General features: G+C 38.8%; 1 protein-coding gene and 1 non-coding gene across 2 annotated transcripts; one reads left to right on the top strand and one right to left on the bottom strand.

The window, feature by feature from the left end:
* Positions 1-109,005: 109,005 nt before the first annotated feature.
* LOC128133603 (uncharacterized) lies at positions 109,006-110,574 on the bottom strand. Its single transcript, XM_052771105.1, has 3 exons — positions 110,284-110,574; positions 109,438-110,208; positions 109,006-109,353 (listed from the first exon to the last, which is right to left on the bottom strand). The coding sequence occupies exons 1-3, from the start codon at positions 110,572-110,574 to the stop codon at positions 109,006-109,008; spliced, it is 1,410 nt and encodes a 469-aa protein (XP_052627065.1).
* On the top strand, positions 109,796-109,902 carry LOC111885896 (small nucleolar RNA R71). The gene has a single exon (XR_002848259.1). It is a non-coding gene; the product is annotated as a small nucleolar RNA R71 (small nucleolar RNA).
* Positions 110,575-288,358: the final 177,784 nt, after the last annotated feature.

Raw genomic sequence — 288,358 nt, 5'->3', positions numbered from 1 at the left:
TAGGAGGCTAATGGGTTGCGACAAAGGAGTGCAATGCCACTAATGGGAGTTTATGGTCTAATGGCCATATGTTTTGGAGTTTAAGGACCAGGGAAGTAGACTCCTGGCCGTAAACTCTCAACAAAGTCCCTAAATGAAGTCTAACAATTATACAACTCATGTGGTGAATTGTTTCAAGGCTTAAACAAGTGTTTGGGCTTCCTATTAACTCCTTTGAGAAATTTACGGCCCAGTGACCATATTCCCTTGGAGTTTACGGCCGTAAACTCCCTTGGGAGGGTGTTTATGGTGTTTTCTAGTCTCAAACATTTCAAGGTTATGATCTATGTTGGGTTCTAGGCATAAGGAAGGAGTTAGGGTGTCATTTCACCCCTTTATAGGTGTTTACAGCCCAAGAACTTGTCTTGGCCGTAAACTGCTTAATACATATGTTTCCTTATGTTTTCTAGGCTATAAACACTTTAGAGTACATGTCCTAATTTAAGCCTAAGCCTTAGGAAGTGTTTCAAAGCATTTTGGCACCTAAACATGGAGTTCACGGCCCAAGAAGCTCCTTGGTCATGAACTCACTTTCATCATTGTTTCTAATTGATTTTGGCGTCCTAAATATGAAATTAAGGCTTCTAGTTCGAGATCCAAAGCTTTGAGTGTCATTGGAACCCTTTAGGACCTTAAAATGGAGTTTACTCCCCAAGTGTTCTTCGGCGGTAAACTCCCAAATCTTGGGTTATTAATCCTACTTTGATGTTTTCTAGTCATATACACACTAGCATACAAGTCTAAGGTAGTTACAAATAACGGGGAAAGGACTAACTAGCATTTAAGCCACATATTGGAGTTTACTCCCCAAGAACGTTCTTGGGCGGTAAACTCCCGAGTCTAGTTGTTTTGTTATGAAATTTATGTTTCTAAACACAATCTAAGCTATATAACATAACTAGATCGAAGTACTCACAATTTGGGATAAAAACCCGAAGATCCATGAGAGAGAATTTTGACTTTTCTCTAAATGGAATTCAACAAATGAACCAATTTGGTTCAGAATTCTATTTATAGTCCTGATATATTTTTGGCAGAAAATATTTTTATTCCTGGAATGAACTCTAATGTCCTAGAGTATTGGAATAACACTGTTGCACAAAACCCTAGTCCATCCACTCTCCTAATATCTCCTTAAGTGTAAAATCCTGAAAACTGCCAAACTTATACTCGAAATCTGAGTTTTCACTGTAACTGCTCTACTTCTATTGGCTTCAAATGTTTTGTTTAGAATGGAAATTTCAGGTTGTCACAAGTGATTCTATAGCTTTTAAGGTGGAGACAATATAATAGTTATAATGAATACATCTGAATCAAAGAGATCAGATTAATAGAATTGCTAGTGTATGAGATTAGATAGAGTATGAGAGTGTGAGACGGAGTGATAGTATTACTCTTAAAACAAGATAATGTGATCAGGATTAATATTAAGAAAGAGATAAAGATATAGAAAACTTTTGATAGAGCTTTTGAGACTCATGAGAGAGATTGATGATGAATGAGTTAGGATAGAGATAAAAAAGATGAAAAGAAAATGAGAGAGAGAGAGAGAGAGATTGAGAGAGAGAAAAATAGGGGTAAAGAATACAAATGAAATAGGATTTGAGAAATGTAGACTTTTACTCGAGATCATATGGTTTACACGAAGATCCATGAGAGGTGATTCGATCCTACCAAATGAGAATTTTGATTAAAATAATAGACTTACATGAGTATAACATGTAGACGATGTGACATACATGTAGCCAATTTGACATACATGTAGATGATTTGACTTACATGTAGACGATATTTTATGATTGAGTTTCTGAGAGGTGACAAGACCTAATCCTAATATAAGACGTATTATGATCGACTTGAGTTATTGATTTGAGTAAACGATTGGAGTAATTGATATGAGTAGACAATATTAAATTGAGTGATTCGATAAATTGAATTGAGTGAAAAATATTTATATGGGCGATTGATCAAAATAATTTGAGTTATTGATTAGATTAAACTAGGTGAGCGATCCAAGTGATTGATCAGAGAAATCAATGTTGATTAAAGTAATTAATCAATAGATTTTATTGATTAATATGAGCAATTAATTTTTTTTATCAAAGTGATTAATATCAATTAGAGAAATTAACATGAACGGTCGACTTAAGCGATCTGAGTGATAATTTTGAATGATTAATTAATCATTGATTTATGTAATGTGAGAGATTAAATTGAGAAAGTGGTTTCAACGACCTGAGTGATTAATTTGGATGAGTTATGAACCCGTAATAATATTTGAAGATATGATTTATAATATATCGATTTGCTGAGTGTCTAGTTGATATCCATTATGTGGAAGGCTTATTAACAATGAAAAGGATGATAGTATGATGTAGAGTAAAGATATAACTCCTAAAGTTGATATGAAGTGAGAAACTATAGTAAGAACTTTTGATCAAGATAAGAGATGCTTAGATCAGATATGAGATTGATATTCCTTCGGGAATGAGATTGAGATATGAGATTGACATTCATTGGGAATGAGACATTGTTATTTGTTGATGTGTCACGGGCTTACAGACTTGTTATTTGTTGACATGTTATAGACTAACATTGTTGTTATTCATTGAGTTGTCATGTGTTGACATCGTTATTTGATATTTATTGGAAAGTCACATGCTGACATTGTGATGTGATGTTGGGTTAAATGTTACGAGTTTATAACCGATACGGTTTGATTAAGGAAAAAATAAGATATTACGATTATAGCATTATGTATAATTATAATGCATAAAGTTAGCAACTACATAAATTAATTAAAGTAATCGATTCAAATAATTAACATGATCGATTGGTTAGAGTGAGTGATTTGGTTGATTATATAATTTGAGTGTTTAAAAAAAATTATAATACGTAGGAAGAAGAATTAGGTAGATTGGATGTGTAGTGAGTAAGATATGATTATTTAAAGTTGGCTATTTAAATAAGTGAAATTGCTAAAATGTTCAAGACCTTCATGTTCACAGCTGAATAATTTTGGTCTTAGACATATTTAGATGGAGTGAATTATATGAAGTTTATAGTACTCCTAAGAGGCTTTTCGACAATATAAATTTTGTCCGTATCGGAGTTCGTTTGAATTAGTTACAAGGCTGGAATGATTGAGAAAAACCATAAATTTTGTTGGGAGATTATCTTGAGTCAAGTTTAGTAAGGGTGATTGACATGAGGAGTTGTTCCAATTCATTTGAACAATGTGAGAGGCTAAATTGAGCAATTTATATTGATCTGAGAGAGTGAACTAAGCAATTAAGAGTTATTCAAGTAATTGATTTATTTAGAGTGATCGATCAGAGTAATTGATTAGAGCAATTTGAATGATCGATATGAGAAATTTATGTTAATATAAGTGATTGATTTTAATCTAAGTAATTTATGAGTATTTGAGTAGATTAACAATGATAGGTTTTTATAGTTTGAGAATATTTTATTTAGCCTTATTTCGTATTCCTTGTTTGGTTGTGGGCTTAGGGTGGAATCAATTATTTGACTGTGTATCAGATCCAATGTTAACTACGATTATGATGAATACAATTAGCAATTACACCAATTGATAAAAGTAACCAATTCGTGTGATTGATCTGATTGAGATTAACTTAGGTAATTGATTATGATCAAAGTGATTGATATTGAGTAGAGTAATTGGCTTGAGTAAATAATATTAATCTGAGCAAATTTAGCAAATGAATTAAATGAGTAATATTAATATAAGTGACTGACTCGATTTATCAGAGTAAAGGGATTAATTAATCAATAATTTGAGTAATTCGAGAGAATTATTTAAGAAATTGACCTGAGTAAATTGAGTGGTTGATCTGAGTAATTTGAGTAGTTGTAAATATCTGAGTAAATTAATCACATTGTCGGTATTACAGAGATTAATGAGATTAAAATTGATTTGAGCGATTTGTGAATGAGTGGTCATATTCTAAATATAACTTATAATAAGACTGACTTGTGAAGTGTCTAGTTATTATTTTATAATGATAACTGCTATGAGCATCTACACTTGTGACTTTAGGATGAGTCGTAAGTGAAGTTCCAAATGATTATTAAGGAGCACTAAGAGAAATGTTGGCTTGAGTTATGACACTGAGTTGAGATAAATATAAGATACGAGAAGAGTAATAGAGAAACATTTTTGTATATTAATATCGAACAATTATGATTGATATGAGTTGATAATCATCGTTCTGAGTAATCAGAGAGATTGATTTTAATATTTGGAAATAATAATAATTAAGTATCTATTTCTAATTGTCGGGACCTTTTTCCTTACAAATTAAAGTCGATCACCATTGAGAAGTTAGATGAAAAGAATATTAATTAAAGCTACATAAAGTGTCTAGACATATATGAGAAATTATGTAAGTTGTTTAAACTTACAGAAGACATGAGACAATGAGAGTATATAATAATTCTATTTAGAATCTGTAAAAGTGTAGAAAAAATGAGATGAGAAACGTATGATCCTTGAACAATTATGATATGGGATGAGAAAATATGAGATTCATATAAAAATAAAAGTATGAGATCAGATGACATAAGAGTAGCGTAAGAGAATATAATGAGATATATATGATATGAATATTTAACTTACCCTAGATTAGTAACATGGTATTTCAAGATATTCCAAGGACGAAATCTTTTGAAGGGAGGAAGTATTGTAACACCTGCTTTTTCGTAACATGTATCATTTTACGAAATAATGATATTATAAGTCGAGTAAATGAGATAAAGCATTGAGTTGCTTTATTTTGAGAAATTATGTTTAGAAAAAGATAATTAAAGAATGTTATAGAGCTTGTTGAAAGGATTCAATGGATAAAAAGATCGTCGAAAACAGAGTCTGTATGAGAAAGTTATGATCATTTGAAGATTTGTTGAAAGTACGTTGTTGTTTTGAGAAAGTCAAGTCAATGGTCAAATCTATGAATCTCATGACGTGAGGAATGTTGTCTCACAACATGATCAACATCAGTTGATGAAAACACATGGCAAAAGAGCAGGACACATGGTACAAACCGATCTAAACACTTCTCACGACATGAGAAGTAAATGCTCATGACGTGAGCAAGCCCAGACTCTAAAAACGAGTCCTTTCTGTTATTTTAGACGATTTTGATTTATAGGAGGGGAGATGCTGCTCAGGAAACATTCTTAGGAGTCTATACCATAGATGTTATACCATAATACAGGGGATGCGGGTCGAGATACGAGATCTGTTGTGGTATATTTTACCCTATTAATTAGTATTTGTGATATATGATTATTATTAGATATATTAGACCCGTATAAGGGTTATGGGTATTTGTTATATGGAACTATTATGAAACTGTTGCTGAGACTAGTGAGAAAATCTCATGATTAGAAATTGTGTTTGGTTGATACAGGTTATAAACCCTATTACCCGAAAAATACCCGATATGAGAGATTTAGCAACGAGCTTATCTGTTTAGCCTATTATGATAATATTATGATATTTTGTTATTATTGTTATAAGAGGTCATAGGTTATAATTATTAGTGATTCTGTACAGGTTCTGAGGAACTTTTTATTTGATAAATAGGTGTTACGATGTGAGGAGCTGATAGATAGTAAAAAAGCAAGCTGAGACTGGAATAAGTTTTTCGACTAACCAGGTGAGCAACACTACTCTAACATCCAATGTTATGATAACTGTGATGATTATTATATAATTTAGTATTAACTAGGATATTAATTGCTGATTGAGAGAAATGAGAAAATGTTAAGAAATAGATTATAGATGAGAGATTAGATTATATTAATAGATAAAATTATGAGCGATAAATATATTATGATCGGAAGATATAACACATTTGATATATTGGTCATTAAGTATGAGATTTACTACGAGTGAGATACCGATTATTGATTAGACAGGTATTTGTAAAGATTATTATTGAATAAATTAATCCTTTGATGAAATGATTACATATGTGACAATTATGTGGGATATACATGATTTACATTATTTATACGATTTATGATTTATTTAATTATGTTTTATTAGTTGGTATTCACTAAGCCGTGAGGCTTATGTTTTTGTAATAATTTGTTTTTTATGTAGATTTATTGTGACGCCTGACTCGATCTTGTGCTTGCTGCCAGCACAATTCTTGTGATTGCTTCTTGTAAAACTGTTAAATGATTTTCGATAAATTTGGGTGTCCCTTGGTAAAAAAAAAAATATGGGCGTTACCCAGACCCAAGCTCCAAGAAGCTAATAAGAATTAACCCTAGGTTATGATTTTTGGAAAATTCTATAACCCTTGGCAAAGGGTTATAATATTTTTAGAAGTACAGAGGGAGATAGAAGTGGACGTTTTTTTTTTCTGAGAATGAATCAACATCCAGGCTTTGATCCTTTATAGTCCATGTATAGGCACCAGATAAATCCTAAATGGATTCAAACTCTAAGGGATTATCCTTACCTTATTCAAAACTTGTGTTATCCCTATCTTAGTATCTCTAAACTGTCTCATGGAACTATCCATGAGCTTGCAGAATATTCCAGTTAGTCTCTAGGAATTAATTAATTATCAAACTCTTTAATTTATTAAAGCTATTTAATTAATTCCAAAATAATTTTTTATTAATTTATTAATTACTTAATAAATTAATATCGTATGTTTGTCCATTTCCTTCCATCTAATTGTTTTATGAGGCCAATCCAAAGGGACCATTCTATAATTACAAATATTGCTAAATAGTTATTAACCTTGGACACTATTACCTAATACTAAACTAAGAGCAATCCTTAGTCAAATACTGGCTTATCCCAAAGTTTAACTAAAAGTCACATATGTCAAAAAAGTCAACGGTCAATTTGGTCAAACTCAACGACGTCGCTAGCATTGGGAGACAAAATAGTCATGACATTCATCCCTTAATTGCGACATAAACATTTCATTGTCGCGTCGCACTCATTAGTCTGATGTACTTATTTCATTAAGTGCTTAATCTTTTTCAATAGAAGATCCAACCTTCATATCTAAGTGACTTAGTGGATAAATTTTCCAACTTTATCTATTCCCAATGCCAAAAAGAATGAACTCAAAACCTAACTTCATAGAAACCAAAACTCCTACGTGGGCTAAAAGGGATATACATGAAACCCATTTTTATATCTTATTAATGAGTCAAAGAGAAAAAATAAGACATCCAAATGGTTCTTGGAGTTATCTAAACTCTAATAACACCAAGAAGGGACCAAAATAAACCAAAGTCCCATAATTCTTGATCTTGAAGATAAAGAATCAAGCTTCCTACTTTACAATTTCAAGGGTCTAGAGAAGAGCTGAGAATGCTAGATCTAAGGTGTTGTTAAGTTTCCTTGCACCAAGAATGACTTTGTTCTTCTTCCAACCTTCCCAAACACAAGGACAAGGATCAAATATATCAATGGAGACTAGTTTATGATATGGAGAATATTTCTACAGGTGGAGGATGTCTTAAAACGAAAAACCTGAAGATGAGAACCTTTAAATAGGTCCAAAGTCTAGATAATTAGTGCTTCATTCTGTTCCTTTAACATGCGCGTTGCGACAAAATATATGTCATGTCCCACTTAGAAAAATCACGTGTGTTATTCATAAGCATGAAGCCGATGATCCAGTGGCCAACAATAGAAATAGAAAAAGATAAGAGAATGATGGAAGTTTGTGGTCTACTGGTGAATGGCAAGTGAAATTAGAAACATGAGGGCTATTATTTCTTTAGGTGTGGTACAACATCAATTAAGGGAAGAGAACGGGAAAGTGATATGGTGGGTTGCAGGGTTGTAGGATCCACATACTTATTAATAGTTTTATATAATAATAATAATAATAATAATAATAATAATAATAGAAAATTACAAGTCTAACAAAAAGAATTGAATTTGTTTTCACTAACAGTGAAAAATCAGAGCTTTTTCCAAAAATAACGATGGAAATTATGCGTTGTTACTCTCACTTGTGATATTCATATTTTTAGTTGCGATTTCCCATGTTGGACTGTGATCTTGGGACATTTCGGCCGATATTCGAAAATAATGTGAAGGTATAAATTGATTTAATTTAATTTTTTCTCCAAACTCCAAATATCTAAGATTTCCTCTTGAACTTTTATTTTCTTTTGTATTTTGTTTTAAATATTCTCAATCAAATAACTTTAATAATACTTCATTCATCTTTGGATAAATTATATAAATGGTCCTTGTGGTTTGGTGAAAATTGGAGTTTTGGTGTTAAGTTAAAAAATTAATGGGTTGAATACGTGTAGTTTTTAAATATTATACTACACGTCCTTGCTCCATATAAAAACAACTTATCAATTTTTTCTTTTAACAGTTTATATATATATATATATATATATATATATATATATATATATATATATATATATATATTAATTTTGTTTTTCATTTGTTATTTATTTTAATAGAATTAATATATAGATTATTTATAAAATAATATTTTTTTTAAATCAACTATCTTAATTATATAAAACCATATCATTATTTATTCTTAACTCATTAATTTTTAAACTTAGCACCAAAACTCCAAATTTCACCAAACCACAAGGACGATAGTATATAATTTTTTTTTGAAATTTTGTTCAAACAAACAAATTAAAATATAAAGATATCTATCAAGGACACATACCAAAAAATGTCACGGACGTAATTGGGAAAACCCTATATTTTATTTTTTGTTCACCATGGCCTTTTCATGTTTATGAGTATTGGGCTTAGCCTGTCAGCCAGGTTTAAGTAGGTCATTATGCATGTAAACATTACTTATGAATGTGGAGAGTTATCATCTTCTACAAGTAGGTCACACATGCTCTCCCTTCCCTCTGTCCCAATTTAAATCATGATATCCTCTTTAAATATTATGTATAATAGGGCATGGGCATCAAAGAATCAGTCTTCTGAAGACCTTAGGTGTGATTATGATGAAATTGCCACTTTCTGATCTCCACAACAGATGAAAATCCAGGAAAAAAAAACGAGGGTTTCGTAACTATCAGATAAAAGTGACATGACTTATATGAGTTTGTTGCTACTAAACTAAAAACTAAAGAATATCCTTTTTATGTGGGCTTATCCATCATAACCAAACAATCACTACAAGGAAACCATGTAGATGTTGTATGTTGAGTTGGAATAGGAAAATGAAGGTAAAGAATGTCAAAAAATAATGTTGGAACTTTTGAGGATTGTGGTGATCATGTAACACTAAAAATTTCAAACAATTTTTCATTTAAAAATAGTCATTTAATTCTTAGAAACACTTGTTTAAAATCTCATTCATAATCGAATTACAAAACGTGACTCCATTTTCACTTATATAGAAGACCAGGATCCTCAAAATATGACACTTTCTCTGGTGTGTAATCAAGTCGGTGTCATCCCGTGATCTTGAAAGAAACCTGCAACACATACCTAAAACAAAACACTGTAAGCACGAAGCTTAGTGAGTTCCCCAAAATACCACACATAACACATATTAGCCACTCGAGGCTATAACTCTGTGGGTCCGTGGACCCTGCTCTGTGAACCCTCTGGTTCTAACTCTGTGAACCTTCCGGTTCTAACTCTAGGAACCCTCCGGTTCCAACTCTGAAAACATGCACAGCATAAATCACATAGAAATAATGCAGTACAACACATAACATACATAGCATACAAATACTCTATCACATAACTCTGGTTACCTACTCAAGGTAGAGTATAGTGAGAAGACTCACCTGGCAAGCAGAAAGCAGATATCCCCTCACTTGAATGTTGAACTCGCCACCGCCTATCACGTAAGGTATATACTCTCATGAATATAACTCTCGAGACTAGAACCAACCCTCTCATGGCACCCTCTTAAGGGTAAAAGACTATTTTACCCCTCTCTTGGCCCAAAGGCCACATCACTGACCAAGCCCTAAAAGTCAACGGTCAACTCATGGTCAAAGTCAAAGTCCTCAGTCAAGTCAACCCTCCTAGTTGACCCTGCTCGCCGAGTCAACCCGTCGACTCGTCGAGTTCCAATGCTCAGAACTTCCCCAATCCACGACCTAACTCGCCGAGTCACCCCGCGACTCGCCGAGTCCAACAACTTTGAGTCCACTCGCACACAACTCATCGAGTCATCCTTTGACTCACCGATTCTCGACTCAACCAGAAAATATTGGGACTCTTCGACAAGACTCGCCGAGTCCAAGAACACACTCGCCGAGTCTAAGGCTATCATCAACCTACTCGTCGAGTTGTTCATACAACTTGCCGAGTTTCAGACCATCTTCATCCGACTCGCCGAGTTGTTCTTCCAACTCGTCGAATCCCAGCTCATCTTCAAGCAACTCGTCGAGTTCACCCATGTGACTCACCGAGTACCACCGGTCTGAATCCATACAGAAGCATTCCAGACCATGCAATTGATCCAAAAAATAGATCTAGCCTCCTACAACTCATCCATCACATAAAGTGGCAAACTTTACGTGAATCCCAAGAGATCTATGCATTGGGGCTAGGATTTGGGACATGATGGCTCCACAAAACATTCCAACACAGGCACTTTCACGCTCTCTAATCCTTCTCCATACCAGATCTGAGGTAGCAACCTCAGATCTAACCTCTAGACTCCAATTACATCCATAGACAAGTTCCCACAAACCCCAAAATGAAGAAACAACATAACAACAGCCCAAGAACGAGATATTACGTCCAAGGAACGCCCCAACTGCAATGAAACTCGAATCCAAGCAAAGCCCCTTGCTCCAAGCCTTCAAACTCCCAAAATTCGTCAACAAACACCTCCTTCAAGCTCCTAAATGAGATATGATCTCTCACACACAAAGGCTAAGGGTTTCTGGACTTGAGGATGAAAAAAGAGGCTGAGAGTGGGCTGTTATGTTCTTTTTATAGGGCTCTACCCCGGGAATTAGGGTTTTCTCCACTCAGCGCCTACTCGCCGAGTCCTCCTTACTGACTCGCCGAGTCGGCTACTTAACACGCGACCCAGTCGCGACTCTACTCGCCGAGTCCAACCATGGACTCGCCGAGTCACTCTTTCCCAACTTACTCTTTTAGCCCTTCTACTCTACTCTTGATATTTCGGGATGTTACAGATCATGATGGTGCTTCTTTTAGTGATGGTGGTTTTAATAATGTTGGAACTTTTGGGATGTAATTTAGGTCATGTAATGGGAAATGCCTAATGAATATGATGGTTATTATAATCATATTTTCCCAAACATGTTTCGATACTAAAGATATGATATGGTAACGAACTTTCACATGTAAATAACCTTATATGGACTTAAAAACAAAATGAAGTCAAAAAGACAATGTACTTTCAACTGAAGGTAATAGTAAGTTATATTTTATCATTACTCAACATTAACATCCCACAAAATACAATTTGTGTAACGCCCACTGATTTGGGCAAGTCAATTTAGAGATTATAAGCATTGAAACTAACTTTTTAATAAAATATTATTTAGGATAAATAATCTTAACCAAAGTCATAGTATACGTGATAACAATTTTGTACATATAAATAACTCTAAAATTCGACTTCTTATGAAGAAGTTATGTTTCTTCAAAGTTTCAACATTAAGACTGCATAACTCTGCATATCGTAAAATGTGAATTTTTGATAAGTTACTTTTTAGCCAAAGTGATCTAAATAAAAGTTGTAGTGGTCGTCAAACCAAGAGTGTGCGTATATGAATATGTCCAAATTTCATTTCGTAATGGGAAGTGATGATTTTTCGAAGTTTGAGCATAGTAGTATACTGCTCAGTAACCGAAGTAGAGATCAGTTGATTGTTAAGAAAAATAATCTAAATGAGAGTTGAAGATCTTGTTCACATGATTCCATCGATATAAAGATAGTTGAGAATGGATATCATATTAGAGAGCTATGAATTTTAACAGACTTTAGCATTGTAATGATGTTAAAAATATAGCTTGAAAAATAAATTAAGAATTTGCCGACGGAGTCTAAATGAGAGTTGTTGATCTCATTGATACGCATGGGTATAAAGAGCATCGAAAACAAAGTTCGTATGAAGAAGATATAGTTTTCTAAATCTTTCCGAAAATCGCCACGTGTAGATAGGTTCCACGACACGCACCTTTTAGAAGGTGGGGCATGGACCACCATATTCGCAAGATGAGGAAAAAACGGGAGGATCAACGTCTCATTTATGTGTTTCGCATACAGTCTTCGCACGATGCTTACGTTCGATTTTTGCCCTATAAATAGTTGCTCACGCCTCATTCGATCCTCACAAACGTATAGCCTTATTTCTAAACTTTTGCACTATCTTAGCCATTTCCCTTAGTTTTAATTATATGGTGAAGCTCTGAGACCCCATAGCGCCCAACATGTAGTAGCTAGTAGGCTAGAGTTCTTCTAGCAGAATTTCTGGACTTTTTTCGAGGAAATCTCTATAAGTTAATAAGATTTATCAGTGATTCCATATCAAAATACTAACCGATCTACGTATGGGAGAGGTGTCTAGAATGGTCGTGTTGGCATGGTTGTTAGATTTCAAAAAGGCTATATGCCGAAATGGTTCTACCTCTTAACTGTCATGCCTGGATGATCCTTACTTGATAGATCTTGATGCACAAATTTGGATTAGTGAGGAATCTAGACTCTAATTATTATAGTCACCAGGATTACAAAACTAGATTAAGGCTTAAAGCTTTATGCATCTAGGTCTTTTGGAAGTGAGGCACTGCCAAAATCATCAGCCACCCGTGTCACGACCAAAATTTCAACCAATTTAAAACATTTTATTTCATTCAAAAACCATTACGATCATACATCTTTTTTTCAAAATAGTTTAAACATCAAAGTACTTTCCCCATAATCATATTACATAAAGTATAAACATGAGGAGCGGTAAGATCACGCCTTCTCCTTACCACGATCTCCTGAAGCACCTGAAACAATAAACCACAACTGTAAGCCCGAAAGCTTAGTGAGTTCCCCCAAAGTATCCATACACACATAAACATACACATACAGCAAAGAACAACATACTTCGGGTCTAATCAACTTTCCGGTTGGAATGCCTTCATAACACGAGCCCAATCATCCTACTGGGATGGAATACTCTCGGCCTATAACCATCGAGTTGGAATGCCCAAACACCTATACGTACAATAATGGCTACTATGGGTCCAATCATCCCCTAAGATGGAATACCCCAGGCCCCTCAACCATCAGGTTGGAATGACAACATACTATCAATCCAATCATCCTACAAGGATGGAATACTCCTAGCCCACAACCATCGGGTTGGAATGCCCCACTTCCTATACATACAGTAACTACTACTACTATTACTATGGGTCCAATCATCCCTCGGGATGGAATACCCCAGGCCCCTCAACAATCGGGATGGAATGCCAAAGTACTATGAGTCCAATCATCCTGCCTGGATGGAATACTCTTGGACCACAACAATCGAGTTAGAATGCCAATCTACACTTAGCAGACATGCACACATAACAGGCATACATAAAATAATCTACAGAACCAACATACTAGGGCCCTAACATCCTACCGAGATGGAATACCCTCTGCTACTACTAAACATACATATCCCGCATACTACCCAACTACCAGGGCATTGATCCAATAGAACTAGCCATCATACAACTATCCATTTCTCAAGGATACTAAGCTAACAAAGAATATTCTCATATCACTATCTCATCTACCAAGATACTAGCAAACATATCATCACATAACATAATAGGCTCTAACAACAATTTAAAGGTCCGACCTTGGTGCCTTAGACCCTTGAGTACAGTGAGGAAAACTCACCTTGCAACTGTCGAATCCTGCAAATCTCTAACTGCTGACTCGCCAGAAAAATTCCAACTATCATATGAAAATCATCACATTAGAAACCATCACAACTTTCTAGACCAAGGGCCAACAACACTCATTAAGTCCATCATCCTCTTATTGGGCCAAGACCCAAAGTCAAATCCTCATGCAAAGCCCAATATTGGCCCAATTTACTAAATTGGGCCCACCTCACCAAATGGGCCTAGATCCAAGGTCCATAATAATTATTGAGTCTAAATTACTCCATCCATAATGTTTAGTCACAGCCCAAGCCCCACTAGCCCAATAACAGCCCAATTACTTAAGGCCCAAAATCAAAACCCAACAGATGGAGTACGTTGGGCGTACCCCTCTTGGTACGTTGGGTGTACATCGATGCTCGTAGATTGGAATCGGGACACAGACCCACTACGTTGGGTGTACATCCATTTACGTGGAGCGTAATCTCGCTGAACTAAAATCATTCATAAGTTCTTAATGGCTTAAGCTCTTAAGCCCAAACTTCAGATCCATCGGCCAAATATTCCTAGGATTCATAAAGTCTCAAACTGTATTACTTGGGACATCCATAAAGCTCTTAATCCAAGGTCTTAATACATTAAGACCTACATATGTCACACATGAGACAACCAAAGCCATTGGGACCTCATTTTTCTCACTCAAGACCTTTCCTAAGGTCTGAAAGGAGAGTTAATCTCAACCAACTCGCATCATGCATCAAGATGAGGTTTTTGGGACAAGAATGGTGTCAAAACTTCACAACACATAGATTTACACAATATGATTGTAAAGCAAGAGATTTTATACCTCAAAAGTGCTCCAGAAGATGATGCCTTTCTAGATCTATGAGCTCCAGCTACCCCACTCCTTCTTTGACAACTTCCTCTTTCTTCTTCTAGGCTCTTCTTTGCCAAACCAAGCTCTTCAAGGTCAACTATCCACAACAATGGAAGAAGAACAGCTACTTAGCGTTTCTGAGGGTAAGAGGCCAGATATGGAGGTTGGGGTTGGAACCATAATGTTCCTTAGATAGTGGCTGGCCCTAAAATTAGGGTTTATGGATGATAGACGTATGTTGGGTGTAATTCCAGTACGCTGGGCGTATGTCCAGGGACCCCGCTTTCATTAACTCCATTACGCTGGGCGTAACCCAGCCTTACGCTAGGCGTACCCACGTATGTCCCATGCATGCATGGCCTTACTTTGTCAACTTTTTCCATCAAGTGCCATAAGTGGAAATATCTTCAAAGTGTTATAGATCCTTTATTCTAAGTCCGTTTCCAACGAACTTTATATCCACAAAAAGGTGGCGAGAAGCCTTACGCTTCTAGCAACACACCCCGACCCGAAACCTTCTCGAATAAAACCCCTTACCCATAAAAGACCGAAACGCCCTTACTCTTGATCTCGGGGAACCATAAATAACTACTCTTAGAACGGGGCGTTACAACCCGCTTTTATTGAGTGAGTGCATGGTTACTTTCATTTTACACATAGATATTAAGTATCTAATTAATTAATTGCTATATATGCTTATGTGAAAATATGTTATGAATTAGATGAAATATTACAAATATAAATTATATGATTTATACCACATATGTATTTTATAAATATAGTACATTGGGTAACGCATGGTAGAAATAGATGCCTTAGTATCATGAAAGATGTAGGTAATTATAGAATGCCACAACTGTAGAAATGGTACCAGTGTGCCAATGATGTAGGAATGGTACTAGTGTAATAATGATGTAATAACCTAACAAAGTATAGGTGACAAACACCATACTACTCATAACTGTCTTGTGGAAAACTAGAAGTGATGGATCTCATGCCTAATAGATCGATGTAGGCTGTGATGGACATCGTGCCTATTTTATGAACTCGGGCATCGACGGACTTCGTGCCTAATGTATAGAATTAGCCAATGATGGACTTCGCGCCTATTTGATGAACTCGGGCATGGATGGACATCATGCCTAATAGATAGACTCAGGCAGATATGGAGTTCGTGCCAACTTGATGAACACATGTAGTGATGGACTTGATACGTATTCGATAGTCTAGTGGAAATTAGGCATCAATGGACTTCAAGTGTTGTGTAACGAGTATATCTTTTGACCCATGGATAGGTTGTCGGTGTAACATTGAAAAGTTTTCAGGAAGGACTTCAGATTTGTGTGAAACCTCTTTTTGGTGGTGTCGCATTGGTATGGTGGGAAAAAGGTCAGTCTGACCTTGGTTTTGATGGAACTCAAAATTTTGGTTAAATCAGTTGAGAAATAGAAGGATATCTTTGATTATTTGAACTGGAAAAAAATTTATTTAAGAAGGTTTTATAGCTAGGATTCTTATTGATATGGAGGGTGACCAAGCTGGAAAACTTAGGGTCTGGACGTTATGGATTGTTAACATATAGTAAAAGTCTTGAAGTCGTTAAGGAGGGATTAATTCCAGTGGGGGAGAACCGCTTGGAAATATTTGTAATAATTTCAAATGCGGATTGAATTGGATTTCGTATATGATGGAAAGAGGATAATTGGTTTTTTTATCATAATCAAAGAATCAGAGAATAAGGATTAGAGTTATCTCGGATGAGGATCTGCCTCATGTTCATCTTCAATTAGATATTCTTGTAGATGGTTGACAAACTATCGGAAGTTCCCATGATAGTTATGGAAATTCAATTATTGGTTAGTGGATTGGGGGTCAACCCGAGTGTTGTTATTGGTTAGGGAACAGGGGCTTAACCCGAGTGCTATCGCTTAATAGTGAATCTGGGTTAAGCCCGAGTGTTGTTATTCAATAGTGGACTGGGGGTAAGCCTTGGTGATATTAGTGTTTAGCATATATGGGGTGACCTTGAGTGTTGACAATAGATAGCTACCTAAGGTTGTCAAAGTCGAGTCGGAGCATGCTCTAGTCTAGTATATGAATAGTTGGTCTTATTGCGATGGTGGAATATATGCGGGATTAGTATGTCGACGTGTGGCCGAGAAGGTGATGATCTGATCAAATATGTAAATTTCCAGATAGTTTGGGTGATGGGAGGGGTTGTAGTAGAAAGTGGAAGAGAGAGTTGACTTCGAGGACAAAATCTAATTTAATGGTGGGGGGTTGTAACATCCTATTTCATGTCGTTTCTTATTTAAGGCTCGTGGGCCATAAGTCTATTGTGTATAGGCTTTGGGCCTTAAGGTGGCAAAGTTAGTCCTTTTGGAAAGAGGTAACGATGGTTAAGCGATTTAACCCTTGAATTGTGTTTTGGGCCGAAGGGTAGGAAGGGAAAATTCGTAGGCCATTTCTTGCATGAAATATGGATTTTTGTTTGAGAAGTTTTTATTCCAAGATATTTGGATTATATAGTGGGGCTCTTGAATACCTTTCCATGGATATAAATATCTTTGAAAGAAGTGTTGGAATTAAGAAGTTTTGGTTGTTAAAAGTTAAGGGTATTGGTTTTAGCCTAGTACGCTAAGCGTACAGGGTGTATGTTGGGTGTACTATGAAAGAATGATTAAGGAGATTCAACTTTGTATGTTGTGCATGTCAAGTGTACGTTGGACATGCCAAGTGTACATTGGGCATGCCAAGTGTACGTTGGGCGTACACGATAAGAACCAAAACCAAAAAATATCGAGGTTTTGAGCCCTATTTAACCTCCTTAACTTTCCCAAAACCTTTCCATTTTCAACCCCCTCCTCTCCAACATCCTACCTTGAAGCCCCAACCCTAGTTTGATCTTTGTGAGGAAAATAAGGTGTTGTTAAGTGCTTTGGAGTGTTCTTGGTGCATCTTGGAGAAGATGGAGCTCATTAGAGAAGTGTTGGTTGCACTGGAGCTTGTAGATCTAGACCTTGTTCTCCTCGATCTTTCTTCTAGAGATATAATGCTTGAGTCTTGATGATGTATTTGTTAGATCTAGCTAGTTTTGGGTGTTATGAGCATTTTGTCACTTCTGTGCTTAAAGTTTAGATCTTGAAAGTTTGTGGCCTTGGTATGGATAAAGCTGGAAACTTCATCCATCTAAACATTGTATATATTTAGATCTGAAGATTGGAGACATGGACTTAACGGATTATGTTTAGAGAGATGCTCTTTTGGTCCCTTTGAGACTTAAAGACTAAATCTTCCTTTTTTGGACTATCCTAATAGATAAATTTGGAAACATTATCCATTATGGAACGATGATATCTTAATGAGTTATGAAGTTAGTTGTTTTAGTATTGAGCACTTCCTAGCCATGCAAAGTCTTAAAGTTGGAAAGTTCATGACTTAAGATGTTAGTTTGGGACTAGATTTGTTTTTGGACGATGGGACTTAATGGGATAAGTCCTTCAAAGGAAGCAACGTATTCATCCATCATATATTGGGTGTATGTGGACTTAAGTCACACATATGTGATGGGATCCTCAATCCTAGACCATGAGTATGATAAGCGTAAAAGCAAAGTATGTTGGGCGTACTCAGCTGAGTCAACTCGGCTAACTTTGTGACTTTTGACTTTGACTTAATTTTGACCAAGTTTGACCTAGGACTATTTTGGGTATTTTTAATTGTAGCTAAGTTTGGTCATTTTTCAATGAATAGGTGACAAATAGAGATGATATTCAGAGTAGTTTCCTGTCTATCTATGTTTTCAAAATGAGAGGTGAGTTTTCCTCACTGTATTTGTGGGTCGAAGGCACCAATTCCTGCCCACTATGTTGTGTGTCTTTGTATATTGGATGTTGCTTTGATGTAGTGATCTATTTAATATATATCCTGGTATATAAGAGTTTCTTATGTTGTAGTGATCTTTTAGATTTGTATCATGGTATATAGGATGTTGGTATACTATAGTGATCTGTTACATATGAATCCTGGTATATAGGAAGTTGCTATGCTGTAATGATTTGTTAGATCTGTATGATTTGCCTTCTATTCAATTATACGTTTATCTATTTCATATGCTGACATAATGCAGTTTGGTTGAGGAAATATTGCTCTGTTTGGAAACCAACAAACATGGGAGCAATCTAGTTATAAGTTGTAGGACAAGCCAGACTTATGTTATGGCCTTTTAAGAAAGCCAGACATAAGCTAAGGGCGGTAAGGCAAGCCAGACTTATGATGTGGCTCGACAGCAAGCCATACATGCCTTGTGGGCTAGTAAGGTAAGCGATACTCATGATACAGGCTCAGGGATAGTCTAACCCAATGGTTACGAATCCAGTATGCATGTTCTTTTATGTTCCTCATCACTAAGTATTGGATTATAGTTTTAGTTTATTGTTTTAGTTAGTCCAGACGATCGTGGGAAAGCGAAAGCCTGATCATACACATCCTCAATAACATGTTTTTGGAGATTTATGATGCACTGATCTTGGGATATTTGTATTTTATACTTGGTTTTTGTTATGGGTTTCATTAAAAAACAATGAGTTCTATTGATTTGAAAATGAAAATTTTTATCGTGACATGTGGGATGTTACATGTTGGTATCAGATCCCTGGTTTAAGAAAATTGTATGAGCATTCATGTGAATACAAACTCAAACAAAGGATCTATAGAAAGTTTTCAAAATAATTTTCAAAATTGTTTTAAAAATTTTTTTCAATTTTTTTTCAAATATTATTTTCAAGGGTAACCTAAGAAGGATGAGATGTGTACGGTCAGTCGGAGCAAGAAATTATACCCCAAGATATCCACACTGTTATTTACTTGTAATAGAACTGCATACTAGTTGTAGGGTAGGGATATTCATGAATTGGATGATAGAATTTCCTGATTTTTGATGCCTTATTCATATAGAGTTTTCTACTCAAATGATGCTTGCTTGTTACTTGTAGGACTCTATTGGGTGTGAATTAACTACTAATTGAATACATTAAGGCACACGCTACATGGGTTAAATAATCTTAGAGTGAAGGATTTGTTTATATTGCGCCACTCTAGCCAGAATCCAACCGTTGTAAGGTTGAATATTTTAATCTAAGATTATTTAAGTTATGTGACGTGTGTTTGTATTCATGAAGTAGTTAACTGGTACCAATGGGGGTCATTCAGCAGCTAATGGCAGGGTGAGGTGAGGACCCTAGTATAGCTTAGGGAGTACATAGAACTTATGGTGCCCTGTTTAGCCGGTGTTGGGAGCATCATTATTAGTGAGTATGTGGATGTAGCAGGCCTGTTGAGGAATGATTAGCCACTCTTGAGAGAGTAAGGATATGATGTATGTGTATCCAAGCTATAGGTTTGTTTTCAGGCAGATTGTGATGATCCTTGAGAAATATATAAGTAGGTGTGGAAGGTATTATGGGCCCGTACTACTAGAGGCACATGACTTATATGTGTAACAAGGACGTCACAAACCCCGAGAGTTTAGTCTCTCAATGATGGTTGAAGTGGTATAAAATTATGGTCTTTCTGATATATATATATATATATATATATATATATATATATATATATATATGTATTGGTTCATTTTCAGTATGTTGGTCGCGAGAGGATCTGGTTTGGGATTTTTAGCTGATGGCCGGGATAGGCTAGGGTGATCAATGATCAGATGCGGGTGATGATTACCGCTGAGGTTTCATAGATATTACAGGAAGAGTTTCCTAGCATCATGGATCGGATCACTAGCAAGCTAATTGCCAAGCTCGAGAAGCAAACTGCAGCCTTCTAGATTGTGGGAGGGACTGTTGAGGTGACTATTGGGGGAGATCTTGATGTGGGCAGGAAACCCAACAAGAGAAAACAGGCTCATTTAGCGATAAATGAAGATTTCGAGGCTGCTAACTTTGGTACCGGAAGTCAAGGGGATTTCATATATGCGGGAAGTTTGGTGGAACCCACAAGTTTTCTTATCACAGGTTCAAATGCTACAAGTATGGAGAGAAGGGGCATGTCGTTTGCAACTGCAAGAAGGATCAGATGAATTTCCATTCTCACCAATCAGGTAAGCTAGCCAGTCCTACATTGCTAGCGGAGGGAGTGCAATCTCAGTTATCCATGATTTGTCAGGAGGTCAAGGTTGAAATTCAATAAATCATAGGTATAAAATTTTGATCATCGGTTTAATCTTGAATGGATAGTCATTCATATACTTAGCATACTAGAACTCCCATGTTAGCATATGTAGGTTTTAATAGACGACGGTTTCAGCCTTCAAGGTGCTTCATAAATCATAAAGTAAGACTATTGTTCATGAAAAGTTGTACGATGCAATGTTGGGAAAGCTTTTGACATATCTATATAGGGTTTAGGATTTCCTTGTGATTGCTGATTATTATTTAAGAATTGTCATATGCCATTTTGTATACTGGGAGCTAGATTTAGAGAGTATCGGGATGAACCGGTTTTAGGATTAGATGTAGAAGACATCATCCAGTGGGAGAGCAAAACCTAAACGGGGGACAACTGAGCATTATGCTTAAAGCATCAGCAACCAAATTGATTTTGACCATTTCCATGTGAGGGGCTGAAGGAAGTTGTAGTGTAAGTTCGATGCATTTCAAGTGTCTGAGGCTATTGAGATCTTTTAGGGTGGTGAGGATTGAGAGATTGATCCGAAGTGGGTGTTAGGTAAGTTGTTGTTAGATTCTTGCTCTCAGGTTGTGCATGCAGACCTTGTGTCAGAATATTTTCGACAAGATCTTGTTGTAGTCGGCCGTCCCTTCTGGGACAACGAAATAGAGTTAAGAGGAGTGCGTATTGCTCAGGTTGATTATCAATTAAATGTAGTTTTGACTCTTTGAATTGATCATTATCCTTAGTAGGAGGTAGAGCTATTGTTAAGTTATCAATCTACTTCAGGGTGTAATGGATGCACTTTTGCATGGGTTTTCGTTCAGTGGATTAGATTGTTCGAGAAATTATCAAGTAGTATCAGTTGACGGTACTATATGTTGATTAATTTTTCTTTAAGTGTAGAGCAACGAGTATATCTTTGGTTCCATGAATAGGGTGTCGGAGTAACGTCGAGTATAAGTTTGGCAGTTTTCAGGATTTTACACTTAAGGAGATATTAGGAGAGTGGATGCACTAGGGTTTTGTGCGACACTGTTATTCCAATACTCTAGGACACTAGAGTTCGTTCCAGGAATAAAAATATTTTCTGCCAAAAATATCTCAGGACTATAAATAGAATTCTGAACCAAATTGGTTCATTTGTTGAATTCCATTTAGAGAAAAGTCAAAATTCTCTCTCATGGATCTTCGGGTTTTTATCCCAAATTGTGAGTACTTCGATCTAGTTATGTTATATAGCTTAGATTGTGTTTAGAAACATCAATTTCATAGCAAAACAACTAGACTCGGGAGTTTACCGCCCAAGAACGTTCTTGGGGAGTAAACTCCATTTTAAGGTCCTAAGGTGTCCCAAAGTCCCTCAAAGCCTTGGAACTCAAAATAGAAGCCTCCATTTCATGCTTTAAACCACAAAACAATTAGGAATCATGGCTAGAATTGAGTTGACGGCCAAGGAAGTTCTTGCGCCGTGAACTCCATGTTTAAGTGCCAAAATGCTTTGAAACACTTCCTAAGGCTTAGGCTTAAATTAGGACAAGTACTCTAAAGTGTTTACAGCCTAGAAAACATAAGGAATCACATGTATTAAGGAGTTTACGGCCAAGACAAGTTATTGGGCCGTAAACACCTATAAAGGGGTCAAATGACACCCTAACTCTTTCCTTATGCCTAGAACCCAACATAGATCATTACCTTGAAATGTTTGACACTTGAAAACACCATAACCACCCTACCAAGGGAGTTTACGGCCATAAACTTCAAGGGAATATGGTCCCAGGGCCGTAAACTCCTCAAAGGAGTTAATAAGAAGCCCAAACACTTGATCTAGCCTTGAAACAATTCACCACTAGAGTTGTAATAATTCTAAGCTTCATTTAGAGACTTGGTTGAGAGTTTACGGCCATGAGTTTACTCCCCTGGGCCATAAACTCCAAAACATATGGCCATTAGACCATAAACTCCCATTAGGGGCATTGCACTCCTTTGTTGCAACTCATTAGCCTCCTAGCACTTGACCAAAAGTGTTTTCCTCACGTTTAAATGTTTATACTTGTATAATTAGTGTTTTAATCACTAATTATTTATATACATATGTCATCATATGTAATTAGGATCATTGTGTGTGTCTAAATTCTTCACTTGACACCAAGCACTTGTCCGATCCTTCCTTACGATAAAAGTCTGTTCAATTCCAGTCACTTACTGCAGGTGAGTTCAAATCCCTTAAATAATGCTTTAAACTATTTTTAAATGTTTTATGGGGAGGGGAATACAAGTAGAATCATGCTAGTTATTATATCAATCACATGTGATTAATAAGTAGAATTATGCTAGTTATTATATCAATCACATGTGATTAATATGCATCATTCAAATGATTTACTACACATTAGCCGTTTTACCAAACAGTTTCCTTCAAGTTATTTTTATAAACATTTTATATGTTTTAAACTCCATATTACACTGTACATTTTACTCTGTATATTACATTTCAAACTTATTTACAATTGTGTTACAAACAAACATTTCTTTATACTAAACTGTTTTATCAAACCCATGCCTTCAAATTGTTTTATAGATTGACATCAAGTCGATCTTTTATTAAAATAATAATTATGTTTCAAATATCTTACAAAACTTATTTATGCTTTTATATTATAAATTCCATGCCTCTATATGTATAGTTATATAAGAAATGTTTAAAAGACTTAGGAAGGCTATCCACCCTATTTCCTTTTCGCGCTTGAGATGTGGTTTGGTGGGATATCGGGTACTCGTCCGAAAGTCGTTTAAATATTAGTTATATATCATGTGTACATATATAGTCATAAAAGGTCCTTCCAGTTCATCCCATGCCCTTGGGTAGCAAGGGTATACATCCATGTCCATACGTACCAGTTAGATTACTTGTAAACTACCATATGGGTAGTTTAGGAAGATACTAGAACTATTACTAGAACGCGATATCATACTATGAGTCAGTTCATTCATGAGTCAATACTTACTACTAGAAGAACATATACAACTATACTAGAGAAGAACATATACAACTATACTAGAGAAGAACATATCCAACTATACTAGAGAAGAACATATACGACTATACTAGAAAGAGAACATATACAACGATACTAGAATGATTACATTACTATACTTGCTTGGTAGAGAGCACGTATATTACAGCTAGAACAGTTCATCAGATTACACTTACATGAATACGTGAATAATTGTGATCCATTGTATCGGAGCATGCCTTAAATTTCATGGTCCTAGTTGTAGCCAGAATTCTCTTGGAGGGAGAGCGTGAGCTTGCATATAGATCTATACTGGATTGACTATCCTACACCTTGCTGCTAGCTACAGCCGGAACTGCAGGATTGCGGGTGCCAAACGTCATTCCGTTATTACGACCATTCTTATGTCGTTGTTACCAGTCAATAGTATTGTACAATTAATCACATGATGCCTTAATATAAATCCGGTTTAAGGTAGTTAGTACAGCAGTAGTTCTTATAGCGCTACGTTTTAGTACTACATTAATTTTCCCTGTACATAAATTTAGTGATCTTATCACTTAAACTATAAATGTAAAAACTATATTTTGTTAATAATAGTTACATTTAGGAAAATTACACACTTTTACATGACACGAACCTATAGAACAGTTAAGTCTTGGTAGAAGACTATATTGAGAATAGTTAAGTCTTGGTAGAAGACATCTTTATATAAATTAGGAATCATAGGGATTTCTAGGTTTTTCAAACATTTACAGTTCATTTACAAACATTTTCATACTTATATTTCATTTACAAACAATTTCTTACATACAAATTAAGACACTAAAATACTTATGAGCTCACCAGCTTCAAAGCTGATACTCGCTTTCAAAATTACTTGTATCATCAGGTCATCATAGACAGGTACCGATGCAAGGAGAAAGGAAGATGGAGCTTGTTCAAGACTCATCTTTCATTTTGATTTACGCTTTAGTGTTTATCAAAATTTGACAGAACACATGTATAATAATTATATTATTAATGCAATGGATGATCTTGTTGCTTGTTTACTACTTTTTATTGTTGTGATACTGTACATGACGCCCTCCGCCCCAGAACGTTTCCGCCGTTCTTGGTTTTGGGGTGTGACAGATTGGTATCAGAGCATTGTTTATAGTGAATTAAGTATATCAACCCATAAAAGATATACTAACTATAAATACATAAGGGATTCAAAATACTATGACCAAGAGTTTATACTTTAAATAATAAAATATTTAAGTTGGTATACGTGCTGCATTCATACTAAAATCAGTGTCACTAGGACGGCACAAAAGACTTACAATTGTTGGGCAACACAAGTGGGCATAGAGACATATGGTCAAAACTGGGAAGATATAGCCTGATCACCTATATTATCCGAGGGTTGACTAGCATGTGCCTAAGTGTAATTGTGTGGTTGCAACAATGCTAAAATCTTACCAACCCAACCACAATGAGAACAATAGAACATAACATTAAAATTTAAAATAGTATAGGAGTATTTGGTGTTACTATAAGTACTTTATACTTGAGAACTAAAACGGAATCTTCATTTCTAAGTCGATAGTTTCTAAGTGGATACACTAAGGCTATATGTAATTAGGATGTTTGTCACACCCCCGAACCAGACGGCGGAAACGTCCGAGGGCTGTTCTGACTCAATTGAATACCATCACAATGAATATACATGAAACATAACATCATTCATCACCAAGCATTTGAATATTACAACTGATAGTGTTTACATCCATTACATTGTTCCATAATATTACATGCCCCAAAAGTAAATTGTTCATTACTAATTAAACAATAGCAAAACGTCATAGAGTACAATTCTTCCTTCACTTTATCTGTTACCTGAGAATACAAGTATTTTGAAAAACGTCAACATATGAAATGTTGGTGAGTTCATAAGTAATGTTTGAAATCCAATGTTTTGTATTGTTTTGAAAACCACCAGAAAATCCGATATTTTTTGAAAATAGTATAGTATAAAAGGTGTGAAGATCCATAAGTATGCTTGTTTGTTTCTATAAATGTAAGTGTACGATTTGTAAAACTTGGTATGTAGTTCGTAGGTGTAATAATTGAAAACCCTAGGAAAACCCGACGTCTTCCTATCACTTCGCTTTAATTAGTTTAAATGTTGTTATTTCTTTACGACAGGTGTATTCGTTGAGCTCCGGAGACGTTGGATTAATAGTGGATTGTGAATTGTTGTAACATACATTAATGAAAACGACCAGTTGACAACCGTACAAATGATCCCTTAGGCGTCGCTTGCACTTATTCACTTAACCCACCCCCCCCCCCCCCCCCCCGGACTCATGTAGCCCCACGACCGAGGGGAAAAAAAGAAGGTGCGAAGCCCCCGGTATTTCCCTACGTCGTTCAAGGCTATAGTGAATGCGAAGGGACGTTAGCCCAACTCGCATTGGTGAATTCTCGACTTCGCTAGCAGTACCGAAGGACCCTTGGGGACCAGCAGCACGTTTGCCATTGAAAGTCCTTTTACACGGAATTAAGTCGTATTAGACCCAACTACATGTAAGCAAATTTCCTTCGGGCCTAAAGATCATGTCATTGGGCTAGCTAGGCCCAACAAGCATGATTTGAAACTTTTGGGCCCAAGGACGGAGTGTCGATGTCTAGTGTATTTCCGCGTGGGTATTGAGTTTTCGAGATTTCCATGTTTGTATTGAAGTATCGTAGCGTTAGTAGTTTCGGATTTGTTATTGATTCGAGAGACCGGATCAATTCGTTCCATAACGATTTTTTGTATTGTAGGTGTATTGTAATTTGCCGGTAGTCGGGATACTAGCGTTTCATCGTGTCGGGTTCATTGCTTAAGACATTAGTCTTTTACATTTTCCAGACCCTTCTTTCTAGATGAATTTACACTTTTGGACCCTTATATAAAATGATTTATATTTTAGTCCTTAAGCCATTATTCTTGACACTTTAGTATCAAAACTTGTAGAAAAAGTATTTTGCAGCTCAAAGCTTTTTGAAAAACAGTTTTAGTCCCTCAAAATGAAACTTTTTCAGCTGGAACCTTCATTTTCGCATATTTTACATTTTTAGCCCAAAATAGTGAATTTTTGCATTTTTGGGCCCTTTTAAATGTGAAAAGCATTTTAACCTTTGAAATGGACTTGGGACACTAGTAGTCCCCTGTTTTACAGAAAAATGCATTTTCAGCCCCTCAACTTTGAAATTTTCGCATATTGGGCCTTTTTGGGCCGAAAAGTTCATTTTTAGCCCATTAAGTTTAGAAATTTACATTTTAAACATTCTAAAGTATATATTTCTGGAAAATTACTTTATGAAACTGTTTTGACACATATTAACCTCCAGAATTTGTATTTTGACATTTTGAGCCCTTAAATTTCATATTTTTAGCATTTTAAGTCCAAAAATGTGATTTTTAGCCCAAGATGTTCATCTAAACCAACTTGGTTATTTTTCTAGTAATGGCTTATGTATAATGATATGTTTTAGCACTTGTCTCATGCATGATAATACAAATCTCGATTTTTAGGTCCTTTTGACTAGTTTCAACACCATAAACACACAAAAGTACGTAAATAAACATAGAAATCATACAAGGCATACACATAATGATAGATCTACACATTTGCTTGTATTCTCCCCCCACAAAACTTATAAAAACCGAAAATAAGGGGGTATGAAGCTCTCCTTGGGTGTGGTTTCGGTTTTGGAGAGGATTGGAAGAAGTTTGAAGTGGTTTTCGGCCCTAGCACACTATGATGAAGATCTCGGCCTTGAAGTGGTTCTAAGATGCAAGATCATGATTTTTGCATGGATTAGGAAGAGATTTTTGATAAAACAAAGAATCTAGATCATAGATCCAAGCATAACCTTACCTTAGATGAAGAGTTTATGGAAATATCCCTTTGAAAACCTTCTAATTTTCGAGATCTTGAAGAAGAATGGAGGAAGTTTTCTTGAGAGAGAGTTGTGAGAGAATTATGTGTGTGTGTGTGTAATCGGCCGAGAGTGAGAGAGGGAGAGAAGAAGAGGATGGATTGCATGGAAAAATGAGTCTTGCATGGATGTTTGGGGTGTAAAGGCTTGGATATCCCCCATGCAAAAGTGAGGTGGCATGAGGAAGTCAACCCCCCCCTTTTCTTCTTGGATTGGGCCTTGGGCCGAGAATATGGAAGGAAAAAGAGTTTTTGGGCTTTATTGCCCCTAAGCCCATATAGAGGTTAGGTTGGATGATTTTTTTGACCCAAAAAAAATATAATATGATTTTTACACTTTGTTGGGCTAGTTTAGGCTAATCATGGTTCAAAATTTTTAATTTATTTCATTCTAGGCCCAATATGGCCCAAAATGTTGAAATAAATGGATGTGGGTTCAATTAGAGCCCATTTACAGGTTTTAATCCCATGATAGTCAAATTGGAGGCTTATTGGCCCAATGAGTCCAATAAGGAAGTCCTAGTCCCAAAATGGACCTAACAAGAACTTCTAGGGTTTCCAATTGCTTGTTGACTATTTGTAGCACATGTATGGTGTACTTGTTTGAAAATTAGATGTCATAGAGTAAGCATCATACATGCTCTTTGAGTTTTTTATTTTACATTTAACTTCAGTGTAGAGATTACATGACACAAAATTTCTAGTTATAACAATGTTATAGACTTAGAATCTGTGAAAAATTTGCCTTACCCCTATTCTGTGTGAATTTGCAATTAAGGTCACTTATTCGAAGGTCTATCCTGTTTAGATTACACATAGCTGGTATGCACTTCACAAATAGCGATGTAACTGATGAAGGTTTTCTAAATAATTATCTAGATAGTTCGTCTAATAATTATTCTCTTACCCTAAATTCTTGCATAGAAAACATAGCTGGACTCCATCCCCTCGGCAACCAGTATCCTCCGAATGAAGTCATAGCTGGTTGGTTTGGAGAAGAACCAGAGAATGATCACCCTATCCCCTTGAATGATCACCATGATGAAGACCTTTCATATGATGCTAACTCCGAACCAGAGATTGAGAACCTTCCCTGAGCAGCTCCCTTTCCAATTCCTAACCCTCGTCCGGATTTTCATGGCCCGACCCTGAGTGAGTGGAATGCTTGGCAACATGGAGCGAAGGACAAGATTAGACTATGCCATTTAATGGCGACCAAAGCTTTTACGACTTGAACAATGGGAGCTCAGCAGATAGAATCTTGTCAATCTTGGTCCGCAGAGTGGCCCGAAATGAGATTCAAGGCAGGACAGCCCTACATCAGATTATCGAAGTTGTCGCCGATGTGAGAATACATACCCTCCGCACCATTCGTCTAGAAGATGCTCACGAGAGATCAGAGAGAAACCATGAAACCCTGCTCCAAGCACTGACGGAATCACGAGTCGAAGTTATAGAGTTCCGAGTAAGCCAGAGGGTGTACGAAAGACACCTACTTGACGTGGAACGTCAACTGGATGAACTGAGAGCTCATCAGAAGGATGATCATCGCCGGTAGTAGACGCTTTACTGTATTATAAAAAGGAATCGTGTTTTTTTTTTCTATGCCCGATGTGGCATTTTCTATGAAATTATCTTGTACCGTAAGTACTTTAGTTAGGTCTTTATGCTGTCAAGAACTATCTTCTCTGGATACGATGTAAGACCTTTACAAGGTCATTTTCCCGAATCTTTACGTCGTGAATATCAAAGGTATTGACAGCCGGCTAACTTCTGTGTCATTCTTTATTCAAGTACTCTTATCATACTTTCATTGGGTCTATCTGAAACATGCTTTAGTCAAGTCATTGGACTATAGTGATTTATCTCCGGAGACATTTCCAAGTCTCTTTCAGTGGTTGGATCTTGTTATTCACCAACCCACGATACCTCGGCTTGCACAACAAACATCTTGAGACCATTCTACAAACTCACTTCCATTTTGTACTAGGACTGCATCATAGGGATGTAGGTCAACCTTTCGAGACCACACTCTTACTCTTTACTTGAACAATCTAAGTAAATCTAGGGTCAACCAGAATCGCTCACTAAATCCTTATCTTTCATGTAAAAGAATCATGTCGTCATCCGGAAACAACCAGCTAAGCAAGGAGACCCCTACTTTTCCTATGGACGCCGCTACTTTTCAAGCCACCGTTACAGCTGCCGTGATGGCTGCCGTGACAGCAGTCCTAGCAAACCGCAGCACTCCCAACGCAAACAAGGCTGAAAAAGGAGTTGACAATCCCGATCGTGTTAACGATCCGAGGAATCAACAAGTAGTAACAGTCGCCACCACCCAAAACAACAACTCAGAGTTCAAGAAAAGAAAACGTCAAGCCAAAGTGGAACGCAAACGGTTTCAGAGAATTGCCAGGCAACAACCACAAACCTCTGCCATCCCAGTACCGAGCAGACCATATAAAGGAACACTCCCGAAGTGCGACCGGTGCAACCACCACCACAAGGGAATTTGTCGAGCCTGGCAATGCAATAATTGCAACAAGATGGGACACATTGCTCGTTTCTGTAGAACTACCTCCACCGCTGGAGCAACTCTAGTTTTCTATAGTTGTGGTGAGGCAGGTCACTATTACAGAAATTGCTCAAAAGTGGAGATCAACGAAAGCAACCGTGTCCCCATAACTCCTACTCGACACTTCACTTCCTCCACTGATGTGGGTGCTGTCCAGATATGTCACCAATGCGGTGAAATTGGACACCTCAAGAAGGATTGCCCGATAACGCAGAACTCTGGCGTAGACGGGAAAATTCTCAGGATCACAGCTGCAGGAGAGTCTACTCCGGAACCCACGTTAATGTAACTAAGGCGTTTCATTGTAACAGACTTATAAACTATCCACAACTAGTGCAACTAGAGTCTTACCTTTTTGCGAGATCCTGTCTGTATAAGGATGCCCGTGATGCGTATACTTGTCTTTTGTAGTATAACTTATTCGCAGCAATCGTCTTGACGTAAGTCTAAAGTATTGTAACTTTGTTGATGGTTGTACGGTTGTGTTTTGTCTGTAAACGTCTCATGTTCAAATCTGATGTCTTTAAGTTTGGCAGTTTTCAGGATTTTACACTTAAGGAGATATTAGGAGAGTGGATGCACTAGGGTTTTGTGCGACACTGTTATTCCAATACTCTAGGACACTAGAGTTCGTTCCAGGAATAAAAATATTTTCTGCCAAAAATATCTCAGGACTATAAATAGAATTCTGAACCAAATTGGTTCATTTGTTGAATTTCATTTAGAGAAAAGTCAAAATTCTCTCTCATGGATCTTCGGGTTTTTATCCCAAATTGTGAGTACTTCGATCTAGTTATGTTATATAGCTTAGATTGTGTTTAGAAACATCAATTTCATAGCAAAACAACTAGACTCGGGAGTTTACCGCCCAAGAACGTTATTGGGGAGTAAACTCCATTTTAAGGTCCTAAGGTGTCCCAAAGTCCCTCAAAGCATTGGAACTCAAAATAGAAGCCTCCATTTCATGCTTTAAACCACAAAACAATTAGGAATCATGGCTAGAATTGAGTTGACGGCCAAGGAAGTTCTTGCGCCGTGAACTCCATGTTTAAGTGCCAAAATGCTTTGAAACACTTCCTAAGGCTTAGACTTAAATTAGGACAAGTACTCTAAAGTGTTTATAGCCTAGAAAACATAAGGAATCACATGTATTAAGGATTTTACGGCCAAGACAAGTTCTTGGGCCGTAAACACCTATAAAGGGGTCAAATGACACCCTAACTCTTTCCTTATGCCTAGAACCCAACATAGATCATTACCTTGAAATGTTTGACACTTGAAAACACCATAACCACCCTCCCAAGGGAGTTTACAGCCATAAACTTCAAGGGAATATGGTCCCAGGGCCGTAAACTCCTCAAAGGAGTTAATAAGAAGCCCAAACACTTGATCTAGCCTTGAAACAATTCACCACTAGAGTTGTAATAATTCTAAGCTTCATTTAGAGACTTGGTTGAGAGTTTACGGCCATGAGTTTACTCCCCTGGGCCATAAACTCCAAAACATATGGCCATTAGACCATAAACTCCCATTAGGGGCATTGCACTCCTTTGTTGCAACTCATTAGCCTCCTAGCACTTGACCAAAAGTGTTTTCCTCACGTTTAAATGTTTATACTTGTATAATTAGTGTTTTAATCACTAATTAATTATATACATATGTCATCATATGTAATTAGGATCATTGTGTGTGTCTAAATTCTTCACTTGACACCAAGCACTTGTCCGATCCTTCCTTACGATAAAAGTCCGTTCAATTCCAGTCACTTACTGCAGGTGAGTTCAAATCCCTTAAATAATGCTTTGAACTATTTTTAAATGTTTTATGGGGAGGGGGATACAAGTAGAATCATGCTAGTTATTATATCAATCACATGTGATTAATAAGTAGAATTATGCTAGTTATTATATCAATCACATGTGATTAATATGCAGCATTCAAATGATTTACTACACATTAGCCGTTTTACCAAACAGTTTCGTTCAAGTTATTTTTATAAACATTTTATATGTTTTAAACTCCATATTACACTGTACATTTTACTCTGTATATTACATTTCAAACTTAATTACAATTGTGTTACAAACAAACATTTCTTTATACTAAACTGTTTTATCAAACCCATGCCTTCAAATTGTTTTATAGATTGACATCAAGTCGATCTTTTATTAAAATAATAATTATGTTTCAAATATCTTACAAAACTTATTTATGCTTTTATATTATAAATTCCATGCCTCTATATGTATAGTTATATAAGAAATGTTTAAAAGACTTAGGAAGGCTATCCACCCTATTTCCTTTTCGCGCTTGAGATGTGGTTTGGTGGGATATCGGGTACTCGTCCGAAAGTCGTTTAAATATTAGTTATATATCATGTGTACATATATAGTCATAAAAGGTCCTTCCAGTTCATCCCATGCCCTTGGGTAGCAAGGGTATACATCCATGTCCATACGTAACAGTTAGATTACTTGTAAACTACCATATGGGTAGTTTAGGAAGATACTAGAACTATTACTAGAACGCGATATCATACTATGAGTCAGTTCATTCATGAGTCAATACTTACTACTAGAAGAACATATGCAACTATACTAGAGAAGAACATATACAACTATACTAGAGAAGAACATATCCAACTATACTAGAGAAGAACATATACGACTATACTAGAAAGAGAACATATACAACGATACTAGAATGATTACATTACTATACTTGCTAGGTAGAGAGCACGTACATTACAGCTAGAACAGTTCATCAGATTACACTTACATGAATACGTGAATAATTGTGATCCACTGTATCGGAGCATGCCTTAAATTTCATGGTCCTAGTTGTAACCAGAATTCTTTCGGAGGGAGAGCGTGAGCTTGCGTATAGATCTATACTGGATTGACTATCCTACACCTTGCTGCTAGCTACAGCCGGACGTGCAGGTCTGCGGGTGCCAAACGTCATTCCGTTATTATGACCATTCTTATGTCGTTGTTACTAGTCAATAGTATGGTACAATTAATCACATGATGCCTTAATATAAATCCGGTTTAAGGTAGTTAGTACAACAGTAGTTCTTATAGCGCTACGTTTTAGTACTACATTAATTTTCCCTGTACATAAATTTAGTGATCTTATCACTTAAACTATAAATGTAAAAACCATATTTTGTTAATAATAGTTAGACTTGGGAAAATTACACACTTTTACATGACACGAACATATAGAACAGTTAAGTCTTGGTAGAAGACTACATTGAGAACAGTTAAGTCTTGGTAGAAGACATCTTTTTATAAGGTAGGAATCATAGGGATTTCTAGGTTTTTCAAACATTTACAGTTCATTTACAAACATTTTCATACTTATAGTCCATTTACAAACATTTTCTTACATACAAATTAAGACACTAAAATACTTATGATCTCACCAACTTCAAAGCTGATACTCGCTTTCAAAATTACTTGTATCCTTAGGTCATCATAGATAGGTACTGATGCAAGGAGAAAGGAAGATGGGGCTTGTTCAAGACTCATCTTTCATTTTCATTTATGCTTTAGTGTTTATCAAAATTTGACAGAAAACATGTATAATAATTATATTATTAATGCAATGGATGATGTTGTTGCTTGTTTACTACTTTTCATTGTTGTGATACTGTACATGACGTCCTCCGCCCCAGAACGTTTCCGCCGTTCTTGGTTTTGGGGTGTGACATTTAGACTTGGAGTTTCAGGTGGGCGACATTGTTTTCCTAAATATGTCACCTTGGAAAGGTGTCATCTATTTCAGGAAGCACGGCAAGCAGGGCCCCAAGTACATCAACCCTTTCTGGGTTATAGCCCGGGTGGGCAAGGTGGCGTATCGATTGCATCTTCCGACAGAGCTCAGCCATATCCACAACACTTTTAATGTTTCTCAACTGTATAAGTGCTTGGTGGATGACTTAGCAATTGTGCCTTTAGAGGATATTCGAGTTGACGACAACCTAAATTGCATCGAGAGACCGATAGTTATTCTCGATATGAAGATGGAGGAGCTGAGGAACAAGAGGGTGGAGCTGGTGAAAGTGATGTGGCGGTACTGTAGGGGCTTGGAGTTGAATTGGGAGCCCGAGGAGGAGATGAGGGAGCGCTACCCGAACTTGTCTCCCGACTCAGCAGACTTCGACGACGAAGTCTAAGACAAGTGGGGTAGAATTATAATGTGTGGTTCCTAGTACGCATTTAAATAATAATTTATTCATTTCCATAAAGCAACTCGACGAGTTGGTAGCGCCAAACTTTTCGAGTAGAGATCAAAAGAGACATGAGATTTTAAGTAACCTACTCGACGAGTTAAGAGCCCCAACTCGACGAGTGGGGTTGCCAGGATGAAACCCTGATTTCGGGGTTTTGCACCCTATTTAAGAATCCTAATCCCCACTTGCTAGCCTCATTTCCAGCCTCCAAGTCTCAAACCCTAGATTTAGAAACCCTAATGCAAGTGTGAGCTTGTGAGCCATTTTTTAGTTAAACTTTGTGTGTTACGAAGCTTGTGAAGGACAGAGAAGCTTATGGATTCAAGAAGAAGTTAGTAGATCAGGGACTTCATTTCTTCCTCATCATTTTCTGGTAAGCAAGACTCAGACTTGCTTAGTAGCTTCTTAGATTTCTTTATCACCTTCCTATTGGGTTTCTGGTCCAAGAAGGTTAATCTTTTGGATATGGACGTCCCAAGTAAGTGAACCATCAGATCTGGAACCATGGAGGGCTTTCATTGCATAAAGGTGCAAACTTTATGACCATTGAAGCCCCATGCAAGCCATAGGATGAAATTTTGGCCTTTTAAGCTCCAAAAGGCCATCCATGGAGTGAAAGGTGGAAGATTTACGTGATCATGTAGTATTTAGGCTCTAGATCTCTATTTGTATGCTTTAGTTTGGAGTTTGGATGGCTTGTGGACCAAGATCTAAGTCCTAAAGAGTTAGGGTTTAAGCTAAACCCATTAAGTAAAGGTATTAACAGGTAAAGTTGGAAACTTTACCCTTAAAAGAACATTTTCACTATATATGAGAAGCATGAAGCCTAGATCTGAAAGGTAAGGACTTAATGCATTATGGTGGCATAAAGAGACTAAGGAACTCGTCGAGTCCATAGAGGAACTCGATAAATTAATTCAACTTGCCCCGATTCTAAATAGGGTAGACCTCAATTAACTAGTGTTTTCACGACTACAAGTAGCAAAAAAACTCGACAAGTCAGGGGGGCGACTTGACGAGTTGGATCGCAATTCCAGGGTTCCTGATTTGTAGAACTCCACGAGTTGTGTCAACCCAGAATGTTGACTTTGACCAGAATGTTGATTTTGACCAGAGGTAAAATGTTGATTTTACCCTAAGAAGGATTATTGGATTTTTAACTAAGTGCTATTATGATATTGATAGTCGGGGGGCCGTTGGAGCAACCGTTAGAGATTCGTCACGTGAGATTGCATAGTTAGCTTTGCATGGTGAGGTATCTCCTAGTTTGAACAGGTCGAAGGCACCATGGTCGGCCCTTATATGTTATGTGTATAGATCGGTCACTGAGTGTTGGCGTGACATATATCTCATCAGTAGCCGAGTGTGGGCAGGGCATGTATCTCATAGCATTATTTGATTATGTATATAGGACTAGTTGATAAACTTAATTTTACTTGTTTTCTGTGTGATCCTTGTATGTATGCTTAGTAGCTAAGTGTGAATGAGGCATGTATCTCATAGTTGGCCGAGTGTGGGTAGGGCTCATATCTCGTAGCTAGTGGAGTGTGGGCGAGGCTTGTATCTCCTAGTTAACAGAGTGTGGGTGGGGCGCGCATCTCCCAGAGTGTGGGTGGGGCGCGCATCTCCCAGAGTGTGGACGGGGCCCATATCTCCAAGCAGCATGATTATGTGTATGGTATGTGGTAGTTTGGGGAGACTCACTAGGCTTTGTGCTTATAGTTTTCAGTTTTGGTTTTAGGTACTTCCAGTAGCAATGGGAAGATCTCGGGATGATTGTAGTGCACACACCATTTGATTAGTCTGGGATGATTTACTCTGATGTTTGTACATGGTATTATGATTCAATGCCTTGATATGACATTTTGGAATACTATCACTAATGTTTTTATGAGATGATTTGGTTTACTATGGTTTTATTTATAAAATAAAAATGAACTTTTTGGACCGTATTTTTAGGATGTTTCATGTTGGTATAAGAGCCTCGTTCTGAGAGATTTTGGTACACTCTCGGGTTTGTTTGAAATAAAACTAAGGACTTGGTATAAATATTTTCAATAGTAAAACTATTTTTATGAAAAGGATTTTTGAAAAGATAAAAAGGGAGTGGTGCATGTAATCAGCCGAGGTCAAATAAGTACTCCCAAATTACCCATACAAGATTATGTTATCATATGTTTATGAGAACTACATGCTAGATTAGGGCTAAGGATCTAGGAAGGATGCCTTATGTGCCTGTTATATGTGTATGAGCTTATAAACAGCATGCTAGTACTGATTAGACAGTGATATGATGGCCTGATTAGGATATGCTTGATTATGTTCACACAATGGTCGAATGCAACTTGTTTTGTGATTTTAGGAGTTCTAGTTATCTCTAACTAACTATTAAATGAATATGTTAAGTTACATATTGCGAGGACTAAATAATTTCAGAAGGCTAGGTTTAGCCTTATTTCACAGCTATTGTTTGAGTATAATCGTTGTGGGGTAGGACCGCTCAATCGAAGAATTATCTAGTCTTAGTGGTATGTAATGGTATTCACGAGCAAGTTAGGGGAGATAACAGGGACTTCTTATGCAACTAATGGCGGAGAGTGGGATGGTGATTGCCCTGGGGCAAGCCTAGGATGAGATTAGTGCATGAAGCAGTAGTAGTAGAAGGGACTTGATGAAGTCAAGGCAGTTCTTGAGGAAAGTACGAATAGATGTGGAAGGTAGTATGGGCCCTTACTACTGAAAGCAGAGGATCCATACTCCAATCAAGGAAGCCTAAGATGAATCTAGGGAAATTATAGTATACGTGATCCCTCGAGATATCATGAGTATTCTGATGTTTGTTGTGATGTGTTTTTTCAGTGTTCTGACACTACGCACTAGAGCAGCCGGTAGTCTAGGCGCTGGTGAGGGATCAGGCTCAGGTTCTAGAGTTGGGTAGCTAGATAACTAGATGAGGGATTTTATCTCATCTGAGAGCACACACAATATTTTGGATCAGACTCATGTGATCATTGGCACAATCAAAGAGGGTATCTTGGAGCTTTTGGATTAGAAACTGAGTGCATTCTGCACCGAGGTGGCAGCCATGATAGGGTCGCACACACTCACGTTTAAGGAGTTTAGAGCTTATGGAGCTCCCGACTACCATGGGGCTCAGGATCCCATTTCTAGCAATAGATGGTTGGCTGATGTTGCCAACGCTTTCGATACGAGTAGATGTATTGAGGGGGACAAGGTCCAACTGGCTTCCTGTCTACTGAAGGACAGAGCATGTGACTCGTGGAAGGAGGTCGAACATGCCATTGGGGACGTTGTAGCTCTTAATGCGATGACTTAGTGTGAATTTCCGGACAGTTTCAGGGACGAGCTCACACCTGTGATTGAGGTGCAACAACTTGCTAAGGAGTTCCAGGATCTCCGACAGACGACTGAGACGGTGACGGAGATCACCGCTATGTTCAGGGAGAGGGACCTTCTCGTTCCACAGTACGTGGCAGACGAGGAGATGAAAAGGGCCCAATATCTTGGGATATTAAGGAGCGATATTTGACAGTTCGTGATATGATTGCCCTGGTTAGAGAGAAAGTGAGAGAGAAAGAGATTGATTTAGAGATAGAGAGGAAGAGGAAACCAGATACGGAATCTGTTATGGAGTGTTCCAGAAAGAATCCCAAGGTTTATTCCCGATGGAAGGACCTGCAGGTCCTAGGCCGCTGCAGCAAGTATGGGATGTCGCACGAGGGGACGTGCAGGGCTGGTAGTTCGGGCTACTTCAAGTGCGGCCGAATTGGTTATGTTAGCAGGGAATGTAATGCTACCACCCCCGCTCCGATAGTATTTGATATGATTTGCTTTTAGTGCAATCCGAGGGGCCACAAGAGGTCCCAATGTTCGAGTTTAGCAATAGCAGGGTAGGTAACGAAACCCTCTCCTGCTACCTCAAGGATTACCGATGGTTTCCAGGGACGGGCGAAGGCGCAAGTGCAAAGATTAGAGCCTTCCAGTTGACTGCAGATGAGGCACGTGCAACACCCAACGTCATGACAGGTATGCATCTTTTCCTTATCCCTTTATTTATATTTATTGGTACTTATGTTTATGTGTTTCACTATAGGATCACTCCTTGTGAACGACATATCAGCTTTGGTACTATTCGATTTGGGGGCTACCTGAAATTTTGTGTCGCTCGCTCTTTGTAAGCAATTTGTTGGAGCTTGTAAGAGTTAGTTTTGTTGTAATTAGTCGAAGAACATTTTGACCTCTTCAAATGTTTTGTAATCTATTTTACTAGGGCACTTTTATAAGAAGCTTAAGTGTTTATGCCTTAGTATATTTTTTTTACGCTTTCTGTTTCCTATAAATAGGATCATTTTACTAGAGTTAGATAAGTTTTACAGTCTTGTCTATTGTTCTCTGTAAACTCAAAGCGTAATAAAGCTGAAACGAAATCTTACTTACATTCAGTGTTAAATCTCTCATACATTCTTCAATATTAACTCTTATTCATTTTCATACTCGATTCGTTGTTTCATCAATTGGTATCAGAGCAGGAATCATATATGTGATCTGATTTTCATTTGTTCAAAAAGTTTTTGAATCAACTTTTTGGTTCAAAAGTTTCCGCACTTTTTGAAAGTGAAAAATTCTCTTAGATCTAAGATTGTGATTCGATTCTGCATTTGAATTGTTGAATCGAGTGTTCTAATTGATTTTGTGAGTCGTTTTAGCTAATCGTTTTCAAATTCTCGTTGTTATTTCAAAAATCTGTAAAAACTTCATATGTTCATCAATGGCGAACTTCAATCTCAATTCAATGACTTCGGTTTCTCAGCTACTAGGATCATCAACCAAAATTCCAATGTTAATTCCTGAATGTTATGATCAATGGGTTGATCGTATGCAGGATTATCTGAATGGTCTTGATGAAGAATTGTGGTTGTGCATTCCTGGTAATGTCAATCCTCCGGTGAACGTTCAATCGATTGGATTATCTTCTTCAAGTTCTGGTAATTTGAATCATACTGATTGTTTGAAGAAACTGGAAAAGAAGTGTATGAGGGAATTACGAGGTGATTTACCTCCAGTTGTATACAATTACGTAAGGAGTTGTACAACTTCTAAAGAGATCTGGAACAATTTGAAAGATAAATTTAAAGGAAGTGAAAACACAAAGATCAATTCAGTCAAACAATGCTTAGTTGAGTTGAAAGACTTTAGAAAAAAAGAAGGTGAAACAATTGAAGTGTATTATGATCGTCTGAACGAGTTAATCTACCATTGGAATCGCTATGGAATCACCAGGACTTCAATGGAATTAAGTCTTATCTTTGTGATGGGTCTTCGAAATGAGTGGAGAAGTGTGAGTATGATGGTAAAGAATCAGCAAAGTTTTGTTACAGCAACACTCAACGATCTATACAACCAGTTAAAAACTCATGAAACTAAAGTTAATGGAATAGCTAAACAATCAAAGCTGAGTTTGGGAGGTCCATTGGGACTTGTATCCAAGGTGTCTGAGAAGGAAAATGAAAAAGGTGATTCAGAGGAAAAAAGAAGGATTCATCATGAATTCTGATGATGAGGAAATTCTATTTTACTCGAATAATCGTGTTAAGAAGTTTTTCAAAAAGCCTTTCAATCCAAAGGCTAAGCAAGTTGAGGCGAAAGGAAGTGTTGTGAGTAAAAGTGTCAGTGATGAGAAGAAGAAGGTTGAGAAGAATGATTTTAAGGTGTCCAAAGAAAAGAGTGTGAAAAAGCTAAAAGGTGATTCGGGTGTAGATTGCCACTACTACAATGGAGCCAATCATCTTTCGAATAATTGTATGCTTAGAAAGAAGGACGAAAGCAAGAATAAGGTTAAAGATGAAGCTTATTATTCTAAGAAGATTGAAGAGTTGCGTGCGAAGTCATAGAATTTGTCGCTGGTAGCAAGGGATGAGCAAGAGGAAGATGGAACCTATCAAATCTGGTCATTTGGATCAGATGATGAAGAAATAAGGAATCCAACACATGGGGCAATGTATGCGAAGATGCAGGAGGATTCTGATGAAGAGGAATAAGAAGTGAAAGGAAGATGCTTCGTATCCAAGGCAGCTGACAAATCACGAATGACAAAAAGGTACCTAATATTCTCGAGTCTTTTAATATTCCAATAAATTCATATAACTCTGAACTTGTTTCTTTTGACGAAACTGCTACTTATTTTGATTTGATTGTTGTGTCTGCTAGCAATGAAGCTAAGAAACTGTCTTTGGAATTGTTAGAGACCAAAAAGCGCCTAGATGCAAAAATAAGTAAAGTTGAATGTCTAGAGTTACAAATAACTAATATCATGTATGATAGGGATTCATTATCAAATGATGTTAAACTTTTGCTTGCTCAAAGAAACATATAATGTAATTCTGCTAAGATGTTCTATGGTAAGTTGACTTAGTTGCATCATTCATGTGAAATCAGTAAAGAGCAACATAGGAAATTACTACCTTTTCTAGAATATGAGAGGGCGAATGTAAATAATGTTTCATATGATTGTGAGAAGATAATTGCTGAATCTGACAAAGTTCTTGATGATAGATATAAATATGGAATTATCAAAATTGATGAATGTCTTGATACAAATGAATCAGTTAAAATAGTAAATGACACTTTGACTAAATGTGAACAAATTCGAATTTTGAAAAAGACAGAGAATTCAACATCTGATTCGAAATCTAATTTTGCTGATATTGAAGGTAATTCAGACAATATTAGTGAAATTAGTGATCTTGAGGATGTTGATTATTCCCAGTTGTCTATTGTTAATGTTGGATCAACATCTAAAGTGAACAAAAATGTTAAAGATTTGAAAGTTAAGGTTGAAACTGATAAATCCTCAAATTCAAAAGTTTGTGATTTGGACTTCGTGGAAATCAAAGATAGTTAAACTGATGATAGTGATGATGAAGATGAGGAGAAAAATTCAAAGAACAAGAATTCTTTGAAGGAAGAAGAAATTCCTCGAATTGTGGTTGATCAAGTGTATGGTGATACTCACAAATACGAATAAGTGTTGAATGAACATGGTGCTCATGTTTTGGAAACTAACACGATGGTTTATCCAAAATTTAAGTGTTCGGATGATGTCATATTTCCAAACCAAGTCTTTGTGAGTATTGGAAATGTAGAAAATGTCAAACCAGAGTTCAAAAAAGTTAGTTGAAGAAGATAATTCGAAAACAAAAAATGATGGTTTCTTCGCAAATCAAAGCACCGTTGAGAACAACTTTACAATTAATTTGTATGCTTTTCAATGACAAAAACCACGAAGAAAATGGATTGAAAAGTCAAAAATTGTGAAAGAAGTTTTAAAACCAGTCGTTGAGGAAACTAAAACAATTGTCAAACTAAATTCAAAAGAATTCAAAGCACAAATTGACAAATTTTGGAAAGAAAAGCAAGGAAGAAAATATTTTGGCAGACAATTGAGTCTCAAAAGAAAACTTCGTTATGACTGTGAAATTAATGAATTTTTCAGACGAAATGAAAAATCCCGCTCAAACAAATAAATATAGGTCTGAATCACAATCATCCAAAACAATTTTCAAAGCTAAAAGTTCATCTTATTCAACATATAAACCAACTTCGTTTCAATCAACTCATTCAAGGTCTGAAGTGAATAAACAAACTATGTTTTCGAAAGATTCAAAAACTAATATTCCAAGGGAATGTTCAAATGATTTAAAACCGTTCTCACAACATCAACATTTTAAAACAACGGTTGATACATCATATGCTAATTCTTTTCTAACAAACCCAAAAGTTGATTTCGTTCCTCAAATGCCAAATTTTCGTAATCATACGAAGAAACAAAATTTGAAAAGTTCGCATGAAAAAGGGATAACTTCAAGGAAGAATATTGATCATTGGCTCGAAGGAAAAGGTAAAGTGAATCAGTCAAGCAAATACTCAAGGGAGCAAATTAACGAAGCCTATGAGAAGTATGTGAGTACTTCATCAAACGGAAGTTCATCTTCTAAGGATTCAAACATCTCTATAAAAGCATGGAAGCCAGTTGTAAATGCAAGAAAAGTTCAATCACAAACTAAGAATGTGAAGGGTAATGTCATTGAACATCCAAAAGTAACAAAATCTTATGTTTCAGTTCCTTTAAATAAAGATGTGGACTTAATTGATAGTCTCAAAACTAGAGTTTGTTATTGGGTTAAAAGTTCTTCATTAAATTCTATCTTGAAATCTAATTTCCAAGGACCCAAAAAGCCTTGGGTGCCTAAAAATTTTCAATGATTGCAGGTACTATGTGACGAGCAATATAATAATAAATGGTACATTAATAGTGGTTGCTCTCATCACATGACTGGGAAGAAGGAGAACTTAAGAGATTTTCGAAGTTTGAAGAATGCTGGAGTAGTTAAATTTGGAAACAATCAAACTTGTCAAGTCAAAGGCTACATGAAAACTACGAATGGTCAATTCACATTGAATCAGGTTGCTTATGTCGAAGGTCTTCAACACAACTTGATAAGTGTATCACAACTTGTTGTGGGCACTGGAAATCAAGTACATTTCAACGAAGAGGGAAGCATCATTTCGAATGTCAATACAAAAGAATTTTTTCTCAAATCAAAAAGGAAAGGTGACATGTTTACATTAGACATCAATCCAATTGTAGGCAAACCTGATGTATGTCTTCTTTCGAAAGTAACATCAGACATTAGATGGCTTTGGCATCGAAGACTTTCACATCTCAACATTCAAAATATCAACAAACTTGTTGTTGGCAAGCAACATAAACAAGGTCATCCAATCACGATTGATTCGAAGATTGTTGAACCACTGGAGCTTTTACACATTGATTTGTGTGGTCCATCAACAATTTCAACAATTAACAAGAAACGGTACATTTTAGTAATTGTTCATGATTTTTCAAGGTTCATGTGGGTTTATATTCTCAGAATTAAATCCGAAGTTGCACAAATCATTATTGATTTTATCAAAAAGATGGAAACAACGCTGAAGAAGACGGGTCGAGAAATCAAGAGTTATCATGGAACTAAATTTAAGAACAATGTTCTTGATTCATTTTTGGTGGACAAAGTAATTTTGCAAAAATTTTCGTCTCCATATACACCACAAGAAAATGGTGTCGTTGAACGAAGAAATAGATATGTTGGGTAGCATAGCGTTTTTGATGTATTGCGTCTATTGGGCTCAGTTATTAGTCCAAGTTTTGTTACTCCGGTTTGGGCCTGTCCAACCGAGAGCCTGATAGGGTTTAGTATATATTGATATGCTTGCATGCATATTAAGTTAACGATTGATAGCGATAACGATAGAAAAGATTATTACGATAGATCAGAGATTTATTTCTTCATCGTTCTTGTAAACCCTAAATCCTCTACAGTGGAAGTTCTTTATCGAGCTCTGCTGAGGATTGTTGATCAATCATTTGACACACTTTGATCCATTATTGTGTTAATCGCTGTTTTCATATTTATTATTTTACCTGTTTTAAAGATCTAATCGATCTTCAAGTTAGTTATTAACTCATCAATTGGTATCAGATCAGGAGGCTGTGTAATTCATACACTTCTTTTCTGTGAAAAAGGTTTCAATTATGGTTATTCCGCATTTACTGATATTTATTGAGCCGACATCCCATAATTGACGTAACTCGGTATTTATTGTTTTGCCCTAATTTAATACATTACAAGTCTGATCTTTTAACAGGTTATTCGATCAAGCATGGACGAGTCACAATCCAATCCCATTAATATTTCGAACAGCATTGGATCAACAACGAAGATTCCCATCCTTTACACCCATGATTATGAAGTCTGGGCACATCACTTTGAAGACTATGTTATAGGATCTGAGGACAATGGATACCTCATCTGGGAAGCAATAGTATCTGGACCCTTTGCTCATTCAGCAACTTCAAGGGTTATTGACACTCAGAAGGAGTATAATGATCTTTTGAAAGACGTTAAAGATATTTCTTAAGACGAAAAAGATAAATTTCAGTGCAATATCAAAGCATTGAGATTAATCGGATTCGCTCTTCAATCCGATACTTTCAGGCTGGTGAGTTCATGCACAACTGCAAAAGAAATATGGGACAGGCTACGAGAATTGTACTCTACAGACGAAGATCTTGAACACTCCATTCAAACCTTACTCTTGTCCGAGTTTGGTGAATTCAAGCAGGGAGCCGAAGAAACCGTGAATCAAACGTTCGATCGCTCCAATCATCTTCTTAGCAAGATGATTAAACATGACATCGAAAGGAAGCTTATTGAGCAGAAGGTTACGTTTTTGAACGGCCTCAGATCTGAGTGGAGAGCAGTTGTGTCCACAGTTAAAGCGCATGAGCAATTCAAATCCTACTCTTTGGCGAAACTGGTGGGCATCCTGAAATCTCAAGAAAAGATCGTGTTACAGGAGAAAAATGTGGTTTCAAGCCTGGGTTTGTTGGCCCTCCTGTCCAAAAGCAAAGCGGTGATGGAAGAAGAAGACCTCAACTTGGAGGACTATGACCTCACTTCTGAAGACTATGCTATGATGGTGTCTAACCCCAAGAGGTTCATCAAGAAGAGATTTCCCACCAACAAGAACCGAAATTGGCAGGGGAGTTATAGTTCTGAAAAGGTAAAAGATGAACCGAAGGCAGAAGAATCAAAGAAGGAACCGAAAGCTGAAGGAGATTCGGGAGTGAGCTGCTATTACTGTGGAGGAAAGAACCACTATGCAAAAGATTGTGTCCTCAAGAAAATGGCAGAAAAGGATGACGAAAAAGATGAAGAAGCTTTGTTGCAGAGAAAGCTGGATGAGATCAGGAAGAAGAAATCTACTACTAACCCTTCTATGAATGCTTTAATATTGCAGGGTTCGGTAGCGGATGATGAGTTCGGTGGCGTGGAGGTCTGGTCAACCGACTCTGAAGATGATGAAGTAAGGAAGCCTTCTCATGGAAAGGCTTATGTGGCGAAAGAAGAGAGCAGTGGTGGAAAATGCTTGATGGTGTCCGATGTATCTCAGATGATGGGATACAATACTGATGGTGGGAATGAAGGCACGAAGGAGCAACAGGATTTGTGCTTCACAGCAAAACCGCTCAGTGTGCAGTTCAATGAGCTTGATGAACAGATCAAGAAGGTACAATCCGTTTTTGTTTCATTCAAAGTCCCACAATGCTCATACGAAAAAGAATTAAAAAATGTTAATTCAAGAATCTCTCATCTAGACAGTAGTTTAACTCAAACTCGAGTCACCAATTCTAACCTAACTGACCAAATAAGCAGGGTGTCTTCGAAGAGTGAGGAACGGAGAATGTGGATCGAACTGAAGGAGTCGGAGTTAATCAAAACAAAAGATGAAAACATTTATTTGCAAAGAGACAATTGAAAGCTTTTAAAACAGAGAAATGTTTTTTGTTTGATTGCTAAATGTCTTTATAGTAATATCACTCAGCTTCATTTGGACTGTGAAATAGGACAAAAGATTCATCGCATGATTTTACCCTTCCTTGAGTTTAAGGAGGATGAAATTGATGCTGAAGCGTATAATTGTGAAAGTGTTATTTCGTCTGAGGAAGTTAATCCGACGTATATGTATGGACTGGACAAAATCGAATCTTTCATTAAGTCCAAGGACCATAAGGACATGCTTAAAAACCTTTTGGATGAAAATGATAAACTGAAACTGAGGACCGAAACCATACAAAAATTTGACTCATTGAACGCCAACTTGAGCTCAGAAAATAAAATTGATGTTGCAAATGCATCTGAGCTTAATGAGGACGACAATATGAGTGAAATTTATGTAGAGGACACAGTTGATTGTTCAGAATATGTCAACTGCGAACCCAAAAACCACAAGAATCTCATCTCAGAAAATTCAGTGGAGTTTGCTCGTTTGTCCCAACAAAAGTCCCCGATCCTTGCAGAAAAGGCAGTAGTATACCAAAAAGTAAGAACAACTCCAAATCAGGTGTATAAGGTCATAGGCGTAACCGAACATCAGACCGCTGAACTCACAACAATTGTAAAAGAAGACAATGCTGATGGCTGCGACGAGTTCTTCTGGTCAGCTCCCATCGACAATGCTGATGAAATGGTAGATCTATCTGAAAGGACTTCATGGAAAAGCAAAGGCAGATATGTGCCAGAACCTTTGAGTAAGCCTGATAGCTTCAATGTGCCAAGTACTAGTGGTACAAAAGATGTTCCTCAAGAAAAAGGAATTCCTGCAAAAGAAGTCACTCCTTTAAGCGAAACATCATCAGTTCAGAGTGAACCAGCTAAAGGAAAACAGAAACCAAAAGCCAATATCCATCATCAACCGAAGCACATGAGAAATCAAAAACAACAAAGGAATCAGAGATACAAGAAGAATCTCTCTGAAAGAAAACAGTTTTGGCAAGCTCAAAATGCCTATTTCTCACATCATGACAGGAACTTAAAGTCAGAGAAAAGTCCTGTTAAATCACAAGAGAGCATTAACGACCGAAAGCAGGGGTTTGGTTCAGTGAACAACATCAACCGAAAGCAGAAGTTCAGTTCAGAGATTGACATCAACCGAAAGCAGAGGTTCGGTTCAGAGAACAAAAGAGATCAAAATTCTAGGTTCGGTCCCACTAATGATCAAAAGCAAAAGGGTCACCTAGAATCTCATGTCAAGAAATCATCTTAGTCTAAGTTCTCTCATTCTAACTCTTCTAATTCTTCAAATGCTTCTAATTCTTCTCCACCTCGTTCCAAATTCCATTCTGTTCACTCTCAGAAACCTCAATCATTAACTGAACTGAAAGGAAAACTGAAGGTTTCTTCAGTTAAACCAGAGTCCAAACCAAAAGCAACGAATCCCAATAAAATTAAAGTTTTCACCATCAAAAAGAAAGATGAAACAACACTAATAAAAACAACATATCTTGTTGACATCTCTCTTACTATTCCCGTTCCTGTGAAAGGCTCACGAGGACCCAAGAAACTTTGGGTTCCTAAATCTGCTTAATTTTTGCAGGTTATCAGTGACGAGCAGTTTGACGAAGAATGGTACATTGACAGTGGCTGCTCGCGTCACACGACAGGAAGGAAGGAAGAGCTAAGGGAATACAGGTCTCTTTCAAACGGTGGAAATGTCAAGTTCGGTAACAACTCCTTCGGCACCATAAAAGGCTACGAAATGATTACAAACGGTGATTTCACGATTAGGAAGGTTGCATACGTGGAAGGACTACAACATAGCCTCACTAGTGTATCTCAGCTTGTTGGAGGTACCGGTCTCAAGGTTTCATTTGACGATGAGGGTTCTGAAATCATTGAGAAGAAGACGAAAAGAGTTATTCTCAAATCGGAGTGTAAAGGTGAAATGTTTCCCCTAAACCTCAAACCTATCAAAGGGAACCCAACTATCTGCCTGTTATCCAAAGCACAATCTGACGAAAGATGGTTGTGGCACCGAAGGCTCTCTCATCTCAACTTTAAGGATATTAACAAACTTGTCACTGAAGGTCATGTTCGAGGTCTTCCATTGCTCAAGTACGATAGAGATCATTTGTGTGCTGCATGTGAAATGGGGAAGCAGAGTCGTCAAAGTCATCCATCTATAATAAACACTAAAGTTGTTGAACCAGTAGAATTGCTTCATATTGATTTGTGTGGTCCATCATCTATCGAAAGTATCGGTGGTAGCAAGTACATTCTTGTTATTGTTGATGACTTTTCGCGTTTTACATGGGTGTTCTTTCTGAAGCTTAAATCTGAAGCGACTTACAAGCTAAAGGTGTTCATCAAGCAGATTGAAATACAGCTGAAGAATGTCGTTCACAACATCAGGAGCGATAATGGACTGGAATTCAAAAATAAAGAATTTGAAGAATTTGAAGAATTCTTGGCAGAAAAAGGAATCAGTCACAACTTCTCAGCTCCCTATACTCCTTAACAAAACGGAATTGTCGAAAGACGAAATCGATGTTTGTGTGAAGCAGCCCGAACCATGCTAAGTTTCGCTTCCTTACCTTTATATTTTTGGGCTGATGCTATTTCTGCTGCTTGTTTTACACAGAACAGGTCATATCTCAACAAGCGATTCACTCTCACTCCTTATGAGATCATCAACAACAGGAAGCCAAATGTCAAGTTTTTCCATGTGTTCGGTTCACCGTGTTTCAACTTCAATTCTAAAGAACACCGCAACAAGTTTGATGTCAAAGCCGATGAAGGGATATTTATGGGCTATTCTCTCACTTCTAAAGCATATAGGGTATTAAACAAGCGTTCGAGGAAAATAGAAGAAACCTATTATGTTACTTTTGACGATAGCTATGTCAAAAAGTTAAAGGCCAACGAAGACACAGCTGGAGAAATTTTTCCTCAAACTGGCCAAGTCACCGCCTCTATCGCAAACCTCTTTGAAAAGTTTGTCGAATTATTTGATGAACCAGAGAAGGCCACTCTCTCAGAAGCCAGCGCAGCTGACAATAGGGTAGATCATTTGAAGCAACTTGTCGAAGATGCTGCAAAGAGAATGAATGAAGGAGGATCAAGTTCTGACGACCCTCCACAACACAATGCTTCAGTCGAGGGGGAGGATCCGCCATCATCATCACAGCCGAGCTCACATGTTGAGGGGGAGAACAGTTCTCAAGCTGCTCCCGAACGCACTTTATCAACTGAAAGTACCACACCAACCGAAAGTGCCTCACCACCCGAAGGTGAATCAACACCCGAAAGCTCAGCACCAGCAGAAACCTCTGTAGCACAAGACACTCAAGACATTCCTAAAGGCTTATCTGTCGAGGGGGAGCATGCCGATATGCTTTATGACGATGAAAGTCCATCCGAACCAGAAGAGATGATAAACGCTGAATTGGATCCAACCTTTGATCCAAACTACCCTCCTCTTGTCAAACGGACTAGAGATCATCCTGTCTGTCAAGTTGTTGGGGATGTATCTGAAAAAGTTCTAACCCGATCACAACTCAAGGAAAAACAAACTTCCTTGTTTTCAAAAGTAGAATTATGTATGTTTAACTCCTTCGTCTCAAAAGTTGAACCAAAGACAGTTAACACTGCTCTTGATCACTCCGATTGGGTTCAAGCTATGCAAGACGAACTGAATGAATTCGAAACGAACAAAGTTTGGCGACTCATTCCAACTCCTCCAAATGCCTCAGTTGTCGATCTCAAATGGGTCTTCAGGAACAAAATGGACAAGGAAGGGAACATGATACGAAACAAAGCACGTCTGGTAGTGAAAGGATACTGTCAGGAGGAAGGAATTGACTATGAAGAGACTTTCGCTCCTGTAGCTAGGCTGGAATCCATTAGAATATTTCTCGCCTATGCTGCACACAAAAACTTTGAAGTCTACCAAATGGACGTCAAGTGTGCATTTCTCAATGGTGAACTTGAAGAAACAGTGTACGTGGAGCAACCTCCTGGATTTGTAAATGAAAGGTATCCTAATCATTGTTATATTTTGGACAAAGCCGTGTATGGACTGAAACAAGCTCCGAGAGCCTGGTATGAAACGCTGACAAAGTTTTTAAAGAAGTCCAAATTCAAACAAGGTTCGATTGACCCAACCTTCTTTCGTAAGAAGGAAGGTAACCACCTTATGATTGTTCAAATTTATGTCGATGATATCATCTTTGGCTCTACGAATCCCAGCTTAACAGTTGAATTCAGAAAGCTGATGGAGACTAAATTTGAAATGAGTTCAATGGGTCCAATTAACTTTTTCCTCGGTTTAAATATTAGACAAGGACCCGAAGGCATCTTTATTAATCAGGAAGCTTACACGAAGACTCTCCTTGCAAAATTTGGCATGATGGGAGATTCCAAGGTCAAAGTTCCAATGGCGCTCGGCACCAAGCTAACTCCATCCTTGGATAAACCGGCAGTTGATATTACGCTTTATCGCCAGATGATCGGTTCTCTGATGTATCTTACTGCTAGCAGGCCTGACATAATGTTCTCTGTTTGTTATTGTGCTAGATTTCAGGCGAACCCACGCGAACCTCACATGCTTGCAGTAAAGAACATTCTACGATATCTCAAGCGAACTACCTCTTTAGGTCTGTGGTATCCTTCCAATTCAGGCTTCTTCGTTCAAGCCTACTCAGATGCAGACCTTGGAGGTTGTGGACTCGACAGGAAAAGCACCACTGGCGGCTGCCAATTCCTTGACGGGAAGTTGGTAAGTTGGCAATCAAAGAAACAAACCTGTGTGTCCTTGTCTACAGCTGAAGCAGAATACATTGCAGCTGCATCCTGCACTTCTCAAGTGATTTGGATCCAGAGTCAACTCCGAGACTATGGACTCAATATGAAAAAGATCCCACTATATTGTGACTCTGAAAGTGCAATTAGGATCTGTCATAACCCAGTGCAACACTCCAAGACTAAGCACATAGCACTGAGGTATCAGTTCATTAAAGATCATGTGGAAGATGGAAACGTTGAAATTCACTTTGTTAGAACCACTGATCAACTGGCTGATGTCTTCACCAAAGCCCTTCATGAAGCGTCGTTCAACAAAATTCTACAAGGGCTAGGTATGATGGAATCAGAGTCAGTACCACAAACTACCTCTCAAACACAAACGTAAGAAGCGAAATAGACCGAACGTTCGGGTTCAGTTGGTTCATCTACCTCTCGCTCATCAACTAAAGGTAGTTTTCTTGGTTGTAAATTTCATGTATAATTGTTCGTATTACATTTCTCTTATTGTCAAAAGTATTTCCATTTTGAAAACCTAATTTCTTCGGTTACCGAAATAGACCGAACGTTCAGGTTCAACCGAAGGTTCGGGTTCGGTTTTCCAAAATTTTTCAAAACCAAAATCAACCGAAGGTTCGGGTTCGGTTTTCCAAAATTTTTCAAAACCGAAATGAACCGAAGGTTCAGGTTCGGTTTTCCAAAATTTTTCAAAACCGAAATCAACCGAAGGTTCGGGTTCGGTTTTCCAAAATTTTTCAAAACCGAAACCAACCGAACGCTCGGGTTCGGTTTTTCAAAATTTTTCACAACCAAAATCAACCGAACGCTCGGGTTCGGTTCCAAAGTTTTTTTTAATCTTTTTATTTTCTTTCTCAGTCTTATTTTTTTTAATTTTTTTAATTATTTTATTTTATTTTTATTTATCATTTTTTTTTATATTAAAAATTCTAAAAATATTTCTTTTCTTCTAATATCAAAAACTCCAAAAATAGTTTGTTCTTTATTTTCTTATTGACTTTACTTTTATTTGTGTGTTTGTTTATGGGGAAATTGTTGAATTAGTTAAGTGTCCCTAGAAGCATGCTGCTGTATGTGCCCCAAGCCTCATCAGATTCTGAATAATAGCCTTAATGACTTGGTATACACAAACCTTGTCTTCCCAATTAGGCTATCACATTTATTCTAATCGTGAGCTACCTAACTCTCTTCTCACATGAGATAAGAGTTTTCTGCTTGGTCCTATTTTTTCACACCAGAGGTACTTTGATTTCTCACACCATCTCTATTGCATTTCTCCATTAAATTCGTTTCACAAACGTAACCTTTGAGACTCTCAGAAATTACCACTGAGGTTTATGGTTACTCAAAATCTGCGTTTATGATCTTAGTTTCGTGCCACTACGAACTGAGTGAAACCCAAAATTCAATACCCAATCTGAATTGACGGTGAACAATCAATTTGCTCTAGTTTTCACTAATGAATTGACGGACGTATCTTCATGAAATCTCAAATTTTTATTTTGTGTGATTCGTATGACATTGTTAAAAACCATAACATTTCTTCCCTTGGGATCCAGTTTTTAATTTTTTGTTGAGATTTTATATTTCCCAGCCACTTTAAAATTATTTCAAACCTACTTGTTCAACAGACTACACCGGTCTCACAAGTACTTTGTTCACTTTCTATCTTATTTCGAGATTAGGACTGTTGAATCAAAGCAAAGCCACCCTAAGAAGCATAATTAAAACAAGCCTTTCAACACTTCTTAATAAGTGTTTGATCGTTATTCAACGGGAAACCACACTAACACTTTAAGGTCTCTCTTGACTTTGAAGGAAGAGATTCGTGCCCGGGATCATTTGGTTCGTGTCATTATTGACATCACAATTTTTCCTAAAAAGAATTTATTTATCTCTTATCTTTTACACCCTTAGCACGAAAATCTTTGATTTTCCAAAATTCTGGTTCTAATAATTACATGCTTTTTCATTGGATTGGTGGTTGATTATAAGCTGTGGTCAATTTTAATCCACGTGGGCGTATTATTCAAAAGATGCTGTTACACTTTAAAGGGATAAGATGAAGGGTTGCTGACTCAGGCGGGAGTCTAATTGATTTGATTTCAAACAACGTAAAAGGGAACGCGTGCGAATTTGAAACGTCTAATCTCCAAATGACGTTGCAGACGCGTGTGTGAATTTGAAACGGTTCTTCTCTAAATGGCACAGAAAGGACGCGTGTGAATCTGAAACGGTTTGTCTCCAAACGACGCTTGATGGGAGGCGTGTTCTTAGGAATCTGACACTCTCTCTCATGCGTGATCATCGGTTCCCTAACTGTCACGCATCAGTCAAATTCCGGAAAACCCTTCGTATTTCGATAGAAGATTTGGGAAGATCCTTCTCTCTCCTAAAACCCCAGTATAAAAGGCGACATTATCTACCATTTACCTCTTTACTGCAATCAAAAATCCCAGAGCGCAAGAAATCCCTAAACCCTAACTATTCATCATCTTCTTCACTCTCTTCAACAATGGCAGATTCATCCCCTGTTCACGCCACTTCCCTCATTCTTCCCATTCGCCCTCAACAATGCCTCATTATCGATTTAACCCCTCACGCTTATGATTCCTATATGTTCCTCATCATCGAGTGCTTGAAGTATTCGCCGATTGCTCCTGCCCTTTCAAGGGCGGAATCAGTACCAATAGAGTTCCTGTCGCAGATCTATGCGGCTGCTCATTACGACAAAGTGGTCGATAGGATCTTCTTTGACGTTTCTCATCACAAAGCGTCTATCTTCAAGCAACGCTTTTGCTCCCTGTTAGGGTTTGAAGCTGATCCTTCGAGGGTTAATCCAGAGACAATTCCAATGGGGCACCTATTCAACATGTTCTACAATATGGGTTATACGGAGGCGCTTACCTCCGTCGCCAAGTTCAAGAAGTCATGCTTGCCGCCACAGTGGAACGGGATGTTCACTGTGCTATTCAAAGGTCTTTCTGAAAGGAGCTCTGGCTCAGATGGTTCCAGTCGACTGTTCCTGTCCATCTTATATGGTGTCTACAATGGCATCAATGTCGATTATGGGTTTGTTCTTTGGCAACAACTCATCCAGAGTCTCTCATCTTCTTCACGGCATTCAGAGGTGTCCTATGCTAGGTTTTGGACCCTGATTATGAAGTGGGTCATGGACAAGTACAGCATCCCCACTGTCGCCGGTGCACCGATGTCTTCGATTGGTACATTCCATACCACGAAGATCATCGTCTCAGATGCTTCCAAATTCCCCTTCAATGGTTCATTCCGGAATCAATGTATGCTGACGTTCCAGCTGACAGCCGGATCATCAGAACCTACAAGGAGTTCAAGCGTTCTGGTCCGAGGGATCTCACGCCGAAGATGCTAAAATCGATTCATGACGTCGACAAGCCTGCTCCACGAGGCAAGAAGGCGGACAAAGGAAAACAGGTGGCGAAAGGGGCTAAAGGCCCTTCTCCTAAGAAGAGGAAACCCACTAAAGCTGCTCAGTCTCCGCAGCATAAGAGGCGAAAAACACAACCAAAGAGAAAGCTGATTATCGCTTCCTCTTCCAGTGAGTCAGAGGGTGAGAGTTCGGATTCTGATGACTCTCCACGAGGCAACACACCACCCAGATCACCTATCCCTGAAATGCAAATCCCTCTTTCTCCAATTCCCTCTCCTCTTACAACTATTCATACTTCCATTCCCACCATAAACCCCTTTACCCACATTCCAAACACCTCAATCCCAATGCCACCACCAATCTTCACCGATGCAACAGCAACATCCACTGCAAAGGTTACAACCAACGTATCTGATACGGGGGTTCATACTTATGCAACCAAACCTCCACCAGCAACCGAACCCATACACACAACCGAAACCCAAAACGCACCCGAACCTACCCCTACTCATAAACAACCCGAACCTACACCTACACCTACACCCGAAACAACCCAACCCAAACCTACCCATACAACTGTACCACCAACTTCACCACCACCACCGTCTCCCGGTCATGCCTCTAACGGAGACAACCCCTTCCTTGGCGGGGAAAACATGACGTTTGATTCGGTCTACTACAGTCCGTTTCAAGTCCAAAGCGATGATGATGATGACGCTCCGGTCACAAAGAAACATCTTAAGGAGCTCCATGACAAGGTCGACTTGCTCATTGCCTCTTCCTCTACGTCTCAATCATCCCTCTCTGAAGCTGTTGTTCAGAAGCTTGTTGATGCTTTCTCAAGGGCTCAGCAAGATTCTATCGCTTCTACAACCATCGCAATCGATGCCTCGACGAAAGCCTGCCAGGCTGCGACCGAAAAACTCGATAAACTATTTTCTGATGCCTCTGCCCTGTTAAAGTCTTTACAGGAGAGTGCTGATGCCACCAAGACTACGTTGGAACCAATTGTTCAACAGTTGGCCAAGTTTGTCTCTACTGAGTTGAAGTCCTTTGCTTCACTTCGTCAATCCCTCACAAACGACAACTCAGCCTTCCGTACTTCTATTGACGAGCGTCTCTCAAAGCTTCAAGAGGATTTGGCTGCAGAGAACTCGTTGATGGATGTTTTGGCAAGGAAGACCACTGCCCTAAAGGTCAAGAGTGCTCAACTCTCCCATTCTCAACAACAAATTGACACTCTTCGGTCCGAACGGGAGGTCATCAAGACGTGTGTTTCGGATGTCCACTCAGCCGTCTCCAACATCCTCGAAGCACATGATCCCATACTTAATCATTCTGTGAGGCGTACCCTTGCAGAGGAGCTCGCTCCTGCCCTAGACCTGTTAAGCAAAATTGAAGGGCTACCCGATTTCGTGTCCATTCCGAAACAAGGGGGAGAAAAGGAGTCTGCATCTCAACCACCTCATTCCTCAAAGGCAACTCACACAACCGAACCTCCTCCTATAGGCCAAGCCTCCGGTTCGGGTGTGAAAGACAAAGGCAAGAAGATTGTTGAGGATGAAGAGGAAGATGATCAAGAAACCATTGCCGACTTATTGAAATGCAAAAGTCGTCGCAATGATGCAGATGATAGTGCTCGTGTGGCAAAAGAAGCTGAAGAAGCTTAACGCAAACAGAAAGAAGCCTACGACCTTCTCGAGAGTAGGAAAACTCTTTTTCCTGCATGGACTCTCGAGAGGATGATAAAGGAGGCAATCGACACTCCGAGCATCTTGTGGCTGGAACCAGTTATCTCATTTGACTGTTTCAATTCCGTCGAGTCTCAGTTCGACATGCCACTGACCCGAAAGACGTTCATCTTTCACGCCTTCTCCAACGTTGCTGAGTTCCCTCATCCTCATCCGGAGGTTGATCGGGACTTGATTGAATTCTATCTAAAGGCTACTCAACCTCAATATCAAACCTGGAGCGCTCAGAAGATCATCAACGTTCGGGTCCTGAAACCATACACTGAAGGGAAGTTTATCAACGTTCGGTTCAAGGTGCTCAGGGGATCTGCAAAAACCGAACATGCCATTTCTTTAGCAGATCTACCGAACCTCAATCCCCATGATTGGATCATCCTGCACAACATCCTTCTGACCAACGAAGCTGAATATGGTCTGATCATTGACCATCTCAAGAGGATGCTGGTGTGCTATATCATCGAGGTCGCACTGATGGATCAGGAGATTGCAAACGTCTTCAAGAAGAAACCAACAATATCTCCTGTTGGCTCGGCCAGTGATCTGAACCAGATGAAGATGGGCAAAATTGACCCGAGGCAAAACTCAGTCATGTTCACTAGGAGTGAAGGACAGAAATGTCTTTTTGCCTTAGCTGATAAACATCTTTATACCACTACTTGCCTAGAGCATGTGTTGGGGATCATCCACAGATGCAAGGAAAATACAGCGGATGATATCAAGTATTTTGACGACATGATACAATGGTACATTCAGTTTAGACAGATGATCCTCGCGCTTATCTCACGTCTGTTTTATACTGTCAAGAAGAAGGCTCCTGCTGCTGGCCCAAGCAAGAAGAAGTAATCTCGCTCCAATTTGACGCAAAGGGGGAGATTGTTGGGTAGCATAGCGTTTTTGATGTATTGCGTCTATTGGGCTCGGTTATTAGTCCAAGTTTTGTTACTCCGGTTTGGGCCTGTCCAACCGAGAGCTTGATAGGGTTTAGTATATATTGATATGCTTGCATGCATATTAAGTTAACGATTGATAGCGATAACGATAGAAAGATTATTACGATAGATCAGAGATTTATTTCTTCATCGTTCTTGTAAACCCTAAATCCTCTACAGTGGAAGTTCTTTATCGAGCTCTGCTGAGGATTGTTGATCAATCATTCGACACACTTTGATCCATTATTGTGTTATTCTCTATTTTCATATTTATTATTTTACCTGTTTTAAAGATCTAATCGATCTTCAAGTTAGTTATTAAGTCATCAAGATCTTTATGTAAAGCAGCCAGAACTATGCTGGCATATGCGAATCTTCCACAGTATCTCTGGCCTGAAGCAGTCTCCATCGTATATTTTACTCAAAACGTATATTTCATACATCATCGTTTTAATATCACTCCATATGAAATAATAAATAATCGAAAATCGAATGTGAAATTTTTCTATGGTTTCGGATGCAGATGCTTTATTATGAATCTTAAGGATAACATTTCGAAGTTTCACGCAAAAGCTGATGAAGGGATTTTCCTAGGATGGTCGCATAATTTACTCACATATCATGTGTTGAACAAAAGAACACAAAAAGTGGAAGAAACATTTAATCTTACATTTGATGATTATTATATCAAACAAACTGAAAAGCATTTTGAAAATCATCCTATTTTAATAGAAATACAAGATGAATCTGACCCTTCACAATTGGATTGATGTCCAATTGTGACTTACTTGCAAACCATTGATACTTTAGTTGGAACTAGGATTTTATTGGCAAGGGAAGAGATAGAGTCAAAACGATCGAAGAAGAATGAGTATGGTTCTTCTGAAAAGGTTGTTATTGAAACCAAACAAAAGAAATCTTCGAAGAAGAAGACTACTAAAGATTAGGTGCCAGTGATTATAGAAGTGTCTGTTGAAGAAACAATTCCAATTGAGCCTTTGGTTGACGAAACTCCAAAGACAGAATTAATTCCTTCGAAGACCGGAGTTTTTCGAAGAATCAAAATGAATTCGAAGCATGTACGAAAGTCTCCAAATCCAAATGTAATCATAAACCCTCATCTTACTCATCAGGGAGTCATTTTTTGTGAGGTACCAGCTCCGATTTCACCACTTTCTAAGAAACGGATGGATGAAGATATGGCTAAACATATTTCTCACAAGAAGAAGAAAAACTCAATAAAGTTAGTCATTTCTCCTTAATGCACTGACAACGAAGATGAACAGATTCCTGAAACACCCGAAGATAATCTTCGCAAAGAAAGTTCAATTCCAGAGCAAACAACTATTATACAACCCGAAGATTTGGTTTTCAACTCATGTACTGAGGAGACACGAACTTTTGACATTCTTGCACACGTATCTAATACGAATGCAAATGTCATCATGGGTAAGGACGATTCGAAGAAAGGTGAACACGGTAAACCTTCGAATGTTACCTCAGAAACGTTTGTTTCTCTTCCTCCACAAATCACACCTGTCATACCCATTACTTCTACAACAGATTCCTTTACATTCGAAAAAATCATTAAACATCCAATTATTTCTCTTTTCTCTTCTCAACCAATTTATCCACCCACAACCACTTCACCCATTCAAGAATCTATCTTTATGGAGACTGAGAATAAATCTAAAGGTTTTGGAGGTACTTTGGAGAATTTGGTATTTGATGAAGACAAAGCTGATTTCCCAGATCATATGCTTATGGAAATGAAGCAGTTTAAAATCTTGAATACAAACCTGAATTCTATTATTCAAACACAAGCCTATCTTGGGGGAGGTAATTATGTGTCAAGTTTAGAGGTTGATGGTTTATTAAAATTGCTAGAAGGAAGGAATACTTTGAAAGTTTCTAGTATGATCAAAGATTCTGAGTCTCGCATTTTGGAGAAGGTTGATTTGTGTGATCAAAACAATGAAATGAGGGTGAATTCTCAAAAGTCCACATTTAAAGGAGATTTGAAGGACTTGCGAAAGATGACGAAGGAACGTCATGTATTGTTTATTCAAGACGTGAAGAAGGTTCGTGAGGATGTCAACTTCAAACTCCAAGAGCTTCGTCAAGATATGGACAATGAGATTGCATGTGTTCGACATGATTATGCTTCTCTCAATCAGAAGGTTGACATCATTAGTGATGTTGTGACAAAATTTGTCAAATTATACGAAAGTTTAAGTCCTCAACTTACTCAACTTTCTACAAATAAAAACAAAAACTTTATGGAGGTCATCACTTTAGTAAAGGAGCTCAAAGAACTATCCACAAAGCCAGTCTCATCTTCTCAACTATCTTCAGATCTTCTGTCACAAAATTTTTCTCAATTCGAAGATATACTTCTCAAAGAGTTGGCTCCTCTTTCTCGCATATCTAGCCTTCTTCCAACAACGGATGCCCCGCCTGTTTTTACAGGGGTGCAAGGGGGAGAAAGGAAGGGGATGATAAGAAGGCTGGTGCTGATGATACGAAGGTGGTGGGAAAGGTATTTTCTTCAAAGATCCCAACTACGAAGTCAATCATTGCAACTGTTGGTCCGATTACTTCGACAGTGGTAACAACTATGCCAATTACAAGAACAATTTTGAATGGTATTATGATTGGTAAATTTGCTGATGTTTGTGGAAGTTGTTCGAAAACAAAAGAAGTGATAGAAGATTCAGCCTCGAAGGCTAAAGGAAAAATCATTCTAGTTGACAAGTCAATGGAAGAAAAAAAGGCTGAGACTAAGGTTGAACTGGAGAAAATGAGATTGATTCAGAGTATAATGACACAGAGAGCAAGTGATTCTCCAGACATGAATAAAGGTGATCCATCAAAGCATTATAACTATGAAACAATCGAAGCCAAGGTTGCATTCAATCATATGTATACACTCGAAAAGAAGCCAAAACAGAGCTACAAAGTTACGAATATTGATGCAAACCAATTGGATTTTCCAATCAATGAGATGATGTTCATCATGCCCAAGTTCAAAGTTGAAAGTATATTCAAAGTGAAGGATGAAGGAACACATATGAAGATCAGATTTCATGCCGTTCTTGCAAAATCTACTGAAAAGGTGTGGTCACTTATAAAGATAAAAAAAGTGATCAGTATAAAGAAGGATGTTGTTTTTGAAAACACAGTCCAAAATATTAAGTATGTGGTGTCCAAGGAAAATGGAAATGTTTGTGATTTTACAATCGCATATTTTCCATTAATGAACTTGTGTAATCTTATACAAGTTGCATTGCTGTTGAAGGATAGATCTTTTTCCTATCTTCAAAACACTGATCCGGATGAGTTCAAGCTTGGAGTTACTCACATCAAGATCTTCATCAAAAATTATTGTGAATGCTTAGAAATGACTGATGTGGAGTTAGCTACAGCTAAAGGATTAGATATTACAGCTCCAATGGCTCCTTCGAAGACTCAAGCTGATCTAAAATAAGTGTGTTGATGGTGAAATTTCCTTGAAGCCCTTCGGGTTAGTCTTCGCTAGAAAGGACAAGGCTGGGAAATCGAAACAGTTCTTGTTCCAAGATGGTGACGTGGAAAGATACTCAACTTCTCAATATACGAACTTAATTGTTCGTATGAATCAATGTAAGAAGAATAATGAGGGTGATAAGAAGGAACTTAAAAAGATCAAATCATGGTATACTGAAGTTCGAAGAGTGATGTTGTATTCCATCCAGCTTCTTACTAATTGAAGACTTTGACTATGATTACAAAGGGGGAGATTGTAAAAGTTAGTTTTGTAGTGATTAGTCAAAGAATGTTTTGTCCTCTTCGAATGTTTTGTAATCTATTTTACTAGGGCACTTTTATACGAAGCTTAAGTGTTTATTCCTTACTATATTTTTTGTACGCTTTTTGTTTCCTATAAATAGGATCATTTTACTAGAATTAGATAAGTTTTACAGTCTTGTCTATTGTTCTCTGTAACTCAAAGCGTAATAAAGCTTAAACGAAATCTTATTTACATTCAGTGTTCAATATCTCATACATTCTTCAATATTAACTTTGATTCATTTTCATAATCGATTCACTTGAAGTAGAGATAGAAAATGATATGACCGTATGGATTGTGAGGGTTCACCAAGGTTGTACATCGCAACAGTTCGATGAGCAATTTTCCGTGGATTTGGTCCCTATTCCCCTACGAGGGAATAAGGTTATAGTTGGTATGGACTGGTTGAGCTCCAATGGGGCATTGATCGAGTGCGAGTAGCAGGTATTGAGAGTTTAGATTCCTAGTGGGGGAGGGTTAGTGATATAGGGTGAGAGGCCGCAGGGTGGACCGACTCTATGTTAAGCAATGAGAGCGACGCTCTACCTTCAGCAGGGTAAGGTAACAGTGGATGATGTACCGATTGTGCGATAGTACCCAGATGTATTACCAGAGGATTTTCCTGGGATAACTCTAGAGAGACAGGTTGAGTTTAGGATTGACCTAGTCCCTGGTGCGGCTCTGATAGCTAAGGCATCATATCGGTTAGCTCCTCCCGAGATGCAATAGTTGTCTACACATCTGCAGGAGTTGTTAGACAAAGGATTTATTAGACAAAGCAGTTCACTGTGGGGAGCCCCGATCCTGTTTGTGAGGAAGAAGGACAGGTTACATCGGATGTGCATAGACTACCAGGAACTGGAAAAGGTAATGGTGAAGAACCGTTACCCCCTCCCGAGGATCGAAGATTTGTTTGACCAGCTTCAGGGTGCATCTTGGTTCTCCAAGATCGATCTGCGATCGTGTTATCAGAAGATGCGAGTCAGGGGTGATGACGTGCCAAAGACACCCTTTCGGACTCGCTATAGTCACTATGAGTTTGTGGTGATGCCATTTGGGCTCACCAATGCTCGTGCCGCATTCATGGACCTCATGAACCACATGTGTTGACCGATGTTGTACAGGTCTGTGATAGTCTTCATTGATGACATCTTGGTTTATTCCAAGACTCGGGAGCAGCATGAGAAGCAATTGAGGGATGTACTGGAGACACTGAGGAGGGAGAGACTTTTCGCAAAGTTCTCCAAGTGTGGGTTCTCGTTGCATGAGGTGTAGTTTCAGGGGCATCTTGTCAACCAGAAGGGTATTCTTGTCGATCCAGCCAAGATAGAGGTCGTGATGTAGTGGGAGGTTCCGAGGTCTCCATCTGATATTCGGAGTTTCCATGGTCTAGTGGGTTACTATTATAGATTCATACAGGATTTCTCCATGATCATTGTTCCTTTGACTCGAGTGACCAAGAAGTCGGTGACATTCTGCTGGGGGCCTGAGCAGCAGGCAGCCTTCGAATCTCTTAGACAGCGGTTATGCGAGGCACCGATTCTAACTTTGTCTGAGGGAATCGATGATTTTGTGGTTTATTGTGACTATTTGATCAAGGGCATGGACAAGGTATTGATGCAACAGGGTCATGTGATAGCTTACGCTTCGAGGCAGTTGAAGCCTAATGAGGCGAACTATCTGACGCATGATTTAGAGCAGAGGCTTGTGGTTTTTGCCCTAGAGATTTGGTAACATTACCTCAATGGGGATCGTTGTACCATTTAGATGGACCATAAGAGCTTGAGGTACCTCATAGATCAGCCGAATCTGAACATGAGGTAGTGTCGGTGGTTAGATGTGATGAAGGATTATGACTGTGAGATCATTTACCACCCAGGCAAGGCCAATGTAGTGGCTGATGCCCTGAGCCGCAAGGCAGTGGCAAACCCCCCCCCCCCCCCCCCCCCCGATTCGAGACACTTGTCTGAGGATGACAGTGATTACTTTATTGCTAGAGTAGATCCGGGAGGTGTAGATTAAGGGCCTGAAGAAGGAGCGTCGGAAGTGCAAGCGGATCAAAGCCCAAGTGGCCTCATTTGATTATGACAGTCGTGGGTTATTGACCCTTCATGGGAGGGTCTAGGTTCCGTACTGGTTCGTAGTACGATTGATTCTAATGGATAAGGCCCACAAGTCGAGGTTCTCCATCCATCCCGGGGCGACGAAGATGTATCTGGATCTTCACCCTGATTATTGGTGGCCCTACATGAAGCATGACGTAGCAGGGTACTTAGAGCGAGAGCGGTGCTTAAATTGCAGGAGATTCAAGGCTGAATACCATCTCCCACATGACAAAGATGCAGCTATTAGACATTCCCGTGTGGAAATGGGAAGATATTTGTAACAACCCGTCATTCTCAAATCAATAAGAGTCTAAAACTACATTACAATCCTTTGGTATACATATCCTCTATTGCCTTTAACTGCATGTTTATAAGCTAATAACTAAATGTAGCTTGAAGTCTTAAGTTGATTTATGATATTATAAGTGAATCTATGTTAAAAGACGAAGGTTAAACTATAAAAGAACCACCATATAATAGATTTCGGTCAAGGAAGTCAAGAAACAAGGAGTTTACGGCCAAGGAATCAAATCCAAATAGAGTTTACGGTTGAATTAAATCAAGAACAATAGTTTTCGGTCAAGCATGACCGAAAACACCCTCTAATGGGCCAAAAACTCCACCAAAAGTCCATTAGTGGACCGAAAACCTAAATCCAAAGGCCTTTTAAAGCCGAAAACCCTTTCTATATATAAGTGTTTTAGCTGTAAACTCAATTCATTTCTTACTTTTCCAACCATGAACTCCTTCATTTGCTCTCAATTATCATCTATAAACATCATATATTCAAGAGTTTCCTATCTATATCTTCTTATTTTAACCTAGAACACCAAGAACACCAAGAACGTTCATCAAAATCTTCAAATCTACAAGCATCCACTAAGAACACACCGAAAACTCCCTAAGCCCACTAAAAACCCCGTTTATCCACCCAAAACCCCTTTCAGCACTTCAAATATTTCCAAATAATTTTGTAAGTATTCCTTACCTAATTAAAGTGTTGTTTAACACTTTAATTATTATTTAAATCATTATTTGATCCAACATTTAAATTAATATCTTATTAATTTAAATACGACGTCGGATACAATTATTTTTAGGATAATGTTATTCACACATACGCTACACGAGGATCGTTTCAACAGCGCGCTAATTCAAACACAAACACACATTCAAGGTGAGTTCATACCCTTATATTTTCACTGTTTTCAACGTTTTTAAGGGGGGGGGATGAAAGACCCACACTTTCATACTTGAGACATTGTTACCCAAATTACACCAAAACATGCTACATGTATATTCATAAATAATATTTTACATTGGTAATTTGATTACAAAAGACTGGGTATAAACCAATTATTTAGACTATTACAAACTATTATATATTACATAACTACCTAGGATACTATATTTTTATACATACATGAGTACTAAATACAAAAGTGATAGTTTTAAACTATTCAAAATCTTTTATCAGTATATGACTATATTGGATGTTTATTACCTAGAATTATTAAACACTGAGAGGGGTAAGCGGTGACGCTTAGTGATTTCAATAATAGATACAATATAAAGTTATGCCATATATATACTTCAATATGGCAAATGCAAAGAGGAACAAGGAACAACAATGGAATGTGCAAAGCATGTGAAAAACTTCCCATATCAATCAATGATTTGATTCAAAGATATACGATCAATGAGACAACTATTTCAATACTTGATAAACATCAATAAAGCTTCGACCCAAATGGCATAGAAGACATATAATTTCTGATTAAAAATTTTGGTAGATTTCAGGCTTTCAGCGCAATCTAACCATCTGCCAATGCCATAGGGGAAGAAGTCATTCTCTTACGAGACATGCTCTACACGGCAAGAGGCTATGTACGAATACTACTAGGAATCTAAGTCCTTTCACTGATCACATGGACAAAGGTACATCTTTGCTACCATAATAGCACAGAATAATAACACGAGATAATAACACAGAAAAGCACATAGCACACATAACACATAACATACAATTGTTCCTATCTATTGAACTCACCATGAAATAACCACAAGATAAATTGATAATTTGGGTAGCACTTCGCCTTTAAAAATGACTTTCTTTGATGAAACTGGGGATTTTAGTTGAAAATCGGGCCTTGCACGGGTAGAGTTTCAACTGGAAATATGATTTTTCTTGGGAACTTCAGAGTGTCGGAACTTACTTCGGGTGTCGGGGATGACACCGAGACTTTCGGGGGTGTTAGGGTAAATTGAGAGAGAGTAGAGGGTATAAAATGGGAGAATTTGTAAACAAAATCCGTAAGCCTTCGAATCCTATTTATAGTGGCTGAAGTACGAATTACGCCAGGCATACTGCTCAACTGTGCTCTATGCGGGGTGTAAGCCTTTGTACGCTGGGCGTACGAGGGGATTAGTTCAGACGCATCATGGCTACGATACGTGTCCATCATGTGAAGTAGTAGGGAGACGTGGTCAATCTCAGAACGTGTACATGAGTACGCTGGGCATACAAACTCCGTACACCTTGTACAGACCGCGTACATGAAGTACGCTCGTCGTACACCTTCGGACCAGCCTCGAAGTTTGTACCTAAAACTTCAAAATTTTGTATCTTTCGCATACAAACTCTGTTTTTGATGTTCTTTATATCCACGCATAGGTGAAATTATACTCTATGAATTTTGTTTAGACTCCATTAGCTAATTTTGAATTTATTTTTAATATTATATTTTTAACGGCTCAGGACAGGAAAATCCGTTAAAAATTCATAACTTCTTCATCTGATGTCCGTTTTCATCTGTCTTTTTACTATTGTACTACTATTAATAAGACCTTCGATTCTCATTTAGGTTGTGTCGGCTAATAATCACTTGATCTTTATTTCGAGTTTTTAGTTGTCCACTACTCTACTGAAACTTAGAAAAATCATAACTTCCTCCTACGATGTAAGATTTTGACGTTCTTTTTATGATAATTCTCGGTTTAATGAATACATTGACTTTCATTTAGATCATCAGGGCTAAATTGTACTTTATCGAAAACTAACTTTTTACGTTATACGGTGTCGTGCCGGTTCTATCGCGAAACTTTAAGGAGTCATAAGTTCTTCGTTATAACTCAGATTTCGATGAGTTTTCGCCTAAATGTTTCTAACAAGATTCTTTACAAATGTCAATAATTTTTCTTATTTTCAACTTTATGTTTTCATTAATTTCAATAACTGACATTTGATTGGAATCTAATAAGATTCCCACACCTTCTGAATGATTCTAAACATAGTTTTACTTCATAACTAGTAAAAACTATCTTTTTAGAACTCAACACTCAAATTCATATAATATTTCATTATATTATTCACTTTTAAAATTACATAACACGAAAACTGAACGTTTATGTTATAAATACCTCCTCTTTTTGAGGATTTCGTCCCCGGAAACACAACGATTTAAACAAATGGGGATATTTTGCTCTTATTTCATTCTTATTTTCCCAATTATAATTTGGGCCTCGATGGTGTTTCCACTTGACAAGCACCAACTCCACTTCTTTATTAAGCAATTAATGCGTTCTTTCATTTAAGATCTCTTCAGGCTCTTCTACATATCTTAATTTATTATCCAGTTTCACCTCGGATAACAGGACCATTTCATCATATATATTTAAACATTTACGCAGATAATTTACATGAAACACATAATGAATACCTGCCAAATCTTCCGGCAATTCCAAGAAATATGCTTGCTTACCAATTCTCTAGATGATTTTGAAAGGTCAAACAAATTTGGGACTCAACTTTTCTTTCTTCCCAATTCGTATAATGCCTTTCCATGGAGATACCTTCAGCATTAGAAAACCACCCACCTGGAATTCTATGGGTCGTCTCTTCTTTTCTGCATAGGATCTCTGTCGATTCTGGGCCACTTTCATTCTTTCTCGTACAATTTGAATGTTACCAGCAGTGTCTTGAATCATTTTAGGTCCACTAAGGACTTTCTATCCTAAATCAGGCTAACATAATGGAGTATGACATTTACGCTCATATAGTGCTTCACATACCTTCAGTATATTTTCTACTATTTCGATTGTTCTCTTCTTCTAACCATCTGTCTGGGGAAGGTAAGTTGTGCTAAGAGCAACTCGAGATCCTAATTCACGTTGCATACTCGCCCAAAAGTGAGAATCGAAGTGAGTATCACAATCGGAAATAATCTTTACTAGTACAGCACATCTCGCAACAATTTCATCCAGGTATACTTGTGTGTATTTCTCCATTGGGTCCGTTTCACGCATGGCAAGAAAATGTGCATTCTTAGTTAGCCGGTCGACAATTATCCAAATGTTATTATTTTGTATAGCAGTCTTTGACAATTGGAGCAGCACTAAATATAAAGTTATTTCAAAGTTCTATTTGCCTATCAGGGATAGTCCACGCCACATATCAGGGAAAATATCAGGATATTTATTATCAACAGGAATGTCATTTACAGTTTTCTTCCCCCCTTTTAATATATCAACTATATAGAACAGATAAGTAAAATACCCCTTTCGATTTAAATTGAGGAGTATTTAGGAAAAAAATTATCTTTAAGATTTTTAAGTCTTTGTTCACCGTAGACATAAATTGGACCCTTCCCTTCGATAGGGATGCGTACCATATTTTTGTTTCACCAGAGTTCTATGTGGTTCTTTAACAACCAATCCATGCGAAGAATAATATCAAAGAGGGGCAAGAAGATAGGAATCAGGTTAGCAAGAAAACTACAACCTTTAGTTTCTATGACAAATCTCTATGGGATTTACTAGCAATTTATGATACACTTCCTATGGTATCTACGTGAAATGGTTGCGCGAGTGCATAGCAAGCAATCTGAAAAGAATGCGCAAATTCATGAGACACAAAAGAATCTAAGGCATCAGAATTAAATAAGATGTGACTAGGTCTAGAGTTGACGAGAAATGAACTAATCACAACATTCGGGTCCTCGCGTGTCTCTTCGATGGTAATTTAATTTTTACGGAACTTAGCTTTTAGTTTGCCAAACTATTTTCAAACTCTTCAAACTTCTTAATTGACGATGGTGTTCAAACCTACACCTGCTCTTCATCCCCTGTTGGGCCTTCGGTACTAATCTCTGAGTTAAAAACTCAATTCTCATTGTACACTCTTGGTCCTTCTTAAATTTGATTTATAGACTTAACCCAAGATAAGGTCTTCACTTTTGTAATGACAACAACTCGGATGGCCATATTCTAATTACTTTTGATTTTCTTAACACAAAAGACACACAACAAACCAGACTCTTGTCTCTAGTAGTCAAATACTATCACGGAAGAAACCTTCCTTCATGCTCTCATGTGATATAATCTCTTCATAGCAAGTAGAATTTCTAGCTAAGAGCTCTTATCATGACAACGATCACGATACTTCTATTGATCACTTCAATTACATTTCAGTTCAATCTTCTGGCTTAAGTCAGATGCTACATCGAACATGGTTCTCTGAACTACGTAACATACTTGTCTTAGTTGTACTCGAATTGATATGACCACTAGGGTCGGAATAAAAATCATCTTCTTAGTCATTACCGAAACGATGGTAACATCATCCTTGAACAAAAACATAATCAATTACTAGCTTCTTGGTAACCTTGTGACTTTCCTGATCCAAGTGTGAGTCCTGTGCTTCCAATAGTATAGGCCTCTACTACTATTCACACCTACTCATACTCGTCCCAAGTATAATCTTGCAGATTTCCATGTCACCATTCAAAAGTTTTCCAAGTCACCATTCAAAAGTTTCCAATAGTATGGACTAAACCCAGCTTACATAGAGGTGTTTACATGTCTCTCTCTCACTCTCTATCTCATGAGTCAAAAGGCTAATGCACCACATGCAAGTGGTTTTTACACAAGTCAACACATTACAAAGTGATACATGAATAACTTTGTACCCTAACATTCTCCCCCTCAAATCTTCCAAAAATGAGCAACTACGCGAACTGTAACGTCCCAAAAATACAACCCAAAAATTTTTGTTTTAATATTACTAAAAACCATAACATCAAATTTCATATAAAAAACCATGAATCGTATGTCTCAAATTGCCATAGTAATTGTATCAAACTGAAGTCAATAGCATATCAAAATATATGAATAAACTCCCAGGATAAAAACTGTAACTGTGGTGTGTGTGTGCTAGCGGAAGTAAATGAAACCAAAACTGAAAACTGTAAGCACGAAGCTTAGTGAGCTCCCCTAAACTACCACATACCATACAATAACATATAAAGAAAATAATGGGCCTTGCCCACTATATCGGACCGAAACCCGAAAACTGCATCGGACTGAAGTCCGGAAACTAACCAGGGCCTTGCCCTTTGCATCGGACCGAAGTCCGGAACTACGCGAATATGAACTTAAGTATCGAAGAGGACTCAACATGATGGACATGAATATGAACTTAAGTATCGAAGAGCTCGACGAGTTCAAGGATAAACTTGGCGAGTTCAAGGCAATGTGCCAACTATATGAAGAGGAACTCAACAAGTTCAAGGAAAAACTCGACGAGTCAAGGACTAAATACTTCAACTTGTATGAAGCAAGACTCGACGAGTTCAAGGATAAGCTTGGTGATTCATGGGCAAAAGGTATCGATTATGTATGAAGGAGAACTCGATGAGTTCTTGAAAGACTCGAAGAGTAGGATCGAAGTCCCAACACTTTGAGGATTATGGAACTCGACGAGTTGGGGGAGCAACTCGGCGAGTTGGGTCAACCAGATGTTGACCTTGACAAAAAGTTGACTTTGACTGGGGTGTTGACTTTAACTTTGACCTGAGTTGACCTTTGAAAGGGTTAAGAGTATGAAATGTTAATTAAGGAAGGTTGTTATGTGTAGGAGTTGAGAGGAGTTGATCCGAACATCAAGGACATTTCAGATACTTCACGACATTGAGGTGAGTTACCTTCCAGTAGAAGTGGGTCGAAGGCACCAAGGCCGGCCCACTAGTAAGAGTGATAGTATGTGTAACTGTCTTTCTGTTAATTATCTACTATATTGTATCTGTTATGTTTATGTGCTAGCATGCTAGGATGTTATGTGGTGTGTGATAGAAGGGGTAGGATTGACCCCAATACCGGTCAATAGGGTCGAAGAGGTATGCCAACACCCAAATAAGTTAGGTAGTATATGACTTGTATATTTATGCACAAGGATGCTATGTTGTATAGTAGGGGCGAAATAGTCCCCATTACCGATCGAAAGGACCAAATGGGAAGGCTAGCACCCGGATATGCTAGGAAAGGTTGCCGGTTGAAAGGACCGAAGGGGTAGGCCGGCTCCCTAATATGCGAGGGAAAGTACCGGTCGACAGGATCGAATGGGAGGCCAGCACCCGGATATTCTAGGCAAAGTAGCGGTCTGTAGGACCGAACGATTAGTTAGTAGCCAGTTATGTTATGTAGTATGTGTTATGTATGGTATGTGGTATGATGAGGGAACTCACTAAGCTTTGTTTTTATAGTTTTCAGTTTTGTTTTCAGGTACCTCTTCATCGAATGGGAAAGAGCTAGCACGGTAGCAGTGCATCACACAAACACAAGATTTCCGCATTATGAGATTCTTGGCATTGTACTCTAACTTTATTATTGTTTGTATGATATGGTTTTGAAACAAGTGATTATTGTTTTTTTGAATGTTGTGAATCAATGATGTTTTCTTATAAATGTTTTTCTAAATTGTTATATGAAGATAAAAATTTTGGTCATGAAAGTTGGGATCTTACAAGTTGGTATCAGAGCCTTGGTTTGAGGGATTTGGACACACTTTCGGGGATGTCTAAACTCAAAATTGAGGGTTTGAAAGTTTCTTTTCACAAGAAAATAGTTTTCCAAAAGTTAAAGTAAAGGGGTTTTGAGAAAGAACAAGGTGTGTGGTGTGTGCAACCGGCCGAGCTCAAGTAGGTTTTCCCCAAGATACCCATACATTTTATGTTATGTTATGATATGATTATGAGGACTATATTCTAGATTAGGGCTAAGGATCTAGGAAGGAAAACTTTTATGCCTGTTGTATGGGTATGAAAAATACATGCTAGATTAGGGCTAAGGAATCAAGGAAGATGCCTGATATGCCTGTTGTATGTGCTTATTGAGCTGCATGATAGTACTGATTAGACAGTGAGATGATAGTCTGGATAGGATATGCTTGTTTTGGGTTACTCAATGACCGAATGCTGCTTTCTTTGTGCTATTAGGAGTCCTAGCTATCTTTAGGTAACTAGTAAACGAATACATTACGTTACATATTGTGAGGACTAAATAATTTTAGAAGTTTAGGTCTAACTCTATTTCGCAGCTCTCGTTTGAGTCTAACTGTGGTAGGGAAGGACCTATCATTCGAAGAATTTTCTGGTCTTAGTAATATGTAATGGTATTCGCGAACTAGTTTTGTAAAGGTAGTAGGGACTGCTTACACAGCTGATGGCTGAGAGTCAGTCAGAAAGTTACCCTAGGGTAAGCCTATGATGAGATTATCATAGAGTGTGGTAGTAGTAGAAGGGACTTGGTGAAGTCGAAGCAATCCTTGAGGAAAGTACAGATAGATGTGGAACGTAGTATGGGCCCATACTACTAAAAGCATAGGATCTGTACTCGAGTCAAGGAGGGTCGAGGTAGAAACAAGGAACTTGTAAAGTGTGTAGGATCTCTCAAGATTATGTATGACCTTGATAATTCTATGTTTTGTTTCAGAATGGTGATGATTACGCGTCACAGAGCAGGAGGATCGGGATCAGGGTTAGGATCAGGATCAGGTTCGGGTTCGGGTTCCGAAACATATGATGAGACACTGCACGAGTTCATCACCTCAGATATCACCAGAGGCATACTTGAGGTGACCCCGATGATTTTTGGGTCGATCAAGGAGGGGATTATCGAGCTGATGGAGGATCGCCTTAGGGCGTTCAGGAGTGACATGATATCTATCCATAAAGGGACACGCACACTCTCCTTCAAGGACTTTAGGGGATGTGGTGCGCCAGACTTCCACAGGGTGAAGGACCCCATTGTTGCCAGGAGGTGGATTGCATATATGGAGTCTGCTCAGTTAACGAGCTTCTGCCCTGAGGGGTCGAAGGTCTAGTATGCTACAGGTTGTTTGAGGGACAGAGATGGAGATTTCTGGGAGTCAGTTTAGGGCAGAATTTGCACCGGATGTGGAACATCAGCAGCTAGCCAGGGAGTTCCTTGACATGAGATAGACTGCTGAGACGGTGGCGGAGATTACCGCCATGTTCCGGAAGAGGGCCTTATTGGTGCTCCAGTATGCAGGGGATGAGGAGATGCAGAAGACCCGCTATCAGGACATATTAAGAGCTAATATCTGGAAACATGTCGGCTATTTGGCATGTCCACCATTGGATGACATGATTGTGAGGGCAAGGGAGAGGGAGATTAATATAGAGCACCTCAAGAAGAGGAAGGTAGGAGATGGACATATAACTGGGGCTTCGAGGAAGAAGCCCAAGGGATCTGACACTAGGTTGAAGGCCCAACAGGGTTGGGGCCATTGCGGAAAGTGCCGCAAGAAACATGAGGGGGTTTGTAGATTGGGATCATCGAGCTACTATAAGTGCGGCGAGACCAGGCACTTTAGCAAGTATTGTACTGCCCCTACCGCACATTCCAGACATCAGACCTGATTTGTTTCCACTTCAATCAGAAGGGCCATAAAAAAGGCTGACTGCCCGAAGTTGACAGCAGCAGCAACGCCGGTAGTGGTGCGAACTCCAGCGACCCTGCAGCTTATGGATGGCCGACATGGCAAGACAGATACTCCGATGGTGAGTAGTCGAGCCTTCCAGTTGACCGCTAAGGAGGAGCGTGTCGTAGCCTATGTGATGACAGGTATGTTTTCTTCTCCCTAGCTCTTATGATATGTCATTTATGATATTTATGTTTCTGTTTCATATGTTGTTTTGGATCGTCCACGTAAACGGTATCCCAGTTCAGGTATTTGTTCGATTCTGGGGCTAACCGATCGTTCATCTCTCTTGCCTTTAGCAAGAGGTTTTGTGAGTCTTTGGACATGTTGGATTTCCCTTTAGAGGTCCAGATTACTGACGGTCGATCAGTAAGAGCATCATAGGTTTTCAGAGATTGTGCTTTGAGACTGTATGAGGAGTGTTACCTAGTAGACTTGGTTCCCATTCTGTTGTGTAGGAACAAGGTTATCATAGGTATGGACTGGTTGAGCCCTAATTGGGCAGTGATCGACTGTGCACAGCAGTTGGTACGGGTTAGGACCCCAAGTGAGGGATAGCTGGTGATTCATGGAGAGAGGCGACAACATGGATCAACTTTATGCTCAGTAGCGAGGGTTTGGCGCGACCTTCAGCATGGTTGCGCAGGGTATGTCGCATGCGTTATAGATACCCGAGAGGCGGGTAAGCCGACTATGAGTGATGTACCAGTGGTGCGAGAGTACACAGACGTATTCGCAGGGGAGCTGCATGCGATACCTCTAGAGAGACATGTAGAGTTCAGGATCGACCTAGTCCATGGTGCGACTCCGATAGCCAAGGCACCATATCGGTTGGCTCCTCCTGAGATGCAGGAGTTGTCTACATAGCTACAGGAGCTGTTAGACAAGGGATTCATTAGGCCGAGCAATTCACCCTAGGGAGCCCCAATCCTGTTTGTGAAGAAGAAAGTCGGGTCACATCGGATGTGTATAGATTACCGGGAGCTGAACAAGGTACCAGTGAAGAACCATTACCCACTCCCGATGATTGATGATCTCTTCGACTTGCTAAAGGTGGAATCTTGGTTTTCCAAGATAGATTTACGCTCAGGCTACCATAAGTGAGGGTCAGAGACGAGGATGTACAGAAGACTGCTTTTCGGACTCGCTATGGTGACAACGAGTTCTTAGTGGCGCACTTCGGGCTCACCAATGCTCCTGCCGCATTCATGGACCTTATGAACTGCGTATGCAGACCGATTTTAGATCGGTCTGTGATAGTTTTTATTGATTATATATTGGTTTACTCCAAGACGCAGGAGCAGCATGAGGAGCACCTGCAAGAGGTTTTGGATACCCTGAGGAGGGAGAGCTTGTACGCCAAGTTCTCCAAGTGTAAGTTCTGGTTGCGTGAGGTGCAGTTTCTTAGGTACTTTTTCAATCAGCATCGTATTTTGGTCAACCCGGCCAAAGTAGAGGCTGTGATAAGATAGGAGGTTCCAAAGTGTCCATCTGAGATTTAGAGTTTCCTGGCATTGGCAGGCTATTACCAGAGATTCATTAGGGACTTCTCAATGATAGTCGTACCCTTGACCCAGTTGACGAAGAAATTCATGGTCTTTCGTTGGGGACCTGAGCAGTAAGCGGCGTTTGAGACATTGAGACAGAGACTATGCGAGGCGCCGATCCTAGCTCTGCCAGATGGAATGGAGGATTTTGTAGTATACTGCAATGCATCCATTTCAGGTGAGGGCGCAGTGTTAATGCAAAGAGGGCATGTTATCGCCAATGCTTTAAGGAGGTTGAAGCCTCATGAGGCGAACTACCTAACATATTATCTGGAGTTAGGGGCGGTTGTTTTCGCCCTCAAGATTTTGTGGCATTACCTCTATGGGTTCTGATGTACCATTTACACAGATCACAAGAGTTTGAGATACCTCATGGATCACCTGAATCTAAACATGAGGCAGCGTCAGTGGCTAGATGTCGTGAAGGATTACGATTGCGAGATCCTTTACCACCCAGGAAGGCCAACGTTGTGGCTGATGCGCTTAATCAAAAAGCAGCCCCGATCAGAGACATTTTCTTAAGGATGACAGTAGTAACTCCGCTTTTGGGGCATATCCGAGAGCGTGAAGATTAAGGGTATGAAATAGGAGCGTCGGAAGTGCGAGCGGATCATAGGCCAGGTGGTCTCATTTGCCTATGACAGTCGTGGGTTGCTGACTCTACACGGGAGGGTATGGGTTCGGTATTGGGTTGGAGTACGACAAATTTTGATGAATGATGCCCATAAATCCAGGTTTTCTATCCATCCCGTGGCGACGAAGATGTAATGAGATCTTCGTCCTGATTGGATTGGTCGATTAGCATGAAGCGGGATGTAGCCTGGTACGTCGAGAGGTGCCTGACCTGCAGGATGGTCAATGCCGAGAACCAGAGGCCTCACGATAAGACACAGCCGGTGGATATCCCTATGTGGAAATGGGAAGATATTACTATGGATTTCATCACGAAGCTTCACAGGACCATGCGGGGAGTGGATTCGATTTGGGTCATCGTGGATCGATTAACCAAGAGCACTAATTTCATTCCAATCCAGGAGATCATTTCGGCCAAGAAGCTGGTCAACATCTACATTCGAGAGGTAGTAGCTTGACACGGAGTTACAGTCTCTGTGATTTCTGATAGAGACGTGCGACTCATTTCCAAATTCTAGAAGAAGTTTTCACGACGAGTTGGGTACTCGTCTGCACTTCACACCGCTTTTCACCCACAAATGAATGGTCAGAGCGAGCAAACCATACATAATTTGGAGGATATGATGCGGGCATGTGTTCTAGACTTTGGTAGTAGTTGAGATACCTATTTTCCCTTGGAAGAGTTTACCTACAATAATAGCTACCACGTGAGTATTGACCGTCCTCGCTTCGAGGTGCTATACGGGAGGAAGTGCAGAACCCCGATATGCTGGGGTGAGGTTTGGGCATAAGGTCATGAGGAGTACCGAAGTGGTACTTAACACGGCGGAGAGGATCCAGCAGGTTCGGAGCAGGCTTCAGACTACTCAAAGTCAACAGAAAAGTTACGCCGACAAGCATCGGTCGGACCTGGAGTTCCAGGTTGGGGATATGGTCCTCCTGAAGGTGTCACCTTGGATAGGTGTCATCTGGTTCAGGAAGAATGGAAAGTTGGGCCCTAGGTACATAGCGCCTTTCAGCGTAGCAACCTAGGTGGGCAAGATGGCGTATAGGCTGGAACTGCCAAGCAAGCATAGCCAGATTCGCATCACTTTTCACGTCTCCCAGCTGCAGAAATGCTTGGTTGATGCCTCTATAGTGGTGCCTCTAGCGAACAGTAGCTATCCTCAGCAGGAAGTCGAAGGATCTGAGGAATAAGAGGGTCGAGCTGGTGAAGGTTTAGTTCCAGCACCGCAAGGGCTCTGAATGGACTTTGGAGCCGGAGGACAACATGAAGGAGCATTACCTCGAGCTTTTTCCAGATGCAACAACAGACTTTAAGGACGAAGTCTAAAATAAGTGGGGGAGATTTTTAGCGCCCAATTCCTGGTACGTTATTTAAATATGAATTCTTGCACTTTTACTCTAGGTCTCGATGAGTTGGAGGCCCTAATTTGTCAAGTCGAGGCAAAGTATGGACGTAGGTTGAAGAATCTACTCGCTGAGTCGATGGCCTCGACTCGACGAGTAGACCTATCTGGATGAAACCCTAAGTTTGAGGGTTTACACCCTATTTAAGCAACTTATGGGGTCTCCACTCCAGCCTCCATCACCCCCAGACTCTCTGCACGAAACCCTAACTGATTATTGAGTGGTCTTGAGCTTTTGTGCCATTTATGTGTGTGGTTGAAGCTTGAGATGAAGGATGAGGGTTGGGAAATCAAGAGAAAGCAAGTAGAACCATAGGGTTTATCATATTTCCAGCTTGTTTGAGGTAAAGAGTTTCAACCTTGACCATTCACCTCTTAGATCTCTAGTTATGGGCTAGTTTCTACATTTTAGGTCATTGTGAAGCCACTTCGGGATTGTGTGCTTATTTAGGGTTGTACATTCAGATCTTGAACCTTTAAGGGTTTCCATGGCTTAAAGGTGACAACTTTATGGCCATGGGAGTCTCATACACCTTGTGAACTTCATTTTTGGGTCTTTTGAGCTTGAAGAACCTTGCATGGACGTAAAGTTCATGACCTCGACGAGTTCAAGGATGACCTCGACGAGTTCTTGAAAGACTCTATGAGTAGGATCGAAGTCCCAACACTTTCAGTACTATGGAACTCGACGAGTTGGGGGATCAACTCGGCGAGTTGGGTCAACAAGATGTTGACCTTGACAAAAAGTTGACTTTGACCAGGGTGTTGACTTTGACTCTGACTTGAGTTGACCCTTGAAAGGGTTAAGAGTATGAAATGGTAATTCAGGAAGGTTATTATGTGTAGGAGTTGCGAGGAGTTGATCCTGGCATGAAGGACAGTTCAGACACTTCACGACATTGAGGTAAGTTACCTTCCAGTAGAAGTGGGTCGAAGGCACTAAGGTCGTCCCACTAGTAAGAGTTATAGTATGGGTAATTCTCTTTGTGATAATTATCTGGTATATTTTTATCTGTTATGTTTATGTGCTAGTATGTTATGATGTTATATGGTATGTGATAGAACGGGTAGGATAGACCCTAGTACCGGTCGATAGGGTCGAAGGGGTATGTCGACACCTAGATAAGTTAGGCGGTATATGACTTGTATATTTATGCACTAGGATGCTATGTGATAGAGTAGGGGATGAAATAGTCCTCGGTATCGGTCGAAAGGGCTGAAAGGTTAGGCAAAGACTCAGATATGCTAGGCAAGCTTACCGGTCGAAAGGACCGAAGGGATAGGCAAGCACCCTGATATGCTAGGCAAGGTACCGGTCGACAGGACCGAAAGGGAGGCCAGCACCCGGATATGCTAGACAAAGTACCGGTCGACATGACCGAAGGGGTGTTTAGTACCCAGTAATGTTATGTAGTATGTGTTATGTATGGTATGTGGTATGATGGGGGAACTCACTAAGTGTTGTGTTTACAATTTTCAGTTTTGTTTTCAGGTACCTCTTCATCGAATGGGAAAGAGCTGGCACAGTAGCAGCGCATCACACAAACACAAGATTTCCGCATTATGAGATTCTTGGGATTATAGTCTGACATTATTATTATTTTTATGATACGGTTTTGAAACATGTGATTATGATTTTATGGAATTTTGTGAATCGATGATGTTTTCTTATAAATGTTTTTCTAAATCGTTATATCAAAATAAAAATTTTGGTTTTGAAAATTGGGATGTTACATTAATCACATGCGATTTAGTTGTATATATTTTGAAAAATACTAATTTTTTATTATTAAAACCATAAGAAACATTCGAAAATTGTTTTAGGGTCTACACTTGTATATTATAGCAAAACAAAAAACAAAATGATGATTTATGTAATTTACTCGTTAAATTATAATTTTTTTGTTAGTAGTTTTCTTTTTATAAATGTCAATTAACAACTATACAATTTGTTTTATTCTCACGAGTCAACAAGAGATTGAATAATAATAGATTTAAATTTAACAACCAAAGTTTGTTCAAGTTATATATTTTAAAATGTTCGATAAATGAAAACAAAAATTTACAAACAAATCGAATTGAACTCTAATATTTTTGGTGGTTTAGATGCGATTATATTTAGTTTGAAATATTTATTTCCATATTTTGAAAATTGAAATTAATTTGCATTCACTTAATATCCGATCACATTTAGACCATCTCCAACTCATCTTCATTTTTCCCCGTAAATGTAGTAAAAAATAGGATAAATAGTGTTTCATCTTCAACCCTACTTCATTTTTTCTATCCTATTTTTTACTCCAAAAAATATATTCTTAAAACATTCTATTTTTATAACTTATTTATATTGTCCAATATACCATCTATTAATTAGATTCTAACAAATATATATTATATTTTTTCATTACAAAAGTATTACAAATTATATTATAATAAATAAAATGTTTATATATATAATAAATTTAGATTAATTATTATTTTATTATAAATAATTATTAAACAAATAAGATTATATTTATAATAAATATATCAAGATTAGGATCATATTTTATTACTATTTTGTAAATTATGTTACGTGTTTCTAGTTAGTATATATTTAATTTTTTTTATATGAATTCAATAAATAAATAGTAAAGTCTATATTTACAATTAGTTAATATAAATTACTATATAACATGATATTACAAATATTAAATATTACATTTAAATTATAATTAGTAATTAAAAATAAACTTAAAATGAGAGTGACTAAAATTGACAACCGAAACTTTAATTCCATTTTTGGAGTTATGAATACTATTTTCGATAATATTATTTATATGTCTAAAAATAAAAAGATGAAAATAAACTAGGATTTGAGGAGAATACAAGAAAAAATAAAAATTTGAGTGTTCGTTGGATAAAATAAAGATGCCTTGCAACCAAAAAGAGTTGAGTTTAGGGATAATGACTTGAAAGGGTAACGAACTTTCGACTTTTTTCATATTTAGTCACTAAATTTTTTTTCGTTATCTATTTGCCATTAAACTATTGAAACTGTTCACATTTTACCCTTATGACCGGTAAAAAAAAGTTTAGTGACTAAATATGAACAAAATCGAAAGTTCGTTTCCCTCTAAAAAGTTCAATGACTAAATGTGAACAAACTTCCTCTTGTATTATGTTTTAGCAAATTATTTATTTTTGTTAAATTGTAGCAACATTTGTTGATGAAGAAATCTATGAAATAAAAAAAAAAACCTGAAAATATATTTAAAAAAAAAAAAAAAAACCGAAACCGAAATAAAAAACTAATGGTTTGACATTTTCCAAAATAAAAAATCAAAATTTCCAATCTGATTTTGGTTTTAAAAAAAAATGAACCATTCTCACTGATGTGAATTATGACCATTGGTTTGGCATGCGGAATTTGTGACATCCCATGAATACGTAGTTACAGCATCGTATGAACTCGTAATTCATAGTAAGGGGTTAGAATATCATCGCATGAATACGTAGTTACAACATCGTCTGAACTCGTAATTCATCACCTACAGGTTATGGGTCTGCTGGTGTTTCCACTAGGTTGTCTAAAATAGTCTGTGGTCGCCATCTATACTTTGGTAGATGACTACATCACCATATTGACGGTTAAGGTTATGGTATCTCCTTTCATCCTACATCACCTATTCATCATCATCTATTTACCTAATTATTATCACCTATCTCTTATCATTTTATTTCATCACACACCAACTATTTCATCTACCCATGTTTCATCTGCAACATATTTGTAGATATAAAATAAATATACGGTTTAAATCTTTTAAAACATGTATAAAATCATTCATCCAGCATAGACAACAAGTATTCAAATAATATGCACACATAGCACGTAATTTATATAAAATACTTCATATCTATGTGTAAGATGAAAGTAACTATATATACCATAAAAATCCCATAAATGCTTCCTAACTTCAAACCCCAAGGTTTACTCTACTAAAGCTTCATATTCTCGGCTCTCTAGACCTAGAAGGGTCCAGATCTATAACACAAACTTGCAAGAGGGGTTTGAGGCATTCAAAACCCCAACGATGAAGTGATTCAAGCCCTAACCCCAAAATGGAATCTACATAATAAGGAAGGAAAAGGGTTCATTTGTGTACCTCATAATGAAGCTCCTTGCTTGAATAACTCAGAACAATAACCTTCCTTGGTCCCTCTTGCTGGAACTCTTCTCCTTTCTTGCAAAATCACACCAAAAAGCTGAAGATAGCTCTTCCTCTCACTCTACACACTCAAGCTCGATAGGGTTCTCACTTATGGGAAAGGTAGTCGCAATTGAAGGCCATAAGTGCCTTTAAATATGGCTCGGGCCCAAAGATTTAGGGTTTCTGCCAACAGTACGGACTCGTCGAGTCCATTCATTAATCCGAGTCATCAGTCGCAACCTTACTCGACGAGTTGAGGCGTCAACTCGTCGAGTCTCTCTTCTTAACTCAAAAGAAAAATACTTAAATTATGATACCTGAAAATCCGGATGTTACATTCTGTTTTTTTATTTCATAGATTTCTTCATCAACAAATGTTGCTACAATTAAACAAAAATAAATAATTTGCTAAAACATAATACAATAAGAAGTTTGTTCACATTTAGTCATTGAACTTTTTAGAGGGAAATGAACTTTCGATTTTGTTCACATTTAATCACTAAACTTTTTTTCGTTATCTATTTGCCATTAAACTATTGAAACTGTTCACATTTTACCCTTATGACCGGTAACAACCGGTCATAAGGGTAAAATGTGAACAGTTTCAATAGTTCAATGGTAAATAGATAATGAAAAAAAGTTTAGTGACTAAATGTGAACAAAATCGAAAGTTCGTTACCCTTTCAAGTCATTATCCCTTGAGTTTAAGACTCTCCTGTTTAGAGGAAATCGCATATTAAAATAATGAGTTTAAATATACTTTTTTTAATGGGCCCCAACGTGATACGCATCTGGATTGGGTTATAAAAGATATTTATAATGGTTTTAAATCCAAACATTTTTAATTTTTTTTATATTTTGTCAAATATGTTAATTTTTCAAGATAACAAAATACAAGATTCTATTTTATTTATTTATTATTTTATTATTAGAACGACGATGGTTCTATTTGTTCATCGGTTGTTAACATAAAGTAAAAGAAAAATAAAGAACATTAACATATGAGAAAGTACCCCACCACTAATGTTGTCTATATATATGTAGAGCTTACAGAAATGCAAACCACTTTCACGTATTGTTAACATAAATCCTTCTTTCTCCCGTTACATTTCATTAAATATGCGAAAATCGTGGTGTCATACGCATAGACAGGTAGAGACGCCCATGACAGAAGACCAGTTAAAGGGTATGCTCAAAAGATTTGACACAAACGGAGATGGAAAGATCAGTAGGAGGGAACTAAGGGTAGGCTTGAGAAACCTTGGACTACGTTTCTCGTTCTTTAGAGCTAGGAGTGCACTACGTCATGCTGATGTTAATGGAGATGGTTTTATCAACGATGAAGAGATAAACGAGCTTGCAAAATATGTTTCAAAGTGGGGTATTTCTATCTCTTAAGAGCTTTGGTAGTGATCTTAAGTATTGATGACTAGTGGCATCTGTTTTTTTTTTGTGTGTGTCCTTTTCCCTTTGCTGAGGATGGATTTAGGTTAGCTGTGAACCTACGACCATCTTCACGTTGCATAATTACGAACAAGAAGATTGAGTCGATAAAGTTTGTTGTGAATCAAACTATGTAAGCTAGCTACTCTTGCTCCTTTGTTATGTTGCTTAAAAGCATGTATCTTTTCCTTGTGTATTTACTTTTAGTGTAAAAGAAACGGACTCTATGCTCGGAACATTCCCTAGATTGATACAATTGTTGCCGGGATAGCCTTTGTAAAACTTTAAACACAACCATTCGAAAACTCAAACCCGAATACAAACATTCAAATAAGATAGATAACAATCTGATAATGTAATATCAAAACATTCAAAGTTATAATGTTACAACATATTCAAACGCAACCTAAACTTCATCATCACTCTTGTCATCTTGGTTTTCTAGAAAGTTTGTCGATCGAAGTACACATGGATTGGTGCATGGTTGCGATGGGTAACTGGGAGTTTGACTTAAAAAAATGAGGGTGTTGCTGTTGCAACTGTTCAAGTGACTGGTTAAACTTGTCAAGCATTATATCACACATTTACTCATTCGCCCCTCGACTTCCTTCTATAATTACCACATATCTTCCGTGGGTATCCACTGCTTGTTTTATCCAAATCTTAATTTTTTTTGCAATAAACATGTGAAAAGATGTTCGGTCAAAAAATATACCAGTTTTTTGTACAAATTGAAAAGGAAAAGCTTTTAGTTTTACACAGGGTATCTTGGTCAATACCGTGGTTCGGTACTAATTAATACATATGGGATAGAAAGGGCTGAAGTCCATATTTTTCCCCCTTTTCCATTTGTAATTATTAGACTGATATAAAGCCAAAAGCAAATCCATATTTTGTGCATGCATTTATACATCGGTGATTAGAATAATAAAAGAATAGGGATTAGATATATAGTATAAAATGGGTTAAAGGACCCGATTAGAATTCATTATATAACCCGGTTTTGCAACCGGGTCTGGTAAGGGTGAGTCTTATGTCAAAGCACTATTAGAGGTTGATTTTAAACCGGGTCATAGTGATATAAGATAAACAGAGCCCGGTTCCTTTTAAGAAAACCACGTTATATGAGGTTTATAGAAGCTTATTTCATTCCAGCAGTTGTATAATATTGAGAAAACGGCGTCTTTTATATCTTTTATAACTTGCTATTTTATAATCCGTGAGAACTACTGTTATAAAATTAATTAAATTTTCATATTAAAAAATCAAAATTATTAATCAATTATTTTAAATAAATTATTATTTCAGAGATATTTTTTTAATTATATTAAACAAATACGTAAAGTTATATCACCTACCTTATAATCTGTATTTATTTTATTTTATTTTTTAATATAATTTTATTAATTTAATATAATTAAAGTGAAAAATTTTAAAATTTAATGTAATTACGATAAGAAATTTTAAATTTGACATAGATATTTAATATGTTGACAAGTGGCATGATAGAGACATATAATATTAATAAAAATTTCTAATATAATGACACTTGTCAATAGGAATAAACGTATTTATTTATTAGAATAGAAAAATATATATGCTCAGGGCCGGCCCAAAGGGAGTTCAAAGTATGTCCATGAACAGTGCCCACTAACTTATAGGGCCTCAATTTTTTTTTTGTATATATATTAGAGTAGGTTGAGTTTAGGCCCAAATATAAAGAAAAAACATCATAAATGGTCCGTGTGTTTTTCCAGATTCTGAAGTTTAATCCTCGTGGTTTAAAAATCTCATAGATGGTCCCTATGCTTTCAAAAACATTTGACAGATGGTCCTTATCCCTCACACCGTTAGAATCCCACCGTTAACCCTTATTTCATTAAAATAATATAAGGATAAATCGGTCTTTTCACCTGTGTGATCTTCTTTATAACCAAATGCATGTCTATATTTTGAAAACCCTTCTTGCACCCACCCTCTTCTACTCTCACTCTACTGTGCATCCAATTCCAAAACGATTTATGTCAGTGTCGAAGATGGCGATTTGTAGATGTGGAATGGAAACAACGAAGTTGACCTCATGGACGGATCGTAACCCAGGAAGGCAATTTTTGAATTGTTCAAGATGTGGGTTCGTAAGGTGGGTTGACCCTCCGATGTGTGCAAGGGCATTGGTGGTGATTCCAGGATTAATAAGATCAATGAATCAATTGAAGAGAGGGTTGCGGTTGCAAGTGCAGAATTGTGGAACTATCGACTGATGTTGTTCTGTTCATGGATGATTTTTTTTTGGATTTATTTTAACCAGTAAGGATTTAGATGGTAATAGGATGGGGGGTTTTGGTTTCTTTTGTACGCATCTAGCTAGTTCAGGGGGTTTTTGATTGTGATGGAATGGGTATTTTTGGTTTCATTTTGTTTTATGAAGTGTAACACATTAAGTTAATGGAAATGATGATTATGTATTTTTTTATAAATCAGTGGTTTTGATGTTCATTTTCGTATGATGCATTGTTATAACTGCATCTTGCGAATGGTTAGGAATGGTATTTCAAATCTACGTTGTTATACATGTATCTTTTTGAGAAAGGTTTGGAGAGGGTAATTCATAAGCAAAATGTTGATAAAATCATTACAAGTCTGTGTTTAACCCATACAAACATGAGACTTACTTTCAACATACTTACTGATGGAATGTCTTAACCCATACAAACATTACAAAAGATCTAATTACCATAATTTAAACAACCAAACCATAATTTATATTTCAAAAGACCTAACTACCCAAACATCCAACTAACTACTTAACAGAATTTCCTAAATTACCCTTTCCCTTTCCTTGTGTCTTACCCTTTGCCTGTGTCATCCCTTTTCCCTGTGTCTTCCCCTTTGATCCAACTTCACTAATGCCTCCCTGCCCTTTACATGTTCTGGAATTATGCCCCTTGTTATGACACTTTGAACAAGTGACCGCAATAAATTTCCTGCTCAATTTAGTGGTTTGGCTGTTGGGCTCATCAACACTTCTCCTTCTCTTCTTTTTTGGCCTCCCAACCTACACATATGCATTTTTTATATTTAAAACATTAACATACATGCTGGCACTAAAAGTACATATCTAGCCTAATTGACATAACAACCTGTGTGTGATGCTTTGGTGGAGTTAAAGTGAATGGACAATCATTTTTTGGCCTCATTAAACGACCATTTATTGGATCAATTTTATTCAGATACATGGCTCTCCATGTTGATAACTTATAGCAAGGATGGACCCGATCCTCAACATCAGGGGCATCTTCTCCATTTTCAATTTTGTTCCTTATAGCAGAAACAGCATGCCTACATGGAAAACCTATAATCTCCCAGAACCTACAAGTGCAACTTCTTTCATTTAGGTTCACCACATACTGATCCTGCCATGTGCTTGCAACTTGGTACTTTCCTGCCCCATTATACTTAGCTACATACTTTGCTGCTTGAGTCTTAATCTCCTCTATAATTATAGTTGTAGTAGTACTTAGTTCCCCTTGACACTTATTTATTTCCTTTTGCACAACACACAATCTCTTCATGAGATACTCTCTAATATACTCTAAGCAGGTGATGATTGGTTTATCCCTAATACCTCACAAAGATTATTCAACAAACAATCAGTGTGTGCCCTACCTGTGAAAACCATATTCAAAAAGAGAAATTACAAATTTTATATGAAAACATAAAACTCAACAACTTGTAAATGACATACCACTGCAGTGAGATTTAGACTATGTCTCTGCAGGAACCTTACACAACCAAGCATGAGTTTCATCATTCATTTTCTTCAACTGATCCATTGCATATTTAAAGTGATTTAATGTTGTTGCTCTACCACATTCTCAAACCAAGTCACTTAAATCTTTTCCATTCCATTGTTTCTTCAAATTCTCCTGAATATGCCTCAAACAAAACCTATGTTCTGCATTAGGAAATACCTTTGCAACTGCTGGTATTATCCCCTTAAAAAATGCAAATACAGTCAGTTTCATTTATAAAAATAGAAAATAAGCTACACTATCATGAGAAATAATTAGATATAACATACCTTTTGTCTATCAGAAATGAAGGTAAAATTTGAATTTGCTCCCAATTCCAAGTCTTCTCCTAACAGTTCCGTGAACCAGGTCCAACAACTCGTTGTCTCAGCCTCTACCACTGCATATGCTACAGGGTATATTCCATTATTTGAGTCTAGACCCACAGCAGTTAGTACCTGCCCAGGATATGGGCCTTTCAACAATGTACCATCAACTCCCAGGAAATCCCTTAACCCAGCTCTGAATCCCAACTTCAATGCACCTAGACATACATATATTCTTCTAAAAGTTCTTGTAGTAGTCGACAATGATGGTTCAGGATACACATCTATCCTAACAGTTGAACCAGGATTTGTGTTTAGCAGTTCTAAAGCATAATCCCTCAGATACCCATATTGAAGTTGGTAGTCCCCACTAATCACACGTTCCGCCATTTGCTTTGCCCTATCAACCTTTTGAACTGACATACCAAGCTCCAGCTTCTTACACAACTCCTCGTGTAAAGCTTTGATTGGAATTTTAGGGTTACTCTGAATTTGTTGAACAATTAAGTTTGCTAAATATTTGGAAGTACAGGCTTTAACTGATCTTGTCTGCAAACATTTATAGACATCATGTACTGTTTTCACCAACCAATCTGTATTCTCATCTGGCCTCGAGATTTGGACTACCCAAGGGCATTTTCCTTTATTACTAATCACATTTTTACCCTTGCACTTTACCTTACTTCTAGTTGATGGCCCACCACATTGAACTGTTTCAGTAGATTGTCCCTTGCACTTTACATTACTTCTTGTTGATGGCCCACCACATTGAACTGTTTTAGTAGATTGGCCCACAACACCTCCGCATTAGACCCTTATCCTGATTTTATCATTTTTTGCTAAGTATAGGAACCTCCTTGTATTTACAGCACATGCATGCATGTAGTCCACAACTTCCTTCTTTGTTTTGAAACACTGCCCCACCCTATATGGTTTTAAATGGATCTCCCCATGTGAGCATGGAGTTGACCTACTCAAATGCTTAACCATTTTTGTCCTTTCATCTTCATTAAATCCTGCATACTGATAATCATCACTTTGAATAACTTCCAACTCTTCATCAACTATGTCATTACCTATACTTTCGTGTTGCTTGTTTAAAATTCCATGTTCATCTACATCCACAACACTTTGGAATTCACTCATGTCTACATCCACATCAAATTACAAGTTAGACTCATCTACAATGTAGTCACTATCATCAGAATCATCTCCACTATAATCAAAACCATCTTCATTCTCACTATAGAAAGCAATCTCCACTATCATCACTTACCATGGCCTCTAGAATTTCCATTTCTACTTGATTGTCTTCACCATTTGGTACACTGTACTCAACATCAAATTCAGCATAAGTTGAATAATCATCTGTAAATGCTTCAAATTCATCGAGTCTTACACTTTGTTGTCCATCAATATCTTCAGAAATTGGTTCCTCTGCAAGATTGCCTAAATTTCCCTTACACACTTCTTCTATGTGGCCCATGATCAATCCTTCATTCACATCAATGACATTACTTCGTTGGCTAACATGAGACATGAAATATGGAACAATAGTCTTTGAATGACCTTGACTTTCATCCATATCTATTACCTATGACTGGTCAACAACATGGTTGGCAGGGGGTTCTAACTCAAGCTTTTTACTACACGATCCTACTTCTCTTCTACAAGGTTCTTTTCTATTAAGTTCCGGTGACACACTCTCAGGTTCCAGTTCCTTGATAACAACTTTGGAAGGAGACTTAAAATAACTAGCTACCCTAGTCTGACCAATTTCAATATAGACCTTTACAAGTCTGTGCTTAGGGACATACGAAACCAATTTAAGAACATCTTGGTCATTCCCTAAAGGCAATAACCCTTAGTCTAAGGGAAATTCAGGGATACAAAAATGGTAGTAAAGACTTTTTTCACCTTTGTACCCTAATTCTCGAACCATGTCATCGAGTTCATCGACTGAAAATAAATCAGTGTCAACGTCATCTATGTATGATACAGTACCATCGATGTATTTTCCTCCAGGTGACTTGGTGAAGACACCACTATAGTGTATCTTCAACGTGAAATAGTTATCATATCCCTCTACAAACACAAAAATAGAAAGGGTAAAGAAGATAATTTATCTTCAGGAATACATTCAAGGAAAACGAAACATCAGTTTTTTTTTTTTAATGAAAAATCTTACCGTATCTCGATTACAAGTCCTTCAAGCACGCATTTTTTTGCACGAAAACACCATATTGACAGAACCATTGTCCTTTGGTGCTGTGTAAACCCTCAACCCCAATTTCGTTTCTTGGATGAGAGTGATCTGTTGAAGACGAAGTCATTGTGCTCTTGGGAGATGAAGAGTGTTTAGGAGTTGACGTGAAGAAGACAGTGGCATAATCATTTCCCTCAACAAAAAAAGAGGGAACAGGTAAAAAGACCGATTTACCCTTATATTATTTTAATGAAATAAGGGTCAACGGTGGGATTCTAACAGTGTGAGGGATAAGGACCATCTGTCAAAAGTTTTGAAAGCATAAGGACCATCTATGAGATTTTTAAACCACGGGGACTAAACTTCAGAATCTGGGAAAACATAGGGACCATTTATGATGTTTTTTCAAATATAAATTAGGTTAATAGTATTTCTTGTCTGTGTTTTTTTGCCTCAACACTTAGCACGCGCCAATCAATCAGGAACAGGAAGTTAGACGAAATTTCGGGAAAAGAAAAACTCTTCGATTCTCATTATGGATACTGAATCGTCTCCGATTTTTTACAGCAACAACGCTCACAATGTTTGCATAAAATCAGTCAATTACAACTTTAAAAGGCCTTCGATTTTTCATTCTCGGTTCTTCACCTTTCTCGGAAATCATAACAAGCAACAAGTTTTGATTTCCTTCTTCCTTCTCGAAAATCAGAAGCGATAGTCATAGTCTTGTAATCTTCTTCAAAATTTGAAAAGTTTCTTCACTTTCTTATTAATGTAATTTCGAAAATCAGATTTCAGGTGCTGCAATTTCGAAGTCATAAGGTACAGGGAAATTGATTTGTTTCTTTTTTTTCTCTGGTTTCTCAGATTAATTGATTTTATTTCTGTTGATTCATTTTTTTCAATCTTTATTCTCCAAAATTAGAAGCATAATCTGGTAAAAAAATTTGTGGTTGTTTTTTTTTAAATGCAGATATTTCACACAAGTCAACTTTGAAACCAGAAGGGACCAGAAGCGAGACACAAATCAACTTCAAAAATTAGACCAGGAAATCAATTTCTGATATTTCAAGGTAAAAACAAATGCAAATTAGATTTGTTTTTTTTCATTTTTTGTTTATGTTTGTTGTTCTGAATACTTGATATCGTGATATGTTTCTTATAATTTTTTTGGTTGTTTTCTGTTTAAACATGCAGTTTTTACAAAAATTATCAATTACAAAAATCACTATCAGGAATTAGAAATCAATTTCTGATTTTTAAAGGTAAAAGCAAATCAAATTTGTTTCTTCCCTTATTGTTTTTGGTTATGATTTGTAATTCTAAGTTCTGATATGTTTCTTATTTTTCTTTCTCAAAGGCTTCTCGAAAATCTAATAATTTAAAGGACAAAAAAACCAGTTTCTGATTTTTTAAGGTACACAAAAATCTGATTTTGTTTCATTCTTTCTTATTCGTTTTCTGATTTGAATGTCTATTAATGTAATATAAGTTGTTGATTTTATTTATGTTTTTTTTCTGTTGCAGTTATGTTATACTTTACTACTAGGGTTTGAAAATCAAGAACCAAGAAGAAATCACTCACTAAGGAAGTGAACTCTCACCTATAAAGGTGAGCTTTGATCATTTCTAACCCTGTTTCACACTTCTAATTTTAAGAACGCCCTCCAATCTCTCTCAACTATCATCCCGTTCTTCACCCCATCTCCTGAAAACTTAAGTGTTTCTCATCTTGATTTGTTGTTATAACATAACATCTAGTGATTTCACATCATTTCATCCATTCATTGTTGTGTTTTACTTAGATCTTCAAAACACCAAGAACACACAATAGTGTTCATGGACCTTAAACACCCAATCAAGCTCCTATCTTGTAAGTACACTTGCCCTAGCTTCTTGTGTGCTTATTATGAACTTGATAAGACTTAAAAATCATCAAGAAACATAGGAATCAAGGAGTTTACGGCCAAGGGTGGTTCTTGGGCCGTAAACCCTTCTTAAAGGGGTTAAATGGACTTTAATCCCTTCCTAGGCCTAGGGTACTAATTTAGATAAACTCCTTGAAGTGTTTAGGACCTTAAATGTAACGCCCGTAGATCCAGGCTAGTCAATTTAGAGATAATAAGGGTCGAAAACGACTTTTCGACAAAATATTATTTAGAATAAATAATTTTAAACAAGTTGTAGTATGTGTCACAAGGTTTCCGTACATATAAAGAACGCTGAAATCCGAGTTATAACGAAGAAGTTATGACCCGTCGAAGTTTTGCGACGGAACCGGCACGCCACCGAGAAGCGTAAATAGTGAATTTACAATAGAGCGAGATTTAACCTTGGCGGTCTAAACAAAAGTCGTAGAATATGTTAAACTAAGAACTTCGATAAAAAGAACGCCAAAATCTGACTTCATATGAAGAAGTTATGATTTTTCGAAGTTTCGGATTAGCAATGCACAACCCGAAATTCGAATATTAGATCGAGCGGTTTTTAGCCGACACGACCTGAACGGGAATCAAAGATCTCGTTAAGAGTAGCGCAACGAGAAAAATATGGGCGAAAACGGACATCGGATGAAGAAGTTATGAGGATTTAACAAACCAATCCTGTCCCGGCCTGTTAATATAAAATTTAAAATCGAGTCAAAATTAGCCGACAGAGTCTAAACAAAAGTTGTAGAGTACATTCCCTCCTTCGTGTGGATATAAAGAACGTCAAAAACGGAGCTCGTACGCAAAAGTTACGAATTTTTAAAGTTGAGTATGCAATTTGCGAAGCCTGATAAGAACCTGGTGACGTGGCGCGTTGTGGGACGTCCATCGCTGATTAAAGGACGCTTCGGAATCGGACACGCCTCCGTTAACTACGCCCCGCGTCCGAGGTTGGTATGCACAGCGTACCTTCGCGCCTTATCCATCCGACGAAGATGCGAGACAGCTGGCTGCGAGCTGGCATTCATATCGGATGACTACGCCCCGCGTAGCTGAGGTCTACGCCCAGCGTAACCGAGGCTGCTGAGGCTATAAATAGATGCGAGGGTCTCCGCATTTCTCACACCAATTCTCATTCTCTCTCTAGTTTCTTTCTCTCTCTAAGGGTTTTAACCCTCCCCTAAGGCTAGGTGATCCCCTAGCACCCGAAGAAAGCCCCGAGGCTCCCGGAGTCCCAAGAAAAAGGGTCTTTCGGTTTCGAAACGCTGCTCCAATTATGTTCCGGTTTTCGATAAAATTCACTGTAAGTGAGCTACGCTTACGCAATTTTTAATATAGCTTTCAAATAATTAAAGGAATTTTATTAGGTCCTTGAAATAATTATTTGGGCTATTATTATGAGTTATATTGAGTGTTATTAACACTTATATAATAATAATAGTCAGACTAATTAATTTGTCGCAGTTATCGTTAGACCAAACCCTAGTGGTATTGGTACCAAGTTTTATCGAAGGAAATCATTTTGAGAGTATCGAAGCACTGCCCGAGTGCTGAGTCACCACCTTTCAGGTGAGTGCATAGTCCCCTTCAACTCACACATAGATATGAAGTATTTACTATGTGCTATGTGTGCATATTGTCTGTTTACTCGCTGTCTATGCTCGGTGAAAGATTTTATACATGTTTTAAATGATTTAGACTTTATATGTATTTTTTATCTACGAAAATGTTGGGGTAAAACATGGGTAGATATAATAGATGAATTATGAGTTGGATGATGAGTTGAGAGGTGATATAGACCAAGAGGTAAGGGTGAGAGGTGTACGATCTCAGAAGCCTTTTTCCTAAACGATGTCCCCGTCATTCAGCAGAGTATGGATGACAACCACGGACTATTCTAGGCAGTCCAGTGGAACACTAGCAGGCTCACAACCTGTAGGTGTTGTGAACGAGGTGTTCACCCGGTGTACTCTAAACCTTGGTGACCATGCAGACTTGGTGCCTAAACCTTGGTGATCATGCAGACTTGATACCTAAATCCTGGCGACTATGCAGACTTAGTGCCTAAACCCTGGCGACTATGCAGACTTAGTGCCTAAACCCTGGCGACTATGCAGACTTAGTGCCTGTTGTGTAAACCATGGCAACGATGGACTTCGTGCCGATTCCTTACGATGATCCTTAGGAATAAATGAACGAGGAATATCTGATTCTTAGGGTAGATCCTTAAGAATAGAGAATATAATGGGGATGGGTAATGGGGTTTAATTGCTTGATTGTTTAAGCATAATAATTATATTATTGTGGGTTGAAAACCCTATCTACTCACCAGGTTTGCTAACCTGACCCACTCAGTTTATTTATATCACATGTGTTGATATGAAGTTACGTTACACTAAGAGATTTAAAGAGATGTAGATCACTAGTGCAAATAAATGTAAGTTCTGTTTATGCTTATGTTCCTATATTAACGATGACATCCCAAGTGTTTTAGAATGAATAAAATACGTTTCTTCGAAAATGTTGGAATAACATATTTATCGTGTTTTCTGGGAACAAATTCCGCAACATTTTTATTAAAAGAAGTACTCTGATTTTTTTAAAGCATAAACAAAATTGGTCTTTTCTGGCTGTGAAAATGGGGATGTCACAGTTGGTATCAGAGCATTAGTTTAAGCGAACTAGGAATTTGTAGGAAATTTCTAGACTTAAACTTAGAATGCTAAGTGATGATTGTAAGGAGTGTGATTTAGGTAATAGACCTGAATAGACAAAAGCACTAGCTTATTTTAGGAAATGATGCCTAAATCGCTTTTATGTGCTAAATGATTTGTTATGCTATAGTTTGATCGGATCTATGGTCTGTTGACGACCGGATCTGGAAAGCTTATGTGTTTAGGATTCTAAACGTACGACTACGATATTAGAACTAGCATGTAAACGTTTCGGAGTGATAAGGATGATTTAAACGTCAATATGGAAAGGACCCGTAGCGGAAACATGAATGTAAATGAGAATAGGAACCAACCCCCAATGGTTCAGCAAATACCTGTTCTAGAAGAAATTGCACCTAAGCCAGTCACCATGGATGGAGTTCAAGCCATGATTTAGGCTATGTTAGCTGAACAATGGGAATAAATGAGGCAGATGTTGAATAGGGACGAACCTACTATGCCCATTGAGCAACTCGAACCGATTCCCGAGCAATCAGAGGAAGGGAACTACAGCCGCCAAGTGAGTCAAGTGGATACTCAAGATGAACGAAGTGATGGCTCGGAGAGGAGAAACGACAAGGATGGGCGAATGTACAAGAATTTCTTGGATGTGAAACCACCGAGTCTCTCAGGAAGCCTGAAGCCGGTTGAGATTATGGATTGGATCTCCGAGATGGAGATGGTGTTTGAGAGCTGCAGCTGTAGCGAGAAACAAAAGACTGTCTTCTCAGTAAGATAGCTGAAAACTGGAGTCTTGAGCTGGTGGAAGCTATTGGCAGATACAATGCCACGAGGAGAAGCCCTAAGGATGTCGTGGGAGGAGTTCTTGGAACAGTTGAAAATGCAGTACTACTCAGAGATAGATCTGATAGACCTAAACAACGAGTTTCAAAACCTAAAGAAAGGGAAGATGAGTGTTGATGAGTATGCCACTGCATTCACCGAGAGGATGAAGCTATTCCCCTACTTGGTGCCTACTGAACTCTCCAAGATTGATAGCTCTGCTAACGGATTACCCACTGACTTTGGCCCAATGGTAAAAAAGGAAACTACCCTGAAAACAGCTATTAGAGCAGCTAAGAATGTAGAGACCCAGATAAGAGAAAGGGGTCTAGAAGAAGACAAGGCAGGAGAAAAAATGAAGCATGAAGGATCTTCAAAATCCAACAAAGAAATGAAATTCTCAAAAACTGAAGAAGGAGGAGGAGGTGAATCCAAGTGGTGCGAGAAGTGTAAAAAGAAGCACTTTGGGAAATGTAGCTAGGAGGTAACCTGCTACAAATATTGAAAAGCAGGGCATTACGCCGGCAAGTGTACGTCCAACAAAAAGGTGTGCTATGGATGTAACAAAGAAGGGCATATCTCTAGGGAATGCCCAAAGAAAAACGAGGTAGCAAGGCCAAACACACCACCAAGGCCAAGAGCATTCCACATGATCCTCGACGAAGCAAAAAACCATGCAAGGAATCAAGGATGAGGACTTCATATCCGAAGATCAAGTCACATAGTAGCCATAGAGTGACAACCCGACATTTTGAGACAATATAATGTAACACCAGTCAAATTTAGGTCAAAATTTAACTTTCCTAAAATCTTATTTGGGTTAAATAAAGTAGTAAGAATCATATCAAGGTTTTCGTACATATAAAGAACCCTAAAATCCGAGTTATAATGGAGAAGTTATGACCAACCGAAGATTCTCGGAAAAACCAGGCAACACCTATTAAGCGAAAAACGCAAAGTTTCAATACAATAATTTTTAGCCTTAGGTATCTAAACGAAAGTCGTAGATTTCGTAAAACCTTGATCATGCATAAAAAGAACGCTCAAAACGGACTTCGTATGAAGAAACAAATTTTCTAAGTTTCGTAATAGCGGTAGACAGCTAAAAACTCGAAATAAAGATCGAGCGATTTTTAGCCGACACAAATTAAACGAGAGTTGAAGATCTCGACAACAGTAGTTCGATGGTAAAAAGAAAAACGAAAACAGACGTCGGATAAAGAAGCTATGGATTTTTAACGATGTTATCATGTCCTGGCCTATTAATTAAAATATAATTCAAAATAAATTCAAAATTATCCGACGGAGTCTAAATGAAAGTTGTAGAGTATTTTCTCACCTTCGCGTGGATATACGAAACGTCAAAAACAGAGCCTTTATGCGAAAGTTACGGATTTTACAAGTTCGTGGCACACACACCGAAACGATTTACGCCCACGTACCCTCGTACGCCCAGCGTACTCGGATGCTAGGCTCCGGATTGTCCACGTCACTTCGATGCTTCACCCGAGGATGCGGTAAGCACTGACGTCGCGTACACCCAACGTACTCCAAAATTACGCCCAACGTACTCCAAAATTACGCCCAACGTAACGAGTACGCCCAACGTACTCCGAATTTACGCCCAACGTAATCCCTCATCCAGCCCCATATAAATAGAAGGCGAGGGTGCCGGCCATCCTTGCTCATTTTCATCACTTCACTCACATTTTAACCTTGTTTTTTTGTGCCGACAATATCCCGACTTCCCGGTTTCATATCTAAGCCCCGACGAAGGTCCGAAGCCCCGAGATTCCCGAGAATCTCGTCATTTTCCGGTCGAGGTGCCACCCGGGAAAATCTCGTTTTCTTCAAATCACGCACTTTCTTCGGTGACTTCATACCCACTATAAACTACATTTTCAAATTTGTTATCAATGCTTTTATACACTTTTAAAGGGGGGGGGGGGGGGGAATACAAGTAAACACACGGTTATTATCGTGTGTAACCTAAAGTTTCATTATATACTCTTTTTATCAAGTAAACCATATGTGATTCATAACTACTACATGGAAACTTTCATACACAAAATATATCATGATAACATCTTGTCTTTTTAAATTAAATATGTTGTTAAACATATACAAATCAAACACTTTATTTATACTTTGAGTATATGTGTTTATTTATGTCATTACAAAAGTTACACTTTACATAACGAGTGAGCATTTCACTAGGGTTTACCTATACAAACGAAACAAACTTTTGGAAAAACTATAATAGTTTACGACAAACATTTTTACATGTTAAAAACTCTTTATCAAACTGTCTTACATACTTTATGATTCCTTTCAAACGCTGTTAGAATCATGTTTCTAACAAAGGTCTTCCTATATTTAAAACTGTTCTTATCAAACAAATTGCTTTCAAATCATTTTATAAACTGAGATCGAATCATCATTTCTTATTTATTAAACTTTTCAAAGGTTTTACAAAACTTCTTTTTGTATTTTTATATTGGCAAATGCATGCCTATATATGTATAGTTATATAAGTAATGTTTGAAGGACTTAGGACGACTAGCTCGCTTTATTTCCTTTTCCTCGTTGGGATGTGGCCTTAGGGCATCGGTTGTTCGTCCGAATGTCGTCTAAATATTAGTTATATATATCATATGTACATACATAGACATAAAAGTTTCCATCAGTTGGTTCAGTACCTTTGAGTAGCAAAGGCATATTTCGGTTATACATGTATAATACTAGTAACTATAATAGGTATAGTTAAGAGATACTACTTACCATTCCAAGTACAAGGAATCACACAAGAGTCAGTTTATTCATGAGTCTATACAAATACATTACATACTATATGAAGAGATACGATTACATAGAAATACGAGGCATACAATTTGAGACATACAATTACAAGAGATATGATTACATACAATTACAAGGCATACAATTTCAAGACATACAATTACAAGAGATACAATTACATAAAATAGTGTACCAGATATTCATGAAATTTTACATACTACAAGTACCATATCAAAGAGATATTTTCATATACAAGAACAAATGGACATTTACATACGTAAATCTGTTTTATACTAGGTTTTGTGAGACATTTCACGTACTTTCGAGTATGCATTATTAAGTCTTGTATTATATACCATAATCCCTTATAGGGGGAGCTTGATACTTGTGTATAGATCTATACGGGATTGACAATCCCGCACCTAAACTGTTAGCTACAGTTAGACCGGCAGGTCTGGGGTGAAAAACGTCATAACTTTCCAACGCCTGAAGAACGTTGTTACAGGAAGTCTGGGTCATTAGCATGGTTATAAAGCTCACATGGAGTATGAAAAACACGTTGATTTACGGGGTTATCAAATACCTTAGTGATTATATATGTACACAAATCTACTATTTTAGACATGAAAAACACCATGGTAGTTCATTTTTGGGACTTTTAAACTACCACCCACTTATAAGCAAATATTGGATTTCTAAAAGCAAACATTCAAAACCGTCGGGTCTTGGTAGAAGGCTACTTTTTATACTAGTAGAAAATATGAGATTTTCTAGGGTTTTCAAACGTTTACAATTACTTACAAACATGTTCATTGGTACAAACTTTCCTTCAAACATTTACAGGTCTTTCTTTACAGCTTTACAAATCAAAGTCACATAAATACTTATGAATTCACCAGCATTATCGCCGATACTCGCTTTCAAAATAACTTGTATTCCCAGCACACAAATAGACAGGTACGACTACCAGGTTCTGTGAAGACGAAGCGGTCAAGACTCATCTTTTATTTTGAATATTCATTTTGTAGAATTATACTATGAAAGAACTCCAATATAATTAAAATTATACTATTAATAAAATGGATGATGTTGTTGCTTGTTTACTACTTTGCATTATTGTGATACATTACATGACGTCCTCCGCCCCAGAACGTTTCCGTCGTTCTTTGTTTTGGGGTGTGACACATAGTATCGTATGATGTAGCCTATTAGAGGCGTAATCTAGGGTGAACTTGAACACCTATGTAATAGTTTCAAGAAATAATAAAACCTTTGTTTTGTTATCTGATGTGTTAAACTGCTATGTGATTTTCTTGTATGATGACTTGGAAAACTGCGAGAAATACTTGAGACGAGTATGAGTAGGTGTGAAAGGTAGTAGATGCATATACTACCGGAAGCACAAGGCTCACGCTTGGATCAGGGAAAGTCATAAGGTTACAAAGAAGCTAATAATTGATTTCGAGTAGGTCATTACCATTGTTTCGGTAATGACTAATAAGGTTATTTTTATTCCGACCCTAGTGGTCAAATCGAATTGATTCCGACTACGATGAGTATGTTACGTGATTCGGAGAACCAAGTTCGATGTAGCATCTGACTTAAACAATAAGATCGACATGAAAGCTAACCAAGGCGATCAGTAGAAGTATCGTGATGATTGTCAAAGAAGCTTGCAGCTAGAGACATAAGTTTTAAGATATGATTATATCACATTAGAACATGAAGGAAGGTATACTCTGTTTTGTAATTTGACTCTAAGAGACCTGAGTCTGACCGTTGCAACATACAATGAGAGGTCATTAGAATATGACAAATCAGTCCATTGTAGTAACAAAAGAACTTATCTTAAGTTCGACCAGTGAGGCTCGAGATTGTGACTTGAAGATCATAATGAGATAAGGAGCAAGTGCAAGATCGAGCACCGCCTGCGGTCAAGGAGTCCAAGAGTTAGATACTTGTTTGAGGTGATATAGAAGTTACAATCATTACCTAGGATGAAGAGATAACGTATGCAGTCATCAGGTGAGCCCTGTTTCGTTGATGATTCCGGGACATAATCATCCTAAGGGGGAGATAATTGTAACGCCCGGAGATCCAGGCTAGTTAATTTAGAGATAATAGGGGTCGAAAATGACTTTTCGACAAAAGATTATTTATAATAAATACTTTGAACCAAGTTGTAGTATGTGTCACAAGGTTTCCGTACATATAAAGAACGCCGAAATCCGAGTTATAACGAAGAAGTTATGACCCGTCAAAGTTTCGCGACGGAACCGGCACGCCACCGGGAAGCGTAAATAGTGAATTTACGATAGATCGAGATTTAGCCTTGGCGCTCTAAATGAAAGTCGTAGAATATGTTAAACTAAGAAATTCAATAAAAAGAACGCCCAAATCTGACTTCGTATGAAGAAGTTATGATTTTTCGAAGTTTCGGATTAACAATGTACAACCCGAAATTCGAATTTTAGATTGAGCGGTTTTTAGCCGACATGACCTGAACAGGAATCGAACATCTCGTTAAGAGTAGCGTAACAAGAAAAATATGGGCGAAAACGGACATTGGATGAAGAAGTTATGAGGAATTAATAGACCAATCCTGTCCCGGCTTGTTATTAATATAAAATTTAAAATCGAGTCAAAATTAGCCGACGGAGTCTAAACAAAATTCGTAGACTACGTTCCCACCTTCGCGTCGATATAAAGAACGTCGAAAACGGAGCTCGTACGCAAAAGTTACGAATTTTTAAAGTTGAGTATGCAATTTGCAAAGCCTGATAAGAACCTGGTGACGTGGCGCGTTGTGGGCAGTCCATCGCTGATTAAAGAAGGCTTCGGATTCGGACACGCCTCCCATAACTATGCCCCACGTCCGAGGTTGGTACGCCCAGTGTACCTTCGCGCCTTATCCATCCGATGATGATGCGAGACAGCTGGCTGCGAGCTGGCATCCATATCCGATGACTACGCCCTGCATAGCCGAGGTTTACGCCCAACGTAACCGAGGCTGTTGAGGCTATAAATAGATGTGAGGGTCTCCACATTTCTCACACCAATTCTCATTCTCTCTCTAGTTTCTTTCTCTCTCTAAGGGTTTTAACCCTCCCCTAAGCCTAAATGATCCCCTAGCACCCAAAGGAAGCCCCGAGTCTCCCGGAGTCCAGAGAAAAAGGGTCTTTCGGTTTCGAAACGTTGCTCCAATTAGGTTCCGGTTTTCAATAAAATTCGCAGTAAGTGAGCTACGCTTACACAATTTGTAATATACCTTTCAAATAATTATAGGAATGTGATGTGTGTTAAATGCACGCGTTTTATTCCTACTTTTAATTAATAGTTTTAGCACAAAAAGGCAGTGAACCTATCTTTTAGTGGTATAGTTGGATAAATTGGGTGTCGAAATCAGGGAACGGAAATTAAGCTAATAACTAATTTTAACTAAGCAAGTAATGAAAGTAAAAGGGTTTTTCTCTAGTTTTGCATGACTAGAAACTTAAACACACCACCTAAACACTTAATTAACTAAATAACTAAAGCAAACAAGTAATTCACGAAATTTGATATAGATGTTTATGTTTTAGGTTCAACCAATTCACTCCTATGGTTATTTTGAATTTATGATATATTAATTGCTATTAGCTACCAACTATAGTGGTTAGGTTCATATTCATTACTAGTAACCCTTAGACAATCAATTAATTCAAGCAGTGATCAAGTGTTTAAACTAATTAATTCCCTAGATTAATTATTTGGATTAAATATGATTTGTAATTGGTTAATCAAATTGGTGGTTCAATTAACCTCTTGTTTGTTGGTTTCTCAAACAAGCTCACACATTAATTTATCCATTCTCTTGTTAATCTTAGTTTCATATTCATTATTCCTAAGCATATGATAAAGTGGTCACATAGACATATGAGGTTAACAACTAAGAGATGTTCATGCAGCTTAATTGTCTTCCAATTAACAGAAAATAGTTGTGATTAATGCATAAGGTTCTTTAACAAACTTAAGTTAATAAATCACCAATAAACAATCAATCAAAAACTAAGAATTAAACCATAAGAGTTACTTGGTCTTCCCCAAACAGAAACAAAAACATATTTAGTTCATAGTTGCAGTAAACACAAACACAAAAACAAGTTCAACTAAGCTAAACATGATTAATCTCTAAGATCAAGTGGATTGTATCACCTAGATTGACTTGTTTCTCAGCTCCTCCAAAGTTTCTTCAATCACAGATTTACTTCCCAAAACAACAGAAAAGTCCCCAACTCAGATAAAGGCTTGGTATTTATAGTTATCACAAAACTGGGGCTACTCGGCGAGTAAATCGCCCAACTCGCCGAGTAGAGCATGGAATCCACGTTTGACCAGGAGGCTTAGCTTACCTTTGGGAATCTTCTCGGGTACTCGCTGAGTAAGCTCGCCTACTCGCCGAGTAGGAGTGTGTTTTTCCTCCATTCTTCAATTTTTGATCTCTAACTGCTTCTCCTTGTTCCTTTTACTTCCAAGCATGCCTTTTTGGACTGAAAACATAATTTAAACATTATTAAGTACCTTTTGTCCATAATATGCACATAATTAGCTAAAAATGAATAAAAATGCATGTTAAATATATGACTAATTATGCACATATCAAAATACCCCACACTTGACTTTTGCTTGCCCCCAAGCAAAACTGAATTTTAACATATTAGAACCATATAGGACAACTCCAATCTAACACAGCCATTATGCCAAGACCGCAACGCATGCATTTGTGTCTAAATTTTTTCCTAAATACCCCCCCCCCCCCATATTCTAAATACTCACAATCCTCATAAACATTCACCCACTTTTCCCGAACAATGCTCATTTTATGCATCCCTCCGAATCCATCCCCAGAAAATCTCTTATCCTCAAGGTATTTTTGGTTGAGCAACCAAAACATACATAATCTAGAATTACAATACATGATACCACACTAGAGTTCTTTGGAATTCTTCTCTTCTTTGGCATTTCATCTTGATTTCTTTGAATTCACTATCTTCTTTGATCTTTGGTATCTTCAATTTTTTTTTTTGCATTTTAAGTATTTTCAATCTTTTGATCTCCACTTGAAAGCTCGAAAATTCTTCAAACTTCTCTTGTAATTCTCTCTCTCTTTTTTTTAACATGTATCTCACTTTTTTTTCACTCAAAACCCTACATGCTTAAGCAGGGGCGCTCAACTTCAACCTTTATTGGCTAAAATAACAATTTTCCTGGATACATTTCAAGTACATGATGCTAAACATATTGCATCCCTCGGGCTAAGCAAGGTCGTGTTTTTGTCCAATTATTTCACTAGAATAAGGGAGGCCACAAATGCATTATAACGTATATAGGCTCAACTAAACATTTGGGTTTTCATGTTATTATGAACACAATTCTAACATGGAATCCTGATTATTATTATTTTTTACCAAAATTTTCTAAATTAACTCCTGATTCATATTTTTGGCATGCAAAATTTTTTAAAATCAGCCTAAAATAAGATTCTAAATTTACTAATATGTGACCAACCCCCTACCCCACACTTATTTTATGCAATGCCATCATTGCATATCATGCAAAAAAAATGCAAACTATAGAGAGAATAGGAACAAACTCCCCTGGGGTAGCAGTCGATAGGTTGATAACTTTTCTTTTCAACTCCATCTTCATTTGACTTTAGACATGGGAACAACTCATCCATGTCTTGGGTGTCATTCGTCTCGTGTGGTTGAGAGCTCGAAAATATCAAGGAAAAAGCTTCTTAGAAATCTTCAGTAACAGTTCTTCACAAAAAACGGACAAGTATTGCAGTGGAAATGCCCAACACAGCTCTGGAACTTGAAAATTTTCAATCTACTCGGTGAGTATAATTGTGTACTCGGCGAGTTTATTGCCAAATTGCAGTTGAATCGCGTATTTACCCATGTACTCGCCGAGTATAAATTGTGCACTCGGCGAGTAGGCACTGTATTGCCAAAACTGATCCAGCTTGTGTTCTTCTTGATTCAGGTTTTGAATTTGAATAAATCATTGACCCTTTCTCTAAACCTTTCAGCAGCAACACCCTCCATTACTCTCAACTCTATCGGACTCAATCCTAAGGACAAAACTTCACACTCTCAATTGAAAATTCCTCACTTTAACCTTGACCTTTAAGACTTCTATATGCATCCTCGCCTTCCAAACCTGAAAAATCAAATGCAACTAAAAGTGAAAGCAACCACATAAAAGTCCTAAAACAAAAATAATCATTCAAGTTACAAGTTGTCCAAATCAAACATCATCAAAATAAGTAAAACCACAAAAAACATTCTCATTCTTCATCATCCATTTCGTTTCCTCCAGCTCCACTTCCTCCTTCTTCATTTCCTCTTCTCATCCTTTCTTCCCAGCTCATAATGTAAGGGTAATCGGGCCCGGGTCTCGGCGCAATATTCATTTGTTGAAAGAGGTATTCAAATGATTGATTGTTATAGTTAACCCCTCTTCCAATATCATCTAAATAGCGCCTATACTCCACTTGATTCCACCCATCATTATCTTCCTCCACCGGAATAACCGGTGGGTCTTCCCGTACCCGTTCGCTTCGTTGCGTCACCTGCCTTCCCAGTTCCTTGGGTATAGCTGGCTCATCCACATGAGGAATAGAAAAAGAATCACCAAATTTTTCCACAATCCGAGCCCTCCTATATAATGCGGTGTTCAACGGGGGGGGGGGGGGATAAATAACCGTTAGTGCCCTTGACTCTTGCAAATTTAATACCCCAAACGACCTTGCCAGCCTCGTCACAAACATCCCTCCATTGATCTTGGAGTTGATCTTTTCCTTAACAGACCCTTCCGCAAGAAACTTAACTATGCAATAAGGGATGTTGCAGAAAACATCGGGAGTAATAATACTCCAAAGATAAAAGATATCAAGGGTCGAAACCTTGTCCCAATCCTTCCTCATATTAATCGTGCTTGCAACGAACCGATGAAGGAGACGGTGAATCGGCGAACGTATATAACCCTCTTGTGCAGTAGATGGGATGTATACCCGGTTAGCAATAGTGTTCCACCAAGTGGAAGCAACCACTCCTTCGGGAAGATCCTTGTAGCAATTCTCTAAATAGGCCTCGAAATCTTCATTCAACATGGTGTTTTGCTCATAGATTCCAAGCCTCCATGAAAATTCTACCATGCTGCATTGTCGTAGCTCCCCACCCAGAGAAAAAGAAATTGTATTGGGGTTGTAGTACTCACTACCACCTCGGAATGAGATGGTACAAAAAAACACCCAACACAATTCAACATTGACCAGTTCTTGAATTTTAAATAGCTGCAACAAACCATCACATATGATGGTTGAATTTCCCAAAGTGCATTCTTTCACTAAGTATGGTGTCAGCTCTTCTTCCAAACCAACCCTCCCCAACCAATCCCAATCCACTGCATTGGGTAAATAAATCTCCTTCTGTTTCAAAGCCTCCAACTTGCTCTTTGCACAGGATTGAGTCGATTTGGATGTGATTTGACGGAACGAGAGCCACGGGATGTCCCCTTAGCTTCCCCCTCTTGAAGACTGTCCCCTTCTGGACATAGTACATGCATAACAACATTAAGAAAGCATAAAAAACAACAGCCAGTAATTAAAATCGAATAAAACATGTCTGTATAGTCCCTTACTCGACGAGTTCATGACCTACTCGGCGAGTAGGATGAAGATCGGGAACAGTTCGTGCCGGACACATGAGGGTTGTCCAGAACACCCAATTTTACACAGGGGTTTGTTGTACTAAGTCTACTAACCACTAATCCAAAAGAAATTTCTCTTAACATCTACTAATTCATGGTAAAATTAAAGCCCTAGAATTTGAGGAAACCCCAAATCCGATTTTAGACAAAATGGGGGCAAATCAGTGACAAAGCTTGAACCTTTGATGAGTTTTAGGTGTAAAGATCATACCTTTTGCCTTGTTAGTCGAGGATTAAGCTAAAAATTGAAGAAAATCACAGAAATCGCTTGAAGGAGGCTGTGCACGGCGAGTGTGTGGGTAAAATGGGTGAAAACCTTTATTTTCCAGTTTATATATCGTCTGTGTAAGTTAGCTACTCGCCAAGTAGAAAGGTTCTACTCGCCGTGTATACCTGTGTATCCGCGTTTTTCTTGGAATTCGGGCTTGTACCCGCCGAGTAGAACGGGTGTACTCGGCGAGTAAAGCATTCAGTTTGAAAAAAATTTATTTTTCTTATCTTTTTTAAACCACCACCCCACACTCTAAGCATTGCTTGCCCTCAAGCAATTTATTAAAAAAATATTTCTAGAAGAAGAATGAGAATAAAACAAACCTTAAGAAATTAAAAAGAAGATAAAAAAATGCAAACTCTAAAATCGGGGTGCCTCCCGGAAGCGGTTCTTTTTAAGGAGTCATTAGCTGGACCCCTCCCCTTCTACGTTGCTGCAGTTCCTTCCAGCAACAACCATTCTTCCACGCCTTCATTTCTTGGGACTCCTTCTTCATACTTTTTGACTCTATGTCCATTGACTTTGAAAGGGGTATCATCTTTTGAAAATAATTCTATAGCACCATGTGGAAACACCTTCTTCACTATAAAAGGACCATCCCATCTTGACTTGAGTTTGCCCGAGAAAAGTTTAAGCCTTGAATTAAAAAGCAACACTTTTTGACGTTCATGAAAATCTTTATGATCCTTGATCCTTTTATCATGCCATCTTTTTGTTTTCTCTTTATAAATCAGAGAGCTAGTGTAGGCATCATTCCTTAGCTCCTCAAGAGCATTCATTTGCATTAGCCGGTTGCTCTTGAGCTCTTCCATGTTGAAGTTGCACAATTTTAAAGCCCAAAAGGCTTTATGCTCAATCTCCACCGGTAAATGGCATTGCTTCCCATAAACAAGCCTATATGGTGTAGTACCAATAGGTGTTTTGAAAGCTGTTCGGAAGGCCCATAGTGCATCATCTTGCTTGTCCGACCATTCTTTTCGATTGCACCCCACCAATTTCTCCAAGATTCTCTTTAATGCTCTATTGGTCACTTCAGTTTGTCCACTAGTTTGTGGATGGTAGGATGTACAAAATTTATGGGTTACCGCATATTTCCTTAGCACCTTCTCTAGTTGATCATTGGCAAAGTGAGTGCCTTGGTCACTAATAAGAGATTTTGGGACCCCAAATCTCGAAAATAATTTCTTCAAAAACCGCACCACCACTCGACCATCATTGGTTGGCAAGGCTTGTGCCTCCGCACACTTGGATACATAATCCACCGCCACTAGAATGTACTTGTTTCCTTTGTACATGGGAAATGGTCCCATGAAGTCGATACTCCACACATCAAATAATTCACATACTTGAATGCTTTGTTGTGGCATTTCATTTCGGGATGAAATGTTCCCCGCTCTTTGACATGCATCACATTCTTTGACAAATTGGGCCGCATCTTTAAAAATCATGGGCCAATGGAACCCAATTTCAAAGATCTTCTTGGCAGTGTAGTGTACTCCATGATGTCCATCTGTGGGCCTGCTATGACAATGCTCCATAATCTGACGACTTTCCTTCCCGAACACGCATCTTCGTATGATCCCATCCGCACAGCTCCGGAAGAGGTATGGCTCATCCCAAAAGTAATACTTTAATTCAGAAAAGAATTTCTTCTTTTGTTGATTGCTAAAATCTTTTGGGTTGTATTTGGTAGCTAAGTAATTAGCTATATCCGCGAACCATGACTCTTCTCCCGCGGTCACCATAATGTACTCGTCTAGGAAGCCGTCTCCAACTTTATCTTCTTGCAATTGCGGGTTTTCTAGCCTCGATAAATGGTCGACTGCTACATTCTCCATTCCCTTCTTGTCGCGTATCTCGATATCAAACTCTTGAAGAAGTAGAACCCATCTTATCAATCTTGGCTTGGCATCCTGTTTGGCAAACAAATACTTGATAGCCGAGTGGTCAGTAAAAACAGTAGTTTTGGATAAAACCAAATAAGGGCGGAATTTGTCAAAGGCATACACCACAGCTAATAATTCTTTTTGAGTAGTGGTGTAATTCTCTTGGGCCGGAATTAGAGTTTTACTAGCATAATATATGGGTCGAAAGTGCTTATCAACCCTTTGACCAAGGACAGCTCCTAATGAGAAATCGCTAGCATCACACATTATTTCAAAAGGTAACTCCCAATTTGGGGCAACAATGATCGGGGCATTAGTCAATTTTTCTTTTAAAAATTCAAATGCCTCTAAACACTCTTTAGTAAAATTAAATGGTGCATCCTTTAGAAGTAATTGTGTTAGCGGTCTAGTTATTTTAGAAAAATCTTTTATAAATCGTCGGTAAAAACCCGCGTGTCCAAGAAAGCTTCTTATGCCCTTCACATTAGTTGGTGGGGGTAGTTTGGCAATGGTGTCAATCTTTGCCTTATCCACTTCAATTCCCAATTTGAAAACTTTGTGGCCCAAAACAATACCCTCCTTTACCATAAAGTGACATTTCTCCCAGTTAAGGACCAAGTCGGTCTTTTCACACCTAGCAAGCATTAAGTCAAGATTCGTGAGACAATCATGGAAGGAAGATCCAAAAACAGAAAAATCATCCATAAACACTTCCATGAATTTTTCCACCATATCGTGGAATATGGCTGTCATGCACCTTTGAAATGTCGCAGGTGCATTGCATAACCCAAATGGGATGCGGCGATAAGCAAATGTCCCACTTGAGCAAGTAAATGTGGTCTTTTCTTGGTCCATTGGGTCTATGGGTATTTGGAAATAACCCGAAAAGCCGTCCAAAAAACAATAATAACTATGGCCCGATAATCGTTCTAGCATTTGATCAATAAAAGGTAAGGGAAAATGGTCTTTACGAGTGGCGTCGTTTAACTTGCGATAATCGATGCACACTCTCCAACCGGTTACCGTTCGTGTCGGAATAAGCTCATTCTTCTCGTTGGTTATGACCGTCATTCCTCCTTTCTTAGGCACCACTTGGACCGGACTCACCCATGGACTATCGGAAATGGAATATATAATTCCTGCATTTAAAAGTTTGACCACTTCTTTCTTGACCACCTCTTGCATATTAGGATTTAGTCTTCTCTGGTGCTGCACAACCGGCTTGGCTCCTTCTTCTAAGTTGATCTTGTGAGAACAATAAGAGGGGCTTATCCCCTTGATGTCGGTTATACTCCATGCTATGGCCTGCTTTCGCTTCTTCAAAACTTGTATTAGCTCTTCCTTTTCAGATTCAGAGAGGTCTGAAGCTATTATCACTAGTTTTTGATGACCGTCTTCAAGGAAAGCATACTCCAAGTGATCTGGTAGTGTCTTTAGCTCTGATTTTTCAATCTTCATGATGGACTCGCCGAGTACAGGTAAGGTACTCGGCGAGTATATCGGCCCTACTCCCCGAGTAGACACTTCAGATTGCTTCATTAGTTCTTCATACTCAGCTTCTTCCAGCAACCTCTCGATCTCTAGTAAGTCTTTTTTAGCATCAAATTCTTCATCAAAAATGGTGGTTTTGCTGGAATCTCCATTTTCATCTTCACCTTCTTCGATCAATTCATCAAGCATGTCAATTGAGAACGCCATGTCGTCACTGTTCCTTGCATGCTTCATAGATTGATCCACTCCAAAAGTAACCGAGTCATCTCCTACCCGCAAAGTGAGCTTCAAATCTCTCATGTCCACTATAGCACTTGCCGTGTTGATGAAGGGTCTTCCAAAGATGATTGGGACTTGAGGATCCGCCTCCATGTCTAGAATTATGAAATCGGCTGGAAATACGAACTTATCTACCTTGACCAATAATTCTTCACATATTCCACTTAGGAAAGTGACTGTCTTGTTTGCTAAGTGAATCGCCATACGAATTGGTCTCGGTTCCGGGAGATCCAACTTCTTGAAGAATGAATATAGCTTAAATTCACACTTGCTCCTGAATCAGCTAAGGCATGTGTGGTAGCCAAGTTGCCAAATTGGCAAGGTAAAGTTAAGCTCCCCGGGTTACCCTTCTTCTTTGGTAGCTTATTTAGCATAGTTGCTGAGGAGTTCTCGTTAAGGACCACCTTCTTGACTTCGTCCATCTTCCTTCTGTTTATAAGAAGTTCCTTAAGGAACTTCGCTTATTTGGCCATTTGTGCGACAATTTCGATGAAGGGTATGTTGATTTGAAGAGCGTTGATATGATCTAGAAACTTCTGGTACTCCTCTTCCTGCTTCTCATTCTTAGCTCGGGCTGGGTATGGCAGTGGCGGCTGGTAAAGCTTTTCAGGGGTCTGATCCTTCGGATTTTGCAGTGGACTTGCCGAGTCCATATTTTGTACTCGGCGAGTAGAGCTGTCAGATTGAAGATTCTGATTTTCTGCTTGATTTTCTGCTTCCTCCTTCTGTGATTCTTTGGGTGCTTCATTCTAAATAGGGGCCAGGGGAGTGATTATCTTCCCACTTCTTGTTGTGACTATGTTTATGTGCGCGCCTCGTGGGTTATTTTCGGTTTTGCTAGGAAGTTTTCCTGGTGATCTTTGGTTGATTTGTTGAGCAAGTTGCCCTAGCTGCGTTTCTATATTATGGATAGATGCTTGCTGGTTCCTAAGCATGGTTCTTGTTTCTTGAATTGCAGCATCATGATCACTATGTCTCTTTTCGGAAGCAGCCACAAATTTGGTAAGCATCTCTTCCAAGCTTGGCTTTCTCTCTTGTACCGGCTCCTCCTTTTGGTAAAAACCTCTTCCTTTTTGCCTGAACTTCTCCTCCTTGGCCTTCTTGTACTCTTCATAAGGGAGCCACTTTTTCTTTTGTTTGCGCCAGTCTTCATCATATCGGTCCCCAGTTGAGTAACATACTTGCACCTTCTTGTTGCCATTTTCATCTAAATCACAGTCTCTAGTGAGGTGAGGCCCATTATAGTTTTCACAACCCACCCGTATAGCATGTATTGTGTGGTCGATCTTGTCCATCCTCCTATCCATGTTTTTCAACATAGCCATCACTGCCGACAAGTCTTCAGAAGCTGCATAAGCAGATCCCCGTGTCACATCATTTCTTGGATTATGATATTCTCTAGAATGCTTAGAGAATTCTTCAATTAGCTGTTTTATCATTGGGGGTGGCTTCTTCGTGAGTGGACCTTGCAATTCAAGTAGTTGCCTTGTTGTAACATTTACCCCATCATAAAAGATGGAGACTTCTTGCTGGCTATTGAGGTCGTGATGTGGGCAGTTCCTTAGCAAGCTCTTGTACCTCTCCCAGGCTTCATATAGTGACTCTCCAGCTTGTTGTTCAAAATTGGCTATGGCTTTCTTGAGTTTGGATATCTTGGATGGTGGACAGAATTGATCAATGAACTCTTCTTTCAGCTGAGCCCACGTAGTGATGGTTTCGGGTGGTAGTGACTTGAGCCAATCCTTTACAGCACCCTTCAAAGTTACCGGAAGCATGCGAAGTAGTTGAGTTTCTCGGGGCACGTTGGGAACATTGAAGTAATCAGCTACATCATTAACTTCATCCAAGTGCTTGTAGGTGTCTTCGTGATCCTTGCCAGTGAACGGGATCTCTCTAAGTAAAGCTAGGATATGAACCTTAAGCTCAAAAGTAGCAGTTGCGGGAATTGCGGGCTGCACATGTCCCGGGCCAGTGTCATCTCGCATCCTCTTCTTCCATTCCCCCATGGGGACTTCATTGATATTAGCCATAGTGATAGCTAATTCGTCCTCGAAATCGGATTTGTGCTCGTATGTAGGTTCCTCTTCTTCCTCGGTCTCGTACTCGATGTCTTCCTTAACCGGCTCTTCGATTACTAAAGAGGCGTTGGATGCTCCTGACTTGCTACTCTTTTTCTTCCCAAAAACAATCTTCAAATTAGACAAAGGTGACTTCTTGGGTGTATTCGAGCTTTCCACATCCTTTCCTTTGTTCCTTTTCAATGCGGATTCGGGATCTTCAAATGGGGGTACCAGCGGAGTGTTTGGTCCTCTTGTCATGAAAGTCTTGAAATAAAACAAGATAAAAAAACGTAACAAAAAATGCAACTAAAAAAACGAAAATTAATTGCAAAATACACTTATACTCGCCGAGTAGGTGCGAATGCACTCGCCAAGTATCAGTGAAATTTTGAAAAAAAAAATAAGCTTAATATTAAAACTAAAACAGATGCTAAAACCTAATTACTAACTACTAAACTGCAATAAATTAACTTTGTCCCAGTAAACTCACACAAAGGATCGAAAAAAAAATTAGGAATTAGATTCACTATTTAGAACCGTTCCCCGGCAACAGCGCTAAAAACTTGATGTGTGTTAAATGCACGTGTTTTATTCCTACTTTTAATTAATAATTTTAGCACACAAAGGCAGTGAACCTGTCTTTTAGTGGTATAGTTGGATAAGTAGGGTGTCGAACTCAGGGAACGAAAATTAAGCTAATAACTAATTTTAACTAAGAAAGTAATGAAAGTAAAAGGGTTTTTCTCTAGTTTTGCAAGACTAGAAACTTAAACACACCACCTAAACACTTAATTAACTAAATAACTAAAGCAAACAACTAATTCACCAAATTTGATAAAGATGTTTCTGTTTTAGGTTCAACCAATTCACTCCAATGGTTATTTTGAATTTATGATAGATTAATTGCTACTGGCTACCAACTATAGTGGTTAGGTTCATGTTCATTACTACTAACCCTTAGACAATCAATTAATTCAAGCAGTGATCAAGTGTTTAAACTAATTAATTCCCTAGATTAATTATTTGGATTAAATAAGATTTGTAATTGGTTAATCAAATTGGTGGTTCAGTTAACCTCTTGTTTGTTGGTTTCTCAAACAAGCTCACACATTAATTTACCCATTCTCTTGTTAATCTTAGTTTCATATTCATTATTCCTAAGCATATGATAAAGTGGTCACATAGACATATGAGGTTAACAACTAAGAAATGTTCATGCAGCTTAATTGTCTTCCAATTAACAGAAAATAGTTGTGATTAATACATAAGGTTCTTTATGAAATTTAAATTAATAAATCACCAATAAACAATCAATCAAAAACTAAGAATTAAACCATAGGAGCTACTTGGTCTTCCCCAAACAGAAACGAAAACATATTTAGTTCATAGTTGCAGTAAACACAAACACAAAAACAAGTTCAACTAAGCTAAACATGATTAATCTCAAAGATCAAGTGGATTGTATCACCTAGATTGACTTGATTCTTCAAAGGATTGAAAACTAGGGTTTCTCAGCTCCTCTAAGGTTTCTTCAATCGCAGATGCACCTCCAAAAACAACAGAAAAGTCCCCAATTCGGATAAAGGCTTGGTATTTATAGTTATCACAAAACTGGGGCTACTCGGCGAGTAGTTCGCCTAACTCACTGAGTAGAGCATGGAATCCGCATTTGACCAGGAGTCTTAGCTTATCTTTGGGAATCTTCTCGGGTACTCGCCAAGTAAGCTCGCCTACTCGCCAAGTAGGAGTGTGTTTTTCCTCCATTCTTCAATTTTTGATCTCTAACTGCTTCTCCTTGTTCCTTTTACTTCCAAGCATGCCTTTTTGGACTGAAAACATAATTTAAACATTATTAAGTACCTTTTGTCCATATTATGCACATAATTATCTAAAAATGAATAAAAATGCATGTTAAATAGATGCCTAATTATGCACATATCAGAATGTTATTAGGTCCTTGAAATAATTATTTGGGCTATTCTTATTAGTTATATTGGGTGTTATTAACACTTATATAATAATAATAGTAGTCAGACTAATTAATTTGTTGCGGTTATCGTTAGACTAAACCCTAGTGGTATTGGTACTAGGTTTTATCAAAGGATATCATTTTGAGAGTATCGAAGCGCTGTCCGAGGGCCGAGTCACCACCTTTCAGGTGAGTACACAGTCCCCTTCAACTTACACAAAGATATGAAGTATTTACTACGTGCTATGTTTGCATATTGTTTGCTTACTAGCTGTATATGCTCGGTGAAAGATTTTATACATGTTTTAAATGATTTAAACTTTATATTTATTTTATATATACGAAAATGTTGGGGTAAAACATGAGTAGATATAATAGATGAATTATGAGTTGGACGATGAGTTGAGAGGTGATATAGACCATGAGGTAAGGGTGAGAGGTCTACGATGTGAGAAGCCTTTTTCCCAAACATTGTCTCCGTCATTCAGCAGAGTATGGATGACAACCACGGACTATTCTAGACAGTCCAGTGGAAGACTAGCAGGCTCGCAACATGTTGGTGTTGTGAACGATGTGTTCACCCGGTGTACTTTAAACCTTGGTGACCATGCATAGTTCGTACCTAAACCTTGGTGATCATGCATACTTGATACCTAAACCCTGGCGACTATGCAGACTTAGTGCCTAAACCCTGGTGACTATGTAGACTTAGTGCCTGTTGTGTAAACCATGGCAACGATGGACTTCGTGCCGATTCCTTAGGATGATGCTTAGGAATAAATGAACGAGGAATATCTAATTCTTAGGGAAGATCCTTAAGAATAGAGAATATAATGGGGATGGGTAATGGGGTTTAATTGCTTGATTGTTTAAGAATAATAATTATATTATTGTGGGTTGAAAACCCTATGTACTCTCCAGGTTTCCCAACCTGATCCACTCACTTTATTTATATCACAAGTGTTGATATGAAGTCACATTACACTGAGAGATTTAAAGAGATGTGGATCACTAGTGCAAATAAATGTAAGTTCTATTTATGCTTATGTTCCTGTATTAACGATGACATCCCAAGTATTTTAAAATGAATAAAATAGGTTTCTTCAAAAATGTTTTAATAACGTAAACATCTAGGAACAAATTCCGCAACATTTTTATTAAAAGAAGTACTCCGATTTTTTTAAAGCATAAAAAAATCGGTCTTTTCTGGCTGTGAAAATGGGGATGTCACATTAAACATCAAAGAAACATGACCCCATGAGAGTTTACGGCCGTAAACATCTAAGGAAATGGTCCTTAGGCCGTAAACTCCAGAAAATGGACTTATTGTGCCCCGAAGGCTTTCCTAAGGCTTGGACTTGACCCTAGAATGCTTACCGTTGATCTATAAGACCTTAAATCACCATATGACACTTAGTACCATGAGTTTACAGCTGTAAACTCATGGGGGAAGTGGTCATGGGCGGTAAACTCCATAAGGGGTGGTTCTTGGGCCATAAACTCTGATACCATGCCATACAACCCTTAGATGCAACCTGTTGGTACATATAACACTTGAATCAAAGTGTTTCCATGTCCTAGGGTGTCTTAAGTTGATTAAATTGTGATTAAATGTCTAATTAGATACATATATGTTTATTATATGTTAATTAGGACCCGGGTGTGTGTTTAAGTCCTCATTTGACATTTAGCATCCTGTAACATCTGTTCATCGAAACCACCCATTGTAGGTGAGTTCATATGTAACAGCCCGGATTCCTAGGTATTATTTATTCTTATAATTTTGGTGTTTTGTGAGGGGACTCGGCAAGTTGGAGCTCAAACTCGCCGAGTATGATCGCGGTTTGGTCCCGGGTTCGCGTCCGGACTCGGCAAGTCCACGCTGTTTAATGAAACCCTAATTTCCAGGGTATAAGACCTATTTAAGGGGGCTTATGGCCGTCATTTGCGGCCACCAACCCCAGAGAGAACCCTAAAGAGTCCTTGAGCGTTTTGTCAGAGAGAAGAGTAAGATCCTTGACTAATTGTGGGTGTTTTTGCACATAGAAGAGGATCAAGGCAAGAGGAGACCAAAGAAGGTGCTACTATAGTGATTTCTGAGCTCAGAGACTTCATTTGAGGTAACCATGCGTTCCTATCTCAGTCCTTGGTGTAAATCTTAGAGTTAGGGTTTCTTTGTGTAAAGATCCATGGAGTAATTGGCCTATTCTTGTGTTCGTACTTTAGATCTGGACCGAAAGAGGTCCAGAGATCCCTTTCCCTAGAGCTTTATGAGTGTTAATGGAGGCCATGAGCTTATAATGGCATTCTAAAGACCACATCATCAAATAAGGCCTTTGGACCTTTGCATGAGCACCAAGATTGTAACTTTACGTGATGTATGTGCTTGGAAGGACTGGATCTATGGGTTATTGGAACGGATCTGACCTCAGGAGTGAGTTTGAGTTCATGCATGGCATAGACTCGCCGAGTCCGAAGAACAGACTCGGCGAGTAGCATGAAGATTGTCCATAACCACTCTGTGAGTGGTCTTGCCGAGTTAAAGGTTGACTCAGTGAGTCAGGGAGAGTTAGAGAGGGTTGACGAGTGGACTGAGTCAAGCTGGAAATCGCCGAGTTGTTCTTGAGACTCGGCGAGTTGAGTCGTGGCGGTCCCGCGATTCATGCTAGGTGGAACTCGTCGAGTCAGGGAAGTACTCGACATGTCAAGAGAGGATCCTAGGGAATCAGTGAGCACGTATAGACTCGCCGAGTCGCTCTAATGCACTCGCCGAGTCCGGTCAAGTTGACCGTTGACCGTTGACTAGAGTTGACCAATGTTGACTTGATAGGGGTAGTCAACCTTAGCTGTGAAAGTGTTAATTAGAGATATATTGTGTTATAGTAGGATTATAGCTCTGGGGATCGAGCGCGACTGATTTCCGGGATTTGCGAGTTAGCGAGATACATGAGGTGAGTCTTCTCACTATACTTTACCTTGAGTAGGTAACCAGAGTTATGCGACAGAGTAATTGTATGCTATGTATGTTATGTGTTGTACTGCATTATTTCTATGTGATTTATGTTGTGCATGTTTATAGAGTTGGAACCGGAAGGTTCATAGAGTTAGAACCAGAGGGTTCACATAGTAGGGTCCATGGACCCACATAGTTATAGCCTCGAGTGGCTAATATGTGTTATGTGTCGTATTTTGGGGAACTCACTAAGCTTTGTGCTTATAGTGTTGGTGTTATTTGTTTCAGGTACTAGTATTGACCGTGGGAAGGCGCCGGCTTGATCAGTACACACACACGGGATTTTATGTTATCAGATCTTGGGAATTTTATGTAGCATGGATTGAGTTAAAAACATTAATGTTTCTATGAATGATAAATGATTTGTGTTTTTATAAAATGCGAAAAATTGTTTTTGAAATTTACGTTGTTACAAGTTGGTATCAGAGCCTTGGTTTGAGGGATTCGAGTACAACTTCGGGCGTATTTGAACTCAACTGAGGATTTGAGAGGTATTTTCAAAAAGAGTAAAAGATTTTTGGAAAAACGCAGAGCTGAGTTGTGTGTACGATCGGTCCGTGCCCGAACGGTGATTTCCCAAAATACCCTCGTGTTATGTGATATTGATATTGATATGATGTATTCTCATGCTAGAGTAGGCTAGGTACTCCTATTAGGACTAGAGTGGCCTGATTTGTGATGCCTTAGCCTAGGAAGAGGTGAGCTGCTATGAGATGCTTGAGAGTGAGTAGGTAGCAGCGAAGGGCTTATGAGAAATCTGTTAGAGAGTGGATTATGCATGATAGAGTACTTGGAATTGGGATCCAAAGTGGAGGGCTTGGGGTGTATTCTGATACGGTGCAGATAGTAGTATTGGGCCCGTACTACTGAAAGCACCGGGGCGGAGTACAACCCAAGTACAAATCTTTGGAATGCCAAGGATCAAGGAGGAATGAGTTGTCGAGTGTGAGTATGCTCGAATGATTTCTAATTTATTGTATGTTGTATTTCAGAGGTAGATCATGGTGAGGACACGTCTTATGCCTGAGAGCAGTGGGACCAGTGATGAGGAGATCCGCCGGATCATCCATGAGGAGGTGGCTGCGGCCATCAGGGCAGAGATACCAGAGATGTTCGGGTCTATTAAGACCAAGCTGATTGAGACCATCGATGAGCGTTATGCCGCTCTTTCTGAGGCTGCTGTTGCAGCGGCCACCGTAGCTATTGCTGCCGCGAGGCCGCAAGGTGGTGATGCGTTCCTATTCTAGGAGTTCAGCAACACAAAACCGCCGGAGTTTGATGGGACCCAGGACCCGGTGGCAGCTATGTGATGGATTTTTGATATATAGGGGTGTTTCTTCACTTACTCATCTCCTGAGCATTTGAGAGTATGGTTCGCGCTGAACTAGCTTCACTTGGGAGCGAAGGACTAGTGGAAGTTTGTGACGACGCACTTTACGCCTGCTGAGCTTGCGGCGGTGACCTAGGAGAGGTTCACTGCCATGTTCCGAGATGAGTACGTTCCCCAGGTAGAGAGGGAGCGTTTGGCCCAGGAGTTTCTGACCCTCAAGCAGGGTACTGAGTATGTTACGATGATTACCAGGATGTTCCATGAAAAGGGCAATGTTCTGCCCTGAGCACGTGTCTACGGAGCAGGCACGTATGAGCCGATATCTAAGTATATTGAGGCGAGACATTCGGGAGTTCGTGGCGAACTCCTCGTACCGGACATTGCCGAGCTTCAGGAAAACGCCCGGAAGAGGGAGATTGAGCTAGAGACTCTGGCCAGGGAGGAGGCGGAGTCTCAATGGAGGGATCGGCGACCGGCGCAGTCTCAACCGACAGCCAAGCGGGCCAAGCCCGCTGATCCCAAATCAGGGAGCCAGAAGGGCCGCACTTGTGGGAAGTGCGACAAGGGTCATGAGGGAGTCTGTAGAGCGGGATCTTGCTACAAGTGTGGCAAGGAGGGGCATATGGCCAAGGACTGCCCCAGGGGATTTGCGGTGTGCTTCCACTGCAACCAGACCGGACACCGGAAGGCAGAGTGTCCGCAATTGCGAGGATCATCTCAGGGAGCACCTCAGGGATCTGCCCCTGCCGCCATCAGAGCTACCGAGAGTCGGCCAGTGAAGGCCGAGGCGCCGAGGGCACGAGGGAGGGCCTTTCAGTTGACCACGGAGGAGGTCCGCGCTGTGCCTGATGTCGTGGCTGGTATGTATTCTTTCGTGGATTTATTTTGATGTTGAGATATTATGCTTATATTATGTTATGTGTAGGTACTTTCCTTGTGAATTCTGTACCTGCCTTAGTGTTATTTGACTCGGGTGTGAGTCGGTCTTTTGTGTCTTTGGCCTTTAGTCAGCATATCAGTGTTAGTCGTGAGGCATTGAGTCGGCCTCTGAGAGTTTCCATAGCTGACAAGAGGGTGATATATGTCACAACTAGTCAGCATATCAGTGTTAGTCGTGTTAGAGATTTTCGATGTTGAGTTCCCGATTGATTTGATACCTATATCGATGGGTAATATCTACGTCATTGTGGGCATGGGCTGGTTGAGCCGATTTGGTGTGGTGATCGACTGCGAGTGACAACTGGTGACCATACGAGACCCCAGTGGGGGAGTTCTTACGGTGTACGGTGAGGGTACACGTTTTGGATCAGCGTTTTGTTCGGCCGCTAGGGTGAGGCAGTGTCTACAGCAGGGCTGTAAGGGTTTTCTGGTGTATGTGATGGATACGCAGGTGGATCCCGAGAGGTTGAGGTCAGTTGAGGAGGTTCCGATAGTGCTTGAGTTCCCGGATGTATTTCCAGAGGAGTTGTCGGGTGTGCCTCCTATGAGGCAAGTGGAGTTCAGTATCGATTTGGTTCCAGGAGCCGCGCCTATCGCTAAGGTGCCTTATCGCCTTGCACCTCCTGAGATGCAAGAGTTATCCTCGCAACTTCAGGAGCTGCTGGGGAAGGGGTTTATTCGGCCGAGTAGCTCGACGTGGGGAGCGCCTATTCTGTTTGTCAAGAAGAAGGATGGTTCACACCGGATGTGCATTGATTACCGGGAGTTGAACAACCTGACGGTCAAGAGCCGTTACCTGTTGCCGAGGATCGACGATTTGTTCGATCAGCTACAGGGAGCATCTTGGTTCTCCAAGATCGATTTGAGGTCTGGATATCATCAGGCGAGGGTGCGAGATGAGGACATCCAGAAGACAGCTTTCAGGACACGTTATGGGCATTACGAGTTTGTGGTGATGCCTTTCGGGCTCACCAATGCCCCGGCAATGTTCATGGATTTCATTAACCGAGTGTGTAGGCCGATGCTGGATCGGTCAGTGATTGTATTCATCGATGACATTTTGGTATATTCGAGATCTAGAAAGCAGCATGAGGAGCATTTGAGGGAGATCCTCGGAGTTCTGAGGTCGGAGAGGCTTTATGCCAAGTTCTCCAAGTGTGATTTCTGGTTGCGAGAGGTCCAGTTCCTGGGTCATCTCGTTAACCAGAAAGGGATATTGGTCGACACGGCCAAAGTTGAGGCGGTGATGAGTTGGGAGGTGTCGAGGTCACCCTCCGAGATCAGGAGTTTCCTAGGGTTGGCAGGTTATTATCGGAGATTTATCAGGGACTTCTCCAAGATCGTAGTGCCACTCACCAGGTTGACCCGGAAGGGTATCACTTTTTCATGGGGCCCCGAGTAGCAGGCCTCCTTTGAGACGTTTCGCCAAAGGTTATGCGAAGCCCTGGTCTTATCCCTCCCGGAAGGGATGGAGGACTTTGTGGTATACTATGATGCATCGATCTTGGGGTTGGGAGCAGTGCTGATGCAGAGAGGGCATGTGATATCATATGCATCAAGGCAGCTGATGTCACACCCCAAAACCGGAACGGCGGAAACGTTCTGGGGTGGATGACGTCATGTCAAGTATCACAACACATGCATTATAGTAATCAAAGTACAACAAAACATTGCATTAATAGTAATAGTTTTACATGGTTTGATTTACAATACAACAAGGTAATACAAGTAATAGAATAAATACAGCGCGACACTAAGCTATCTTCATCAACAGCTCCTGGGATGTACCTGTCTAATGCTAACCTGAGAATACAAGTTATTTGAAACGCGAGTATCAACATTTTTACAAATGCTGGTGAGTTCATAAGCATTTAGTGACATTTTTATTTAAGTAACTTAATTAAAAGTAGTATTTAAAGAGATTACAGTGTATTAGAGTTCATTCCAGAAAATCCTATATTTTCTTTAATAAAAGCAGCCTTCTACCAAGACTGGACAGAGTTATGTGGTAAAAAGTAGTTTTCCCTAAATCGCTATCTTTATCAAAATACTGAATTTGATTATTAAAGAAAGCAAGAGAAATCAGGGAATAACATATGCTTCAGCAGTGAGGACTGCTGACTAAGGCAAAGGAATCATAGACTCCAGGAGAGTATCGAACGAACGACACGCCTGGTTCAGTCTAACAAAAGAAGACACAGACCCCAGACGGTACCAAATGAAAGGTACAGCTAGTAAGGTCTAATATAGTGAATACTGATCACAGACAGTACCAACTGAATGATACGTCTAGCGAGGTCTAAAACAGTGAATACAATGAATACAGACCCCAGACAGCATCAAATGAATGATACGTCTAGTAAGGTCTAAAACAGTGAATACAGTGGATAAAGTGGATACAGTCAATACGGTCCCCAGACAACATCAAATGAATGATACGTCTAGTAAGGTCTAAAACAGTGTGACTCCGAAAGTGAGTTCCAGCATACAGTGTAAATTGCTGGTGAAAAACCATTACCTTAAAGCCATGAATTATAAGGTAACCTGGGATACTCGTAACCATACTAACCGACACTAGAGTATCTGACGCCCTACAAGCATCTAGAGAATATGATATTTGTCACCCCTTGGCTTGGTAGGCCGTGGACTGTAGCTAGCAATTAGGGTGCGGGGGTGTCAATCGCGTATAGATCTATACACATAATGTCCGCTCTCTCTACAGGAGACTCTGGTTACCAACTAGACGACGGAGAAGGCCGTGTCCTGAAGATGCATCCCAAATAGTGGGTAGAGACTTCCAAATAGTGGGTAGTGGGTTTCTAATGCAAGTGCTGAACTAGAGGTAGAGACTCATAACTGAACTGACTGAAGTAAACCCGTATGTCTATGCTTCTCTACATAATATATAACTAATGAATCAAACGACCTTCGGATGGGCATCCGATCCCACCAGACCACATCTCAACAAAGAAAAAGAAATAGGGCAGACAAGCCTTCCTAAGTCCTTTAATCATTATTTATATGCATCTATACAAGTACTGACATACATCTAACTACGCTTGAGTGTGTGTCAAGTGGAATCATATCGTGAAGTATAAGTGTACAGGGTGGAATAACCGACTTGTGAAGTATAAGCGTACAGTGGAATATCCGAGTCATGAAGTATAAGCGTACAGTGTGGGATAATCGAATCGTGAAGTATAAGTGTACCACGAAGTGGAAACGACAACTGGTGAAGTAAAAGCATCTATCAAGTATAAGAGGCTACAAGTATAAGCGATATAGAGACAATAACCGGTATAAGCGTATCACAAAGGAAATGCGTTATCAAGTAGGAGTTTTAAATAAGTAAAAGCGAAGCAGCAGTAACAAACAACTAAAAGTATACGTCATGAAAGGGAACTTCGATGAAAACCTTGGAAAAACCTTTATACTCAGGGAAAATCACATTTGGTATTCTTTGGTAAAATAAGTTTGAAAAACTTTATAACTCCTTGGAACCTTTATAAACCAGTCTTAAATGAATTTAGATAAAACAATATAAGTAAGAGTTTTGAATAAGTGAAAACATTTTAGAAAACCATTTATAGCGTCCTATTCGGTAAAACAGTTTATAGTGTGGTAAATCATTTTGCATGCGGGTTATCAATCACATGTGATTGATATGATAACTGGCATGTTTAACTTGTATTCCCCCCCCCCTATAAAACATGTAAAAACATTAAAAGGTTCATTCAGGGGTATGAACTCACCTGGTGTAAGTGGATCCGACGAAGGTGCCGGTTGGGTGCTCGGTGTCAAGTAAAGACTTGGACACACTTAGTGACCTATTCAACATATGTTTACATACAATTAGTATATTATATACTAATTAAACAAGTATACGCACTCTAAGGAGCGGAAAACACTTTGGTTAAGTGTTTGGGGTGTCCCGGGTAGCGTCTAAAGGTGTGTATGGCTTAGGAATGGAATTTACTCTCCGAGAGTAAACTCCCAAAGCTTAGTTTACGGCCCAGGGACATCTCACCATGATTTTACGGCCGTAAACTCATGGTGAGGGGTTCTAGTGTGTTTTAAGGCTTCTAACTTGTTCATGGAATTATTCTAGGCCCAAAACTATATAGTATGAATGAGTTTAACACTTCTAAGGGCTTCATTAGGGAGTTTACGGCCCATGAACCATCCCTAAGGGAGTTCACGGCCGTGAACTCCTATGCCATGAGTTTAATGAAGTTTCAAGCCCCTAATACCCTCCTAGCATTTTATGGAAATAGTCTAAAGCCATTTGGGGAATAAAAACCAATATTTTGGCATGTTTGAAGGTGTTTATGGCCTTGACACATGTCTGGGCTATAAACTTCTTTTACCCCTTCATTTCATTGTGTTTAAATGATTTAAACCCAAAATACCAAGTCCCTAATTCATGTATTAAGCCTAAGGGTGGTTTGGGAGTATTTTTGGGGCATTTTGACAAGATTTAGAGCTGTTTACGGCCTAAGCATGTGCTTGGGCCGTAAACTCTCTTTTATGCCCTTAATTCTTGTGTTTTGATGATTAAACACTCCTAGACAAGTTCCTTAATTGGTTCCTAGGCTCAAAGGGACAAGTTTGGGTCATTTTGGCCATGTTTAAGGGGTTTACGGCCTAAGGACGATCTTAGGCCATAAACTCCATTCTAACAGCTTCTAAGTCCAATTTTTAAGCTATAAACATGAATCATAATGTTTAGAACAAGCTAGGATAAGCGGATTTACGATTTGGAAGCGTTTGGTTGCGGATTTGGCTCGAAAACGGGTCTAGTGAGAGAGTATAGAGAGAGAGAGAGGGTGGAAAAGGCTCCAATGGAGTTTACTCCCCCTCATATATGGGTGGGAGTTGGAGCTCAGTGAAATTCTACCCGATACTGTCGTTTAACGGGGCTTTTGGTCGCACCCGATTTAGTGGTCGTAATAATAAAAACTAACTTTTCCAACTAAATGGAAATGTGTAACACGAGTTTTTATTTTTCCTTATCACGACTTAACAACATAAAACATAAATAAATAAAACATTTATTTATTTGACGACCTCCTATTAACGGAACTTTTATACAGTGGAATATTCCGTTAACGGTAACGGGGTAATGTAACGGAACAACTTTGGGTTGTCACATCATCCCCCCGTTAGAGGGAATTTCGTCCCGAAATTCAGCTCTAGGAAAGGTAGTAAGTATGAATGACCGAGTAGAGGCAAGAGGGTACTTCCTATTATGTTTGTCCTCACATTCCTAAGTGAACTCTGGTCTGTGTTTGTCATTCCAACAAACCTTCACGCACGAGATGTGGATTCCGCCTTGTATAGCTAGTGGGTTCCGACTGGTGTATCTACGAGGTTAGTGTTCTCGATGGTCTCTGTCACGACGAGTGGGATATGATGAGTGACATCGGGTAAACACATATCAAGTCTAAGAAGTGGATCGATCCAAGAGGAGGCTTGTGGAATATCCGAAAGTAGTAGTGGTCTGACGAGGGTTGGACCAAATCTCTATGAGGATTCTCAGGTGGTCCTCAGCTCTCGGAAGGGTAGAGCTTTTCAGTACTTAGAACATAGTGTACTTCTAAGGCAAGATCATTACTGTAACAACCCGAAGTTGTTCATCACCGATAACCCGTTCTACCCGTAAAGATTTGCCGTTTATCAATCATTCCGTTTTCGTTTTGGGTTGAATAATTTAAATTTATATGTTATTATAAAACCAATGAGTGTCCAAATCCTTTAGGAACTCATGAATCTAACCCAAAAATGTTTATTTCAAAAAGCTAGAAACGTCCCCGCCGGGTGACGGAAACTTTCCGGTGCGACCTAAAGCCCCGTTTAAGGCCGGTATCGGGTAGAATTCCACCGTGTCCAAGTTTTACGACCTATATAAACGTGTTTAAACATTCATTTGAAGCTTTTTCTTCCTCTCACTACCCTCTCTCTAACCTCTCTCCTAAATCCAAGTTTAAGGGTCCAAAACTCAATTTTAAGGCCTCAAATCCCTAAGGTACCTTCCTAACCTTAATGTATAGCATATTTGACCTTCAAATTTGGGATTAATACATGAAAGAAGGTCTTGTATATGAGTCTACGGCCCTGGAAGGAGCTTGGGCCGTAAACACATAATTAAAGGGTTTTTATGCCTTTAAACCCCTCCTAAACAACTTTGGGACTTAGATATGGCTAAATGACTTCATGGAATGGACTTAGAACAATTGAGACATGAATTTTGAGTGATTTGAAGGAGTTTACGGCCAAGGCACATGCTTGGGCTGTAAACTCATATATATGGGGTTTTTATGACCTTAAACCCTTCCAAAACTCTAGTAAGGCTTAGATATGAATTTTAGAATATTGGTTTTAGCCTTGGGACACTTGAAACACATTATTTGAAGGATAATTGAGATTTTACGGCCAAGGCTTGTGCTTGGGCCGTAAACCCTTCATTTTGGGGTGTAAACTCCTTTAAAGGTGTTAGAAAGCCACTTTAACACCCCTAAAGCCTTAGAATAATTTTTAGAAGTGCATACAAACAAGTTTTTGACCTTAAAACATAATGAATCACCCTTTCGAAGAGTTTACGGCCATCAGGGGGGTCTCATGGGCCGTAAACTCCAAAAACACCCCAAAAGTTCCACAAAAATTCATGAAAGGTCTTGGAATAATTTTAACAATCACATGTGATTTGTTTGGAGTCATTTACACAATTTTTCATGAGTATATAGGAGTTTACGGCCACGAGTCCTATGCTAGGCCGTAAACTCCTTTAAATATGTCTATTTGGTGTTTAACAATTATTCCAAGCCCTTAAACCAAACCTAGAAATTATTCCCTAAGTGTTTGAAGTGAAATTGCACCATAAACTACCCTACCATGAGTTTACGGCCGTAAACTCATGGGGAGGGATCATTAGGGCCGTAAACTCCCTAAGGAGTTTACTCTTGAGGTCCCAAGTCATTATCCTAGTTAAATGTGTCCCCAAATGCCACCCGGGTCCCTCTAAACACGAGTATCAGGGTGTTTTCGCGATTAGAAGTAATTGTCCCTAACACATAAGCAATCTAAGTCCTAATTAGATACAAATGTGTATCTTTACATTATACTTAGGAACCTCGTGCGTTTACAAGCGCCGGACCAACGTTTAGCATCCAAAATCGTCATGTTTCTCGTTCGGTGAGTTCATACCCCTACGCCTTTTCTGTGTTTTTCAATGTTTTCAGGGGGGGAATACAAGCAACTATAACTGTTTTCAAATCATAACATTGATATGTTTCAAATAATATCTGGCAAACTTATAAACTCTTTTACTCCTTATGTATTATGTTGAGCATAAGGAATGATTTATCAATTATAACTAAATGGATTTTAGTTAAGAAAATAACCAAACTAATCAAATTATTATGGGAATAATTTGGGAATTCTTTAGTGTTCGTTTTATCATGCACTGATATCTATATAAAGTTATTAGATAAACTATGGCTGATTCAGTTTATCTCCGTATCATTTGAATGTATTGCCAGATAGTTTCATTGTATGTATCTAATTTCACTGTCTTATCTTTCATAATCTTTGTATGCTAGATATCGTATGAGAATCTTGTGAATAGTTTAGTACTAGTTTGTGAGTTAGTCACTACCCTTTATGGATGATCAGTAAATCCTCCCCGGAAGTGTAACCAGAGTCTCCTGGAGGGAGAGCGAGGAATTTGTGAATAGATCTATTCGGGACTGACAATCCCACACCTTAACTGCTAGCTACAGTTAGGCGGGCACGCCTGGGGTGACAAATTCTGGATATCGTCCGACGTCTGACAAACGTCAAGGAGGTCTCGTTGTCGTATCAGCATGGTTACCCGACTCACAATATGTATTAATATAAGTTTATTCACAGCCTTGGTTTTAGAATCTATATCTTGCACGGGATGGTAATCCCATGAATTTATCCAATTATCTTATATCTCGTTCGGGGTAGTGATCCAATGGTTTTATCAAACAATCTCATATCTAATTCGAGATAGTAGTCCCATGGTTTTCAATCTATAATTTCAAGTATATCAAACTATATTGTAACTAGTTCGGGATGTTAGTCCCAAGGTTTTCAAACTACTTTCTATCTATAATTCGTGTATATCAAAGTATTTCATATCTAATTCGGGATAGTAATCCCATGATCCTCAATATATAGTTTTGTGTATTAAACTATACTCTGTGTTATTCAATCAATCTTGCGTTTAGGAAAATATGGGATTTTCCTGGGGTTAACATATAACGCGTAACTGAACTGTATCGAAAGATAACCAAATTAACTTTACATAAGAAAATATGGGATTTTCTTGAATAACAAACCTTTTCGGAAAACTAAAGGAAACCAATACATTTTCATAAAACAAAACCGCTTATGAACTCACCAGCTTTATGCTGATTTTCAAACTGCTTGTATTCTCAGGTCCACATTAGACAGGTACCCGACGATATCTTTTGGAGAAGACGTAGTGCTCAGAAGACTCGTCTCAACTTTTGTTCATATGATATATGTATAACACTTGTATAATTTACTTTTGAAACAAATGTAAACTTTCAAATATATGTAATGTAATGGTTGTTTAGTGTGATTACTATGTACATTGGATTTGATACTCAACGTGGAGTCAACCCCGGAAATGTTTCCGCCTATGGTTTTCGGGGTGTGACAGATTTGGTATCAGAGCCCTTGTTTATAGTGAACGGAGTATACCAAACCTTACGTGGTATAAAACTATAAACATTAAGGGGCCTAAGTGCTCTGAACTAAAAGTATCCTACATAATATAAGTATTTTCAAAAGTATTTAAGTATGTCGAGCCGTCGAGATCTGTAACTACAAGTAGAATAAAACATAAGTAAATGGGTGTTGTACGCTGCGGTTAAAGCTGGGCAGTTATGTAGTCGTGTCTAGGGTCAATATAGCCTGGCCAACTATATTCATTCGATACACGGCCAACATGTGCTTGGGAGTGACTGCGGTATGCGGCATACCTAAAACTTACCCAATATCCCAAACAACAAATCGTCGCTGCAGCGAACCATGAAATACTATGGGAGTATTTCTTCAGCCGATCCTTGGTAGAAAGTCCTCGTATACGCGTTCTTCCTTGATCCTTTCTCTGGCAATAAAATGTTCTGTCTTGATAACTCCTTCCTCCTTTATCACTTAGTATGATGTTATATCTGTCTTGATGAGATATCCCATGTTCCATATCACTTGATTCAATTCAGAGGACTTATGATCCTCTCTTTCCTGATCTTTTTAGATCAAGATGCCTCCCAGAAAGAGACCCACCTCAAAGAACAACAACAATCCTCCTCCGCCACCACCTCCTCCTCAACTTGATCTTGCATCACTTCGGACAGTTCTGACTACTGCAATGGTAGCAGCCATGTCACAAATGAACCTTGGTAATTCAAGAGGTGGTCCCCAGCCCCAAAACTCAGAAGATAGTCAAGGACACCAAAAAGGGGGTTCTTATAAAGACTTCATGAACGCGAAGCCCACATCCTTTGATGGCACTGGAGGTGTCAAATCCCTTACCCGATGGTTCGAGAAGATCGAATCAATCTTTGAAATATGCGCCTGCGCGGAGTATGATAGAGTAAAGTTTGCCGCCTGCACCTTCCTAGACAAAGCCCTGACTTGGTGGAACGGCCGAGTCAAATCTTTAACTCTACCTGTAGCAAATGCTATGGGTTGGGAAGCTATGAAGGAGCTTCTACTCACAGAATATTGCCCTCGGGGAGAACTCCAGAAGCTAGAACACGAACTCTGGAACCTTAAGACGAAGGGTTCCGACATAGCCGCTTATACTTCAAGATTCAATGATCTGACATTACTTTGTCCGGGAATGGTTACCCCGGAGAGTAAAAAGATTAAGAGGTTCATCTGGGGGTTGACCCAACCAACCAAAGGTAATGTCTTAGCTGCAAAGCCAGACACATATGACAACGCTAAATGTCTTGCGAAAATTCTGATCGATCACGAAGACAACTCTGATGAGGAGGCTACCACCCTCGAGCCAGTCACAAGTGGAGGTGAAAGCAAAAATAAATTATGGAACAAGCTGAAGGCCCAAAGTACGAAAGGGTCTTCTAAGAAACAGCAAACGGTAGCAGTCCATGCTGCTACTGCCCCTATTGATGTTTCGGCTGTCGGTTCCACAACCCAAACTCCAACCAATGGATACACTGGTACCCTTCCTTGGTGTGATAAGTGCAGCTACCATCACCGCATTCCTGGTCCCTGTCGCGAAAGGATCTGTGATAACTGTGGCAAGAAGGGCCGTCTTGCTCGAACCTGCAGAAAACCAGCCAAATCAACGAACCAATCATCCGGAGTGGGAATCAGTCCAACCTGCTACAATTGTGGCGAAGCAGGGCACTTCAAAAGGAATTGCCCCAAAGCAGCTACAACCGATGATCCCTCTGTCGCTGCAGGTATACTTCTCTTTAATAATCCTTATACCTGCAACTGTTTTCGATTCTAGGGAAAAAAGGGAAACCTGTTATCTATTTATTCGAATATTTTCTAAACTCAATCCTTCATATGTAATCGAAATGTGTGCCGTCGAGATGACTAACTAGTGAGATAGAGAACACTAACTTCGTACCTATAGATTGAATCCTCAGTCCGGAGGACTATTCTATTCTATTCGATCTAAAAGGGGGAAACTTTTCATGAAAATACTTTGATGCTATGTTTAACATGAAATGACCGAGTCTCATTCATGTTGTTATCCTCGAATTCGAAAGGGTCGCTCGTCTAGATCTTTCCTCGACCCAGTTCTCATGATCTTCAGCATCAAACCTTCGTATCATTCCATGCCTTAGAACCCAAAAGTTTTTCCCGATATGAATTACCACATATTCCTTGTTTCTGTGATCAATGAGAAACTGGAAGTTAGCAGCTCTTTCCTCTAAATGTCTTTCCCGAAGGATTCCCAGGAATTTCTTTCGAACGTCTAGTTTAGTCCCACATCAGACCTTTCGAGATCTTCGTAGAAATCGATTCTACAATCTTCAGATTTCGGATGCCCTTAGAGCTTGGTAACATCTATCCAGTACATCACATCTCGAATCCTTAGAAGCATCTACCCAACGAAACCCTAGTGATTCCTTTGAGGAAACCGAAGTCGTCCAGGATTGGAACCTCCATGAGAGAACCGATTGATATCGTAGATTGAGAGAGAGTCAATGTGCAAAACAAAGACACATCCCGATAATGAAAATTCACTAGAACACCAAATAGAAACCTGATTCCACTTGAGAAAGTGAAGATCCGAGGCAACAAATCTATTCGTGTTTCATTCCAAATTCATGATCTATATCTTATACTTTGAATTTCGGGACGAAATTCCCTCTAACGGGGGGATAATGTAACAACCCGAAGTTGTTCATCACCGATAACCCATTCTACTTGTAAAGATTCGCCATTTATCAATCATTCCGTTTTCGTTTTGGGTTGAATAATTTAAATTTGTATGTTATTATATAACCAATGAGTGTCCAGATCCTTTAGGAACTCATGAATCTAGCCCAAAAATGTTTATTTCAAAAAGTTAGAAACGTCCCCGCCGGGTGACGGAAACTTAATCGGGTGCGACCTAAAGCCCCGTTTAAGGCCGGTATCGGGTAGAATTCCACCGTGTCCAAGTTTTAGGACCTATATAAACGTGTTTAAACATTCATTTGAATCTTTTTCTTCCTCTCACTACTTTCTCTCTAACCTCTCTCCTAAATCCAAGTTTAAGGGTCCAAAACTCAATTTTAAGGCCTCAAATCCCTAAGGTACCTTCCTAACCTTAATGTATAGCATATTCAACCTTCAAATTTGGGATTAATACATGAAATAAGGTCTTGTATATGAGTCTACGGCCCTGGAAGGAGCTTGGGCCGTAAACACATAATTAAAGGGTTTTTATGCCTTTCAACCCCTCTTAAACAACTTTGGGACTTAGATATGACTAAATGACTTCATGGAATGGACTTAGAAAAATTGAGACATGAATTTTGAGTGATTTGAAGGAGTTTATGGCCAAGGCACATTCTTGGGCCGTAAACTCATATATATGGGGTTTTTATGACCTTAAACCCTTCCAAAACTCTAGTAAGGCTTAGATATGAATTTTAGAATATTGGTTTTAGCCTTGGGACACTTGAAACACACTATTTGAAGGATAATTGAGAGTTTACGGCCAAGTCTTGTGCTTGGGCCGTAAACCCTTCATTTTGGGGTGTAAACTCCTTTAAAGGTGTTAGAAAGCCACTTTAACACACCTAAAGCCTTAGAATAATTTTTAGAAGTGCATACAAACAAGTTTTTGACCTTAAAACATAATGAATCACCCTTTAGAAGAGTTTACGGCCATGAGGGGGGTCTCATGGGCCGTAAACTCCAAAAACACCGCAAAAGTTCCACAAAAATTCATGAAAGGTCTTGGAATAATTTTAACAATCACATGTAATTTGTTTGGAGTCATTTACACAATTTTCATGAGTATATAGGAGTTTACGGCCATGAGTCCTATGCTAGGCCATAAACTTCCTTAAATATGTCTATTTGGTGTTTAACAATTATTCCAAGCCCTTAAACCAAACCTAGAAATTATTCCATAAGTGTTTGAAGTCAAATTGCACCATAAACTACCCCACCATGAGTTTACGGCCGTAAACTCATGGGGACGGGTCATTAGGGCCGTAAACACCCTAAGGAGTTTACTCTTGAGGTCCCAAGTCATTATCCTAGTTAAATGTGTCCCCAAATGCCACCCGGGTCCCTCCAAACACTAGTATCGGGGTGTTTTCGCGATTAGAAGTAATTGTCACTAACACATAATCAATCTAAGTCCTAATTAGATACACATGTGTATCTTTACATTATACTGAGGAACCTCGTGCGTTTACAAGCCCCGAACCAACGTTTAGCATCTGAAATCGTCACGTTTCTCGTTCGGTGAGTTCATACCCCTACGCCTTTTCTGTGTTTTTCAATGTTTTCAGGGGGGGGGGGGAATACAAGCAACTATAACTGTTTTCAAATCATAACATTGATATGTTTCAAATAATATCTGGCAAACTTATAAACTCTTGTACTCCTTATGTATTATGCTGAGCATAAGGAATGATTTATCAATTACAACTAAATGGATTTTAGTTAAGAAAATAACCAAACTAATCAAATTATTATGGGAATAATTTGGGAATTCTTTAGTGTTCGTTTTATCATGCACTGGTATCTATATAAAGTTATTAGATAAACTATGTCTGATTCAGTTTATCTTCGTATCATTTGAATGTATTGCTAGATAGTTTCATTGTATGTATCTAATTTCACTGTCTTATGTTTCATAATCTTTGTATGTTTGATATCAAATGAGAATCCTGTGAATAGTTTAGTACTAGTTTGTGAGTTAGTCACTACCCTTTATGGATGATCAGTAAATCCTCCCCAGAAGTGTAACCAGAGTCTCCTGGAGGGAGAGCGAGGAATTTGTGAATAGATCTATTCAGGACTGACAATCCCACACCTTAACTGCTAGCTACAGTTAGGCGGGCACGCCTGGGGTGACAAATTCTGGATATCGTCCGACGTCTGACAAACGTCAAGGAGGTCTCGTTGTCGTTTCATCATGGTTACCTGACTCACAATATGTATTAATATAAGTTTATTCACAGCCTTGGTTTTAGAATCTATATCATGTACGGGATGGTAATCCCATGACTTTATCCAATTATCTTATATCTCGTTCGGGGTAGTAATCCCATGGTTTTATCAAACAATCTCATATCTAATTCGGGATGGTAGTCCCATGGTTTTCAATCTATAATTTCAAGTATATCAAACTATATTGTAACTAGTTCGGGATGTTAGTCCCAAGGTTTTCAAACTACTTTCTATCTACAATTCGTGTATATCAAAGTATTTCATATCTAATTCGGGATAGTAATCCCATGATCCTCAATATATAGTTTTGTGTATTAAACTATACTCTGTGTTATTCAATCAATCTTGCAGTTAGGAAAATATGGGATTTTCCTTGGGTTAACATATAACGCGTAACTGAACTGTATCGAAAGATAACCAAATTAACTTTACATAAGAAAATATGGGATTTTCTTGAATAACAAACCTTTTCGGAAAACTAAAGGAAACCAATACAGTTTCATAAAACAAAACCGCTTATGAACTCACCAGCTTTATGCTGATTTTCAAACTGCTTGTATTCTCAGGTCCACATTAGACAGGTACCCGACGATATCTTTTGGAGAAGACGTAGTGCTCAGAAGACTCGTCTCAACTTTTGTTCATATGATATATGTTGTGACATCCCCCAAAATCACGGCCAGAAAAGACCGATTTTGTTTATGCTTTATAAAAATCAGAGTACTTCCTTTTATAAAAAGGTTGCGGAATTTGTTCCTAGAAAAACATGGTAAATACGTTATTAAAACATTTTCGAAGAAACGTATTTATTTCATTTTAAAATGTTTGGGATGTCATCGTTAATACCGAAACATAAGCATAAACAGAACTTACAATGATTTACACTAGTGATTTACACTAGAAAAACAGGTACTAAGTCCATAGCTACCAATTCCTACAGGTACTAAATCCATAGCTACCAACGTCTAAAAGGTACTAAGTCCATAGCTACCGGTGTTTGTCCCATAGGCACTCAGTCTGTAGCTGCCAATGTATACTCACGTCATCTTCTATCTCTCATCATTCATCTACCCATCTCATACCCAACATTTTCGTATATATAAAATACGTATACAGTTTAAGTCCTTTAAAACATGTATAAAACGTTCAACCAGCATAGACAGCAAGTATTCAGATAATGTGCACACATAGCATGTAGTTTATATAAAATAATTCATATCTATGTGTTAGATGAAAGTAACTATGCACTCACTTGAGAATGTGGTGACTCGGTACGCGGACAGCGCTTCGTTTACTTTAATATAATTTTCTTCGATGAAACCTACTATTATTACCACTAGATTTTAGTCTAATATTTACCGTGACTAATTATTAGTCTTATTATTATTATTATATAAGCGTTTAAACAATACTTTCCAACCACTATGTACAGACAGGGGCCAGACATAAAACACCGGAGGGCAGGACCATTTTGGCATATAGCATTTCTGAAATCCAACAACACTATGCGGCCCTTTAAACCAGATTCCCCGTACCGCGAGTAGTTAAAAAGATATTATAACGACACTTATATAAGTCATAATAATAGCTCAAATATTTATTATAAATTTATAATAACAATACTAATTTTAAATATAAACTATATTTAAAATGGGGTAAGCATAACTTACTTACAAGGGGATTTTAGCTAGGAGTCGGGCTCTGCAGGGGCAGAACTTCGTCGCTGAATCTTTCTAAGAAAGATTCGTGCAGCGCTTCAGCGCTCACCTTGCTATACTAAAACTACAGAAAGAGAAGTCGAATCACGAGGGACCGAAATGCTCGGGGGATAAGGAGAGAAAGACTCTTGAATCAAGAGAATGGTGCAAGAAATATGAGAGCCCAAGCCTCTTATTTATAGTAATTGAATTTACAAAAACTACCCCCCATAATTACTTAATGACCTTATAGTTATATAAACAACTAAACACCCCTTTATAATACTATTTTAAATAGATTTAAAGATATTTGTAATAAACTAATGTCGAAAGAACTCAAAATTAGTCTTATAATGACCGCATCGTCGATACCTTTCTAATGATATATACATATGTATATATATGTGTATGTATATATGATTTATACTTTATTTTAATACGTAAATATGCTATTATAATTTGTAACTCGTTCATACGAACTCCGTTTTTGACGTTCTTTATATCCATGCGTAGGTGGAGACGCACTCTACAACTTTCGTTTAGACTCCTTCGGCTAATTTTGAATTTATTTTTAAAGTTATATTTTTAACGGGCCGGGACAAGATTGGTCCGTTATAATCTCATAACTTCTTCATCCGATGTCCATTTTCGTCTGTCTTTTTATTGTTACGCTACTAATAATGAGATCTTCAATTCTCGTTTAGGTTGTCTCGGCTAAAAATCGCTCGATCTAATATTCGAATTTCGGACTGTACACTGCTAATCCGAAACTTCGAAAAATCGTAACTTCTTCATACGAAGTCAGATTTGGGCGTTCTTTTTATCGAAGTTCTTAGTTTAACATATTCTACGACTTTCGTTTAGAGCGCTAAATCTAAATCTCGCTCTATCATAAATTTACTATTTACGCTTCCCGGCGCCGTGCCCGTTCCGACGCGAAACTTCGACGGGTCATAACTTCTTCGTTATAACTCGGATTTCGGCGTTCTTTATATGTACGGAAACCCTGTGACATCTTCTACAACTTGGTTAAGATTATATATTCTAAATAATCTTTTTGTCGAAAAGTCATTTTCGACCTCTATTGCCTCTAAATTGACTAGCCCGGATCTGCGGGCGTTACAATTATCTCCCCCTTTGGATGATTACGTCCCGAAATCATCAACGAAACAGGGTCATATAATGACTCCATACGTCATCTCTTCATCCTAGGTAATAATTATAACTTCTACATTCCATCAATTCTATCTCTTAAACTCATTGACTATAAGAGTACTCGATCGTGCACCTGCTCTCTACCTCAGGTTAGACTCCAAATTATGACCTTCAAGTCACAATCTCGATCCTTGCTGGATACGGACTTGAGATAAGTTCTTTTATTACTACTATAGATCGATGTGTCATATTCTAATGACCTATCATCGTATGTTGCAACACTTAGACTTAGGTCTCTTAGAGTTAAATTCTAAAACAGACTATGCCTTTCTTCATGTTCTAATGTGATATAATCACACTTTAACATTAGGCATTTCTAGCCACCAACTTCTTTAACAACGAGTGCGATACTTCTATTGATCGCTTTGATTTCAACCGTTTGGTTTAAGTCGGACGCTACATCAAACTTGGTCCTCTGAGCCACACAACATACTCATCGTAGTCGGACTCGATTCGATATGACCACTAGGGTTAGAATATCAACAATCTTCTTAGTCATTACCAAAACGATGGTAACAACACACTTGAATAAAATGAAATCAATTACTAGCTTCTTGGTAACCTTGTGACTTTCCCTGATCCATGTGTGAATCCTGTGCTTCTGGTAGTTTAGGCCTCTACTACCATTCACACCTACTCATACTCGTCCCAAGTATTGTCTCGCAGTTTCCCAAGTCACCATGCAGCAAATCATAAAATCATTCAACACATCAGATAACAAAACAAAGGTTTTATATTAATTCTTGAAACGATTACATAGGTGTTCAAGTTCACCCTAGACTATGCCTCTACTAGGCTACATCATACGAAACTATGGCTACTGCATAATCCGATCTTCGGGTAAGAAGTCCTCATTCTTGATTCCTCGCATGGTTCTCTGCTTCGTCGAGGATCATGTGAAATGCCCTTGGCCTTGGTGGCATTTCTGGTCTTGCTGCTTTATTTTTCCTTGGGCAGTCTCTGGACATGTGCCCCTTCCCTCCACATCCGTAGCATACTTTGTCATTATGTGTGCAGTCTTTGGAATAGTGACCCGTCCTCCCACACTTGTAACAAGTCACTTCTTCGTTGCACTTCCCACCATGCTTCTTCTTGCATTTATCACACCATCTTGTTTCACCTCCATCTACTCCCCCGAGTTTTGAGAATTTGCTTTCCTTGTTCGACCTCGAAGATCCCTCAAACTTTCGCTTCTCTCCTGCCTTATCTTTTTCTAGACCCTTTTCTCTTATCTGGGCCTCTACGTTCTTAGCTGCCCTAATAGCTGCTTTTAAGGTAGTTGCCATTTTGACCATTGGACCAAAGTCAGTGGGCAGTCCGTTAGCGAACCTATCAATCTTGGAGAGTTCAGTAGGCACCAAGTAGGGAAATAGCTTCATCCTCTCGGTAAATGCGGTGGCATACTCATCAACACTCATCTTCCCTTTCTTCAGGTTCTGAAACTCGTTGTTTAGGTCTATCAGATCTACCTCCGAGCAGTATTGCATTTTCAACTGTTCCAAAAACTCTTCCCACGACATCCTTAAGGCTTCTCCTCGTGGCATCGTATCTGCCAATAGCTTCCACCAGCTCAAGACTCCAGTTTTCAGCTGTCTTACTACAAAGACAGTCTTCTGTTTCTCATTACAGCTGCAGCTGTCAAACACCATCTCCATCTCAGAGATCCAATCCATATTCTCAACCGACTTTGGGCTTCCTGAGAGGCTTGGTGGTTTCGCACATAAGAAGTTCTTGTACATCCGCCCATCCTTGTTGTTTCTCCCTTCTGGGCCATCCCTTTGCTCACCTTGAGTCCCAACTTGACTCACTTGGCGGCTGTAGTTCCCTTCCTCAGATTGCTCGGGAATCAGTTCGGGTTGCTCAATGGGCATAGTAGGTTCGTCCCTATTCAACATCCGTCTCATTTCTTCCCTTTGTTCAGCCAACATAGCCTGAATCATGGCTTGAACTCCAGCCATGGTGACTGGATCAAGCGCAACTTCTTCTACAACAGGTATTTGCTGAACCACTGGGGGTTGGTTTCTGTTCCCATTTGCGTTTACGTTTCCGCTACGGGTCCTTACCATCTCGATCTATACACCGAATAAGGTGAATTTAGACCTTTACTTGACGTTTAAATCATCCTTGTCACTCCGAGACATTTGCATGCTAGTTCTAATACCGTAGTCGTACGTTTAGAATCCTAAACACATAAGGTTTCCAGATCCGGTCGGCAATAGATCATAGATCTGAATAATTAACAACATATCATGCACAAAGCATTTAGCACATAAAAGCATTTTAGGCACAATTCCTAAAATAAGCTAGTGCTCACACCTCACAATCATCGCTTAGCATTCTAAGTTTAAGTCTAGAAATAAATCCATATTCCTAGTTCGCTTAAACTAATGCTCTGATACCAACTGTGACATCCCCCAAAATCACGGCCAGAAAAGACCAATTTTGTTTATGCTTTATAAAAATCAGAGTACTTCATTTTATTAAAAGGTTGCGGAATTTGTTCCCAGAAAAACATGGTAAATACGTTATTAAAACATTTTTCGAAGAAACGTATTTATTTCATTTTAAAATGTTGGGGATGTCATCGTTAATACGGAAACATAAGCATAAACAGAACTTACAATGATTTACACTAGTGATCTACATCTCTTTTAAATCTCTCAGTGTAATGTCACTTCACTTCGTCACCTGTGATATACATAAACTGAGTGGGTCAGGTTGGGAAACCTGGTGAGTACATAGGGTTTTCAACCCACAATAATATAATTATTATGTTCAATCAAACAATCAACCCAATTACCCATCCCCATTATCTTCTTTACTCTTTAAGGATTTAACCTAAGAGTCATCTATCTTGCATTCATTTATTCCGATGTCCCTTACTTCCAGGGTTATGGGACTGGCACTAAATCCATAGCTGCCAATGTTCGTTCATAAAGCACTAATTCCATAGCTGCTATAGTCTATTCATCGGGTACTAAATCCATAGCTACCAGTCTTTATTTAATAGGTACTAAGTCCATAGCTACCAATGTTCAACAGGTACTAAGTCCATAGCTACCAATTCCTACAGGTACTAAATCCATAGCTACCAACGTCTAAAAGGTACTAAGTCCATAGCTACCGGTGTTTGTCCCATAGGCACTCAGTCTGTAGCTGCCAATGTATACTCACGTCATCTTCTATCTCTCATCATTCATCTACCCATCTCATACCCAACATTTTCGTATATATAAAATACGTATACAGTTTAAGTCCTTTAAAACATGTATAAAACGTTCAACCAGCATAGACAGCAAGTATTCAGATAATGTGCACACATAGCATGTAGTTTATATAAAATAATTCATATCTATGTGTTAGATGAAAGTAACTATGCACTCACTTGAGAATGTGGTGACTCGGTACGCGGACAGCGCTTCGTTTACTTTAATATAATTTTCTTCGATGAAACCTACTATTATTACCACTAGATTTTAGTCTAATATTTACCGTGACTAATTATTAGTCTTATTATTATTATTATATAAGCGTTTAAACAATACTTTCCAACCACTATGTACAGACAGGGGCCAGACATAAAACACCGGAGGGCAGGACCATTTTGGCATATAGCATTTCTGAAATCCAACAACACTATGCGGCCCTTTAAACCAGATTCCCCGTACCGCGAGTAGTTAAAAAGATATTATAACGACACTTATATAAGTCATAATAATAGCTCAAATATTTATTATAAATTTATAATAACAATACTAATTTTAAATATAAACTATATTTAAAATGGGGTAAGCATAACTTACTTACAAGGGGATTTTAGCTAGGAGTCGGGCTCTGCAGGGGCAGAACTTCGTCGCTGAATCTTTCTAAGAAAGATTCGTGCAGCGCTTCAGCGCTCACCTTGCTATACTAAAACTACAGAAAGAGAAGTCGAATCACGAGGGACCGAAATGCTCGGGGGATAAGGAGAGAAAGACTCTTGAATCAAGAGAATGGTGCAAGAAATATGAGAGCCCAAGCCTCTTATTTATAGTAATTGAATTTACAAAAACTACCCCCCATAATTACTTAATGACCTTATAGTTATATAAACAACTAAACACCCCTTTATAATACTATTTTAAATAGATTTAAAGATATTTGTACTAAACTAATGTCGAAAGAACTCAAAATTAGTCTTATAATGACCGCATCGTCGATACCTTTCTAATGATATATACATATGTATATATATGTGTATGTATATATGATTTATACTTTATTTTAATACGTAAATATGCTATTATAATTTGTAACTCGTTCATACGAACTCCGTTTTTGACGTTCTTTATATCCATGCGTAGGTGGAGACGCACTCTACAACTTTCGTTTAGACTCCTTCGACTAATTTTGAATTTATTTTTAAAGTTATATTTTTAACAGGCCGGGACAGGATTGGTCCGTTATAATCTCATAACTTCTTCATCCGATGTCCATTTTCGTCTGTCTTTTTATTGTTACGCTACTAATAATGAGATCTTCAATTCTCGTTTAGGTTGTCTCGGCTAAAAATCGCTCGATCTAATATTCGAATTTCGGACTGTACACTGCTAATCCGAAACTTCGAAAAATCGTAACTTCTTCATACGAAGTCAGATTTGGGCGTTCTTTTTATCAAAGTTCTTAGTTTAACATATTCTACGACTTTCGTTTAGAGCGCTAAATCTAAATCTCGCTCTATCATAAATTTACTGTTTACGCTTCCCGGCGCCGTGCCGGTTCCGACGCGAAACTTCGACGGGTCATAACTTCTTCGTTATAACTCGGATTTCGGCGTTATTTATCTGTACGGAAACCCTGTGACATCTTCTACAACTTGGTTAAGATTATTTATTCTAAATAATCTTTTTGTCGAAAAGTCGTTTTCGACCCCTATTGCCTCTAAATTGACTAGCCCGGATCTGCGGGCGTTACAATTATCTCCCCCTTTGGATGATTACGTCCCGAAATCATCAACGAAACAGGGTCATATAATGACTCCATACGTCATCTCTTCATCCTAGGTAATAATTATAACTTCTACATTCCATCAAGCTTGTGCAAAACGAACTTGCACTTAGGAACTTGAGATACGGAAACCCTGAAGGTCGGGGAGATAGGGTTTCCCCAGACGAGTGTTGGACTATCTTAGGAGGTGGTTCTACTATTTCTGCGTGAGATAGTATCCGTGGAACACCTAATAGTCCAATTAATCTCTACGACTTTGGTTTATTTTAGTGCGGAAAGTGCATGCTCCTACATAACCCTTCGACTAATGCCAGGGCTGGTGTCAAGTCTATAATCTCTTCGGGATCTGGGTCACGAGGCTTAATGCAACTACTTTCGCACTTTGATCAAGGATTCTTGGATGCGGAGGTTATCCTGTGGTTCTTGGTATTCTAGTGTTTACTTCGGAGAATGAAGTCTATCGTCTACGGGGCGACGACGATTTCCTCCATGTGAGAGGGCGGAGGATCTTACGCACTACTTGTCTGTAACAGGGTGGACGAAGTGCCTGAGTAGTGTGGGCATCTACAACACTACTCTTCCGAAGGTTCTGAGTTTTCTCGGTCTAGGTCAAATCTAGTGAGTATAGGGTTCCATTACTCAGAACTTTAATCTCCTCATCCATTCTTCTCGGAGTTTAACTCATCGCAGCTTTAGGATTATTAGAATATCCGTTGCGATGCTTAAATCGGGGGATTGAGCGTGAATGGATGATCGTAGTCAATGTTCTTGACTCTAGCTCCCGTTCCATGGGATAGGATGAAGGGTCTTTCTAGGGAATCTACTAGGTATGCTTCGGGTGGTTATCGTCTTCTGGAATGCATGTAGTGCCTTTCGCTTCGGTTCTTATCTGTCTAAGGAGGGTTGCTTAACAGCGCGCGGTACCCCCTCTCCTGGGTACTTCGGAAGGTTTGAGATAAGAGGGACGATTGACGGATCGCATTAGGTTTGATTATTTGCATTATGTTTAGGTTTGGAATAACCTTTATTTGCCGACATGGCTACGGAGAAAGTTCTTTTTAGACAACACTAAGGATGAACACATGGTTGAACGAAGTCAAACCATGATCGATAGAGTCGTCGAAGTTGGCACACTTCGACATGATATAAAGTGAAGATCGATAGAGTCATGTGCCGAAAAGGCACACAAGTTCTAGGCATCTCAGGTTTTGTCCTGTGTATCACTATCGCGGATACTCGGACCGATAGAGTCGACGCGGAACTATAAAGAGTCCTAAGTGTTCTGAATAGAGTACCTTTTTCATGAATGGATTTTCACAAGACATTTCTTTAATCGCCTAACATATACTAGTCATGTATAATTAAGGTGGGGAGGACTGTTGACTGAGCGACTCCGCCCTAAATCCACAACCAAACGAGGAACAGGAAATGAGGCGGCATTCACTTACTCTAGGTCTATCCATCTTAACTATACATGGCTGTAACACATACATTTAGCCATTATAGTTTTACCTAATAAATTTAAATTTTGTAACAGTGCTGCGACTTTCGCCTTAATGGGGAAGAAAATTACATTTGAATTAGCCTTTTAATGCTTTCAGTTTAGTTATCCGAGATCGAGAGACGTACCAAAATCTACTTGGTTCCTTGATGCTTCTCCCTAAGCATTAGAGTTAGACTCCTCCTGTGTCCTTGTCTTTCCCTCCGGTTGGGCAGTCCTTCTTGAAGTGTCCCATTTCACCACATAGGTGGCAAACTGTACGGGTCGCCACATTTGTGGTTGATGTAATTAACTCAACCGGGGTTCTGCAGACGCGAGCAGTATGCCCCAACATGTGGCACCTAGTACAATAGAGCTCCCGGCAGACACCATGATGATGGTAGCTGCACTTTCTGCAGTGGAGAAGGTTTCCTAAGTATGGTATCCTAGGTGTGGGGATGGAAGGGTTGGTAGGGAATTTGACCATCTCAGCTCGTTGCCCTTCGGAAGGTCCTTGAGCCGAGGTACTTCCCTCCTCGATCTTGATCTTTCTCTTCAGTGGATTTGAGTGAGGTTCTTGGGTGGCTGGGTATGTAGGGGTTGGTTGCTGCTGTCCATTGATAGGATCGGAAATCCCGACAGGCACCATGCTAACATTGGCGTTGTTAGCATTCAGGTGAGCCATGACAGCTGCTACAACTGCTGAGACTGCAGCTTGGAACGTAGCTTCATCGAATAAGAGAGTAGGTTACTTGCTTGTGGACTGGTTACACTTCTTCGGTGGCATGGTTTTTCCTACACGGAAAGGAATACAAGATGATGAGAGACGATGGCTACCCCTAGACATACCTTTGCTGACTGTATTAGGCACAAACTTTTCCCGTGCCTCGGGTACTGGTTTGTCTGGGTGTCGACCTACATCCCTATGATGTTGTCCTGGTAATCAAGGTAGGAGTGTGAGTATCGGAAAAAAGGCCATAAAATGCAAGTCGTTCCTACTAAGTTACCTTTATACTGGGAAGGTTTCACTCTCCGACCTGGAAAGATTTAAAAACAATTCGGAACGAACACCGCGGAAAGAGAGGCTTATGTAAGCTTATGGCTAAATATCCTCAATAGAGGAGCGGGAATCCGCTATAATCGTGCAACTGGCAACGGGAAACGACGATTTACCTAACACATAGTGTGAGTAGTGTAACCACTAACTCACTTAATTGTATTATTTTACGGGTTTATTAGTGTGACAAACATGAGGAATAGACAATTCTCGGGTTCCATGTACTGGCTCCCTCTGTCTGCCTCGTATCTTTGGCTGGAATCGGCGTTGGTTTCCTTCGGGTAGTTACCTAGGGTTCACTCCTCGTATGGAGATATTGAATTTCTATTCCGCCTTGCTTCCGAATCCGACTCTGGGTGTCATCACTTCATGACGGATGACTGGAATCTCGGAAGCTTAGGCGAATCTCTCACCACTGTCCCTAAAAGATATAGGCACTTCGTGAATTCAATAGTCTCAACCTCGTTCATTTATTTTCGAACAGGAAATCTTCTCAATGAACTTCTTTAGGGTCGAAATCAACTCTTCTATTAAGCACTGAAGTGGATAGGGTTTTCTACAGGGTTCCTGCAAGAATTGGAAATGTCTAAAGAATCCTAAGAGATTATTAACATTCCATTGGATGATCCATATCGAGTCCTGCTACGATTACACAGGGTATACAAATCATATATAGCTTAGATCCGATAGGCCTTCGAAATATGTGATACTACTCTAAATCCACATCCAAACAAGGAAAAGGAAGTAGGGCGAAACCACGCATTCTTAGCCTATGGGATCCTTATTATATATAACCTTGAGAGTATACTCTTTGTAATTGTAGGTATATCAATAAGGATCTTTTTAGTTCTTCACACAAGGTTAGTTATGGATCCTAAAATACCCCTATGGTATTTTAATTCCTTTTTGATTCTTATCTTCTGATACGATTCTGGGATTTGTGTGAATCTTTTAGTATTCCAAAATACTCCTATAGTATTTTGACTTTAGGTTTGGCTCTAACATTCCTAGTTGGTAAGTTTTAGCCCTGTTGCAACACCACTATCACTCCCAAGCACACGTTCATCGCATCTCGAATAAATGTAGTTGATCAGGTTACATTTATTCCAGCTTACGATTATATAACTGCCCAGGTTTGATTGTAGTGCTCAACATCCGAAGACTTTTATTATTGTTCTTCTTGTGATACTTTTGTTTGAGTGTTTAGATTCTGGATGTTCTTATACTTTGGTAAAATATGGTTATATTTTAAAGTATAATTCTTGGTTAGAGTGTTTTATCCCTTTGCGTTTATAGGTTGCTTATCTTTTATGATTTGATATACTTAGCTCACTATAAACAAGGCTCTGATATCAATCTGTCACACCCCAAAACCGAAACGACGGAAACGTTCTGGGGTGGATGATGTCATGTCAAGTATCACAACACATGAATTATAGTAATCAAAGTACAACAAAACATTGCATTAATAGTAATAGTTTTACATGGTTTGCTTTACAATACAACAAGGTAATACAAGTAATAGAATAAATACAGCGCGACACTAAGCTATCTTCATCAACAGCTCCTGGGATGTACCTGTCTAATGCTAACCTGAGAATACAAGTTATTTGAAAAGCGAGTATCAGCATTTTTACAAATGCTGGTGAGTTCATAAGCATTTAGTGACGTTTTTATTCAAGTAACTTAATTAAAAGTAGTAGTTAAAGAGATTATAATGTATTAGAGTTCATTCCAGAAAATCCTATATTTTCTTTAATAAAAGCAGCCTTCTACCAAGACTGGACAGAGTTATGTGGTAAAAAGTAGTTTTCCCTAAATCGCTATCTTTATCAAAATACTGAATTTGATTATTAAAGAAAGCAAGAGAAATCAGGGAATAACATATGCCTCAGCAGTGAGGACTGCTGACTAAGGCAAAGGAATCATAGACTCCAGGAGAGTATCGAACGAATGACACGCCTGGTTCTGTCTAACAAAAGAAGACACAGACCCCAGACGGTACCAAATGAAAGGTACAACTAGTAAGGTCTAATACAGTGAACACAGACCACAGACAGTACCAACTTAATGATACGTCTAGCGAGGTCTAAAAAAGTGAATACAGTGGATACAGTGAATACAGACCCCAGACAGCATCAAATGAATGATACGTCTAGTAAGGTCTAAAACAGTGAATATAGTGGATACAGTGGATACAGTGGATACAGTGAATACAGACCCCAGACAACATCAAATGAATGATACGTCTAGTAAGGTCTAAAACAGTGTGACTCCGAAAGTGAGTTCCAACATACAGTGTAAATTGCTGGTGAAAAACCATTACCTTAAAGCCATGAATTATAAGGTAACCTGGGATACTCGTAACCATACTAACCGACACTAGAGTACCTGACGCCCTACAAGCGTCTAGAGAATATGACATTTGTCACCCCTTGGCTTCGTAGGTCATGGAATGTAGCTAGCAGTCACGGTGCGTGGGTGTCAATCCCATATAGATCTATACACACAATGTCCGCTCTCCCTACAAGAGACTCTGGTTACCAACTAGACGACGGAGAAGGCCGTGTCCTGAAGATGCATCCCAAATAGTGGGTAGAGACTTCCAAATAGTGGGTAGTGGGTTTCTAATGCAAGTGCTAAACTAGAGGTAGAGATTCATAACTGAGCTGACTGAAGTAAACTCATATGTCTATGCTTGTCTACATAATATATAACTAATGAATCAAACGACCTTCGGATGGGCATCCGATCCCACCAGACCACATCTCAACGAACAAAAGAAAATAGGGCGGACAAGCCTTCCTAAGTCCTTCATTCATTATTTATATGCATTTATACAAGCACATACATACATCTAACTACGCTTGAGTGTGTGTCAAGTGGAATCAGATCGTGAACTATATGTGTATAAGGTGGAATAACCGACATGTGAAGTATAAGCGTACAGTGGAATATACGAGTCGTGAAGTATAACCGTACAGTGTGGGATAATCGAATCATTAAGTATAAGTGTACCAAGTATAAGTGTATCATGAAGTGGAAATGACAACTGGTGAAGTAAAAGCGTCTATCAAGTATAAGAGGCTACAAGTATAAGCGATATAGAGACAATAACCGGTATAAGCGTATCACGAAGGAAATGCATTATCAAGTAGGAGTTTTAAATGAGTAAAAGCAAAGCAGCAGTAACAAACAAGTAAAAGTATACGTCGTGAAAGGGAACTTCGATGAAAACCTTGGAAAAACCTTTTTAGTCAGGGAAAATCACATTTGGTATTCTTTGGTACAATAAGTTTGAAAAACTTTATAACTCCTTGGAACCTTTATAAACCAGTCTTAAATGAATTTAGATAAAACAGTATAAGTAAGAGTTTTGAATAAGTGAAAACATTTTAGAAAACCATTTATAGCGTCCTACTCGGTAAAACGGTTTACAGTGTGGTAAATCATTATGCATGCGGGTTATCAATCACATGTTATTGATATTATAACTGGCATGCTTAACTTGTATTCCCCCCTATAAAACATGTAAAAACATTAAAAGGTTCATTCAGGGGTATGAACTCACCTGGTGTAAGTGGATCCAACGAAGGTGCCGGTTGGGTGCTCGGTGTCAAGTAAAGACTTGGACACACTTAGTGACCTATTCAACATATGTTTATATACAATTAGTATATTATATACCAATTAAACAAGTATACGCACTCTAAGGAGCGGAAAACAATTTGGTTAAGTGTTTGGGGTGTCTCGGGTAGCGTCTAAAGGTGTGTATGGCTTAGGAATGAAATTTACTCTCCGAGAGTAAACTCCCAAAGCTTAGTTTACGGCCCAGGGACATCTCACCATGAGTTTATAGCCGTAAACTCATGTTGAGGGGCTCTAGTGTGTTTTAAGGCTTCTAACTTGTTTATGGAATTATTCTAGGCCCAAAACTATATAGTATGAATGAGTTTAAGGCTTCTAAGGGCTTCATTAGGGAGTTTATGGCCCATGAACCATCCCTAAGGGAGTTCACGGCCGTGAACTCCTATGCCATGAGTTTAATGAAGTTTCAAGCCCCTAATACCCTCCTAGCATTTTATAGAAATAGTCTAAGGCTATTTGGGGAATAAAAACCAATATTTTGGCATGTTTGAAGGTGTTTACGGCCTTGACACATGTCTGGGCCGTAAACTCCTTTTACCCCTTCATTTCATTGTGTGTTAAATGATCTAAACGCAAAATACCAAGTCCCTAATTCATGTATTAAGCCTAAGGGTGGTTTGGGAGTGTTTTTGGGGCATTTTGACAAGATTTAGAGGTGTTTACGGCCTAAGAATGTGCTTGGGCCGTAAACTCTCTTTTATGCCCTTACTTCTTGTGTTTTGATGATTAAACACTCCTAGACAAGTTCCTTAAGTGGTTCCTAGGCTCAAAGGGACAAGTTTGGGTCATTTTGGCCACATTTAAGGGGTTTACAGCCTAAGGAGGATCTTAGGCCGTAAACTCCATTTGGAAGCGTTTGGTTGCGGATTTGGCTCGAAAACGGGTCTAGTGACAGAGTATAGAGAGAGAGAGGGTGGAAAAGGCTCCAATGGAGTTTACTCCCCCTTATATATGGGTGGGAGTTGGAGCTCAGTGAAATTCTACCCGATACTTTTGTTTAACGGGGCTTTTGGTCGCACCCGATTTAGTGGTCGTAATAATAAAAACTAACTTTTCCAACTAAATGGAAATGTGTAATATGAGTTTTTATTTTTCCTTATCACGAATTAACGACATAAAACATAAGTGAATAAAACATTTATTTATTTGACGACCTCCTATTAACGAAACTTTTATACAGTGGAATATTCCGTTAACGGTAACGGGGTAATGTAACGGAACAACTTTGGGTTGTCACAGTGAGGGAAGTGGTATCTCGACATGGGGTGCCGATCTCGATTGTCTCAGACCGGGATGTACACTTCACTTCCAGATTTTGGAAGAAGTTTCATGAGAGTTGGGTACTAGGCTGCATTTTAGTACTGCATATCACCCCCAGATGGACGGGCAGAGTGAGCGGACGATTCAGACGCTTGGGACATGCTTCAAGCAGGTGTGTTGGATTTTGGGGGAAGTTGGGATACGTACTTGCCCTTGGCAAAGTTTTCCTACAACAACAACCATCATTTGAGCATTGGTATGCCGCCCTTTGAGTTGTTGTATGGGAGGAGGTGCAGGACCCCCATTTGTTGGGGAGAGGTTGGACAGCGCGTGATGGGTAATATAGAGATCGTGCTTCAGACGACAGAGCAGATCCAGCAGGTCAGGCAGAGGTTGTTGACTGCTCAAAGTCGTTAGAATAGTTATGCGGACAGACGCTGGTCCGAGCTTCAGTTTCAGGTCGGAGACTTTGTGCTCCTAAAGGTCTCTCCTTGGAAAGGAGTGATCCGATTCACGAAGAGGGGCATGTTGGGGCCCCGATTTAGTGGTCCATTCCGAGTGATCGCGAGGGTAGGCCGGGTAGCCTATCGTTTGGAATTGCCAGCAGAGTTGGGGCAGATTCACGACACTTTCCATGTGTCGCAGCTGCGGAAGTGCATAGCCGATGAGTCGGCAGTGCTTCCATTAGAGGGTATTTAGGTGGATGCGAGCCTGAATTATGCTGAGAGACCAGTGGCAATCAGATATCGGAAAATCAAGGTTCTCAGGAACAAGGAGGTACCCTTGGTTTTGGTTCAGTGGCAGCATCGGAAGGGGTCCGAGATGACCTGGGAGCCGGAGCGTGAGATGCGTGACCAGCATCCGGAGTTATTTGCAGAGCGAGACTTCGAGGGCGAAGTCTAGTTCTAGTGGCGGAGAATTGTAACAGCCCGGATTCCCAGGTATTATTTATTCTTATAATTTTGGTGTTTTGTGAGGGGACTCGGCGAGTTGGAGCTCAAAATCGCCGAGTATGATCGCGGTTTGGGCCCGGGTTCGCGTCCGGACTCGGCGAGTCCAAAAGGTGGACTTGACGAGTCCACGATGTTTAATGAAACCCTAATTTCCAGGGTATGAGACCTATTTAAGGGGGCTTATGGCCGTCATTTGCGGCCACCAACCCCAGAGAGAACCCTAAAGAGTCCTTGAGCGTTTTGTGAGAGAGCAGAGGAAGATCCTTGACTAATTGTGGGTGTTTTTGCACATAGAAGAGGATCAAGGCAAGAGGAGACCAAAGAAGGTGCTAATCTAGTGATTTATGAGCTCAGAGACTTCATTTGAGGTAACCATTCATTCCTATCTCAGTCGTTGGTGTAAATCTTAGAGTTAGGATTTCTTTGTGGAAAGATCCATGGAGTAATTGGCCTCTTCTTGTGTTGGTACTTTAGATCTGGACCCAAAGAGGTCCAGAGATCCCATTCCCTTGAGCTTTATGAGTGTTAATGGATGCCATAAGCTTAGAATGGCATTATAAAGACCACATCATCAAATAAGGCCTTTGGACCGTTGCATGACCACCAAGATTGTAACTTTACATGATGTATGTGCTTGGAAGGACTAGATCTATGGGTTATTGGAACAGATCTGACCTCAGGAGTGAGTTTGAGTTCATGCATGGCATAGACTCGCCGAGTCCAAAGAACAAACTCGGCGAGTAGCATGAGGATTGTCCATAACCACTCTGTGAGTGGTTTTGCCGAGTTAAGGGTTGACTCAGTGAGTCAGGGAGAGTCAGAGAGGGTTGACGAGTGGACTAAGTAAAGCTGGAAGTCGCCGAGTTGTTCTTGAGACTCGGCGAGTTGAGTCGTGGTGGTCCCACGATTCATGCCAGGTCGAACTCGTCGAGTCAGGGAAGTACTCGATGCGTCAAGAGAGGATCCTAGGTAATCAGTGAGCACGTATAGACTCGCCGAGTCGCTCTAATGCACTCGCCGAGTCCGGTTAAGTTGACCGTTGACCGTTGACCAGAGTTGACCAGTGTTGACTTGATAGGGGTAGTCAACCTTAGCTGTGAAAGTGTTAATTAGAGATATATTGTGTTATAGGAGGATTATAGCTCGGAGGATCGAGCGAGAGTGATTTTCGGGATTTGCGAGTTAGCGAGATACACGAGGTGAGTCTTCTCACTATACTTTACCTTGAGTAGGTAACTAGAGTTATGTGACAGAGTAATTGTATGCTATGTATGTTATGTGTTGTACTGCATTATTTCTATGTGATTTATGATGTGCATGTTTATAGAGTTGGAACCAGAAGGTTCACAGAGTTAGAACCAGAGGGTTCACAGAGTAGGGTCCACGGGCCCACAGAGTTATAGCCTCGAGTGGCTAATATGTGTTATGTGTGGTATTTTGGGGAACTCACTAAGCTTTGTGCTTACAGTGTTGGTGTTATTTGTTTCAGGTACTAGTGATGACCGTAGGAAGGCGCCGGCTTGATCAGTACACACACACGGGATTTTATGTTATCAGATCTTGGGAATTTTATGTAGCATGGATTGAGTTAAAAACATTAATGTTTTTATGAATGATAAATGATTTGTGTTTTTATAAAATGTGAAAAATTGTTTTGAAATTTACGTTGTTACAAGTTGGTATCAGAGTCTTGGTTTAAGGGATTCGAGTACCTTGTGTATCAAAGGCATGCAACCAACATTCTATTTAACTACAATAGGTATAGTTAAGGATTATCACTCATTACTACTATCACTATGACGCTCACTATAATTACTACTGTTATGGGTTAACACATGCTAAATACTATGCGAAGAGAATACTATATACTATACAAGAGAACACTAAACACACTATACCAAGGAGTGCACTATATGCTAATACAAGGGAATACACTAAAACAGAATGTGGCAGACTACTTTACGATATGACACGTCACTGTGCTATCACCGTGTAACCAGAGTCTCCTGGAGGGAGAGTTGGCATTATGTGTATAGATCTATACTGGACAGACACTCCCACATCCCGACTGCTAGCTACAGTCTGAGTCGTCTAGGCCCAGGGCTAACAAAATGTCACCACACTATGTTTGACCTGGAGGGTCATCCGTTATTCGATCACCGATCAGCTTTGTTACATACGAATTCACATTAGGACCTTTAATTAACATATTAAGAATTAAAGGTGAAATAGATCCCTAAGGTGCATCATACACTTAATATTATCTAGAGTCTGTACTTTTATTTCATTCAGCCGGCAATGTCACTGCTGGGATAAAACATTATTTTACCCAAATATTTCACATAAATGAAGTCTATAAACTATAATTTTATACTAATAGATTCACCGGGAAAACCTTTACCCTTTCGAAGGAGTATACTATTTTCAAACTTGGACAACAGCTCTTATATTACATAATTGTAAACACTTTTATACAAACAATGACACTAAATACTTATGAACTCACCAGCTTTATGCTGATACTCGTTTTCAAAATAACTTGTATTCTCAGGTCATTCGTAGACAGGTACACATGCAACTTTTGAGAAGATGGAGCATATACAAGACTCATCTTTATTTTGATTATACTTTTGGTGTCTAACAAACTGTACAGAACATGCTTGTATTACAATTATTATATTAACGAAATGGATGTCATTGCTTGTTTTTACTATTATGCATTGTAATGATACCGTACATGACGTCCTCCACCCCAGAACATCTTCCGCCGTTCTCGGTTTTGGGGTGTGACAGATTGGTATCAGAGCATTGTTTATAGTGAATCGAGTATATCAACCCATAAAAGATATACGAACTATAAACACATCGAGAGTAAAACACTCTGAGCAAGAATATATACTTTTAAATAATAAAATATTTAACTAAGTATATATATATATATATATATATATATATATATACATCCACTAATAGAAGGGGTCAGTATCATACTAGAATAGAACAAAAGTACTAAGCTTGATGAACAACATTTTTAAGCTTAGAGACATATAGTCACATCTAGGTGAATGTAGCCTGATCAACTACATTTTCCTAGGAGTGACTAGCATGTGCCTAAGAGTGGTTGTGGTGTTGCAACAAGTCTAAAACTTACCAACACTACTACAAGAATACTAGAACAAGAATACTATATGAGTATTTTGCATTTATATAATTCACATATGTGAGAACTAAAAAGGTCGTTATTAGTAGAGCAATAGTTGCTAAGTGGATACGTTACGATTACATGTGATTAAGGTGTTATAGACTTAGAATCTGTGATCTTTGATTCACTTCCTGTTCCTTGTTTGGTTGTGGATTTAGAGTTAGGGTCACTTATTCGAAGGTCTATTCTGCCTCGGCCGCATGCAATTAGTATGCACTATGCAAGTACTGGTCTAACTCATAACGATCATCTTCTAAGTATCTTAGATTTGAACGCCTATTAACTATTCTTTCCCCATTCTCGCATAGATAGCATGGCTGGTTTCCACCTTCCTGGCGATCCGTACTATCCAAACCAAGGCATTGGAGGATGGCTCGATGAAGAGCCAGAAGATGATCACCCAATCCCTTTGGATGATCATCGTGCTGAAGACTTTTCGGATAGCTCCGACTCCGAACCATAAGTCAAAAACCTGCCCCCAGTAGCTCCAAACCCCAACCCCCATCCAGCATTTCAAGGTCCCACTCCCATGTGGGCAATAACCTTGAACCGATGGAGCGATGAATAGGGTCAGCCTTTACCTTTCAACGAAGACCGCAGCTTCGATAACATAAGCGAGGGAGACTCAGCTGACAGAGTCTTGCCCATCATGGTCCGTAGGATTGCTAGGACCATCAAACAAGGTCATGTAGCCATTGGCAGAATCGTGGAAATTGACGCCAGCTCTAACCTTAACACGGTCCGTATTCGTCAACAGGAAGAAGCCATGGATAGGACTTGGAGGACCAATGAGGCTTTGTAGCAACAGCTGGTTGCATCCCGAGCCGAAGTTAGGGAACTCCGAGTGCGTTAGAGGGCTCATGAAAGACATCTTTAGGGAGTTGTACGCCAACTGGCTGATCTTAGGGTTCGCCCAATGGGTACCCATTGCCAGTAAAAGATGTCAACTCATCTTTCTCTTTTGTTTAAGGACTAGCCTTTCCTTTTCTATGCTCGATAGAGTACTTGTCTGTAAACATTCCTAACTCTGAAAGTACTCTAACTAGGCTCCTAGGCTGCCAACATTTTCCCTAATGGTTTGATGTAAGACCTACTGTTAGGTCATTTTTCCCGAACTCATTTTACATCATTAATACCAGTTATATTGGCAGTTATCTACTTCATGGGAAAGTTTATACTTTCGTGCTTCCCTACTCTGTTGCTATGATTCTATCTAATAATTGAACTATGGCGATTTAGTCCGTGAAACACTCTCATCATGTTACAAATGATTCTTATTATTGTCATCATCTTTATAAATTTTCAGTATAGGATGCCTCCCCGTAAGCGCCCGAACAGAGGCAGACCTGCGACTCAAACTCCACCTCCACCACCTCTTCCTCCGCAGTTCGATTGTGACAACCCGTAATTTTCATTTGGTTAAAACCTAAAAGTCAATCACTTCTTATTATAAGTTAACGTCATTATTTCTTATTTCTAAGAAATTTAAAGTTCTTTTGATTATTTTAATATTATTCTTTAAACGAATGGGTGAAAGAAAGTGCAGTCTCGGGTTTTGAAATTTAAAAACCAAAAACACGTCGTGTCTTAGAAGTTCACGACCAAACTTTTATGTTTGGGTCGAAAAATATTCCAAAAAACATAAACTCATGCCTTAAGCATGAGTTTACTCCCCAAAAACTAGTCATTTGTGCATACTCCCCATTTACCACAAGAGTAAACTCCAAAAATCCTCTCAAGTATCATCCTAGAAATTATTCAACATCTTCAATCTAGTAGGTGTTTCCAGCCCTTTCAAGTTAGTATATCACTTAATCTAGTGATTGTACATCCTTTAATCCATCCATTTATGTGTTTTGACTAGTTTTCCAAAAACACCAAGAACACACACTAGTGTTCTTCAACTTTAAGTTCATTTCAAGCTTCCATAATGTAAGTACTTCTATCCTAGAGTCGTTTAAAGCTTGGTATACATGTTTATATCAAAGAAAAGTCCCAAGAACACCAAGTTAAAGGTGTTCACGGTTTTGGGAGGTCCCAAAACCATAAACACCAAGAATATGGAGAAAGTGGTGTGTTAGGGTGCCTAGATGCTTCACAATGCCTTAGGGACATGTGTAGATTCATCCTTGATGAGTTTATCACACAAAAAGCACCAAAATCATACATTTTTATGTGTTTACGGGTTGGGGATCTCCCAAAACCGTAAACACCCCAAATGATGTGTAAAAGTCCCATAAATGTCCCACAGTTGTTCCTTATGTCTAAATCTAACCTGGACTATTACCATGTTTGAGCTAAGGACTTGAAAACCGACAAATACCAAACTTATGAGTTTAAGGTAGTAAAATCATGAGTTTAAGGTAGTAAACTCATGAGTTTAAGGTAGTAAACTCATGGAGAAATGGTCCTTAGACAGTAAACTCAATTTAGGAGTGTTTTGATGCCACACAACACTTCCTAAGGCTAAATCATGAAGTAGGAATGCTTGGAATAGCTTAGAGGACTTCAAAACAACAAATGGTCAAAAAGGTTAGGAGTTTACAACCGTAAACTCAAGAGTTTACGACCGTAAACTCAAGGGGTGTTGGTCCTTAGGGAGTAAACTCATTTTAAGAGTGTTCCTTGAACCCCAATCATACTAGCCTTTCCTTACAACACTTAGATGCACTCTTTAGCACTTATAACACTTATACAAAGTGTTTGGCATGTCCTAAAGTGTCTTGACTTTTTTATTAGTTGTTTAAAGACTAATTGTTTATATACATATATCCTCATATGTAATTAGGATCTTTGTGCGTGTCAAAGTCTTCACTTGACACCAAGCACTTATCCGACACTCCTTTCAGATCCACTCGCTACAGGTGAGTTCATACCCCTTAATCAATGTTTTAAATGTTTCTAAATGCTTTATGGGGGGAATACAAGTAGAATCATGCTACTTATTCTATCAATCACATATGATTAATAAGCAACATTCAAATGATTTACTATTCATTAGCCGTTTTACCAAAAAGTTTCCTTCAAATGATTTTCATAAACACTTTATATGTTTAAAACTCCTTATTAAACTATAGATTTTACTCTGCATGTTTCATTTCAAACTCATTTACAATTGTGTTTCAAACAAATGTTTCTTTATGCTTAAACTGTTTTATCAAACCCATGCTTTCAAACTGTGTTATAGATTGACATCAAGTCGATCTTTTCTTAGATAATAATTATGTTCAAAGGTTTTACAAAACTTATTTTATGCTTTTATATTATCAATTTCATGCCTATATATGTATAGTTATATAACAAATGTTTAAAAGACTTAGGAAGGGTATCCACCCTATTTCCTTTTCGCGCTTGAGACGTGGTCTGGTGGGATATGGGGTACCCGTCCGAAGGTCGTTTAAATATTAGTTATATATCATGTGTACATATATAGTCGTAAAGGTCCTTCCAGTCCATTCAGTACCCTGGGGTAGCAAGGGTATACTTCCATGTTCATACGTACTAGTTACATTACCAGTAAGCTACCATTTGGGTAGCTTAGGAAGATACTAGAACTATTACTAGAACGCGATATCATACAATGAGTCAGTTCATTCATGAGTCAATACTTGCTAGATAAATAGAGAACACACATTATAGCTAGTGCACACAGTACATTACTATACTATTACATAGCTACATTTACATTAGTACATTCACATGAATACATCTACATATATACACCTACATTAGTACATATACATATATACACCTACATGAGTACATCTACATATATACACCTACATGAGTACATCTACATAGGTACACCTACATGAGTACATATACATAGATACATCTACATGAGTACATTAGTACACTTACATGAGTACAATTACATAGATAACATATGATGAATTACTAGTAAATTTTTTATGTATAGATTCTGTTATATAATCCTCATTCTTATCTTCACTTTGTGATTCAATCACATAATCAGCGAGATAGATTGGATTTAATATCCTACTACCAAAGGATACTTGTGAGATTAACCATCCCTAGAATCTCTGTTAGCTACAGAGGAAAAAGCACATCTACGGATGTCAACGGTTGATACCATTACAGGTATACTTTAAGGGACTAACTATTCCTATACCCAGTTGTTAGCAACAGAGGTAAATGTATATCTACGGATGTCTTCAGTTGGCACTTTTAATTATCTTAGTACAAAAGGATAACACTTAGGTTATTTATATTATTACCTCCATCTTGTGACTCATTCACACAACCGATGAGGTGAATTATTTGAGTATCCTAGTACCAAAGGATACAATTTCTTATAATAATAATAATAGTAGTACGGTTAAGTCTTGGTACAAGACTACATTTAGAACAGTTAAGTCTTGATAGAAGATTACATTTAGAACAGTTAGGTCTTGGTAGAAGACTCCCTTATATAATAGTAGGAATCATAGGGATTTCTAGGGTTTTTCAAACGTTTACAGTTGTTTCACAAACATTTTCAGACTTACACGAACTTTCTTTCAAAACATTTTCAAGTCTTACATTTCAATGACATACAAATACTTACATTTCATTCGTACAAATGCATTCTTACAAATTAAGACACTAAAATACTTATGATCTCAGCAGCTTTAAAGTTGATACTCTCTTTCAAAATAACTTGTATCCTCAGGTCAACAGTAGACAGGTACCGATGCAAGGTTTAGAGAAGATGGAGCTCGTTCAAGACTCATCTTTCATTTTTTTTATACTTAGTGTCTATTATTATTTGACAAAGCACTTGTATTAAAATTATATTATTAATGCAATGGAAGATGTTGTTGCTTGTTTACTACTTTTCATTGTTGTGATACTGTACATGACGTCCTCCACCCCAGAATGTTTCCGCCATTCTTTGTTTTGGGGTGTGACATCGATGCAGTGATGTCTCAAGCGGCGGTAACCGCAACTGTAATAGCAGCTGTGGATCAAATGAATTCTGGTGATGCAAGCGGAGTTGGAATGGGCGGCAACTCTAGACATGGTGAAGTCCACCAATGGACACAGGGGCGTACCTCTAAGGATTTCATGAACTGCAAACCAACATTCTTCAATGGGACCGGATGGATCCTTGCTTTGGCCCAATGGATCGAAAGAACTGAAGCCGTCTTCGAAATGTGCTCGTGCCCCGAGGAAAGCAAGAGAAAGTTCGATGTTGCCACCTTCACAAAAAGGGCCCTGACATGGTGGAACAACCATGTCAATTCACTCTCTTTAGTAACAGCCAACGCCATGGGCTGGGACACACTGAAGGACCTTTTGAGAAAGGAGTACTATCCTAGGGGTGAAGTTCAGAAACTCGAGGAGGAACTCTGGAACCTTAAGATGAAGGGGACTGACAGAGTGGCTTATACAGCCAGGTTATGCGACATGGTAACTCTATGTCCTAACATGGTCCTTTCTAAAAGCAAGAAAATTGAACGATAAATCTGGGGTTTAGTGCCCCCGTATCGAGGGAACATTCTAGCATCACACCCTACGACCTTTGACAGTGCCATGGAATTGGCCCACAGGTTGATTGATCATGAAGTTCATTCCATTCCATTAACAACAACAACCACAGTTGCCACTGCACCAAACAAGACATCTGACAACAAAAGGAAACGGTGGGACCGAAAGAAGGGAAGTCAACTCAATCCTCTTCCAAAAACCAACAAACTGTCACACCCCAAAACCAAGAGCGGCGGAAACGTTCTCGGGCGGAGGACGTCATGTATAGTATCACAACACAGTAAATGTAAATAAGCAAACAACATCATCCATTGCATTAAATATATAATTTTAATAAAAGCGTGTTCTGTACAGTTATAAGATGAGTCTTGAATACGCTCCATCTTCTCAAAAGCTAGCCTCGGTACCTGTCTACTGATGACTTGAGAATACAAGTTATTTTGAAAGAGTTTATCAGCATTAAGCTGGTGAGCTCATAAGTATTTTAGTGTCAATGTTTGTTGTCAAAAGCGTTTGAACCTGTCTCAATGTTTGTTGTAAAAATGTAAGTAAGTGTTTGAACGTGTTTGTAAAAGTTTGAATCTCTCAGAAAAACCTATATTTTCTATTAAAGTAACCTTCTACCAAGGCTTAACTGTTTTGTATACTTGTTTATTGTAAAAGTGTGAAATTTCCCAAGTATAACTATTATTTACTAAAATATAGTTTGTACATTAATGCTTAAGTGGGGTTATCACTAAATATGTAATGGGTAAATCATTGTAGTACTGTAGTTTTGTATAATAGGAACTACTGCTGTACTAACTACCTTAAACCGGATTTATATTAAGGTATAATGTGATAAATTGCACCATGCTATCGACTGGTAACAACGACACAATGAATGGTCGTAATAAAGAAATGACGTTTGGCACCCGCAGACCTACAAGTCCGGCTGTAGCTAGCAGCAAGGTGTAGGATAGTCAATCTAGTATAGATCTATACGCAAACTCACGCTCTCCCTCCAAGAGAATTCTGGCTACAACTCGGGCCATGACATTTAAGGCATGCTCTGACACAGTGGATCATAATTGTTAACGTATTCATGTATATGTATTGTTTCTCGTTCTAGTATAGTTGTATATGTTCTCCTTCTAGTGTAGATGTATATGTTCATGTTTCTAGTATAGCTGTATATGTACATGTTTCTAGTATAGATGTATATGTTCATGTTTCTAGTATAGCTGTATATGTACGATCCTGTGTTACACCGATGGTAACTAACTAATGATGTGTCTAGTACGTATGTATATGGAAGTACTTTTATGTCTATATATGTATATTTGATATATAATTAATATTGAAACGACCTTCGGATGGTCACCCGAAATCCCACCAGACCACATCCAAATCGAGGAAAAGGAAACAGGGCGGATGGCATTCCTAAGCCCTTTAAACATTATTTATATATCTATACATATATGGGCATGTAATTTATAAGAAGTAAAAGCATAAATAAGATTTTATAAGACATTTGAACCATAAATATTATTTCAAGAAAAGATCGACTTGATGTCAATCTATAAAACAATTTGAAGGCATAAGTTTGATAAAACAGTTTAAGTAATTTGAACATTTGTTTGAATCACAGTTGTAAATAAGTTTGGCAAGTAAAAGAGTTTTTAAAACATTTCAAAGTAAAGCAGTTTGATAAAACAGTTTAAACAGTGGTAAAATCATTGGTTTCCTAGTTATTAATCACATGTGATTAAATGCAATCACATGTGATTGAAGCAATAACTATCAGTGTTTGACTTGTATTCCCCACCATAAAGTATTTAAAACATTTAAGATCATTTCAAAGGTTGATTAAAGGGGTATGAACTCACTTGTGGTGAGCTGTTTGAATTGCAGTGTCGGATACCGTGCTAGGAGGCAAACGGAGACTTGTTTACACGCACGAGCCTAATTATCATATAATAAGCATATATATAACTAATTAGCCAAATAATAATTTAACAAATAAGTTAATACACTTAGGAACATGTAAAACACTTTGCATAAGTGTTAAAGGTCCTAATGGTTGCATCTAAGTGGATACGGGACAAGGTAAAAGGGTTTGGAAGCACCAAAGACCTTGTATAAGAGTTCACCACCCAACAAACCCCACCTTTGGAGTTTACGGCCGTAAACTGATGGGTTTACGGGCGTGAACTCCTCACTTGGTGGTTTTGGGTGTTTTAAGGTGTTATCTTGATCCTAGAATACCCCTAGCTTTGTTGGAATAATACATGAAGTAGTTTAAGGCCCTAGAATGCTCCATAGGGGAGTTTACGGCCTAAATACCATATCCCCTAGAGTTTACGGCCGTAAATTCCTATGGGGTGTTGGTTTTTAATTCTTTTGAGGCCCTTGCACATGTAGGATAGCTTCCATGTTTTATCTAAGGCTAAAGGGGACAAGAGGCACACATTTGTGCCTTTACTTGGAGTTTACAGCCCAAGTGATGTTCCTTGGCCGTAAACTCCCTTTTAGGGGTGGTTTTGATGTCTTTTACTCCCCATTTAAGTCCTAGGTGTTCAAGGGTAATTGTCTTAAGGCTTTAGGGGTGTTTGGAGTGCTTGTTACCCTTGGAAAAGGGGTTTACGGCCCAAGAGATATTCTTGGCCGTAAACTCCTATAACTCCATGATTTTGAAGTGTTTTGATGTCTAAAATGGTTACAAGCATATGAAGGTTAATATCCTTAAGCTTGAGGGGTGGTTTAGGGCACATTTTGCTCTTAAAAAGGGGTTTACGGCCCAAGAACTCTCCTTGGCCGTAAACTCCTATAACTTATGCTTATTAAATGATTTCAAGCCTCTAATGATCATACACTAAGTCCCTAATTAGTTGTCAATCAAGGAAATGGGACTAGGAAGCTTTAAAGCTCCATTTTGGAGTTTACTCCCCAAGAACGTTCTCGGGCGATAAACTCCCGGATCTTGCAGTTTAGACATGTAATTGATGTTATAAAGCATATAACAAGTAATAAAACACATCTGGTAAAGTGGACTCACAATATGGGATAAAAACCCGAAGATCCGTCAGAGAGAAAATGGCTTTTCTCTAGTTGGAATTGTGAATAATGAATTAATTAATTCAGAAATCTATTTATAGTCCTGAAATATTTTGGCATAAAATATTTTTATTCCGGAGATTGGACTAAGACATTATAAAACTTGGAATGTTCAAGTTTCACCAATCCAGGAGCATCCACTCTCGTGATATCTCCTGAAACATAAACCTTAATGTACACAAACTTGTTTGGAAAAGCCTGAAAATCACTGAAACTGGACTGGCTTCTATTGAATAGATAATGTTCGTACAAATGGAAATTTCGGGTTGTCACATCATCCCCCCGTTAGAAGGAATTTCGTCCCGAAATTTGAATTTAATCAAACAGAAGTTACAAATATATTAAGCGAAAAGATGAGGGTATTTCAGTTTCATCTGATCCTCGCGTTCCCAAGTGAATTCCTGTCCTCGCTTGGCGTTCCAGTGAACCTTCACGATAGGGATATGGCTTTGCTTTGTTTGTTTGACCTCACGGTCCATGATCTCTACTGGTTCTTCCACGAAGTTGAGGCTCTCGTTGATCTCGATCTCGTCGAGTGGGATTACGAGAGTCTCGTCGGACAAACACTTTTTGAAGTTAGATACGTGGAATGTAGAATGTATGTTACGATGTGTGTCGGGTAAGTCGAGTTTGTAAGCTACAGGGCCGAATCTTGCAAGAATCTCGAAAGGCCCTATGTACCTTGGATTAAGCTTCCCACGCTTGCCGAAGCGTATCAAGCCTTTCCAGGGTGAGACTTTGAGAAGGACTCGGTCTCCCACCTGAAATTCCAAAGGTTTTCTTCGTTTATCGGCGTAGCTCTTCTGTCGGTCTCTAGAGGCTTTCAATCGTTCACGGATCTGAACGATTTTCTCTGTCGTTTCCCGAATGATTTCCGGACCGGTGAGAGTACTGTCGGAAGCTTGCCCCCTGGCTAATTGGGTATCACCCACCTCAGCCCAGCACAGAGGGGATCTACACTTTCGGCCGTAGAGAGCTTCAAATGGAGCAGCCTTGATGCTCGTGTGATAACTGTTATTATAGGAAAACTCGACAAGGGGTAAATGAGTATCCCATGCCTTCCCAAAGTCAATCACGCAGGCTCGCAACATATCTTCCAGTGTTGGGATGGTCCTCTCACTCTGTCCGTCGGTCTGTGGATGGTAGGCTGTGCTCATGTCCAGCCTTGTTCCTAGGGAATGTTGTAGTGATTGCCAAAATCTTGAGGTGAACCTACTATCTCTATCGGAGATAATGGACATAGGTACACCATGTAGTCGTACGATTTCCCTAATGTATGTTCTCATAAGTTTCTCCATCTTGTCGGTTTCTTTGATGGGCAGGAAGTGTGTAGACTTGGTCAATCTATCAACAATGACCCATATGGTATCAAGTCCACCCGTTGTCTTGGGCAACTTGGTTATGAAATCCATAGTGTTCCACTCCCACTTCCATTCCGGGATCTCTGGTTGTTGCAATAAACCAGAGGGCTTCTGGTACTCGACCTTAACCTTTGCGCAAGTAAGGCATTTACTTACGAAGGTAGCAATCTCTGCTTTCATATTAGGCCACCAGTATAGCTTTTTAAGATCCAGATACATCTTATCTGAACCTGGGTGGACGGAATACTGAGTGTTGTGCGCCTCGGTCATGACCAAGTCTCGGAAACCACCGTGTTTCGGGGTCCAGATCCGGTTCATGAAATATAATGCTCCGTCACCCTTGGCTTCTAAAGTCTTGTCCATTCCTCTAAGGGATTCACTCGACACATTTTCAGGTTTCATGGCCTCAAGTTGAGCCGCCTGAATTTGCTTAGACAAGTGTGAATGGATGGTTATTGATAATGACTTGACTTTGCGACCATAATATTCCTTACGACTTAGGGCGTCTGCTACCACGTTGGCTTTACCCGGATGATAACGAATATCGCATTCGTAATCACTGAGTAGCTCGACCCACCGTCGTTGTCTCATGTTGAGCTCCTTCTGATCGAAAATGTGTTGTAAACTCTTGTGGTCGGTAAAGATAGTGCTCTTCGTTCCATAAAAGTAATGTCTCCAGATCTTCAGAGCAAACACTACTGCCCCTAGTTCAAGATCGTAGGTCGTGTAGTTAACCTCGTGTGTCTTCAACTGTCTCGAGGCGTAGGCGATGACCTTACCTCGCTGCATCAGAACACATCCGAGTCCTTGGTTTGATGCATCGCAATAGACTACGAAGTCTTCTATTCCTTCAGGAAGGGATAGTATTGGTGCGGTGCACAAGGCTCGTTTGAGCGTTTGGAACACTCTTTCTTGTTTCTCTTCCCAATCAAAGGCCACGCCTTTCTGGGTCAGGGTCGTAAGAGGTTTCGCTATTCGGGAGAAGTTCTGAATGAACCTGCGGTAGTAGCCAGCGAGACCTAGAAATTGGCGAATTTCAGTAGGCGTCTTAGGCGCTGACCAGTTCTCAATGGCTTTTATTTTGGATGGGTCCACGTGGATTCCCTCTTCGCTTACCACGTGTCCTAAGAATTCGACTCTTCGGATCCAAAATTCACATTTCGAGAACTTCACATAAAGTTTCTCCTTTCGTAAAGTTTCTAGGACTTGTCGTAGATGATCGCCGTGCTCTTTCTTACTTTGGGAGTAGATCAGGATGTCGTCAATGAAAACGATGACGAACTGATCTAAGTAAGGTCGGCATACTCTATTCATCAGATCCATGAAGACTGTGGGCGCATTGGTCAATCTGAATGGCATCACCACGAACTCGTAGTGTCCGTAACGAGTTCGGAAGGCTGTCTTCGGCACATCCTCTTCTAGCACTCGTAACTGGTGATATCCGGATCTCAGATCAATCTTGGAAAAATAGTTCGCCCCATGCAGTTGGTCAAATAAATCGTCTATACGAGGCAGAGGCTAACGATTTTTGACCGTCAGTTTGTTGAGTTCTCTGTAGTCAATACACATACGGAATGATCCGTCTTTCTTCTTAACGAACAAGACCGGTGCTCCCCAAGGTGAGAAACTCGGTCTTATAAAGCCCTTGCTGAGCAGTTCGTTAAGTTGAACAGAGAGTTCCTGCATCTCAGCTGGTGCTAAGCGGTAGGGCGACTTGGCTACTGGGGTAGCTCCTGGGACTAAGTCGATTCTGAACTCGACCTGTCGTTGCGGAGGTAACCCGGGTAGTTCTTCTGGGAAAATGTCGGGGAAGTCGCTCACTACTGGGATGTTCTTTAGTTCTTTCGTTTCTAAGTTCGTGTCGACGACGTGAGCAAGGAATGCACTATATTCCTTACGCAGATACTTCTGTGCTTGAATACTTGATATAATACGAAGACTTGCACCGGGTTTGTCGCCGTAGACTATAAGAGTTTCGTTAGACGGGAGGTTTAAACGGACTGCTTTTTCATAGCACATGATGTCGTCGTGATGAAGACTTAACCAATCCATGCTGATAATAACGTCGAAACTTTTTATTGAGACCGGCATAAGGTCGATTGGGAATGAATGGTTATCTAAAGTTAGGGTACAACCTAAGTATATGCTATTTGTACTTTCAGTTTTCCCATTGGCCATTTCTACTGTGAATTGTTCATTAAGTGCGTGCGGTTGTTGCTTAAGCATGCGAGCAAATTTGTGGTTTACGAAGCTTCGCTCCGCCCCACTATCGAACAGAATGCATGCATAGGAGTTATCAAGGAGGAACGTACCAGTCACCACTGTCGGGTCAGCAACTGCTTCCTCGTGGCCTATAGCTAGTACCCTCCCTGCTCCTCCAGGATTCCTCGCTTTGGGATAGTCCCTTTTAAAGTGGCATGTTTCACCACATCCATAGCAAGTTGGGATCGCGCCTGAGCCAGGAACTTGGGAGATCGGTTGTGCCAGGAACTTACAGAAACGGACGGTATGTCCTTTTCTGTTGCAGTTAGAACACTGCATTTCACGGCAGGCGCCGTTGTGGTGGAAGTTGCATTTGTTGCACTTCGGCAAACTTCCAGCATACTGCTTCCAAGGAGCAGTAACAGCAGCAGGGGTTACCGCAGCATGCACTGCCACAATTTGCTGCCTCTTGGCAGCTCGTTGTTTCTTCCTCTCATCCCAAAATTTCTGCTTAGTGTCAGCGGGTTTGGAGGGTTCCGGAATGGCTAGGGTGGTTGTGGTTGCAGGGGTTTTGACTCCATAGTCAATGAGTCTTTGTGCCAAACGCTTGGCACTGTCGAAGGTAGCGGGGTTCGATGCTAAGACATTCCCCTGATACGGAGGCATTAGCCCCCATATGTACCGTTCGATCTTTTTCACTTCAGTGGGAACCATATTGGGGCAGAGGGCCACCAGTTCGCTATATCGGGCAGTGTAAGCGATCACATTCGTGCCTTTCATGGTCAGGTTCCATAGTTCATGTTCCAACTTCTGGATCTCGTCCCTCGGCCAGTATTCCTCAGCCATGAGGTCCTTCATCGTTTCCCAGCCAATGTCGTTAGCCACGACGAGAGTTAGGGCTTTAACGTGGCCGTTCCACCACGTTAGGGCTTTCCCCTCAAAGGTGCATGCGGCATATTTCACTTTGCACGCAGCAGGGCATGAACAGATTTCGAAGACTGATTCAGTCTTCTCGAACCATTGCGAGAGGGCAATGACTCCGCCGGTGCCATAGAAAGGCTTTGGCTTGCAGTTTGTGAAATCCTTGTAAGAGCACTCTCTCGAGCGCACCAGGATTTCGATCGGAATAGATTCAACAGGGGTTCCACCTCTGCTGGCATCTGGTGAGTGATACTGAGCCATGGCAGTTGCCACTGCTGCAGCTCTGGCAGCATTCAGAGCTGCAGTATCGATGACCAGAGGCGGTGGAGGCGGTGGAGGTGCAGGATTATTCCTATTCCTGGGAGATTTGCGAGGAGGCATCTTTCAACTATAAGTTTATAAAGATAAGAAAGATGGTAAGAATCAATTTGTAAGCAACGTGAGAGTGACACATGGACTAACTAACCATAGCCCAACAGTTGAATGGGTGTTTGAAATCACAATAAGAAATATTAGTAGGAATACACAAGCGTACAGATTTTTCCCACATATTAGATAGATTTCAATAGTACGGGTATTACTGGTGTAATAAGTTCAAGGAAAATCGACCTAACAGTAGGTCTTACATCATACCAAAAGGATAAGTTTGACAGTTCATAGATTCCTAATTAGTGTACTGAAAGTTAGGAATATTTTACAGACAAGTGCTACTTAGAGCACAAATGTTTAAAGGCTAATCCCTAATCAAAAGGCAGAGATGTACTAGACATCATCTAAAGGCAATGGGAATTCCTCGGGCGAGCCCTGAGGTCGGAAACTTGACGAAACACCTCTTGAAGGTGTCGATCCTGGTCTCTCAGACGAGCTCGAAGTTCTAAGACTTCAGCACGGGAGGCAGCCAGTTGTTGCTGCAGGGTTTCGTTGGTTCTCCGGGTCCGTTCCATGTCTTCTTCAAGACGGCGGATGCGGACTGTGTTGACACCTGAGTTGGCATCAATCTCCAAGACCCGGTCGATGGCTGCTCGACCTTGCTCGACATTACGAGCTATTATGCGGATAATGACAGGCAGAGCTCTGTCAGCAGATCCACCATCGCTGATGTTGTAGAAGCTTTGGTCCACAAGGTATGGTAAGGGTTGACCCTGTTCATCGCTCCAGCGATTCAAGTTGTTTGCCCACATGGGAGTAGGACCTAGAAAAACTGGTCGAGGGTTGTTGTTCGGGGCTTGACCTACAAGTGGTAGGTTGTTGGCTTCCGGCTCGGAGTCGGATCCATCAGAAAAGCCTTCTGCGAGGTGATCATCCAAAGGGATTGGATGCTCATCTTCGGGCTCTTCATCGATCCACCCGGAATTGCCTTCATTTGGAAAGTACGGGTCGCCGTGATGGATTCTAGCCATTTAAATCTACGCGAGAAGAGAGGTATAAGAATATAGTATACGTGTAACTAGTAGTACAAAATACACCTATAGTATTTTAAGTTTAAGTTCTACTGATCTTCTTGTGGTATTGTTGGTAAGTTTTTAGACTTGTTAACATATCATAACCATTCTAGGGCATATGCTAATCACTCCTAGGACCAGCATAGTTGATCAGGCTATGCCATTCCTAGGACTGACCATACATCCCCGAGCTCACTTGTGATATTTAACAATCGTAATAATTTTGTTCTTGTCATTGTGACACTGATTTTAGTATGAATGCAGACTAGTATACTTAATTAAATATTTTTAATATTTAAAGTATAGACTCTTGGTCAGAGTGTTTTAATCCCTTCTGGGTTTATAGTTTAGTATATCTTTTATGGGTTGATATACTTGATTCACTATAAACAATGCTCTGATACCAATCTGTCACACCCCAAAACCAAGAACGGCGGAAACGTTCTGGGGCGGAGGACGTCATGTATAGTATCACAACACAGTAAATGTAAATAAGCAAACAACATCATCCATTGCATTAAATATATCATTTTAATACAAGCGTGTTCTGTACAGTTATAGACACCAAAATAATGTAAGTCAAAATAATAAGATGAGTCTTGAATACGCTCCATCTTCTCAAAAGCTGGCCTCAGTACCTGTCTACTGATGACCTGAGAATACAAGTTATTTTGAAAGAGTTTATCAGCATTAAGCTGGTGAGCTCATAAGTATTTTAGTGTCAATGTTTGTTGTCAAAAACGTTTGAACCTGTCTCAATGTATAAGTCTGTAAAAATGTAAGTAAGTGTTTGAACGTGTTTGTAAAAGTTTGAATCTCTCAGAAAACCCTATATTTTCTATTAAAGTAACCTTCTACCAAGGCTTAACTATTTTGTATACTCGTTTATTGTAAAAGTGTGAAATTTCCCAAGTGTAACTATTATTTATTAAAATATAGTTTGTACATTAATGCTTAAGTGGGGTTATCACTAAATATGTAATGGGTAAATCATTGTAGTACTGTAGTTTTTTATAATAGGAACTACTGCTGTACTAACTACCTTAAACCCGATTTATATTAAGGTATAATGTGATAAATTGCACCATGCTATCGACTGGTAACAACGACATAATGAATGGTCGTAATAAAGAAATGACGTTTTGTACCCGCAGACCTGCAAGTCCGGCTGTAGCTAGCAGCAAGGTGTAGGATAGTCAATCCAGTATAGATCTATACGCAAACTCACGCTCTCCCTCCAAGAGAATTCTGGCTACAACTCGGTCCATGACACTTAAGGCATGCTTCGACACAGTGGATCACAATTGTTAACTTATTCATGTATATGTATTGTTTCTCGTTCTAGTATAGTTGTATATGTTCTCCTTCTAGTATAGATGTATATGTCCTGTTTCTAGTGTAGATGTATATGTTCATGTTTCTAGTATAGCTGTATATGTACATGTTTCTAGTATAGATGTATATGTTCATGTTTCTAGTATAGCTGTATATGTACGATCCTGTGTTATCCCGATGGTAACTAACTAATGATGTGTCTAGTACGTATGTATATGGAAGTACTTTTATGTCTATATATGTATATTTGATATATAATTAATATTGAAACGACCTTCGAATGGTCACCCGAAATCCCACCAGACCACATCCAAATCGAGGAAAAGGAAACAGGGCGGATGGCATTCCTAAGCCCTTTAAACATTATTTATATATCTAAACATATATGGGCATGCAATTTATAAGAAGTAAAAGCGTAAATAAGATTTTATAAGACATTTGAACCATAAATATTATTTCAAGAAAAGATCGACTTGATGTCAATCTATAAAACAATTTGAAGGCATAAGTTTGATAAAACAGTTTAAGTAATTTGAACATTTGTTTGAATCACAGTTGTAAATAAGTTTGGAAAGTAAAAGAGTTTGTAAAACATTTCAAAGTAAAGCAGTTTGATAAAACAGTTTGAAAAGTGGTAAAATCATTGGTTTCCTAGTTATTAATCACATGTGATTAAATGCAATCACATGTGATTAAATGCAATCACATGTGATTGAAGCAATAACTATCAGTGTTTGAGTTGTATTCCCCCCCATAAAGTATTTAAAACATTTAAGATCATTTCAAAGGTTGATTAAAGGGGTATGAACTCACTTGTGGTGAGCTGTTTGAATTGCAGTGTCGGATACCGTGCTAGGTGGCAAACGGAGACTTGTTTACATGCACGAGCCTAGTTATCATATAATAAGCATATATGTATAACTAATTAGCCAAATAATAACTTAACAAATAAGTTAAGACACTTAGGAACATGTAAAACACTTTGCATAAGTGTTAAAGGTCCTAATGGTTGCATCTAAGTGGATACGGGACAAGGTAAAAGGGTTTGGAAGCACCAAAGACCTTGTATAAGAGTTCACCACCCAACAAACCCCACCTTTGGAGTTTAGGGCCGTAAACTGATGGGTTTACGGCCGTGAACTCCTCACTTGGTGGTTTTGGGTGTTTTAAGGTGTTATCTTGATCCTAGAATACCCCTAGCTTTGTTGGAATAATACATGAAGTAGTTTAAGGCCCTAGAATGCTCCATAGGGGAGTTTACGGCCTAAATACCATATCCCCTAGATTTTATGGCTGTAAACTCCTATGGGGTGTTGGTTTTTAATTCTTTTGAGGCCCTTGCACATGTAGGATAGCTTCCATGTTTTTATCTAAGGCTAAAGGGGACAAGAGGCACACATTTGTGCCTTCACTTGGAGTTTACGGCCCAAGTGATGTTCCTTGGCCGTAAACTCCCTTTTAGGGGTGGTTTTGATGTCTTTTACTCCCCATTCAAGTCCTAGGTGTTCAAGGGTAATTGTCTTAAGGCTTTAGGGTGTTTGGAGTGCTTGTTACCCTTGGAAAACGGGTTTACGGCCCAAGAGATATTCTTGGCCGTAAACTCCTATAACTCCATGATTTTGAAGTGTTTTGATGTCTAAAATGGTTACAAGCATATGAGGGTTAATGTCCTTAAGCTTGAGGGGTGGTTTAGGGCACATTTAGCCCTTAAAAAGGGGTTTACGGCCCAAGAACTCGCCTTCGCTGTAAACTCCTATAACTTATGGTTCTTAAATGATTTCAAGCCTCTAATGATCATACACTAAGTCCCTAATTAGTTGTCTATCAATGAAATGGGACTAGGAAGCTTTAAAGCTCCATTTTGGAGTTTACTCCCCAAGAACGTTCTTGGGCGGTAAAGTCCTGGATCTTGCAGTTTAGACATGTAATTGATGTTATAAAGCATATAACAAGTAATAAAACACATCTAGTAAAGTGGACTCACAATTTGGGATAAAAACCCGAAGATCCGTCAGAGAGAAAATGGCTTTTCTCTAGTTGGAATTGTGAATAATGAATTAATTAATTCAGAAATCTATTTATAGTCCTGAAATATTTTGGCAGAAAATATTTTTATTCCGGAGATTGGACTATGACATTATGAAACTTGGAATGTTCAAGTTTCACCAATCCAGGAGCATCCACTCTCCTGATATCTCCTGAAACATAAACCTTAATGTACACAAACTTGTTCGGAAAAGCCTGAAAATCACTGAAACTGGACTGGCTTCTATTGAATAGATAATGTTCGTACAAATGGAAATTTCGGGTTGTCACACAAACTGTAGCTGTCCATGCTGCCACTAATCCTACTACCCCTGCACCACCCAAATCCTATGCTGGAAGCCTCCCCAAGTTCCCTAAGTGCCCTTTCCATCATAACGGTCGCTGCCGTGAATTGCACTGCACTAACTGCGACAGGAAGGGCCATAACGCCCGGTTTTACATATCCCAACCCAAACCCATTTCTTAGGTCCCCAGCTAGGGAGTAAGCCAGGCCTGTTATGGCTGTGGCGAGACAGGGCACCTCAAAAGAAACTGTCCGAAAGATGGGAATACGGGAGGAAAAGGAAGACTACTTGCTATTGGCCACAATGAAGCAGTAGCAGACCCCATAGTATTCAAGGGTACGTTCCTTCTTGATAACTCTTACACTTATATCCTATTCGATAGTGGAACAAAAAGAAGTTTTGTAAACCAAAACTTTAAACACTTACTTAAGCAATCCCCGCAACCACTAAAAGAAAAATTCGATGTAGAAATGGCTAACGGAAAGACAGAGAGTTCTAACGAGACCTACATAGGTTGTACCCTCACACTAGATAATCATTCGTTCCCAATCGACCTCATACCAGTATCAATCAAGAGTTTCGATGTCATTGTAGGCATGGACTGGTTAAGTCTCCATCGTGCCGATATTCTGTGCTTCGACAAAGCAATCTGTCTCCATCTACCAAATAACGACACTCTGTTAGTCTACGGAGACAAACCCAGTACGAGTCTTCGTATCATCTCCAGTATTCAAGCCCAGAAGTACTTGCGTAAGGAATATCGTGCATTCCTTGCACATGTCGTCGACACAAGTCAGAAAACGAAAGATCTAAAAGACTTTCCCGTAGTATGCGACTTCCCTGACGTGTTTCCAGAGGAACTACCAGGTTTACCTCCGCAATGCCAGGTCGAGTTCAGGATCGACTTAATTCCAAGAGCTACCCCCATAGCCTAATCGCCCTATCGTCTAGTGCCTGCTAAGATGCAGGAACTGTCCGGTCAACTTAACGAGCTGCTCAGCAAGGGCTTTATAAGACCAAGCTTCTCACCCTGGGGAGCGCCAGTCTTGTTCGTAAAGAAGAAAGACAGATCGTTCCGTATGTGCATCGATTACAAAGAACTCAACAAAATGACAGTCAAAAATTGTTACCCTCTTCCTCGTATAGACGATCTATTCGACAAACTGCAAGGGGTGAGTTATTTTTCCAAGATTGATCTGAGGTCCGGGTATCACCAATTACGAGTGCTTGAGGAGGATGCCCCGAAAACAGCCTTCCAAGCTCATTACAAACACTACAAGTTCGTAGTGATGCCGTTCAGACTGACCAACGCGCCAGCGGTATTCATGGACTTAATGAATAGGGTGTGTCGTCCTTACTTGGATCAGTTCGTCATCATCTTCATTGATAACATACTTATCAATTATCGAAGTAAGGAGGAGCATAGCGATCATCTACAACAAGTCCTGGAAACTCTACGATCGGAGAAGCTCTACGCGAAGTTCTCTATGTGCGAATTTTGTATTCAAAGAGTCGAATTCTTTGGACAGGTGGTTAGCGAAGAAGGAATCTACGTGGACCCATCCAAGATTAAAGCTATTGAGAACTGGTCAGCACTGAGGATGCCTACAGAAATTCGTCAATTTCTAGGCCTCGCTGGCTACTACCACAGGTTCATACATAACTGCTCTCGAATCGTGAAACCCCTTACAGCATTGACCCAGAAAGGCGTGGCCTTTTACTGGGGAGATAAACAAGAGAAGGCATTCCAAACCCTATAACGATCTTTATGCACCATACCGATACTATCCCTCCCCGAAGGGGTAGAAGATTTCGTGGTATGCTGCGATGCATCCAATCAGGGACTCGGCTGTGTTCTGATGCAACGAGGTAAGGTCATCGCCTATGCCTCAAGACAGTTGAAGACACACGAAGTTAACTACACCACACACGATCTCAAATTAGGAGCGGTTGTGTTCGCCCTAAAGATCTGGAGACATTACCTGTACGGTACGAAGAGCACGATATACACCGACCGCAAAAGCCTCTAACACATAATCAACCAGAAGGAGCTCAATATGAGGCAACAACGGTGGTTCGAGCTACTCAATGACTACGAATGTGAAATTCGTTATCATCCGGGTAAAGCCAATGTAGTAGCAGACTCCCTAAGTCGGAAAGAATACTCTGGTCGAAGAGTCAAGTCATTAACAATGACTATCCATTCGCATCTATCCGCACAGATTAAGGAGGCTCAGCTCGAAGCCTTGAAACCTGAAAATGTGGCGAGAGAATCCCTACGAGGAATAGATAAGAATTTGGAGGTCAAGGGTGACGGAGCCTTATATCTCATGGACCGAATCTGGACACCGCAACACGGTGGCTTCAGAGACTTGGTCATGAAGGAAGCCCACCACACTCGATACTCTGTTCACCCAGGTTCAGATAAGATGTATCTAGATCTTAAAAGGTCATACGTGAGTAAATGCCTTGCGCCAAGGTCAAGGTCGAATACCAGAAACCATCAGGTCTACTACAGCAACCGGAGATACCTGAATAGAAGTGGGAGCGGATCACTATGGATTTTATAACCAAGCTACCCAAGACAATGGGCAAGCTTGATACCATATGGGTCATCGTCGACAGATTGACCAAGTCCACACACTTCCTACCCATCAAGGAAACAGACAAGATGGAGAAACTCACAAGAACATACATTCGGGAGATCATACAACTGCATGGTGCTCCTATATCTATTATCTCCGATAGAGATAGTAGGTTCACTTGGAGATTCTAGCAATCACTGCAAAACTCCTTAGGAACGAGGTTGGACATGAATACAACCTACCATCCGCAGACCGACGGACAAAGTGAGAGGACTATGCAAACCCTGGAAGATATGTTGCGAGCCTGTGTGAACGACTTTGGTAAGGCATGGGATACCCACTTACCCCTTGTTGAGTTTTCCTACAACAACAGTTATCACACGAGCATCGAGGCAGCTCCATTCGAAGCCCTCTACGACCGAAAGTGCAGATCCCCTCTGTGTTGGGCTGAGGTGGGTGACACTCAGTTAGCTAAGGGACGCGTTCCTGACAGCACTCTCACGGGTCCGGAGATCATTCGAGAGACGACCAAAAAGATCATTCAGATTCGTGAACGATTGAAAGCCACTAGAGACCGACAGAAAAGCTACGCAGACAAACGAAGAAAACCCTTGGAGTTCCTGGTGGGAGACCGAGTCCTTTTCAATGTCTCACCCTGGAAAGGCATGATACGCTTTGGAAAGCGTGGAAAGCAGAATCCAAGGTACAAAGGACCTTTCGAGATTCTCGCTAGAATCGGCCCCGTAGCTTACAAACTCAATCTACCCCGCAAGCTCAGTAACATAAATCCCACCTTCCACGTCTCGAACTTGAAAAAGTGCCTATTCGACGAGACCCTTGTAATCCCACTCGACGAGATCGAGATCAACGAGAGCCTCAACTTCGTGGAAGAACCTGTGGAGATTATGGACCGAGAGATCAAACGAACGAAACAAAGCCACATCCCAATTGTGAAGGTTTGCTAGAACGCCAAGTGAGGACCGGAGTTCACTTGGGAGCGAGAGGATCAAATGAAACTTAAATATCCTCATCTTTTTGCTTAGTTATTGTGTAATAATAATTTAGTTGTTTGAACTCTAATTTCGGAACGGTATTCCCTCTAACGGGGGCATGATGTGACAACCCGAATTTTTCGTATGTACAATTTCTACAGTCCAACACTTCATTGAAAGTTAAATTCATTCCTGCCATCATTTAGCAAAATTTAAAGTCCGTTTGAGTGTTCTGAACCTTGTACACTTACGGAACAAGTGTTAGAAAACAACCACTAAGGCCCCAAAACCAAAAATATGCCTTAAACTCCATAAGATGGAGTTTACGGCCATAAACTCACTAAGGCATTGAACTCCCACCTATAAAGGTGAGCTTTGATCATTTCTAACCCTTTTCACACTTCCAATCTCAAGAACACCCTCTAATTTCTATCAACTATCATCCCGTTCTTCACCCGGTCTCCCGAAAACGTAAGTGTTTCTCATCTTGATTTGTTGTTATAACATAACATCTAGTGATTTCACATCATTTCATCCATTCATTGTTGTGTTTTACTTAGATCTTCAAAACACGAAGAACACACACTAGTGTTCTTGGACCTTAAATACCCAATCAAGCTCCTATCTTGTAAGTACTCTTACCCTAGCTTGTTGTGTGCTTATTATGAACTTGATAATACTTAAAAATCACCAAGAAACATAGGATTCAAGGATTTTACGGCCAAGGGAGGTTCTTGGGCCACAAACCCTTCTTAAAGGGTTAAATGGACTTTAATCCCTTCCTAGGCCTAGGATACTGATTTGGATAAACGCCTTGAAGTGTTTAGGACCTTAAACATCAACGGAACTTGACCCCATGAGAGTTTACGACCATAAACACCTAAGGAAATGGTCCTTAGGCCGTAAACTCCAGAAAGTGGCCTTATTGTGCCCCTAAGGCTTTCCTAAGGATTGGACTTGAACCTAGAATGCTTACCCTTGATCTATAAGACCTTAAATCACCAAATAACACTTAGTACCATGAGTTTATGGCTGTGAACTCATGGGGAAAGTGGTCATTGGCCGTAAACTCCATAAGGGGTGGTTCTTGGGCCATAAACTCTGATACCATGCCATACAACCCTTAGATGCAACCCGTTGGTACCTATAACACTTGAATCAAAGTGTTTCCATGTCCTAGGGTGTCTTAACTTGATTAAATTCTGTTTAAATGTCTAATTAGATACATATATGTTTATTATATGTTAATTAGGACCTGGGTGTGTGTTTAAGTCCTCATTTGACAATTCGCATCCTATAACATCCGTTCATCCAAACCACCCATTGCAGGTGACTTCATACCCCTTAATTAACCTTTCAAATGTTTTTATAAGCTATCATGGGGGAATACAAGTTGAATCCAATAAGTTATAGTATCAATCACATGTGATTTATAACTTGCAACCAAAAAGGATTTTCTATACTTTTAACTGCTTTGCCTACAAAACTGTTTTAAATGATTATCAAACCCATTTTTCATGATAAATTGTTATAAAATTATTTCCAAACTCTTTTAAACCCCTTTGTTCCCAAACTATATCTACACCAATATATTTATATAAGTAAGACTTGAAGGACTTAGGACTGATAGCTCGCCTTATTTCATGTTCTTGTTTGATTGTGGACTTAGGGTATATAGTTATATGTCTGACTGTCGTTGAATTCTTAGTTATATATTGTATATATTCACATTGGTTATGAAAATCTTCACTCGGTTCAATACCTTGTGTATCAAAGGCATGCAACCAACATTTTATTTAACTATAATAGGTATAGTTAAGGATTACCACTCATTACTACTATCACTATGACGCTCACTATAATTACTACTCTTATGGGTTAACACATGCTAAATACTATGCGAAGAGAATACTATATACTATACAAGAGAACACTAAACACACTATACCAAGGAGTGAATTATACACTAATACAAGGGAATACTCTAAAACAGAATGTGGCACACTACTTTACGATACAACACGTCACAGTGCTATCACCGTGTATCTAGAGTCTCCTGGAGGGAGAGTTGGCATTATGTGTATAGATCTATATGGGACAGAAACTCCCACATCCCTACTACTAGCTACATTCCGAGCCGTCTAGGCTAGGGGTGGCAAAAAAACCCAAACCCGACGGGGAAACCCGATCCCCGAAGTTTTCGGGTCGGGTCGGGTGGTTCTTATCGGGTTTCGGGTCGGGTATCAGGTATTTTTTTCGGGTTCGGAGCAGGGAGCGGGGAGATCCTACCCCGACCCGACCCGCCCCATATATATATATATATATATATATATATATATATATATATATATATATATAGGGTTAGGTTATTTTGTTTTCACTATCTATTGTGTGCATGTATGACTGATTCTGGACCAATCATTTTAGTTATTTTAAGAAAGTAATTAATGCATATTACATGTTGAAGACATAATAAGTATTAATTACATCTTCAGCATTTGTTAAGTATTAATTACTTTCTTAAAATAACTAAAATGATTGGTCCATAATCAATCATAGAGGCACACAATAGATAATGAAAACATTTGAACCTAACTCTATATATATATATATATATATATATATATATATAACTACACTTCTGCCCCTGAAAGACTAACCCTAAAATCACACATTCAGTCGTTCTCGCAGTCACGCTCCTCTTGATCTCTTCTAGTTCCAGCCGACTTCAATATTCCAAATCAACAAAATCAAATGTTCACTTTTTCAGCTATGATCCGAGGGCAATGATCGGTCGATCGTTTTCAAATGCATCCTTCATTTTCAACGAGTGAACTATCGCGATCAACAGGAAGCTATTCAACTATTGTGACCATCGTCATTCGTCCAGTAAGCAACGTCCTGACTCTTGAAGTTCCGTTTCATCGATAACTCGAAGCTCATCCTCGTCCTTGTCGGTTTCACAGTTTCAATCGTTGGAGAATCAGCAATCGTTGGAGAATCCCGGTAACTTCGAACTCATCTAATCAGTAAAAATAATGCTTAATTGAACTTGATAATTTCGAATTGAGATGGATTTGAATATGATTTATGATGAACTTGATAATCTTGAATCCAAATGTTGTTTATGATGAATTGATTTTGGATTTGGAATATAATTTTTGTATTTATTTTGGATAATGTTGAATACGGCTGATTTGTATCGATAATCTGATTTCTGATATTTAAATGCATATATTATTTGATTTCTTTTCAAATGAACATAATATTTGTTGAGTCTGATACTCTAATATTGCATTGGTTTGAGTTGAATATATGGTTTCTAATTTCTAATATGTTTCTGATCTGCTTAGACTTATCTATTGAGTGAATTTGATCTGTTCTGATTTCTAATTTATATAGACAGATTTGTTGAGTGATTTTGATTTAAGTTGTTTTGTGATTTAAGAACTTATTTGGTATTTTAAGCCTATGCAACTTCTTAATTTATCATTGTATTTATAGTTTTTCCTTCTTTTTTTTCTGCCATATTTTGGGTTTTAGGGTCAGGTTTTCGGGTAATTATTGGGTTTCGGGTTTAGGGTCGGGTTCGGGGAAATTTTCAGCCCCAACGGGGCGCCCCGATAAGAAACCTGTCGGGTTTCGGGTCGGGTTCGGGTACACATTTAAAAATCAGGTTCAGGTTTGGGAAGCCATGCTCCGCCCCGAAACCTCCCCGTTGCCATTCCTAGTCTAGGCCCAGGGGTGACAAAATGTCACCACACTATGTGTGACCTGGAGGGTCATCAGTTATTCGATCATCAATCAGCATGGTTACATACAAATTCACATTCGGACATTTAATTAACATATTAAGAATTAAAGGCAAAATAGATCCCCGAGGTGCATCGTACACTTAATATTACCTGGAGTCTGTACATTTATTTTATTCAGCCGGCAGTGTCACTGCTGGGCTAAAACATTATTTTTCCCAAATATTTCACATAAATGAAGTCTAAAAACTATAGTTTCATATTAATAGATTCACGGGGAAAACCTTTACACTTTCAAAGGAGTATACTATTTTCAAACTTTGACAACAGCTCTTATATTACATAATTGTAAACACTTTTATACAAACAATGATACTAAATACTTATGAACTCACCAGTTTTATGTTGATACTCGTTTTCAAAATAACTTGTATTCTCAGGTCATCCGTAGACAGGTACAGATGCAGCTTTTGAGAAGATGGAGCACATATAAGACTCGTCTTTATTTTGATTATACCTTTGGTGTCTAACAAACTGTACAGAACACGCTTGTATTACTATTATTGTATTAATGAAATGGATGTTGTCGCTTGTTTTTACTATTATCCATTGTTATGATACTGTACATGACGTCCTCCACCCCAGAACGTATTCCGCCGTTCTCGGTTTTGGGGTGTGACAAAAACATAAAAAGAAAAAAAAATTAAGAAGATAATAAAAAACAAAAAGGATCTATGCATAAGTTTATTATGAAACAAACACCAAACACTCAATATAGTGAAAACGAAACTGTTAATGATACTAATATTGATGTTGATGCTAATATGGATCATGCTCATCTTAATGAAGTTGGTAATGATAATGTTGATGTTAGTGATAATGTCGATGATTTTCACATATTTGATATATTTGATCCAAGAAATTGGGATGCTCTTTATTCTAATATGATAAATATTTTAACATTAAATGGTCCTAAAGAGAATTATCTATTATAAAAGGTCCTAAAGATAAATACTTAAGGAGATTTTCTTCAACATATTTTGTTAAAACTTTACCAAATGGAGAAAAATGTGATAGGGATTGGCTTGTTTATTCTAAAGAAATTGATAAAATATTTTGTTTTTGTTGTAAAATTTTAAAAAAAAAAGGGTGTGGAAAGCGTCAATTAGCAAGTGAGGGTTTTAGGGATTGGATATATCTTAATACTAGAATTAAAGAGCATCAAAACTAGTATGCAACATGTAAAAAATATATATACTTGGTATGAATTGCGTCTAAGATTAGAAAAAAAAAATAAAACTATTGATAATGTGGCTCAAAGACAATTAGAAAAAGAAAAAGTTCATTGCAGAAATGTTTTGTATGAAAATAACAATTGAAATTTCTTAGGCATAATTGAAATGTTAGCTGAGTTTGACATGGTTTCTTATGATCAAGTTCAACGTATTAAAAATGAAATTCGTATGCATAAACATTATATTGGGCATAGTATACAAAATGAATTAATATTTTTGCTTTCTTCTGAAATAAAATCTATGATTATTAAAAACATAAAAAAAGCAAAATATTTTTCGGTAATATTTGATTGTACTCCCGATATAAGTCACCAAAAGCAAATGACTATAATTTTAAGATATGTGGATGTCTCTTCAAGTTGTGTTTACATTGAAGAATCTTTTTTAGGTTTTTTAGATGTAAATGATACAACAGTGTCACACGCCGAAAACCAAAGGCGGAAACATTTCCGAGGTTGACTCCACGTTGAGTATCAAATCCAATGCACATAGTAAGTAAAGTAAAACAACCATTACATTACATATAGAAAAGTTTTACATTTGTTTCAAAAGTAAAGTTATACAATTGTGATACATAGTATATATATGAACAAAATGAAACGAGTCTTCTAAGTACTCCGTCTTCGGACAAAAAGGATCTTCGGGTACCTGTTCTAACGCTGACTTGAGAACACAAGCGTTTTGAAAATAAGCATAACGTTGGTGAGTTCATAAGCGGTTTTTGTTTTGTGAAAATGTTCGAGTTTCCTTTTTGTTGATGAAATGTTACGCACACCAAGAAAATCCCATATTTTCTTAAAGAGGTTGGTTATTGTTTCTCAACATGTAAAGTAAAGTTGTACACTGAAATCATGATTACTCTTGTGAAAATGTACAGTTAGGTTATCTGGTATGTTTTACTGTTCTGGTTATGTACCAATGTATCCCTAGAAAAGTCCCATACTTTCCTGATTGTGTTTTACCAATTGTAAAAGATGTAAAGTTATCCGGTTTGTTACACTTTTTTAGTTATGTAAACGTTCCCCAGGAAAGCCCCATACTTCCCTGAATGTTGGTTATCAATGTAAAAGACGTAAAAGATGTATTCTAAAACCTGGTTATCTTGTAAAATGTGTTAAGTTATTCATTATTACTGTTAAGTAAATTTCTATTATCCTAATTGCGAGTTCCATAACCATACAATATACTAGTTGTGGCAATAAGTAGTCCACATCACCTTATGACTTTTGTCACCCTTGAACCGTCTCGGTTCGGCTGTAGCTAGGAGCCAGGTGTGGGGTAGTCAGCCCCGTATAGATCTATACACTCAAGTCACGCTCTCTAAATCCCAAAGATTCTGGTTACGGGTGCCGTCCTCCACTCGCGTATCTCTCTGGAGTGTTTGACAAGGACGTGTCTCCAATCATACAGGACTAACAAATTTACTAGTAATAATATGATAATCCTCCACTCGCGTATTTCTGTGGAGTATTACCGAGGATACATAGTGTACATGTTTTATGTTCATATGTTCTAATGTCATTCTTTTAACTGAATAAATGTGGAAAAACCATTTGTGAAATATATAAAACATAACAGTTTATAAACCCATTTCATAAATAATATGTTTATGTCAGCTGCATGTTCAAACGGTTATCAGTTGTATCAATCAGTGTTAAAAGCATATAAAATGTGAAACACACACATGAAAACAAGTTTTGAGTACAAGTAATCCCTTGTACTTTGCTTGTGTTCCCCCCTGAAAACAGTGAAAAACAGTGAAAAAGGGTAGGGGTGTGAAGTCACCAGACTCGGAAATGCGACGGTTTCGGACACTAGACGTTGGTTCGGGGCTTGATTACTCGCGATGTCCCTATGAAAAATGTAATAATGTCCATATATATCTAATTAGATTTCCAATCACTAATTATATGAAACATTACACTCCAACGAGGTTAAACACCTCAAAACGAGCGTTTGGAGTGACCCGGGTGACATCTTCGGACGTGTAAAGGTACTAGGGACTTGGAATTTGAGTTTACTCCCCAAGAGTAAACATTTAAGTGATTTTACTGCCATATAACACACACATACATGAGTTCACGTCCGTGAACTCATGTTGGTGTAATTTTGAGTGTTTAATGGCTTGTTTGGACTTGGGGATTGTTGGAATGAATTTCTAAATTGCCCTGGAATGGATTTATGGGACTTATACCAATTAAAAGGGAGTTCACGGCTGTAAACTTGGAGTTTACAGCCGTAAACTCTCCCATGGTCAAGAATAATTGTTTTGAAGCACTTAAAGCAATCACATGTGATTCTAGTAATTTTTCCAAGCCTTGGGGTGATTTAAGGGCATCATTTAACACACATTTAGGAGTTTACGGCCCAAGAGCATGATCTATGGCCGTAAACTCTTATTAAGAGGATGTTTGATTTGTTTAAGGTCCCCAAACTATTTTTAGATGGTTCTAGGATTTACCATAAGGCTTTTGGTTAAGTTTCAAGGCATTCTAACATGTAAAAAGGTGTTTACTCCCCATGTTTGAGGAGTTTACGGCCCAAGCACATGCCTTGGCCATAAACTCTCTTTTGTCCCTCAAAATTCAAGTTTAAGGTGTTCCAAGTCCAGGTTTGTAAGCCTCAAAGTCGTATCTAAGTCCCAACAATGATTTGGAAGGGTTAATTGGCTCTAAAACCCCATATTTATGTGTTTACGGTCCAAGGATGTGCCTTGGCCGTAAACACTTGTTCCAGGTCCTAAATCTCATTTTAAACATTAATTTGAAGGCTAAAGATGTTAGATAACAAGTTAGGAATGTTACCTCTTTGATTTGAAGCCTTAAATCTATGTTTTTGGACCTTAATCTTGGATGAGGAGAGAGGTTAGAGAGAGAGTAATGAAATGAAGCCAAAAGATTCAAATGAAAGCTTTGAATAGTTTATATAGTGTCTAAGTTTTGGACACGGTGGAATTCTACCTGATACCGGCGTTAGGCGAGGCTCTTGGTCGTACCGGATTAGGTTGTCGTAACTCAATATGGTAAATTCTAAAAATGTTCTGATTACTAGAATGGGGTGTTAGAATGATTTCTAAATGCATTAGGACACCCATTATGTCATATTAGATACGTACAAATTAATGACTTAATTAAATAACGAAATCGGAATCGAATTTGAAAACGACGATTGGTTGCTTGAATTGAGTTACAAAAAGAGTTACAAGAATGATACGGAAATTTCGGGTTGTTACATTATCCCCTTGTTAGAGGGAATTTCGTCCCGGAATTCAAAGTTAAAACACGAGACAAGATACAAATCATGGATCTGGAAAGAGATGCGGATACTTCTATTTCATTGAGTCTTCCCGCTCCCAAGTGAACTCCGGTCCTCGCTTGGCATTCCAGCGGACCTTCACTAATGGGATGCGACTTTGTTTTGTACGTTTGACTTCTCGATCCATGATTTCGATCGGTTCCTCCACAAAGTGGAGGTTTTCATTGATCTCGATCTCTTCTAAAGGAATCACTAGGGTTTCATCGGATAGGCACTTCTTGAGATTTGAAACATGGAAGACGGGATGGATGTTACTGAGCTCATGAGGTAAATGAAGTTTATAGGCTACCGGACCGATCCTGGCGAGGATCTCAAAGGGTCCAATGTACCTCGGGTTAAGTTTCCCACGCTTTCCAAAGCCTGCCGTGCCTTTCCAGGGCGAGACTTTCAACAGGACATAGTCTCCAACCTGGAATTCCAGAGGTTTCCGACGGTTATCAGCGTAACTCTTTTGATAATCTCGTGAAGTTTTCAATCGTTCCCGGATTTGGATAATCTTCTTAGTGGTTTCACGGATGATTTCAAGACCCGTGAGAGCACTGTCGGGGACTCGACTCTTGGCTAAGAGTGTATCCCCCACCTCGGCCCAGCACATAGGGGATCTGCACTTGCGACCGTAAAGGGCTTCGAACGGGGCAGCCCTGATGCTGGTGTGGTAATTGTTGTTGTACGAGGACTCGATCTAAGGTAGATGTGTGTCCCACGACTTTCTAAAATCAATGACACATGCGATAAGCATGTCTTCTATGGTTTGGATTGTTCTCTCACTTTGTCCATCGGTCTGAGGATGATACGCCGTGCACATGTCTTGATTGGTTCCAAGAGCTTTTTGGAGAGACTGCCAGAATCTGGAGGTAAACCTACTATCTCGATCAGTGATAATGGATGCAGGTACACCGTGCAGTCGGACTACTCCTTGGATGTAGATTCGCGCAAGTCTTTCCATCTTGAACGATTCTTTGATCGGGATGAAGTGGGCGGACTTTGTTAAACGATCGACAATTACACAAATGGTGTCGTACCCACTCTGACACTTGGGTAATTTGGTGATGAAGTCCATGGTGATCATCTCCCATTTCCATTCGGGTATCTCGGGTTGTTGGAGCAGACCCGAGGGTTTCTGGTGCTCAACTTTAACCTTGGCGCAAGTCAGACACTTGCTCACGAACATAGCTATCTTAGCTTTCATGTTTGGCCACCAGTATTGTTTCTTGAGATCCAAGTACATCTTGTCCGAACCCGGGTGAACAGAGTATCTGGTCTTGTGTGCTTGCTGCATGACAATCTCCCTGAATCCTCTGGACCTTGGAAACCTGATCCGATCCATGAAGCAGTAGACTCCGTCTCCTCTGATCTCAAGTTTCTTTTCCATTCCTCTTAAGGCTTCGATTGACATGTTCTCGGGTTTGAGGGCTTCTAACTGGGCTTCTCGGATTTGCATGGGTAAGTTGGAATGGATGGTTATCATCTGGTTCTTCACTTTGCGGCCTGCACTCTCCTTTCGGCTAAGGGCATCTGCAACCACATTGGCCTTGCTGGGATGGTAACGGATTTCACACTCATAATCATTGAGTAGTTCTATGTCACACCCCGAACCAGACGGCGGAAACATCCGGGGGCTGTTGTGACACAATTGAATACCGTCACAATGAATATACATGAAACGTAACATCATACAATACCAAGCATTGGAATATTACAACTGGTAGCATTTACATTCAGTACATAGTCTCAAAACATTCCATTCTCAAAAGTAGATTGTTCAATACTAGTTAAACAACAACAAGACATCACTGAGTACATTTTTCCCTTCGGTTTACCGGTTACCTGAGAATACAAGTATTTTCAAAAACGTCAACATATGAAATGTTGGTGAGTTCATAAGTAATGTTTGAAATATAGTGGTTTGTATTGTTTGAAAATCACCAGAAAATCCGATATTTTCTGAAAAGAACTTAGTATAAAAAAGTGTGAAGATCCGTAAGTATGCTTGTTTGTGTCTATAAATGTAAGAATATGATTTGTAAGACTCGGTATGTAATTCGGTGGTGTATTAATTGGAAACCCTAGGAAAACCCGACGTTTCCCTATTACTTTGCACTAAATAATTTACGTTTTGTTTCTTCGTTACGACAGGTGTATTCGTTGAGCTCCGGAGACGTTGGATTAATTTAGGATTGTGAATTGTTGTAAACGTGCATTAATGAAAACGACCAGTTGACAACCATACAAACGATCCCTTAGGCGTCGTTTGCACTATTCACTTAACCCAACCACCCGGAGTCATGTAGCCCCACAACCGAGGGGAAAAGAAGAGGGTGCGAAACCCAGTTATTTCCCTACGTTGTTCAAGGCTATCGTGAATGCGAAGGACCCTTAGTCCGACTCGCATTTGGTGAATTCTCGACTTTACTAGCAGCACCAGAAGGCCCTTGGGGTCCAACAGCACAAAGCCTGTAAAAGTCCTTTTACACGAAATTAGGTCATATAAGACCCAACTACATGTAAGCGAGTTTCCTTCGGGCCTAAAGATCATGCCATTGGGCTAGCTAGGCCCAACAAACATGATTTGAAACTTTTGGGCCCAAAGACGGTGTATCGACGTCTGGTGTATTCTCGCGTGTGTATTGAATTCCCGAGAGTTTCATGTGTGTATTGAAGTGTCGTCGCGTTAGTAGTTTCGGATTTGTTATTGATTCGAGACCGAATCAATTCGTTTGATAACGATTTTGGTATTGAAGGTGTATTATAATTTGCCGATAGTCGAGATGTTAGAATTTCATCATGACGGACTTATTATTTACAACTTTAGGATGTTTCATTATTGCAACCCCTTTTCTTTTGGATAATTTACACATTTAATCCTTTATATAAAATAATTTCTATTTTAGTCCTCAAACTATTTTTCTTGACACTTTAGTATCAAAACTTGTGGAAAAGTTATTTTTCAGCCCAAAGTTATTTGAAAAACAGTTTTAGTCCACCAAAAGAAATTTTTCTCGGCTAGAAACCTTAATTTCGCAGTTTTTACACTTTTGGCCCAAAATAGAATATCTTTGCATTTTTGGTCCCTTTTAAATATGAAAATCATTTTTAACCCTTGAAATGGGCTTGGAGCACTAGTAGTCCCCTGTTTTACAGAAAATCACAGCTTCAGCCCTTCTAATTTGAAAATCTCGCATATTGGGCTTTATTGGGCCGAAAAGTTTATTTTTGGCCCATTATGCTTAAAAATTCACATTTTAATCCTTCCAAGAGAATATTTCCAGAAAAATAACTTATGGAAACTGTTTTGAATCATTTCATCCTTCAGAATTTGTATTTTGACATTTTGGGCCCTTTAACTTCTTATTTTTACCATTTTGAGTCCAAAAATGGGATTTTTAGCCCAATAAGTTCATGTTAATCAAGTTGGCTATTTTTCTAGAAATGATTTGTGTATAGCAATATGTTTAACACTTGTTTCATACATCCTAATGCAAAATCTCGATTTTAAGGGCTTTTTGACTAGTTTCAACACCATAATCACATATAAACATGTATATAAGCATAGAAATCATACAAGGCATACATATACTCATAGATCTACACATTTGATTGTATTCCCCCCCCCCCCACAAAACTTGTAAAAACCAAAAAATAGGGGGTATGAAGCTCACCTTTGGGTGTGGTTTCGGTTTTGGAGAAAAGATGGAAGAAAATGAGGTGATTTTCGGCCCCGAGCACACCTTGATGAATATCTCGGCCATGAGGTGTTTCTAGGATGCAAGATCATGATTTTTGCATGGATTAGGAAGAGATTTTTGATAGATCAAGGAACTTAGATCATAGATTTAAGTATAACCTTACCTTGGATGGTGATTCTTGTGAAAAATCTCCTTGAAATGCCCTTGAATCTTCGAAAATTTAGTGAAGAGAGGTGAAGGTGTTTTTGAGAGTGTTTGATGTGTGAAAAGTGATGAAGTGTGTGTGTGTGTGTGGGTGCTTTCGGCCGAAGTCAAGAAGAAGAGAAGAGAGAGAGAGAGGTGAGTTAACAATCCTAGATGCATGTTGGTCCATGCATGGAGATATGTGGGATATAAGTGAGGTGGCAAGGATTAGGTCAACTCCTTTCTTCTTGGATTTGGTCTTTGGGCCGAGAATTTGGAAGGGAAGGTGATCATTGGGCTTTAATGCCCCTAAGCCTATATTATAGTTAATTTGGATGATTTTTGGCCTAAAAAAATATAATATGATTTTTACACTTTGTTGGGTTAGTTTGAGTTAATTATGATTCATAATATTTAATTTATTTCATTCTAGGCCCAATATGGCCCAAAATGTTGAAACAAATAAATGTGGGTCCAATTAGAGCCCATTTAAAGGTTCTAATCTCATGATAGTCAAATTGGAGGCTTATTGACCTAATGGGTCCAATAAGGAAGTCCTAGTCCAAAGTGGACTTAACAAGAACCTCTAGGGTTTCCAATTGCTTATTGACTATTTGTAGCACTTGTATGGTGTATTTGATTGAAATTCTGTTGTCACAGAGTAAGTATCATACATGCTTTTAAGTGTTTGGATTCTACATTTTACTTGAGTGTAGTGATTACAAGACACAAAATTTCTAGTTGTGACATCATCCCCCCATTAGAGGGAATTTCGTCCCAAAATTCTGTTTGAAAGCTAGATTTGAGAATGCTAAAATAGGTGAGGGTACTTTTGCTTCATTTGATCCTCGCGTTCCCACGTGAATTCTGGCCCACGCTTCGCGTTCCACCGTACTTTCACGATCGGGATGCGACTTTGCTTAGTACGCTTCACCTCCTTGTCCATGATTTCAACCGGCTCTTCAACGAACAGGAGATTCTCATTGATTTCGATCTCGTCAAGGGGAATGACGAGTGTTTCATCCGATAGGCACTTCTTTAGATTAGAGACATGGAACATTGGGTGTACACTATTTAGCTCTGCGGGTAATTGCAGTTTATATGCCACGGGACCTATTCGGACGACGATCTCGAAAGGCCCGATGTATCGTGGGTTATGTTTTCCCCGTTTTCCGAAACGAATAACCCCTTTCCAAGGTGAGACTTTCAACAGTACTCGATCACCAACCTGAAACTCTAAGGGCTTTCGCCGTTTATCGGCGTAGCTCTTTTGTCGGTCGCGCGATGCTTGTAATCGAGCCCTGATTTGGACGATCTTTTCCGTGGTTTCGCGAATGATCTCTGGTCCTGTTAGCGACTTGTCCGACGTATGTGTTTTTGCTAGTTGAGTATCACCTACCTCAGCCCAACATAACGGTGATCTACACTTACGCCCGTATAGTGCTTCGAAAGGAGCGACATTGATGCTCGAATGGTAACTGTTGTTATATGAGAATTCGACTAAAGGTAAGTGGGTATCCCAAGACTTCCCAAAGTCTATCACGCATGCGCGGAGCATGTCTTCGAGCGTTTGGATGGTTCGTTCGCTTTGACCATCCGTTTGCGGATGATAAGCGGTGCTCATGTCGAGATGAGTTCCCATTGCCTTATGGAGTGATTGCCAAAAACGTGAAGTGAACCTACTGTCCCTATCCGAGATAATAGATTTTGGCACTCCATGGAGTCTCACAATTTCTCGAATGTATAAACGCGTCAATCTCTCCATCTTGTAGGATTCTTTGATTGGCAGGAAATAGGCAGATTTCGTCAGTCGGTCGATTATTACCCATATGGTGTCTAGTCCATCCGACGATTTGGGTAGCTTGGTCACGAAGTCCATGGAAATCCCCTCCCATTTCCACTCAGGAATTACCGGTTGCTGTAATAACCCTGAGGGCTTCTGGTATTCCACGTTTACCTTGACACACGTAAGGCACTTACTAACATAGGTAGCAATTTCCGCCTTCATGTTAGGCCACCAATAGTGGTTTTTAATATCCAAATACATCTTGTCTGAACCAGGATGAATGGAGTATCGCGTCTTGTGGGCTTCCTTCATAACTACCTCCCTATATCCTCCGATTTTAGGGACCCAAATACGGTTCATGAAGTAGTATACTCCATTCTCCTTTTCCTCTAGGTTCTTCTCCATCCCGCGCAGTGCTTCGCTTGCCCTATTTTCCGCTTTCATGGCCTCCGACTGGGCTACCGCAATTTGAGTGACTAGGTGAGATTGAATGGTTATTGAGAGAGTTTTCGTACGATGATTAGGGTACTCCTTCCGACTTAATGCGTCAGCTACCACGTTGGCCTTGCCTGGGTGGTACTTGATCTCGCACTCGTAATCGTTTAGTAATTCAACCCATCTTCGTTGCCTCATGTTCAACTCCTTCTGGTTCAAGATGTGCTGGAGACTTTTGTGGTCCGTGAAGATGGTGCACTTCGTACCATACAGGTAGTGCCTCCAAATTTTCAGAGCGAAGACCACGGCTCCCAATTCCAGGTCATGGGTCGTATTTAGTTGGCGAGATGCGTAAGCTTTCACCCTTCCACGCTGCATGAGAACGCAACCTAAGCCCTGATTTGAGGCGTCACGGTAGACAACGAAATCTTCCGTTCCCTCCGGTAGTGATAGTACCGGGGCGCTACAGAGAGCTTGTTTCAGGGTTCGGAATGCGGCTTCTTGTTTGTCCGTCCATTTGAATGGTACGCCCTTTTGTGTAAGCGAGGTAAGTGGCTTGGCGATCTTAGAGAAGTTTTGAATGAATCTCCTATAGTAGCCTACTAGACCCAAGAACTGACAGATTTCCGTAGGTGTTGTCGGGATTGCCCATCCTTCAATAGCTTTGACTTTTGAGGGATCCACATGAATTCCATCTTGGCTAACTACATGACCTAGGAAGTTCACACTTCGGAGCCAGAACTCACACTTGGAAAGTTTTGCGTATAGCTTTTCCGATCGCAAAGTTTCTAGGATTTGTCGGAGATGTTGGACATGCTCTTCTTCGCTTCGGGAATAGACGAGAATATCGTCAATGAAGACGATGACAAAGTTGTAGAGGAATGGTCAACAGATTCGGTTCATTAGGTCCATAAATGCGACAAGGGCATTTGTTAGACCGAAGGGCATTACGACAAATTCATAATGTCCGTAGCGAGTTCAGAAAGCGGTTTTTGGAATATCCTCTTCCTGGACTTTGAGTTGGTGGTATCCGGACCGTAGATCTATCTTAGAAAAATAACTAGCTCCTTGGAGCTGGTCAAATAGATCATCGATTCGTGGGAGTGGGTAGCGATTTTTAACAGTGAGTTTATTTAACTATCTGTAATCGATGCACATCCTAAAAGATTTGTCCTTCTTTTTGACAAAGAGGACTGGAGCTCCCCATGGCGATTAACTAGGGCGGATGAATCCCTTGTCCAAGAGTTCGCTGAGTTGGCTAGATAATTCCTGCATCTCAGCAGGAGCTAACCGATAGGGTGATTTAGCGAAAGGAGTTGCTCCTGGAATGAGGTCGATTCGAAATTCCACTTGTCTCTCCAGGGGTACTCCTGGAAGATCTTCAAGAAACACGTCTGGGAACTCACATGCTACGGGAATGTCTTGAATGTTAACCTCTTCCTTGATTTTGTCCACTATGTGAGCCAGGAACGCCAAGTTGTTCTTTCGTAGATGTTTTTGTGCCTTGATGCACGAGATGAGGCGAAGGTTCATGCTAGGTTTGTCTCCGTAAATTACTAGGGTTTCGTGATTGGGAAGGCGAAGGCGAATGGCCTTCTCGTGACACATAATTTCAGCATGGTGGGGGCTTAACCAGTCCATGCCAATAATCACATCGAAACTCCTAATTGATACAGGCATCAAGTCTATTCGAAAGACGTGTTGATTGAGGGTTAGGGTACATCCGATGTAGATTTCCCAAGTGGATTCGGTTTTCCCATTGGCCATTTCCACCGTAAAGGTTTCATTTAACTTCTGGGGCTGTTGTTTTAATAAATGTTTAAACTTATTGCTTACGAAACTTCGCTCCGCTCCGGTGTCAAATAGGATGCATGCAGTCTCGGTTTCCTAAATTGTTGTTGTTAGGGCAGTCTCGGCGGAAATGCCCAGTCCTCCCACACCCATAGCAGGTGTGGCTAGGCCCTGCATTGTTGCCGCCGGTGGTGACGTTGTTGTTGTTGCGATTGTTGTTGTGGTGGTTGTTTCCCTGTTGTTGGTTCTGGGGAGGGTAAGTCCTGCAGTACTTCGCCGTGTGTCCCCTTTAGTTACAACTGGTGCACTGTAACTCCTTGCATTCTCCATTGTGATGGAAACCGCATTTGTTGCACTTGGGAAGATTACCGGAGTAAGTTCTGGGAGCATTTGAAGCAGCTGAGGCTGGAGCATGTGGTGTGGCTGGAACCGGTGCGGTGACAGCGTTAACTACCACTGTCTGCTGCTTTTTAGAGGTCTCGGGGCCCTGACGCCCCTTCCTGTTATTGTTCTTCCCCTTCTTGCCATCACCTTCCTTCTTTCCTTCAGCCTTCGCCGGCTTCTCACCCTTCTTGTTGTTATGGTCATACAACTTCTTTGCCAATCTTTTTGCACTGTCAAATGTTCCGGGGTTTGCAGCTATCACATTTCCTTGAATTGGTGATGTTAGTCCCCAGATGAATCGCTCAATCTTCTTTCCTTCCGAGGTGATCATACCCGGGCACAACAGAGACAGTTCACTAAATCTCGATATGTAGGCATCGATATTCGCATTCTGCACAGCGAGGTTCCACAGCTCTTGCTCCATTTTCTGAATCTCCCCTTGTGGGCAGTATTTAGCCATCAACATTTCTTTCATCTCCGCCCACGGCATGGAGTTGGCTACAGGGAGTGTCATGGCTTCCACATGTCCGATCCACCAGGTGAGCGCTTGATCGACAAAAGTGCAGGCCGCGAACTTCACTTTCATCTGCTCAGGATAATCGCATATCTCGAATACCGATTCCACCTTCTCGATCCATCGCTTCAGAGTGATCACTCCTCCAGTGTCGTTAAAAGTTCGTGGTTTGGCATTTGAAACGTCCTTGTAGGTACATGTTTTAGTAGGTCCTTGATTCATCCCGTTGTTCGAACTCCCTGCCCCTTGCCCGTTGCCTCCTCCGTTATTCCCCTGATGGAGTTGTGCCATAGCTGCGGTGACCGCAGCAGACATGGTTGCCTGGAATGCAGTGGAGTCAACTTCGGGTGGGGTTGGTCCAGGGTTTCCGCGAGTAGGTCGGCGAGGCATCTTTCTGTCATGAAACAGAAAGATGTTGAGTGTTTGGGGTTTCTGGAAGGTTGTGACCCTACTGGCTAGGTGTAATGTACGTACTAAAACATTCCTATCATTCAACATACAATCATAGATTTCTCAACACATAGCAATTTGTAATATCATAACAAGGCACGTAAAAGTTTACTAATATTATCCGCATTTGATATATGAAAAATTTGCTCGTAAGAGCATACATGAGTGACACTAGTCCGACAGCATAACGGCTCTATGAGTAGTGTAGTCACTTAAACATAGAGTCGGGGTACATAGCATAGTTCCTAATGACCTACTAAGATAAGTCTATCCCTAACCGCGACGATCCGCGTCTGGTGGTGGTGGTGCTGAGGATGTGGATGCTCCCTGAAGACGAGCCACCAATCGTTCTGTGTCCTGAAGTCGAGACTCCCACCTTACTTTCCTCATGTGAAATTCCCGAAGAACGTCACGTGTCTCCTGTTCCGCACGCTCGACCCTAGTCCACAGCTGGCGTACTTGATCAGCAGTGCCCTGAGCAAGATCGCCGGTGTTCCGTAACCGTCTCACCGTGACCGGTAGGGCTCGGTCGGCCGGTCCTCCGTCCCTCAGGTCAAAGAACTCGCACGACATGCCGAACGGGGGTCGATGTCCCTGCTGTCTGCTCCATCTCCAAAGATCAATACCCCAAGGAGGGGTAGGACTAATGGGGCCCACACAGTAAGCAGGCACCCTGATCGGGTAAAGGGGTTTGATGACTTCGGACTCTGCGTCCGAATCACCCCCTTCGCTGTCATCGGGTTCCTCTTCGAAGTTCTCTTCATCTTCTTCGGGTTCGGCAGGCTCGCCCTCGACTCCCGCTTCTGGTTCTGCGCCCGATTCTTCCTCGGGGTCTTCCTCAGGCTCTTCCTCTAACCATCCATTATTCCCCTGATTAGGTAAATAGGGATCTCCGGGGTGATGAAAGCCAGCCATGCTGTCTGTGTGAGTATGTAAACATGCTAACATTATTCCTAGGATGCTACAACTATTGTACAAAATAAGCAGGCGTTCTCTTTTTGGTGATAAGGGGTATAGTTTTAGGTTCCCTAGCTATCCCGATCTCATTAGAACGTGTGTTAGTTATACTTTGGAGAGAATGTAGTTGATCAGGCTACATCCACTCCTTGGTACCACTAAGAACAGTCCTGAATTAACCGAGATACTAGCATTATTTTGTTTGGTTCGACGTTATGTTCATTATCCCTAATGCAAGCAAAGGTGTTTCATTGTTGTATTTTACTTGTTTTGTTCAGAGTTATGTTAGTCCCTCTTTTGGTTTATAGTTGCATATCGATGTATGGTTCGATATGCTAGTTCACTATAAACAATGCTCTGATACCAACTTGTCACACCCCCGAACGAGACGGCGGAAACGTCCGGGGGCTATTGTGACTCAATTGAATACCGTCACAATGAATATACATGAAACGTAACATCGTACAATACCAAGCATTGGAATATTACAACTGGTAGCGTTTACATTCAGTACATAGTCTCAAAATGTCACACCCCCGAACCAGATGGCGGAAACGTCCGGGGGCTGTTGTGACTCAATTGAATACCGTCACAATGAATATACATGAAACGTAACATCATACTGTCACACCCCAAAACCACGAACGGCGGAAACGTTCAGGGGTGGAGGACGTCATGTACAGTATCACAACAGTGTAATATAATAAACAAGCAACAACATCATCCATTTTATTATCAGTAGAGTTTTAATACATGTGTGTTATTTCATAATGTACAACAATAATATGAATAATCAAACTAAGGCGAGTCTTGTCTGTGCTCCATCTTCTCAAAAACATGACCACCGCACTTGTCTAACTGATGACCTGAGAATACAAGTTATTTTGAAAGCGAGTATCAGCTTTAAAGCTGGTGAATTCATAAGTATTTATGTGATATTGTCCTGTTTTGGAATGTTGTTAAGAATGTCGTATAAATCCTCAAATAGAACAGTTGATATAAGTATGAAATACGATCTTCTACCAAGACCCGATATTTTGTTATGACCAAGTAAAATGACAGGTTTTCCCTTCTATTGACTAGTACTAAGAGTACTTAGTCTAACTCATCGTTTATGTGAATATATCACAAAATAAAGTAAACTAGGAAGATGATATGATAGTCTTCTACCAATACCCAAATATTCTGTTATGGCTAAGTAATCTTCTACCAAGACTCGAATGTTCTGTTATGGCTAAGTAGTCTTCTACCAAGACTCGAATGTTCTGTTATGGCTAAGTAGTCTTCTACCAAGACTCGTATGTTCTGTTATGGCTAAGTAGTCTTCTACCAAGACTCGTATGTTCTGTTATGGCTAAGTAGTCTTCTACCAAGACTCGAATGTTCTGTAAGTAATATGATAACTTTTACTTTCTATTGACTAGTACTAGAGTACTTAGTCTAACTCATCGTTTATGTGAAAGTATCACAAAATAAAGTAAACAGGAAAATATAATCAGGTAAGTGTTATTGTCTTGGGTTACCAGGACAAACACGACATCGCTGAAGCGAAAGATAGACCCTATGGAACATCCGAAGAGTGTCCCCTCATCCTATGTAGCGGCAGCAGGGTGGAAGGAGGGTTAGTCCCTGTATCGATCTCTTAATGCAGATCGTCAACCTAATGATCCTCCAAAGATTCACATCTCATCCACTGTTGCAACAGTGGACAGTGGGATAGTTAGTCCCGTCACTGATTACTAAGTAAATGACAACCTTAAACATCCGTAGATATTCATCGACCACTGGTGCTAATCAGTGGGATTCGGAATGGTAAGTCCCGCCGAGTCATCCCTTTGAACTGGGACAGGAAAGATAATTTACACAGTATATACTAATAAATCATCCTCGTAATTCTAAGTACAAGTATCCAGGTAAGTAAATACAGGATAATGCACCTAAGTAACAGTCTTCATGTATGGTATTCATGTAAGTGTGTTCATGTAAGTGTGATCATGCATCATGTAAGTATATATATAAACATATTCATGTATCATGTAATCCTAAGTACGTGTACTCATGTATCATGTAAGGTATTAGTATAGACTCATGAATGAACTGACTCTCGTGTGATTCCTTGTAGTAGTAATAATGTTTGATATCTTCTAACTATCCCTATGATAATTAACTGGAAAGTAAGTGGTTGTTCACGTAGATTTATACACTCTCGATACACCAGGGTGTGGGCAACTGAACGAAGGATGAAAACTATAATCTCTTAACATAAATATGAACATATGCGCATAAGTATAGTTTGATTCAAAAAGGTAAAATAATGGTTTTGCAAGATATCTAGGAGTTTTGAACAATAATTAATAGTGACTTGATGTCATTAAACATTTCAAAACTAATACTCTTGTTGTATTTTAAGATAGAAAACCATTTCATGTGAAACCTTTTGAAATATGTGAAATCTACCGAGTGAAAACACAGTTATAAAATACATAAGATTGATTTAATAACATATTGTTTTCTACTTGTATTCCCCCCCCCCCCCCCCCATTTAACACATTTAAAATCATTTAAAACATTGATTAAGGGGTATGAACTCACCTGAAGTAAGTGACCGGAATTGAATGGACTGTTATCGTACGGAAGGATCGCGCAAGAGCTTGGTGTCAAGTGAAGACTTAGACACACACAAAGATCCTAATTACATATGAAAACATATGTATATAAATAATTAGGGATTAAATCACTAATTATACAAGTATAAACATTTAAACGCGAGGACAACACTTTTGGTCAAGTGCTAGGAGGCTAATGGGTTGCAACAAAGGAGTGCAATGCCCCTAATGGGAGTTTAAGGTCAAAAGACCACATTCATTGGAGTTTATGGCCCAGGGGAGTAAGCTCCTGGCCGTAAACTCTCAACCAAGTCTTGAAATGGTGCTTAGAATTTCTACAACTCTAGTGGGGAATTGTTTCTAGGCTTACACAAGTGTTTGGGCACCATATGAACTCCTTTGGGGAGTTTACGGCCCAAAGACCTCCTTCCCTTGGAGTTTACGGCCGTAAACTCCCTTGGGAGGGTTATTATGGTGCTTTCAAGTCTCAAACATTTCTAGGGATTAAACTAGGCTTTGGTACTTGGCTTAAGAAGAGTTTATGGCACATTTGGCACCATTTTATGGAGTTTACGGCCTTGGAACCTTTTGGGCCGTAAACTCCCTCACACATGGGGTTCTAAATGTTTTAGCTAGTCCATAACACATTTAGGTACATGCCCAAATTGTCTCTTCGCTTAAGGAAGGGTTTAGGGTGTCCTTTGACCCCTTTTTGGGAGTTTACGGCCCAAGAACCACTCTTGGCCGTAAACTCTTCAATACTTGTGCTTTTCTTATGTTTCCTAGGTCCTAAACACATTGGGGTATTTGTCTAAAATAGATTCCAAGCCTTTGGGGGTGATTAGGGCACTCTTAGCCCTTGAAAAAGGGGTTTACGGCCCAAGAGCAAATCCTTGGCCGTATACTCCTAAAACATATATGATTTTGATTGATTTCTAGCCTCTAATGTTCATACATAAAGTCCTTAACTAGTTGTCTAACAAGGAAACGGGACTAGGTAGCCTTAAAGCTCCATTTTGGAGTTTACTCCCCAAGAACGTTCTTGGGAGGTAAACTCCCGGATCTTGTATTTTGGACATGAAAATAATGTTATTAAGCATATAACAAGTATTAAAACACATCTAGGAAAGTAGACTCACAATCTGGGATGAAAACCCGAAGATCCGTGAGAGAGAAATTGGCTTTTCTCTAATTGGAATTCAACTAATGAACCAATTTGGTTCAGAATTCTATTTATAGTCCTGAGATTTTTGGCAGAAAATACTTCTATTCTCGGAATGGATTCTAATGATCAAGAGAAATGGAATTACAGTGTTGCACAAAATCCTAGTGCATCCACTCTCCTAATATCTCCATAGATGTAAAATCCTGAAAACTGTCAAACTTATACTCGAAATCTGAGTTTTCACTGTAACTGTTCTACTTTTATTGGCTTGGTGTGGTTTGTTCAGAGTGGAAATTTTGGGTTGTCACACATACAATACCAAGCATTGGAATATTACAACTGGTAGCGTTTACATTCAGTACATAGTCTCAAAACATTACATTCTCAAAAGTAGATTTTTCAATACTAGTTAAACAACAACAAGACATCACTGAGTACATTTTTCCCTTTGGTTTACCGGTTACCTGAGAATACAAGTATTTTGAAAAACGTCAACATATGAAATGTTGGTGAGTTCATAAGTAATGTTTGAAATATAGTGGTTTGTATTGTTTGAAAATCACCAGAAAATCCGATATTTTCTGAAAAGAACTTAGTATAAAAAAGTGTGAAGATCCGTAAGTATGCTTGTTTGTTTCTATAAATGTAAGAATACGATTTGTAAGACTCGGTATGTAATTCGGAGGTGTATTAATTGGAAACCCTAGGAAAACCCGACGTTTCCCTATTACTTTGCACTAAATAATTTACGTTTTGTTTCTTCGTTACGACAGGTGTATTCGTTGAGCTCCGGAGACGTTGGATTAATTTCGGATTGTGAATTGTTGTAAACGTGCATTAATGAAAACGACCAGTTGACAACCGTACAAACGATCCCTTAGGCGTTGTTTGCACTATTCACTTAACCCAACTACCCGGACTCATGTAGCCCCACAACCGAGGGGAAAAGAAGAGGGTGCGAAACCCCGGTATTTCCCTATGTCGTTCAAGGCTATCGTGAATGCGAAGGACCCTTAGTCCGACTCGCATTTGGTGAATTCTCAACTTTACTAGTAGCACCAGAAGGCCCTTGGGGTCCAACAGCTCAAAGCCTGTAAAAGTTCTTTTACACGAAATTAGGTCATATAAGACCCAACTACATGTAAGCGAGTTTCCTTCGGGCCTAAAGATCATGCCATTGGGCTAGCTAGGCCCAACAAACATGATTTGAAACTTTTCGGCCCAAAGACGGTGTATCAATATCTGGTGTATTCCCGCGTGTGTATTGAGTTCCTGAGAGTTTCATGTGTGTATTGAAGTGTCGTCGCGTTAGTAGTTTCGGATTTGTTATTGATTCGAGACCGAATCAATTCGTTTGATAACGATTTTGGTATTGAAGGTGTATTATAATTTAACGATAGTCGAGATGTTAGAATTTCATCATGACGGATTTATTATTTACATCTTTAGGATGTTTCATTATTGCAGCTCCTTTTCTTTTGGATAATTTACACATTTAATCCTTTATATAAAATAATTTCTATTTTAGTCCTCAAAGTATTTTTCTTGACACTTTAGTATCAAAACTTGTAGAAAAGTTATTTTTCAGCCCAAAGTTATTTGAAAAACAGTTTTAGTCCACCAAAAGAAATTTTTCTCGGCTAGAACCCTTAATTTCGCAGTTTTTACACTTTTGGCCCAAAATAGAATATTTTTGCATTTTTGGTCCCTTTTAAATAGGAAAAGCATTTTTAACCCTTGAAATGTGCTTGGAGCACTAGTAGTCCCCTGTTTTACAGAAAATCACAGCTTCAGCCCTTCTAATTTGAAAATCTCGCATATTGGGCTTTATTGGGCCGAAAAGTTCATTTTTGGCCCATTATGCTTAAAAATTCACATTTTAATCCTTCCAGGAGAATATTTCCAGAAAAATAACTTATGGAAACTGTTTTGAATCATTTCATCCTTCAGAATTTGTATTTTGACATTTTGGGCCCTTTAACTTCTTATTTTTAACATTTTGAGTCCAAAAATGGGCTTTTTAGCCCAATAAGTTCATGTTAACCAAGTTGGCTATTTTTCTAGAAATGATTTGTGTATAGCAATATGTTTAACACTTGTTTCATACATCCTAATTCAAAATCTCGATTTTAAGGGCTTTTTGACTAGTTTCAACACCATAATCACATATAAACATGTATATAAGCATAGAAATCATACAAGGCATACATATACTCATAGATCTACACATTTGCTTGTATTCCCCCCCCCCCAAAAAAAAAACTTGTAAAAACCGAAAAATAGGGGGTATGAAGCTCACCTTTGGGTGTGGTTTCGGTTTTGGAGAAAAGATGGAAAAAAATAAGGTGATTTTCGGCCCCTAGCACACCTTGATGAAGATCTCGGCCTTGAGGTGCTTCTAGGATGCAAGATCATGATTTTTGCATGGATTAGGAAGAGATTTTTGATAGATCAAGGAACTTAGATCATAGATTTAAGTATAACCTTACCTTGGATGGTGATTCTTGTGAAAAATCTCCTTGAAATGCCCTTGAATCTTCGAAAATTTAGTGAAGAGAGGTGAAGGTGTTTTTGAGAGTGTTTGATGTGTGAAAAGTGATGAAATGTGTGTGTGTGTGGGTGCTTTGGGCCGAAGTCAAGAAGAAGAGAAGAGAGAGAGGTGAGTTGACAATCCTAGATGCATGTTGGTCCATGCATGGAGATATGTGGGATATAAGTGAGGTGGCAAGGATTAGGTCAACTCCTTTCTTCTTGGATTTGGGCTTTGGGCCGAGAATTTGGAAGGGAAGGAGATCATTGGGCTTTAATGCCCCTAAGCCTATATTATAGTTAGTTTGGATGATTTTTGGCCCAAAAAAATATATAATATGATTTTTACACTTTGTTGGGTTAGTTTGAGTTAATTATGATTCATAATATTTAATTTGTTTCATTCTAGGCCCAATATGGCCCAAAACGTTGAAATAAATAAATGTGGGTCCAATTAGAGCCCATTTAAAGGTTCTCATCTCATGATAGTCAAATTGGAGGCTTATTGACCTAATGGGTCCAATAAGGAAGTCCTAGTCCAAAGTGTACTTAACAAGAACCTCTAGGGTTTCCAATTGCTTATTGACTATTTGTAGCACTTGTATGGTGTATTTGATTGAAATTCTGTTGTCATAGAGTAAGTATCATACATGCTTTTAAGTTTTTGGATTCTACATTTTACTTGAGTGTAGTGATTACAAGACACAAAATTTCTAGTTGTGACACAAAACATTACATTCTCAAAAGTAGATTGTTCAATACTAGTTAAACAACAACAAGACATCACTGAGTACATTTTTCCCTTCGGTTTACCGGTTACCTGAGAATACAAGTATTTTGAAAAATGTCAACATATTAAATGTTGGTGAGTTCATAAGTAATGTTTGAAGTATAGTGGTTTGTATTGTTTGAAAATCACCAGAAAAACCGATATTTTCTGAAAAGAACTTAGTATAAAAAGTGTGAAGATCCGTAAGTATGCTTGTTTGTTTCTATAAATGTAAGAATACGATTTGTAAGACTCGGTATGTAATTCGGAGGTGTATTAATTGGAAACCCTAGGAAAACTCGACGTTTGCCTATTACTTTGCACTAAATAATTTACGTTTTGTTTCTTCGTTACGACAGGTGTATTCGTTGAGCTCCGGAGACGTTGGATTAATTTCGGATTGTGAATTGTTGTAAACGTGCATTAATGAAAACGACCAGTTGACAACCGTACAAACGTTCCCTTAGGCGTCGTTTGCACTATTCACTTAACCCAACCACCAGGACTCATGTAGCCCCACAACCGAGGGGAAAAGAAGAGGGTGCGAAACCCCAGTATTTCCCTACGTCGTTGAAGGCTATCGTGAATGCGAAGGACCCTTAGTTCGACTCGCATTTGGTGAATTCTCGACTTTACTAGCAGCACCAGAAGGCCCTTAGGGTCCAACAGCACAAAGCCTGTAAAAGTCCTTTTACACGAAATTAGGTCATATAAGACCCAACTACATGTAAGCGAGTTTCCTTCGGGCCTAAAGATCATGCCATTGGGCTAGCTAGGCCCAACAAACATGATTTGAAAGTTTTGGGCCCAAAGACGGTGTATCGACGTCTGGTGTATTCCCGCGTGTGTACTGAGTTCCCGAGAGTTTCATGTGTGTATTGAAGTGTCGTCGCGTTAGTAGTTTCGGATTTGTTATTGATTCGAGACCGAATCAATTCGTTTGATAACGATTTTGGTATTGAAGGTGTATTATAATTTAACGATAGTCGAGATGTTAGAATTTCATCATGACGGATTTATTATTTACATCTTTAGGATGTTTCATTATTGCAGCTCCTTTTCTTTTGGATAATTTACACATTTAATCCTTTATATAAAATAATTTCTATTTTAGTCCTCAAAGTATTTTTCTTGACACTTTAGTATCAAAACTTGTAGAAAAGTTATTTTTCAGCCCAAAGTTATTTGAAAAACAGTTTTAGTCCACCAAAAGAAATTTTTCTCGGCTAGAACCCTTAATTTCGCAGTTTTTACACTTTTGGCCCAAAATAGAATATTTTTGCATTTTTGGTCCCTTTTAAATAGGAAAAGCATTTTTAACCTTTGAAATGTGCTTGGAGCACTAGTAGTCCCCTGTTTTACAGAAAATCACAGCTTCAGCCCTTCTAATTTGAAAATCTCGCATATTGGGCTTTATTGGGCCGAAAAGTTCATTTTTGGCCCATTATGCTTAAAAATTCACATTTTAATCCTTCCAGGAGAATATTTCCAGAAAAATAACTTATGGAAACTGTTTTGAATCATTTCATCCTTCAGAATTTGTATTTTGACATTTTGGGCCCTTTAACTTCTTATTTTTAACATTTTGAGTCCAAAAATGGGCTTTTTAGCCCAATAAGTTCATGTTAACCAAGTTGGCTATTTTTCTAGAAATGATTTGTGTATAGCAATATGTTTAACACTTGTTTCATACATCCTAATTCAAAATCTCGATTTTAAGGGCTTTTTGACTAGTTTCAACACCATAATCACATATAAACATGTATATAAGCATAGAAATCATACAAGGCATACATATACTCATAGATCTACACATTTGCTTGTATTCCCCCCCCCCCCAAAAAAAAACTTGTAAAAACCGAAAAATAGGGGGTATGAAGCTCACCTTTGGGTGTGGTTTCGGTTTTGGAGAAAAGATGGAAAAAAATAAGGTGATTTTCGGCCCCTAGCACACCTTGATGAAGATCTCGGCCTTGAGGTGCTTCTAGGATGCAAGATCATGATTTTTGCATGGATTAGGAAGAGATTTTTGATAGATCAAGGAACTTAGATCATAGATTTAAGTATAACCTTACCTTGGATGGTGATTCTTGTGAAAAATCTCCTTGAAATGCCCTTGAATCTTCGAAAATTTAGTGAAGAGAGGTGAAGGTGTTTTTGAGAGTGTTTGATGTGTGAAAAGTGATGAAATGTGTGTGTGTGTGGGTGCTTTGGGCCGAAGTCAAGAAGAAGAGAAGAGAGAGAGGTGAGTTGACAATCCTAGATGCATGTTGGTCCATGCATGGAGATATGTGGGATATAAGTGAGGTGGCAAGGATTAGGTCAACTCCTTTCTTCTTGGATTTGGGCTTTGGGCCGAGAATTTGGAAGGGAAGGAGATCATTGGGTTTTAATGCCTCTAAGCCTATATTATAGTTAGTTTGAATGATTTTTGGCCCAAAAAAAATATAATATGATTTTTACACTTTGTTGGGTTAGTTTGAGTTAATTATGATTCATAATATTTAATTTACTTCATTCTAGGCCCAATATGGCCCAAAATGTTGAAATAAATAAATGTGGGTCCAATTAGAGCCCATTTAAAGGTTCTAATCTCATGATAGTCAAATTGGAGGCTTATTGACCTAATGGGTCCAATAAGGAAGTCCTAGTCCAAAGTGGACTTAGCAAGAACCTCTAGGGTTTCCAATTGCTTATTGACTATTTGTAGCACTTGTATGGTGTATTTGATTGAAATTTTGTTGTCATAGAGTAAGTATCATACATGCTTTTAAGTTTTTGGATTCTACATTTTACTTGAGTGTAGTGATTACAAGACACAAAATTTCTAGTTGTGACATTCTACCCATCGCCGTTGCCTCATGTTCAAGTCTTTCTGGTCAAAGATGTGTTCCAGTCTCTTGTGGTCAGTCAAGATCGTACACTTGGTTCCGTAGAGGTATTGTCTCCAAATCTTCAATGCAAAGACTACGACTCCTAATTCCAAGTCATGTATGGTATAGTTGAGCTCGTGTGCTTTCAGCTGTCTAGAGGCATAAGCAATTACTTTTCCTCTTTGCATAAGCACACAGCCTAAGCCTTGATTGGATGCATCGCAGAAGACAACAAAGTCCTCCGTCCCTTCGGGTAGGATAGAACAGGAGCGCTGCACAAGGATTTCTTCAACGTCTAGAATGCAGTTTCTTGCTTAGCACTCCAACAAAAGGGTACACCTTTCTTTGTTAGAGTGGTTAAGGGTTTGGCGATTCTGGAAAAGTTCTGTATAAATCTACGATAATAGCCGGCGAGACCCAAGAATTGTCGGATTTCTGTGGGTGTCTTCGGTGCCGACCAATTCTCTATCGCTCTAATCTTGGAGGGATCTACATGAATACCCTCCTCACTTACTACATGACCGAGGAAGGTTACTTTCCGAATCCATAACTCACACTTGGAAAATTTCGCGAACAACTTCTCGGATCTAAGGGTTTCCAACACTAGCCTCAAGTGCTGTTTGTGGTCTTGTTCACTTCTGGAGTAGACAACTATGTCATCAATGAATACAATGACAAACTTGTCCAGATAAGGACGACACACCCGGTTCATCAGGTCCATGAACACTGCCAGTGCGTTGGTTAGACCAAAGGGCATCACTACGAACTCGTAGTGTCCATATCGAGTCCTGAAAGCTGTTTTGGACACATAACTTTCATGAACTCGTAGCTGATGGTACCCTGACCGAAGGTCTATCTTGGAGAAGTAACTGGCTCATTGGAGTTGATCGAAGAGGTCATCTATTCGCGGAAGAGGATATCGGTTTTTGACGGTCAACTTGTTCAGCTCGTGATAGTCGATACACGTTCGGAAGGATCCATCTTTCTTCTTGACAAACAATACCGGAGCTCCCCAGGGTGAGGAACTCGGTCTAATGAATCCTTTATTGAGCAACTCATTGAGTTGGCTGGATAACTCCTGCATTTCTGCCGGAGCTAAGCGATACGGAGACTTCGCTACAGGAGTAGCTCCAGAAATTAGGTCAATACGGAACTCGACCTGACGCTCGGGAGGAATTCCTGGAAGTTCTTCGGGAAACACATCAGGAAAGTTATAGACTTCGGGGATGCTCACGAGGTCTTTAACTTCCTTTTTCTCGTTGATTACATGGGCTAAGAATGCAATGCACTCCTTTCGCAGGAGTTTTTGAGCTTTGATGCAGGAAATGATACGAAGATTGGAACTGAGTTTATCACCATAGATTACGAGAGTTTGATCCAAAGGAAGGTTGAGACGGATGGCTTTTTCAAAACAGAGGATATCAGCATGATTGGGACTCAACCAATCCATGCCAATGATGACATCAAAGCTCTTTATGGAAACCGGCATGAGATCGATAGGAAATGAATGGTCATTCAGGGTAAGGATACAACCAACGAATATCTCGTTAGCGCTTTCTTTCTCAGCGTTAGCCATCTCGACGGTAAACGTTTCAGTTAAAGGTTGGGGATTATGTTTTAGGTTATGTTTGAATGAATGACTAACAAAGCTTCTTTTAGCACCTAAATCGAAAAGAATACTAGCATACGAGTTGTCGAGAAGGAACGTACCCGAGCCAACAGTGGGATCGACGACCGCTTCCTCCCGTCCTATGGCTAGGACTCTTCCGGTGTTATCGGCTGTTGACTTCTTGTGGCAGTTCCTTTTAAAGTGCCCAACCTCACCACAGTTATAGCAGGCTTGACCAACGCCTGCTCCAAATGATTGATTGGCCGATTGGGCCGGAGCTTTGCAGAATCGAACCGTGTGCCCCTTCTTACCACAACTGGTACACGACCGTTCTCGGCAGGGGCCAGGGTTGTGGTGATACTTGCACTTGTCACAGAGGGGAAGATTACCAACATATCGGCTGGTAGGAGTTGGAGTTGTGGATCCCACAACAGAAGCAGCAGCAACGGGGGTAGTAGCAGCATGGACTGCTACTGTTTGATGTCTTTTGGAGGATCCTTGGGAAGATTGACCCTTCTTCTTCTTCCTGAACTTTCTCTTCTCACGACTCCTTTTATTCGACTCGGAAGCGGTGGTGGTTTCCTCAACATCATCACTATGATCAATTAAGGTTTGGGCTAAACTCTTGGCACTATCATAAGTATCCGGACGTCCAGCTAAAACATTCCCCATTGTTGGCTGGGTCAGCCCCCAGATGAACTTTTCTATTTTTTTACTTTCAGGAGTGACCAATCCTGGGCAAAGAAGTGCGAGATCATCGAATCGAGAGGTATATGCTGTAATATCGGAACCTTTCATCTTCAGGTTCCAGAGCTCGTGCTCTAGTTTCTGCATTTCGCCACGGGGACAGTATTCGGCTATCAAGAGTTCTTTCATGGCTTTCCAGCCCATGGCGTTGGCTACAGGTAGGGTCAGAGATTTGAATTGGCCATTCCACCAACTCAAGGCTTTCTCAATGAAGGTACAAGCTGCGAACTTGACCTTATCAGATTCCGCACAGGCACAGATTTCAAAGATGGATTCGATTTTCTCGAACCATCGGGATAAGGAAATGACACCTCCGGTGCCATCAAAGGATGTTGGTTTTGCATTCATGAAATCCTCATAGGAACCCTCCTTTTAGTGTCCCTGATTGCTTTCTTGATCCTGAGTTTGAGTACCACCTCCCGAACCACCGAAACCACCGGAGTTCATTTGAGACATAGCAGCTGCCACCGCGACGGTAACAGCTGCCTGAAATACCACGGGGTCAAATTTCGGAGGAGGTGGTGGTGGAGGGTTGTTGGTCTTTGAGCTGGGTCTCTTTCTGGGAGTCATCTTGATCTAATAAGATCAAGAAAGAGAGGATGATAAGTCCTCTGAATTGAATCGAGAGATATGACAGATATATATTCCGAATAAGCGATAAGGCAGGAAAAAGTTATCAAAGCAGGTAAACTATCACTAACGGAATGATCGAGGATCTATACGTGAATGAGGATTTCTACAAAGGATTGGTTCGAGAAATACTCCCATAGTATTTCATGATTCGCTACGACACTGGCTCGATGTTTGTGGTATTAGGGTAAGTTTTAGGCATGCTGCATACCACAGTCACTCCCAAGCACATGTTGGCTGTGTCTCGAATGAATATAGTTGGCCAGGCTATATTGATCCTAGACACGACTACATAACTGCCCAAGTTTAACCGCAGTACACAACACCCATTTACTTATGTTTTGTTCTACTTGTAGTTACGGATCTCGACGGTTCGGTATACTTGTATACTTTTGAAAATACTTATAGTTTGAAAATACTTTTATTTCAGAGCACTTAGGCCCTTTAGTGTTTATAGTTTTATACCATGTAAGTTTGGTATACTTTATTCACTATAAACAAGGGCTCTGATACCAATCTGTCACACCCCGAAAACCGAAGGCGGAAACATTTCCGGGGTTGACTCCACGTTGAGTATCAAATCCAATGCACATAGTAAGTAAAGTAAAACAACCATTACATTACATATAGAAAAGTTTTACATTTGTTTCAAAAGTAAAGTTATACAGTTATGATACATAGTATATATATGAAAAAAAATGAAACGGGTCTTCTGAGTACTCCGTCTTCGGACAAAAAGGATCTTCGGGTACCTATTCTAACGCTGACCTGAGAACACAAGCGTTTTGAAAATCAGCATAACGCTGGTGAGTTCATAAGCGGTCTTTGTTTTGTGAAAATGTTCGAGTTTCCTTTCTGTTTATGAAAATGTTACGCACGCCAAGAAAATCCCATATTTTCTTAAAGAGGTTGGTTATTGTTTCTCAACATGTAAAGTAAAGATGTACACTGAAATCATGATTACTCTTGTGAAAATGTAAAGTTAGGTTATCTGGTTTGTTTTACTATTCTGGTTATGTACCGATGTATCCCCAGGAAAGTCCCATACATTCCTGATTGTGTTTTATCAATTGTAAAAGATGTAAAGTTATCCAGTTTGTTACACTTTTCTAGTTATGTAAACGTTCCCCAGGAAAGCCCCATACTTCCCTAAATGTTGGTTATCAATGTAAAAGATGTAAAAGATGTATTCTGAAACCTGGTTATCTTGTAAAATGTGTTAAGTTATTCATTATTACTGTTAAGTAAATTTCTGTTATCCTAATTGCGAGTTCTATAACCATACAATAGACTAGTTGTGGCAATAAGTAGTCCACATCACCTTATGACTTTCGTCACCCTTGAACTGTCTCGGTTCGGCTGTAGCTTGCAGCCAGGTGTGGGGTAGTCAGCCCCGTACAGATCTATACACTCAAGTCACGCTCTCTAAATCCCAGAGATTCTGGTTACGGGTGCAGTCGTCCACTCGCGTATCTCTGTGGAGTGTTTGCCGAGGACGTGTCTCCAATCATACAGGACTAACAAATTTACTAGTAATAATATGATATCCTCCACTCGCGTATTTCTGTGGAGTGTTACCGAGGATATACAGTGTACAAGTTTTATGTTCATATGTTCTAATGTCATGCTTTTAACTGAATAAATGTGGAAAAACCATTTGTGAAATATGTAAAACATAACAGTTTATAAACCCATTTCACAAATAATATGTTTACGTGAGCTGCATGTTCAAACGGTTATCGGTTGTATTAATCAGTGTTAAAAGCATATAAAATGTGAAACACACACATGAAAACAAGTTTTTAGTACAAGTAATCCCTTGTACTTTGCTTGTGTTCCCCCCTAAAAATAGTGAAAAACAGTGAAAAAGGGTAGGGGTATGAACTCACCAGACTCGGAAATGCGACGGTTTCGGACACTAGACGTTAGTTCGGGGCTTGATTACTCACGATGTCCCAATGAAAAATGTAATAATGTCCATATAAATATCTAATTAGATTTACAATCACTAATTATATGGAACATTACACTCCAACGAGGTTAAACACCTCAAAACGAGCGTTTGGAGTGACCCTGGTGACATCTTCGGACGTGTAAAGGTACTAGGGACTTGGAATTTGAGTTTACTCCCCAAGAGTAAACATTTAAGTGAGTTTACTGCCATATAACACACACATACATGATTTCACGGCCGTGAACTCATGTTGGTGTAATTTTGAGTGTTTAATGGCTTGTTTGGACTTGGGGATTGTTGGAATGAATTTCTAAATTGCCTTGGAATGGATTTATGGGACTTATACCAATTAAAAGGGAGTTCACGGCTGTAAACTTGGAGTTTACGACCGTAAACTCTCCCATGGTCAAGAATAATTGTTTTGAAGCACTTAAAGCAATCACATGTGATTCTAGTAATTTTTCCAAGCCTTGGGGTGATTTAAGGGCATCATTTAACACACATTTAGGAGTTTACGGCCCAAGAGCATGATCTATGGCTGTAAACTCTTATTAAGAGGATGTTTGATGTATTTAAGGTCCCCAAACTATTTTTAGATGGTTCTAGGATTTACCACAAGGCTTTTGGTTAAGTTTCAAGGCATTCTATCATGTAAAAAGGTGTTTACTCCCCATGTTTGAGGAGTTTACGGCCCAAGCACATGCCTTGGCCATAAACTCTCTTTTGACCCTCAAAATTCAAGTTTAAGGTGTTCCAAGTCCAGGTTTGTAAGTGTTGGGTCATGTTTTGAATGTTGCGTCTATTGGGCTCGGTTGTTAGTCCGTTTTTGTATCTCCGAAATGGGCCTGTCCATCCGTGAGTTTAGTAGGGTCTATTATAAATATAGGTGCTTGCATGCATCTTAGAGAAACCATAGTAATGACAGATCAGAGCATTATTCAGAAGTTTTTATTATCGTTCTTGTAACACTAAATCCTCTACAACGGAAGTTCTTAGTCGAGCTCAGCTGAGGATTGTTTGAATTAATCATTCGACACATTGTGATCTATACTTGTCTTATTTACCGTTTTATGTTCTTCGCACTACCTGTTACAAAGATCTAATCGATCATCAAGTTTATTCAATAACTTAACAATTGGTATCAGAGCAGGAGGTTGTGTAATTCATACACTTCTCTTCTGTGAAAAAGGTTGCGATTAGGGTTATTCCGCATCTACTGATATTTATTGAGCCGTCATCCCATAATTGACGTAACTCAACATTTATTTGTGTTGCCCTAATTCAATATATTACAAGTCTGATCTTTTAAACAGGTTTTTCGATCAAGCATGGACGAGTCACAATCTAATCCAATTAACATCTCAAACAGCATTGGATCAACGACAAAGATTCCCATCCTTTACACCCAGGATTACGAAGTCTGGGCACATCACTTTGAAGATTATGTCATCGGATTTAAGGACAATGGATATCTAATCTGGGAAGCAATCGTGTCTGGGCCATTCGCTCATTCAGCAACTTCAAGAATTATTAAAACTCAGAAGGAGTATAATGACCTTTTGAAAGATGTTAAAGATATTGCTCAAGACGAAAAAGATAAATTTCAGTGCAATATTAAAGCATTGTGACTAATCAGATTCGCTCTTCAATCTGACACTTTTAGGCTGGTGAGTTCATGCAGCACTGCCAAAGAAATATGGGATAGGCTGCGAGAGTTATATTCTACGGACGAAGATCTCGAGCATTCAATTCAAACTTTGCTTTTGTCCGAATTTGGTGAATTCAAGCAGAGTCCTGAAGAAACTGTAACTCAGACGTTCGATTGCTTCAATCATCTTCTTAGTAAGATGATTAAACATGATATTGAAAGGAAGTTGATTGAACAAAAGGTTACATTTTTAAACGGTCTCAAATCTGAGTGGAGAGCGGTTGTGTCCACTGTTAAAGCGCATGAGCAATTCAAATCTTACTCTTTGGCGAAACTGGTAGGGATTTTGAAATCCCAAGAAAAGGTTGTGTTACAGGAGAAAAATGTAGTTTCAAGCTTGGGATCATTGGCCCTTCTGTCCAAAAGCAAAGCTGTGATGGAAGATGAAGACCTCAACATAGAGGATTATGACCTTACCTCTGAAGACTATGCAATGATGGTGTCAAACCCAAAGAGGTTCATCAAAAAAAGGTTCTCTGCAAATAAGAACCGAAACTGGCAGGGAAGTTACAGCTCTGAAAAGATTAGGGAAGAACCGAAGGCAGAAGAACCAAAGAAGGAACCGAAAGCTGAAGGAGATTCGGGTGTGAACTGCTATTATTGTGGAGGGAAGAACCACTATGCCAATGATTGTGTTCTCAAGAAAATGGCAGAAAAGGATGAGGAGAAAGACGAAGAAACTGTGTTGTTGAAAAAGCTGGAAGAGATCAAAAGAAAGAAATCCACTGCTAACCCCGCTATGAATGCTTTAATTGTGCAGGGTTCGGTAGCGGATGATGAGTTCGGTGGCGTGGAGGTCTGGTCAACCGATTCTGAGGATGATGAAGTCAGGAAGCCGTCTCATGGAAAGGCCTATATTGCAAAAGGTGAAGGGAGCAGTGGAAAGTGTTTAATGGTGTCAGACGTGTCTCAGATGAGGGGATACAACACAGATGGTGGGAATAAAGACACAAAGGAGCGAGAGGACTTGTGCTTCACAGCAAAACCTCTCAGCGTGCAGTTTAACGAGCTTGATGAATTAATCAAGAAGGTACAATCAGTTTTTGTTACATTCAAAGTCCCTCAAAGTTCATATGAAAAAGAACTAAAAAATGTTAATTCAAGAATCTCTCATCTAGACAGCAGTTTAACTCAAACACAGGTCACCAATTCTAACCTAACTGACCAAATAAGCAGGGTATCTTCAAAGAATGAGGAACGGAGGATGTGGATCGAGCTAAAGGATTCGGAGTTAATCAAATCCAAGGATGAAAACATTTATTTACAAAGAGACAATTTAAAACTTTTAAAACAGATAAATGTCTTTTGTTTAATTGCTAAGCGTCTTTACACTAGTATCACTCAACTTCATTTAAACTGTGGAATAGGGCAGAAAATTCATCGCATGATTTTGCCCTTCCTTGAGTTTAAGGAGGATGATATTGACGCTGAAGCATATAACTGTGAAAGTATTATTTCGTCTGAGGATGCTAATCCGACATATATGTATGGTCCAGACAAAATCGAATCTTTCATAAAGTCCAAGGACCATAAAGACATGCTGAAAAATATTTTGAATGAAAATGATAAACTAAAACTAAGAACCGAAACCATACAAAAGTTTGACTCATTGAATGCGAACCTGAGTTCAGAAAATAAAATTGATGTTGAAAATGCATCTGAGCTCGATGAAGACGATGATATGAGTGAAATTTCTGTTGAAGACATGGTTGATTGTTTAGAGTTTGTCAAGAGTGAACCCAAAAACCACAAAAATCTTATTTAAGAAAATTCTGTGGAGTTTGCTCGTCTGTCCCAACAAAATTCCCCGATCCTTGAAGAAAAGGTTGTTGTATACCAAAAAGTGAGAACAACTCCAAATCAGGTGTATAAAGTCACAGGCGTAACAAAACATCAGACAGCCGAACTCACAGCTATTGTAAACGAAGATAATGCTGATGGTTGTGATGAGTTTTTCTGGTCTGCTCCTATCGACAATGCTGACGAAACAGTTGGTCTGTCAGAAAGGACTTCATGGAAAACTAAAGGCAGATATGTGCCAGAACCTTTGAACAAACCTGATAGCTTCGACGTGCCGAGTACTAGTGGTACAAAAGATGTTCCTGAAGAAAAAGGAGTTTCTGCAAAAGAAGTCACTCCTTCAAGCGACACATCATCAGTTCAAAGTGAATCAGCTGACAGAAAGCAAAAACAAAAAGCGAATATGCATCGTCAGCCGAAGCAGGTGAGAAATCAGAAACAGCAAAGGAATCAGAGATACAAGAAGAATCTCTCTGAAAGAAAACAGTTCTGGCAATCTAAAAATGCCCATTTCTCTTATCATGAAAGAAATCTAAGGTCGGAGAAATGCACTGTTAGGTCACAAGAGAGTCTTAACAACCGAAGAGAAAGGTTCGGTTCTGAAAGTCAAAACAACCGAAAGGATACGTTCGGTTCTGAAAAATTTGACAACCGAAAGCAAAGGTTCGGTTCAGAAAACACTATCTACCGAAAGCAGAGGTTCGGTTCCGAGAGCAAAAGAGACCAAAGATCTAGGTTCGGTCCCACTAATGATCAAAAACAAAAGGGTCACTTAGAATCTCAAGCCAAGAAATCATCTCAGTCTAACTTCTCTCATTTTTCTTCTTCTAATTCTTCTAATTCCTCTCAACCTCTGTCTAAATTTAACTCTGTTCGCATTGAAAAACCTAAATCATCAACAGATATGAAAGGAAAATCAAAGTTTTCATCAATTGAAACAAATCAAAATAAACCAGAATCCAAACCGAAAGAAACAAATCCCAATAAAATTAAGGTTTTCACCATTAAAAAGAAAGATGAAACAACGTTAATAAAAAGAACATATCTTGTTGACATCTCTCTTACTATTTCTGTTCCTGTGAAAGGCTCACGTGGACCCAAGAAACTTTGGGTTCCTAAATCTGCTTAATTTTTGCAGGTTATTAGTGACGAGCAGTTTGACGAAGAATGGTACATTGACAGTGGCTGCTCACGTCACATGACAGGAAGGAAGGAAGAGCTGAGGGAATTTCGGTCTCTTTCAAACGGTGGAAATGTCAAGTTCGGGAACAACTCCTTTGGCACCATAAAAGGCTATCGAATGATTACAAATGGTGATTTTACGATTAGGAAGGTTGCATACGTTGAAGGACTACAGCACAACCTCATCAGTGTATCTCAGCTTGTTGGAAGTACCGGTCTCAAGGTTTCATTCCATGATGAGGGTTCAGAAATAATTGAGAAGAAAACAAAAAGAGTTATTCTCAAATCGGAGCGCAAAGGCGAAATGTTTCCCCTGAACCTCAAACCCATCAAAGGGAATCCAACTATCTGCCTGTTATCCAAAGCACAATCAAACGAAAGCTGGCTGTGGCACCGAAGGCTCTCTCATCTCAACTTCAAAGATATCAACAAACTTGTCACAGGTGGTCATGTTCGAGGTCTTCCATTGCAGAGTTGTCAAAGTCACCCATCGATTGTAAACACTAAAGTTGTTGAACCATTAAAGTTAATTCACATTGACTTGTGTGGTCCATCGTCTATTGAAAGCATCGACAGTAGCAAGCATATTCTTGTCATCGTTGATGATTTCTCACGTTTTACATGGGTGTTCTTTCTGAAGCACAAATTTGAAGCGACTCTCAAGCTGTAGACGTTTATCAAACAAATTGAAGTACAGCTGAAGAAAGTCGTTCGCAACATCCGGAGCGACAATGGATTGGAGTTCAAAAACAAAGAATTCGAAGAATTCTTGGCCGACAAAGGAACCAGTCATAACTTCTCAACTCCCTACACTCCTCAACAAAACGGTATTGTCGAAAGACGAAACCGATCTTTGTGTGAGGCGGCTCGAAGCATGCTAAGTTTTGCTTCTTTACCTTTATATTTTTGGGCTGATGCTATTGCCGCTGCTTGTTTTACGCAGAACAGGTCATATCTCAATAAGCGATCACTCTCACTCCTTATGAGATCATCAACAACAGGAAGCCAAATGTCAAATTTTTCCATATATTCGGCTCACGGTGCTTCATCTTCAATTCTAAAGAACATCGTAACAAGTTCGATGTCAAAGCCGATGAAGGGATATTTCTGGGCTATTCTCTCACTTCTAAAGCCTACAGGGTATTAAACAAGCGCTCGAGGAAAATAGAAGAAACCTATTATGTGACTTTTGATGATAGCTATGTCAAAAAGCTTAAGGCCAAAGAAGACACAGTTGGAGAAATCTTTTCTCACACAGGCCAAGTCACAGCCTCGATTGCAAACCTATTTGAGAAGTTCGTCGAGTTATTTGATGAACCAGAGAAGGCAACTCTCTCAGAAGCAAGTGCAGCAGACAACAAAGTAGATTCTCTGAAGCGACTCATCGAAGATACTGCAAAGAGAATGAATGAAGGAGGATCAAGTTCTGACGACCCTCCACAGCACGATACTTCAGTTGAGGGGGAGGGTACATCTTCGTCATCACAACCGAGCTCACATGTTGAGGGGTAGAACTATTCTGCAGCTACTCCCGAAAGCTCATCTGCATCCGAAAGACCAGTGGTACTCGAAAGCTCAACACCGCACGAAACTCCTATAACTCCAGAAACTCAAGACACACCTGAAAGCTTATCTGTCGAGGGGGAGAATGCAGATTTGTCTTACGACTATGATAGTCAATCTGAACTAGAAGAGATGGTAAACGTTGAATTGGATCCATCTTATGATCCAAATTACCCTCCTCTTGTCAAATGGACCAGAGATCATCCTGTTTCTCAGGTTGTCGGTAATGTCTCTAAAAAGGTTCTGACCTGATCATAACTTAAGGCAAAACAAACTTCCTTATTTTCAAAAGTAGAATTCTGTATGTTTAACTCCTTCGTCTCAAAAATTGAACCAAAGACAGTTAACACTGCTCTTGATCATTCCGATTGGGTTCAAGCTATGCAAGATGAACTGAATGAATTCGAATGGAATAAAGTTTGGCGTCTCATTCCAACTCCTCAAGATGCCTCAGTTGTTGGTCTCAAATGGGTCTTCAGAAATAAGATGGACAAGGAAGGCAACGTAATACGAAACAAAGCCCGTCTGGTAGTGAAAGGATATTGTCAGGAGGAAGGAATCGACTATGAAGAAACTTTCGCTCCTGTAGCTAGGCTGGAATCCGTTAGAATATTTCTTGCCTATGCTGCACACAAAAACTTTGAGGTCTACCAAATGGATGTCAAGTGCGCATTTCTAAATGGAGAACTTGAAGAAACGGTATACGTGGAGCAACCTCCTGGATTTGTCAATGAAAGGTACCCCAATCACTGTTACATTTTGGACAAAGCCGTATATGGACTGAAACAAGCTCCGAGGGCCTCGTATGAAACGCTAACCAAATTTTTAAAGATGTCAAAATTCAAACAAGGTCCGGTTGACCCAACCTTCTTTCGTAAGAAGGAAGGTAACCACCTTATGATCGTTCAAATTTATGTCGATGATATCATCTTCGGCTCAACGAATCCTGGCTTAACAGCTGAATTCAAAAAGCTGATGGAGACTAAATTTGAAATGAGCTCAATGGGTCGAATTAACTTTTTCCTTGGTTTAAACATTATACAGGGACCCGAAGGCATCTTTATTAATCAGGAAGCTTACACTAAGACTCTCCTTGCAAAATTTGGCATGATGGGAGATTCAAAGGTTAAAGTTCCAATGGCGTTCGACACCAAGCTTACTCCATCCTTGGATAAACCAGCAGTTGATATTACGCTATATCGCCAGATGATCGGTTCACTGATGTATCTTACTGCTAGCAGGCCTGATATCATGTTCTCTGTTTGTTACTGTGCTAGATTTTAGGCGAATCCACGTGAACCTCATATGCTTTCAGTGAAGAACATACTCCGTTATCTCAAGCAAACTACCTCTTTAGGCCTATGGTATCCATCCAACTCAGGCTACTTCGTTCAAGCCTACTCAGATGCAGACCTTGGAGGTTGTGGACTAGACAGGAAAAGCACCACGGGAGGCTGCCAATTCCTAGACGGGAAGTTGGTTAGTTGGCAATCAAAGAAACAGACCTGTGTATCTCTGTCTACCGCTGAAGCAGAATAGATCGCAGCTGCTTCCTGTACTTCTCAAGTGATTTGGATCCAAAGTCAACTCCGGGATTATGGACTCAATATGAAAAAGATCCCACTATATTGCAACTCAGAAAGTGCAATTAGGATTTGTCATAACCCAGTGCAACACTCGAAGACTAAGCACATAGCACTGAGGTATCACTTCATTAAAGATCATGTGGAAGATGGGAACGTCAAAATTCATTTTGTTCGAACCACTGATCAACTGGCTGACATCTTCACCAAAGCTCTTCCTGAAGTATCGTTCAACAAAATTCTACAAGGGCTAGGTATGATGGAATCGGAGTCAGTACCAAACATTACCTCTCAAACTCAAAAGTAAGCAGCGAAATAGACCGAACGTTCGGGTTCGGGTCTTGTACTAATGTACAGAAATGAACCGAACGCTCGGGTTCGGTTGAATAATCTGCTTTTTGCTCATCAATCAAAGGTAGTTTTCTTGGTTGTAGATCTTTTGTATAATTGTTCCAAATGCATTTCTCTTATTGTCAAAACTATTCTCTTTTTGAAAATCTATTTTCTTTGGTAACCGAAATAGACCAAACGTTCGGGTTCGGTTCCAAAATTTTTCTTACCCGAAATAGACCGAACGCTCGAGTTCGGTTCCAAAGTTTTTCACAACCGAAATAAACCGAATGCTCGGGTTCGGTTCCAAATTTTTTTTTCATCTTTTATTTATTCATAAAAACTCCAAAAATATTTTATTCTTTATTTTCTTTTTGGCTTTAATTTTATTTGTGTGTACGTTTATGGGGAAATTGTTGAAATTAGCTAAGTGTCCCTAGAAGCATGCTGATGTATGTGTCCAAAGCCTCACCTAATTCTGAATAATAGCCTTAATGACTTGGTATACACAAACCTTGTCTTCCCAATTAGGCTTCCTTATTTATTCTAATCATGAGTTACCTAACTCTCTTCTCACATGAGATAAGAGTTTCCTGCTTGGTCCAAATTTTTCACAGCAGAGGTACTTTGTTTTCTTACACCATCTAAATTGCATTTCTCCATCACTTTCGTTTCACAAACGTAACCCTTGAGACTCTCAGAAATTACCACTGCGGTTTATGGTTACACAATTTCTGTGTTTATGATCTTAGTTTCGTGTCACTACGATCTAAGTGAAACCGAAAATTCAATACCCAATACGAATTGACGGTGAACAATTAATTTGCTCTAGTTTTCACTAAGGAATTGACGTACGTACCTCGTTTAAATCTCAAATTTTTCTTTGTGTGATTCCTATGAAATTGTTAACACCCATAACATTTCTTCCCTTGGGATCCAGTTTTAAATTTTTGTTGAGTTTTTTTTAGCATGTCCTAGCCAAATTAAATTATCTCCAACCTACTTGTTCAATAGACTACACCGGTCTCACAAGTACTTCGTTCGATTTCTGTCTTATATCAAGACTAGGAATTTTGAATCGAAGCGATAGCCACCTTAATAAGCCTAGTGAAAAGAAGCCTTTCAACACTTCTTAATCAGTGTTTGATCGTTATTCAACGGGAAACCACACAAACACTTTAAGGTCTCTCTTGACTTTGAAGGAAGAGATTCGTGCCCGTGATCATTTGTTTCGTGTTTTTTTTTACATCACATTTTTCCTAAAAATGTTGCTTTATTTCTTCTCTTTTACACCCTAAGCACGAAAATCTTTGATTTTCCAAAATTCAGGTTCTCTTATTTACAAGGCATTTTACTTCGATTGGCATTCATTTAAAGGCTATGGTTGATTTTAATCCACGTGGCAGTATTCTTCAAAAGATGTTGTTACAATTTAAAGGGATAAGATGAAGACATGCTGACTCAGGCGGGAGTCTAATCGATTTGATTTCAAACGGAGCAAAAGGGAAAGCGTGCGAATTGGAACCGTCTCCTCTCCAAATGGCGCAGAAGGGGCGCGTGTGAATCTGAACCGGTTCATATCCAAACGGCGCTTCATGGGAGGCGTGTTATTTGGGATCTGACACTCTCGCTCATGCGTGATCATCGGCTACCACAACTGTCACACATCAGTCAACTCTGGAAACCTCTTCGATTTTCAATTGAAGATTTGGGAAGATCTTTCTCTCTCTTAAATCCCCAGTATAAAAGGCCACATAATCCTTCATTTACCTCTTTACCGCAATTAAAATTCTCAGAGAGCAAAAATTCCTTAATACTTTCCTGTTCATCATCTTCTCAACTCTCTTCAAGCAATGGCAGATTCATCTTCTGTTCACGCTACATCCCACATACTGCCCATTCGCCCACAACAAAGCCTAATCATCGATTTATCCCCTCATGTTTACGATGCCTTCATGTTCCCCATTATCGAGTGTTTGAAGTTTTCGCCGATTGCTCCTGCACTTACAAGAGCTGAATCCATTCCGATGGAGTTCTTGTCGCAAATCTTTGCGACTGCTCATTATGACAACGTTGTTGACAGAGTCTTCTTTGATATCTTTCAGCACAAGGCATCAATTTCCAAGAAACGATTTTGCTCACTGTTAGGGTTTGAACCTGATTCCTCGAGGGTTAACCCTGAAACGATTCCATTGGGCATTTGTTTAACATGTTTTACAACATGGGTTATACGGAGGTGCTTACTTCAGTCGCGAAGTTCAAAAAGTCATGCCTACCTCCACAATGGAACGGGCTGTTCAATGTTCTATTCAAAGGTTTATCTGAAAGAAGCACTGGATCTGATGGTGCCAGTCGGTTGTTTTTGTCTATAATGTATGGTGTCTACAATGGCATCAACATGGATTATGGATCTGTTCTATGGCAACAACTCATCCAGAGTCTCTCCTCTACATCCAAACATTCTGAAATTTCATACGCTAGGTTCTGGACCTTGATCACGAAATGGGTGATGGACAAGTACCATGTGCCCATTGTTGCTAGTGCTCCAATGTCTTCGCTTGGTACATTCCATACCACGAAGATCATTGTATCGGACGCTTCAAAGTTTCCATTCAACGGTTCAATTCCGGAAACTATGTATGGAGATGTTCCTGCTGATAGCCGGATTATCCAAACGTACAAAGGATTCAAGCGTTCTGGTCTGAGGGATCTTACTCCGGAGATGTTAAAGTCTATCCATGACGCCGACAAGCCTGCTCCAAGAGGCAAGAAGGCTGACAAAGGGAAACAGGTGGCGAAAGGGGCTAAAGGCCCTTCTCCAAAGAAGAGGAAATCAACCAAGGTTGCTCCGTCTCCGCAGCAAAAGAGACGAAAAACTCCGCCCAAGCGAAAGCTAATCATCGCTTCCTCCTCAAGCGAGTCTGAAGGTGAGAGTTCGGATTCTGACGAATCTCCACGAGGCAACACCCCACCCAGATCTCCTACCCCAGAGGTTCATGTCTCTACTACTCCCATTAACTCTCCACCTAAAACCGTTCCTATTTCTATTCCCCCCATAACTTCCACTACTTCAATACCACCCACTTCCATCCCCATACCAACACCAATATTTACCGAAGCAACCACAACATCCACTATAGATGTTCGAGCAACGTATCTGATATGGGGGTTCATACTGATGCACCCGAAACCACCCCAACACCCGAAACCACAAAAGCATCCGAACCTACATCTATACCCGAAACAACCCAACCTGAACCTACCCATACTTCAGCTCCACCAGCTTCACCACCACCACCTTCTCCTGGTCATGTTTCAGAGGGTGAAGAACCATTCCTTCGCATGGAAAATATGACGTTTGACTCGTTCTACTATAGTCCGTTTCAAATACAGAGTGATACCGATGACGACGCTCCTGTCACAAAACGACATCTCAAGGAGCTCCATGACAAAGTTGATTTACTCATCGCCTCCTCTTCCACTACTCAGTCATCCCTTTCTGACGATGCAGTTCAGAAGATTGTTGATGCTTTCTCAAAAGCTCAGCAAGATTCCATTGCTTCTGTAACCTCCGCCATCGACGCCTCAACAAAAGCCTATCAGGCTGCGACCGAAAAAGTCGATAAACTATTTTTTGATGCCTCTGTCCTGTTAAAGTCTTTACAGGAGAGTGAAAATGTTGCTAAGACAACATTGGAACCAATTATTCAACAGTTGACAACGTCTATTTCAACTGAGTTGAAGTCCTTCGCTTCATTTCGTCAAACGTTTTCAGACGACAACTCAGCCTTTCGCACAACCATAGACGAGCGTCTCTCGAAGCTCCAAGAAGATTTGGCTGCTGAGAACTCTCTTATGGATGTTCTTGCCAAGAAGACCACTGCTCTGAAGGTCAAGAGTGTTCAACTCTCCCACTCTCAACAGGAGATTGACTCTCTTCGGTCCGAAAGGGAGGTGATAAAGACGTGTGTTTCGGATGTCCACTCAGCCATTTCAAACATCCTCGAAGCACATGATCCCATCCTCAACTACACTGTGAGGCGTGAACTTGCAGAGAAACTCGTTCCAGCCCTTGCCCTACTAAGAAAACTTGAAGGGTTACTTGATTTCGTGTCCATTCCGAAACAAGGGGGAGAGAAGGATTCTGTATCCCAACCACCTCATTCCTCAAAGGCAACTCACTCAACCGAACCTCCTCTAGTAGGCCAAGCCTTCGGTTCTGGTGTGAAAGAGAAAGGCAAAAATATTGCTGAGGAAGAAGAGGAAGAAGACAAAGAAACAATTGCCAACTTGTTGAAGCGTAGAAGTCGACGCAATGAGGTTGATGTCAGTGCTCGTGTGGCAAGAGAAGCTGAAGAAGCTGAACGAAAACAGAAGGAAGCCCACGACCTTCTTGAGAGTAGGAAAACTCTTTTTCCTGCTTGGACTCTCGAGAGGATGATAAAAGAAGCTATCGACACACCGAGTATCTTGTGGTTGGAACCTGTGACATCGCTTGATTGTTCCAATATTGTCGACTCTCAGTTTGACATGCCACTGACCCGAAAGGCGTTCATCTTTCATGCCTTCTCCAACGTTGCAGAGTTCCCTCATCCTCATCCACAGGTTGATCGGGACTTAATCGATTTCTATCTGAAGGCTGCTCAACCTCTGTATCAGACTTGGAGCGCTCAGAAGATTATCAACGTTCGGGTCTTGAAACCGTATACTGAAGGGAACTTCATCAACATTCGGTTCAAGGTACTTCGGGGATCTGCCAAAACCAAACATGCCATGTCTCTTGCAGAGCTTCCGAACCTCAATCCCCATGATTGGATAATCTTGCACAACATCCTTCTAACCAACGAAACTCAATATGGTCCGATCATCGACCATCTTAAGAGGATGCTGGTGTGCTACATCATGGAAGTTGCGCTGATGGATCAGGAGATAGCAAGCGTATTTAAGAAGAAACCAAAAATATCTCCTGTTGGCTCTGCCAGTGATCTGAACCAAATGCAGATGGGTAGAATTGACTCAAGAAGGAATTCAGTCATGTTTACCAAGAACGAAGGATAGAAATGTCTTTTTGCCTTGGCTGACAAACATCTGTATACTACTGCTTACTTAGAGCATGTTTTGGGGATCATCCACATATGCAAGCAAAACTCAGCGGATGATGTCAAGTACTTCGATGACATGATACAATGGTACATTCGGTTCAGACAGACTATTCTCGCTCTTATCACATGTTTGTTTGATACTGTAAAGAAGACTCCCGCTGCTGGCCCAAGTAAGAAGAAGAAGTAGTCTCGCTCCAATTTGATGCAAAGGGGGAGATTGTTGGGTCGTGTTTTGAATGTTGCGTCTATTGGGCTCGGTTGTTAGTCCGTTTTTGTATCTCCAGAATGGGCCTGTCCATCCGTGATTTTAGTAGGGTCTATTATAAATATAGGTGCTTGCATGCATCTTAGAGAAACCATAGTAACGATAAATCAGAGCATTATTCAGAAGTTTTTATTATCGTTCTTGTAACCCTAAATCCTCTACAGCGGAAGTTCTTAGTCAAGCTCTGCTGAGGATTGTTTGAATTAATCATTCGACACATTGTGATCTATACTTGTCTTATTTACTGTTTTCTGTTCTTCGCACTACCTGTTACAAAGATCTAATCGATCATCAAGTTTATTCAATAACTTAACAGTAAGCCTCAAAGTCGTATCTAAGTCCCAACAATGATTTGGAAGGGTTAATTGGCTCTAAAACCCCATATTTATGTGTTTACGGCCCAAGCATGTGCCTTGGCCGTAAACACTTGTTCCAGGTCCTAAATCTCATTTTAAACATTAATTTGAAGGCTAAAGAGGTTAGATAACAAGTTAGGAATGTTACCTCTTTGATTTGGAGCCTTAAATCTATGTTTTTGGACCTTAATCTTGGATGAGGAGAGAGGTTAGAGAGAGAGTAATGAAATGAAGCCAAAAGCTTCAAATGAAACCTTTGAATACTTTATATAGTGTCTAAGTTTTGGACACGGTGGAATTCTACCCGATACCGGCGTTAGGCGAGGCTCTTGGTCGTACCGGATTTGGTTGTCGTAACTCAATATGGTAAATTCTAAAAATGTTCCGATTACTAGAATGGGGTGTTAGAATTATTTCTAAATACATTAGGACACCCATTAAGTCATATTAGATACATACAAATTAATGACTTAATTAAATAACGAAATCGGAATCGAATTTGAAAACGACGATTGGTTGCTCGAATTGAGTTACGAAAAGAGTTACAAGAATGATACGGAAATTTCGGGTTGTTACAAACAGGACAAGGACTTTTTGATGTTTTACAAAATCAACTAAATTTGCATGATCTTGACATTAATAATGTGCGTGGACAAGGCTATGACAATGGATCAAATATGAAAGGAAAACATCAAGGAGTGCAAAAAGGCTTTTAGATATAAATTCAAGAGATGACAAAATATTAAAAGATAATGTGAAAGGGTTAACTTCTAAACCTTTCTCATCAACTCGTTGGGAGAGTCGTGTCGATAGTGTTAAAGTTATAAGATTTCAAATTTTTGATATGCAACAAGCTTTACTACAAGTAGCTAAAAGTGATAATGATCCAAAAATAAGTAGTGAAGCTAATTCCTTAGCAAATAATGAACTTGGTAACTTTGAGTTTATATTGACACGAGTAATTTGGTATGAAATATTAAATACCGTTAATTTAATTAGCAAACAATTGCAATCAAAAGATATGCTTATTGATGTTGGTATGGAAAAAATAAATGGGTTGATTTCTTTATTAAGGAATATAGAGAAATTGGGTTTTTAGATGGTGTACAAACTGCAAAAGAAATTGCTTTGGAAATGGAAATTGATCCAAAATTTCCTCAAAGGCGTGAATATAAAAGAAAAAAAACACTTTGATGAGATTTCAAATGATAATTCTTCTATTGTTTCACAATCCGAACAAGAGTCTTTTAGTGTAAATTATTTTATATATATTGTTGATCAAGCAATTACTTCTCTAACTACAAGATTTGAACAATATCAACAATATGATAATATATTTGGTTTTTAGTTGAATTTAGAAAAGTTACTTTCCTTAGATGATGTGACAATCAGATATCGATGGAAATGACCTATATGTTGAGTTAAAATTACTTTTACATCTTTTGCCTAAGGAAAAATGTCATCACTTGATATTATCAAGTTTTTAAAACGAGTTGATTGTTTTCCTAATATAACTATTGCATATAGAATTTTGTTGACTATTCCTGTTACAGTTGCATCTGCTGAAAGAAGTTTATTCCAAATTGAAGATTTTGAAGTCCTACTTGCGATCTACAATGACTCAAGAATGGCTTAATGGATTGACTTTGATGATGATTGAGAGTAACCTTTTGGATAAAGTTACTTATAAAGATATTATATAAAAGTTTATTTCAAAAAATATTAGAAGGATGGTTCTTTTTAAGTAAAAGTATTTCTTTTTTATATTATTTTGAATGATATTTTAATTTATGTATTTTGCAATTAAAAACTAAAAAATTAAAATGTTTTGCTTCACTTGTTTTTAAGTAAACTGTTTTTAAATTTTCAAGTTTTCGGGCCTTTTTTTCTTAAATTGCACAGGGCCTTCAAATTCTCCCAGTCGGCCCTGTATATGCTGGTTTCATAGACATCTAAACTTTACAACATATACTACATAGTGGTATTAATCAATATTATCAGTAGCGTTAGACTAATAATCCTTAAAATTACAATCACAGTAGCATTAATAAAATGATCAAAAGTTTTGCAAGCACAGTAACACGGAAGTAACATGATTTGTCATTGTAAGTTGTAACACCAAACTACTAGAAAACATGGGGTTTTCCTATGGAAAATAGCTATGGAAACTTTCCGTAGCTAATTAGCTACGGAATGGCTACGGATCAGCAGAATCGGACGCCCTAATTTTGCAACGGAATAGCTACATAATAACTAAGGATGTTAGTCCGTAGCTATTTTGTAGCTCATTATCTATGGAATAGCTACGGATACAAATCCGCAACTATGTTGTAGCTAATTAACTACAGAATAACTACGGGCTAGCGACGGAAAAAAATAGCTACATAATTGCTAGGAAATAGCGATGAATTTATAATTTCCATTATTATTATTATTATTATTATTATTCGCATTATTATTATTTTTCATTATTTCATTCTTAAATTTTTTTGATCATTTTTTCTTACATATTTAAGACACCAACAATTGAAAATCATGCTAATAATACTATTAATAATAATACTTATAAACATCACAATAATATATAATAATTGTAACAAATGTGCTTAACACACAAACAAACGATTAAACAAAAAAACTATGTTTAACATGTCAATAAGGTGAAATAATTTATGTTTAATTTCTAAATAATCAAAAATGATTATAATAAAGGGAAATATCTATGTATGGATGTGTATGTGTATGTATGTTTGTATGTATGTATGTATGCATGTATGTATGTATGTGTGTATGTATGTATGTATGTATGTAGGTATGTATGTATGTATGTGTATATATATATATATATATATATATATGTTTGTATGTGTATGTATGTGAATGTGGGTTTGTAAGTAAATGTATGTGTGTATGTGTATGTTTATGTGTATGTGTATGTGTATGTGTATGTATGTGTGTGTATTTGAATGTGTATGTAAGTACATATGTGTATCTGTGTGTATTTGAATGTGTATATGTATGTGTATGTGTATGTTTATCTATGTGTGTATGTGTCTACATGTATGCATATCAAAAATAACAAATATTAATAAGTATTACAATATTAAACCATTAAATGAGTAAGAGATCTCGAAGGTGTACACGACCTTATGAATGATGTTAATAGGTATAAGTTGGTGAAAATATAGATAAACATTCATAAATATATTGTACATGATTATCTATATTTTCACCAACTTATAACAATTAATATCATTGATAATGTCGTGTGCACCTTCGGGATTAAGTACTCGTTTCATAGTTTAACAATGCAATGACTATACTTTTCACCAACTTGTGATGGGTTTATGTTTGTATACATGAATGAGTTGTGGTATATGTACATGGATATGTGTATGTATACGTGTTTGTGAGTATTTATATGTGAATGTAGATCATAAACATTATAGTTTTTAAACCATTAAACAAGTAATGGGTCCCGATGTGCATAAGAGTTTATGAATGATATTAATAGCTGTAAGTTGGTGAAAATATAGATAATCATGTATAATAGAGGTGTGAAAAAACAAAGCGGAAAAAACGATGTTTGGCACCCGAAAAATCAAAAATAAGAAAAATCCATATAATTAGCAACAGACTAGCTACGGAATTCTAACGGAAAACACATTCCGTAGCTAATCCATAGGTAATTAGTTACGGATTAGCTACAGAATGTGCTTTCCATTAGAATTTTGTAGCTAATTAGCTACAAATTTTTCTTATTTTCAATTCTTTGGGCACCAAACGTCATTTTTTCCTCTTTGTTTTTTTTTCATGCCTCCATTATACATGATTATCTATATTTTCACCAACTTATAAATATTAATGTCATTCACAAAGTCGTGTGCACGTATAGGATCCATTACTCGTTTAATGGTTTAAAACTATAATGCTTATGATCTACATTCACAAATAAATACTCACAAACACATACATACACATATACACGTGTGTGTGTGTGTGTGTATATATATATATATATACATATATATATATATATATATATATATATATATATATATATATATCACGAGTCATTCATTTATATAAATATACATATACAAAAAATAAACCCATCAAAGGTTGTTGAAACGTATAATCATTACATTGTTAAACTGTGAAACGAGTACTTGATCCCGAAGGTGTAAACGACTTTAGGAATAATATTAATAGCTATACATTGGTGAAAATATAGATAATCATGTATAATAAAGATGTGGAAAAAACTAAGCGAAAAAAATGACATTTGGTGCCTGAAAAATCAAAAATACGAACGTTCCGTAGCTAATTAGCTACCAATTAGCTACGTATTTTTCTTATTTTTTATTTTCCGGGGCATCAGACGTCGTTTTTTTCGCTTCGTTTTTTTCACACTTCTATTGTACATGATCATCTACTTTTTAACCAACTTATAGCTATTAATATGTTCATAAAGTCATGTATACAATTCAGGTGCTTTATTCATTGATAATGTTGATATGTTTTGTTGAATGTGAGGTCGAATTTAAGGGTTTAGGTTAAATTTTGGTTTAATTTGATAAAATATTTTGTTAATTTCTTAGCTTTGTTGAAAATCTGATACATGTTAGGTTAGTTTGTTAGATTGTTAAATGTGATATAAATGTTATATACAAATGTTGTGAACTTCAATTTGTTAAAAATGCTAATTTTTTTTAAATGTTAGGTTAATTTTATAAATTTGTTAAAAATGTTAGATTAAATGGGATGTTATATATGTATCATTAGTTCTATATGTGTATTATGTTAAGAATTTTTTATGGGCTTTTTTTATGTATCATTAGTTATATATGTTAGATTAAATGGGATGTTACACTATTATCATGTTTAGTTTAAAGTTATAACATTTTTTATATTGAAGTGTAGTTTTAGATCGAAATGTTGTCTAATAGAGAATTGATGTACACAAAGAGACTCGATAGTCTTCGTTTGTTTAATCCTCCATTGTGACAACCGAAAAATTTCCACTTCAATAGAATCCAAGTTTGTTTCTGCTAACTTTCAAACTTTTGGGACAAGTTTGAGCAACTCAGGATTTACACTTAAGGAGATATCAGGAGAGAGGTTGCACTTGGGTCTTGTGCAATTCTGTTATTCCAAAACTCTATGATATTAGAGTTCTTTCCAGGAATAAAATATTTTCTGCCAAAAATCCCAGGACTATATATAGAATTTTGAACCAAATTATTCATTAGTTACAATTCCAACTAGAGAACAGCCAAATTCTCTCTCAAGGATCTTCGGACTTTTGTTTCGGAAAGTGAGTACTTCTATCTAGTGTTGTTTTAAAGCTTTATGTATGCTTAATACACTAGAAATCATAGGAAAACACCAAGATCTGTGAGTTTACCGCCCAAGAACACCTTGGGGAGTAAACTCCATTTCAAGGGCCAAAGTATGCCCAATGACCCCTAGACCTTGGAAACCAAACATGGGACAAACCTTGACATGTTTAGGCATCAAAAGCAATTAAAATCGAGGACCAAAAGTGAGTTCACGACCAAGGATGTTCTTAGGACGTGAACTCCATTTTAGGGTGCCAAAATGCCCTAAATGCGTTCCATAACCCAAGAGACAAGCATAGAACTTTACCTAGATGTGTTTAGGACCTAAAAAAACCAAAATATCATCACTCATAAGTGTTTACGGCCGCAAACACATGACCAAATGGTCCATGGGCCGTAAACTCAAAGTAGAGGTGTTTTGATGCCACAAACACTTCCAAGGGCTTAGGCATGAATTTAGAATGATTCTTTATGACCTTTAGGACGCTCATAAACATATTTGGCCATGAGTTTACGGTAGGAAACTCATTTGGGCCGTGAACACCCCAAAAGTGCCAAAAGAAGTGGTCTTTCTCATCCTAGGTTAAAGCTAATGTCCCTAAAACATTCCCTAGCTTTCATACTTGCACTAACCCATGAGTAACCATGAGTTTACGGCCGTAAACTCCCTTGGGCCATGAACTCATGGTAGTAAACTCATATAAGTGCCTTTATACCCTCCTAGGTTGAATCACATGTGATTTCAACACTTGGTTAAGGTGTTTCCTAGTCCCAGAAGGTGTTTCCTAGTCCCGGGAGGTGTTTCCTTTCATATAGTTGTTTATAAACACTATATTCATGTCATTATGTGTTCTTAAATATCATTTAGGACTTATTGTGTCTCAGAACTTCATTCGCGGAACTTTTCATCCGTACGCGCATACCCGTTTGAATCACCCACATCAGGTGAGTTCAAACCCCGTAATGAATCTTTTAACTATTTTAATTGTTTTAAGGGGGGATACAAGTTGAACACAATGATAATTGTGTAATTATTTGTTGTTAAACATTCTTTCAAAATTTTACTTATGTTATTTATAAGTTGTTAAAACATTTCAAAACTCTTCTAAAGGTTATGTTACTTTATAGTTATAGAAAACTCCATTTTAAAGTATAAGCATAACTTTGTAGATAAATGAGTCTTTTCAGTAACAGTCCAGTTAGAGCATTAGTAAGCTATTATAGGTATAGTTTAGGAGAATGCTATTCATTACTTCTAGTACAATGAAGCACACAAAGAGTCAATAACCGAACACAACAGAAAAGAACAGAATATAACAAAACAGAAAAGAACAGAACAGAACAGAATAGAACAAAACATAACTAAAAAGTTAATTTGCTATAGCATGACAACACGCAGATAGGATCTAACTTTAATGTGAATTACACAGCTTGCATGGGTTTGCTCGGGTCGCGTTTGGTTCCCTCAATCTCGATACATGAGAGCGGGTTAGTAGGGGTTCTAGCTTTCACATTATGACCGTAATAAAACACACTTATGTTTTTAGGTTGATAGTACCTCCATATGTCATTATAAACGACATCAGGGTACTCACTTTCTCCCATTGCTTTGATAAAGTGTCGGTAACACTTGAAGGTTGATCTATTCTCTAATCGAGGTAGGTTATAAACTAAGGAGAATGTACTTTACAGTTGATAAAGGAACAGTAGAGTCTTGGTAGAAGACTGCTTTCATAACAGTAGAGTCTTGGTAGAAGACTACTTTCAAAATAGTAGGGTCTTGGTAGAAGACTGCTTTCATAACAGTAGAGTCTTAGTAGAAGACTGCTTTCAAAACGGTAGGGTCTTGGTAGAAGACTGCTTTCATAACAGTAGAGTCTTGGTAGAAGACTGCTATTAAAATAGTAGGGTCTTGGTAGAAGACTGCTTTCAAAACAATCGTTTCTTGGTAGCAGGCTACTTTTAAAAGTTAGGACCATGATGCTAACCTTATGATTCCGTAATGTGTACACTATAGGATACATATATGTTAAGTAGATGTCGACAGCTAATAGGATGTGTGTTCTTCGTTGTACGTCTTGTTCCCGTTGGATGTAGGCTTACACCGAGGTCACCCAATCTATTATCTACTCGAATCTATATATATTTATGCTTAGTATACATTAAGTCATCATAAGGGTACCGGGTATGGATCAGGTCATAGGACATAGAGTCAATGCATAATTTTTCTACTACAAAACTTTCGTTTCAAAGTCAGTACTTTTGATATACAAAACTAGCGATTTCCCAGTTAAGGGCTTAATGCATTTTATTAAGCCAGTACAGTTTTAAAGACTTTAAGTGAGTTAACTCTATAATACCTTAGTTTATACACCATGTTTATATATAAGACTAATATCCGACCGCTAATAGGATGTGTGTTCTTCGCTGTACGTCCTATTCCCGTTGGATGTGGGTTTACACCGAGGTCACCCAATCTATTATCTACCCGATACCAAATTATATATAGCAGTATAAACAAAGCTATTATAAAAGTAATCACCATAGTCAATTTTTATTATAAGAAATACAGGTTTTCTTAAAAGGACCTATCCATTAGACATAAAGGAACCATTACAAATAACTCCATGAGTAACAAGTGATTACCCCAAGGTTATATATGACAACGATCTAATAACCAATGGAATATGCGCTATCCGCCTTACTTACTGTACCCCGTCGGGTTGTAGGTTGAGGGCAGATGCACATAATCGATTGTTTGTTTACTCCAAGTATATATAACTTGTACCCACTTATTACGTATAGAAAGGCTTGTAGTGTCATTTTACACAACTCCCATTTTAAGTAGGAAATATATGATTTTCTAGAGGAACAGACAAACTTTAAAAAACAACACCATACAGCTTACAGTACTTTACATATACAATTTCAACCACGTTTTTACAGCTTAGTCACATCACTAAAAACTTATGAACTCACCAGCTTAATTGCTGATCAACTCTTTCAAATAATTTGTATTCTCAGGAGACCATTAGACAGGTGCTTGTGCTGGGACTTCAGAAGATGGAGCATTATAGCTTCAAGTCTTGTTTTGTTATTTGTTTATGACTTCTATGTTTTGTGAAAACATACATTGTAAACACTTTCTTTCTAAATGAAATGGTTGTTCATTACTTGCTTTCCATATACATATCTCTTGATACTTGACATGACGTCCTCCACCGCCGAATGTTTCCACCGTTCCAGTTTTGGGGTGTGACAGATTGGTATCAGAGCATTGTTTATAGTGAACTAAGTATATCAACCAATAAAAGATATACGTCTATAAATACGATGGGGCTTAAGTGCTCTGGATAATGATATATTTTAGAGCATAACTTCAAGTTATAAAAATATACCTACTTGCTCATACATGTACATAATAGAACTAGGATCACGAGGAGAACAGAACTAAAAGTATTTAGAGGTTGGACACTTTCATCAACCTGAATAGTTATGTAATCATAGCTAGGATCAATATAGCCTGATCAACTATATTCGTTCGAGATGTGACCAACATGTGTTTGGGAATGATGTAGTGTTGCAACACGTTAAAACTTACAAGAGCACAAGTCAAGAGAGCGTCAGACCAAGTACAGTTAGATTTAGAGTTCTATGGGAGTATTCTATGATTCTATAACGCGATAACGATTTTAGATCATACCAAGTACATTACGTTAGGATACTATAGGAGTATTTTAGTCCAGATACATAACTTATGTTATAACTTAAAAGACCCTTGAAGATAAGTCTATAATCTTACAGGGTATATTCATAAATTTTTATATATAATCAAGACCTTATAGACATAGAATCTGTGACCGACGCTTCGCTTTCCATTCCTTTTAATGAAGTAGTGTTGAGGTGGGATCAATTGTTCGAAGGTCTATTTCATCTTCAATTATATACAATACCAACTGGTATACCTGTTGGATATAGTGTCTAAGTCCATAACTATATTTGGTATGTACTTGACCCGACCCGGCATGGTCCATTTGGGTTGCACTTCACCCGAACAATTTATGGATAATATTTGAGAATAGTACAAGTTATCATTTATTAATATATTATAAGTTCTAATATATTAATATAAGATCATATTATTTAATTAGTAGTGATCTATAATTAATCTAGGATTAATTTAGTGATCAAAGATATTACTAATTAAATATGGGTTTCTATATTTATATAGTGTGGGCTTATGCTTATTTGGAATGGGCTAGGATTGGATGGAGAAGTCCATGGATACTCCATGGAGCTCTAACCCATGGATCTCATGGAAATGAAGAGACATGGGTATTAGGGTTTACATGGATGTAACCCTAATCCACCACACTATATAAAGGAGGCTTTGGTTCTTGAAATCACACTAGTTGACACTTGTGGAGGTGAGGGCCGATTTCAAGAAGTGGTGACTATTCTCTCAAAGTTCCAAGTTTGTGGTGATTTGTGACTTTCATTTGAGGCATCCACACTATTGGTGCTAGGCTCAAAAACTCCAAGCAATCAACTACAACTACAAGGTAAGTGTTTCTACTAGCTTTATTTGATTCAAGTTCCCCATGCCATGCTAGTTAGGATATAAGCCTTGGAAAAATAATTATTTGCATGTATCTTAGACAAACATAGATCCAAGGTTTATTAGGGTTGCATGTACACTTAGGAAGTGTTAGAATGCTCAAAACCCAACAGTGGTATCATAGCCTAGGCTTGTTTGTTTGATACTTGTTGCAATATGCTTGAAAAAGTCGAAATCTTGCTGTCTGACTGATGGACTCGCCGAGTCCATGGGGGGACTCGCCGAGTTCACTTGTATCTTCAACCTACTCGCCGAGTAGGTTCATGCACTCGGCGAGTAGGGCCGACAGAGTGCAGTTTTTCGACTTTAGTTGCTGGAAATGGATTAGAAACATTACCCTAAACTGTTTTGGTACTTGAAAACTTGTTTTAGAAGGTGTAATGTCTTTTCTAACTCATTTACAACAACTAGTTATCAAAGTTACAAAGATTAAGTGTGATTTTGATGTATGAAAGTGTTCATGTTCATAATCTTGTTCTTATGATGTTTAGATGATCATAGGAATTATTTGTAACCTATGTGGTAGATTAATTCTTGATCATAATGTGATTTAATGGAGTCCATAACTTGTCCTCAAGTTATGGAAAACCAAAAGTCTCTTGGATTGAAAACCATTAAAAGAACACAAGAGTTAGAAAAGTGAAGAGTCTTCACTTTATTACTCTATTCAACTCATAAGTTACAAGATATGAAAAGTTTTGAAAGTTTACAAAACTTGCCCTCAAGTTTTGGAACAAGAAAAGTGAAGATTAAACTTTAGTTCCAACCCTTAGAATTTTAAAAGTTAAAATTCAACCTTTATACTTATATTATTATGATTTAATAATTATATATACATATATATATATATATATATATATATATATATATATATATATATATATATATATATATATATATGTATAAGAACAAAGTCGTCTTACCGCTAGTACGCCTCATTCACGAAGCCGGTCTATAAGGTGGGTATAAGGTTGTTGCCAATAAAATGGTGACTTAATGGGTGTCCACTCTCACCCACCGCTTGCTTGACCGGTGGAGGGTCGTTAGCCGAACGGGTAAGACAAGGACTTATAAATTCTCATTCAAAGTATGATGAATATTATAAAGTAACTAAATGTTTTATTAAATTCCCAATCTTAGTTACTTTAGGAAAAATGTGAATAAGGTGCTAATCCATGAAATTACACTTTACACTTTGTTTAAGTCGTTGGTGGAGCGTGTGTGGTTAACCGGCACACTAACTTGGACTTAACAAGGTAGGTAAAGGGTGACTTAGGGTTTATTATAGTATCGATGGAGCGTGTGTGGTTTACCGGCACATCGATTGAGTGATAAACCTTAAGGGTACCAAGTGATTTGCATGGTTACTTCACACCTCGTTTTGTGATCCTCGGCATCCCAGTCACAAAACCTGGAGGGCACACTCGAGATTGAAACATGCCTTTGAAAAGTTCATTGAATCTCAAAGAATCTAGGAATTTCTAAGAACCAATCAAAATCCTAATATTTAAAATATTCCGGTTATCGTGGTGGAAATTGGTGAATCGTCATTCACCTACCTTTCAAATATGGTATAGCTTAGATTACGGCATACCTCTTCTAAGTTATATTATATTGTGATTGAATCCTAGCCTTAATATTACATTTGGGTGTTTTATTAAGGACTCTCTTATATCTAAACTAATCTTGTTCTCTTCTCTTCAGATGTCTTCCAACAATATTTTTGGCTCTAATCCTAATGGCTCCTTTACCCTTATGAACTTGTGTGGGAAAGTCACCTTTGATGGATCCAACTTCAATGAGTGGATCAGAAACATCAGGATGATTACCCGCTATGAGGACAAAGAATATGTCCTTGACAAGGAGCTTAAGGAGATTGATGAGACCACTGCAACTCCTCAGGAGATCGCTGACTTTCGGGCACATGAAAGGGATGCTACGAAAGTGGCTTGCATCATGATAGCCACGATGACAGCGGAACTCTAAAAGTCTTATGAGGATTTCTACCCTTATGAAATGCACCAAGATTTGATGGAAAGATACCATCAAAGTGCAAGGCAAGAGAGGTATGAAATCATCTGCTCCATGATAACAACCATGATGAAGGAAGGGGAATCCGTCACGAGCCACATGCAGAAAATGCAAAGGTATGTGGATCGTTTGCTGAAGCTTAATGTGAACTTCCCTGAGGATCTTGCAATAGATATTATTTTGCACTCCTTACCATCTTGCTATGATCAATTCCGCATGACATATCACATGAATAAGGAAGAGGTCACACTCAGCAAACTTCAGGGACTTCTCACGACCGCAGAATCAGGTCTTAAGGGGAAGTCGGTTGCTATCACTCCTACTCCAAACTCAACTCCGGTTTTGGCAATTGGGAAAGGTCGATGGAGGAAGAGAAAGAGGTCCTTGAAGGGTACCAAGGCTCGGACCCTTGATGGCTCTTCTTCAAGTGGAACCAAGAAAGGTTCCATCACTCCTTCTTCTGACCCAAAAGAGGATGAATGCTTCTACTGCCATGACAAATCTCATTGGAAGCGGAACTGCCCAAAATACCAGCAGGATGTGAAGGATGGGAAAGTCAAACCCAACCATGCAGGTATTTACAGTATCATTTCTAATAACTCACCTCATTCTAAATCTTGGGCCCTTGATACCGGTTGTGGTATTCATATTTGTTGTGACTTGCAGGGACTAAGAAGAAGTGAGAATGTGGAGCAAGGAAGAATAAACTTGATCATGGGGAATAGGAAAGTTTCACCTGTCACCAAGATTGGAGTTTATACTTTATCGCTAAGTAGTGGGTTTAATTTAGAATTGAATAAATGTTGTTATTCGCCAGGAATGGAAAGAAATATTATTTCCTTTCATGCTTTGTACAAACAAGGGTTTACCTTTTCATTTAATAATGAAGTTGGTTCTATTGATGCTTTCTATAATAATGTCTTTTATTTTAAAGCATTACCTTGTGATGGTGTGTATGAAGTTGTATCTGTTGTAGATAACTTAGGAAATAATGTTTTGTGTATTGATTCTACTAATAATAATAACTTGGATAAAGCATCGTTATGGCATTGTCGTCTTGGACATATAAGCAAGAAACGCATAGGCCAACTCCAAAAGGATGGAGTCTTGGAGTCGTTTGACCTAAAGTCAGATGATAGTTGCGAATCATGCATACTTGGAAAAATGACAATGTCACCCTTCACAGGCTCGTGTGAGAGGGGTGAAAGTTTGTTGGACCTTGTACACATGGATGTGTGTGGACCATTCAAACATGCCACAAGGGATGCTAATCATTATTATTTGACTTTTACTGATGATTACAGTAGATATGGATATGTCTACTTAATCAAGCATAAGTCAGAGACTTTCGAGAGGTTTAAGGAATTTAAACAGGAAGTCGAGAATCAATTGGGCAGGAACATTAAGATGCTTCGATCCGATCGAGGAGGTGAGTATCTTAGTTCAGAGTTCCTCGACTATCTTAGGGAATGTGGGACTGTCTCACATTTGACACCTCCAAGGACACCACAATTGAATGGTGTGGCTGAGAGGCGTAATCGAACCTTTTTGGAGATGGTTCGTTCCATGATGAGTCGAGCTACGCTACCAATTTCATTCTGGGGGTATGCCTTAGAGACTGCCGCTCATATTCTTAATCTTGTCTCTACAAAGAAAGTTGCCAAAACTCCTCACGAGATGTGGACTGGTAAAGTACCTAAGCTAGACCACATCAAGATTTGGGGTTGCGAGGCTTTCGTGAGATGCGAGACTCATGATAAGCTCGAACCTCGAAGCGAGAGGTGTATTTTCATTGGCTACCCACAACAATCCTTTGGTTACCTCTTCTACAGACCTAGTGATAATGTGGTCTTTGTAGCAAGAAGAGGAGTTTTTCGAGAGAGAGAATTTATAAGCCAAGGAAACAGTGGGAGGCAAATTGATCTTGAAGAAATTCAAGAGTCAAGTGGTGAAGGAACTTCAAACCCTAGCCCTCAACTTGAGGAGGAAACTCCTGTTGAGCCAGCTGATGTGCCTGTACCTCTAAGGCGTTCCACGAGAGTTAGGAATGCACCTGAGCATTATTATGGCTTTCATATTACTGCGGAAGGTGAGACACTTATTAGTGATGAGACACTAGTAGGTCTAGATGAACCTAACAGCTACACGGAAGCCATGGCAGGCCCTGAGGCTGCTAAATGGAAAGAGGCCATGGATAGTGAGATACAATCCATGTATGACAATCAAGTTTGGAACTTGGTTGAGAATGTACCTGGTCGTAAGACTGTTGGGTGCAAATGGATCTTCAAGAAGAAGACCGACATGGATGGTAATGTACACACTTATAAGGCTAGACTGGTTGCAAAGGGCTTCTCTCAAATTCCTGGAGTGGACTATGATGAGACCTTTTCTCCAGTAGCCAAGATTAAGTCTATTCGGGTTCTGTTGGCCATAGCTGCATTTCATGATTATGAAATATGGCAAATGGATGTCAAAACTGCTTTCCTTAATGGAAAGTTGGCTGAGGATGTTTACATGGTTCAGCCAGAGGGTTTTGTCAGTACAGAGTACCCTAATAGAGTGTGTAAACTCGAGAAATCAATTTATGGATTGAAACAGGCACCTCGCAGGTGGAATCTTTGCTTTGATGAGAAAGTTAAGGAATTTGGCTTTTCAAGGAGTGAAGATGAATCTTGTGTCTATATCAAGGCTAGTGGGAGCATAGTCAGCTTTCTGGTACTGTATGTGGATGACATACTACTCATAGGAAATGACATCCCAACCCTACAGGAAGTTAAGTCCTGGCTTGGTAAGTGTTTCGCTATGAAGGACCTTGGTGAAGCTGCCTATATCCTAGGGATAAAGATTTTGAGAAAGAGGAGTAAAAGACTAATTGGACTTAGTCAAAGTACCTACTTGGACAAAGTGTTGAAAAGATTCAACATGCATAACTCCAAGAAAGGAGAGTTACCCATTCAGTGTAACGCCAGATTGAGTAAGACACAAAGCCCTAGTACTGAGGCTGAGATAGCAGAAATGAGTCGATTTCCTTATGCTTCAGCTGTAGGATCGATCATGTATGCCATGACGTGTACTCGGCCTGATGTAGCCTTTGCTTTGAGCATGGTTAGCAGGTATCAGGTGAACCCTGGCAAGGAACACTGGACAGCGGTAAAGAATATCCTCAAGTACCTGCGAAGGACTAAGGACTGGGTCCTTACCTTCAGTGGGAGTGATGACTTGAGAGTTGTAGGGTATAGTGATGCTAGCTTCCAGACTGATAGGGATAATTTCCGCTCTCAGTCAGGCTGGGTCTTTACCCTAAACGGAGGTGCAATCTCTTGGAAGAGTTCCAAGCAGGAGACAGTGGCTGATTCTACTTGTGAATCAGAGTATATAGCGGCAAGCGAAGCAGCAAAAGAGGCGATATGGCTAAAGAACTTCATCGGAGACCTTGGAGTTGTACCAGCTATAAAAGAGCCAATGGAAATTTTCTGTGACAGTAATACTGTGGTTGCCTTAGCCAAGGAACCAAGGGATCATGGGAGATCCAGACACATCGACAGAAAATACCATTTTATCAGACATCAAATCGAAGGACTCCTCGTGGCGAAGAGGGTATCATCGGATGAGAACCCAGCAGATCCCCTCACGAAGGGACTGAGTAGGGTTAAGCATCTCCAGCATGCTCGGAGCATAGGGCTGAAGGATGATATAAGTTTTAGTAGTTAGATAGCCCAGAAATTTGTAAAGTGTAATTGACATTTGATGATGAATAAAAGGTGTATTATTTATGAGTAAAGTGTTGCTATCTCTTGTCGATCTTTTACTATATTTCTTTTGCATGTTTTGACTTCCAGAATAATTTTTGTTTGGTATAACATATTATTCAAACCTCCACAGTCGGTCATATTTCGGAAGTAGGTATGAATCAAGATTGTCATGATTGGTTGCAGAGGTCTAAGGTGTTGGACAAGGCTACAACAATCATGAGTGCTCATAAGTTCTAAGCATTGGACTCAACCCACGCTCACTGGAATCACTTCATGGAATTTTATGTCGAGTGATCGTGAGACGGTAATATCATATAAGTCTTCAAACCTAGAGATATGATTTGTTACTTACGAGTTGGTTATGCATTGATTGTACGTAAACGCATTGGTAACTCGATGTTTTAAAACGTGCCTTTGTGTGTAATTCAATGAGTGGTAGAACAAACATATGAGTCAAAGTTTATCTGTTCCTTCTTGGATTAGAAGCTGATATCTGGGCCCCTCGATGATTTTGTTTTGACCTATGTACCGGGCCCGGTCAGAACTAAATTGATGTGTTCAGTTAAGTTCTATGTCAAACAAATCGGAAATCGGGAAACAAATGCTGGACAATAAGAAAGACAATGCTCCATGTATTTGTCCGGCTGATATCTAGAGTAGAGGATTATATGATCACTTATCTAAATGGCGCGTTCTAGTTCAACAGAGTTTAAAGAGCTACGAGTGCTGATCGGTTCCTGAAGTTATACTTGCAAATATAGTTACTAGACTTATCCAAGTGGGAGACTGTTGGATATAGTGTCTAAGTCCATAACTATATTTGGTATGTACTTGACCCGACCCAGCATGGTCCATTTGGGTTGCACTTCACCCGAACAATTTATGGATAATATTTGAGAATAGTACAAGTTATGATTTATTAATATATTATAAGTTCTAATATATTAATATAAGATCATATTATTTAATTAGTAGTGATCTATAATTAATCTAGGATTAATTTAGTGATCAAAGATATTACTAATTAAATATGGGCTTCTATATTTATATAGTGTGGGCTTATGCTTATTTGGAATGGGCTAGGCTTGGATGGAGAAGTCCATGGATACTCCATGGAGCTTTAACCCATGGATCTCATGGAAATGAAGAGACATGGGTATTAGGGTTTACATGGATGTAACCCTAATCCACCACACTATATAAAGGAGGCTTTGGTTCTTGAAATCACACTAGTTGACACTTGTGGAGGTGAGGGCCGATTTCAAGAAGTGGTGACTATTCTCTCAAAGTTCCAAGTTTGTGGTGATTTGTGACTTTCATTTGAGGCATCCACACTATTGGTGCTAGGCTCAAAAACTCCAAGCAATCAACTACAACTACAAGGTAAGTGTTTCTACTAGCTTTATTTGATTCAAGTTCCCCATGCCATGCTAGTTAGGATATAAGCCTTGGAAAAATAATTATTTGCATGTATCTTAGACAAACATAGATCCAAGGTTTATTAGGGTTGCATGTACATTTAGAAAGTGTTAGAATGCTCAAAACCCAACAATACCTAGTATAATTATAGGAAGATTTCGTAAGGATCACCCCAAAAAGTTACCTTAAAGCTCATAGATTCTTTAGTCACTTCCATTCTCACACGACAAGCCCAGATAAACGTAACCACTTCCTCATAGTAGACAACAAAAGTGTTCAGGAGGAACAAGGACAAACAAATGAGAAGATTCCAAGGAGAGATCAGGCGAGGTAACCAAAAACGTCTTACGCGTCACACTAATAAATAATAACTAGGTTAAATTAGCGAGCGAGTGGAAACACTGCTCACATTACATGTGTTAGAATTATTTTCTTACATGCAACTGGTAATAGTTATTCACGAAACAGATATTCATTCGAGGATAGTTATTTCAAATTCATAGAGTTTATTTGGTATAGACTCATTTATGACTTATTTCTAGAACCTTGTGGAAGTCAAGACCCGATACATCCATAACTAGGATAACCTTGTCTTTTCAGCTTTCGGCTTGTGTCCGTTGCTATAGACTTATTCCGTCTCATCTTTGTTTTCTTTTAGCAAAGATGCCTCCTCGTAGATCACCCAGACACGCTACTCCGATAAGTCCCATACCTTCTCCACAAATCGATGCAGCAACTTTGAACGCTACAGTGGCCGAGGCTGTGGCAACAGCCATGGCACAATATCACTCCACCAGTACAGGTGGAGGCGAAGCGCCTACCGATTCTACTCAAGGTGAGGTCCCTGTGCGCCAGGGAGAGTTCTCCTACAACGACTTCACCAGATGTCAACCACTGTCCTTTAAAGGGACTGAAGGAGTCATTGCCCTCCTCCAATGGTACGAGAAAACAGAGTCAGTCTTCGAAATCTGTTCATGCCCCGAAGGAAGCAAAGTGAAGTTTGCTGCCTATACCTTCGATGGCAAATCCCTAACATGATGGAACAGCCATGTGAAGTCACTGACCCTATCAGTGGCAAACTCGATAGGTTGGGAAAACCTAAAAGAGTTAATGCAGGAAGAATATTGCCCATTAGGCGAGATTCAAAAACCAGAACAAGAGCTGTGGGATCTCACTATGGTCGGCTCAGACATAGTGACCTACACAGACCGGTTCAGCGAACTAGCAGCTCTATGCCCTTGGATGATTACCTCGGAAAAGAAGAAGATAGAGGGATACATTTGGGGCCTGACTGCTCCGACCCAAGGAAATGTGTTATCTTCTAACCCAGCCATGTTCGATAGTGCTAAAGGCTTGGCTCAGCGACTCATCGATCATGGAGTCCGCCACAGCATAAAAGTCCCTATTCCCGAGTCATCAAGGGAAGAGGACTATAATCAAGAGTTGGAGAACAAGAGAAAGAAGAAGCGAACAACACAAGACATCCTACAAGAGCAACAAGTGAGTAATATGTACGCCGTTACGACGCCTACTGCTTCAGCATCTGCCAGTCGTTATGCTGGAAACCTTCCAAAGTGTGGAAAGTGCAACTTTCACCACACTGGAGTGTGCCGAGAAATGCAGTGTCTGAACTGCCATAAAAAGGGACACACAGTCCGTTACTGCAGGGCACCGGCTCAACCGATCTCCCAAGTCCTCGGAGCTGAAGAAAACCAAGCCTCTTATGGATGTGGTGAGAATGGACACATTAAGAGGGACTGCTCAATAATCAAGAACTCAGGCGCGGATGGACGTATTCTGATGATCACCGCAGGAGAATCTACCTCGGAGTCGTCGTTGAGTAGTGGTATGTTTTCAAAATAGTACTTACTTTTAAAATTAATTTATATTCATATAAGATTAAAATTTAGGGATGACACTTAAAAGTAACTATAACAACTCACATGTTGAAATAGGTCGTGATATTCAAGAGAATTAAAAGATCCCTTAGAGAAGCTATTATGACTCACCATATACATCAGGGTTGTGCGCAACTGAGATGTTGCATACTTAGAGTGAGCGACTCCGCTTAGGTCCCCTTTCCTAAATTGGTTGAGGATTTGAGGCAGAGATGCTCAGTCGACTGCCTGAATCATCTTAAGTATTCACAACTTGTATATGACGGGCGATGGTAGTGGTACCGTGGGGGATCATAGTATAAAAGTATCCTTTCAGTTAGTAAAGCACTTTTATTTGTATGTATGCGCACATAGCGGTACGATACATAGGAGTCTTAATTTCAAAATAGAAAACAGTAAACTCGAGATCAATTAAAAGGAGTACATTGTTCAACATACTAGGAGTATAGTACCAAGCATACCAGGGATACATCGTCGTATATCAGACGTTTCTTTCACTTGACAAAAACTTTGTTTAGTATAGAGTCCGTTGTTTTCCTTTCGTCATGAGTTGGCATGGTCCTCACCATACTGAGTTCATATGTTTCTATCGCGTCGATCGGCAAGTTCTTGAAACTTTCGTCATTCGTATAAAAGGTCTGACCTAAACCTAAACTTTATCTTTCGCATTCCAAACCCCGAAGTACTCATGCGAAGAGTACTTTATTCTCCGCAGTATTATCATCAGATATCGGCAGACCGTCACAACATACCACTCGTCCAGCAGACCAAGTTCTAGCACAGAGGCTAAGGACGAATACAGCCCGCCTATTATTATTTAGTGCATACGCGAGGGTGGTATTATTATTTAGTGTATACGCGAGGGTGGTATATGAGTATGATTACGCAAATCTAGTAAGTGTGTTTCCGCCCTATCTCCTGTTCTCCGTTGAGTTGTGGACCTAGGACAGAGTCGCACATCCGACAGTCCTACTAATCCTAATTATATACGTCTTGTATACACGAGGTAATGATAGATGGACCAAGTATGAATCCTATCAAGAACACTAGGGCAAGTTGCCAGGTCTACGAGTGAGTATTCCGCAAACCAGAGGAGCGCAACCCCAAGAGTAATGCTAAGAGAGCTAATTTCGGGACGAAATTTATTCTAACGGGGGGATGATGTGACAACCCAAAAATTTCCACTTCAATAGAAGCCAAGTCTGTTTCTTTTTATCAGAGAAGTCATCTAATTATGAAAGAGGACATTAGTTTTGACAGTCAACTCATGAAGCCGACTGGGTAACTCCTGCATTTCTGATGGAGCAAAAAGGTACGGAGATTTGGCTGCGAAGGTAGTTCCATGTATTAGATTGATACGAGACTCGATTTGACGTTCGGAAGGAATTCTCGGGGACTTTTCGGGAAGATATCGGGAATAATACTGTTTTCAGGGATGTTCTAGAGGTCTTTAACTTCTTGTTTCTTACTGATTGCACGGTCTAGGAATACTTAGCACTCCTTTTTGCAGAAGTTTTCGAGCTTTGATACAGGGAATGATGCGAAGATTTGAGCTAAGTTCAACACCATATATCATGAGGGTCCGGTCAGAGGGAAAAATTGAGACGAATAGCTTTTTCATAGCAAAGTGCACCAGTATGATCAGGACTCAACTAATACATGCTAAAGATGACATCAAAGTTCTTTATTGAAACCGACATCAGGTCAACGAGGAAAGAATGATAACTCTAGGTAAGGATACAGTTTAGAGGTAAGTCGTTAGTGCACTCATTCTCACTGGTAACCATATTGACGGTAAATGTTTTGGTTATTAGACAAGGGCTATGATTACGAAGATATTTGAATGAATGACTGTGACAACCCGAAATTTCCATTCTGTACAATCTATATCACTTCAATATAAGTTATAGTGGTCACTGTTAATTTTCAGACTTTTTCGCGTAAGTTTGAGTAATTCAGGGTTTACACTTGAAGAAATATCAGGAGAGTGGGTGCACTAGGGTTTTGTGCAACACTGTTATTCCAACACTCTATTATATTAGAGATCATTTCAGGAAGAAAAATATTTTCTGCCAAAATATCTCAGGACTATAAATAGAATTTTGAACCAAATTCATTCATTATTCACATTTCCAACTAGAGAAAAGCCATTTTCTCTCTCACGGATCTTCGGGTTTTTATACCAAAACATGAGTAACTCTTTCTAGTAGTGTTAGAATGCTTATTAGATGCTTATAACATGATTTAGATGGCTAAATCATTAGATTTAGGAGTTTACTCCCCAAGGTGTTCTTGGGCGGTAAACTCCCGAAACGAAGCCAAAACCAACCCTTGTGTTATGCTAAAGCTTTAGACTATAATGTATGCATGTTAGGGACAAGAAAACATCCATAAATCCACCCAAGTTTGGGAGTTTACGGCCCAAGAATATCATAGGCCGTCAACTCCATTTTCAAACCTCAAAATGGTGTTTTAAGGCCTCTAAATCATAAGGCTTTTATCTAGACTAGTTCCCATTTAATCTAAAGCCTTAAACACATCAAAGAACACCAACAAATGAGAGTTTACGGCCCAAGTGTATCTTAGGCCGTAAACTCCATTGAAATGGACAAAAGGGTGTTTTTATGACACCTAAAGCCCTAGACCTTTACAAGAAATTGTTACCCACTTAATTGAGGGACCAAACCACATCAAAATCACTTAACAAAGTGAGTTTACAGCCAAGACATGGTTCTTGGGTCGTACACTCCTAAAAAGGGCACCAAGGTGTGCCTAATGCCTTCATATGGTAGGAATAAAAGTCTAGAACATATACCACAAGTGCAAGAGGCTTGAAAGCAACAAAAACAACACCCCAAGGGAGTTTACGGCCGTAAACTCCAAGGGGAATGGCCTTGAGGCTGTAAGCTCCTATTTGGAGTATTTCTAGACCTTAAACCCTTCCAAGGACTTATCCACCAAGTTAGAATAATTCTAGAAAGCATTTTGGACTTCAAAACACACCAAAAACACATGTTTGGGAGTTTACGGCTGTAAACTCAAGAGTTTACAACCGTAAACTCCATGTGTGATGGTTTATGGGGAGTAAACTCTCATACAGGGTCCTTTGGAACCCTAAACACAAATACCTTGTCCCACAATAGCGTAGATGCAATCCTTAAGGCTTAAAACACTTATATAAAGTTTTTATTATGTCTAAGATGTCTTAACATTATCAATTAGTCATTTGAGTCTAATTGAGTGCATATATGTGTGATTATATGTTCATTAGGATCGTAGTGTGTGCACAAGTCCTCGCTTGACACCTAGCCATCCTATACCGTTCAGTTCATTCCAATCACCAACTACAGGTGAGTTCATACCCCTAATCAATGTTTTAAATGATATTAAATGCTTTAATGGGGGGGGGGAATACAAGTAGAAACAAACATGTTATTAAATCATTGATATGTATTTTATAACGGTGTTTGTCATTTAACAGATTTCACATGCAACAAAATGTGATGCATGAAATGGTTTTACATCTTAAAAGCACATTGTTACCAAACGTTTTACCTTTGAAATTTTTATTAAAATGACATCAAGTCATTGTTAATTATTGTTCAAAACTCATAAGATGTCTTACAAAAACCATTTTTGTAAGGGACATTAGGGAACTTGCTGAAACCCAATGCAAATCTGCAGAGACAACTTGTTGAAACCCAAGCGGAAGTTAGGGAACTTCGAGCTCAGCAAGCAAGGTCGGACAGGCGTATAAGGGACATTGAACATCTACTGTCGGGATCGAGGACTCATGCTAGCAGTTCTCGTCGCCGATAGAATCTCATCGACTCATCTTTTGGATATAACCTAGTTTATGTAAAACTTTGGTCTAATTTCCTATCTGTATAAATCTTAGACCTGTTAGGTCTTGATCTAGTCTTAATTCTGTCAAAATTTTCCATCTTGGTTGATGTAAGGCCTACTTCTAGGCCATTTTTCCCGAACTTGTTACATCTGTAATTCCAGTATTATTGACGGATATCTAATCTAATGGAAATTATTATCCAAATGCTATCTTCTTCATTTAGTGATACTATTCTTTCTGTTGTTGGGCTATGGGGATTTAGTCCACGAGACACATTCATTAATCATTTATTCTTATCCATTCCGTCATCTTTTAAACGTACAGTTAAAGATGCCGCCACGCAGGAATCCAAGGCGAAACCCAAACAACGAAGCACCAATACCACCACCTCCACCACCACCTGTACCTCTTCAACCACCAAATCCTTTTGATGCCAATATGTTCCAGGAAGCTTTAATAGCAGCAGTTGCAGCTGCTGTGTCAGCAATCAACGCTCCTGCCCTTAGTGGATCAGGAACAGGTGCACCACCCTCGAATCATGGCGAAAGCCATGGACACCCTCGGGAATGCACCTACAAGGACTTCACTAACGCCAAACCCCGTAGCTTCAATGGAACTAGGGGAGTTATGGTGTTGAGACAGTGGATTGAGAAGATGGAATCTATCTTCGAGATCTGTGGATGCCAAGAAGGCAGCAAGGTCAAGTTCGCAGCTTGTACCTTCTCTGACCGAGCACTAACATGGTGGAACAGCCATGTTAACTATCTAACTTTGGTGGTGGCGTATTCCATCGGCTGGGAAAAGTTGAAAGACATGCTGATGAAAGAATACTGTCCTCGAGGTGAAATACAAAAACTCGAGCAAGAATTATGGAGTCTGCAAATGGTTGGATCTGACATCACTACCTACAGAAATAGGTTCTGTGATTTGGCAAACTTATGCCCTAATATGATTGCTCTCCAGAGCAAAAAGATCGAGAGATATATCTGGGGACTGTCACCCCAGATCCAGTCAAGTGTGATCGCTTCCAGGCCTATTACCTTTGATAGTGTCACACCCCAAAACCAAGAACGGCGGAAATGTTCTGGGGCGGAGGACGTCATGTATAGTATCACAACACAGTAAATGTAAATAAGCAAACAACATCATCCATTGCATTAAATATATAATTTTTAATACAAGCGTGTTCTGTACAGTTATAGACACCAAAATAATGTATGTCAAAATAATAAGATGAGTCTTGAATACGCTCCATCTTCTCAAAAGCTGGCCTCGGTACCTGTCTACTGATGACCTGAGAATACAAGTTATTTTGAAAGAGTTTGTCAGCATTAAGCTGGTGAGTTCATAAGTATTTTAGTGTCAATGTTTGTTGTCAAAAACGTTTGAACCTGTCTCAATGTAGAAGTTTGTAAAAATGTAAGTAAGTGTCTGAACGTGTTTGTAAAAGTTTGAATCTCTCAGAAAAACCTATATTTTCTATTAAGGTAACCTTCTACCAAGGCTTAACTGTTTTGTATACTCGTTTGTTGTAAAAGTGTGTAATTTCCCAAGTGTAACTATCATTTTAATAAAATATAGTTTGTACATTAATGCTTAAGTGAGGTTATCACTAAAATATGTAATGGGTAAATCATTGTAGTACTGTAGTTTTGTATAATAGGAACTACTGCTGTACTAACTACCTTAAACCGGATTTATATTAAGGTATAATGTGATAAATTGCACCATGCTATCGACTGGTAACAACGACATAATGAATGGTCGTAATAAAGAAATGACGTTTGGCACCCGTAGACCTGCAGGTCCAGCTGTAGCTAGCAGCAAGGTGTAGGATAGTCAATCCAGTATAGTTCTATACGCAAACTCACACTCTCCCTCCAAGAGAATTCTAGCTACAACTCGGGCCATGACATTTAAGGCATGCTCCGACACAGTGGATCACAATTGTTAACGTGTTCATGTATATGTAACGTTTCTCGTTCTAGTATAATTGTATATGTTCTCCTTCTAGTATAAATGTATATGTCCTGCTTCTAGTATAGATGTATATGTTCATGTTTCTGGTATAGATGTATATGTTCATGTTTCTAGTATAGATGTATATGTTCATGTTTCTAGTATAGCTGTATATGTACGATCCTGTGTTACCCCGATGGCAACTAACTAATGATGTGTCTAGTACGTATGTATATGGAAGTACTTTTATGTCTATATATGTATATTTGATATATAATTAATATTGAAACGACCTTCGGATGGTCACCCGAAATCCCACCAGACCACATCCAAATCGAGGAAAAGGAAATAGGGCGGATGGCATTCCTAAGCCCTTTAAACATGATTTATATATCTATACATATATGGGCATGCAATTTTATAAGAATTAAAACCATCAATAAAGATTTTATAAGATAATTTAACCATAAATATTATTTCAAGAAAAGATCGACTTGATGTCAATCTATAAAACAATTTGAAGGCATAAGTTTGATAAAACAGTATAAGTAATTTGAACATTTGTTTGAATCACAGTTGTAAATAAGTTTGAAAAGTATAAGAGTTTGTAAAACATTTCAAAGTAAAGCACTTAGATAAACAGTTTGAACAGTGGTAAAAATCATTGATTTCCTAGTTATTAATCACATGTGATTAAATGCAATCACATGTGATTGAAGCAATAACTATAAGCGTTTGACTTGTATTCCCCACATAAAGTATTTAAAACATTTAAAATCATTTCAAAGGTTGATTAAAGGGGTATGAACTCACTTGTGGTGAGCTGTTTGAATTGCAGTGTCGGATACCGTGCTAGGTGGCAAACGGAGACTTGTTTACACGCACGAGCCTAGTTATCATATAATAAGCATATATCTAACGAATTAGCCAATTAATAACTTAATAAAATAAGTTAGAACACTTAGGAACATGTAAACACTTTTCATAAGTGTTAAAGGTCCTAATGGTTGCATCTAAGTTGCTACGGGACAAGGCAAAAGGGTTTGAAGCACCAAATGACATTGTATAAGATTTCACCACCCAACAAACCCCACCTTTGGAGTTTATGGCCGTAAACTCATGGGTTTATGGCCGTGAACTCCTCACTTGGTGGTTTTGGGTGTTTTAAGGTGCTATCTTGATCCTAGAATTAGCCTAGCATGGTTGGAATAATCCTTGAAGTAGTTTAAGGCCCTAGAATGCTCCATAGAGGAGTTTACGGCCTAATGACCATATCCCCTAGAGTTTATGGCCGTAAACTCCTATGGGGTGTTGGTTTTTAATTCATTTGAGGCCCTTGCACATGTAGGATAGCTTCCATGTTTTTATCTAAGGCCCAAGGGGACAAGAGGCACACATTTGTGCCTTCACTTGGAGTTTACAGCCCAAGTAATGTTCCTTGGCCGTAAACTCCCTTTAAGGGATGGTTTTGATGTCTTTTACTCCCCATTCAAGTCCTATGTGTTCAAGGGTAATTATCTTAAGGCCTTAGCGGTGTTTAGGGTGCATTTTACCCTTGGAAAAGGGGTTTACGGCCCAAGAGATATTCTTTGCCGTAAACTCCTATAAACTTATGATTTTGAAGTGTTTTGATGTATAAAATGGTTACAAGCATTTGAGGGTTAATGTCCTTAAGCTTTAGGGGTGGTTTAGGGCACTTAAAGCCCCTAAAAAGGGGTTTACGGCCCAAGAAATGTCCTTGGCCGTAAACTCCTATATCTTGTGGTTCTTGATTGCTTTCTAGCCCCTAATGATCATACACTAAGTCCCTAACTAGTTGTCTATCAAGGAAATGGGACTAGGTAGCCTTAAAGCTCCATTTTGGAGTTTACTCCCCAAGAACGTTCTTGGGCGGTGAACTCCCGGATCTTGCAGTTTAGACATGTAATTAATGTTATAAAGCATATAACAAGTAATAAAACATATCTAGTAAAGTGGACTCACAATCTGGGATAAAAACCCGAAGATCCGCCAGAGAGAAAATGGCTTTTCTCTAGTTGGAATTGTGAATACTGAATTAATTAATTCAGAAATCTATTTATAGTCCTGAAATATTTTGGCAGAAAATATTTTTATTCTGGAAATAGGACTACATATTTATGAAACTTGAAATGCTCAAATTTCACAAAACCAGGAGCATCCACTCTCCTGATATCTCCTTAAACGTAAACCCTAATGTACACAAACTTGTTCGGAAAAGTATGAAAATCACTGAAACTGGACTAGCTTCTATTGAATAGATAATATTCATACAATTGGAAATTTCGGGTTGTCACATCATCCCCCCGTTAGAAGGAATTTCGTCCCGAAATTAGAATTTAAGCAAATACGAAGTTACAAATAATTAAGCGAAAAGATGAGGGTATTTCAGTTTCATCTGATCCTCGCGTTCCCAAGTGAATTCCGATCCTCGCTTGGCGTTCCAGCGAACCTTCACGATAGGGATACGGCTTTGCTTCATCTGCTTGACCTCATGGTCCATGATCTCTACTGGTTCTTCCACGAAGTTGAGGCTCTCGTTGATCTCGATCTCGTCGAGTGGGATTACAAGAGTCTCGTCCGATAGACACTTTTTCAAGTTAGATACGTGGAATGTAGAATGTACGTTACGAAATGTGTCGAGTAAGTCGAGTTTGTAAGCTACGGGGCCGACTCTTGCAAGAATCTCGAAAGGTCCTATGTACCTCGGATTAAGCTTCCCACGCTTGTCGAAGCGTATCAATCCTTTCCAGGGTGAGACTTTGAGAAGGACTCGGTCTCCCACCTGAAATTCCAACGGTTTTCTTCGTTTATCGGCGTAGCTCTTCTATCGGTCTCTAGAGGCTTTCAATCGTTCACGGATCTGAACGATTTTCTCTGTCGTTTCCCGAATGATTTCCGGACCGGTGAGAGTACTGTCGGAAGCTTGCCCCCTGGCTAATTGGGTATCACCCACCTCAGCCCAGTAGAGAGGAGATCTGCACTTTCGGCCGTAGAGAGCTTCAAATGGAGCAGCCTTGATGCTCGTGTGATAACTGTTATTATAGGAAAATTCGACAAGGGGTAAATGAGTATCCCATGCTTTTCCAAAATCAATCACACAGGCTCGCAACATATCTTCCAGTGTTTGGATGGTCCTCTCACTCTGCCCGTCGGTCTGAGGATGGTAGGTTGTGCTCATGTCCAGCCTTGTTCCTAGGGAATGTTGTAGTGATTGCCAAAATCTTGAGGTGAACCTACTATCTCTATCAGAGATAATGGACATAGGTACACCATGAAGCCGTACGATTTCCCTAATGTATGTTCTTGTAAGTTTCTCCATCTTGTCGGTTTCTTTGATAGGCAGGAAGTGTGCAGACTTGGTCAATCTATCAACGATGACCCATATGGTATCAAGTCCACCCGTTGTCTTGGGCAACTTGGTTATGAAATCCATAGTGATCCGCTCCCACTTCCATTCCGGGATCTCTGGTTGTTGCAGTAAACCAGAGGGCTTCTGGTACTCGACCTTAACCTTTGCGCAAGTAAGGCATTTACTTACGAAGGTAGCAATCTCTGCTTTCATATTAGGCCACCAGTATTGCTTTTTAAGATCCAGATACATCTTATCTGAACCTGGGTGGACGGAATACCGAGTGTTGTGCGCCTCGGTCATGACCAAGTCTCGGAAACCACCGTGTTTCGGTGTCCCGATTCGGTTCATGAAATATAAGGCTCCGTCACCCTTGGCTTCTAAATTCTTGTCCATTCCTCTAAGGGATTCACTAATCACATTTTCAGGTTTCATGGATTCAAGTTGAGCTGCCTGAATTTGCTTTGACAAGTGTGAATGGATGGTTATGGATTATGACTTGACTTTGCGACCAGAATATTCCTTCCGACTTAGGGCGTCTGCTACTACGTTGGCTTTACCCGGATGATAACGAATATCGCATTCGTAATCACTGAGTAGTTCAACCCACCGTCTTTGTCTCATGTTGAGCTCCTTCTGATCGAAAATATGTTGTAAACTCTTGTGGTCGGTATAGATAGTGCTCTTCATTCCATACAAGTAATGTCTCCAGATCTTCAGAGCAAACACTACTGCTCCTAGTTCAAGATCGTGGGTCGTGTAGTTAACCTCATGTGTCTTCAACTGTCTCGAGGCGTAGGCGATGACCTTACCTCGCTGCATCAGAACACATCCGAGTCCTTGATTTGATGCATCGCAATAGACTACGAAGTCTTCTATCCCTTCGGGAAGGGATAGTATTGGTGCGGTGCACCAGGCTCGTTTGAGCGTTTGGAACGCTCTTTCTTGTTTCTCTTCCCAGTCAAAGGCCATGCCTTTCTGGGTCAGGGTCGTAAGAGGTTTCGCTATTCGGGAGAAGTTCTGAATGAACCTGCGGTAGTAGCCAGCGAGACCTACAAATTGACGAATTTCTGTAGGCGTCTTGGGTGCTGACCAGTTCTCAATGGCTTTTATTTTGGATGGGTCCACATGGATTCCCTCTTCGCTTACCACGTGTCCTAAGAATTTGACTCTTCGGATCCAAAATTCACATTTCGAGAACTTCGCATAACGTTTCTCCTTTCGTAATGTCTCTAGAACTTGTCGTAGATGATCGCCATGCTCTTTTTTACTTCGGGAGTAGATCAGGATGTCGTCAATGAAAACGATGACGAACTGATCCAAGTAAGGTCGGCACACTCTATTCATCAGATCCATGAAGACTGCGGGCGCATTGGTCAATCCGAATGGCATCACCACGAACTCATAGTGTCCGTAACGAGTTCGGAAGGCTGTCTTCGGCACATCCTCTTCTAGCACTCGTAACTGGTGATATCCGGATCTCAGATCAACCTTGGAAAAATAGTTCACCCCTTGCAGTTGGTCGAATAGATCATCTATGTGTGGCAAAGGGTAACGATTTTTGACCGTCAGTTTGTTGAGTTCTCTGTAGTCAATACACATACGGAATGATATGTCTTTCTTCTTAACGAACAAGACTGGTGCTCCCCAAGGTGAGAAACATGGTCTTATAAAGCCCTTGCTGAGCAGTTCGTTAAGTTGACCAGAGAGTTCCTGCATCTCAGCTGGTGCTAATCGGTAGGGCAACTTGGCTACTGGGGTAGCTCCTGGGACTAAGTCGATCCTGAACTCGACCTGTCGTTGTGGAGGTAACCCTGGTAGTTCTTCTGGGAAAATGTCGGGGAAGTCGCTCACTACTGGGATGTTCTTTAGTTCTTTCGTTTCTAGGTTCGTGTCGACGACGTGAGCAAGGAATGTGTGGTATTCTTTGCGCAAATATTTATGTGCTTGAATACTCGATATAATGCGAAGGCTCGTACCAGGTTTGTCGCCGTAGACTATAAGAGTTTCGTTAGACGGGAGGTTTAGACGGACTGCTTTCTCGTAGCACATGATGTCGGCGCGATGAAGACTTAACCAATCCATGTCGATAATAACGTCGAAACTTTTTATTGAGACCGGCATAAGGTCGATTGGGAATGAATGGTTATCTAAAGTTAGGGTACAACCTACGTATATGCTATTTGTACTTTCAGTTTTCCCATTGGCCATTTCTACTATGAATTGTTCATTAAGTGCGTGTGGTTGTTGCTTAAGCATGCGAGCAAATTTGTGGTTTACGAAGCTTCGATCCGCTCCACTATCGAACAGAATGCATGTATAGGAGTTATCAAGGAGGAACGTACCAGTCACCACGGTCAGGTCAGCAACTGCTTCCCCGTGGCCTATAGCTAGTACCCTCCCTGCTCCTCCAGTATTCCTCGCTTTGGGGCAGTCCCTTTTAAAGTGGCCTGTTTCGCCACATCCATAGCAAGTTGGGCTCGCGCCTGAGCCAGGAACTTGGGAGATCGGTTGTGCCAGGAACTTACAGAAACGGACGGTGTGTCCTTTTCTGTTGCAGTTAATACACTGCATTTCACGGCAGGCGCCGTTGTGGTGGAAGTTGCATTTGTTGCACTTCGGCAAACTTCCAGCATACTGCTTCCCCGGAGCAGTAACAGCAGCAGGGGTTACCGCAGCATGCACTGCCACGATTTGCTGCCTCTTGGCAGCTCGTTGTTTCTTCTTCTCATCCCAGAATTTCCGCTTAGTGTCAGCGGGTTTGGAGGGTTCTAGGATGGCTAGGGTGGTTGTGGTTGCAGGGGTTTTGACTCCATGGTCAATGAGTCTTTGTGCCAAACGCTTGGCACTGTCGAAAGTAGAGGGGTTTGATGCTAAGACATTCCCCTGATATGGAGGCACTAGCCCCCATACATACCGTTCGATCTTTTTCCCCTCAGTGGGAACCATATTAGGGCAGAGGGCCACCAGTTCGCTAAATCTAGCAGTGTAAGCGATCACATTGGTGCCCTTCATGGTCAGGTTCCAGAGCTCATGTTCCAACTTCTGGATTTCGCCCCTCGGGCAGTATTCCTCAGTCATGAGGTCCTTCATCGTTTCCCAGCCAATGTCGTTAACCACGACGAGTGTTAGGGCTTCAACGTGGCCGTTCCACTACGTTAGGGATTTTCCCTCAAAGGTGCATGCAGCATATTTCACTTTGCACGTAGCAGGGCATAAACAGATTTCGAAGACTGATTCAGTCTTCTCGAACCATTGCGAAAGGGCAATGACTCCGTCGGTGCCATAGAAAGGCTTCGGGTTGCAGTTTGTGAAATCCTTGTATGAGCACTCTCTCGAGCGCACATGGATTTCGACTGGAATAGATTCAACAGGGGTTCCACCTCTGCTGGCATCGGATGAGTGATACTGAGCCATGGCAGTTTCCACTACTGCAGCTACGGCAGCATTCAGAGCTGCAGTATCGATGACCGGAGGCGGTGGAGGCGCAGGATTATTCCTATTCCTGGGAGATTTGCGAGGAGGCGTCTTTCAGCTATAAGTTTATAAAGATAAGAAAGATGGTAAGAATCAATTTGTAAGCAACGTGAGAGTGACACATGGACTAACTAACCATAGCCCAACAGTTGAATGAGTGTTTGAAATCACAATAAGAAATATTAGTAGGAATACACAAGTGTACAGATTTTTCCCACAGATTAGATAGATTTCAATAGTACGGGTATTACTGATGTAATAAGTTCAAGGAAAATCGACCTAATAGTAGGTCTTACATCATACCAAAAGGATAAGTTTGACAGTTCTTAGATTCCTAATTAGAGTACTGAAAGTTAGGAATATTTTACAGACAAGTGCTACTTAGAGCACAGATGTTTAAAGGCTAATCCCTAATCAAAAGACAGAGATGTACTAGACATCATCTAATGGCGATGGGAATTCCTCGGGTGAGCCCTGAGGTCGGACACTTGGCGAAACACCTCTTGAAGGTGTCGATCCTGGGCTCTCTGACGAGCTTGAAGTTCTAAGATTTCAGCTCGTGAGGCAGCCAGCTATTGCTGCAGGGTTTCGTTGGTTCTCCGGGTCCGTTCCATGTCTTCTTCAAGACGACAGATGCGGACTGTGTTGACACCTGAATTGGCATCAATCTCCATGACCCGGTCGATGGCTGCTCGACCTTGCTCAACATTACGAGCTATTCTGCGGATAATGAAAGGCAGAGCTCGGTCAGCAGATCCACCATCGCTGATGTTGTAAAAGCTTTGGTCCCCTAAGTATGGTAAGGGTTGACCTTGTTCATCACTCCAGCGATTCCAGTTGTTTGCCCACATGGGAGTAGGACCTGGAAACGCTGGTCGAGGGTTGTTGTTCGGGGCTTGACCTACAAGAGGTAGGTTGTTGACTTCCGGCTCGGAGTTGGATCCATCAGAAAAGCCTTCTGCAACGTGATCATCCAAAGGGATTGGATGCTCATCTTCGGGCTCTTCATCAATCCACCCGGCATTGCCTTCATTTGGAAAGTACGGGTTGCCGTGATGGAATCCAGCCATTTAAATCTACGCGAGAAGAGAGGTATAAGAATATAGTATACGTGTAACTAGTAGTACAAAATACACTTATAGTATTTTAAGTTTAAGTTCTACTGATCTTCTTGTGGTATTGTTGGTAAGTTTTTAGACTTGTTAACATATCACAACCATTCTAGGGCATATGCTAATCACTCCTAGGACCAGCATAGTTGATCAGGCTATGCCATTCTCAGGACTGACCATACATCCCCGAGCTTAGTTGTGATATTTAACAATCGTAATACTTTTGTTCTTGTCATTGTGACACTGATTTTAGTATGAATGCAGACTGGTATACTTAATTAAATATTTTAATATTTAAAGTATAGACTCCTGATCAGAGTGTTTTAATCCCTTTTGGGTTTATAGTTTAGTATATCTTTTATGGGTTGATATACTTGATTCACTATAAACAATGCTCTGATACCAATCTGTCACACCCCAAAACCAAGAACGGCGGAAACGTTCTGGGGCGGAGGACGTCATGTATAGTATCACAACACAGTAAATGTAAATAAGCAAACAACATCATCCATTGCATTAAATATATAATTTTTAATACAAGCGTGTTCTGTACAGTTATAGACACCAAAATAATGTATGTCAAAATAATAAGATGAGTCTTGAATACGCTCCATCTTCTCAAAAGCTGGCCTCGGTACCTGTCTACTGATGACCTGAGAATACAAGTTATTTTGAAAGAGTTTATCAGCATTAAGCTGGTGAGTTCATAAGTATTTTAGTGTCAATGTTTGTTGTCAAAAACGTTTGACCCTGTCTCAATGTAGAAGTTTGTAAAAATGTAAGTAAGTGTTTGAACGTGTTTGTAAAAGTTTGAATCTCTCAGAAAAACCTATATTTTCTATTAAGGTAACCTTCTACCAAGGCTTAACTGTTTTGTATACTCGTTTGTTGTAAAAGTGTGTAATTTCCCAAGTGTAACTATCATTTTAATAAAATATAGTTTGTACATTAATGCTTAAGTGAGGTTATCACTAAAATATGTAATGGGTAAATCATTGTAGTACTGTAGTTTTGTATAATAGGAACTACTGTTGTACTAACTACCTTAAACTGGATTTATATTAAGGTATAATGTGATAAATTGCACCATGCTATCGACTGGTAACAACGACATAATGAATGGTCGTAATAAAGAAATGACGTTTGGCACCCGCAGACCTGCAGGTCCGGCTGTAGCTAGCAGCAAGGTGTAGGATAGTCAATCCAGTATAGATCTATACGCAAACTCACACTCTCCCTCCAAGAGAATTCTAGCTACAACTCGGGCCATGACATTTAAGGCATGCTCCGACACAGTGGATCACAATTGTTAACGTGTTCATGTATATGTAACGTTTCTCGTTCTAGTATAATTGTATATGTTCTCCTTCTAGTATAAATGTATATGTCCTGCTTCTAGTATAGATGTATATGTTCATGTTTCTGGTATAGATGTATATGTTCATGTTTCTAGTATAGATGTATATGTTCATGTTTCTAGTATAGCTGTATATGTACGATCCTGTGTTACCCCGATGGCAACTAACTAATGATGTGTCTAGTACGTATGTATATGGAAGTACTTTTATGTCTATATATGTATATTTGATATATAATTAATATTGAAACGACCTTCGGATGGTCACCCGAAATCCCACCAGACCACATCCAAATCGAGGAAAAGGAAATAGGGCGGATGGCATTCCTAAGCCCTTTAAACATTATTTATATATCTATACATATATGGGCATGCAATTTTATAAGAATTAAAAGCATCAATAAAGATTTTATAAGACAATTTCACCATAAATATTATTTCAAGAAAAGATCGACTTGATGCCAATCTATAAAACAATTTGAAGGCATAAGTTTGATAAAACAGTATAAGTAATTTGAACATTTGTTTGAATCACAGTTGTAAATAAGTTTGAAAAGTATAAGAGTTTGTAAAACATTTCAAAGTAAAGCAGTTAGATAAACAGTTTGAACAGTGGTAAAAATCATTGATTTCCTAGTTATTAATCACATGTGATTAAATGCAATCACATGTGATTGAAGCAATAACTATAAGCGTTTGACTTGTATTCCCCACATAAAGTATTTAAAACATTTAAAATCATTTCAAAGGTTGATTAAAGGGGTATGAACTCACTTGTGGTGAGCTGTTTGAATTGCAGTGTCGGATACCGTGCTAGGTGGCAAACGGAGACTTGTTTACACGCACGAGCCTAGTTATCATATAATAAGCATATATATAACGAATTAGCCAATTAATAACTTAATAAAATAAGTTAGAACACTTAGGAACATGTAAACACTTTTCATAAGTGTTAAAGGTCCTAATGGTTGCATCTAAGTTGCTACGGGACAAGGCAAAAGGGTTTGAAGCACCAAATGACATTGTATAAGATTTCACCACCCAACAAACCCCACCTTTGGAGTTTATGGCCGTAAACTCATGGGTTTATGGCCGTGAACTCCTCACTTGGTGGTTTTGGGTGTTTTAAGGTGCTATCTTGATCCTAGAATTAGCCTAGCATGGTTGGAATAATCCTTGAAGTAGTTTAAGGCCCTAGAATGCTCCATAGAGGAGTTTACGGCCTAATGACCATATCCCCTAGAGTTTACGGCCGTAAACTCCTATGGGGTGTTGGTTTTTAATTCATTTGAGGCCCTTGCACATGTAGGATAGCTTCCATGTTTTTATCTAAGGCCCAAGGGGACAAGAGGCACACATTTGTGCCTTCACTTGGAGTTTACAGCCCAAGTAATGTTCCTTGGCCGTAAACTCCCTTTAAGGGATGGTTTTGATGTCTTTTACTCCCCATTCAAGTCCTATGTGTTCAAGGGTAATTATCTTAAGGCCTTAGCGGTGTTTAGGGTGCATTTTACCCTTGGAAAAGGGGTTTACGGCCCAAGAGATATTCTTTGCCGTAAACTCCTATAAACTTATGATTTTGAAGTGTTTTGATGTATAAAATGGTTACAAGCATTTGAGGGTTAATGTCCTTAAGCTTTAGGGGTGGTTTAGGGCACTTAAAGCCCCTAAAAAGGGGTTTACGGCCCAAGAAATGTCCTTGGCCGTAAACTCCTATATCTTGTGGTTCTTGATTGCTTTCTAGCCCCTAATGATCATACACTAAGTCCCTAACTAGTTGTCTATCAAGGAAATGGGACTAGGTAGCCTTAAAGCTCCATTTTGGAGTTTACTCCCCAAGAACGTTCTTGGGCGGTGAACTCCCGGATCTTGCAGTTTAGACATGTAATTAATGTTATAAAGCATATAACAAGTAATAAAACATATCTAGTAAAGTGGACTCACAATCTGGGATAAAAACCCGAAGATCCGCCAGAGAGAAAATGGCTTTTCTCTAGTTGGAATTGTGAATAATGAATTAATTAATTCAGAAATCTATTTATAGTCCTGAAATATTTTGGCAGAAAATATTTTTATTCTGGAAATAGGACTGCATATTTATGAAACTTGAAATGCTCAAATTTCACAAAACCAGGAGCATCCACTCTCCTGATATCTCCTTAAACGTAAACCCTAATGTACACAAACTTGTTCGGAAAAGTATGAAAATCACTGAAACTGGACTAGCTTCTATTGAATAGATAATATTCATACAATTGGAAATTTCGGGTTGTCACAGATAGTGCCAAGGAACTAGCACAATCCCTCATCGATCACCGGAAACCTCAGAACACAACAATCCCTACACCTGTACCACAAAAGTCCAACCCCGATCCCAACAACAAGAAAGGGTGGAATAAGAGGAAAAGAGGGGCTTTGCAAGCATCCTCCGATAAACAACAACTTGTGGAGATCAATGCTGCCACAGTGACTCCTGTTGTCCCTGCTAACCCCTTACCAGCAAAAACTTATGCTGGAACTCTTCTGAAGTGCAACAAATGCAGCATCCACCACCACGGACCTTGCAAGGAGATGTTCTGCTCTAACTGCAACAGGAAGGGGCACACCGCCCGTTTCTGGAAGGCTCCAATAGCTCAAGCCGCTCAGGCTCCTAACGCTGGTATGGGCCAAACTTGCTACGGTTGTGGCGAAGTGGGCCACTACAAGAGGAACTGCCCTAAAGCAGGAATGGCTGGAGGAGTAGGAAGAGTTATGGCCCTAGGCCACGAGGAAGCAGTAGCTGATCCTACGATAGTTACTGGTACGTTCCTCCTCGATAACTCATATGCTTGCATAGTTTTCGATAGTGGAGCCGAGAAAAGTTTTGTAAGTCACAAATATGCACACCTGCTTAAACAAAAACCATGTGCATTAGATAATTCATTCACAATAGAAATGGCTAACGGAAAACAGAGAGTACAAACTGCATATACGTAGGTTGTACCTTGACTTTAGATGGCCATACTTTCAAGATAGATCTCATGCCAGTCCCAATTAAATGTTTCGACGTTATCATCGGTATGGATTGGTTGAGTCTTCTTCGTGCCGACATTATGTGCTTCGAAAAAGCAGTTCGTCTTAACCTTCCTAACAACGAAACCTTAGTTATCTACAGCGACAAACCTAGTACGAGCCTTCGCATCATTTCGTGCATTCAAGCCCAAAAGTGCTTACGGAAGGAGTACCATGCATTTCTCGCACACGTCGTCGATACCAGTCAAGAACTGAAGGACATCCATAAAATCCCAAAAGTACGTGACTTTCCCGACATATTCCTAGAAGAACTTCCTGGTTTACCACCACAACGCCAAGTCGAGTTCAGAATCGACTTAGTGCCAGGGGCTACCCCCGTAGCCAAATCTCCTTATCGTCTGGCACCGGCTAAAATGCAGGAACTTTCCAGTCAACTTAACGAACTTCTCAAGAAGGGATTCATTCGACCAAGCCTCTCATCATGGGGAGCACCGGTCTTGTTCGTCAAGAAGAAAGATGGATCGTTTCACATGTGCATCGACTATAGAGAACTCAACAAACTTACCATTAAAAATCGTTACCGCTTGCCCCGCATTGACGATTTATTTGATCAACTTCAAGGAGCCAACTACTTCTCGAAGATAGATCTGCTATCCGGATATCACCAACTATGAGTATTAGAGCAGGATGTTCCCAAGACAGCCTTCCGAACTCGTTATGGGCACTACGAGTTTGTAGTAATGCCATTCGGATTAACTAACGCGCCCGCAGTATTCATGGATCTGATGAATAGGGTGTGTCATCCTTACTTGGATCAGTTCGTCATTGTCTTCATTGATGACATACTCATCTACTCTCGAAGTAAGGAGGAACACAGTCATCATCTCCGTAAAATCTTAGAAACATTGCGATCGGAGAAGCTCTACGCGAAGTTCTCAAAGTGCGAATTTTGGATTCGGGGAGTTGAATTCTTGGGCCATGTGGTTGCCGAAGAAGGTATACACGTGGACCCTTCCAAAATTAAGGCCATCGAGAACTGGTCAGCACCAAAGACACCTACTGAAATTCGTCAATTTCCAAGTCTAGCTGGCTACTATCGCAGGTTCATTCAGAACTTCTCCAGCATAGCGAAACCTCTTACAACCCTGACCCAGAAAGGCGTGGCCTTTGACTGGGAAGAGAAACAGGAAAGAGCGTTCCAGACGCTCAAACGAGCCTTGTGCACCGCCCCGATACTATCCCTTCCCGAAGGAATAGAAGACTTCATTGTCTATTGCGATGCATCCAATCAAGGACTCGGATGCGTTCTGATGCAGCGAGGTAAAGTCATAGCCTATGCCTCGAGACAGCTGAAGACACATGAGGTTAACTACACAACCCACGATCTCGAACTAGGAGCAGTTGTGTTTTCTCTGAAGATCTGGCGACATTACCTATACGGTACAAAAAGCACGATCTTTACAGACCATAAGAGTCTACAACACATTTTCGACCAAAAAGAGCTCAACATGAGACAACGACGGTGGGTCGAGCTACTTAGTGATTACAAATGCGAAATTCGTTATCATCCAGGTAAAGCCAATGTAGTAGCTGACACCCTAAGTCGGAAAGAATATACTGGTCGTAGAGTCAAATCTTTGACTCTAACTATCCATTCACACTTGTCCACGCAAATAAAGGAGGCTCAGCTCGACTCTTTGAAACCTGAAAACGTGGCAGGTGAATCCCTTAGAGGGATGGATAAGAACTTCGAAGTCAAGGGTGGCGGAGCCTTATACCTCATGGATCGGATCTGGACACCGAAACACGGTGGCTTCAGAGACTTGGTCATGACCGAAGCTCACAACACTCGTTATTCCGTCCACCCGGGTTCAGATAAGATGTATCTGGATCTTAAAAAGCTATACTGGTGGCCTAACATGAAAGCAGATATTACTACCTTCGTGAGTAAATGCCTTACTTGCGCAAAGGTCAAGGTCGAATACCAGAAACCCTCCGGTCTTCTATAACAACCGGAGATACCAGAATGGAAGTGGGAGCAGATCACTATGGACTTCACAACCAAGTTGCCCAAGACGACGGGTGGACTTGATTCCATATGGGTCATCGTCGATAGACTGGCCAAGTCTGCACACTTCCTACCGATCAAAGAAACAGACAAGATGGAGAATTTACCAGAACTTACATTAGGGAGATAGTAAGGCTGCATGGTGTTCCTTTATCTATCATCTCGGACCGAGATAGTAGATTCACTTCGAGGTTCTGGCAGTCATTACAAAGTTCCCTAGGAACTAGGGTGGATATGAGTACAGCCTACCATCCACATACCGATGGGCAAAGTGAGAGAACTATCAAAACCTTAGAAGATATGTTGCGTGCCTGTGTGATGGACTTTGGAAAAGCTTGGGATATCCATTTACCCCTTGTTGAATTTTCCTACAACAACAGTTATCATACGAGCATAAAGGCAGCTCCATTCGAGGCCCTCTATGACCGAAAATGCAGATCCCCTCTGTGTTGGGCTGAAGTGGGTGATACCCAGTTAGCTAAGGGACGAGTTCCCGAAAGTACTCTCACGGGTCCAGAGATCATTCGGGAAACGACAGAGAAGATCGTTCAAATTAAATCCTTCCTAGTATTTTATGGTAAATGTCTAAGGTTATTTGGGGGACAAAAACCACATTTTTGGGCATGTTTTGGGGAGTTTACGGCCTTGGTATAGACCTGGGCCGTAAACTCCTTTTTATCCTTCATTTTTATGTGTTTAAGTGATATAAAGCCAAAGAACTAAGCCCTTAATTTATATGCTAAGCCCTAGTGTGGTTTGGGAGTGTTTGGCGGCATTTTAACAAGGTTTTGAGGGGTTTACGGCCTAAGCTTGTGCTTGGGCCATTAACTCACTTTTATGCCCTAAATCATTGTGTTTTGATGTTTAAACACTCCTAGGCTAGATCCCTAATTAGTTTCCAAGCTTAAGGGCAAGTTTAGAGGCATGTTTGGCACCATTTTAGGGGTTTACAGCCCTAGAGTGTTCCTGGGCCGTAAACTCCTTATCCCATGCCTTCTTGGATGGTTTTTGGGCTATAATTACAGTTAGTAATGTTTAGAACAAGCTAGGGTAAGCGGACTTACAATTTGGAAGCGTTTGGTTGCGGATTCGGGGCGAAAACGGGTCTAGAGAGAGAGTATAGAGAGAGAGTGTAAAAAGTCTCCAATGGACTCCACTCACCCTTATATAGGTTTCATAGTCGGGGCTCAGTGGAATTTTACCCGATACTGCCGTTAAACGGGGCTTTTGGTCGCACCCGATTCAGTGGTCGTAATAATAAAACTTGACATTTTCCCAATAAATGGAAATGTGTGTCCTGTTTTTTATTTCCTTTTATCACGACTTAACGGCATGCTAAATGTAACCCAATGGAATGTTTGTTAAATTGACGCCCTCTAATTTAACGGAACTTTTATACAGTGGAATATTCCGTTAACGGTAACGGGGAAATGTAACGGGACAACCTGGGTTCTCACATCATCCCCCCGTTAGAGGGAATTTCGTCCTGAAATTCAGGTCTAAGCAAGGAAGTAGGTATGAATGGCCAAGTAGAGGTAAGGGAGTACTTCCTATACGGTTATCCTCGCATTCCTAAGTGATCTCTAGTCTGTGTTTGTCATTCCGACAAACCTTCACATGCGGGATGCAGATTCCGTCTAGTGTAGCCAGTGGGTTCCAACTTGTGTATCTACATGGTTAGGGTTCTTAATGGATTCTATCAAGATGATTGAGGCATGAAGAGTGTTGTCGGGAAGTCACGTATCAAGTCTAAGAAGTGGATCGATCGGGTGTGAATCTTGTGGCATATCCGAAGGTAGTAGCGGCCTGAAAAGGGTTGGACCATGTCTCCATGAGGATTTTCGGATGGTTCTACGCTCTCGGAAGGGTAGAGCTTTTTAGTACTTAGAACATAGTGTACTTCTATGGCAAGATCATCACTGGCGTGATAGCCATTCCGAAGTTCCTAACGTTCTCTCTCGTACTGGTAGTGTAGTCCTTCAGGTTGGTTCTTAGAAATCTCGAGGGGTCTTTGGTTTCGTGATTCCGATCAACTGGCTGATGGAGACTTTCTAGATCATCGAGTGGGTTGCTTGACTATGGTTATTCTTTTGCTATAGAGTGTCTATCTCGCGCTTGTGCAACATGAACCTGCACTAACGAAGCTTGAGATACGGAAACCCTGAGGGTTGGGGAGATAGGGTTTCACTAGACGAGTGTTGGACTATCTCGGGAGGTGGTTCTACTATCTCTGCTTGAGATGGTAATCGTGGAACACCTAATAGTCCAATGAATCCCTAAGATTGTGGTTTATTCTAGCATGGAAAGTGCATGTTCCTGCATAACCCCTCGACTAACACTAATGCTGGTGTCAAGTCTATATCCTCTTCGGGATCTGGGTCATGAGGCTTAACGCAACTACGTTCGCACTTTACCAAGTATTCTTGGCCGCAAAGGTTATCCTGTGGTTCTCGGTATCCTAGTGTTCACTTCGGAGAATGAAGTCTATCGTCTACAGGGCAAGGACGATTTCCTCCATCCGAGAGGGTAGAGGATGATAGGCACTGCTCGTCTATAACTGGGCGGACGAAGTGCCTGAGTAACGCGAGCATAATCTACAACTACTCCTCCGAAGGTTCTGAGTTTTCTCGGTTCAGGTCAAATCTAGTGGGTATAGGGTCTCCCGGGGGATTCTACGGAGTATGCTTCGGATGGTGGTCGTCTTCTTAGAGTATCTGTAGTGCCTTTCGCTTCGGTGTTTATCTGACTACGAGGGGTCAGTCCACAGTGCATGGTACCCTCCCTTGGGTACTTTAGAAGGTTTGAGATAAGAAGGACGATTGACGGGTCGCATTAGGTTTGATTATTTGTGTTAGGTTTAGGTTCAGGAGAACCTTTGTTTGCCGATATGGCTATGGAGAAAGTTCTTTCTTGCACAGCACTAAGGATGCACACATGGTTGCACGAAGTCAAACCATGATCAATAGAGTCGTCGAAGTTGGCACACTTCGACCTGATATAAAGTGAAGATAGATAGAGTCATGTGCCGAACAGGCACACAAGTTCTAGGCATCTCGGGTTTCGTCCTATGTATCACTACCCCGGATACTTGGACCGATAGAGTCAACGCGGAACTATAGAGGGTTCTAAGTGTTTCCGAATAGAGTATCTTTTCATGAACGGATTCTCATGAGGCATTTCTATAATCGCCTCACATATACTAGTCATGTATATTTAAGGTGGGGAGGACTGTTGACTGAGCGACCCCGCCCTAAATCCACAACCAAACGAGGAACAGGAAATGAGGCGGCATTCGCTCACTCTAGGTCTGTCCATCTTAAATATACACGGGCGTAATGTATAAGTTTAGCCATTATTGTTTTACCTAATGAATTTTAATTTTTATAACAGTGTTGCGACTTTCGCCCTACTGGGAAAGATTTACATTTGAATTAGTCTTTTATTGTTCTTAGTTTAGTTATCCGAGATTGAGAGACGTACTAAAAATCTAACGAGTTCCTTGCTGCTTCTCCCTAAGCAGTAGTGTCAGGCTCCTTCTGTGTCTTTGTCTTTCTCTTCGGTTGGGCAGTCCTTCTTGAAGTGTCCTATTTTACCACATAGGTGGCAAATTGTATGGGTCGCCACATTGGTGATTGATGTAATGAACTCAACCGGGGTTCTGCAGGCGCGAGCAGTATGCCCCAACATGTGGCACCTAGCATAATAGAGCTCCCGGCAGGCACCATGATGATGGTAGATGCACTTGCTGCAGTGGGGAAGGTCTTCTAGGTACGGTCTTCTTGGAGTCGGGAGGGAAGGATTAACAGGGGTATAGACTGCCTCAGCTCGTTGTCCTTCGGAAGGTCCTTGAGCCGAGGTACTTCCCTCCTCAATCTTGAGTTTTCTCTTTTTTGGATTCGGTGGAGGTTCTCGGGTGGCTGAGTGTGGAAGTGTTGCCTGCTGTTGTCTATCACCAGGATTGGAAATCCCGACAGGGCCCTCTCTAACATTTGCGGTGTTAGCATTCAGGTGAGCCATGACAGCTGCTACGGCTGTTGAGACTGCAGCTTGGAACGTAGCTTCATCGAATAAGAGAGTAGGTTTCTTGCTTGTGGACTGATTGCGCTTCTTCGGTGGCATGGTTTTCTTACACGGAAAGGAATACAAGGCAATGAGAGACGATGGTTAACCCTGGACATTTCTGTCCTAATCGTATTAGGCATAAATTTTCCCGTGCCTCGGGTACTGGTTGTCTGAATGTCGACCTACATCCCTATGATGTAGTCCTGGTAATCAAGGTAGGAGTATGAGTATCGGAAAAGGTCATAAGATATAAGTCGTTCCTACTAAGTTACCTTTTATACTGGGAAAGGTTTCACTCTCCGGCCTGGAGAGATTTGAGAACGGTTCGAAACGAAACTGCAGAAAGAGAGCCTCATGAAAGCTCATGGCTAAGCACTCTCAATAAGGTGCAGGGATCCGCCCTAATCGTGTATCTGGCAACGGGAATCAGCGATTTTTCCTAACACATAGCGTGAGTAGTGTAGCCACTAACTCACTAAATTGTATTATTTTATGGGTGTATTAGCGTGATGCACATGAGGAAAAGACAATTCTCGGGTTCCATGTACTGGTTCCCTCGGTCTGCCTCGTATCTATGACTGGAATCGGCGTTGGTTTCCTTCGGGTAGTTTCCTAGGGTTCTCTTCTTGTATGGACATATTGAATTTCTACTCCGTCGTCCTTCTGATTCCAACTGTGGGTGTCATCACTTCATGATGGATGACTGGGAATCTCCGAAGTTTAGGCGAATCTCTCACCACTGTCCCTAAAAGGATATGGGCACTTGGTGCATTCAATAGTCTTGACCCAGTTCATTTATTTCCGAACAGGAAATCTTCTCAATGAATCTCTTCGGGGTCGAATTCAACTCTTCTGTCAAGCACTGAAGTGGGTAGGGTTTTCTACAGGGTTCGCGCAAGAATGGAAATGTCTAAAGAATCCTAAGAGATTATTAACATTTCACTGTATGATCCATATCGAGTCCTGCTACGATTACACAGGGTATACAAATCATATATAGCTTAGATCCGATAGGCCTTCGAATATGTGATACTACTCTAGATCCACATCCAAACAAGGAAAAGGAAATAGGGTGAAACCACATATTCTTAGTCTATGGGATCCTTATTATATATAACCTTGAGAGTACACCCTCTGTAGTTGTAGGTATGTCAATAGGGATCTTTTTAGTTATTCACGCAAGGTTGTTTATGATTCCTAAAATACCCCTATGGTATTTTAATTCTTGTTTGTTTTCTTATCTTCTGAATATGAATTCTGGGATTAGTGTGAATCTTTTAGCGTTCTAAAATACTCCTATAGTATTTTAACTTTATGTTTGGCTCTAACAATCCTAGTTGGTAAGTTTCAGACCTGTTGCACACCACTATCACTCCCGAGCACACGTTCATCGCATCTTGAATAAATGTAGTTGATCAGGTTACATTTATTCCAGCTTACGATTACATAACTGCCCAGGTTTGACTATAGGGTTCAACATCCGAAGACTTTTATTATTGTTCTTCTTGTGATACTTTTGTTCAAGTGCTTAGATTCTGGATGTTATTATACTTTGGTAAAATATGGTTATATTTTAAAGTATAATTCTTGGTCAGAGTGTTTTATCCCTTTGCGTTTATAGGTTGTATATCTTTTATGAATTGATACACTTAGCTCACTATAAACAATGCTCTGATACCAATCTGTCACACCCCAAAACCGGAACGGCAGAAACGTTTTGGGGTGGATGACGTCATGTCAAGTATCACAACACATGCATTATAGCAATCAAAGTACAACAAAACATTGCATTAATAGAATAGTTTTACATGGTTTACATTACAATATAATAAATTGTACAAACAAATATAATAAGAACAGCATGGTACTAGGCTATCTTCATCAACAGCTCCGGGGATGTACCTGTCTAATTGCTGACCTGAGATTACAAGTTATTTGAAAAGCGAGTATCAGCATTTTTACAAATGCTGGTGAGTTCATAAGCATTTAGTGACATTTCATTCAAATAACTTAATAAAGAAATAGTTTAAGAGGTTTCAGTGTATTAGAGTCCTTTCCAGAAAATCCTATATTTTCTTTAAATAAAGCAGCCTTCTACCAAGACTGGCAGTGATGTGTGGTAAAAAGTAGTTTTCCCTAAGTTGCTATCATTATCAAAATACTGAATTTGATTATTGAGGAAAGCAAACGACATCAGGGGATATCATATGCCTCAGCAGTGAAGACTGCTGACTAAGGCAAAGAATCATAGACCACAGGAGAACGTCGAACTAACGACACGCCTGGTTCAGTCTAATGAGTAGAGACTCAGACCCCAGAAGGTACCAAATGAAAGATACAGCTGGTAAGGTCTAAAACAGTGAAAGACAGACCCCAGACAGTATCAAATGAAAGATACGTCTTGTAAGGTCAAAACAAAGATAACAGACCCCAGACAGTATCAAATGAAAGATACGTCTTGTAAGGTCAAAACAACGATAACAGACCCCAGACAGTATCAAATGAAAGATACGTCTTGTAAGGTCAAAACAAAGATAACAGACCCCAGACAGTATCAAATGAAAGATACGTCTTGTAAGGTCAAAAGAGTGTGACTCTGAAAATGAGTTACCAGCATACAGTGTAAATTTCCGGTGAAATACCGTTACCTTAAAGCCATGAATTATAAGGTAACCCGGGATACTCGTAACCATACTATCCGACACTAGAATACCAGACGCCCTACAAGCATCTATATAATGTGACATTTGTCACCCCTTGGCTTGGTGAGCCGTGGACTGTAGCTAGCAGTCAGGGTGTGGGGGTGTCAATCCCGTATAGATCTATACACACAATGTCCGCTCTCCCTACAGGAGACTCTGGTTACCAACTAGACGACGGAGAAGGCCGTGTCCTGAAGATGCATCCCAAATAGTGGGTTTCTAATGAAAGTGTTGAACTAGGGGTAGAGACTTCCCAATAGTGGGTTTCTAATGTAAGTATAGACTTGAGGTAGAGACTCTTAACTGAACTGACTGAAGTAACCCGTATGCCTAAGCTTTTATACATAGTATATAACTAATGAATCAAATGACCCTCGGATGGACATCCGATCCCACCAGACCACATCTCAACGAAGAAAAGGAAATAGGGTGGACAAACCTTCCTAAGTCCTTCAACCATTATTTATATGCATCTACACAAGCACAAACATACATCTAACTATGCTTGAATGGGTATTAAGTGGAATCATACAGTGAAATATAAGTGTACAGTGAAATATCTGAGTCGTGAAGTATAAGCGTACAGTGAAATATCTAAGTCGTGAAGTATAAGCGTACAGTGGATCATCCGAGACGTGAAGTATAAGCGTACAGTGTGGGATAATCGAATCGTGAAGTATAAGTTTACCAAGTATAAGTGTATTACGAAGCAGAGACGACAATAAGTGAAGTAAGAACGTCTATCAAGTATAAGAGGCTACAAGTATAAGCGATATAGAGACAAAATCTGGTATAAGCGTATCGCGAAGTGAATGCATTATCGAGTAGGAATTTAAAATAAGTAAAAGTAAAGCAGCAGTAACTAACAAGTAAAAGCATTCATGAAGACCTTGGAAAACCTTATTACTCAGGAAAATCGCATTTGTATTCTTTGATAAAATAAGTGTGAAAACCTTTAGAAATATTTGGGAATCTTTTATAAATCAGTTTGAAAATGGATCTTTGATAAGCAATAAAAGTAAGAACTTGCATAAGTGAAAAACCCTTTTTGAAAGCCATTTATAGTGTCCTACTCGGTAAAACAGTGTTCAGTGGTAAAATCTTGTGCATGCGGGTTATTAATCACATGTGATTGATATGATAACTGGCATGTTTAACTTGTAATCCCCCCCTATAAAAACATTTAAAAGCATTTAAAAAGGTTCATTCAGGGGTATGAACTCACCTGACATAAGTAGGTCCGACGAAGGTGCCGTTTGGGCGTTCGGTGTCACGCAAGGACTTGAACACACACAATGACCTATTTAACATATGGTAACATATGTTCACATACAATTAGCATATAAAATACTAATTAAACAACTATATGCGCTCAAAGAAGCGGAAAACACTTTGGCCAAGTGTTTGGGTGTCCCGGGTAGCGTTTAAGGGTGTGTATGGCTAAGGAATGGAGTTTACCATCCAAGAATAAACCCTTACTTCATAGTTTACGGCCCAGGGACTACTCACCATGATTTTACGGCCATAAACTCATGGTGATGGGTTCTAGGTTATTTTAAGGCTTCTACTAGCATCATAGAATTATTCCAAGCACTTTTCATAAAAGGCATGAGTGGATTTGAGGCTTCTAAGGGCTTTATAATGGAGTTTATGTCCTAGGAACAACGCCTAAAGGAGTTTACCGCCGTAAACTCTAAATCATTGAGTTAAGTGAAGTTTTAAGCCCCTATTACCTTCCTAGCAATTTCTAATGAAGTGTGATGCTATTTTGGGGGTTTAAATCTAACATTTGGATGTGTTTTGGAGAGTTTACAGCCTAGACACTAGCTTGGGCCGTAAACTCCTTTTTACCCCACCAATTCATGTGTTTAAGCTCTTAAATCCTTCCTAGTATTTTATGGTAAATGTCTAAGGTCATTTGGGGGACAAAAACCACATTTTTGGGCATGTTTTGGGGAGTTTACGGCCTTGGTATAGACCTGGGCCGTAAACTCCTTTTTATCCTTCATTTTTATGTGTTTAAGTGATCTAAAGCCAAAGAACTAAGCCCTTAATTTATATGCTAAGCCCTAGTGTGGTTTGAGAGTGTTTGGAGGCATTTTAACAAGGTTTTGAGGGGTTTACGGCCTAATCTTGTGCTTGGGCCGTAAACTCACTTTTATGCCCTAAATCATTGTGTTTTGATGTTTAAACACTCCTAGGCTAGATCCCTAATTAGTTTCCAAGCTTCAGGGCAAGTTTAGAGGTATGTTTGGCACCATTTTAGGGGTTTACGGCCCTAGAGTGTTCCTGGGCCATAAACTCCTTATCCCATGCCTTCTTGGATGGTTTTTGGGCTATAATTACAGTTAGTAATGTTTAGAACAAGCTAGGGTAAGCGGACTTACAATTTGGAAGCGTTTGGTTGCGGATTCGGGGCGAAAACGGGTCTAGAGAGAGAGTATAGAGAGAGAGTGTAAAAAGTCTCCAATGGACTCCACTCACCCTTATATAGGTTTCACAGTCGGGGCTCAGTGGAATTTTACCCGATACTGCCGTTAAACGGGGCGTTTGGTCGCACCCGATTTAGTGGTCGTAATAATAAAACTTGACATTTTCCCAATAAATGGAAATGTGTGTCCTGTTTTTTATTTCCTTTTACCACGACTTAACGGCATGCTAAATGTAACCCAATGGAATGTTTGTTAAATTGACGCCCTCTAATTTAACAGAACTTTTATATAGTGGAATATTCCGTTAACGATAACGGGGAAATGTAACGGGACAACCTGGGTTGTCACAACTCGAGTCTGCAATCTTCCAATAAGCTATATTGCCTTTGTAAGTTGATCATTGTGTTTGCGTCGTGTTTGAGCATCCTCGCTCTGGGATAGGTTGAAGGCCTTTATGGTCAATATAGATAGTGCATTTGGTTTCATAGAAGTATTGTCTCTAGATTTTAAGGGTGAATACTAATGTTCCAAACTCTAGGTCGTGTGTAGTATAGTTCTACTCACGGACCATCGATTGCCTCGAAGTATACGCAATGATCTCATCCTTTTGCATCAATGCACAATCCTAGGATTAGTGTGATGTGTCATAATTTTTTGTGGCATTGTCCATCCCTTTTGTGCAATCATGGCCGACATTTTTCACAACTTATGTTCTACCAATTTGGATACATCTTCTTATCGTTTTTACCAAAATAACTTCCTAACTTTTGGGTCACTCCATTTAGGGGTTGGGCAATCTTAAAGAAGTACAAGGCATTTTATAGTTGTTCGAACAAATCGTTGATTTAGGGAAGAGAGTAGCAGTGTTTGAGAATCAACTTATTCAGTTCTTCATTATCGATGTACATTTGATCATTCCATCTTTCTCTTTAACAGATATCGCCAGTGCACCCCATCATGATGAATTTGGACGAATAAACCCTTTTTCAATGGGATTATGGAGTTGAACAGATAGATTTTGTATTTTGGAATGGTGCTAAGTGGTATGACACTTTAGTCATATATGTTTCCCCATAAATTATGTCAATTCTTAACTTGACCTGTCTAGGCATGAAAAGTTTAGGTAATTCCAATGGAATTATTTTTGGTTGAGGAGATAGACCTAAGTATGGCTATGTTAATATTAAGAATGGGCATAGAGATAAATATAGTTGATGGTATTCTAAAACTTGCTCGAAAGAAGTATGTCCAAAAATTCCTAAGAAGTTATTATGGATAGGAGCAAACCCATACATATGCATTTGAGAAGTCATTTAAGAATTTCAAATAATCAATCTCCAAAGAGAGAATAACCTAAAAGGAGTGGCCAAGATTGCTTAGAATAACATATAATAGTGGCAACACATGCTCTGAATGTGGTTGTATGGGTGTCAAGCAAGGTTCTAATACGTCCACGAAATGGGATAAGAATACTATGCCATGGTGGTACCTTTCTTCGTGATTTTGTTCTCTATAACGATGCCCGAGAGGTAGTATCTCCTCTAGATCTCGAATTATGTCGTAATGGGTGGATTTCCCACCACGTTACACCCATTGAACTCGAACAATGTTAGAAGGGATCCGACCTTAGGGGTTGAGGTAAAAAGCTCATGGAAATAAGAGATGTGGTGGTATATAGTTTGAAAATATTTTGTATTGAACTACAAAAGCTCACAAGGCATTCTCACCTTATGCATTACGTTATATTGCACATATCTCAAGGGTTCCTAAATTTAGGAGATACTTATTGTTACAGTAGCTGCACACTACAAAACAACTTGAGTTTCGTCCTTATAGCATCCTATGGAGACTAGTGATATAACTTGGCCCGTCGTTAAGGTATGTGGTGTAAGACGATGAAGATGTTGACCTACGGAGTCGATGAAACAGATGAATGGTGTGTGGGCTCCTGGGTAGGTTGTTGACTACTAACCTCCTCTCCGGACTCTGATACCATACATGGTTCCTTTTCTATCTCAGTACTAGGTTAGTTAACTAATGCACATCCGTTAATGATCTTCATGCGTTGCCCGATCCGGGAGCACAAGACACAGAGTTCGACCTAACTAAATTGTACATAAGGAATCCTAGCGTTTAGAAGCAATTCAGAAGCCTAATGTAACTTTGTAGCTATGTGTGCCTAAGGGTTTCTTATTTTTATTTAGTGTCTAAGAAGATCGTAGGTTATTGCTCTTCCTTAATTATACATCGGTGATCAGGCTATATATAATTAGGGTCTAGTAGTGCACTACCCGATTTAGTTATACTAGATGGTATAATTATTAACTCGTTGGTTATAGTTTAGGCTTTCCCAAGGGAAAGGGAAAACCAGTACTCTCTATAACCTTCAGCTCTGATACCAAATCTGTCATACCCCATTAAAGCGGAACATGAAGGGTGACAGGCTAAGGTCTCATAACACATGGCAACCATAATCATTGAGCATTTTATATTTACATCATATTAAAAAAAATTACATTTTCGTTCCCTACTACAAACTCTAATACATAACAAAAGCAACATCAATTGAAAATTCATGTTGACGTCTAACTTAAATCACTGATCGTTCCCTAAAAAGCATTTAAAAACGAGGGTCAACTATAAAATTGTTGGTGAGTTCATAGGTGTGTAAAGGTACATCGTTTCAGTATGAAAATATAGATTTGCTCAACGAAATTTCTAACTCAATATGAGTGTTGAATGCCACGGCACTCATTTCACAATCAATCCTAACGACCGTTCTTGCCCCCATTCCATCATGTCCATGGTTCCCATGATGTCAATTCATGGAAATATGCACTCACGATTTTGGGTGAGTGGGGGTTGTGTTGGGTTTTGAGCACTATAATACTCTTATGATGCACATGCAACCCTAAATGCTTTGGATCTATGTTTTCTCTAATTATAAATTCATTTTGCTTTTCCAAAGCATTCTCCCTATCTAGCAAAAAATTGAAGCTATATAATATAAAACTTTAGTTTCGATGCTTACCACTTTAGTAGGGTAGAGTTCTTGACCTTTGAAAGCTTTAGCACCACAAATGTGATGACTCTATTGGTTCACAAACACCATATACAAGAGGAGGCTTGAGAGAATAGGTTAGCAAGCTCAAAATCATGTCTCACTCTCTTGAATGATGGGGCAACTGATTTTGGCTCTAGGGGCTCTATTTAAAGCATTGCTCATGCTAGGGTTACACTTTGTAAACCCTAATAACCCATGACTTTCCACATTCTCATGCTCCATGGGTTTAACCTCCATGGGCTATCCATGGATTACTTTAGCCCATAATCATGGATCATTGGCCCACACTATTAGAATCATATATTTACATAATCAGTCCATATATATTTAATTAGTCTCTTTTGACCACAAAATTAACTGCAAACTAATTCTTGATCAATACTAATTAAATACTATGATTTCATTAATATATTATACTTGTAATATATTAATTAATCATAAATAACCTAATTCTCAAAAGTCCATCCTATCAAATTGCACTAGAGACGGCAACCTAAAAAGGACCATGCTACAATCAGGTCAAGTACATCCAGGGTTATAGTTATGGGCTTAGACACCAAATTCAATAGTCTCCCACTTGGATATGTCTAATAACTATTACTACCAATGTAACTCTGTCTTAGTCAGTGACACATCCTTTAAAAAAGGGATCATATAATCCTTTGTTCTCAAGATATCAGCTGGATGAATACATGGTACAATTTCATACTTATTGTCTAGCAGTTTGTTTCCTGATTTATGGTTCGTATAACAAAGAACACAATTGAACACATCAATTTAGTTCTGACCAGGTCCAGGACATAGTCAAACCAGAATCATCGAGGGGCCTAAGATATCGCTTTTAATCCTCTAAGGATAAAAGGTAACATATGCGTTTTCGTATCATCAATGCACAACCAACTTGTAGTCAACAACTCATATATCTTGGTATGAAGACTTATATGATACTATTGTCTCACGATCACTCAAGATAAATTCGATGAAGCGATTCAAGTGAGCGCGAGTTGATCGAATACTCAAAATCTTATTTTAGAAGTACTCTTGAATGGTTCAGCAAACCTGTTGCTATGCCTAACTCCTTAGGAAAATCTACAAGCCAAATCATGGCAATCGTCTTTCATACCTACTTCCAAAGTATGATCGAATGTGGATAGTTTGACTGAACTTATTAATCGGGAACTCAAAACATGCAAAGTTAAATACAAGAATAAATCTAATCCTATATGGCCCCATTAATTGTGAGCGCAAATAAAACACCTTTTAATAAATCACCATATTGATTACTCATTATTCATTGTATAATGTTTCGAATGATCAACTTAATACTTGAATTAAAACAATAGTTATCCCATGCTTCAAGCATGCACACTATATTTACCTATGGTCATTACTTTGTGAAATAGATCAATCATAAACATTTCCAATGATACTCATTTCACAATATCAAATCTTTAAGTGTAAGAATACCAAATTATTGCCACTATTATGCAAAGATTGCTTTGGAGATTGTTATAAGACATTTCCTTGGAGATGAAGTCTCAAATTCAAAGTACATTCCTTTGAACATCCTACTTTACATAATAGTTTCTAACTTACTCATATATTCTTGATATCCAACTCCTATTATGGAAATTTTTTCCATAATTTCCATATGACTATCCATTCTTAACAGCATCCTATCTATTCAGAATTATATCAATATGGTCCATTCATTACTATACTTCTAACTATTCATAAGCAACCAATCCTTAGCGAACCTTAGATTGTCCTTGACATTTGTTTAACCACTTTAGTCATACTTATTTCTAGTCTTTTTTCCCTCTTAATGCCCTAGGCATTTGGAAAATTAAAACACATGAATATTATAGCATATGCAATCAACCCTATATCTGAAGCATATAGGACACGATTCATAATGTCTTACATAAAGACATGATACTTGATCAGTCTTTTGCTATAATATTTCTATTTTTCATGTTCTCATAATTCAGACTATGAATAGGGTTGCCGTAATCATGATCGAATTTTGAGAATGCAATTAACATTACCATATATAGAATTTCCTTATGTCGAATCTTTCAACATACCATTTATATATGATTTTGACTAAATTTGATTAAAACTCTCAATCTACGCTTTTATAATTGAAAAATGAAGTATAAGTTACTCTCCCTTAATTATAGTAAAACAACTTTTCAACACTGCAACTTTGCGAATTGAAACTATGTTTTCTATAATTAACATTGCTAACTTGCAACACTTACCATAATAACTATGCTCCTTCTAGCATAATAATTATTATCTTACTAGCATAAAGTTTATGCTCCCACTAGCTTTGACATTTATCAAAAATCAGTTGGACTTTTCGAAATGAATACCTATTGACTTTCTTACCAAAGCTCATATTTCTAATACGAGATGCTTCGATAAGTCTTTATCTAAGCTTCTCAAAGTCATACACATTTCCTTAGATAGCTCACATGTGTGTCAAAACTATTTTAGAACTTACGGCAATAAGTTCCGAATGTTTAGACCTTTTGCCATTTCTAACAATTCGAACTATGAAGAGGGATGTCGTAATCATAATCGAATTTGAGAATGCAAATATCACAAATGCTTTCTCCTTAAAAATTTACTTAGTGAAAGCGTTTCCTCACAATCATTTTCAAGAATTGGAGAGAAACCTTATGACACTTAGATTTTATGGTGAATGTGTTCCTATCCAAGTGAATTTGTCAAAACCATAATCACAAGACAAGGTTAGTGACAAATCTAAACTCATATGGACTGAACCTATCTAATCTTAATTCATTGCCACTCGGTAGCACAAGGGCCTACCATGTCTTCCAAGTTGTTCAGCAGATCATCTTTATTGATCAATGAGCTTTCGCTGACTAAGATGGTTTACCCTATGCAAACAATTGAGAACTCACAGAACTCATGTGCATAGTCAACTTCAACTGGAATGAGCACAGAAACAAGAATATGTCTATATGATAGGTTACAAACCTCAGGTCGTGTTCTAGTGATTAGCAATAGGTTTACTCTTGATTAGTTCTTAAAACTTTTCAAGATCCTTAAGACTCCTACTGACCTCTTGACATATAAGTTTCACTCTGTCAAGATACATTCTTTGACGAGTAAATATTCAAGACTTAGTGCAGATTCTCATCAAAATAAAAACTATTGACAATTGGTCTTAGTTGATCTTTGTTTTATCCAAAACATTACAACTTACCAATTTCAAATGTACAAGAGTAGAAAACATTTTACTCTACATTTTCTGATATGTCACTCAATATACAATCTTGGACGATGACTCTAAGATTTGATTTTGAAACGATGTATGATTCATCTTAATTGATTTAACTATTTCAACAATCCCCGATTCCTCTTCTTGGCCATACAAGTTCACTTTAGAGAATCAATTGTGATATGGTTTTCATAATCATTAAGATGATCATAGAACACGAAACTCATGAAGTTTTCCATCTTTTTAGATTGGAGAAACTTTTATCTTTCTACCTAATTTGATTCTTCTTATTCGTCCTGTTGTACATTGAAACTTTTTCAATGATTTAAAATTATATTTAAACGTGTAACCATAACCATATTTACTAAACTTTAGTAAATCATGATGAATAGTCTTATTGTTCTCTGTGGTGGATCTTACAAGCGCACAACCAATTGTACCCGATCCCCTAGTCCTTCACTTAACTCACATATGCATTCGAACAAGGAATTAGTCTTAATTTCCCAAAGATGAAGGTTCTCATTCATCATACAATACAAGTTGCATGATTCAAAGTTTCTTTCCAATTGAAACTTGGGTGATAAGAATCTTTCATTATTTGGTAAATTTAGACACTACCACAAACGAAAGAATCAAAAGCACATTGCTAAAAATACAAACATCAATTTTCCACAAATGCCATTGTAAAGAGATATAAGATAAGATATAATAAAAAAAATCATTATTTATAAAAAAAATGTGAAGAAAAACTTTTTCCTTGCAATGCAATTACAAATGAAAACTATGTTATTACAAATTTCTAAGCAATCTATCATAACTCCTAAGCAGCAGCTCAAAAATCCGATCATCGAACCATGTGAACAAAATCCATCTCTTCACGATCAGACTCTGCATGCCTTTCCTTTAAGCTTCCCTTGATCCTACAAAACATCAAAATGTAATCTTATCACATCATGTATTAAGAATCTATAGATAGGAACTTAGTATAGTTAGATAGTGGACTTACCTAAAGCAGAGTTAAACTTTTTGACCTTACCGTTCTTACGATCCTTCAGGTAGATACGGCAGTGTCGCAACCAATGCCCTCTCTTTTGGCAAGAGAAACATATGGACTCTTTGGGAATGGTACACAGGACAATCCCAGGCGTAGCCTTTCCCTTTCCCTTGGAAAGAGAAATCCTTTCTGGACTTCCAATGTTTCCATTGTCAATGTCCATGGAAGTTTGTGAAGTAGATCTTCTAATCAAAATTGCATTATCAGTGCACCAAAACATTGCTGATTCAGCAGCAATTAGCAAATATGTAATATCGATAAGGGACATGTTGTGGTCTGTCATATGGTAGTCTTTGATAAACTGACTATACGACTATGGAAGTGACATAAGAACCAAGTCAACAACCAACTTTCTTGACACAACAACTCCTAACATTCCCAGCGTGTCAATGTGTGACTTCATCTCGAAGACATGTGCACACACAGACCTTTCATCTTGGTGTTTGCTAGCCAATAGGTCTTGAGTGACCTTGAACTTTTCAAGTCTTTGAACTTGTGGGTTAGGGAGAATAATTGGAGGAGGTGGAGGAAATGAAGTATGATATTGTGGAATATCATCTTCATGTGGAAAGCCTTTTCCAATAGCTTCGGAAAGACAATAGTTGTCTGACCTAGACATCTATAAAAGGAGAAATTCAAGTTAGTTGATTTAAGTCTTTAATATAACACCCAAAACGAAATATTAAGGCTAGGACTCTACACAATATTTTATAATTGCGAAGAGGGATGCCGTAATCCAATCATAAAATATTTGAAGGTAAGTAATGACGATTTACCAATTTCCACCATGAAAAACAAAATAGTTAATTCAGTTTCAATTTGTTTGAAATTCCTAGATCTTTGAGATTCATTGAACTTTTCAACGGCATGTTTAAATCTTGGTGTTCCCTTCAAGTTTGTGACTGGGATGTTGAGGATCACAAACAAGGTGTGAATAACCATGCAAATTAGCTTGGTACACCCAATGCTATAGATCATCAAGTCAATGTGTCGGTTAACCACACACGCTCCATTGATTTATGATTAGCACCAAGTTACCCTTTGCCACACATCCTCAGTTCCGAATTAGTGTGTCGGTTAACCACATACGCTCCACTAACAACTTAACAAAGGTGCAAAGTGTAATTTCATGGATTAGCACCATTTTCATATTTTCCTAAAGTAACTAAGATTAGAAATTTAATAAAAGTTTAATTACTTTATTTTTTATCATTATACTTTTAATAAGGGAGAATTAATGTCCTATCCTACCCGTTCGACTAACGATCATCCACCAGTCAAGGAAGCGGTGGGTGAGAGTGAACACCCATTAAACCACCATTTTATAGGCAGTAACCTTATACCCCCCTTATAGACTGGCTTCATGAATGAGACCAACTAATAGTAAGACTGACTTGCTCTTATACATACATACATACATACATACATACATACATACATACATATATATATATATATATATATATCATTAAACTTATAATATTATAAAGTATATGGGTTGAATTTTAACTTTTAAAACTCTAGGGTTTGGAATTAAGGTTTCATTTAATGAGAATTTGAAAATTCCAAAACTTGAGGGAAAATTCTGAAACTTCTCAAAACTCTTCAATTCTATAACTTATGAGTTAATATTAGTTTTATGAAAAAACCTCTTGATAATCCATAACTATAGGACAAGTTATGGAGTTCATTAAAATCCTTTATGAAAAGACTAATCATGTTCCATAACTTGAGCACAAATTATGGAACTCATTAAAGAATATATAGATCAATTCTAGCAAGGAAAAATTATCATATAGTATTCTATTGATCTAATCTAACTCATGTAGCAAGGCAGTTCGTACCAAATAATACAAATAATTAATCTATTATGTTAATATTTGACAATTGTCCTTTCATTTTCATAACATATGAGTTTAATGCCATTTTAATGTATGAGACATTTCATTTTCCATAACTTGAGGACAAGTTATGGAGGTCATTAAAATTCATTTAGATCATTTTTCTAACAACTAAAATTATCACATAATTTGTGATCTAACAGAACTCATAATCAAGATAATTGCAAGTCAACAATTTGAAAGCAATTTTTTTCATCATATAAAAAAAAACCAATTATTTTAAAACTTTGACAATTATCTTGTGGTTGGATGAAAACAAGCACCACCATATCATAAAAAACATTTCCAATGATCTAAAATAGTTTGTGGTAGTGTTTCCAATCCAAACCAAGCCAAGAAACTCGAAAGTCTCTACACAGGGGCACCAACTAGTCGAGTGCATGAACTGGACTCGCCGAGTTTGGCTATTTCTAAGTGGATTCAACGAGTCAGCCAGTGGACTCGGCGAGTCCATCAGTCAGATGCAAAAAAAAATACATTTTTTTAGCTTTGAAAAACTAGTAAGCAGCAAATATAATAGAAAGCAATCCTAGGCTCTGATACCACTGTTGGGTTTTGAGCACTATAACACTCCTATGATGCTGATGCACATGCAACCCTAAATGATTTAGATCTATGTTTTCTCTAATTATAATGAATTTTGTTTTTCCAAAGCATTATCCCTATCTAGCATACAATTGAAGCTATACAATATAAAACTTTAGTTTGGATGCTGACCTCTTGAGTAAGGTAGAGTTCTTAACCATTGAAAGCTTCAGCACCTCAACTGTGATGCCTCTATTGGTTCACAAACACAATATGCAAGAGATGTCTTGAGAGAATAGGTTGGCAAACCCAAAATCGTGCATCACTCTCTTGGAATGATGGGGAAACCGATTTTGTCTCTAGGGGGCTATATTTATAGTGTTGCTCATGTTAGGGTTACACTTTGTAAACCCTAATAACCCATGACTTTCCACATTCTCATGCTCCATGGGTTTAACCTCCATGGATTAGTTTAACCAATAATCATGGATCATTGGCCTATACTATTAGAATCATTGATTTACATAATCAATCCTCATATATTTAATTAGTCTCTTTTGACCACAAAATTATTTCCAAATTAATTTTTGATCAATACTAATTAAATAATTTGATTTCATTTATATATTATACTTGTAATATATTAATAAATCATAAATAACCTAATTCCCAAAAGTCCATCCTATAAAAATTGCACTGGTGAAGGCAACCCAAAAAGGATCATGCTACAATCGAGTCAAGCACATCCCAGTTATAGTTATGGACTTAGACACCAAATCTAATAGGTTGTCTACCCAAAATAGCATTATCCATAAGTCCATCGACCCGAAATACGAGTTAATAGGTTGTATTTCAGTTCTTGGAGACTTAACATACAATGTTCATAACAGGTTCATGTCATAGAGTTCATATCAAGAGTTCATAACATAAGTTCATAGCACAAGTTCATAACAGAAAGTTCATTAAAGAGTATCGTTCCAAGTTCATTTAGTTCATAGATCAATATCATTCAAGTTCAATAAGTTCATAGATCAACATCGTTCCAAGTTCAATAAGTTCATAAACCAAGGCTCAACAAGTTCACAAAATAGAGCTCAGCAAGTTCATAAAACGAAGTTCCACAAGTTCATAAAATAAATTGAATGCTCATAAAATAGTAGCATGCTTTCCACCCCAAAACATGAAAACAGTAAAAAAGGGGCTGTGAATACTCACTAGGGAGAGTTTACGGTTCGAGCTTCGCGGTTCGGTGTTGTAGAGATCGATTTCTACTAGTACCCTACAGAAAAAATTGTTTCTAGTGAGATACAATTCACTAAGCCATTATCTGAGAACTACCTATCCTACTAGTGGTGTCGTAAAGTGCCCAAAGTTTGTTCGGTTCATTATTGGTAATATTGAATTCACGGTGCCTTGTGTTCAAAAATCCATAAAGGCATTAAAATGAACTTCAAAAATTGAAAAGATTTATATTCTGGTTCTAACAAAGGGTATAAGTGTTTAGAACTTCAAAAATTAAAATGACTACGCCCAATGTACCACCTATGTACGCCCGACGTAATTCTTACTCAACGAGGAATGTCGAGGCTTCAGTCGCGTACGCTTATGTATGCTTGGTATATGATCCATCTAGACAAGGCTTCATCAAGCACTTAATGATTTAAGTCCAACATCTATTTTTTTTTTCAGATCTAGCTCTTGTAGGATGTCTTAAACAATAAGGTTACCAAATTGGTACCTTTGCATGGCTAAGGGAGACTCAAATCCTATATTTAGCATTATACTTCTATTAAATGATCAATAACTCATGCATGGTTGATCTACATCCATCAAGAAGCAAACTTTCTGAACTAGTGACCTCAAAAACGTCAAAAGGAACACCTCAAAGCTTTTAGAGTAGCAATTACTCACAAGAACTCATTCATGGGACCATAAGATGCTCAAATCTCAACTAATCCTAGACCCAAGCATAGAATAATCAAGGTCAAGACTTTATACCTCCAAGAAGCTGGGAAGTATGAATAAACCTTGGATATACTATCTCTAACTTGATTAATGTTCCTTTACCAAGCTTATTATTCTTCAAGATGTTCCAAATACACCGCAAAACACATATAAGGGTCATTCTCTCTAAAATGAGTTAGGGTTTTGAAATAATGCTTTTGGGGATAATGGAGGTTGGTAATGAGAGAACCTTGCGGCATAAGGTTGCTGAAATAGGGTCAAAACCCTAAAATTTAAGGTTTACATTTTGTGTAATTATGCCGAGCCGTAATATATGTACGCCCACAGTACTAAGATGAATCCTCGTGATCACTTAAGCCCAGTAAGCCCTACATGCACCCTGTATGCCCCCACGTACTAGACTAAACCCATATTCTTCCTAACTTCTGATAATCATAACTCCTGCATGTCAAATCCCTTTTCGGCGTTCGTTAAATATGGCTTAACACAAGTCGATCTTAAAACCATAATCCTTGTAAGCAGTCCAACACCTATCCTTCCCCAGTTCACCCTTGGTTCCCACTCACGATTCGAGTTCTTAGATCTCACAACCAAACTTTTCGACCTTCAATAAGGCCTAAACTATACTTTCTCAAAGCCCCAAAGTATTTACATATTCGATTTACGGCCTACGAGTCCCAAATCACAAATTGATCCAAAATAGGGTGTTATAATGAGAAGTCAAAAAATGAATGTTAGAATATGTAAATAATAAAAGATAAGAAAAAGAAGATGACTACATGAAAATAGATAGAGTATAGATCACCATACATGTAGTCTGATGTAGTAGATGTTTTTCATGTTTTCTAGGTTTATGTGTTAGCCGCTATACGATAGGAAGTAGAAGCACAAAGACTTAGATTAGGAATAGTTTTATTATTTGTATTTTTCGTTGGTGCTTTATTAGTTTTTTGAAATTTTAGAATTTCGCATTTGTTTAGCAAACTGTGATAATACTTAGTAATTAGATGAGAAAAGTTCAGGTCATTACAACAACGAACCACAATCTCACAACCTATAGACCACAACCACTCCTCTCCTGATCAAGCTACGACCTTGCTACAAACCTTTTAGATAATGAATCTTGATGACCCCATCAATTCAAGATGGTACATGGACACTGGTGCCATCAATCACCTTGATGTGGATTCGGGTAACCACAATTCCTTTTTTAATAAGCATAATGTAATGTTCATTTTTGTTGGTAACGGTAATTCAATTCACGACACCATCACCGATCATAGTATTTTGCCAACTCCATATCATACTCTTCACCTTAATAACACTCTTGTCACCCCCACACATAATTAAAAAACTATGTTTGTTCATCAACTTACTCATGAAAATAACTAAAATATAGAATTTGACGATGTGATATTAAAGTCAAACCATGAAGATTCAAGGGATTATTTTTTAAGAGAACGATCCACAAAATTGACAAATTGTACACAATTTGATCGATTTTTGGTCTGTCTCATTTTTATAGAATCATGTTTTTAGTTGCGATTTATTGTTCATCATTTTTCTAATTGGATCTCGTTCTTTTAAGCCTGTTTGTTGATCCAATTAATTTTTGTTGTTTCAGCCGAATGCTTAGCCCAAAATTACTTTTCATATGATCCAGTCCAAATTTGTGATCGTTATTTATAATTCTTTACCGTTCATTAAAAAGCCCAATGCATTTGATCCAATTATTCTATGGTCCTAATCAAGATTCTTTACATCTTTTGTTGCTAGATTTTTACATTCGTTTGCACTTCTTCACGTCTTTTATTGAGTCTAAATTTCAAATCATTTGACTATGTTGATTGTAAATTTAGTATTGACTAATGATTCTTTTTCAATTTTATGGATTGACTTTTTCGAAGACTTAATCAGTTCATTTTTTTATTTCAATCTTTGATCCAAATTGACGTCATCTGAATCATTGATAGGAAAATAATGTAGTTTGATATTGAACTTCTATAATATTGATTTATTTGTTAAATATGTTTTTCATTGAGGTTCAAGCTAATCGTCGATTTATTTTTGTTTCTCTTTATGGATTCCATTTCAAAATTCAATCTTAGTTTGCTTTTAATCTTTATGTGTTCTTCATATTATGACAACTGAATGGTGATTCACACAAGCAATTTTGACTCGCATCGATTTCAAAAACTGATTCCATGAACAACAAGATGTTTTTTCTTGAATTTGTAAGTTTGATATGAAAAAGATGATGCGGTTTTATGAATGATTTGTCTTTGCTATATCGACGGGTAATTTATGATGTTCCGAAGCACAAGACGACTGAGTTGATTTATATATTGATTTATAAGGCTGAAATGATGACGGGAGAAACCATACGAAGTTGGAAATTCTTCTGGTCCGATGCTAGTTTTTGCGTGAAATTGATTTGAAGCCTGTTTGTGTATGACAAGTCAAAAAAGGTCAATGTTGAATATTGGTTCAGGTAGTATTTGTTCCGATAATGATCCGAATTGATAATTCTAATTTGTTCGCAGGGCCGGTCCTAAGAATTCAAATGCCCAGGACTCGCCGGAAAAAAAATGCCCTTATGCCCTAACATATAATGAATTAATTATATAAACTGAAGTTTTTTTTAAACGACGATAAACTTTATAGCAATAAACATAGAAAAATCATAGTATGTTAACGAGTAATAACATATCGTAACATCTAAACGACAACCAAAAATGAAAAAGGGGTCTAAATAACATATATATATATATATATATATATATATATATATATAGAGAGAGAGAGAGAGTTAGGTTCAAATGTTTTCAACAAATATTGTGTGCCTAAATGCACCAATGAGAATTCATTAAATAATAAATAATTAAATAAATCAATAAAGGGTATTTTGGACCTTTTGTACTTTTAATTAAGGAAATCATTTAATTGAAATCTTACAATTATGGAAATAAAGTAAATATATTGGACCTAATAGCCTTATACAGCATATCACATACGCCTCCTCCAACGACGATCGTCTGCATCGAACGACCAATCTGTTTCAACCTAGGGCTTGTGTTCCTCTTTGCATCCTTTCTCCAATCGAAATAGCTCCTCCCCCTCCACAATCTTTACTTGCTAGCTTCCATTTTTGATGAATTGTTTCAATCAAATCAGGACTTCAGCGACATCAGGTGGGGACGATTTGGCAGCAATGATCGACGGAAGGAAAAGAAAGGTTGGAGGATAGATTGTTCGGAAAACAGGTGGCGGTGTTGCATCCATGGCCAACAGGTGATCTTCTTCTTCATCTTATTTTGATTTGAATCCATGTAAATTTGGATGTTTGGGTTTTCCTGAAAAAATTTATGATAATGGATGGGATATAACTCATGGTTGTTTGGGGTTGTTTCTTGAATTCAAGAAACTGAATTGGTAAGACTATCATTAATTTTTTTTTAAGAAACTAAAGAAGCACACCACGTGTTTGATAAAATGCATAGTTGATATTCTCTTAGTTTTGGCCAACTCAGGTGTATATGTGTGTGTGTGTGTGTTTCAACTGATCAAAATTTTCTTTTTTCCACCATTAACATATGCGGTTAACAGTTTCTGTCTCCTTTGTAGCTACATGTTTCAATGGGTCACAGTTTCGTCCATTGATACCCTTGTTATAAGCCATGCCAAAGGAATATGGTGCTAGCCTGCATGATATGCTTAATCTGATCACAGATAATTTCTTGAAACAACATTCTATCATGGCCTCCATGTGTTCGATAAAATGCCTCAATGAAAAATAGTTAAAAATCTTTAATGTTTTTACTTCAATTTGTTCCTTATTCTTTTCAGAACTATATAACTCAATTTAGATTGGGTTGGATGTCATTTTCATAACAATAGGTTGATGCTAGTTCCTTATTCTGTCAGAATTTGTAGTTAAATACATTGAGCATATCGAGAAGAAACACAGGGAACCCGAAGAATGTTAGTTCCTTATTCTGTCAGAATAGGTTGATGCTAGTTCCTTATTTTGTTTGTAGGGTATATTCTTGATAATACAAATTCTAAAGAATATTCTTGCAGAATAGTTTATTTTGTAAGAATATTATTTGTTGTATTCTGATAGAATTGTAGTTAATTATTTATATGTTTAATGTGCAGGTTTTACAAGTGTATCACTACAAATTACTTGGCAATGAATTTCTGGTAGAAATGGCTTCAAGAATGGCTTGAAGACCTGATGGGAAAGGGTTGAAGAATGAATTAAAGAATGATCACATTCATTTTTTAAGAATGTTATTATTTTTTAAGAATTATACTTGTTATTCTTCCAGAATGTTTGTTATTATTCAATGAATCACAATCATACAATGTAATTTTTTGATATATTATTAGTTCAAGAATTCATTTTGTGTATTCTTTCAGAATGTATTTACTAGTTTATGTTTGACATTCTGCCATTCTGATAGAATAAAATCGAAAAATACATTTACTAGTTTATGGTTAACATTATATCATTCTGACAGAATAAAATCGGATTTTTAAATTTGAATTAATTTAAAATATTCATATTTTTAAAAAATAAAGGAATTAATCATCCCTAAAAATCCGAAAATTTCCTTTTTGAATATAGGTTAATTGACTAAAATTCCCTTATGCTGAAATTTGTGTGATTATATGGTACATGTTATCCTATTCTACTACCACAGACCCTTAAATCATGATATTTGATTATATATATATATATATATATATATATATATATATATATATATATATATATATGGAAAAGTTCAATAGAGAACCATTATTAATCAAGGAACCAATGAACCAATCCAAAGCGTCAGAATTTAAAGCGATCAACGGCAAAAGGAAGGGTTCTAAACTTTTATAATGGACGCACATGTATCGGGTTATAACAAAACCTACTTCTTTTTTTTTTTCATTTAAAATTTTTTTTAGGCCAAGTTTTTTATCGAAAAAAAAATTGAATATACAGTTGTTCACGATTTTTCGTCCTCTTTCCATAGAGATCCATGATAATATATAAAAAACGATTTTTTTTTCGAAAAAAAACCCACTTAATTTTCTTAGTTTTTTCAATATTTAAGTTCATTTTTATCAAAAACAAAAAACTAATTATACAAAAAATATTAATTTTTTATACTCTATTAATAAACATCAACACCGATTAAAAATAAATAAATAAATAAAAAAACAAAAATAAAACCTCGAACAGTGTAGATTCACACTGTGAATCTAAACTGTAAATATTTCAATTTTTAACATTCACAATACGAAAAATCTCGAACAGTTCAGATTCACATTGTGAATCTAAATTACTATTATGCACACTGTGAATATGAGATTGCTAATAAAAAAAACAAAAAACCTCGATCAGTGTAGATTCACACTGTGAATCTAAACTGTAAATATTTCAAATTTTAATATTCACAATGTGAAAAAAGCTCCGATTAGTTCAGATTCACACTGTGAATCTGACTTATTATTATGTACATTGTGAATCTGAAGAGGTTCACAATGTAAATCCAAACAGGTTTACAATATGAATCTGAACAAGTTGACAATATGAATCTGAACTGAAATATCGTTTTTTTTAAACATGAATATGAGTCTATGTTTAAAAAGTACAAAAAATATGAATTTTCATATATTTATTAATTTTTTTTCTATAAAAAAATAGACCTTAATTTTTTTCATCAAATAAATGAAGTGGGTTTTTTTTCGAAAAAAGAAATTTGTTTTTTATATATCATCATCGATCTCTATGGAAAGAGGACGAAAAATCGTGAACAACGGTATATTCGGATTTTTTTTTTTTTTTTGATAAAAAACATGGCCTAAAAAAAATTTTAAACGAAAAAAATGATGAGTTTTTTTGTAAAGGGTAGATTTTTTGGTATAATCGGGTGTGTGTGCGTCCAATGTAAAAGTGTATATCTATTTCCTTGACGGTTGATCGTTATGATTTCCGACGCTCACGATTGGTTTCTTGATTAATTATTGTTCTCTATTGAACTTCACCCTATCAGTGTTGCAGAAATCGGCCTAATCCGTCGATTAATCGCCGATTAATGCTTGTTATATTTATTATAATTAGTTATTGTTGTTTTTTAGAAATTTCAAAATATATTTATTATAATTAGTTATTATTGTCTTTTAGAAATTTCAAAATATTTTTCATGGTGTCAATTTATTTCGTTAGTATACATTCATATATAAAGTAACAGATTGAGTTCAACTTACGGAAGCTACTGAAAGTATGGGCCTCCAAGATAGAATTATTGTGGTCATTTCTTCATTGACCGTCTATGTATTATTGTCTATTTATCTAATCTAAAAAAAATATTTGTTAAATCAAAATTATCCTTTTCCGATAAAAAGTCACCAATAAATTACCATTTGATTTAAATTCTTAAATCTCAACAATAAATTATTAAATAGTCAAATTTAAGTGCTTTTAAAAAAATGTATTTAAGTAAGTATTGATTTATTTAAAAGTCATTTACAACAAAATGAAAATAATAATAATTGTTTGATGGTCGATGGTATTGATGTTTTTTATTTTCATTTATCACATATTAACACACTACTCAAGAGTTATTTTTTTACTCTAGACCTTTGATTCACTAACCAAAAATAAAAGTTATGAATATGTTTTCTTTATTTATTTTTTTATTTTGGAGTTCTTCGATTCTAAAAAAAACATATTTTGTATTTATGTATTCTTAGTAGCATGGAAATAATATAAATTCGAAGTTTAAAGATTATCTAGTACTATAGATTCCAATAAATATGCCAAAACAAAACTAAAAAACATAAATAGTTTACAAATATTACATAACAAAAATATTAATGGAACAGAAACGAAAAAAAGATTAACAGACAATATATCATCCCAACATAGTAATCTTTTCCACTCAACCAATACAAAACCTTCACTGTTGATTTGGTAAACAGTTTTCATCCCAATCTAATTGGAACAAACAAAAAATCAAGGTTAAGAAGCCAAGGTAAGTGTGCTGCTAAAAGAAGATATAAGAAAAAAATTGAGGAAGTTCAGATTATATCCAAATTTGTCAATTTGAGTATAGTCCAGATTTTTCTTTAGCATTTTCTTTGTTCCTTATTTTCCTTCTATATTCTCTTCATAGCAAAGCAAAATAAGAATATAATATGTTAACATACACACAAAAAGTAAGAGATGGTTTCAAGAGAGAGTCATTGGCGGCGGTCGATTAGGACTTCTAGTTCAATGCAGTTTTAGAATTTACAAACAAATTATGAGCATGTATCAACTTCTTGTCTAGGACTGCTTCTTCTTCATCAAACCTGAAACCAAACCAAAAAGTAATAGGTGAAAAAATAAACAGAAAAGATATGGAGAAGAAAGATAATAAATATTTACTCATTTTCACTATGAATCAATCCAACAGATTTATGAGGAATATGGAGAGTGGTTGCACAAAACTCAATGAAAAAATATATATAAGTGAGATAAAGTTAGGGGTTTGTACCTTAAGATATAGAGTTGGTGAAGTTTACATGGTCATGTTCTCCTCATCAACATTGCAAATGTAATGTCAGAGCGTTCAAAATCCAAATCATCAAGCTCCATGGGAGTTTCACCATTCTTTGGGACAGAGCACAATACACAACAAACATTTTATAATAAAACTATCGTATTTTCAAGTAAAAATGTAACAATGTAAATTTTCAAACAAATTTTTCATTTTAAAATCATATAATTCTCGTAGCATATTTCACAAAAATCTCATTGATTTAATTTGCAAAACACAACGTCATAATTGTTTGATTTGTACTCCAGGATCCTCAAAACATAATTCCTGCTCTGGTGTGTACAATCAAGTCAGTGCCTTCCCGCGACCCTGAGAAAACCTGAAACACATATCACATAACATTGTAAGCACGAAGCTTAGTGAGTTCTCCAAAATACCACATACAACACATTAGCCACTCGAGGCTATAACTCTGTAAGACCCTCCGGTCTATGTGTCCTAGTAGGTCCTTCCAGTGCCATGGCTCGTTCGACCCTCTGGCCCGGTCTAAGTGAGGACCCCCCGGTCTCACAGCTCGTTGGACCCTCCGGTCCGGTCTAACTGAGGAACCTCCAGTCTCACAACTCGTGGGACCCTCCGGTCCGGTCCACTTAGATGCCTTAAACTCCCCATTTGACTTGGAAAAATGCATAGGATTTTATTCTCTATCATTTAAGCCCTTAAAACACCAAAAGAATATGTACATAGGAGCT

The sequence above is a fragment of the Lactuca sativa genome, chromosome 4 (genome assembly GCF_002870075.4).
Source record: "Lactuca sativa cultivar Salinas chromosome 4, Lsat_Salinas_v11, whole genome shotgun sequence".
Lineage (NCBI taxonomy): Eukaryota > Viridiplantae > Streptophyta > Magnoliopsida > Asterales > Asteraceae > Lactuca > Lactuca sativa.
This window is presented reverse-complemented; position numbering and strand designations above follow the sequence as displayed.

Excerpts from the sequence above, each read along its gene's own strand:
- LOC128133603 (XM_052771105.1), bottom strand. The coding sequence starts at position 110,574 with ATGACAAGAGGACCAAACACTCCGCTGGTACCCCCATTTGAAGATCCC. Across the intron at positions 110,209-110,283 it reads ACGAATTAGCTATCACTATG|CCCGCAATTCCCGCAACTGC; the intron begins GCTAATATCAAT and ends GGACATGTGCAG. Across the intron at positions 109,354-109,437 it reads ATGGCAACAAGAAGGTGCAA|GCCAAGGAGGAGAAGTTCAG; the intron begins GTATGTTACTCA and ends GAGTACAAGAAG.